General features: G+C 42.4%; 1 protein-coding gene across 1 annotated transcript; it reads right to left on the reverse strand.

Moving 5' to 3' along the window:
- Nucleotides 1-53,311: 53,311 nt before the first annotated feature.
- Nucleotides 53,312-236,458, reverse strand: LOC148039041 (uncharacterized). The gene is made up of 30 exons (XM_087674909.1): nt 235,688-236,458; nt 216,393-216,576; nt 216,079-216,297; nt 215,829-215,918; nt 203,736-203,829; nt 203,576-203,639; nt 199,687-199,746; nt 199,431-199,606; nt 146,270-146,387; nt 146,037-146,172; nt 143,788-144,114; nt 142,224-142,309; nt 142,079-142,107; nt 129,393-129,552; nt 129,037-129,290; nt 128,723-128,942; nt 123,001-123,190; nt 122,613-122,767; nt 122,455-122,523; nt 122,225-122,367; nt 94,425-94,488; nt 93,638-93,854; nt 93,356-93,568; nt 89,021-93,027; nt 88,357-88,891; nt 87,636-88,280; nt 87,049-87,541; nt 86,703-86,949; nt 56,611-56,760; nt 53,312-56,484 (listed from the first exon to the last, which is right to left on the reverse strand). Exons 1-30 carry the CDS (start codon nt 236,003-236,005, stop codon nt 53,938-53,940), a joined length of 12,210 nt encoding a protein of 4,069 aa, XP_087531035.1. The 5' UTR covers nt 236,006-236,458; the 3' UTR covers nt 53,312-53,937.
- Nucleotides 236,459-288,358: the final 51,900 nt, after the last annotated feature.

A 288,358-nucleotide genomic window follows, 5' to 3' on the forward strand; every position in this document is an offset into this window, starting at 1 on the left:
CCTTGCACTCACAAAGGGATTGAAGTGTTGCATAGTTTGGGTGAAAGTAGGTTATGAGATATTTAGAGAAGGAGGTTGAGAGATTAGCAATTTATAGGTATCATAGTGAATTGTAATTGGTGGGTTGATTTGTTATAGGATCAAGCTAAAGGGGAATGGTGCATGTCTATGTTTTTTGAGAATAGAATGATGATCCAAAGTGAGCATTAATGCATAATTTCAACCTCACGTTTTATTTTTCCCTAATATTGGTAGTAACATGTTTTTTGACATGTTGCATTTTCTTACATGCTACAAGCCAAGATTCATAGTCCCATTTTGTATTGCATTTGGGCACGAGGAGGATAGATTTGTACTAGAATTAATGGCCCTGAAGGACCAAAGAAAGGATGAGTAGTTGCTAATTTAATGATAGGCCTAGACAAAAAGGAGGACCATGCTAAATCCAATGGGATAGCTTATATTGTATGGTTTTCGCTAATCTCCAATTGCAAATATGTAACGAGTTATAAATACGTATTTCAAGGAGAGACATGTTTCTATTTTCATATGCTTCAGCTTTTGAAGCAGCTTGGGGTTGACACAAAATAGGCCTTTAGTTGACTCAAAGAAATGCCACAAAAAAGGGAGGTGGCCCACTTACCCTCTCAAGGAAGTTACACATGAATATATGTGTGCATCACGTGGGTTCAAAATAAGGTATTTTAAAAATATTATTTTTATATATTTTCTACATATCGAAGTGTGTAATATAAATGGGTTATTTACTGATTGAATAGAAAAGGGTTATATTTTATTCAAGAAAAAATCACAAATAAGGATATTTATAAATAGGCCTTGAATGCACATGATGTAGAGGATATACAACCAAATCGCATTTTTTGAAGCACCTTTGATAGGACAAAAAAAGTAATCAAAAGAGAGAGGTATAGTTAATGCATTGATATTTTTATGTTGCTACCATCAAATGACATAAATGACTTGAGCTTGGATCAATGCTAATAAAACACTCTAAATATCTCTAGTCATTATTTTCCAATTGAACTCTTAGACACTAATAGATTTGTATTCCTAATGTCCATGCTTTATATTGTGAAGGAGAGATTTATTTAGCAAAAGGGAAAGCCTAGTCATATTCTCTCTATCTAAAAAACTAGTGAGATATAATAGACTCCAAAATCACCACATCCTCAAGGCCACCTTTGGCTATATGACCCCAAAATATGATCCCTTAACCAACCCTCCATTCATAGAATCCCATATGACTTTTAATGTCATGAACCTAACAATGTTAAAAGCTAACAACTTTAGGTTTCCTAAAAGTCTCTCTCTGCCAATCACATGATGCCATCATATTGCCAATTTGGATCCCAAATTCCATGTGCATGAGGATGCTCCTCCAAGCTTGAAGGGCAATATATCCATTCCAAAACACATGCCTCATAGATTCCTACTCTCCATAATTGCAAGCTGTATTCGACATCCCCTTGTCCTCAAGCTTACAAGCTATGATTACAACCCCCTTAATATTGTGCCAAGCGAAGACTCTCTCTTGAAACAACAAGTTCATGGCCCACGAGTTTCTCAAAATTGTCTTGAAGCTACCTTCCTATGTCTCCAACCCCCAAGCCTTCTTCACCCTTTCAATCTCCACTTACTTCATGCAATGTAGCTTCCTGGCTACTCAAGTTTTAACATCCTCCAATATGCTATGCCCCCTATCTTCAAGCGAAGGCTGTTTAGAGGCCCATTTGTAAGATTGCCAAGTTTTAACATCCTCCAATATGCTATGCCCCCTATCTTCAAGCAAAGGCCGTTTAGAGGCCCATTTGTAAGATTGTCATTAAATGATATGTTAGACAATATGCTAGCTACATAACACTAGACTATCTAATAGTCTTTATACAAGCCCCATTTTGTAGCCCTTTCTTTTGAGTCCAAGTTTCTCCCATGGTCATCAAGCTAGTGGGATATTCTAGGTTTGCCTTTCATTGCCAAGGCTTGCCCTCTCCTTTCCAATTCCATAGTCGATGGGGGCTTCAAGTCCCACACCCAAAAGATGTTTGCATTCCAATTGACTCCTTAATGCACCAACTCCCCATCTACTTATGATAGCAACTTCCTCCAAGAAAGTAATAGATCAAACATCAAGCCTTTATCCTTTGCTACAAACATAGCTTGAGTAGTCAAAATCTCATCCTTTTCAAGACTCCATTTGCTATAGAGCTTCTTGTTACTAGATGTCAAAATCTCCACCACCATTATTGATTAAGGAGTGTCTTGCTACCAACACAAGTCAATAACTTAGCCCTCATGGCATCAAACTCCAAATCTACCTTTAGCAAAACTAAAGTCCTTAGTTTGACCACTCCTTCACACATTGGATCAGCTAAGAAGCTAAACCCTATTTACTCTTTGTGAAGCTCCATACCAGAGTCCCATGCTTTTTGGAATGTCTGATTCCATCTCAACATAGATATGTAAAATTGTATTAATACACTTTCGAAAAATTGAAAGAACCCCTAAGTCAATAGTGAGTAGCTAGGCTTAAGGACCTTATATACATGTGAGGTTGTTGCTTTCATGTTTTGATAATCTAATAGAAGTTAGGCTAGGAGTTTGTATTGTGTTTTTGCTTGATTTTTCAATATGTATATAACTTTTTGGATGAATATTGGAATGTGTGCAAGTTAAAGAGAAGGTAGATGCAAATTGCTATGCAAAAGGGAGAAGATGTAAGTTATCCTAAGCCCTAACTTATGGACATCATAGAAGATAAGGCTGTGTGCATCACATTGCACTTTTATTTCAAAGCATTTCACTAGGGGCCTCATATACCCCTACTTTTCAAACTATTTTCAAGGCATGGGTGACGGAAAATTGAATACCACCTCCTTTTTGCATTGCATGGTAGAATGCCCACTAAGGCTATAATCATCAACCCTAGTTGCACATGCATATGATACTACACCCTCATTAAGCACACATATTTTTCAGAACACATTGGGAGAACTACAACTCAACATGAGCCTTGGGATGAGAAAAAAGAAGGAGAAATGATGGTCATGAAGGACTACACCACTTTAAGCTAGGGTTTTATCGAATAATCTTCAATATCATCTAGAGAGCTTGATAGGGGGGGGGAAGGGGGAGGGGGCACAAGATCACAATTATACATTTCCAATTAGGGGAGTGGTTGGGAATGCTAGTGGGCATAAAGATAAACCAACCAACCTTGTGTATATATGAATGCAAAAAGCACCAACACAGTAGACTTGGCTAGGCACAATTAGTAGGAATGCATTCACTTTCCCTTCATTTCCATTGGTTGCTTTGACATGCACAAGATTATCTCAAATTACACTTCTCTTCGAAGAATTTGTGCTTGAATACAATCTACATTGATAAAATTATTATCTTATGTAGGTGCACAAGGCCCCCGTCTTGTGGGCATAAAGTTATGATAAGAGGTGAGATTGAGGAAGGTGAAATTTTTTTATTTTAGGGGTGCTATTTTACATATAGTCCAATGTTTTTATGTTATCAGTGCTATAAATTTCTTTTCATATTTTTCCCTCTCAAGCCTATGATAAGTGTATTGTATATTAAAAAGAATTGTACAATGTTTGTTTTTGTTTTGTATATTATGTGCATGAGGATAACACACATTTAGGAGATTTTTCTTGAGTGAATGTAGATACATGTATCATGTTTCTATGTGTTTATTTACATAAAGATTTACATATACATGCACACACACTATATATATGTGCTTGTGGACCAAAGCTTCAAAACAAGGCTATAGTGAGTCTCTTCTAAAGGCCCATAAAAGGAAATTAGCATGCTTCCAGATGTGAAAAAAAGATGATAGGATGCAGGCCTGATTGAAAGGTCGAAAGCTCCAAAATTTTGATGGGACCATGCTTTTGTGCATGATTCTGTATTTATTTTATATTCTATTCAAAAGTTTACCGTACGTCTTTTTTCAATCACCAAAAGCTCTCTCAAACCTCAAGGAGATCTCATAGTCTTTAGTGCCTTTTATTTTATTATATTGAATAGCTTTAAAAGTTTACTAAAAAGAGACTCTCCTCTCTCTCTTTTCTTTGCTCTCTCTCTCTCTCTCTCTCTCTCTCTCTCTCTCTCTCTCTCTCTCTCTCTCTCTCTCTCTCTCTCTCTCTCTCTCTCTCTCTCTCTCTCTCTCTCTCTCTCTCTCTCTCTCTCTCTCTCTCTCTCTCTCTCTCTCTCGTGAAGATAATTGAATTAAGTAGTAAATATTTACATGAGACCATCAAGTCAACATTCTCACAGTATCTCTTACATGCTATTACATCAGACCATCAGGTCAGCATACTCAATCTCTCTCTCACTGTCACTATTGAAATTTACAAGATGTGAGCATGCTCTTAGAACTACCTATTACATAACCAATTCTAATAAATCAGACAAAAAGAACAGCTAGAGTAGAGCGAACAATCACCAGCCAGGGAGCAGCAATGTCCGGAAGGACCAAGTATGTTGACATCATAGAAGTAATTTTCCATAAGACCAATCCATGCACATAGGCCACGTGCCCATGGATGCCCGATGCCAAATCAAAAATAAAGGCATTGCGAGTATGCCATATGAGCCACATGGTTGTTCATCTAAGAAAGTGGAATAGGCAGGAACAATCTATGAAGACAAAGAGGGCATAGAGGACATATTTTCCATAATCCACGAACGAACTAGTATGCGGTGCTGGGTCACCAAGAACTACACACGGGAAATGAAATTCCAAATTTGTCTCGCAACAAGACAACAGGGCAACTCTAGACCACTTACTATATAGAAAGTTCACACTATAACTAGGAAGAATAGCAACCAAACTAGGAAGAATGTAGAATTTTCTAGTTATAACTAGATAATTTTATCATCACGAATCTCTTCTAACTAGTAAATCCCTTTTTCTAGATAGCATCTAGAAAGTTGAAGCCTTATCTAGTAACATTATCTAGTAAGTTATTGTATATCTAGTAACAATATCAACATAACTAGGATTTTTTTTTTTCACTAGTCATAACTAGCAAGTACTATCATCTAACTAGGAAATTATGGATAGTCTTTCAAGTTAACGTAGACTCACGATTTTGCTAGGTAAAACTAGTAAATAAATATTAGTTTATTTGAAATTTACATTTGTATATTACTCACTTATGAGCTAAGCTTTCGATTCCACACTTATAGCTATACTCACTAGTTTGTGTAGCCTATCCTTAGTCTAGCCTATCCATAGCTTATATATAGCCTAGCTTATACATTAGGCATAGGATAAGCACATGCTAGGTTAGGCATTGGCTCGATAATACATAGGAACATTATATGCTATGCATAAGAATACAACTTATATCTGGCATTTTCCAGGCACAAGGTAACCATAGAATAGGATAGGGTTGTGTTAGGTGTTGGCTCCTAGCATATGCTTACCCTATGTCTAAACTCTTCCTAGAATATTCTTAGACTATGTATACACATAGGATTGGCTTATAGTATGCCTAGTATTTTCCTAACTTGCCATACGTGTACCCTATGCCTACCCCTTGTGTATTTATGTTAGACATACCTATGTCTAGCCACTCTATAGCCTCTATCAGTTTGTCTGTATGAGGAGCCTATGCATATACCTTGCCTATATAACTAATCCAATCTAAACCTAAGCCTAAGCTTAAGCTCTACCTTACTACGGGCCTAGCCCTAACACTAACCTTTAATGTAGTATAAGGCTAGTATATATTGAGTCTAATTCTAATTTAAGGTAAAGAATATAGAGAGTAAGATAGGCTTATACATCATGTGTTACTTCTACAAAAATAAGTTGTATTTAGTCATTTTGTGGATTCTCATTAATTTTGATTTATTTGTAGTACAATTCTAACTTTTTATATGTGTGATGATGATCATATTGTGCTAAACAGATGATAATAGGCAATTAATTTGTTTTACTTTTGGTGAGCAAATAACTAGACAAGTATAGAGATGTAATGATTGTAATATTGATCACTAGTGGAGTGCAATGTGAAATTATTACTATTATGGAGACTATTATCACATAAAGCTATTTATATGCTTTAGCTTTAAAGCGATTGTATTCATCTATTTAAAGTGCATTGTTGTCTCTATTTTCTTTTATTTTATTCATATTCATTAAACTTTCATTAATTAATTGTAATTATAATATTAAAAATAAAATATTAGAGCTAAGTTGAGGGTTATGTTAGAACTAATCATTTTGAGTGCGATTGAGTCATCCTCATTTACACTGTTTGCTAGTTATAATATGCTTTTGTAATTAATTTGGCTCAATTTTCCATTGCAATCATCGCTCTAATACCATGGAGTTGATTCTTACATATGGTTTATGATCATAGCAGCAAAGTAATTGTTGAAGTATTGGTGTAGTGAACCACTAAAATATTACACCACATACTTCATAGATTATCTTAAGGGACTGAGAATTAGCAAGATTAGTTGAAGAAGTTGATCTCTCACTTGTGCACAAGTAACTAGCTTATTGACGAGTGGAGTGTTGTTCCCATTGCATCGAGTAGCATTTCTCACTTGGCTATAGGTTGAGGTGTACATGGCATCTCCCCTATATCATAAGTACCTACATGAGTCTCATCTTGCAACATATCTACAAGCTATCAATATTGTATGGGTATATATTTGCATCAACCATGGCTATGCATGAGCATTCACCACATTGGTTAGTACCCTTGAACCACACTGTCTTTTCCCTCTTCATCATGTGAACCACACATTGCCTTTTTCACCCAACCACTTAAGCACCTTAGTCCACTCAACTACTATGTAGATAGGCCACATGATTGTTTAGCCACATTGGGGAACTCGATCACTTGAAGCACATCATCCTAACTACTTGGAGCACTTTGGCCACATGTTTAATTAGGCAAAATTCAAGCACACTCTTCCACATGCACATACTCAATCACATAGTCACGTAGTTGCACAATCATGCACTTTATTTCAACTCACTTTACCATCTCCACTCTCTTACCCTTGATCACAAGGCACCCTCTGACCACATTGAGAAGTTCATTTTTTAATGACAATAACCTCACTCAGCAATTTAGGCCAATTAGGCACTCATGAATCACTCTAGGTAGCATAGCACATGATTATATAATACTTAGACACTATACCACCATCACACTCTACTACTTAGTGCTCATAGCATAGTGATGTGGATGGTTTTGGGAATGGGAATGGGAATGGGGATGTGGACTAGAATTGCCCTCCTTTGTCACCATCAAAGAGGGCATAAGTGGATGGGATTGGGATGTGGGTTGGTTTGAGGATAAGCTAGGTCTAGGATGGCAAGCTAGAAAATGGCCATCCCATGTTATTATGGCTCATAGAATTTTACTAAAAGAGTACCTTATCCACTCGATTACTTAGACATATTGAAGCAGATGATTACCTTATGCACTTAGGTAATATATAAGGCCAAATTTGCACAATTCTTGGACAAGAGTGCAAATACTTTCACACATTGTAGATGCATTTGTACACACACTTTCAAGTACCTTAGTATAAGAACTAGGGTACAAGGTCTTTGGGGCAATTTGTACACGTGTGAGAGTAAGATGCAATACATTAGTCCACATGTACATATCGTGTCTGGAGAAATTGAAGTGCGAGTGTGGACACACAAGTACATTTGTATAGAACATCTAGTATGCATTGTGTAGAACATACCTTTATTTTATTTGAATTCTTCTTCAAGCTTCTATGTGGTTCTTTGAATATGAATTAGCTCTCTTATAGATTAGGAACCCTTCACATTAGCAAATCTTATAGGAAAAAGGATAGCATGCAATCTATTGATTTTGCCGGGATTAGAAGAATAAGGGTATATAGCACATGAAAGACAGTGTGGAAGAAGAGGTTTTAGTAATGGCTAGTAGGGTTTTGCATGTTTTCTACCTAATTAGCTATGAAGCCAAAGAAGCTTTGTAAGACCTCCATTGAGGCAGCATGATGCATATAGATATCATCAAGATAAGGTTTCTTAAAAAGGACATCTGTGTTGGTGTTGCCTAGCTCTATGTGTATTCAAAGTGTGTTGCACTTGCAAAAGGAAAAGAAGTGTTTGACAAGTTCCCAGTACCAAACAAAGTCTCTTGAAGTGCCTTGATCACTAGAGATAGGCAAATCATGGACATGGTGCCGAAGCTTTGAGATGTTTTGGCAACATCTCAAAGGTGAGTGTCTACAAATTTGGTCACCCATACTTGCATTATGAAAGCTTGTATCAAAGAAGGGAAAAAAAATACATACCAAGGTACACAAGCTGGGGCTTATTTAGTCACTTTTGGTTGCATCTTCAAGGCATGTGGATGCATAGAAGTGGCATAGAAGGGCTAAGAAATACACATGATATAGTAGTTGGCATTGTATTGGTAGATATGTGCATTGAACTTAGCTTGCTTGCAAAAGCACAAGAAGTGTTTAATAAGCTGCCAACTCCAAAATTTAGTTAGCTTACTAACCAAGCCAATGAAAGCCAAAGTTGGAGGCTTTGATCATATATTACATGACTCTTTACATATTGGAGGGATTTCGGAGCACTAATTAATGGTGCCAGGTTACCATCATCGTTCTAGACAAGGTGGCTCAAAAAGATCATTCGTTGTAGAGGTTGGGGCATAAACATGAGTCAACACTTGGTCATTCAGTTCTCACCAATTGTTGAACTCCATTGCTAGCCCCTTTTCCTCTATACATGCTTCTTCAACAATACATCTATAATATTTTTACTTGACAAATGTCACAGAGCATATCAGGCTCTAATACCATGAAGAAACTGTAAGCAAGAAGGGAATAGAGATAGCTCTAATACCTCACTTGACTATAGAATAGAGAGGTTAACATCCACCACTCTAAAGGTATTCTTGTTATTCAAAATTTCATGCCAGAGAGTTGGAAAACGAATCCATATGAAATCCAAAAGGAGTACATATATGACAACCAAAAAAGCCAATTCAAGGTACATTAGTAGGCTACGTATTCACCATCATGCTAGATGACACTACAAGAAATAAGGAGTCGCATTGCATCAAAAATGACTTGATCCTTATTTGAAAGTAAGATGTACTAGAACAACATATATGATAGCTATAAAAACAAAGATGTTGTCTACACATAGATTCATTACACCTATCACCACATTTGCTTACATTATTCATAGATTCGTTAGACCTACCACCACGTTTGCTTAGTACACTATACATAGATTCATTAGACGTGTCACCAAATTTTCTTACACTCAAATAGGGAATAGTTGATGAAATGAAGGGCAATTGTTTAATATAGTGGATAAAAATTTTACACATACATGCTTACGAGTAGGCCTCATGTTCTTCAAAGAAATTAAACTATGCCAAATGTGCGCCTCATGTTCTTCCAAGAAATTAAACCTTGGGATAGTTAAACTATGCCACATGTGTGCCCATGTTGGAACTACCAAGTTAATTGGTTACGCTTATTGTGACTACCATCTTATGTGTGCGGCTCACCTTTCAAGGCTATATAATATAAGTACAACAAGGGTAAGTAAAGTTTACCGATTTGGTAGTGAGAGGAGGGAATATCTCTTAAGTTAGGATTCGAATGCAATTTGATGGTGAAAATATTGATTCAACATTGCAACTTTAAAATTAAACCTTAAGCCTTAGAAGCTATGCATTGATTCAATATTAATGCAGCTTCAGCAAGCATTCACATCACCATGAGTGCCCTGGTTCGGCTCATCCCGACATTGATCATCAGCTGCTACCGACCTCTTCTTATGGCCAAAGCCATGGTCGAAGAAGAAGGAGAGCTCCTCGAGGGTGATCTTGCCCTTAGTCTAGGGGATGAAGAAGTAGAAGAAGAGGATGGCGGATTCCCTACCTACCCCCTAATTCCCTACCTACCCCCTAATTCCCGCCAATGGATACTTCCAAGTTTCCTCTCTTTTATATAATCTCCCTTCTTTCCTTCAACGCCGCTTTATTATCCTTCTCCTTTCATACTATTCTATTCTTGCACTCTACTCCAACTCGATACGGAGATCTAGACGGTGGTGTAGGAGACCTAGAGCAACAGCGTGCACCAGCTAAATGGAGGAGCTGGGAACAGCCTGCACCTGATTAGCAGTGCTGGCGGAAGTTATATCGTGCTGTAACTAGCAGCGCCACTAGCTGGTGGCAAGGATGAAGGTCTGCACCCAGCCCCATACGTCACTGCGCCCGGCTTGCAACCCGGCCCGTCACATCAGACGGAGCTTCCGCCCAGCCCCGTCACAGCTACATTCAGCTCGTGCAGGCTACATTCAGCGCCTGCAAGCTACATTCAACACCCACCCCATCACAACTACATTCAGCTCGTCACACCTACATTCAGCGCCTAGTTGGTGATTGACATAGGCAGCGCTAGTTATAGCTAGAAGCAGCTAGCGGCCGCCGCGGGCGCATGGTTGAAGGTCGGTGCCGCTAGCTGCCCCATCACTGCGCCCGGCCTGCAGCCTCGACGCCACATACTGAGTACAAGCCCGCGTCACACAGCCGGCGCCCAACCCCGTCGACATGACAACGCCCAACCCTTCGACAGTCAGCGCCCCCTTTGACAGTCAGCGCCCAACCTTCGATAGTCAGCGCCCCCTTCGACAATCACCGGCCCCCCTTTGACAGTCAGTGCCCAACCCTTCCACAATCAGTGCCCCCTTCGACGGTTAGCGCCCAACCCTGGCGTAACCGTCGATTGATACCAAGTACCTCTATTTTCTCCAAAGTAGTTTTGATATTGCTTGAAAGTCTTATTTCTATTAGCCATGTTGTTAATAAAGGCAATGTGCAAATGAAGAAGCATATTTGTTATTTGCATTTTGGCATGCAAGGTGCAAAATGAAAATGTTTAAGAAAAGGGTTCCACTTGCACTCTCATTTGGGTTTCTGGGCAGTGATCTTTGTTGAGAGCCATAGTGTAATGAGGGATGTGTCTTTTTTAATTTCCTTGCTTTCTTGCTTTATGATTGGGAAACTCTCTCAACTTGTAGGTAGAGAGGAAACAACATGTAGCTCTTGTCCTTGTCTTAAACCACCAATGCATTTAACTTTCAAGTCTCTGACAAAGCACTATTATAAAATTTCTCAATCTCAATCTACAAAGATATTCTAGCCTTATTCTTGTTGTTTAATGGTTTTTTCATAATATGTTATTGGGAAGGCCCAACTCAATATCTTATAGCTCTTTTTGGGGAGAAAGGCAATAAGGCACCATATTTTTTTCTTTAATTGGATATTGTAAGCAACATGATTTTTCTAATTGTGCATTTTAAGCAATGTGATAGATTCATTTTAAGAAATGTGCATTTTAAACGAGGGCACTCTCCTATCTATATGCAAAAACAAGCATCTATTTTCCTACTCAATCCTATACCATTTATATTATCACAATGGATTAGGCATGAGTGAGCTTGAGGCCTTGTAATCCTTCTTTTTCTTAAGTTTTGGTTATAGGATAATTTTCATGAAAAAGAAGGTTTAATTTCAAGCAAATTACAAAATTGAAAAATGCATATAAATGTTTGAAAATGAGGTTATCAAAATGGATCATGATGAGCTCATGTTAGTTATATTAGAAACTATTGGGACCATTTCTTGATTTGTGAAAAGGCATTCAAAGCATTGGAAAAACCTATAGATATTTAAGTTGAGGGTTTTCGTATCACTCTCAAAACTAGTTTTGAGAACATTGATTATAGGTAAATTTCTTGGTAAGTAAATGTCACAGATTTGCACAAGGAGTTTGATGGTCCTTAAGCTTCCCGTTATGACTTTGTATGATCAGTATAGATGCCTTTTTTTTTATTTACATTCAATTAGAAATGCTAATATTTATATAAAGGCATGTTGATTTACAGCTTTATATAACAAGGAGTTTCTCAACATTTGCACACCATGCATTTGTTAGAAATCCCATGTCTAAAAGTATAAATGAGTATATCGTTGTGGAAACATGACACCCACAAGTGTTTACCATAAAATGAGCCATGAAGCTTCTTTTTCTTATTTATGTTTTTGCTAAACCAAGTCTTATGCATCTTTGGAAGATTTTGATGCAAAGGTATTCTATAAGGGAGTGTGATTGTTAACGAAAGTGTATTTTCACAAGGCATACTTTGCAAGAATAGGTATTCTATGTAGGATTGCCATGTATTTCCCAGAGTGTCCTTATAGGTGACATTGTTCACTTGAAAGGTTGTGATTTACTTTTTACACTAAAATATAAGAACTTATACTTTCATGACTTAGGCTACAAAAATAACACAAATCATGATTTACTTGTTTGAGGAGATGTCTAACCATGCTTGGGTGAGGATAACTGTTGTAACGGGCCTTATTAGCCCTAGGGACACGATCTTCCTATCCAATCAAGGTTTTGTTATCTCTTGTTTGCTTTTTATGCTAGGCTTTCTCGAGCATAAGTTTATTATAGTAAGCTGCAAGTATCACTTGTTTGAGGAGATGTTTAACTGTGCTTGGGAAATGATAATTGCTGTGATGGGCCATATTAGCCCTAAAGACACGATATTTTCATCCAAGTAGGGTTTTATAATCTCTCCTTTTCTTGTTTGAGGAGATGCTAGAGGAGATGCTTAACCATGCTTGGAAAAGGATAACTACTGTTATGGGCCTTATTTATAGCCCTAGGGACACGATCTTCCTATCCTAGCAGGGTTTTGTAATCTCTCCTTTGCTTGTTTTGAGGAGATGTCTAACCATGCTTGGGAAATGATAACTATTGTGATGGGCCTTATTAGCCCTAGGGACACGATCTTCCTATCCAAGCAAGGTTTTGTTATCTCTTGTTTGCTTTTTATGCTAGATTTTCTCGAGCATAAGTTTATTATAGTAAGCTCCAAGTATCACTTGTTTGAGGAGATGTTTAACCATACTAGGGAAAGAATAAGTGATGTGATGGGTCTTTTTGGCCCTAGGGACACGATCTTCCTTTCCAAGTAGGGTTTCGTAATCTCTCTCTCTATAGCCTACTCATGTTTGTAGACTCATTGTTAGCCTGAATTCCCCTTCAATTCACATGAACCAAGTGACACCTTTGCACCACTTCATAACGTACATCTAGCTATACTTTATTGGAAGATCTAGTTTATGTGTGTGCCCATAATAAATATAGAACTTTGAGATAACAATATCAAGTGAACATAACAATATCAAGTGAACATACTTTTCTTTCACCCTATGAATATGCTTATAAACCATATAGCACTATCGTATCCCTGCTCTACCCTTAGAAATAATAGACACATGAATTTTTAGCAAGACCATTCATATAAACTTGTGAAGATCATATCCCAAAGACTATACTTATGGCCCCAAAAAACATTATTACGAATATTTTAAAATTACTCTATGAAATTATCATTTTTTCTAATTATAACAAATATTTTAAAATTATTCTCTAAAATTATTGATTTTCATGGAACAATCTAACAATTTTTTTTTCATTGTAGTTCAAGCCATTGATTTCCCCATCCCAATATGCCTTAGCATCCTATAAGATGCCAAAATACTCACTAGTGGGTTGGGATCCCGTGATCTTTTAGGAGATAGGTGTTTTTGATTACATGAGTACTTGAGAAGGCAAAGGGCCAAGTGACCCTATTATATAGGATGCCTTTAATGCTAAGGGAAGCTTATCATGGCTCTAAGTTAATACTGTGTGTTGTTGACAGAAGTAGTGTAATCACATACAACCCAATCTTATGGGGTTGGAAGCTCATATCCTAGGCTAGAAAATTTTTTTCTCTGTAGGGAGATGGATTTTATATTACTTCATGGAATGATGTTTTTATATATTATCTTTTATGCAATAAAATGTTGTTTTCCAAAGTGTTTATCATGTGCTAGATGTTGTGTTAATGGACCCTATGTAACATGATAATAAAAGGAAGCTGCTTTTTTATGTTGTAATAGTATGGTACCTTTGCTAATTAGATAAGTAAAATAAATCCCATCAAGGAACGTGAGAATACCTCAATCCCAATGACCAATCATCTATGGCTAGATGGACCTAATAATTTGGGTAGCTTTTCTAAACATTAGATGGAGCTATTAATACATGATCCTCCAAATTCAGTAGGATATATATGAGGCTCAACTTCATTTTTGGGGGGCTATAGCTATAAATACATGATCCTCCAAATTCAGTAGGATAGTGATTATAGCTATAAAGTGCTCTTGGTGAGGGTTGTGTGTGTGTTTGTGTGTGCACTACTTACTTGGTGTAATCTATACCTAATTCATGTGTAAATACTTTTGGTGACCTAGCCTTGAGTTGAAATTACACACAAGGTTTTTAAATACATGATCCTCCAAATTCAGTAGGATATATATGAGGCTCAACTTCATTTTTGGGGGGCTATAGCTATTAATACATGATCCTCCAAATTCAGTAGGATAGTGATTATAGCTATAAAGTGCTCTTGGTGAGGGTTGTGTGTGTGTGTGTGTGTGCACTACTTACTTGGTGTAATCTATACCTAATTCATGTGTACTTAATACTTTTGGTGACCTAGCCTTGAGTTGAAATGACACACAAGGTTTTTAAGGATGCAAGTGCAACTAGAGACCCTTCAAGGTCCCGAGTTGACCAACCTTAATATGAGTCCATCAGTGTATGTCCTTGTATTTTTCTTGTATCTCCTTTTTGTCTTATGGTGCTTGCCTCAATTTCAAAGTTGGCAAAGAGTCACCTCTTTCCCACTCTAGTAGTCTTGATACTGAGTTTGAGTCTAGGGTTCTTTGGGCACTTGTTTCCTTGTGTGGTAATGCTTGGTAGCCAACGGTGGAAACCCTAATTTCTATGGTCTCAATGCACCAATGGGCTGACGTAGGTGTGGTGAACCCATTGTCAATTATCACTCTCTTTTCTTACTTGCAAGGTTAACTCCTAGTGGTCTGACCATGCTCATTATCAGTCTCTTTTCTTACTTGCAATGGGTTGACCTAGGTGTGGTGTGATCACTTGCTTGGGGATTTAGTCTAGTATTTTAATGACATACACCTCTACTAGGACCACCCTTTCAGCCTACAATACTTGCAGGATGCATTTGCATAACTGAGGTTGTTGAATTTGTTGCTTCTTGTGGTCCAATTGTCAATTAAATGATTTGAATATGTTTGTCCTTGATACTTTTTTTGTAACTCTTTTCTATAGAAACACCTCTACTAGGACCATCCTTTTTATAGAAACACCTCTACTAGGACCAATAAGTACAAGCATATGTCACGTAGCTTGAGAACCAACACCTTCAATAATGTTGAGATCAGTGCTATGTTACTCACAGATTCCATTCAATTTTGTGAAAATTTCACAATAGATATTCATCTTGATGCATGTTTAAGGGTATGTTCATGGAATATTAATGTTTAGCATGAACATAGATATTCGTCTTCATGGAATATTAATATGATTATTTAGCATGTTTAAGGGTATATTCATGGAATATTAATGCACTCTACTTAAATGGATTATGCCTTAAAAAGCTTAAAGTAAAAATGGAGCTACCACTAACTCTTCTATATTGCATGAAATTCTATGATATTTTGGAATGAGGAATACTCATGATTTCATTATAGTAAGCATCCTAAAATGACTTGTTTGAGGAGATGTCTAACCATGCTTGGGAAAGGATAGCTGTTGTGATGGGTCTTTTTGGCCCTAGGGACACGATCTTCCTATCCAAGTAGGGTTTCGTAATATCTCCTTTGCTTGTTTGAGGAGATGTCTAACCATGCTTTGGGAAAGGATAACTGTTGTGATGGGCCTTTTTGGCCCTACGGACACGATCTTCCTATCCAAACAGGGTTTAGGGTTCTCTTGTTTACTTTTTATGCTAGGTTTTCTTGAGCATAAGTTTGTTATAGAAAGCTCCCAGTATCACTTGTTTGAGGACATGTCTAATCATCAATGTATGTCCTTTATTGGGAAATGAGCCCACCAATGTGTGTCCAAGTAGGGTTTCATAATCTCTCCTTTGCTTGTTTGAGGAGATGTCTAACCATGCTTGGGAGAGGATAATTGTTGCGAATGGCCTTATTAGCCCTAGGGACATGATTTTCCTATCCAAGCAGGGTTTTGTTATCTCTTATTTGCTTTTTATGCTAGGCTTTCTCGAGCATAAGTTTATTATAGTAAGCTCCAAGTATCACTTGTTTGAGGAGTCGTTTAACCATGCTTGGAAAAGTAAGCTTGAAAACTAAAATTGTTAAGAGATTATATAAAGTTTTAATTGAATGGTATTCTTGTGGCACAGATGGCAAGTTCCTCAAGTGATATGAGAAGATGCTCATGCTTATACAAGTGTTCAAAAACTAATCAAGGATGGCAGATGGTTAGTCGAAGTACTTTCTACCATCATAGCCGCCAAGATTTACTTGGTAATATGCATAGGAGAGTTGGTTTACAAAATCCAAACTTGACTATGGCCGAATATGAGGAACAATTAACTGAAACTATAGATGGGCCCACAGAGAGGAGACAGGTTTGGTGCAATTGCATTTTATATTGTCATGGTGGAAGATATGTTGTTCCTTCTACCTTTGCTATTCATCAACAATTGAGGTTGAAATATCGAGACTTGGGACTCGAGATAGGATTGACACCACAATGCAATGATGATATAATAAGTGATGTTCATGATCATGGAGATCATGCATATAGTGAGCTAGATCAACATTGTGAGGATAATGCTAACAATGTTGAGCACTTGGAAGAACATGATGAACATATGGATATACATGAAGACGTTGATCCAAGTAGTGCAAATGTGGATGGTACAGAGTCTTTACTATGCATCCAGATACTTGAGAAAGTAATTGAGTTACAAGCTCTTTGGGATAAACATAGAATATCTATTACAGCTCTGGATGAAATGCTTCAACTTTTGTTTGGTGATATGGGTGGCCAGAGAGTTGGAAAACGAGATAATGAGCCTCTGAAACCAAGCTTGAGTAAGCTCTTAGTTCAATTGCCTGAGACATGGGATGGGACCTTAAATGGAGTAAGGATTCTTGCATGTTGGGAGCAATTGATTACAATGTACAATGGACTTGGAATGATTCAATCTCAACGCTATAAGATTTGTGGAGGTACACATGATAATCCTCATGAGATAGAGCTTTTTGAGCCTAGTAGAGAATATCTATATGTGGAAAATGTTGAAAAGTGTTCTTGTCCAAGAAATAGAAGACAAAGCATCTTGAAACGTGATTGCTTGATTTGTTCTTCCAAGTGTCCAAGGTGTCAAAAGACACAAAAGGATATGCTTTCATTTGACTATTTACCTATTAAGAATCAACTACAACTTTTAGTAAAAATTCAAAGCTTTTGCCATGGATTTTTACAAATGTGGCGCCACAAGGAGAGATGGCTTGGACAGGCTGTTTCTATGCGTCCAAACTCATCCTTTGAATTTTGGGATGGATCAAAATGTCGTGAGGTCCAAGATTTTTGGAATCCAAATGCTGAGTACGAGCTACCTATCATCTGTCAAAACTCAAGGTGTAATACTATGTTTTTCACCTTTCCAAGAAAATCAAAAACACTTCAGCATGGATGGAGCGAATCTACCAAGGAGTATATATTTATATGCAATAAGTGTCGTACTTTGAATAAACACCATCAGCAGTTATGCAAGGTACATATTTCACTAGTTATCTTTTCAAAATATATATACCAAATCTAGTTGTGAACACATAGAATCATACTAGTTATTGCTCTATGCGTATTTGTACTAAATTAATTTTTTATGTAGGGAGACCCTCGAAACTTCGCTCTACTTCTACATTGGGATGGATTCCAAGCTTCCCGAACAACTCAAAAGGATTGTGGAGCAGTAGAAATTATGATTTTAAACGGTGGCAAAAGGTCTAGCGTTGGGATTCTTCCTGTATTATTTTTGCCACTAAGTAGCAAGAAGTTGATTCGCAATTCAAACTTTGCATTCGGGATCCTTTTGATACCATTAATAAAAGTGCTTGAGGAGTTATTCATTGAGGGAGTAAATGTGTTTTATAATTATCCAATTGAACGTATCTTTGATAATTCCGTTCAACAAACACAATTTTGCAATGCAAACTTGGAATGTTTAAAGATGGAGGACTGTCCTTTTGTCGAAGGGATAAAGCTCAGACTACCTTGGATAGTAATAACTCATCATTTCAAGGTCGCTATATTTATGATGGAAATAGATATCAAGCTCGGTATCCTCCAGAAAAACGTACCATAGAAGGAATGAAAGAAGCACTTTTACAATCCAAAAAATCATTCACACAGATTGAACGAGAATGTATACTCAAGGAAGCAGGATTATCATGAGAGTCTATAATGTGGAGATTGCATGATCTATATGGTTTCAATTTATCATTGGATTTAGTCTATGATTCAATGTATATTTTTGCATTGAATGTATTCAAAAAATATATAAGTGCTCTTATGCAAGCTGCATCCAATGAGACAAAGAGAGAAATAGATGCTTGTGTTGAAAAAGTATTTTCCCTCGCTCCACAATCCATTCGAAATGGTCGTTGGCCATCCACTCCAAGCAAATACCATGATATTTTTAAGGCAGAGGAGAATCCAAAGTTCATCCAGTGGTGTTTACCATATATTTTACTAAGAATTTCTGACTTACATAGAGAAATCTATGAATTGGGGATTCTTCTAGTAGATATATCCCATGGGTTTTATAATTACAGTCGCGACAAAGGCTGGTCAAAGGAAAGCATAGAAATGATGTGTTCCTTGCTTCTTTCATGGAGAGTAAGAAAGGAAGAGTCTATGGGGGCAAAATCTTCTCCTCTTGAGCATGTTGCAGGTATGAACCTTTATTAATTCAATATATCAATTTCTCATAGTCTCTAATAATGTCTACTAACTTATTTTATTTATATTATAGGGTTTGGAGAAATACTTGATGATGTTTGCAGGCATGGAATGCATGATATCTATTGGTGTTATGAATTTGAACATAAGGTACAAACATATGTTGGTATCAAGACCAATAAAAAAGACATGGAGATATCGTGCATTCATTATCATAGAAGAATACTATTTACAAAGGTTTTCTCAATATTACAGCAAGACAAGGATAGCCTTTTACCACATAAGAGGACATTAAAAAGTGTTCATATGTGTTTGTCAGTTCCTTCCTTTTTTGACATAAGAAGTCGTGACAGCACATCATGCCACGCAACACATGAACAAGGAATCTTGGAGGTTTCGTCAGTCAAGAGGGAAAAGGAGCTATGGAGGGAGCTTGAAATAATAAATCAAGATATTGCATGTTGGAGAATGATAAAACAAAAAGGTATAGCAATACGACAAAAGAGAGGAATAATTAGACCGCTTATTCAGGAGGAACAAAAGTATGTAGAGCACTATTGGTCTCTTGAAGAGAATTCTCTACAATCCCAACATGTGACAACGTATAAAAAGTTATAGTTCAATGGGGATGTTTATAAGCTTGGGGATGATGTAGTAGTTAAAGTTGATGAGCCTAACACTACTGTTGAAAGCATGGGTCATTGGGAGGCTCGTATTACATCATTTTTTTCAGTTCAATGGAATAGAGAGATCATGCTTTTCTTTGGGGTAGAGTATTATAAACAATGTATCACAGTAAAAGATAATAAAGAGTTCTTACTTATCGAACCAACTACAGGAATGAGTGTGTTACAGAGAGAACGTCTTCCATTTGATTGGGATTGTGTAAGGCCTGTAAGCTCATTATTGCACAAGTGTATGCTTCTCCCTTTCACTAATAAGCTTATTGCTTATGAAATAAAAGATCTCTTACCCAGGACGAGACTGCTTCAAGTAGGTGAAGTTGGATGTATTCCTCCATGGCTAGAGAAGAATGATATTGTGTTGGCATATATGGATATGAATAACAATTTAACCAAACATGCGGTGGTACGTGAAGTGGATAGAGAAAAAAAAGAATGCAAATTAGCATGGTTGGAGAAATATCACAATCAAAATAACTTATGGAAAGTTTCTATGGAAGATAACTGCACGAGGGACTGGAATTGTTGTATCACAATAATACATGGATGGTTGATAAGGAAAAGGAGGAGAGCAATATTACCCTATGGAGAATTATATGATTTTTCAATGTCATGGATATCCTAAATTTATGCAAAAAAGACATGTCTATATAGACTATATACATGCTTATAAATGTAAGTATTTTTTATAACATTTATTTTATTAGATCAATCCACGTTTCATATATCTCTAAAACTAATATTTACCATTTTATGAATGATTACTATCTTAAATATTATGTTTATTTGACTTGTATGTTTTTTTTTCAGGTTATATTTTACGATGGCGTCTAATGAGGTCATGGTTGTAGATACACCAATATATGAGCAGATTTTTTGCCTCCACCATCAAACAATTGCAATCCTAATAAGAAATATGGAAGAAAATATCTCATAGCATATTGTCGTAGTACACAACCAAATTTATTGTGCAAATCAAGCTACTGTAAGACGTTGGGTGAAATATGTGGAAGAAAAGTATAAAGATCTGCGACATAAGCTTGACTTGCAACAAGAGATAAAAGATTACATTGAGTCTAAGCATCATGAGATTAAGCCACTTGAGTTTCTAGGGGCAACTTATATTTGGAGAAAAGAAGACATCTACCTACATTTCCTTTGAAATATGCAAACAAATAGAAAATTCAAGAAACAAAAGATGAGATACTTATCAGAGAGCTCCTCTATGGTACACTCTTTTACATGTATTAGAACTTACTTTACTTTTTATGCTCCTTACAATTCAATGTCTTTTATATAAATCAACTACTTCTATAGTTGGAGAGGATGCTAAAGATGATCAAGAAGTTCAACATGTTTATTTCAAAAATTTTATTTTCATTTTAGAGTGATGTTTTTTAAATTATGATTTGGTTTACATAAATGTACTGACATAAATTGCACTTTTTGTTATATTTTTTTTAAAAAAACATTTCAGCAATCCCAAGCTTTTAACAATGAAGAAAATGAGGGTTTGGATCATAATGCATGTGGCACAATAGAGGTTTGTCAATAAAACTATGATATGCACCTCATTGATCATTACTTTTTGGAATATTTCTATTTTTTATTTGAATACTGGGTTTTCTTTCAAACAAGATGGAGATAGAGGATGTTTATCGTCCAGAACTACCTTCACATACACAAGATGATTCAAATCACACAAAAAATGACGAGAACTTTGATATGGTGAGCATGATATTTATAATTATTTTTAATAAAAACTTTGGATAATTTTACTAACATGTTTCATTTTCTTTTAAGGATGACATGCTCAAGAATTATAAATCATTTACCGACCTTCTTGTACATGCTACACAGGTTAGTAAAATCATTTACAGATCTTGCAGATTATATCGTGATAGGATTTAAGATGCATGTGCATGGCTAGTGATCTATTTACTACATGTCTCAAAGACCTGCCTTCAAGGGGTCTATACTAATCAATGTGACAAATGGTTTGCACCAAGTGCTTTGATGGACCCTTGGTTCTATAGAAATTTTTATGAGCCATCATTGCCCAATCTAGTATGGTTATGGAATATCTATATACATTTGGTGTGGTCATTTCCCGATCTGGTATAGTCATTGGTCAATCTAGTATGTCTTTCACTACAAGATGTAGGCCTCATATCGATGTTCAAAGCGACGAAAACATTCATTAAAAAAATTACCCCCATCGTTGCTAAACATGTCAGTATTAGCATCTCCATGGAACCATCGCTATTGGCATCACTATTGGCGTCAATATTTGCATCGTTATTTACATCGCTTTTGTGATGCAAATAAGGACACAAATACATACGCTAATAGTGATGGTTTACGACGCATATTGCGATGCCAATAGCAACGTGTGTAATAAATTTGTAACACTAATAGTGACAATTACAAAGAAAAAGAAAATTGCGGCAGGGCAACACATGTAGCATTATGTGTTGTGTTTACATTCTACAAATGGATTACATGTTAAGTGTACAATGGTCATCAATGAGTGTAAAATGTACTTGAATCCACAAGACTGGTACATAGAATAAATACAAGATCGCTGAGGAAAACTCATGGAATCATGGCAAGATACAAAGGATGATAATAACATAGTACATAGAAGATGCTTGCATAAATCACGTGACCAAAAAGGAATAGGATGTGCGCTCCACGAATCCAAGCGCGAGCTATTGATCCTCGCCATCCAAAAGCTCATCCCAACGCAAAGGAGCATCGAACGGAGTTTGCAAAAAAAACAACTACACATCAATCCACCATACATAATGCATTTTAATAAAAATAGTAACTACTACGAATAAGAAAGATAAGTGACTTACTGGGCCACCACATACATACAGTCTATCGATCAATGTAGTGAGACCGTGTCTCTCCACATATTGAGTCTCTAGGCTGGTGGGATCGCGGTTTGTAATGGAGTGATGCAAAGAAAACAAAATAAAACTCTTAGAACTACGCTTGTTAGTACAAGCGATATTGCAAAAAAGAAAGCAAGAAGAACAAAAGAAAAACTTACAAAGTCCTCCAGATAAGTCATGTGGCCGCCACTCCCAAGATGATGGACCACCCTTGCCTCTAGTCATGCCCTCGCTGCCTCGAGCTCTTATCTCCAACGTCCTAGAGAATTTGTAGCCTCCTCCCTAAGTCTCCACCAGTCATCTGCGTCTAGCTACTCAGACTTTGAGATGCCACTCTTGAGTGCTTTGCATGTATCCGATCGTCTATGTGATATGTACCCACGCATGCACTCTCCATCATCCAACATGTGGAAAACCTCTCTATTGCGGTGGGTACCAGAAACTCCTCATGCAAGGATGCTACTTTTTAGTACTTGCTCCCCTTGGGTATGTTCTTCCAATGGCCCAAGACATTGTGCCGAAAAACTTATTGGCACAACTCGTATACGAGCCATCACCCTCCTCCCCTCATCATTCATGATCATGGCTCATGTCTTGTCATCTACAAGGTATCCATACCCCTCTGGTATATGTCTAATATGTATCCTCTTCCACCTACGATCGTCCTCTTGGGCATAACCAAGAGACCCATGTACATGTGGTATACCCACGAGGATGGTATCTCTCGGAGTAGCACCCATATAGGGGTGCCACTTATGAACGGCTGAGCAAAAGCTGGAGTCACTGGAGTAGACATCCCCACAGGTGTGACAAATCCTATAGGTGACACAACTCCATCAAAACGATGAGAGGGAGACATTGCATCGATACCTCCATAACAACAACCTAAGCCACCTCTCTTGAATCTGTATGAGAGTGAGGAGTAGCACCTGTATCTCGAGCCGACCATGGGCTCACCACATCCATGTCTCAACAACATTCCCCAGAACCACTCCCTTCATCTGACCCAAGTTTGAAGCACCAACACCGTCTATTGGAAACCAAAGCATCAAAGTGTACCAAAGTAGATCTAAACGAAATGGCCTGATGGTGTCCAAGATAGCTCCTGGTCCACCATATCTTTAAATCGAGCCATGTGATCTGGAGACATACATGTGAATATCTCCTGCAACTCCTTGTCGCTCATCCCTCAACTCATCGTGCTCTCCAAGTATCGTCAAAGGTCACCTGCACTGAAAAAAGTGATGTTAGCATAATCAATACAAAGATTCAAGCAAAGCACGGTAGTATAACTTTGAAAAAAATGATGTTACTTAAAATGTATATTCTAGAGTACCCTTATAAGCAATTCATCAACTAATTGAGTAGGCGGATGTTGCAAGTATGACGTAGCCTATGGTTCCATGTCAATCTCTTAACATGACTCGGCATACAATGGAAGATCGATAGACAGGTCACCACAAAAGGATGAGTCCACCTTGTTCTCAAAGAATTCTTGGCCTCATGTCTTTCTGTCATCATTACCTGATTCTGCCTCCTCTTCATGCTCCAAGCCATCTTTGACCTCCATCCCTTGTAATATTGACCACTGCATCTGCATATTGTCCTCATCTATACTAGAAACATTACTTTTATCATACACTCTCACACTTCGGAAAGCTAAAGGCACAACATATCACCATCGAGGTTGTCAGGGGTTTTAATAGAAAATTACATATTCAAAATCACACACAAGAGTGTACCGAAGTTACCATTGTATGCGTTTATGGGTCGCCTCAGGTACATCTTCCAGCATTCAAAGTTACAATAAAGCATTCCAAAAACGCTCGGTATATTGGGAAATAGGCTTGCGATCTCTTTGTTGCAGAAGATCACACTGTTTGATTGCTTTTTCATGGAATTGGGGTGGAAGAAAATTCTGCAAAAATTTCTTTTGAAGAGTCTCCCAAGTAGTAGGACAATCAATGCTTTTGCAGACAATAGTCCACCATAGGGACACTCTGTTCACTAAATAATTAGTGACACACTTAATTTTGTCTTTTTTAGCATACTGTTCTTCATGGAAATAATCATCAAATTGACTGATAAAAGCAAGTACAGTCTTTCCATTGTGTGATCCATTGAAAGTACGAAATTTGAAATTTCTTTTACTTATCTTGGTTTCTTTCTGAATAGATTGCCCTTCAAGTGTCACATCAATCGTACATCATATAATATCTTCGGCAGTAGATTGTTGTAGACTGACCAATTGAGCTTGCAAAGTTTGACGTGCTCTTCGTTCCTCTTGAAGCTTCATCATAATTAGGTCCAGTTTTTTGCTCCATCATTGGTTCCGATAAATCACCTTTAGCCATAAAATATTCTATATTTTGATCGGTATTCTTGCAAAATTTCAAACAACCTCACACACTTGAAATCCTGTTAGTAGGATGAGCGTAGCTCAAGTTCGGGTTTACAAGGCTTGCTTTTTTTTTTAAAGTGGCTTTTTATGATCTTTCTTCTTTACGACTACGGAAATTGATGTCAACCTTCTTCCAAGACTCCGTATAGCAATCTGTTTGCTGAAATTTGGCTCTGTCAGAGTGCAGCCACAACATCGTCAAATTCCCAAATACTTTTAAATCTTAAGCTTCTTAAGCTTAAGTATTAAGCTTAATTAACCACTAATGTTGAATTCTTTCAGAGAGAAGAAGTAGATTTAGTGAAGAAACTTCCCAGGTGGTCCTCCGCCTCCAGAGAGTGGTCCCTCGCAATCAGATTGCGTAGCAGGGGATTCTTCACCTCCAGGAACGCGCTGGTATTGACGGATTGTCGCAAGACTGACCATAGATCCCATTCATTCTAGGAGCTTTGCCTTCACGCGAGATGGTAAGCGATTGGGCGCCCTTAATCTTAGCTTCGCTCTGATACCACTGATGTGCAAATCAAATGTCATATGCATACAGCAAGTGCCAAAAGGTCCCCAAGAACAAACAACTCTACTTTTTACTCAAATTTCAAGAGAGAAGACTTGCACGACATGAAGCAAAAACACCAATTGGGTACAATCTCCCCCCATGCCTTGTGTGAGCACTCCACAAAGGATGTATTTAATATATTATTCATCTCCAAGCTAAAAAATAGTACCAATTTACAATTAGCACGCTTTAGATTTTGTGTTTACTTTTATTCAAATAAAGAATAAAGCGGTTGGGCATCCCAAGAGTCGGGCTGTGCCCAAATACAATGATAATGAATATTTAAATCGTGTGCCTATGCACATACAAAATAACAAATATATGTCAAGCACTTTAATAAATAAGCGCGTCAAAATAAATATTGATACCACGCCTAAGACGCGCATCCATCAAAAATGATAATTTCTTCTAAATAACTTAAATACACACTATCACCTAACCGCGTGCTCTACACATCAACTGAAGCATTCACAATTGTTAGAAAATAATAAAATTAAATCGACAAAAGTGAATACCTAGCAGTCTTCAGCTACAAAATAAATAAATAGATTGAAACTCTGTCCTAACCTTAATTTAATACGAGTGCGCACTCTAAACTCATAAACATCCATTAATTTAAATATGTATTTTGCGGAATCACCCGCTATGTAACCATTCAATGCAAGTGAGCAAGTCATCATTAGAATCCCCAATCTGACACAAAGCCAAGGACTGGGCTAATAAAGCTTGAGCATGGTTCAATCCAGCTCGAAACAAGGAAGCATGCTGAATACCATATTGTCGGGATAGGGCTCGCGCATTATCCCTAAAAAACGTCCATGCTTCCATTCCTGTAGATAGAGCCGTCAAGCTAAAAGAAGCTATCATGTGCTGAACATCCACCAAAAACTAATTTTGCTACAATAAAATTTGATTAAACCGAAGAGGCAAATGGGCAAGGAGAGCCTTGAATGCATGAACAGGTCTGTGGCTCATTTCCAGGACCAAAGGGTAATGATCTGATAGAACATGTTGTCTTTCCACCCACATATCAATGACTGCAGAAAGAAAGGAGTCACTTTGGCAGATGTAGATTCTATCCAATCTGGCCCAAGTATTTGGATGCTGAAAAGAGTGATAACTATATCCTCTTGTAATGGATACATCCAAGACCACATGTCCTATTTCAAAGATGTCATTGCAAGAGCATCCCAAGCCTGCTGCTCAGGACTATCCATAACTGAATGCGGAGAGGTCGCCTGATTTGCAGAAACACATGCATTAAAATCACCCATAACAAAGCATTAACGAGCCAAGGCAAGGCAATACAGGTCATCCCAAAGCTGACGACGATCCCTTGCATTAGATGGAGCATACACGCCTACAATCCATAAAACCTCCCCCTCATAACATATTTCCAGGATCAAAAATCGGCCGCAGGTATCTTGAGAAACCAATGCTGGTTACAGGAAGGATATGACAGCCAACATAACTTCCGATTTGTTTGGAGCACGACCACTAAAAAAAGACCGCATAATCCTTATACACATAAGAAGATCCAGTCAAAGAAAGTTGTTTGTGCTCCACGGCACAAAAAACCTCCCAATTTCCGACAAGCACAACTTTCCACAACCGATAATACTTGTTTCTCGACGAAATACCTTTTACATTCCACAAAGCAAGTTTCATGATCAATCTGAAAATAAGAAAAACTACTAAACCATTGCTTTCCCTTTCCCTTTACATCTATAGCCGTGGCAGCCTGGAATGTCTCCATTTCAATACGTATAACATCTACAAGATTTGCTCTCTATAGACCCGCAATCGAAGCTTGAGAAGGAAAACTGCAGTTGCTCAGAGAAAAAAACGTCCTGAGGAGGCATAAGCCTTCCACGAGCATTGAATTGCAAGGCTATCAGAAGTCCTATCTTCCACTGCTGGGGTACGCAAAGATTGAGGTTTCATATAAAGACCCCTACCTCTGCGTTGGAAAGTCTGAGTGATTGGGGGCAGCGAAGGATGGGCAAGATTCGAACAAGAATCTTGCCTAGCGTTACGACAAACCACAATGACCCAAGAATCCTCCCGAGGAGACAAATCCCCCCTACCACAATCGAAGGACACTGTGGAAGGATGCTCCCCACCCTCATGAGGGTCATTCTTCTTGCCTTCCTCATGACCTTGTTGGGAAATGTGCTTTGGATCAGGTATTGTTTGCTGAAACATGTGCTAAGGGTGGTGGTCTTGCATTTCCATATCTTGATCCGTAGGGCCCTGCATTACCTTTGTATTTTTGTCACATTCTGAAATGAAATGGCCCAATTGACCGCATCTGAAAAAGTGGCCTACAAGAGTACCCCATTTCAACTCATGCACCAACATTTGTAAGCCTGGAACTTCAAAACAAATTTTTGTCAGGCGAAGTTTGCCTGTATCCCATAGCATACATGCCCTGTTCCTATTATGTGAAGCCAGGCAAGGTTCCACCACAACCTCACCAAGGGTTCTCAGTACCATAGGGAGAAGTCTCCAAAGATGCACATGAAAATCCACTTCCTCTACCCAAATTGGGCAAGCCTGTCTCAGCATGTCCTGAAATTCAACCATGGGCCTCCAAGGGACCACATGAACTAGTTGTTGCCCATCCATAAACAAAGGAATCCGTCACATAACAAGAGCTCGTACTTCCACAAAACAAAACAGAACCTCAAAGAACCCCTTTGGGCCATCATAAATCTCTTCAACCAGGGGAACCTGTATACGCCTTGAAGCATCATCTGGGCACTGTTCAGAACTGACAAGCATAGACTGCAACCAAGCACGAATTCTAGTGATCAAAGGAGTCCTACTAGTAAAATAAAATATGGCCGCCCTCTCATGGAATGCAACTATCTGTTGTAGGACCAGGTCGGTTTGCATGACTACTACTGCTTGATCCCCTTCCGATAATGTGTTAGCTTTATCCTCATTACTGTGGACATAATCCGACATAAAATGATTGGTAATGGCCAGCATGAAATGTAAAGACCCATTAGGTTGCGGACACCGAACATGAACCTCAAGCTGAGGCAAATTCGGGACGAAGGTTGGTTCTTCAACCGACATCCTACAACGTTTGCCCATCTTTTCACTATCCAGCAACGCCCGGGTTCATCTGCCAACGAATCACCATCCGAGTCAACCAAGTCTTTGTCATTCCCTTGCCCGATCTACTGATCGAGAAAGGCCATATTCGTACCATTAGATTTCTGCAGGTTTGCCATAGCTGAAGTAGATTCCAATCCCAAAATTCTTCCTCTGTCTCTCTCTCACTTTGTGCAAAACCCTCAGAATGTGCTGCAAGCTCCCTGCACAGTTCCAAACTGACAATTAAGCTGGCTGTTTGAAGTGGCCTTCACGCTCTTTCTCTCTCTCTCTTACACTGTCGCAGAGCAGGGCAGCATAGAGAAGAAGCGCACGCAGTGCAGGGCGACGACTGATCACAGGCAGGCTAGGCACAAGCAGATGCAGACGAGCCAGACGGGTGCGCAGAAGCAGGGACCCGCAGTGCCTTGGTCCGACATCGCACCCTCTCTCTCTCTCTCTCTCTCTCTCTCTCTCAAGATGAATTCTGGATAATATCTCTAGATTTTGAATGCACCAAAGTTTTGTTACATGTCCTAGAGCTCAAGAAAAACCCCTCTCACTCTGTCTTTGTTAATCAAAACATAGCCAATACAACACATGGCACTCGTGATCATCATAGATCTTTGAATTTTGGATGCTCCTATTGGCCATTTGTGTCGTGGATCTACAAAATGAAGGTCTGCTACAGTGGTGAATTCCGATACAGGCAGTGCTATAAGGCTTCAACATGCTGGACTTTCTATCAATGGCATGGGTCAGGGTCAGGGGTAGTGACGGTTTGAAGATGGGGCTTCATCAGGAGCACTAGACTGAGTGTCCACTATGGCTGAAGGGACAGAGAAGACGCCTTCCTTGCCCCTCTCTCTCTAGCTATTGCGTGCAAGATTGATTCTCTCTCTCTCTCTCTCTCTCATGTGGCCACGGCCACCTACTTTTGGGTGATGCCAAGGGCTTTGGCTACATAACTAAGCAGAGCAGCAAGCACGCAACAGGGAGTGTTGGGAAGCAAGAGCATGTAACTAAGAGCTAGGCGTAGCGGCATTCCAGGAGGAGTAGTTGCAGACAACTCGCAGTAGCACGTTGGAGTGGCAGATTGTTGGAAATTGGTGGCAAGATGGACAACGAGAGAGATGGTGGTGGCACAGGAAACCGTAGTCCTGTAGGCCTGCAGCGCGAGAGATAGTGGTACTGTGGTGGGACAGGAAACGAAAGTCGTGCAGGTATGCAAGCGACTTCGTTCTCAAATGCATGACAATGATTCTTACAAATCCATAATGGCTCCTTTTATACCTTTGAATTTTGAAATGCTTGCGACCATTGCTACTAGACATTAACCTTTCATTGGATTCTTCTATTGTTACCATTGCAAACTAAAAATCTGTTTTGCCTAATATTGATATTGTGAAATATTCTCCATTAAAAAAATTTGTTGCATTTGTACTACCTTCTACTTTGGGACCCATGGTTATCTATCTCATAGATCTCTAAATATTATGTTGAGATACCTCTAAATTGTATACGTAATTAATGTTATAAATATACATTCATTAATATGCAAATTTGAATCATTTACGTAAGATATGTAGATATAATAACCCATAGATAGTATCATATATTATATGGATATAAATAGCATTATACATAATAATGGTAATATGTTAATATAATACATATACATATGTTAACATATGGGTAATAATGCTAATACTTGATTACATATATATACAATATATGGATATCATAGAATATGAATTGAAATAAATAAATGTATAGTGTATGTGTCTTTCACTTTTTATTTTTATATATGACATTGAGAGCTTTTAGGAGGAAGGGGGAACAAAAGGTACCCCATCCTGCACATTTAGCCATGCCCCCTTCCCCCGTCGAAACAAAAAAAGCTTCAAGGCTAGGCCAAGTTGTCACAATAATAGAATGTGATGTATGTGTGTGGAATTCTTATGGCCAACAACACTCCTATGTGAACCATGTCTTAGGATGCAAAGCACACTCAAATTTTTGTGATATTGCACTTTGCATGGCCTAGGGGCAAAAAATTTTCTAAATACATAAATACAAATGCATCACACAAAAGATTTGGCGTCTCTCATGGTTGGTATCTTTGTGACTCAACCACCTATGAGTCCTCTTGCCACATGAAACATGCATTAGGATGTGAAGTGCCCTAATTGTTATTGATATCTTGCTTCGATCTGAATATGACATACTAAGAGAATTCAGGCACAGAGCACCTAGTTTCCAGATAAAGATGATGATGTAGAAGATTCCTTCTCTGCTATGAAGCCCTAGCTCCATAAGATGGGGTAATCTCATAAGGTGGCATCACTAGGAAAACTAGTTGACTCCTTGGGGGAAAGAGAAGACTATGGAATGCCAAAGTTAATGTTTATTATGCAAATCATTCTAGATTATGATCAGTAAGGGATCCATCATCCACCCAATGGAAAACCTCTCTATCATAGGTACCGAAAACTCCTCATCATGCAAAGATGCCACTACATAGTCCTTGCTCCCCTCTAGTATTTTCTTTCAATGGTTCAGAACGTTGTGCCTAAATACTTGTTGGCTTAACTCTCTCACATGAGACATCACCTTGGGTAAGTTACTCATGAATATATGTGTGCATCACGTGGGTTCAAAATAAGGTATTTTTTTAATACCATTTTTTACATACATAAGGGTGTAATATAAAGGGGTTATTAACAGATTGAATAAAAAAGGATTATGCTTTATTTAGGAAAAATTCACAAATAAAGATATGTATAAATAGGCCTTGAACGCACGTGATGTAGAGGATATATATGTAGTAACTTCCCCGAGGACATTACCCTCCTCCCCTTATCATTCATGATCACAACACATGTCTTGTCATCTATGAGGCATTCATACCCTACTAGCTTATGTCTAAGGTGTATCCTCTCCCACCTGCGATGACCATGCTCCTAAGCATAATCAAGAGACCCCTATACATCTGGCATACTTGCACGGTTAATATCTCTCGGAGTAGCACCCATACGGGTGCTATATGCGGACTGTTGAGCGAAACCCGGAGTCACAGGAGTAGATGTCCCTACAGGTGTGAAAAATCCTGAAGGTGACAAGTATCCACTAGATTGACAAGATGGAGACACTACATCGGTACCTCCACAACACCCACTTGAGCCACCCTTTCTGGAACCAATATGAGAGCAAGGAGTAGGAACCCTCCCTAGAACCAATCGCAGACTCATTGCATCCCCATCTTCGTAGCACCCCGCATAACCACTCCCTCCATCTAGGGTCAATCTAGAGTATCAACCTCGTCTATTGGAAATCGAAGCATTGGCACATACCAAAATAGACCTCATAGAACAACCTAATGATGTCCACGACAACTCCTGGTCCACCATATCTCTAAATCGGTCCATCTAATTCGGAGACATACTATGTGTGAATATCTCTTGCAACTCCTCATCGCTCATACCTCGACTCATGTTCCTCTCTAGGTATCATCAAAGGTAACATGCACAGATAAAAAATGAAGTTAGCATAATCAATATAAGGATTTAGGTAAAGCATGACAGTATAACTCTAAAAAAAGGATGCTAATTAAAATGCATATACTAAAGTATCCTTTAAAGTGAATCATCAACAAATTAAGCAAGTGGATGCAAATATGACCCAACCTATGGCCCCATGTCAATCTCTTGACACAAATCGGCATACACTGGAAGGTCTATAAAAAGGTCACCACAAAAAGAGTATTCCACTTCATTCTCAAAAAATTCATGGTCACTTATCTCTTCATCTACGTTACACGTGCATGTCTCCTCTACACACTCCAAGCCCTTTTTACTCTCCACCCTCCGCAATATTGACCACTCCACCTATATACTCTTCTCATATATGTTGTGGGAACATTTCCTTCATCATATACTCGCATACTCGAAGGACTTGACAGCACAACATATCACCATCGAGGTTGTCAAGGATTTGGATAGAAGATTACCTATTTAATATCATATATAAGAGTAAAGCAACATTTGTGATTGTTTTGTGTCATGAAAATTTTTGAAAAATAGGTCATGCACACAATGACCCAATAGGATAAACGTATCGCATAAATGTATCCATCTTTTCTCAAAATCCAATGAGATAATACTTTGTAAGTTTCCAAAATACTTCATCTCATCTACTACAGTATTTGAATCCATGGCCCACAGTTGGCTCTCTTGCTCAAACTTTGCCATGACACCAAAATCCATTGTGGAGTGCATTTCGTCAATGCGCTCAACACACAAATTTCACCTACGTGACCATGCTGCACTATAGATTTTATACTATACATTGAAATGGTTAGATTAGTATTGTGCATAAAATCTAGATACTATAGCAAATAAAGCATGAGGTCACCTTCGGACTATACCCCCTCTAGAATTCCCACTTCTTGATAGAGATCTCTTTCCCTTCACAAGAAGCTACAATCAAAGCCCCATGTAACCACCGCATAGACATAAACCGCATCTTCTCCATGCCCTCAGGATATTGAATCAATCGATAGTATATATTATGTCAAAATTCTAATCATGCCTCCTCCCAATCTATTTTGTCTTGCTCGTACTACTTAGCGAGCCACTTTTCCATGTATGCATAATGCAACACACAAAAACTATTCACTTTCTCCTCCGACAGCATCCATTCTTTTTTCTACTCCATTTTAAACCACCATATCTCTGGTTAGTCTATCATTGTCCTTCAATGAGCATAGCATATTGTTGTCTGACTCCACCATCAGTAGCTACTCTAAAATATGCACTAATACCTCCAACACTAGCCAACCTTTAGCCATGCTACCACCAAGCTCGTTGTCGCACAAAGCCCTTCGAGGTTTTCATGAACTACTCCAAGAAGAACATCCATCATGTATGGACAGGTCCCGCAATCTCCACTTCATCTATAAGATGCACCAAGAGGTGAGTTTGTATCATGAGCATGCTCATGGGCAAGTACTTCTCAAAGAGACAAGCCATCTCCACTGCTCCCAACCTTGCAAATTCAGATGTCTTAATCTCCTTTTGTGAGATCCATTGCACTAAATTCGATAACTTGTAAATCACCTCGCACATTTCTGGAGTGAGCCACCCCACAATCACCCTGCAATTAGGGTCTACACATCTAAGATTAAGTTTTAGTTTTCTTTTTGCAATTTTTCCTCTTGCAGCCCTATTTTTTTTAAAGGAGTGCTCACATCTACTACAAGATATAGGCCACATACTGACATTCAAAATGATGCAAATATTCATTTAAAAAAAATTTCTATCGCCACTAAAAGCCTCAATATAGGCATCTCTACAAATTCATCGTAGTGTCGCTTTTTGCAAATAATGACACATACAATACATTAACAATGCAAATAGTGATGATTACAGAGGGGAAAATTTTTAGTAGCAGGGCAGTGCATATTGAATATGCAAACGTTATCAAGACATGCGCAAAAATTTCTTAAAACCAAAAGACTAATAACACATAAAATGAGAACAAGACTGGTAATGACAACTCATGAAATTACATGGAACCATGGAGAGAAGAGCAAAGAAAAATGTGAAAATCTTTCTGTAAATATCGCAAATGTGATTTTATACAAAGGATGATAAGTATATCTAAGGAATGATACATGGAAGAGGCCTGTATAAATCACATGACCAAAAAAGAAGACGATGTGTGCTCCACAAATCCAAGCTTATGCTATAGATCCTCCCCATCTAAAAGCTTGTCCCAACTCAAAGGAGCGTCGAATGGACTCTCCAAAATGAACAACCAAACATTAGTCCCCCACCATAAATAATGCATCATGGAAAAAACTAATGACTACAGACAAGAAAGAGGATTGACTTACTGGACCCGCCATGCGTTGAAGGTCACCACAGGGGTTTAGCAAGAGAAGAATGTATGGGGGTTCAAGAGCTTAGACTTCGGAGATGGTAGAGATAAGAGAAGGGTTGAAGGTTTCAAGCCAAGTTCTTGAAGATAAGAGACAACAGGGTGTAGATAGATTCAAGGAGAGGAGTAGACGCAAGAGAAGGGGTTCGAAGAGATTGAAGATGTAGAAGAATACTCCCAAAAAGAATTAGAAAATATAGAAGAATACTAACAGAGATGAAGCCTGTCAGTTTCTTTTAGCATTATGAGAAAATATAACTCTAATAGACAAAAACATATACAAAATAATACCTTCCTCTATGCTACTCAGACTGTCAATCTGATGCTTCCAATGGCTCCGAAAGGGGGGGTTAAATATCAAGTTACCTGGCTAGAATCCTACCAGATCACTCCTTCTTCATCTCCCACTTTCGGAGTGTTGTTCACAGCCTGAAAACAACGATTGCACATCGCGTGATTTCGCTAATCTCTTTTTTTACATAAAATTCTCTCATTTGGCTGAAAGCTACATGCTTTCTTTTACATGTCCTCCTAATCTAGAAGTTATCTATAGTTTTATGGATTTTTACAAGAGATAATATCTAGAATATAAACATTTGACTAAAAACTTGTCTAAAAAAATCTAATATTTTGAACCATGGACACTAATACTAATGCCTAAAGTGGCATTGGCTCTCTAAATCTGAAAGGAAGCCACACTCTAGATTTTTTTTTACATGGTGTGCGCATAGCGGCATGACATCCACCCCCTCCTAACATGCACATCCTCTGGCATGTGCCAAAGTCTTACGGATTTGCAGTGTCAGAATAAGTATCTTCTACCATGTCAATGTCTTCATCTTCTGCCTCTTCTTCTTTCTCTATGTCTTCATGCTCTTGAATTATAGTCAAGTCTTCTAGCTCATATGTTGAGCTTTCTCTTTGTTTGAAGAGCTTGATTCTTTTTCCAGCTATGGGTATCTTCATGCTTGTTCCATCTAATTCAGCCAATGAATATGTGGCATTGTCATGAACGACCTTTACCACATATGGGCCAAACCAACGCTTTACCATCTTCCTAGAAGCAGTGAATTGATTGTCTAGGATGCTGTCATAGACAAGCACCCAGTCATTTTCTTGAATTGCTCTTGGCCGAAGTCAATGTCGCTTATCAAATCTTCTTTTGTTCTTTAGTGTTGCTGTCTTTAGCTTCTCAATAGCTACTTGAACATCTTCATGCCTTCTTTCTAGTTGCCATATGTGCAAAGTCAGCAACTCTTCTCTACTGATGCCTTTCTCCCAAGGTAGAAGACTCCATGTGAGAATATATTCTTCAATTGGCATAATTGGTTGTTGTCCATGCATAAGTTCAGCTGGCATATAGCCAGTCACTGAACTGTGAGTAGTCCGGTCAGCCCATAATGTAAAAGGTAGCATTTTAGGCCATTCTTTGATCTTTCCTCTACAAGACTTTGCTAGAGCTTTGAGAATAGGTTGATGACCTCTCTCTCTTTCCATTGCCTTCAGGGTTGTAGGATGATGTCAAAGCCAACTTAATACCCAATGGAGCAAAGAAGTTGTATGCCTCATCAACGTCCAACTCTCCTCTATCTGGGCAGTTACTTTACCCACACAACCATATCTACAAAACACTTCTTCAAGCAAAAAAAGACAAATAGCTTGAGTGAAGTTGGTTGTTAAGGCTTTGCCTTCAACTTGATTGGTTAGATCCTCTCTTGCAAAGCACTAAATACCGCATATTCCATATTCCTATAGGCATGGTTACAAGATCAATAGTCCATCTATAATGTATAGACATAGGATAAGTTGGTTGTAATCCATCTCGATGCTTGGCCATAGAATACATTTGACACACATAATAGGTTTCAACAAAATGTGCTATGTCCCGATACATGTTTTGCCACCAATATTTTTCTGACTTTACTAAGGGGTTCCCATATGCCTCTATGGCTAGCCCATAGGCTTTCATGAAATTCCTCCATTACCTGTTGTTGCAATCATTTGTTACCTAAAACTCGGACAAGTACTCCTTTCTTCTTCTTTGCGTGCTTCCATAGATGTCCTTCTTTAAGAAAAAAGCCATAAGCTTTCCTCTTGATATGCTTGAACTCCTCATCAGTCCAAGTCCCCTTCTTCTTCATTGTGCTCAAATATTGGCCGATCTTTAGCCAATCTTCTTCATAATCTTCTTCAAGGAAATGAACTAGAACTTGAGCAATGCAATGAGCATGCTGGCTTCTAGTTGACCATCCTGTTGTTTTTAGCTTTGGACCGGTATATGCAATAACTGAAAATGTATTTTCAGCAGTCATGGAATGAAATTCAGCAAGTATAGATTCTTCAGCTTCATCTTCTTCCATCAGCTCTTCTTCATTGTCATATCTTGCATGTGATAGCATGTCAGCAACTGGATTCGCCTTTCCTACAATATGCTTTAATTCGGGGTTGAGAGACTTAATATATACAATTCATCTTAGCATAGCAATGTCGGGTGTAGAGCAGTTGGCAATCATGCCCAAGAGTGGAAGAAAATCAGTTTCTACCACTACGAAAGCACCTTTAAAGTATTCACAATCACACTTTAATGTTGTTACAACTCCCCACAATTCCCTTTTTACTTGTGCATACCTTCTTTGACGTTCATTGAGAACTTTTGTTTCAAAATGAATTGCATACCTATTACCTTCAAGATCCTCTTGGCCAACAGCCCACCATCCTATCCCAATGGGACTTGTATCCACAGTAAGGATGATGGGTTGACCATTTGAAATGTCAGCCCATTTGAGAGTGGGGGCTAAAATTAATAGCTTATTTATTTTACGCATAGTGAGAGTATGCTCTTTATTCCATTTTCTTAATAATTGATAAATATTTTCAGCTACATGAGCAAAATGTGGTATCCATATGAGATAGAATACACATGCGCCAAGAAATCTTCTCACCTCTGAAACATTTGTGCATTTTTCTTGCATTTTGCTAATGGCATCTATCTTGATTGGACAAGGTTTGCGTCCATAGGGGCCACATAGATGACCGACCACTAGGACTTCTTCAACTCCAAAAATCAACTTGACTCCAGAAAGGGTAAGATGTACCTCTTCTAGCCTTGTCAAAATCTTGTCACAATCATGAATATGGTTAACTACAAATGTCCTGCAACCATCTTCGTCGAGCTCCTCATTCTTTCATTGACTTCACATCCCTTGATAGGTACATCATTAAGAAATGGAAGAGTAAGTTGTGGAATAAAGTCCCTTGAGACTTTGTGCATGGCATTCATCATATGGGCTATGGAGTTTGTTGCACCTTGTGGTAGAGTGCACATGCGGACCAATCCAAGAGGTGTCTTCATTGTGGTAATGTCTCGGCTTTCTAATGAAAGCTGAAATTGGTCATATCCTAAATATAGGTCACCCATAGAATAAATTGCTCTACCTGCAAAAGCTTCAGCAAACTCATCAACAATTGGACCCAAACCAACATTTCGAATTGTGACACGATTAACAGGTTGTAGATCTTGAATGAATCATAAAGATCCATTTTTCTTAGACACGGTAAACCATTGGTTTGAGTAGGGTGCTGAAGAAGGTTCTCAAATCTTCATTCTGATCTTTTCATTTAGAAGTTTCAGTAATTTGGGCAAATGCGCCCTTGGAACAGGAATAGGCTTGAGGTTCCAAGGCACATGTGGGACCATAAAAATGACCATAGGAGCCACAATATTTAGATCCACACAGCCTATTTTACTTGGTTGAAATGCAAAAGCTTTTTCATGTTTCATTAGCATTTGCATAAAAGAGTGTTTTTCAGCCGACGAAATGAAAGAATTTTCACCTATTTTGAGCTCTTTTATGCTTTCAAATATGAACTTGTGACCAATGTTGGAAGGATCACGAAGACTTGGCTGATTTGCTGCCCTATCAGTGAGCCCTTCACTTTCAGGAGATAGTGGGACTGCCACAGGTTTGACTTTCTTATCCACTGTTTTGTATTTTGTCTCCACTTGTGCTTCAGTCTTGTTGAGTAAACCATTGTCTTCTTGTTCAACAAATTCTTGAATTGTTTGATAAAAATCCAATGTGCATACTTCTATGGACTGATTTTCAGCCTGATTTTCTACATGAGCAGCTGCATATATTTCAGCCAATGTGTCAGTAGTAATCAGTCGGAAAAAAAATGTCCGAAATATCTTCATTTTCAGCCATCATGTCATAAGTTTTCTATTCCCTTTTTTTATGACATAAATATTTTCTTTCAGTCTTAGTCATGGCCGGAAGAGACTTATAACAGCCCATACTATTGGCTGTACATACATTCAAATTTGCTAGAGACACAATTTCTGTAGCATAAGGAGGTTCAATCTTTTTACATGACGCACTACCATAGTCCCCCTTTATAGTAGTGCAGCCCAAAACCCTTGAATTCTCGGGCATTAGGAGGCACAGGATAATCACGCAGTTGATCTCTGTTTCAATGATGGTTAACACACAATAAGAAATTGGATAACTCGTTCATTATCCTTGCTTCGAATTCGAGCATAGGAAGAACCATCATCAAGAGCTTTTGTTTCCAAGTGGGCTTCAGAAATGTAAGGTTGCCCAAGAATGATAGGGTAACTACAAGAGTCTTGAACAAAAAAGTGAAAATTGTCTTTTATGTCTCCAATAGTTACCTGCACATTAGGACATGCAGCATATAACTCTCTAGAAGTGTTGTTTGCAGCTCTCATATTCGCCAACTTGGATCAACATCTATGGGCCATCCGCCACTTTCATAAAGACTCCTTGCCATGACGTTTATCTCCGAGCCATGGTCTAAGAGTGCAATACATGGTGTTTCTTTTTCTCCAATTTTGACGATTGTCTCCGTTGTTGCTCTTGCCCAATGCGTACGAGAGTAGTGACTCCTTGGAATGAACTGAGCCTCTTCTTCCTCATGCATGTGCTGTAGACATCCTTCTTTTTGAGAGGTGGGCTGCCCAACTGGTTTGGACTAGCCGACCATTACATTTTCAGCTTTCACTTCTTTAATTTTTGCATTCATATTTTCTTTATCTTCAGCTTCAATTGCTGCAATTAATTCTTTAATTGCTTCAAGTTGAATTCCTTGCGAAGTCAGCTTCTCTTCATCCTACACAAAAACTCGAAGAACTTGCAAAAAAGCATGCACTGTTTCTTCAGCTTCATCACCAACATATTATCTTTTCCTTTTGATTACATTAATAATTACATCATGGAATTCACGTTTGGCAATTCCAAGAATTTTGCCTAAGGTGAATTCAATTTTGCTTCCTAGAATTCGTTCTTCTAGAACTCGTTTGAGATCGGTTGCAGATTCTATGCCAGACTATGTCAGACTGCAATTTGTAGCCTGGCTACTTGCCTTTCTTCTTTCCTTTGGTCTTCTTTGTTTGTGGCACATCTTCCATCTCTTGATCTGGGGTTATATTTTCAGCAATCTTTGGTTGTTCATGTGTTCTTCTAATTACCCGTTTTGGAGGGCCAGAAGAGGAATGCCCTGGTTCATCTTCTATTCTTCTCTTTTCTTCAATCAAGACTTCTTTATGATTGACGTTAGCCAAATGTGCAAAGGCAAAAAAAGAATCTACTAGTTATTTCCAACCAGTTATTCCTCGAATATACTGACTGGCGTTAGCCAAATCTTCTTTGGTTGCTTTACCACGTTCCATTTGATCTAGTGCCTGCATTCATACTTTAAATTGCACATTAGCTTTACATGCTTTCAAACTTGATTTAATTGGCTCAATTTGCAGCCCATAGGTAGCTGCATAGGCATTCTTTACAACTAAATCTTCTAATCTTTTCTTCATTCCACCATTGCCAAAATTTGCCTCCAGTGGAAGACTAGTTTCAGCCGCATGAATTTTTCTATCTTTCCAAAAGACAAGCTTCTGTGCTTCAGCCTCACGGAAGGCAGAACACTCCCTCTTGTCATGTTGTTGGCTGTCACACCAAATACAGCGCCTCTTAAAGCCTTCTCTCATGGGTCTTTGAGTTGATGCTCGTCCTCGCTCTTCGACTTTGACATCTAGCTTCTCTACTTTGGAACTAATTTCTGTAAGATTCAGATGAAGATCACACATGCTTTTAATGAGTTCATCCATTACATCATTTTTAGAAGGAAGAGAAGAAGGAAGAGTTGGTTGATTAGTCAAAGCAATATTTTGAAGATGGAACAAGCTCCATCAATGGAGTTGTTGAAGTTGAAGTAGAGCCCAATCTTAGTCGCATCTTCTCTCTTCGAGCAATCATGTTAATTGCATCAATAACGTCTATCCATGCAGTCTTGACTCCTGATTCGGAGGTAGCATCTTCTAGGAGATCACCAAGCTTGTCTTGCAGAATGGGATGTGCAGCCTTAAGAAATAATTCAATCTTCTGACCTTCCATACTTTGTTGGTCTTCAGCATCAAGTTGTCCAAATTTAATTTCAAACTCATGGTATAGAGCTATTGTAACTAAATCTTTGTTGGGTTTTTCAACCCATTCACTGAAACTTTTCTTCGTCATTAGGCCACAGTCTTCTAAGAAGAATTCTTCGCGTAGGGCTTTTTTGAATGCAGCCCAATCCACATCTTGTTGAAAAAGACCATGGATTCTTTCTTGAAGTCCATGCTTGGCTAGTCTGGCAAAATAACGGCTCCATGCATGTTGTGGTACACCAAAGAAGAGAATTTTTTCAACATATAAGTGAATAAAAACATAGACATTTTGACGATTAAATTGTTTTAATTCACGCCCAACTTTCTTTAGGGCCTTGATAGTTGTGGAATCAATCTTCTCTTCGTCTTGCCTTTGTTTTTATTGTTGTAACATTTGGATTTGTTGTTGTTGAGTCTGCTGCAGTATATGCACACCAATTGTTGTAGAGTATCTATTGAAGAATCCCCCATCTTGGAGTTCTCTTACACCGACCTTCACATTAGATTCATCAATGTCACAGCGCGTCGGGTTGAAGGTCACTATAGGGATTAAGAGAAGGGTTGAAGTTTTCAGCCAAGTTCTTGAAGATAAGAGACAGGAGGGTGTAGGTAGATTCAAGGAGAGGAGTAAACAAAAGAGAAGGGGTTCGAAGCGATTGAATTCAGTTTCTTTCAGCATTATGAGAAAATATAACTCTAATAAACAAAAACGTGTATAAAATAATACCTTCTTCTATGCTGCTCAGATTGCCAATTTGATGCTTCCAATGGCTCCGAAAGGGGGGTTAAATACCAAGACACCTAGCCAGAATCCTACCAGATCACTCCTTCATCTCCCACTTTCGGAGTGTTGTTCACTGCCTGAAAACAGTGCTTGTGCATCGTGCGATTTCGCTAATCTATTTTTTTTTCATAAAATCCTCTCAAATTGGCTGAAAGCTACATATTTTCTTTTACATGTCCTCCTAATCTGGAAGTTATCTATAGTTTTATGGATTTTTACAAGAGATAATATCTAGAATATCAAAAATTGACTAAAAACTTGTCCAAAAAAATCTAATATTTTAAACCATGGACACTAATACTAATGCCTAAAGTGGCATTGGCTCTCTAAATCTAAAAGGAAGCCAGACTCTAGATTTTTTTTACACGGTGTGCGCATAGCGACACGACAGTGCGTACAATCTATCCTTAAGTGCAATGAGACCGTGTCTCTCTGCATATCGAGTATCCAAACTTCTGGGATCGTGGTTTCTGATGGAATGTTGCAAATAAAATAGAATAGCATTGTTAGAAATACGATTATTAGTACAAGTGACATTCTAAATAACAAAGTAAGAAGAACCAAAAGAAAACTTACAAAGTCCTCCAAATAAGTCCTATGGCCGCCACTCCCCGTATGATGCGTGACCCCTACCTTCAATTGTGCCCTCATTATTGCCTCCCACTACTGTCGCCATCGTCCTGAAGAATCTATTGCCTCCTCCTTGAATCTTCACCAATCCTCTATATCTAGCCACTCGGGCTTGAGGCGCCACTCTTGATTGCCTTACATGCATCTGATCATCTATGTTACATGTATACATGCATACACTCCATCATCCACCCAGTGGAAAACCTCTCTATCATAGGTACCGAAAACTCCTCATCATGCAATGATGCCACTACATAGTCCTTGCTCCCCTTTGGTATTTTCTTTCAATGGTCTAGAACATTGTGTCTAAATACTTGATGGCACAACTCTCTCATGTGAGACATTACCCTCCTCCCCTTATCATTTATGATCACAGCACCTGTCTTGTCATCCATGAGGCATCCATACCCTACTAGGTTATGTCTAAGGTGTGTCCTCTCCCACCTATGATGACCATGCTCCTAGGCATAACCAGGAGACCCCTATACATCTGGCGTACCTTCCAGGGTAGTATCGCTTGGAGTAGGTCGGTACCTCCACATCACCCACTTGAGCCACCCTCTCTAGAATCGATATGAGAGCGAGGAGTGGGAATCCTCATTGGAATCGATCCTAGGCTCATAGCATCCACATCTTCGTAGCAACCCGCATAAACACTCCCTCCATCTAGAGCCAATCTAGAGTATCAACGTCGTCAACTGGAAATCAAAGCATTGGAGCATACTGAAGTCAACCTCATAGAATGGCCTGATGATATCCATGACAACTCTTGGTCCACCATATCTCTAAATCGGTCCATCTAATTTAGAGACATACTATGTGTGAATATCTCCTGCAACTCCTCATTGCTCATCCCTCGACTCATGCTGCTCTCTAGGTATCATCAAAGATAACATACATAGACAAAAAATAATGTTAGCATAATCAATATAAGGATTTAGATAAAGCACGACAATATAACTCTAAAAAAAGGATACTCATTAAAATGCATATACTAAAGTATCCTTAAAAGTGAATCATCAACGAATTGAGCAAGTGGATGCAAATATGACCGAACCTATGGCCCCATGTCAATCTCTTGACACAAATCGGCATACACTGGAAGGTCTATAGATAGGTCACCATAAAAAGAGGATTCCACTTCATTCTCAAAAAATTCGTGGTCACTTCTCTCTTCATCTACGTTACACGTGCATGTCTCCTCTACACACTCCAAGCCCTGTTTGCTCTCTACCTTGTGCAATATCGATCCCTTCACCTATATACTCTTCTCGTATACAGTGTGGAAACATTTCTTTCATCATATACTCGCATACTCTGAGGACTTGACAGCACAACATATCACCATCGAGGTTGTCGAGGATTTGGATAGAAGATTATCTATGTAATATCATATATAAGAGTGAATCAACATTTGTGATTGTTTCGTGTCATGAAAAATTTTGAAAAATAGGTCATGCACCTGTTCACAATGACTCGGCAAGATAAACGTATCATGCAAATCTATCCATCTTTTCTCGAAATCCATTGAGATAATACTTTGCAAGTTTCCAAAATACTCCATCTCATCTACTACAGTATTTGAATCCATGGCCCGCAGTCGTCTCTCTTGCTCGAACTTTGCCATGACACCAAAATCCATTGTGGAGTGTATTTCGTCAATACGCTCAACATAGAAATTTCACCCGCGTGACCATGCTGCACTATAGATTTTATACTATACATTGAAACGGTTAGATTAGTATTGCGCATAAAATTTAGATATGATAGCAAATAAAGCATGTGGTCAACTTTGAACTATATCCCCTCGAGAATTACCACTTCTTAGTACAGATCTCTATCCCTTCACGAGAAGCTACAATTAAAGCTCCATGTAACCGCCGCATAGAGATAAACTGCAACATCTTCTCTATGCCCTCAGGATATTGAATCAATCGATAGTATGTACTATGTAAAAATTCTAATCATGCCTCCTCTCGATCTCTTTTGGCTTGCTCGTACTACCTAGCAAGCCACTTTTCCATGGATGCATAATGCAACATACAAAAACTATTCACTTTCTCCTCCATGGCAACATCCATCCTTTTTTCTACTCCATTTTCAACCACCACATCTCCGGTCAGAGTCTATCATCATCCTTCAATGACCATAGCATACTGTTGTATGACTCCACCGTCGTCGATATCCACTCTGAAATATACATTAATACCTCCGACACTAGCTAACCTTCAGCCATGCCATCGCCAAGCTCATTGTCGCACCAAGCCATTCAAGGTTTTCATGAAGTGCTCCAAGAAGAACATCCATCGTGTATGGACAGGTCTTGCAATCTCCACTTCATCTACAAGATGTACCAAGAAGTGAGTTTGTATCGTGAGCATGCTCATGGGTAGGTACTTCTCAAAGAGACAAACCATCTCCACGGCTCCCAACCTTGCAGATTCAATAGAGGATGTCTTAATCTCCTTCTGTGAGATCCATTACACTAAATTCTACAACATGTAAATTGCCTAGTGTATTTCTAGAGTGAGGCACCCCGCAATCACGATTAGTAGTACAAATTGTTAGGAATGAAGAAGCTTCACAGACATCGAGTAGATACTAAATAGTGAAATATTGAGGCTACTTGCAATCAAGAACAAGTTAAACCTAACATATCTTATGCCAATCATGGGATTTCATCCCTAATAGCTAGTCATCTTTTGAGAAAACAATTATATGAATTTTTCTGTCTACTAGAAGAAAGCAGTTCTTTCACATGATTGGGACTTAATTTAGTTTTCTTAAACCAATGGATTAGTTGTCCTTCTTGTAAGATTACCCATATCCATCACAAAGAAGTCTATTAGATGCATATAATTGGATCTTTAGCCTAGTGCCACGTGCCCATACCAAAGTGCACTTGTTGATGATGCTATTGTAAAGGAAAATTTTGTAATTAGAATGCTAATCAATTGCAAAGAGACAACTAATAAGAGGGCCAAACCATGGTAGCATTTGTGATCATCATTAGAAGGATAGTGTTGTTTAAGAAGAATGTGCAATGTCTTTTTTTCCTTCTTTTGATATGTTCTTTCAAGGCCTATAGAGAGTATTAAGCTAGCACTTGTGGAGGGATTGAAGTGCACTTAATGGGGACACGTGATCAAAGATCTTCAATTGCAAGTTGACATATGGCTAGTCCATGTGTTACTTCTTGATTTCTAGCCAAGGTTGGCATTTGGGACAAATCCTCATAGTGAAAATGAGTTTGGCCTTTCACATCACTTGGTTCTTGACCCTAGATACCAAGTAGTGTCTTTTCGAGTTTATCTCATTGTCTTCAACACTTCAGACCACTTGGTTCTTGACCCAAGATACCAAGTAGTGCCCTTTCGAGTCTATCTCATTTTCTCTAGCAGTGCCATCAAACCTTAAGGTTAGTCCAACTATTGAGAATATTGTTTGTCCCATGGATCTAATTTTTATATATATCCATTTGAATATTCTATAATCACATGGGAGTTATATAAAAGAAGTATGAAAACGCATCTAAAAAATCTTGACTATGAAAGTAATGTAACAAGAACTCAATATTACAAAAAAAACCTGGACTTGTTAGCAATGATGGAATGTAACTATCCCTTTTTCTTTGTCCTTTTTCTCTATGGTTAACTTGCTAGCTTGATTGGTACCTCCAACTTCCATGGTTCCATTCCTCTCCTTTGCCTTGGTACCACAATGTTTTGACTATGGTTAAGAAGGAAGGAAAAGATGCTACTAAGGATGATGATGAAGAAAGAAACCACTAATCTTCCCCCCCCCCCCCCTCCCTCCCTCCCTCCCTCCCTCCCTCCCTCCCTCTCTCCCTCTCTCTCTCTCTCTCTCTCTCTCTCTCTCTCTCTCTCTCTACACACACACACACACACACACACACACACATAGCCATATACAGGAGTATATGTATGTGTGTTAGTAATATAAATATGTGCATGTATGTACACACGCATGCATGTGTACACAAATGCATCTATATATTCTTTTTGTTCTTCCTTACTTTCAGACACTCTCACTAATCATGGGCCATGGGTTTTGGGAGGGAGATTCAGTATGTGTAAACCCATACTATCACATGCATTAAAGGAATAATTTAAAACCCATTATCTATAAATTTATCATGAATTGAACACATACTTTTCTAGCTAACCTATGGATATACCTATTTAATCACACCCTTACATATGTAACAAGGCCTTGAAAAAGGGGTTTCAAAAATCCCTTATGTTGAGTCTAGATGATAGACTTACATATTTATGAGAGGTCCATCCCCATGATGGAAGGGGGCTATACTCTTTTTGTTCTTCCTCACTTTCAGACAATCTCTCACTAATCATGGGCCATAGGTTTTGGGAGGGAAATTTAGTATGCGTAAACCCATACTATCACATGCATTAAAGGACTAATTAAAAAACCCGTTACCTATAAATTTATCATGAATTGAACACATTTTTTTCTAGTCAACCTATGGATATACCCATTTAATCACACCCTTATATGTATGTAACAAGGTCTTGAAAAAGGGGTTTCAAAAATCCCTTGTGTTGAGTCTAGATGATAGACTTACATATTTATGAGAGGTCCCGTCATCCCCACGACGGAAGGGGGTTTGAGTATCGCATAACAATGTGTGAGGGAAGGGGAGTGAGGTGGCATTGAGAGATTGAGGGTGGGTAGGGGATGAGCTAACAAGAGGGGTAAAGGGGTCGGTGTGCATGGGGGAGGAGGAGGGGGAGGACTATGTGGCAAGGTGGGCAAGGGATTGGACAACAAGGGAGAGGGGAGGGAGGGCATGACAAGGGAAGAAACATGGAGGTTTAAGGGGAAAGGGGATATTGAGGGGTTATTGGCAAGGTGTGCAATGCAAAGAGGGTTGAGGGAAAGCACATGAGGGAGAGAGAAGTATCACAATTAGGAGGGAGATGGAGGGAAATCGACCATCAATGGCCCCTTTTTTTCTTCTTCTAATTATTTTTCATTCTCTTTTCTTTTTCTCCAAAAGGGAGGGAGGGTTTTGTAAGAGGGGTAGGAGACATTTTGTAACATCTAAAAAGATAAAGGGGATTTAGATGGATCTTAGCAACTTTATTTTGATAAAGTCACTCATTACTTACAAGTATCACATAATATTAAAAGAAATTGCAATGATACATAAGCCAAACAACTAAAATTGAAAATGCATGGCTTTTTGAGAAATATTTAAAAGATTGATACAAAATTCAATTGATTATATATGCATAGAATTGAAGGAAAATGGAAATGAAAAAGTGTTGACCTTAATGCCTCAAAAGGAGATTTCTTTTTTGTCACTATTATCCACAAAAGTCATTAGGATTTAGAATGTCTTGTCAAGACCTTTGGCTCTACAAATTTAACTACACTTTTCAATTGACCACTTGTGTCATTTCTTATTGATGCATAGAGGATCTATCAAATTGGTTGTGAGCACTTGGGAACCAATATTAGGCAATTTCCTTGATAATATCATTGTGATGCAAGAAGAGTTCTAAGCACCCACCTTAGTGAAGTATATTGTCATTTATTGAGGATATGTTTTGGTTGGTTGTGTGGTGGACTAAGCGTGTTTCTTTGGTCACCACTGGTGGAGATGATTTTTTCTAGTGGACTTAGCTTGTTTCTTTGGTCACTATTGGAGGTGAGTTTTTTCCTTGGATTGCAATGTGGATTCATTGTCGCTCACTAGTGCTAGCTTTTTCTCTCAAGTCTCTAGAAATTCTAAAGTAAAGTTTCTTTCTCCTAGATAGGATTATGTGGTGGGTTAGACTTAGGAGTTTGGGTTTTCTCTCAACCAACTCTCCTATGTTGAAAGCAGAGATTACCTTGGTCCAAATATTTACCAAGTGAATGTAGTTCTTGAGGTAGTTGACATTACATTCCACTTGCTATAAGAAGTGTTGGCCTAGAAAAATCTCCTATCCTACATCTTCTCTATTAGAAGATGGTGGGATGCTCTCTATTTCAATCATCAACATAAGTTGGGACTTGCCTAACAATAAGTAGGGTTTATCACAATATGGAAAAAAAAAATGTGTTGGTTAGCATGAGAGGTGGCTAGCCTAATTGGACCCAAAATGGATAGGGAAGGTATTGAAGTCATATCCCCATCATCTATGAGCGTGTCAAATTTGACTTTCATTGTAGCAACTAGCTTGACACTAAGGTAGGTAGGAGGGATACTTGGATCCTCATCCACATCAAGATTGTTTCTAACCAATATCCTAGCATTGAAGTTATGTGGTTTTGATGAGTGCACATGACTTTAGCGGATTGGTTCTATCATTGTATTGAGATTAGCTAGAGTGCTTATTGGTGCTACCGATTGCTTGTGTTTGTGATGAACCAAGAGGTAGTATTTCTTAATGCATTGTCCATTGAAATATCCAATTTTATCTGCATTCAAGGTCTCTAGTTCCATATTTCCAAGTTGGTTGTTTGCACAAATGTGGTAGGGCCCTAAGCCCCTAAGCTTCATCTTTCATTTGTGTTCCTTAAGCAAATACATGAGGATTAATTCTTGCATCAAATGTTATTTGTTGCATATGGAACTAGGACTTTTGACAAGCCTTCTCAAAAGTCAGTGAATGGCTAGCAAAAAGTCTAGTTTTTGTGAGATTCTTCAATTCGATGAGATTATCGATCTAGAAATTGTTTCCTTCCTAATTGTGCATAGACTAAGGATCTAGAACTTAATAAGAATTTTAGCATCAATGCCATAGGTTATTTTGAATTGTGTTTGAAATGTGGTTGTTTTAAGTTGTTCTAGATGCCTAGAGTCTTAGAGAGCTACTATATGTAAACCCTCTATATTGTGTGCATTCAAGGCCTATTTAAAGTTACCCTTATCTGTGAATTTCTAAGAAATAAAGCATGCCCCTTTTCTATTCAATCTGTAAATGACACCTTTATCTCGTACCCTTCTATATGTAAAAACTTTATAAATATGATATTTTTAAAGTCTCTTCTTTCGAGCCCACATAATAAGCTTTACATATTTGTGAACGATTCCACTGAGCCTCGAGTGCAATCATCCCAATTTGTTCACAATTCGAGAATTGTCTTTATCAAGTTGATGATTAGAGTCTTGTCTATTGACTTTGCTTACCTATTTGCTTGTGGATACTAGGAATTGATTTCTTATGGATACCCATGAAAGTGGAGAACACGTGTTCTCCAACTTTGTTCAAAAATAGATCCCTTGGTCATTGAAAATTTCAATGGGATACCAAAACCTTGCTATAACATGATTCCACAAGAATTTGACCATCGTTCTTTCATCATTTTATGTGTAGCTCTAGCCTTAATCCATTTTGTCATATGATTTGTTACAACTATGATATATGGAGCCTAAGAGTATTGTGTTGTAGGGATGATTGGACCTATGAAGTCAATTCTCTATTTTTGAAGGGCCAATAGGTGAATACAATTGTGAGCTCCACTTTTCTTTCTTTATAGACACTTGGGTGATTTGGCACTCATTGAAATTTTTAACAAAATGAGTGGCATCTTTGAAGAGGATTGGCCACCATAGTTGTGATTGTGACACTTCAAGCCATGGTTCTCACATTAAAATGGCCTCTCCCATATTCCTCCATGTGCCTATTGTACCACATTTTCCAACTCATGCTCATAAACACATCTCCTTAGTAGACCATCCTATCATAGCCTATACAATTTCCCTACAATCCATTGGTAAGTCTAGTCTTGAAAATGAGGCCTATAAGTTTAGATTTCCTTGTAATTAATTGGTAAGGTCTAGTCTTGAGAATGAGGCTGATGACTCATCTCCTCAGTAGATCATCCTATCCCAACCTAGAAACTTTTCTGTATCAATTGGTAAGGTCTAATCTTGAGAATGAGGTGTATGCTAGATCTCCTTCCCAACCTATATAACTTTTCTACAATCAATCGATAAGGTCTAGTCTTGAGAATGAGGTATATGAGTCTAGATTTCCTTCCCAACCTATATAATTTTTCTACAATGAATTGCTAGGGACTAGTCTTGATAGTGAGGGGTACCAGTCTAGATTTCTCTATTGGGTGCTCAGGAAGTCCATGCTCCAATATCTACACAATGTCATCCACCCAATAGGTTGTTAGATTGATTTTAAAAAGCTTTGCTTCTTATAACATGAACAAGGGGGAATCCAAAAGGTTATCATCAATTCCAATAGCCACCTCTCCATTTGCTACATGGGACATGTGATCTACGAACATAGTGTTGCTTTCCCTTCCTCATGATCACATTGAAATTGAATTGCAACAACAGAAGTAAGTTTATCCATCAAGTACAACACGACTTGATGGTCCACACTCAATTTTCGTGAGTTTCTTACTAGTGAAATTCGTTTGGAATAGCCATATTGTGAACCATGGTAAGCAAAGTACTACTCCAATTGCAATCTCTGATGTATCAATATGTAGATGGAAGGTTACTTTCTAGCCCGAGGCTTGTCAGTTAGATGTAGTGGTGTTTTCGCACTCCTCCATACATTCATAGTTCACTAAGAGCCTATACAAGAATCTAGCCATGGCGGCATAGTTCAACATAGGACATATGTAGTAACCAATGTGGCCAAGAAAGCATTGAACACCCTTGGGATTAGTAGGTGGAAGCAATTCCAAATGACTAAAATTTTGGCTACATTTGTGGATATATCATTTTTTATACTACATGACCCAAAATAACTCTATGCTTCACCTAATACTAACACTTGAGGGGATTTAAACAAAGCTAGTATTGCCTACACCAATCAAAGAACACTCAATTTAGGTAAAACCCATCGAGAAAGCCATATGCACCCTTGCTTGGCACTTGTTCAATCATGTGCTCCATGTATAGCAATGGATAATGGTCTTTCTTGGTGGCCACATTCATATTCTTATAGTTGATACATACTCAAATTTTTAAGTTCTTGAGCATCAATACTATCAATGATACCCAATCCATATGCTCTATCTCGTAGATAAAACCCACCTTGAGAAGCTTTTGTAATTCTTCTAGAACAAGATGTGTATCAAGAATTTCTTAAGTGAGGTTTTTTGCTTTGTGGGGCTTAGCATTGGGGTTCGTTGTGATATTGTGCACATTACCACATGTAGAGGTACGCTCCTAATGTCAATGTACATCTAACCAAACATGTCTTGTATCGTGGAGTTTATGAGAGTAACAGATGGCCTATGGATGTAGAGCATGGGTGGCGTATGAGAGCTGCCAATAACACTGCAGGTGATTTGTATGCTGCCTGTCCTAGTGTCAGGGTTTCTATTGGTGATGTAGAGGAGGATTCTCATTTCTTTGTGATTTGTGTAACTTGCTCCATTTCCACTCATGTTGAATAGATTAGCCTCATTAATGACATGACTAGGTCATTGTGGTTATTGAATAGCGATTTGTGTAACTTGCTCCATTTCCACTCATGTTGAATAGATTAGCCTCAAGGTTGTCTTGAGAGACCATCACATCGAGCAAGTATTTTGTGAATTTTAAGGTGATCAATAGGGACATTGAGACCTATAGCCCTAGTTAAAGATGGTTAAGGCTTCATGACGAGGATCAATAATGTAAGTCTACTCTTGCTAGGCCCAACCATCTATATAATGAGTTCTCCACTCCATTTGACTCATTCGTTCATAGGCTTCTTTATATTCTCTCCTTGGTGAATGGAAAGTAGAGAGTGGTGAGAACATGCTCCAATCATGCTCATCTTCAAGGCAAGGGATATAGTTTTTGATGAGTCTTGTCATAGGTACATAGTTTGTGTCTATCTAAAGCATGTTAGAGATGGTATCTAGAACAAATGTGATCTTCTAGCTTTTGGATCAAATAATCAATAAAGATGGATAAATTGCAAAGGAGGTGATACAAGCCCTAAGAGAGTTGAGTAGGCTCTGCTAAGAGGCAACTCTACGTTCAAGACAATAGTACTAGGAGGGCTTTATGACAAGACTTATTGGCCATTCAATGGTTGCTTTAAGACTCCCCTAAAGCCAAGAGTTATGGGTGTGAGCTACCTTATCAAGCCAAATGATAAGAGGGCACAATACTCTCTACATCTCATGTATATTTTGAGCACAAAAATACGACTTTATGCTAAATTGCAACCATGCAACACTTTGAGGGACTAGATTAGTGACCTCCATGATCAATATGAGAGAGTTAGCTCTTACCTTGAGAAGGTGATGGGGCTAACCATTAACTTCAAAATACAAGTTTTTTAAAAGTCTATTGATTTTCATTCATATCTAAACAACACTCGTTGGAGACTCTACTTGGGTTTCACATGGATGTGTAGGGACACCACCATATACCTTGGGTTTCAAGTGGGTCTCGATAGCACCACCACCTAATGGTTTGTTCTGTGTTAGATTCTACTTGGTGTAAGCTAACCTATAAGAGCATCACTAGCCCCTCCTTAGTGGACTAAGCTCTAGTCGTCAATGAGGCCTTGTCAACGACAACTTGGTACATAGCAAATTGTTGCTGGTATTCTCTTTATGAAGTGTTGCTTAGTGACAGACTATTGAGCATTTGTACTTCATTGTATTTTCTTTTGAATAATATAATTAGCCACAGCTTGTTTCACCAAAACAAAGAAAAGATGCAAGTCCTTGCTCCTTGATTGATGTGCCACATATTACATCACATTGTACTCATTGGATGGAGCCAGTGATAGATTGCTCATTACGCATCATGATTGCACACTCAGAGCATGCTGGACAAGACTAGATACAGGATGCAGTAATCAATTCTTACACGATACTTCAGATGTGGACTAATGATAATTGCTGTCTCCATCCAATTTGGCCCCTAGTGGTCGTCAATACATATCTGCCTCTCTTTCTGTGACAATGCTCCATTCCATTAGCAAGGCGCGCATCCTCATTTCATTGATTGTCGACGAAAATGACCTTGGAATAGTCCTAGTCGTTATTGAGAGGAATTGAATTAATAGCTTATATCATCAAACATTTTAACAGAAACTATTTCCCAAGATCGCTTGTCTGCCGACAGTACCAATAAACATACCAGCTCACATTCTAACATTTATGTATCATCAAAAGTTAATATCCTTTTTTGTTAAAACAATATAACAATTCGTTATCAACATAGTGTCAAGTGCATGACCTTGGGATGGTGCAAAATTTAACGAGAGATGGGAGAATTGCAGACGATATTGACCAGAATTGGAGCTATAACTTCTGCAACAAAATGACGTGTACACAAAAATTATCTGCAGACACTACCAATAGAACTATCTGAGGAAACCCTCTAGCTCTTTGAGTGGTTGTATAAGGTTCCTGTATCACACTCCCAGTGTTTGTTATCTCTCTGTCTTTTGCCATACATGTTCTCCCATATTAAGCACAGAAAATGCACAGCAGAAAGTGCCACAAGCTTTGATAAGTGCATAGGACATAACTTGGATGCTAGAGTGAGCTTATACCAAGGGCACCAAAGTGGACACAGATGCTGCACCCTTTCAATGCTTCATCATATCCAAGGCTGCCATCCCAGCCAGATCCTACCGAGGAGATTGGGATCTGTTGCCTGATCAATTAAACAGTCAATCTGTTCTTGTACAGATTCACAGAAACTTCCAGTGCGGGCACGTATATTGTAGGCTTTATTCCCCCTAATGATTGTCTCTAGGCTAGGCATGTACGGCTTTCCAGCATGAACTGATGACTGGAGCTCTGCAATTGTGATTTCTGCTGGATTCCACAGGTCCAGTTTACGATGGGCAATGTCTACTTTCAAAGCCACATGTCGTTGTTCATTGCTTGCTTGTGGATCCACACCTTCAGGCATCGATGTTCCTGATTCAATATTTCGCAAAGCCATGGTCTTCATAGCCTCAGTTTTCCAATCTAACAAGGGTTCTTTTACAAACACGCCCATGACAGCTGAAATAACATCTTTACTACTTCGTAATGCGGTCATCACATGTACCATATCATTCCGAAGCAGTCCTAAAGCATCTTGAGGGAGTAGAACATTTGCAAGTTGACGAGTTAATCTAAATGGGATGAGTTCAGGAACTGGCAAGAGGATCACTCCTGTTCCAAAGCTGTATCCGAAATCAATGGGGACAAGTGAACCGCCTTTCATGTCCACCAAAATGTTGGATAAGTGTCTGTCACCTACTCCAGCAATGTACCCACAAACACTTAACACAGCTAGACTGTGTTGATACTGTGAACGCAATGCAATAAAGGATTCTGCACTCGTTGTCAGCTTGAACAAACCGTTTCGAAGAGTGTCCCATGGGATCCCAGAAATCAGCGTGTTCATTTTGTCAGCAATCTCATCAAAATGGACTTTAGAATACATATTTTTATAACAGTCAGCCAGATTCTGTGCTCCACCCCTTTTCTCCAGCCATTCCTGGAATTTTATCCTGACATTAGACATGACCTCCAGGGGGGCAGTCTTGCCAGGTTGTCCAAGTGCAGGTAGCGTACATGCAAGTCCATCTTTGATCACATCATCCAGCGGCTGAGTGTTTTCAACAAATTGAAGCAATCCACATTGCCTTGATACAGGAATGACTGCATAAGTGCGAACACACAGCTTTCTTTGAGAACAGCTCGGATCTCGGCTCAAAATGCTATTCATCACATCAAAGAGTTGCTCTATCCTCTGGTCTAAACGTAAATCCTCACCACCTTTTACAATAAACTTGTACTCATGCTCATCTGACCCCCTCACTTTCAAGACCTTTGGACGTTGTTTAGAGTTCAAAGATATTATCGTCTGATCAAAGCTAACAAGTTTTATATGTGCACCCAGATCAGGTTCTTGAAAACCATGAAAACTTCCAAACATGTGAACTACACTAGAGGCTGCAAGACATTTTGTGCCAACATAAGTATCTTCTTGTGTGGACCATGTATCCCTAGCTTGATCAAAGTCGGCCATCCATTTTGAAAAAGAGTTCAAACTTAGGCTGCCAGTTTGAAGTGTCTTAAGAGCTTTCTGCAAGTTTGCCATTACAGAATTTGTCGCATGTGTAAATTGTTTCTCGTCCATTGAAAGAAGCTTCACACCACCCTGACCTACAGCATCAGTTACCCTCTTTGCATATTCTCGAGCAAACTTGATATTATATTCACCTGACTGGCGATTTCCTTTCATCAGGGAGTCCACATCCAGGCAATCCTCAAACAAAGCATTGAAGACTTCCTTGGCCTTGGTTTGATTACCACTTCCCAAACAATTTTTAATCCATGCCAACCCATCTCGGAGGCGTTGTTCAGGAAATGAGAGATCTTCTAATCCTCTAACCAAGCTCTCCAGAACAGGGCTCTCTAATAATTTTTCTAGATGCTTTGCTCTCTGTAAACCAGCTGGACCAAAATCTTGCTTGCTGACATTATAGGCGAAATATATTGCCTGAGGATACAATCTAGCTATATCCTCCAGAATGCTTATAAAGCCCTCACCTTCATCTTTATCGATGACAGCTAGCATTTGTGGTATCCATGGAATAAAAAGCCACCTAGCAATGTTTTGTGACGCTGTGATGAATTCCTTGCATGTTTCTGTATACTGTCCCACAAGTGTCAGCACCCTTGCAATACCATGATGTGCTTGCACAGAGCTATCTACTTGAAGAGCTGTCATCATGTACTTCACAACCAAACTTGGATATGTGGAAGCAGGGGGTAAATTAGCTCCATCGTCTTTTTGCATTGCCTCCTGAATCTTTACACCCCATTTTGCAGATTCTGCAGATTTCAGAAGCTCGTCACAAAAGAAAGAAAATCTCAGCAATGATTTTGCCATGGTATGGGCTGGAATTTCCACTCCATGATTCTCAACATCTTTGACTGCATGGGAGTATGCATCAAATGCTAATCCCAAGATCTTCAAGCATTTACCAATGGACTCCTCAGTTGCAGAATCTTGCTTGGAAGTCTGCTCGACAAGAAGCCATCCAAGTTGGCCACATGTTCTTCCTTCGAGCAGCTTCAGCCCCCTTTGCCATTCCTTTTGCTGGTGCTGCTTTTGCATAGTGCTCCTTATGTAACTTAAAACCTAGATAACCAAAGACCACGGTAAGCATTTGAGAAGCTCACGAGTGTGAAATCAGTACCAGATAAACTTCCAAGGCACACATAAATTTACAGCCTCTCTTATCAGCTTAATGATGTAAAGGATTACCTGGTGCAACATTTGAAAAGCTTTTTCTGAATCCACTTCATGAATGTAAAACGCTTCAAGACAGCGGAGTTTGACAATGTTTTTGTAGGATGGAAAATCTAACCTCTCCTTTCTTGAATCACGTAATGCCACAAACTGGTTCATATAACCCTAAGACAAGGAAAATGAGAGGGTTACTGTGCAATTATCCAACAGATGATAAATCGAACTGCACAGAACATGTATATGCAACAATTTCTTCACGAATATGAAGGAAAAAGGATGTTTCCTGAAGAAACAAACAAAGAGGTCTTTGCAAGCTCAACATATGTCAGGAGAGGTCCTGCCATTTTTCCCTCGCATGGCAGTGCATATATTGTTGATACCAGTACAATTGCTTCTTTCATTTAATCTGATAGCATTATTATTAGAGAAGCCATTTAATGAGGCAAAGTAGACACTTTGGTGCTCTATGATGTTATGCCACCACACATATTTGCTTTGTAGATCCTCTACACTAAATCTGCAGGAAAGTAAATTGATAATCCTTTATCTTCCTTGTTCAATTTGATAACAAAACCTAACTGCACAACATCATCATTAGAGAAGCCATTTAACATGGCAAAGTAGACAAACTTTGGTGCTCTACAGTGTCAATGCCACCCCGCATATTGGTTTGTAGAACCGCTACACTTAAAGTAAATCTGCAGAAAGCAAATTGATAATCATTTCACATACACCCATGTTGGATAGGATAAGGATTAATTGTATTGAACTAATTTTACCAAAGAAGAGTAAAAATTCTATTAACATCCCCCGGAACAAACTGTCCCAAGGCAAAAAACCAAGTACAAAGCAGCCATGTAAGGGACTTCCATATCAAAATTTATATAACAAGGGAAAGTCTATTAGAAAGCTTGAGTCAATAGCTAGTCAAGAGATCTATAATGCCAGACCATGTGGATCTCGAAGAGGAATAGCCAATCAGGAGGTCTATAATCCCAGACCATATGGGTCTAGAAGAGGAAAAAGGTGCCAAAATCCCATGCCCTAAGAAAAGCATCTCTCCTCTTCCTCATAGTCTCCAAACTGCCCTATATTCTCTCGTCTCCCACGGAGTATGCAAAATCTTTGTCCAAATCCTAGAGTGAATCTGCACCAGATATGTCCAAAAAATCAATAGCCTTGCTACATCTAGCTGTCCATATGTAGCCAGAAATAATGCTAGGTATGAGTTCCTATCTGTCACACGACGTAGCCATGTACACAAAAACACACCAATGTAAAGGTAGCCGACTGCCAAACGTGCAGGGGTACATGTGGGAAAGTGCATTTCGTCTAGCAACTAGAAAACCAGGAAGCACTAGGGGTTCTAGAGGTGTGGCCATACTATACCAGGAAGACCACAAAGGATAGTGCAAGTAATGAAGAGAGATGATGATGCACAATACTTATGGATTAGGATACATGCAAGAAGATTACAGGAAATATTCATTGTAATATGCTATTTTTCTCTTGCAAACTCAACCTATGCCACACGAGATGGATGATTTTCCATTATGAATGTTATGGAGTGTAGTTTGATATTCCTATGTCATTATTTCTGAGGTTTTTCTTCACCTAGAAAATGGTCACGGATGCAATTTATAGATTACAAAATGGGAGGGCATAGGATGAGGATGGGCTAGTGGCATAACATTTCTCACATGCTTGCGACATACTAGCACCCATACTAGCACATATGTTCAATAGAGTTGTATGCGAGGGCTATAGATGAAGTGTCGGATTACATAGACCAAGGTGGAGGAGCCGAAGCCAACCTAGCAAGGGTGTTGATATCGATATTATTGTATACAGATGACATTGTTCTTATTTCGGATTCACCAAAGGGATTGCAACGCCACCTACATGCTTTGCATGTCTTTTGTAGAGACAAAGATCTCACAATAAACCTTGGAAAGACCAAAACCATGGTCTTCAATACTTTAGCAACATGGGTGACTAGATCCAATTACCAATTCACATTTGGAGAAAACATAGTGGAGCATGTGAGGGAATATGTTTATCTCGAAGTCACCTTCATTGACCCATGATTTAGGTTGATAGGGGCATCAAAGGCACATCTGCTACGAGGCTATAAAGCACTAGGGACACTTGAGAGTCAATGTGCTCACATACACTTCTAGCAACCTCACACAAAACTATGGTTGTTTGACTCCCTAGTCACGCCCACACTACTATATGGAGCAAAGGTATGGGGTTATAGCTTGTATCACAAGCGTCTTAAACTACTCATTGATCAAACTGGAACCGAGAGACATTATAATGATAGTTGGGATAGCATGGAAAGGCCATTGATCATGATAATAGCACGTATGATTACCCCACATTCCGTTGTCAAAGAAGAGCTCGATGCAGCATCTATAGTCACGGAGACACTCTTCAAGGCAGTTACCTTTTGGTATAGATTATGGGATCTCCCACATCATAGATACTCCAAATTGGCATAACTTCATGTAGACAACTAGCAACAGAGAGCGAGAAGAACTGTTGGTTTTCACAGATGACTATCTAGATGAGCCCACATGGTTTGGATATTGACGGCCTTCCACCTTTCAACTACAGCCTTGACTACCCTACATTTCCTCTCAGTCAATCAGAGCTAAACCAAGTGATCAGAGCTAATATCTTGAGGATTGACACAATGAGGACATGGATCCACTCACCACTCTATACGATCGAGGATGGAGTTCTACCGGAGTCACTTCTTATGTCCTTCTAATGATGGATTCACTATTCAGCCAATATACATGGGCACCCATCTCTCCCACAGCATATGGGCTGCTATCGGACAGATTTGTACCTCCCCTCATAGGCTATAGATAGAGACAGGGAGATAGACATATACTCCTACAAAGAATAGGACTTGTTAACTTTGTAGCTGAGATTCTAAGACAGAAGAGCATTACATACACATATGTACAGTATACTATGACATACGAGAACAGTACCACTGCGTCTTCTATGATGGTTTTGGACTTCTTCGTCGTATCATGGAGTACGAGGACCAAAGTTGCCTAGGTCTTTTCCTCTTGGAGCTCTAGAGGCGCCACACATCACTACAACGATATACGACACCAACTCACCCAAAGGGACCCACACAGTGAGCAGTGACTGATTTTTTTCACAGATCCGACCATATTGACACTACTAACCTTGCGGAGACTGAACCACCCTACTAGACACCTCCCATTCCATGCTGTGGGAATCACATTGGATAGAATAATTTCACTCCGTCAAGCACGAAGACCCCGTCTACTAGGACCATGTCAAAGAGACTGCACCACAGTCCGCGATCAGAGCCATTATCAGGAACACCAAAGACTCACTACTAAGCATATTAGTAGAGCGGTTAGGAATCGCATCAATGCTGAGATCATGTGCATACCTTGACATCAACTACAAGCTATGATCCCCACTACATTTTTCTATACATAGTTCCGTCACATTTGGGTTTCTTTTTTTGTCTACTGATGGGACAACACTAGACATGGTTTTACTCTAGCATGGTCCCACCATAAAGTTATTTCTTAGCATTATTCCATAGGCCATTACTTATTTTAATGTTATCTTCACCTTATTGATGAGATGACATTAGAGATGGATGTACTTTGGATTTTGTCTCATAGGCCACATTTGCCTTATGTACACACACACACACACACACACACACACACACTCACACGTATATATCTCAAGCCGACACTTCTCTTATTTCTATGATAATTTATGTATGATGTATCCGATCCCATCTATGTCCATGTAACTTATATAATGTAGTGCATATTGCGAATGTGGCATATACCATAGAGGTTTTGGCATGCTACCCTCAAGTAATCATCTTGTATAATCTAATAGCATTGCTCTTTAGACTTTACATACCTATTCTATCATCTTTAGTCCAAAATACCCGATATGATTTTGTACTTTCATACTAATTTCGTACCATACCTTATAAAAAATCTTAAGGTGCGATTTAGTAACATATTTTATCATACCATATGGTATCGTACCTTTTGAACCTAACAACTATGCTCTGAAATAACTAGTTTCTACCTCACATGTACAAGTCACATTAGCACATTTGATTAACTTTTAATCAAATGCAAAGCAAGGCAATGAAATTTCACGTCCTCATGACAGACCATACCCTTGAAATCCTTGCAATTATCCTCAATCGCACTGCAATGTGCCAAACGATCCATTGCCACTGTTGAAAATACATGTTGGCGTTGTAGTCACATGATGTGCACCTATTACTTAACCATGCTCATACCTTCTCCATGTGAAATTCCAATCACTTAAACCAATTACAATCCACATGCATGAATCATAACCATTATCGAAACCATAAGGGCATAGTTTGTAATGTCTCGCTCTCGTTCCGCCCTCACACATTTCAAGGAAACACACCTTGACATTGGCATTCACCTCCGAGGATCGGATTTAGTGGTGTTAGTCAAAATTAGTAGGTGTGTTAGTAAGGTGAATTAGAAGGAGTTAGTTGATTAAGTAAGGTTAGTAAGTTAGTAAGGGTTAACGTTAGTGACATACTATATGGTATATAGTATATTTAAGATTTTTCTGAAGTAATATAATTAGCCACACTTTATTTGCAATATATATATATATATATATATATATATATCAGTCAACACATTGGAAATGCCCCAAATTTGGGAACATTGCAGCCAATGCCATGCCCCAAATCCTTACTAAAAAAGCCTCAAATTTGGGGCAATCCCTGATCTAAAATGCCACAAATTTGGGGACAATGCAGTCTGATTCCAGGGAACGGCTGTTGGAACAGCCCGGAACGGGTTGGAATGGGCAGGAACGGGACTGGGCGTTTCGCTAGTAGACACAATAATTGCCCTTACTATTTCAAAATCCATCTTGATTCCCTCTTTCGAGATAATATGCCCCAAATATTTGACCTCTTGTGCGAAGAATTCACATTTAGTTTTCTTCGCATAAAGCGAATGGGTTCTTAACAATTGAAATACTAACAATAAGTGTTCCAAATGTTCTTCTCTTGATTTACTAAAAGATCAAGATATCATCCAAGAAGACTACTACAAAGCGTCCTAGATAGGGCTGTAACACACTATTCATCAGCTTCATAAATGTAGCTGCATTTGTGAGGCCAAAAGGCATCACCAAAAAATCATAATGCCCGTATCTAGTACGAAATGCAGTCTTAGGAACATCCTGGGCCTTAATTCTTACTTAGTGATAGCCTGATCTTAAGTTAATCTTTGTGAAGAATTTTTCTCCTTGTAATTCATCAAAAAGATCTTCCATTCTGGGCATAGGAAATTTATTCTGCCAATTTTATTGGTGAAAAAAACCATGGATCTATGCGACTTTGTGTTGATTATAGAGCACTTAATAAGATAATGGTTGTATAAACCCCTTATCAAGGTAATCCTTGACTTGTCTTTCGACTTCTTAGTGTTGTGTTTCACTTAGCCTATAAGGTGGTTTAGAAACACGGCATATATCCCTATCTATGTCAATTGGGTGATTTACATCACCCCTATCTGGTGGTGGAAGGCCACTAGGTAAGTCAGATGGAAACACATCTTTAAATTCATCTAACAAACCACTTAATTCATTATTTACATTCAACTCACAAGCATAAGAAAATTGCTGCTTTATATTACAAGAAGTAAAAGTGTCCTGTAGTACAGGGAGGGACCATAACACTATTTCAAGGAAACACATCAAAGGGTTATCAGATACTTCATGTTCACCTTGAATCACAAAATTCTTACCATCCCTTTCAAATTCCAATGTATTATGATGATAACTAAACTTTAAGGATGGTTCCAATCCCCATAGCCACTCCCTCCCTAGAGAGATATCGGCCCTTTCCATATTCATAATTTGGAAATCAAGCTTATCTTTATATCTTTGGATCTCGATTTCCAAATTGGATACCATTGTATCCCATATTTTGTTATCCTAACCTCGCATCATAATAACAATATATTGATGCTCACTCTTTTGTTGGGGTAGTTTCAACTTTTTGGCAAGTGCATAACTTATGAAATTGTGGGTGGCAGAGTCATCAATCATGACTCTGACCTTCTTCCCACTTATCGATCCATGCACTCTAAGTAAATCATATGGCCCGAAGGTAGGTTGCCACATGGAAGTTGACATACAGCACCTGTGTTGTACATTTTTGTGCAAGACCTCTAAATATTTATACCTTTCATGCCCCTTTAATTCCAAGGTTTGCACTACATGGATTTGTTTCTCTTTTCCTTTGCCCTTGTCCTTATCCTTTCCATTATCTTCCCCCTTTTTTCTTTAAGGGCAATTCCAAGCAGCATGGTTAGGGGATAGGCAATTGAAACACAACCTTTCTTTTTTGGCCTTATCAAAGTCATCTTGACTTAGCTTCGGCCGTACATATTGTCTCTTTTCAAAGGGGTGTTTCTTACACTTAAGAAATGGCATTTTCCTTTTGGATTTGCGTGCAAATTTTGAGGCCTCAAATTCCTTAGTCTTGGACTCTATGTCGGTGGGACTAGTGAGTGCACTTGGACGCGTATTATCTTCATTAATTAATGCAAATTTAATTGCCTCTTCAAGCGTCTTAGGTGAACTCCTTTTCACTTCCTTTTTACAGGTCTTTAGTCCCCTTATAAATCCTGGTCTTTTGAAATTCATCTATTCCTTCCAATTTGAGGATTATCTCACGATACTCCTCGAGATATGTCAACAAAGGTCTTCCCTTTTGTCTAACAAAATCCCAATCTTCCCAATTTCTTCCCATTTCATTTTCATGAAGGAATTCTTTCAAAAATACCGATTCAGATTGAGCCCAAGTTTCAGGTATTTTATTTGCCTCCTTTAAAGTTCTCCACCATTTATGTGCCTTTGGCCCCAAGGTTAAACTCGCCTCCAGCGCTTGGAGATGTGGTGGAGTATTCTTTAATTTGTACAAATCCTCCCATTTTCGGAGGAAGTTAAAGATAGTGTCTTTGTTTCTATCTTTTTCCTCCCCATGAAACTGAGGGGGTTTCGTGTCTTTTAACACTAGGCTATCCCTCAACTTTTAGTGGAATTTCCTTGGGTCTCGCATAGTCACACCTACATCTTTCGATGAAGATGGAATATCTAAGGCCCCTGCTTTACCTTTTTCCCTTTCAACCCTTTCTAACAATAAGGCTAATTGGGATTTTATTTCGGTGAGTGCTTGAGTTAGCAACTCCATTTAAACCCCTTGTGCTTGTACACGAGCAGTTAAATCATCAAATTGCTCTCGTATAGCAAAAAATTCTTCCCAGTGTTCTTCTTGCATTTCAATTTCATGGGGATCCACCATAGGGTGGTCCCCGGAAGTAGAGCCTTCCGTTGCCCCCTCTCCCTCTTTCCCCTCCATCTATACACTGGAATTGAAAAGAAAATATAAGAAATTTGCAAGCCAAAGTGGGACACTTTCATGTATTGCATCCACCTGATTCCAGTTTTCAGCACGTTGGAAATTCCTGAAATTCAATGCGGTGTCCAAGGCTATAAAAAAGCTTCCACGAGCAAGCCGGTTGAAAATTCGTCTTCTTTCCGGTTGCGAGATCGCAAGCGCCTACATTAGTCAACTGCTCCGGACCGAGTGGGTGTTAGGCTCCCACGATGTGGGGTCTCAACCGCAGTGAGAATATCCCGCCTGGATGTATTGTGACGCCTGTAACCCCAAGAGGGGGGAATTTACAGGTTGGCAGATGTCACCGGCCACGTGTACTGAGATGCGAGACCGAGCTTGGATATGGCCCTTAGCAGCGGCGTCCGTCTCCAGGTCGCGAGTGGACGAGATCGTTGCCGCCCATCTCTAGGTCGCGAGTGGCCCTTAGCAACAACACCCATCTCCAAGTCGTGACTGGCTCTAATACCAATGTTGCGGGACTGTATTTTTGCCGTCGCCCCTTGTCGGAAAGCATGAGAGCTCTCGATTCACCACCCAGCCACGCTTCAAAAGATGCCGGAAGACTCAAACATGTCTTCTCCTGCCAACCGTCAATTTCTAACAAGTTATGCTAATTTATAACTCACTTACTTACTAAGCCCCCTAGACCCCGTACAGGCACCCAAGGCCCCAAGACGATCATCTCTCGTGTTGTTTCCCAGTAAGTCCATAAGTTACATTCATTAATCATTAATATAACAATACTGTACTATATCTTCATACCGTATGGTACTATTCACATAGCATGTGATCAAATTGTTCAATAAAAAAGTGATTGTTGAGATTTTGACCATTTGAAATTTTGTCTGTGACACTTTTTTTCCCCCTTTTTGGGGGCACTTTGAAATTTTTCTTTCACACTTCTCCCTCTTCTCTTCTCCTCACCTCATCCCTTACAAAAGGGTAGCCCCCTCCCCGTATCTCACCACACAAACCACCCTACATCTTCAATCTTCTTCAAGCCTCCATCTTTCTCAATCACCCTACTCCCTCTCTCCCTCTCCCTCTCCCTCTCCCTCATCTTCTCTTCCACATTCCTCCTATCCCTCTCCCTATCCCTATCCCTATCCCTATCTCTCTTCCTCTTCCTCTCCCTCTCCCTATCCCTTTCCCTCATATTCCCTTCCTCTCCTATCCTTATCCCTCTCCCTCTCCCTCTCTCTCACTTTCAAGTTTCATTCATATATATTACATCCTCTCCCTCTCCCTCTCCCTTTTCCAAATTCCTCCTCCTCTCCCTCTCCTCCTTTCTTCTCATTCTTTTCCACAATGCCTAAGCCTCTTCATGAAGCTTTTCGTCTCTACATAACAAAACTTGAGAAGACCATGAGCAAGTCAAATTGCTACTGTTGGGCTTGCCAGTTTTATGGAAAGGCAATGACACGTAGTGCAACAAGGCTCGTCATCCATTTGACAAGGTGGTGGTCAAATGCAGCCCATGTTCCCAAATCCCTTAATCTATGGCCGAGAAAATCATAAAATACCCTCCCCTCTCCAATAAAAGCAGCTATGTGTCATCGAGTATGGCAAAGACTCGAGAGAAGGTGGTATTGAGTGATAGCATGTGCCATCGCAAATGCCATTTTGTATCTTTTTCTCTCACTCAACTGAACATATTACAACTTACCTCACTCAAATTTAAACTCTTATGTGGCCTTGCAATTGTTATCTAAACTCAAATTCATGGAAACTTTGTGCTTGTCATGATCTATTCTTACATTGCATAGTTTATATGTACAGGTTGATTTTAAGACTAATTTTACATATATTCTTTAATGAATGTACAATACAACATATTTTATTCTAAAAAATTGTGTGCATTCTATACTATGCATAGTCATATACTAAATGTATCGTAATAAACATATGAAACCACCCTGATGCCTTGCAAATGTACATCACATCAAAATGTACATTCCATGTATTCTACACATGCCTTGCAAACGTATAGTTTTAAAGCCTAGGTGCAAACCATACCATATGCAAACTGACTCACAATGACTAGTACACTGAATAATGATTCCTATGGTAGAAATACTATCAACAAACAATACCCTGGAAGCAAAACAAATAAATCAAAGATTCACTACATAACCAAGTTATCCATCACTAGAGGAGTAGCGGTACAACCTCCCCCTCGAGCATACAATATCCTAGATGCAAACCAAATACATCCGAGATCCACTATAAAACCGAGTTGTCCATCATTAGAGGAGTAAAGGTGCAACCTCCCCCTTGAGTATCAGGCAATGCTCCCAACCTTCTATACTCTATTGAATTTGAAAGAGCTTAATCCAAAACTAGCTCTAAATGAAACACATCAATGTAAAGTGCATCAGTGAGGATAATGTGCTAGCTCACCCTCCTCCATCCAATTGCATTCTTTCATAGGTGACACAATGCTGATGCTTCACCAAGAAGCGCATCGAAACTTTACCTCTAACTTTACTTGCCCGAAAATCTCTACCAAGTTCTAGGCCTTTTTCCCCTCTTGAGCATTGCGATGCTTTATACTTTCACATTGCTACAATTCCAACATAACTAATATGCAACATTGCATCCAATTGACTAGCTGCTCATGTGTACATGGCATAATAGGAGCGCTAAATGCATTAGGAAACATTCATGTTTGCATACTTCGGACTACTCTAATGTACATGGAAATTTGCACACTACCAGTCATACCAAGATAAATTTTCCCATACAATGCATGCAGTAATAACTACATTTTCCTCATGACCAACACTATATGGAGCATTTGCATAACCAGCATTAATACCATGAGTCCCAAATACACCGGGCTACATATATGCATTGCTAAACCTACCACTTTGTACCCCAACATCATGTCAACATTGCTATACATAGGGTTAAACATATTACCTTGCACACCATGCATTGGTTGCTATATACCATAAGGATTTGTGCCATACATTCTCGTATGCGATCACTAACCCACCATAGCATGCAAACTAGTGCCACCACCAAAGTACCCTAACTGCCCCATCATTACATGCATGCCCTATTGTCCAAAATCCATTGGATTGGCACTTCCAAGGTAGCCTTGCATATGCATCAATCGCCCCACTGGCATCACTTGTTCATGCTCACTATCCACATTTGAAACATCATACTAATATATTGGCTTTTCCTTTAGTGCATCTTGCTATTCCAAAGCGCTTGAAGATGATTTCCTCTTCTTACCTTTGCTACTCTCCTTTAAGGGGTTCAAAAAGCACATGCATTAAGGATCATTTACCAATTGCACAAACATTTCAATTATTGTACTCAGGTGATCTCTAAATCAATCATCAAAATTCTCTTTCTCTTAAAGGCCATCAGCTTCCAAAGCCCTAAAAAGACCCACATTTTGGTCTAAACCAATATTATCAGCTTAATATCCATGCTACATGCCTTGTCCAAGATCAAGCATTGCATTTCCCCCAACACTTTGTGAATTTTCACATTGAGAAGCATCATCCCTACTTGATCCCCCAGATGGAACCTTGAAACCAACCTTATTTCTTCGAAAGCATAGTAATAATATGATTTAACAACAAATACAACAAGCATAGAATTCACATAAACTGAAAATGCACACTTCACTACTTTAATCTTGGACAATGAATAGCCTATTGGCCTCGAAACTAACACCCCTTGCGGTATCTCTTTAGCATTTATAGCAATTGGATGGAGTATAACTGAGATTCTCTAATCTCCTCCACTAATCCAAGTGCCTCTTGCTATCAAAATTAACCAATAAGTCTTAAAACCAATTTTCCCCTTGCTTTGCTTGGGGATTGGCCTTCACCCTACTCCTTGAAAGACAAATTAAGCCCCGAATTTTATATAGGCTGGTTGGCCTCTTGAATCTTCTAGAAATTCTTCAATTTTAACTGCTGAAATTCAAGTCCTAGGCCATTAATTCCGAGCACCATCCCAAGGTGACTGTCAAACCCTAGTTTCTTTGGTAAATTAAGATTTAAATTAGAGATTTTCCAATATCTTCATCTTTGATAACTCAATGGTGGCTGGATTTTGCTGAAATAACTTAAAAGATGGTTGTAGGATGAGAGAGAATGTTGTAGAGAGAAATAACAAAGCTTCAATGCAAGAAATGCTGAAAAACTATCGTTGCCCTATTCAAACAACCATGAAAGTTGTCATCTACTCCTTAGGACCATTAGAAAGGATGTTGCCCCGTCCTATATGCTGTCGCCTATAGCAGAAAGACCTTGGGCCCCTGTCACCTAAAGGGCTCCAAACTGCTGTCACCTACTATAGGGCTGGTCCCTGGTGGCTACAAATCACATCAACATCTCCTTGCTCTCTAACAGCCTCCTCTCTCACAATGGTTGAAATAGACTTGCACTAGCCTCCAAAAATATGTTTCCTACTTACATGGGGAAGTTTTGCCAAGTGGCAACCTTCTAATCCCATTTTTCAATATTTTTCAACTCATTAAATTACATTTCAAAATATTAAATATTCTAGAGCCAAAAAAAAAATTTTCCAGTAGCCAATAATTAAATTGGCTAGGTCAATTCGTTAAGTATCCTTTTGCAATTATTGAGCCTTGGATTGGTATGAATTAGCCAATAAATGCTTAGTCTCTAATTTTACCTTTGACATTAGTCGCCAATAAATTCGTCTAGGCCAAAATTTGATACCAAATACCATCTAGTAATTGCCAAGCATAACTTATTACAACTTTTCCTTTTTGGCATCAACTTATATTTCAAGGTTTTAGATCCCACACTGTGTGAAATAATTAACTTGCACTTCACATGTGCAAGTCACATTAGCACATTTGATTAACTTCTGATCAAATGTTAAGCAAAGCAATAGAATTCCACCTTGTGACAAAAACAATTAGAGGATCTGAAGATGGAGTTGTTTGAGCCATTGTGAATCAAATATGTGTCCCTCGTGTATGTCACGCAAAACCAAGCTCTCCTAGCCATAGGATACTCTTTAAAAGGGCACTAGCTTTGATACCATGTGAGGATATGCTAGGGGTTGCATAGAGAAAACACACAATGTACAAACCAAGGTTGTCAGTACAAAAGGTACAGTACGGTACAATACAATAAAACACTGTACTAATTGATACCTTAAGATTTTATAAGGTATAGTAAACTTGGTTATTTTGGACTACATATGATTAAACACATATTTAGAGCTAAAATAGAAATGTCACTTGAGCTAATAGAATGAATACATGAGGATAACAAGACAAAATCCCATGTACCATGCGCTACAAGTAAACATGTGGAAGTGTATACATAATATATAATCCATCATACATCATACAAGAATGCAAAGTATAGGGTGGATGGACAAGAAAGCTCTTTATACTTTTGTGTGTGTATATATAAGAGAGAGAGAGAGAGAGAGAGAGAGAGAGAGAGAGAGAGAGAGAGATCTATTGGAGAGAGAAGAGAGAGAGAGAGAGAGAGAGAGAGAAGCGCGATGGATGATCGAGCGATGGCGACCTGACCCTTTCTGTTGACCCCGTCGACGCCAGAGAGAGAGAGAGACAGAGAGAGAGAGAGAGGACCGTTTGCGCCCCCCTCCCCGTTGACTTATGGACCTGCGCCGTCGCCTGTTCGCTGCACCCTCTTCGCCTGTTCACTGCATCCCCGTCGCTTGACCACCTGTTCGCTGCAACACCGTTGACGTCTGGTTCTCTTCTTCGCTGATCACGTGCTGGTTCTCTTCTTCGCTGCAACACCGTTGACGTCTGGCTCTCGTCTTCGTCAGGCAGTCTCTTCTTCGCTGATCACGTGCTGCACGCCCGGCCTCTTCAACAGGCTTCGCCAGCTATCCTGCTAACTAGTACACCCCAGCTGTTGCCCCGTCTGGCATCCGTACTGTGTCTGCTGCCTGAGAGAGAGAGAGAGAGACAAAGAGAGAGAGAGAGAGAGAGAGAGAGAAGAGAAGAGAAGAGACGAGAGGAGAGCCCGCTGCTGGACGACGACGACCTGTTCGCCATCGCCCTCGCCTGCAGGCCCCGCCGAAAACACCTCGCTCGAGTGCCCCCCCCTGCCCCAGCTCCGCCCGCACATCCTGCAGAGGTGCGCCTTGCCAGATTCCAGCCCCTTTACAAGTCACGTCTGTCCACCATCGTCGAGGGCTGCATCGACGCCTGTTGCTGACTGTCGCGCCTGCTCCCGGAGTTGTCCAGACGCCCTGTTTCCCAGCTCCTGTGAAACCCTAAACCTGACCTTCGTCAGAGAGGCAGCGTCCGGGTTCGCGTGCCCTCTGCTCTGTACACAGAAAGAGAGAGAGAGAGAGTGAGAGTGTCGGTCAGTCCTGTGCGATCAGTTCGTCATACACGATGGCTGGTTTGGATCTGGATTTCCTAGACCAAACGGTGGCAGCACTTGGCCCGGACTCTGATGCTGAGGAACCCGAGGATATGGTTCCGTGCACTGAAGAATTGCCCCCGGGTCCTGACATCCAGCCTGCGGGCAAACGTACCAAGCACACCCCGGAAGAGATAGGCGTTACTCCGGATCGTTCCTATGCGCAGGTTGCTTCGGATCCGGTGGACTCTCAGGAGGTGGACTGGGAGCATCTGTTGGAATTTGCCAACACTCTGCTTGGTGAATATGTTCAACACAACCAGGAAGCCTTCTCTGCCTCTGCTCCAGACGATGTTCTGGAAGCTACCGTCGAGCCAAAAACTGTCCTACGCTCCTTTTCGGTATTTTATGATCGCGCGGTGATACTCTTCTTCACCGGTCGCATCCCGCTGCTTTCCCGTATTCGCCAATGGCTGCAGAGTCTGCTACAAGGGGAATGTGTTGAAGAGATTTTTGTTGGATCCCGGGGTTTTTTTGAGGTCCTCTTGAAAACAGAGACGCACCGTGCTGCTCTTCTGTCTAAACTGCCTTTGTTTTTTGATCGTCGGTTGGTTCATGTGGTTCCATGGCGCCTGATGGCAGATTTCCAGCGCCTCCTGCAACGTGAATGCCCTGTGTGGGTAGAAGTGGAAAATTGTCCGGCTGTTTATTGGCCGCTATTGAAGGATGCTATGGCAGCTGTGGGCACGGTTCTGGTCCCTCCCAGTCTCAGGGCTGTGAATCGCAACCGCTTGTGCATGTTATGGGATACTGCAAGGAAACGGCCGGCGTGGTTACGCCTCAATTGCTCTGGTATGCATCCATTACACTTTCGTTTGAAATGGGGCAATTTTGCAGGCCATTGCTTTTCCTGTGGACAGTTGGGGCACTTTATGGCTGAATGCCCAGAGCAACAACACGTTTCAGATGCGGGTCATGTTGCCCCGCCCATGGAAGATATGGTGTGTGATGCTCCGTCGCTGGATCCTACCCACCCGCCCCAAGTTCTGGCCAAAGGTAAACAACAGGTCTCGGGTCTGGATTCCCGTGCTACTGATTGGGTTGAAGTACGCACCAAAAAAGGCAACAGGATTGGTGCTGGCATGGAGAGTACTGGGCCTTCTACCTCACAAGATTCCATGCGAACATATATGCGCACGAAGGAAATGATGTCGTCAGAGCGCTCTGCTCTTGCTATGGTTTCTTCAGCTCCCCGCCATCAACCCGCCAGGAAAATGTATTTGGATCGTCTCAAGGGTCCACCTGCACAGCTGGCTTTTGATACCAGAGGCAACGTCATTACTCCGTGGGACCGTCGTTACCCACGTTCCAACCCCAAGCAAGCCGATATGCCCTCAACTTCCAAATCTGGTCCTCAGAACTCTTTTGCAGTGTTGGCAGATTCCTTGGATGAGGGAGTCCTGGACATTCTCGCCAACAAAGTCAAATCGAGGCAAGCTGTGCCTCGTACCTGATTGTGTTTTGTATACACATGAAAATAGCCACGTGGAATGTGCGAGGAATTTGTTCTCGCCACAAGCAACATGCCATGTGGACTGCCTTGTATGAGAATCAGTGGGATGTCCTGTGTGCTGTTGAGCACAAGAGTCACAGCGACGCCGGTAAAGTTGTGGATTGCCATGGCTTTCGTTTGTTCTATGCAGGAACACAGGCCATGCATTATTCGGGTGTGCTCATGATTATACATGCCAAATATCAGCCCGTTCTTATTAAAAATGATGTTCGTGGCCGCTTTTTGGTGGTCGAAATCTTATTCGAAGGGAAAATCCTATGGTTACTTGGCCTCTATGCTCCGAATGATTCGTTATCTCGCCGGGAGCTTTGGCAGACTTTGCAGACTTCCTTGTCACTTGGCAGACGCGGCTTCTTCATGGGGGATTTCAATATGTGTGTTGATTCTTGCCAGTCTACATCGGAGCACTCGTTCATGGATGCGCCGGAAAGTCGTATGTGGCACGACTTGGCTCTTGCTGTTCTTAAGCAAGATCTTTGGTCCTGGCTACACCTGTCTTCTCCAGGCTTTACTTTCCATTCGGCCCAGTATGCCACAACATGGTCGCGGTTGGACCGCATATATATCATGCAGAATGATGATTTTCTGCCTGAGATGCTCGAAATAAAAGTGTTGCAGCAATATGTCTTGTCGGACCATTTTCCTCTGCAGTTCGAGTTGCTTGCACAACCCATTGCCCCCTTCAAGCAATTTCTGGAGAGACTCCCTTTGCGTTTCAACTCCTCCTACTTAAAGCATACAATTCTCCTTGGACTTTTCCTCTCAGGGCACTGCCTCATTTGACCGATTGCTCTCTAATGTGCAGCGGGTTGCTCGGCAATATGGGATCTATCATGCCTCTCTTTGTCGGCGCCGTCGACAAGCAGCGGAGGACCTGCTGCTTTTGGTTCGCTCCCTGCTGATGGACACTCCGGATGATGCATTTCTGCTTGCACTGGCCCTGCGGGTGGCCGATCTTATTAAAGAATTCCAGTTAAAATCGTATCAGTAGGCCAAATTGCAACATCTAACAGAGACTTTGCAAGATAGTGCATTTCAGACCCATAAGTTCTTTCGAGCTCTCATGCCTCTCCTGCTCGAGAAAATTTGACCAGACTCGAGGATGCACAAGGCCACCTTATCTTGGATCCACAGACTATTGTGCATATGTGCAGGAATTATTTCCGTGACCTTCTCGGTTCCGCTTCTCCTCCTTCAGCCCCAATTACTCAGGCCCGTTCGGTCTTTTATGACCTGGTTTGCAATCAGTTACCGCAGGACATGCAAGCTACTCTGGAGTCAGATATTGGTGAAGCAGAGGTTATGGATGTCTTGTTACACTTGCCCAAAGATAAAAGTCCGGGTTGGGATGGTCTCACCAATGAGTTCTTTGAAGCTTTCGCTACTCAACTGGCGAAACCATTGCAGACTCTGTTTCAGCAGGTGTGGGAAACGGGGATCATGCCGCCCTCATGGAAACAAGGGCTTATTAAACTGCTTCCAAAAGTTCCTTCGCCATCTAAGTTGACACACTGGCGCCCCATTTCTTTGATGGGTTCCATGTACAAAATCTTTTCCAAAGTAATGGCGAATCGGCTCCATAAGCATCTCCCTGCCCTTGTGCACCCTCTCCAGTACGGTTTCATTAAGGGCCGAAATATTCTACACAATGTTTTCAATGCCCAATTGGCCATTGATTATGCCCGGCATTATAATCAGGAGGTGGTGTTGATTCAACTGGACCTGGAAAAGGCTTTTGACTATCTGGACTGGTCTTTTGTTGCTGACCTTATGTCCGCTATGGGCTTTGGTGCTCGGATGTCTCGTCTGATTTACACCATTAGTGCTGCGGCGTCTTCGCGAGTCATGCTGAACGGAGGTGTTACTGAGCCATTTGTCCTTGCCCGTTCTGTCAGACAGGGGTGCCCTTTGAGCCCTTTATTCTTTGCCCTTGCGGCACATCCAGTTCTTTCCATGTTATCACATATGGCCGCCTCTTCCCAGTTGGCCGGACTGTCGCTTCCTACAGGGCAACATTTCATTAGCCAATCCCTGGCGGATGATACTTTTATGATTTTGCGTGCGGACAAGGATAACCTTCGAAAAGCATTGGATGTTTGGGGTCTCTTTGGCCAGGCGTCAGGCCTTCGTATCAATCCGCTCAAATCAGCCATTCTAAGCTGCACGGAGTCGGATTTGCAGTCCTTGGACTGGCAAGGTCTGGTTGTTCCTCGAGGTTCCATTCTCAGGCATCTTGGATACCCATTGGGGGTTGATGTTCCCCCAAAGCAGTTCCTGCAGTGGATTTCTCAGAAGATGATGGCCAAGTTTATGTACTGGAAGTCTCAGGCCTGGCCTTTTCATGTTCGCCTCAAAGTAGCCCAGATAATTATGTTGCCAATGATCACATATTTCTTGCCATTGTTGCCCTGGACTCCTACGACTCTGAATGCTCTCACTCAGTCTATTCGCTTCATGCTCTGGAAGAAGGACTCATTGAATGCAGGTATTTCCTGGATCTCGTGGTCGCATGCGTGCACCCCCAAAAGCATGGGTGGCGGAGCTATTTTAGATGCCCAAACTCACATGCAAGCACTCCGTTGGTCCCTTTTCCGCGCCATGTGCTCGGATGATCATCATCCGTGGGTCGCTATCGCCCGTTCTTTCCTTGAGGGTCATGGGCTTCGGCATGGCAATACCCGACTCCGGAGTTCTTGGTGGCACGTTCTTAATGCGGATTCGCGGTTTTCCAGTTCTTCTTCATCGCTGCTTACTCATTTGGTGTGTTCCTGGCAACACGTCCTTCGAAAGGCTCAGTGGCACCCAACGGAGGATCGCCTGGCTACTAACTCTTTTCAATTGGAATTACTGGCAGTCTCGCGTCTACTTTCGTGGGAAGGTAAACATGAGCTTAGACCACAATTCAACCGGATGGCACGGTTGGGCTTGTCTTCAGTTGCGGATGCCACCCTTGCCAGTCGCAATGTGCTTATCTCGTTTCAAACTGCTAGGAGGATTTTCCGGATCCCTCGTGGATATAGGCCTTTATGGGAACAGCTCGTGACGGTGCTCCAGAACAGACAACCCTTTCCTGCTCTTGCTTTGGATCATCCCTGGCAGGATTGGGACCTACAAGGCCGGCTGCCTTTGAGCAAAGCTTCTGCTAATCAAGTGTATCATCTCCTGATTAAAGATAATCAATGGCTAGTTACTAAAGCGAATGCTTTATGGGGATTGCGTAAATCCCGCTCCTGGTGGAGGGTCACTGTGATGGAGGGCTGGGTCAACAAGACACCCTTTAAATATAAAGTCTTTCTTTGGAGAGTGATAATTGGGGGTCTTCCGCTTGCTTCGGCTCTTTCCAAGCGACGAATCTCCAATGGCACCTGTTTCTTTTGCACCACTACTATGGAAACCGCTCGTCACCGATTTATTTCCTGCCCCGTCGCTAAGAAGGTCTGGTTATTTTTGTCGGCCGTTTGGCGAGGGGTGGTTGGTATCACACTGCGCCCCTTTGATTGGGTTTTGGGCCAGCCCAAATACCCTTCTCCCGCACAGCCACATATGAAGCTCATGTATCACTTTCTTCGATACTGGGGCTGTTGGCATAACTGGACCATTCGGAATGCTTTTCTGTTTGACTCAGCCCATAATGTTCAGCGACATATTGTGAGGCTTAAGGGCCTCTTGTATTGGCAGTTAGCTCTTCTCCATCGTTCTGATTTGCTCTCTACGGAGGACTTCCGTCCTTGGCATATGGCAATTTCCTCCGCATCCTTGCCATGAAATTGTAACTTGTAGTACTTAGCACCTCGTCACATGATGACTAGCATTGTCGTCATGTATCTTGTAATCAAGTAATCTTGTATTTTTTTTCGTAATTAATACAATTACCTTTTGCGAAAAAAAAAGAGAGAGAGAGAGAGACAGAGCTCTGCCCTAGGCAGGAACAGACCTGCTGTCCGGGCAGTCTTCAACGCACCCTAGCTAAGGAAGCCAAGAGTGAGAGAGAGAGGATCGCCTAGACCTGCGCGCCTCCTGGAGACCCATCTGACGACTGCCGCCTGACGACTTTTTCAGAAAGAAGACAGCAGTATGGCTGGCCTGGATATGGATTTTCTAGACCGGACGGTGGCAGCCCTTGGCCCTGATTCCGATACAGAGGAGCCGGAGGATATGGTGCCGTGCACGGAGGAGATGCGTCCGGGTTCTAAACTGCCGCCTGCGGGCAAACACTCCAAGCATACTTCTGACGAGCCAATGGGTCCTCAGGAACGTTCCTATGCGCAGGTTGCCTCTAATCCTGTGGATTCGCAGGAGATTGACTGGGAGCATTTGCTGGACTTTGCCAATACTCTGCTTGGCGATTATGTCCAGCATAATAATGAAACTTTTTCTGACGCGGGAACTGATGATGTGCTGGAAGCCACGGTGGACCCGAAATCAGTTTTGCGGTCCTTCTCGGTGTTTTATGACCGTGCCGTTATACTTTTCTTCACTGGCAAGATCCCAGTGCTTTCACATATTCGCCAATGGTTGCACCATTTATTGCAAGGGGAGGGTGTTGAGGAGATCTTCCTTGGCCCTCGCGGCTTTTATGAGGTGCTGTTGAAATCGGAAATACATCGAGCTGAGCTCCTGTCCAAGTTGCCATTATTCTTTGATCGCCGCTTGGTCCATGTGGTACCATGGCGCCCTATGGGCGACTTCCAGCGTCTGCTTCAACGAGAATGCCCGGTATGGGTGGAAGTGGAAAATTGTCCGACGGTCTATTGGCCATTGTTGAAGGATGCGATGGCAGTTGTGGGAACAGTGCTGGTTCCCCCAAGCCTCAGGGCTATGAATCGAAACTGTTTATGCATGTTATAGGACACGGCCAGGAAAAGGCCTATGTGGCTTCGCCTCAATTGTTCTGGCATGCATCCTTTGCATTTTCGCTTGAAATGGGGCAACTTTGCAGGACACTACTTTTCATGTGGTAAATTGGGGCATTTTATGGCCGAATGCCCTGAAAGGCAACCGTCTTCCGAGGATGCGCAGGTTGTGCTGCCTAAGGATGACATGGTGCTTGATGCCCCGACACAGGCGGCCCTTCAGCCACCTAATGTCGTGGATAAAGGCAAACAACAGGTCCTGGGTTTGGATTCCCGTAGCACTGATTGGATTGAGGCACGTAAAAAAAAAGGTAAAAAGTTGGATGCAGGCCTGGCGGATCCTGGGCCTAATGCTTCACAGGATTCCGTGCGCACGTATATGCGCAGGAAAGAATTGTTCACTTCACAGCAGGCTGTGCGTACTATGGCCCCGTCTGCCCCCTGTAATCAGTCTACAAGGAAAGTCTATACAGACGGCCCCAAGGGCCCACCTGCTAAGCTGGCGTTTGATATAAAAGGTAATGTGATTACACCCTGGGATCGGCGTTATCCCCGCCCCACTCCCAAGGCAGTGGATTTTCCTTCTACCTCTAAAGCAGGTCGCCAGAATTCGTTTGCAGTATTGGCTGATTTTCTGGATGAGGGTGTCCTGGATGCTCTCGCGGAAAAGGTGAAATCGAGGCAACAGGCGCCTCGTTCCTGACTTCCTTTTTTTGAAGATATATGAAGATAGCCACGTGGAATGTGCGAGGCATTTGCTCTCACCATAAGCAACATGCCATATGGACTGTCTTACATGAGAACCAGTGGGATGTATTGTGTGCAGTTGAGCACAAAAGTCACGGTGAAGCAGGAAAAGTTGTGGATTGTCATGGATTCCGTCTGTTTTATGCAGGGACACATGCTACGCACTATTCGGGCGTGCTGATGATTGTCCATGACAAATACCAGCCTGTTCTTGTTAAAAATGATGTGCAGGGCCGCTTTCTGGTAATCGAAGTCTTATTTGAAGGAGAGATTTTATGGTTGCTGGGCCTCTATGCTCCGAATGATCCCGCATCCCGACGGGATCTTTGGTCGACTTTGCAAGGCTCCATGTCACTTGGCCGAAGGGGGTTTTTGATGGGAGATTTCAATATGTGTGTTGACTCTTCTCAGTCCACTTCAGGGCATTCGGTAATGGATATGCCGGAAAGCCGGGTGTGGAATTCCTTTGCTTTGCGCGTACTTAAGCAAGATCTTTGGTCGTAGCTTCACCCTTCTTTTTCAAGGTTTACTTTTCATTCCGCACAATATGCAACTACTTGGTCGCGGTTGGACCGAATGTATATCATGCAGGGGGATGATTTTCTTCCCGAGATGCTGGAAATGAAGGTCTTGCAGCAATATGCGTTGTCGGATCATTTCCCCCTTCAGCTTGAGATGCGGGCACAATCTATTGCACCTTTTATGCAGTTGCTGGATAGGCTCCCTTTACGTTTCAACTCCTCTTATTTGAAGCATCCAATTTTTCAGGGCTGTATGCAGCAATTGATTGAGAGGTTCTTATTGGACTTCGCCTCTGAGGGCTTGGCTTCATTTGCACGGCTGCTCTCTAATGTGCAGCGGGTTGCTCGGCAGTATGGGATTCATCATGCCTCTCTTTGTCGGCAACGTCGACATGCAGCAGAGGACTTACTGGCGTTGGTCCGTTCCTTGCTCGTGGATTCCCCAGATGATGATTTTCTGCTGTCACTGGAGAGGCGTTTGGCCCATCTTATTCAAGTGTTTCGGTTGAAATCTTATCAGCAGGCCAAGCTGCATAACTTGACTGACACATTGCAAGATAGTGCCTGCCAGTCTCATAAGTTCTTTCGCGCCTTGCATGCTTCTCCGGCTCGCGAAAATATGACTAGACTCCAGGATTCGGAAGGTCGCATGGTCTCTGATCCGCAGACCATTGTCAATATGTGCAGAAATTATTTTATGGAACTTCTTGGTTCTTCTCCCTCACCTTCTAGCCAGGTTACGCACGCCTGCTCGGTCTTCTATCATCTGGTCCGCCAGCAGGTTCCACTTGATATGCAAGCCACTTTGGAGGCGGATATTTGCAAGGAGAAGGTTATGGATGTTTTGTTGCACCTGCCTAAGGATAAAAGTCCTGGTTGGGATGGTCTCACTAATGAATTCTTTGAGAACTCGGCCACGCAGTTGGTGAAGCCATTGGCGGTCATGTTTCAGCAGGTTTGGGAAACAGGGGTCATGCCTTCCTCATGGAAAGAAGGCCTTATCAAACTGATTCCAAAGGTCCCTTCGCCGTCAAAGCTGCAACACTGGAGACCAATTTCTATGATGGGCTCGATGTATAAAATCTTCTCCAAACTGCTGGCGAATCGGCTTCACAAGCACCTTCCAGCTATTGTGCATCCTCTCCAATATGGTTTCATTAAGGACCGCAACATTCTGCATAATATCTTAAATGTGCAAATGGCTATTGACTATGCGCGGCACTCCAGTCAGGAAGTGGTATTGATTCAATTGGACTTGGAAAAGGCGTTTGACTATGTGGACCGGTCTTTCATTGCAGATCTCATGTCTGCTATGGGCTTTGGTACTCGGATGTCCCGATTGATCTACACCATTAGTGCTGCGGCTTCTTCAAGAGTTATGCTCAATGGTGGGTTTACAGAGCCATTTGTCCTTGCACGCTCGGTCAGACAGGGCTGCCCTTTGAGTCCTCTCTTCTTTGCCCTAGCGACTCACCCGGTCCTTTCAATGTTATCCTCAATGGCGGCTTCTGCTCAGTTGGCAGGATTGTCTCTTCCTTTGGGGCAGCACTTCATTAGCCAATCTTTGGCTGATGACACCTTTATGATTTTGCGAGCGGACAGGGACAACATTCGAAAGGCATTAGATGTTTGGACGCTCTTTGGTCAGGCCTCTGGTCTTCGCATCAATGCCTTTAAGTCAGCCATTCTCAGTTGCACGGAGCCTGATTTACAGTCATTAGGCTGGCACGACCAGGTGGTTTCCCGTGGCTCCATTGTCAGGCATCTTGGATACCCATTGGGGGTGGATGTACGGCCAAAGGACCTACTGGAGTGGATTTCACAAAAACTGGTGGCGAAGTTTATGTATTGGAAGTCGCAAGCGTGGCCATTCCATGTCCGCCTCAAAGTGGCTCAGACAATTATGCTACCAATGCTAACGTATTTCCTGCCATTGCTGCCGTGGACGCCTACTACTTTGAAGGCTTTTACTCATCCCATTCGTTTCATGCTATGGAAGAAGGATTCACTGCAGGTAGGCATTTCGTGGATTTCATGGTCACATACATGTACCCCTAAACGCATGGGTGGTGGAGCTATTTTGGATGCAGAAACTCATATGCTGGCTCTTCGTTGGTCTCTTTTTTGTGCCATGTGTGTGGATCATCACCCGTGGACCATCATAGCCCGTTATTTTCTTGAGGACAGCGGGCTACGCCATGGTAACACACGGCTTCGGGCCTCCTGGTGGCATGTCCTTAATGCTGACTCTCGATTTTCCAGTCCCTCTTCCTCTTTGTTACTGCACTTGGTCGGCTCTTGGAAAGTGGTGCTCCAAAAGGCCCGTTGGCATCCAGTAGGGGACCGCTTGCAGACTAACTCCTTTCAGCTGGAATTGTTGGCAGTATCGAGATTACTTTCATGGGAAGACAAACATCAGCTCAGACCGAGATTTAACCGCATGGCCCGTTTAGGTGTGACTTCGATTGCGGATGCTACCCTTGCCACTCGCAATGTCCTCGCATCGTTTCGGACTGCTAGGAGACTTTTCAGGATCCCACGCGGATACCGTGGTTTATGGGGAAAGCTTTTGTCGGAGCTTCAGGGTAGGCAACCCTTTCCTGCCTTGGCTGTGGATCGTCCTTGGCAGGACTGGGACCTTGCAGGTCGGTTGAGTCTGGAAAAGGCCTCTACTAATCAGGTGTATCATCTTCTCATTCAAGATCACCAATGGCTGGGTGTGAAAGCTAATACTGTTTGGGGACTACGGAAATCGCTGTCATGGTGGCAAGCAACGCTGATGGAGGGCTGGCTGAATAAGGCACCTTTCAAATGCAAGGTCTTTCCTTGGCGGGTAATGATTGGTGGTCTTCCTCTTGCCTCGACCCTTTCCAAGCGTCGAATCTCGAATGGCAATTGTTTCTTCTGTACCACTACTGCGGAATTGGCCCGACATCGTTTTCTTTCTTGCCCGCTCGCCAAGAATATCTGGTCACTCTTGTCGCAAATCTGGCGTGCAGTGGTGGGGTCCTCACTAACTCCTTTCGATTGGGTTTTTGTGCGCCCAAAGTACCCCACACCGCCACAGTTACATATGAAGATCTTATTTCACTTTTTCAGATACTGGGGATGCTGGCACATTTGGACCACGCGCAATGTTTTTCTCTTTGATTCGGCCTCTAATGTACGGAGACATATTGCCAGGCTTAAAGGGCTCTTGCATTGGCAGCTAGATCTCATCCGGCACTCCGACTTGCTCCCTCGGGAGGATTTACATCCCTGGCATATGGCAATTGCCTCTGGGTCGTTGCCATGATTGGTGTAACCTTTTTAGTGCATTAGTACGGGGGATTTCCCACACGTTGGGCTAGGGCCCTCGTGTCTCTTGTAATCATGTAATCATGTAATCTTGTACCTTTTTCCGTAATTAATACAATTACCTTTTACGAAAAAAAAAAGAGAGAGAGATCTATTAATGTCCCTAGAAGGCTAGAATGGCCTATGAGACCATAACTTATACAACTAGTATCATCATCTCTCATCAAAGATGAAAACAGAATTATGTCTAGATCTACATGATAAATTGAAATGGAAAATTAAAAATATGGAAAACTGAAAAACTGAAAAGAGTATAGAGTATCTTCCTCTTAGTGTATGGAATCCACCAAGACATTGCAAGCTACCTCCGACTCAATCGTCGTGGTGATCTTCGTCTGTAATGAGCAATCGTGACACGAATGTGTCACATATGAGCATGTCTATGTTGCCAAGCAAGTACCCTAGGGTGTCGTACTTTGCATAACACTATAGACAGAGTAGCTCTATCTACTATGATACCACCTGATGATGTCCCTCGATGGCACCTGTCAGTAGGAGATGTAGTGTCTAAGGTGGCAATAGACAGGGGGTCAACTATACTAAAAATGTCGGCAACTGCTCTCTAGAGGAGTAGTTATGGCTAGGGTTGCCTCTAATCTCGTAACAATGCTGCTCTGCATCGTTGGAGCTCCAATAAGAAAAGGCCCAGATATCTCTCATCCTCATAGTCCATCACCTGTCTCAATGGTCCAAAGCCCTCCTTAAAGAGGCAATGTTAGCAGCCTCGGATATCATAGTATACAGTGCATCTACAAATGTAGTGTTTCTCTGTCTCTTACTCCCATCCACAAAGTTGGCACATCCTCTCATTGCTGCAACATGACTCCATGGACCTGTCTCAATCATCAGCTGATGTGATGAGGTGCAGATCTGTCCAATAGCAACTCGAAGCCTATGAGAAAGTTGAGTATCCATATATCTCAACCTCACTATGAAACCATCATGGGATAGCTACAAGAAGTGACATTAGTATTGTGCCATCTTCATGCCCGATGGGAAAGGGAGCTTGGACCAAGTCCTCTCTATCTCCACTTCAGTTATGTTTTCTCTGATCACTCTATTCAACTCTAAACAACTGAGATTCAAAGTGGAACAATCAAGGTTGTAATCGAACGGTGGCAATCTCTCTATATTCATGCCATGCAAGTTCAACCACGTGCACATATGTGCATACCAACACTGTCTACCCCTCTCTGCTGCAAGCTGTCTTGAGCACTTCAAAGCCAGCCTAGGGTATCGATCTTTAGGGAGCTGCCATATCCTCTCGAGGAAGGTGATTGCCTGGAATAGTGCCTCCACTACCATGGATGCTACACCCAACTCTGCTCGAATGATCTTTTGTGGTACTGAGGCTTTTAGTTGGTTAAGTGTAGCTATGTTGGTTGAGAGAGAGAGAGAGAGAGAGAGAGAGAGAGAGAGAGAGAGAGAACGCAAACAAGTGTAGCTCGGTCAATTAAGTTGAACATGGTGTGGACTAGGTCTTCCATTCAACTCCTACATCCCACACAATCATTTAGTATAGGTGTTACAAAAAGGGAGAATGGAAGCTAAGTAAGTGGGTTGATAAAAACAAGTGGTTTACCACCAAGGTAACCACTTGATTACCTGAAAGGAGGGGGGGAAGAGAGAGAGAAAGAGAGAGAGTTGGACTTGCGTATTCATCTTGGAAGTTGGGAGAGAGAGAGTGAGAGAGGCTTGTACCACCAGTTGGGGCAGAGGCTGATGAGGAAAACTACTGAAAATACAAAAACGGCCTACTATAGATGCAACCACAAATTCGGCCAATGTTGGAAATGAAGGACAACAGGCTGGAAACCAAAACACAATAGTCTCTATGGCTGGATTTTGTAGACGCAGCAATGTAACCACCTAAAGATGATGGCAGTTGATCATGGGCAGCAGTGGGAGGCTAGGTGACAACTATAGACATAGTTTTTACCATACTCGTATGATTGCTCATGCAGACCTATGACAAATGTATGAAATCCGGAGTATGATATCCTATTTCAGTCTTGACCACTTTTTTTTTCTTTTTTTTTTTGTGGGGTGGGGGGGGGCCAGGGACCGGGGACCGGGGGGTGTTGCGGGAACTAAAAAAAGCACCAAAACTTAACAATTTTATTAAAAAAGGTGTCACGTGCCTATAGACATCATTGTATGGCAGCCACATAACATCAATACTTTAATTGTGCCTTGACTCAAATGACTAGAAATCAAAGTCTGAATTTTATTTGGCAAATCAATGTTGTATCTTGATCATTAAATGCCTTACTGGTAGTGACTATTTTGTAAAATATGAAGCTATTGTAATAATGATATTCTAGTTTTTTTATTCAGCTTATTATCTTAGTTACTCTATATACATTTTTATTGGTTTCTAAAATTGAAATTAGGGCAACGTATGATTCAGCCCCAAGGCCTAAATCATTCTCCAATCATACTTTCATACCCATCTACGTATGACATATGATCACCATATGGAAAACCTATGGCTGTAGATCACATAACAGCAATTGTTGGGGGCTGGACAGCTAGTGGAAGAGGGCTAAAGGCCGAAACCTACAAGACAAGGATGGATTGAACAGTGGGCAACCTATCTATGTAGAGATGGAGAAGGATCCTCCCAAATTAGGGTTTTGCTTATGGGACACTGAAACTCTCTAGAACCACGAACCGTTTAATGAAAATTTTGGTAATTTACATGTTTTGGGGCTGTTTTAAAGAGCTAATCAGTTTGTGACGTGTTTTTAGCTCAAAATGGTCCAGCATCAGCACAACCTTCTATTGAAACTCAAGTCATTAGTCATGGGTGTGGTACTTTTCATTGAACAAATCTTCGGGTATATTTTCAGATAAAAAATAATTTGGGGATCATTATGGTACTTTTAAATAAAATCTGGATATTTTTATCTATTTATTAGACCATTTATAGTGTACTTTCTTTGTTTTTCAACTATTTTTCATGAAGAAAAGAAAAAACTAGCAAGCAATCAAGAATCGAGATGAAAATCATCACAAAGAACCGATTTAAATTCATGTGGATATTTCACATTTCACAACTATATTGAGAGAGTGCAAAACTACACCACAGTGCGATGTTGCAGAGTCACAGCACCACACCACAGTGCAGTGTTGCATAGTCATGGCATGAGAAACTAGGAAAAACAAGAACTAAAGGAGTGATGAAACCGTCTCTTGTGGGGTTGGCTATGACATAAGTGATGCATCTCAATAGCTAACCCCACAACTGACAGGTTCATCCCATTTGTTCCTCCTCACCCCAACAGAAAATCCCCCCAAAGAATTTTTTTAATCTATTAATTAAAGTATTTCAAAAACCTAGTAAGACAGAAAAAAACCCCTAGCCTTTTGCTGTTCTTCAAAGTCCTCTTTCCACAGCCCCTCCTTGTCCACTCTTCCACCCTGCCACTCCCACCCACTGTGGGTAACAAGTACAAGCCACCAGTCTCACCCCAACAACGAGTGCCCTAGGGAGCCTAGGTGGCTAACATGCAGCTCCACCTACTCTTCATCTAACAGGGGTCTCCATTAATCAAATCTTTCTTCTCTTTGAAAAGAAAAAGACCGTCAAGAATCAAGTAGATGACTGAACACATGTCACAGTGGCTAGGACTATAGATACTACAATACAATGGAGGCTCCCTTGACAGCTTGGTTGTTGAAGGCTCACTCTGCAAGCAACAGGCACACCAGCCTATGCCCTTCGACTAGGAGCGGATGTCTCCCTCATTGCTCCCTCCAAACTGGAGGCCAGATGCCAGTGCAAGTTCCATGCCAGACAGGAACTTATCTGGTTTATCCAGCCATTGCCATGAACTTACAGTTAGTATTCCCAAACATTGATAGCCTTCACTTTAGAGGAATAGACCAAAAATTTGATTGTTTAGTTGGAGCTGCAGGCCTGATGGATTGATATTCTTTTGCTGCAGGAGCACAAGCTTTTTCCTCACAAACTAGTCATGTCAGGAAAGAACTTCCAGGATGATCATTCATCTGTGGGGGTACCTGATTGGTGCACGTGACTGGGTAAAAGAGTCTGTACCTCCATAATGCAAAGTCTTCATTCTTGGGCAGGAACAGGATGATTGTAGAAGGATGGGTTCTCCACATTGGCATGATATTAGGGGATCCTACATTGGGATCCTCAATGTTTATGCACTGATTGAGGTGATTCCTTTTGTTGTTATAGGTCTGCCATAACATTAAGACTTAGGTGCAGATGTTTAGGGCATTCAAGAGGAGGATTTGAAATGCAAGGGTGGGGTTCTTAAGGGCATTGCAAACAAGGAGAAAGGGGCTTGATAGGTCCCCAGTTGTACACTGGGTGCCAAAGATGTGCGGAGACCCTACCTTCTGCAGGAGGGAAGAGTAGCTCAAGTACTTATGGGGCTATAGATGGCTGGGTGACAGCTTTCTAGAGAAACGTGACCAATTCCATGTGCACAACTAGAACATTATGCAGGGTGGATAGGTGGGGAACTTCACACATACTACCTTCCCAAACCACTCCCTTGTCCTTCTTGCACTAGATGCCCCTGCCTTCCCTTTGGAGTCCTGTTCTTGTTAGTACTAGCCTTGTCAGCTGAAATACTCGCCTTAAATGGGGTTTATCAGTTTAACTTGAAAATACTTTTGTCATTTTAATTGATGACTCCGCTTGCCAATTGCTCCTTAGGACTTCACAGGTTTCTTCTCCTATGTGGCATGTGTGGTAGACACATTTTGATGCAGAAGGATGATGAATGACCCCGTATTCAGGGCCAGCATTTAGCTTCAATAAATGTTCCTTTACACAAGGGTTTACTACAGCTTGTTTTCACATATGTGTGTTCATATTGGTGGGCAAGTGGTGTGTATACTGCTTCAGTCTTTTTGCTGAAGACCAGCTTGTTTATTGTACTAAATCAGCAATCAACAAGGAGCATGAGAAACGGATATCTCAGGAATTTGCATGCCATCCATTCTAATTGCATATTTCAGCCATTTGGTGCATCACCCAGTGCATGCTTCAAGAGATTAGCCAAATCAGCACTAGCCTTTCTCACCTAAAAACTGGAGTTCTTCCTCTTCTTCAACCCACAAACATCACAGGTCGATTTCCTGATTGCATTGCATTTAATTTATTTAAGGGAAATTTTCGAAGGAGATGACTTGCATTAAGCAGTTTGGATGGAAAAAGGTACTGATAAAGTGCCAAACCTTTGCAGCTACACAGTTTCCCTGTTTCATCAAACCTCTTGCAGCTTCATAAAAAACATAAGCACGTTCATCATCAAGTTTAAATGCAAATTTATTCCCCTCTTGCTCCTGTCCTTTGGCTAATCCTTTGTTCAACGCACTTTGTAGCTTTTGAAAGCATAGTATACGATTATGCACAATGTCATCCCAAGCTTCAGCATCATCCATTGTTGTGGATGGCCATCGAGTTCGCCATTCACCTAACAACCTGCAATTGGTTCAGTGTCTTCATAACCACTTTGACCTCAGGCAGACTTAAATCACAAGAAGAAGAACATGCTTCTGGATAAACAAATAGGGAGGTAACCTCTGACAATCTCCATGTTGATTAGTTGAAGCAAGATCAAGAAATTCATTCAATTCTGTTGCCTTTTGTAGTTGTTTTATCTGAAGATGTCTAGCACTGGTTGCTAGAGGGTGAGATTCTGTCCAATGCTTCAGGAAGCTCTTGTAAGATTCATGAATGTAAAACCGTGCAAGGTCAAGTTGGTCATTGGATATTGCTAATGTGGCAACTTCTGTGCTGAAAATGTTCAAGATTAGCTCTTTCTTTATCAAATCATCTGAGATAGGTTGGAGGAAATCTGTAAGCATCAGATGATGTGTAGGCATCTTAATAGCTGCCCTAATGAACAGACTCAAATACGACGCTTGCATTTTTGGTTCCCAAAGCCTTTCTAAACTAGATTGCCCGACCTGAAAAAGAATCTCATTCATCACTTCATGCCAATTCAGTAAAGAAGCCATACAATGAAGCCGCCGTGTCCACCACAAATCTTGCTCAAGATCACCAGCACCAACTGCAGGAGAGCAGACAGACCATCAACACTGAAATTTGAACATCCAAAGCACAACAAACTCTTTGAGAGAAGGGTTGACAAATAAGCTGATTACCTGATGTTCCTTCACCTTCATCAAACTGGTCTATAGCCTTATCATACAGCTCCAAGGCCCGGACTATGTCACCTCCAAGTTCAGCTTCTAATGCATGGTGTGTGATTGATGCTTTACTAAGATGTGATTTGAAAATTGAAAGGACAATGTCATTCTCTCCAATTGACCTGTAAAGACCTGCCAGCTCCCACCAAGCTTGTTCAACATCATTTTCTTGTCTTGTTATCTGACCATGTACCCCCTTGTGGCGTTTTCTAGTATTGCCAACATACTGCCATGGCACATTACCTTGTAAAATTGAGTTTTCTAAGAGTAATATACCAGACTGGAAGTTTGTAGACTTGCTACTGGCAGATCCTATCACCTTCGGGTCAATCCATGCTTCCTTGTCTTCTAGACATATAGATAAGGCACAACTCACAAATGAGATGCTGTTGGCAGTTTTCTCCAAAGCTTTTCCTATACTTTCGGTAACCAGGGACTTGATATCATGTTTACTGTCATGAGATTGATCTACTGAAAGAGAGTAAATGGCACGGCACAAAAGGGTGAGCAGCAGGCGAGAAAAAGTGGAGTCCCGCTCTGCCAGAGCTACAAGAGGCCGTATAATCTCCTCATTCTTGATTTCAATGTCAGGTAGATCTCCTGCACCCCGACAGTTAGGGACATACGAAGATGACACAATAAGAACAAGAAGTGCTATGAAATCAAACGTGCATACCTATGCGATATCGCCTCATTATTTGAACTTTATTAGCGCGTTCCAAGGCTTGTTGTGCAAGGCGTGCTTCTCTTCTCTTTGCAGAGTTGAGAATGCTTCTGAGAATTTGAGGTCGAGAAGCACTGGGATGGACTAGTCTTCTCTTAATAGAGGATGTAGAATCAATGACAACCTGAGTACCCTCTACTGTAGCATCCAGAGAGCTTCTAACAAGTCTTTGTGACAATGCGAACAGAGAACTCTCTGCTTCTCTTGAGGAAAATGTAGAAAAGCTCTGCCCTTGAGACATTGTAACACTTGCTGATGCTGGCAAAGTTCCACGTATCATGCCAGGATATCTAGTTACTCTGTCATCTGCACCTTCTGAATCTTTTATTTCGCTTTGGGATGACATTTCTTGAGTACTGGAGAACATTGGAGTCATTGGCAATGTTCCACTCAGAAGTGATGTTCCAAGGGTGTACTCTTTAAATTCACAGTCAGATAGTGGTGCACTGAAAATGGGCCTCTTGAAATCAACAGCATCTTCACAAAGCTGAATAATGGGGAAAAAAATAAAGGCATACTTTAAGAAACATGCACCAAATCAAAGTGTTATGGACTCCAAAAAAATGCAAAGGTGAACTTTGAAATTTTAATAACAGTCCATTGTTAAAAGGTGCACCTTCAAAAGCAGAGCATTCCCGGTAGAAACCCAACAATCTTCAATAATAGGATCATAAAGGCGGGTGATTACTTCAAGAAATCTCTCCTGAGGACTTGCAGCAAGCTGACCATGCCAAAAGCTCTGGATACACTCCTTAATGAGGATAGATTCATCGGAAGCACCCAAAAGTAGGCTTCGGGTCAACAATTCATCTCCCTCCATTTTCCTTGTTGTGTACAGGTAAATAAGGATTTCATAGTAATGCTTTCGACATTCTACACTATCATGCATGCTGAATGTTTCAGATAGCACTGGTAGAACCTGATCAGTAATTGTCTGTGGTGATGCCTCTTTGACCAGTTCAGCAACCAACTGGAGAGATTTTATCTGAGCAAATTCATCACGATGTGTCAAGAATTTTGACAGATATGGCAGTATCATACTGAAGAGGTTGGGTATGCAGCTAGAGCATCTAAGGATGATACTCAAAGCAAGAACCCTGAAGAAACCATGCACGCGAGGAAGCAGATCAAAAAGCATGGAGGAATATCCTTCCAAAAATGCCGGAAAATACACTGTTATTTTTTCCATGATGGTCAAAAACTGAGCCATCTCCCCATCTCTGAAAAGTGTAAGAAGGATATGTTTTAATGGAGCCTCTAGGTGCCGCTCATGTTGAAGTTCGGTCCGCTGCTTCAAAATCATTCCCAGTAACTCAGCAGATGCCTCATAAACATTTTTCACTTTGAAACTGACATTGGAAAGTAAAGCTCCTATCAAGTCTTTCTCAGTCAACTTTGACAAAGGTGAATCATCATATAAAGGCAAGCCTACTGATGCCACTGTACCAAGCAACTGCAGGCCAACAGTTCTACGCATTATTGTCAGTTTGTCTGTAGAACTTGGACTCTTTCCTCCTGCAGTCAGAAAAGACAGTATGATATTCATATCAAGCGTCACAAAATCCTTCCACCTGGACAGAAAATTCCTTGTGATCTCAAGATTTGCCCGCAGAACCTGATTTGACTGATGAGGTGTCACTTCCATAAGATAATTCAAAAACCTGGAGGCTGTATTTGAATCTAGCAAGTTCTGCAGGTTCCAATCCAAGATGGTGATGCATAAATCCCTAAGCATATAATGAAAACTCCTGCCCCCTGTGCTTTCAGGATATCTCAGGAATGGCTGTAAAATAGGTTCGATCCACTGGCTGGCAAACTGTTTGAAAACCTTTCTTGCCTTGATTACTATTTTGACTATAAATAGGCAAATGTTTACAGGTGTACCAGCATTGGAAAGGGTTGAGTGTAGTGCTTTCATCCACTCTGGCATTTCCTGTGATCCATGGAATTTAGAATGCAAATGTGCAATTAGAGTTAATATCACCGGCAGGCATGGATGATGGTCAAAGTAATCATCATCCATCATATCCATCTCTACCTCTGAGGCATCTTTTGGGGAGCTACCAATTTCATCATCATCTGGAACCTGAGGTTCTTTTTCCGGTCCAGCACCAATAAAACTGTCCACTACAGTTGGTTCCTGATTAAGGGTTGCACCAACAATATACTGAGAGGAAAGAAATTGTATAGTTCCATCTTTTTTCCTCAGAGACTTCCTTTCAGAACGTAAATTCCTGGTGAGCTCGCCTAATAAGCCAAGCTGAGACATTTCAACCGGAAAATTATCGTGCAGTTTGGTACAATCAACCAAATGCTGCCACAAAGGTCGACCTGCAAAATCCTTGAAAAGGATTGTGAAAATCTTTTCCTGCTCTTGGGTACACATTACTACAGCTGCCAGACAGTTGTAGGATTGGCTGTGTAGCTCCCTCCATAGCTCAGCATTATCTGGGAATAAATATATTTCTGGATCATTTTTTGCACGGGAATCATTTGTTGCTACCTGCATAAGTTGCTGATTTGAAACAATGGCCGTGATGGTATCTTTGATTAAAGAGGAGCCCACTTTTCTGAATAAAAGAGAGATCATCTTATAGTGACAAATCTTTTTGATCAAGCAATCCTCTTCCTCCTCTGCATTTTGCTTGGGTTGGTTATGTTTCTGAGAGACAGCATCAAAGAGAGATTTCATGTGATCTGCATACCAAGCCAGAACAAAAGACGAAGGTGCAACCTCAACAAGAGGAATGAACACAAGTTCTATAACAGCTTGTTTCAACTTAGAAACTTTGCTTCCATCTCTAAGGACGTCAAGGCATAAGTCACAAATTGAGCTTCTCTCGTCCTCAATATTTGAAGCATACTGTTTGAGACTTTTCAAAACCCTCTTCTTTGCTATGCTAGTGCAATTTTGAAATATGGGAAAAAGGACTTCCAAGAGCAGTGGATGCTTTGAGAAACACACAGCTTCTAAAATTTTATCCAGTGTTTGTATGTACAGTGCTCTTTGATTTGAACCAGCTGGTAAATCAACTTCTCTCACTAACAGATAATTTGTCACTATTCTGGTCAATGCAGTTGTGAACTGCTGGGAAAAACTGCCTCCAATACCACTTCTGAAAAAGAAAGGAACCAAAACAAGTGCATTATTTTGCACAACAAGGTCCATATTCTTGAGCTTGGAGGTGTAGGATCCAGAAACCTCACTAGCAGAAGGCTCCATAAGACAGGAGAAGAAACTGTCAATGATAAACTGGAAAGAAGGCTGTGCAGGTGAGAGTACTGTCTGAGAATCTGTATCGAGCATCAGAAGTTTCTGAAGGACCTCAAGGAAAAACAACTTGTCACTGTACGGAGCTTCATATATGCAGCATGACCTCAAAGCTGATAGATGGAGGAGGAACTCATTGATAAAGCTTCCAACTGTGATAGTATTTCCTCCTGTCTTTGTACATAGGTAATCATCCAATAGTGCACTTACCAAGAGGCGTGCTGTATAATTTTCTTGGGCATTCATTAAGAGCAATGAAAGACACTCTTTATAGGAAAACTTAACTTGCCAAATGATTACTTTGCGAAAATTGAGATAAAACAAGCTTCCAGAAGTCAAGTTGGAACTTTCAGGTGAGGAATGTGCCACCGGTGTTTGATCAAAAACATGATCAAGCAGTTTCTGGATATTTACACCCAGAGAAATAGAAAGAGACAGCACATCTCCACCAAAGGTCTGCAGTGCACTTGAGCACTCATTTAACATGAAGACATCCTTTAACAACCTTTCTCCAAGACAGGAAGACCTAACGTTTCCTAACACAGGATGCAATATGCCTACAAGCAGCAGTTCTTGATACCCTCTCAAGAGACATTTTGCATGCTCCAACTTCATGTTCCCAGACTTTACATCATTGATTGAAATGCCGAGATTACCAGTATCGGATTCAAGAGTTCCTCCAACTAATAGCTCTTGCAAGCAATGTACCACCACCTGTTTCCATGTCTTAGAGATAAGTACCATCAATTTTATCAACTTCATTGATAACCTAACCATGTGTTCATGTTTCTGATATTGGATAAGGGTGAAGCCCACTTCCCAAGGTGCTAGGAGGAGGAGGCATAAAAAGCGCACAAAGCTTGGACTGTTGATTGGTACAATTCCAACAATAGTACTCAATTTATCAGTAAAGGAAGCAGCATGCACATAAGGCTGGATGCTTTCATCCCTTGTTCCAGTGGCAGTATAAAGAATCTCTTTCGAGAACCTGAGGAGACATATTACTGCTCTCCATCTCAGCTCTTCATGTTGCTCTACCTCTTTTGGTGTTAGGAACTGGCCAATATTATAGCTAGATGCTTTTAAGAGGCTAACAACAAGATCCTCAATCGGAGATTTGATGTATGGTGCCTCGATCATGATTTCTTCAAGTGTAGTAATGTTTATCTGCAGAGCCCACTCAAACCAGTGGAGACATCGGCTAAGTAGTACCATAGAATGTTCCATGTCCTTAATTGTAGACCTAACACCAGCTGTAGCTTGGATGTTGAATGTTGTATTGAAAAGCTTGAAAGGAGGCTCAAAGTCTTGGGATTCCCTGTACAACTTGAACCAGCCGGCAGGAGAACCATCTGCTTCAGAAAACAGATAGCATCTGCTTCAGAAAACAGAAAGTTAAAATTAACCTTTAAAGGCAGTTGTTTGGTACCTTCTGAGAAAATGGATAGCAGTAGCAAGAGAATAGAGACTGTTATATTCGCTTAGCATCTAATCCAGCATAAGCATAAGCCATCTTTTTGGTCCCAAATTTCACAAATTTTTACATGATAAAAGTACAGCATTGAATCTTAGACCTAGATTACTTGCAAGGCGCAATATAGGAAGTGTGAAAGTTAAAACTCAAAGAGACAATTTAACAAGTATTATACAAGGCACAAAGAAAACAACTGCTGGCCATACTTGGCAAGACTTCACAAATTGAGGCAAACAGCCACATGCAACTGCTACAGCATCGCTCTTGAGTCTTCAGAGTTTGCTTGAAGAGCCATCCTAAAAACTGGTCCACCTCCACAAACATTGCCCTGTCTCTCCTTCTAGTTACCAAACAACCAATATTGCGCCTGACCAGCTTGAGAAGGTCATCTAGCACTTTGTTGAGCTGTTTTGTTGTTCCTGAAACCAAGACATACAGTTACAAGGTAGCATGTTCACATAAAAAAGATCAGCCTTTTATAACCTTACCTATCTGTTCGTGGTCAACCTCAGCAATGCATAAGCTCTTGACACAAAAGAAAAGCATCTCTAAAATGTGACGGTCCACAATTGACTTATTCTCTCGAAGAACACGATATAATCGGCTGCATGCCATTGTTGCCCCTAGTCTGTGGTATGGATTTGGATGGTCCAGCCGGTTGTATAAACGGCGAAGCATTGATGTGACATTCACAAAATTATCCACCTGTTGAAGTCGCACCAGATTTTCCAATTAAAACATTGTATTCACTTCTCCCCACATTGACAAATCATCACTTGTAGAAGCAGCAGCAAATTCTCCAATTAAAACATTATATCAACTACTCTGGTCCTTTGTCTGTCCCATCTTTCCTTTCATGCCTGCCAACATATCAGCCCCACCATGAAACAAAACTGTGACCCCCCCCCCCCCCCCCCGGCCCAAAAAGGACAAAAAGAAAGAAATGGATTCTATAGAGAATTACAGTAGCTGCTGATGTGAACCTGGACAAACCAAGCCTGTGGCCCCTTCCTTATTCTGCAAGGGTACTACCTGCTGAATCAGCCTAGAAGGATACATATTATCTCAAGATGTACTGTGCCTTGAGCAGGCTCTCATTGTAACATGAATACATGGATTTAGGAATCTTGAACCATGATGTATAAGTTTGGGCAGCATCATCTCAAAGTTGGACGCAACTTTTCATGCATAGCAAAAATCTCATCATACTTTGCCACAATGTGACAATAATAGGTTTTATTCCAAGTTGCTATACAAAAATGTTTGCCAAATTACCTCTGGTGCAGTATGTCGTATGGACCAACGCATAAATTCTTCAAAGCAATCCGCACAAAATTCTCTGCGAAAGAAAGCAACCAGCTACTGTACCGTTTAAAATTCTCAAGTCAGGATTTGAATACAGAGGGGGACTACTGAATAAGATCCCCATGCAAAATAGCGAAACCAAAACCAAACATCCTGTCAATAACTCAGGTGAAACAATGCAGAAATAGCACATCAATAGGCTAGCAGTTTTACCACAACTGTGCACCCTGTACAGCTTCCCACAACAATGAGCCCATTGTAAAAACATAAAATAAAAAGGTTCTCCCTCTGCTCTGACTCCTTACTCACCCTCAAGCTTTTTAGCACTGTCTCAGAGGCCTCCATTTCCCCTCCCTTATATTTCTCCTGCTATGCAGCCTCCCTCTCCCTCTCCCTCTTACTGACCTATTTCCTTCTTTCATGACTACAATCCTGCAGCTCCCCTATCCCTTTACTATTCTACCTTCAATTGTGAAAACATCTTAGCAAAAACACAATGTTTGCTCACATCCCACTGCAAATAAAGAAAACCCTCTTTGAGATTCCACATAGTCACAGATTCTGGACTTGATGATTGCAGGGATGGTAGATTCTTTCTGTCCCACTTCCAGCTCCATTTGTCTAAGGGATGGCAAAACCCCCCCCCCAAAAAACAAAAAAAATCCCATCCCCAATACTTGTTTTTTGCATCACATGTGACTATGCTCTTTTGTCATGCATAACTCCTCACCATCCTCCTAGCATCTTGACCTGATGGTTCATGATAACTCTCCTCAACCTGAGGAGTCTGTTCCTGTCTGTTATCAGCTTCCATGCACAAACCAATGCCTGGAGCCACACCTGTATACAAGCAATGAGGGGAGTTCAGCCTGTGAATTAAAAGATGGAATCAGGCCATGGCCCTTGAATCTGTGCCTTCAATCTGCATCTTGCCTGGACAGCAGTCCTGACCTCTTCCTGAGCACTGACAGTGCCCTAGACTACACCACCTACTGCACCAGAAGCACCTGCCTGGCATCACCTCTGCTGTACCATAATGGCCCTTGAATCTGCCTACTGGTCATTATATTCTTCAGTCCTTGCTGGTCATCAACATCGTCTGGCCTAGAAGGACCCACTTCTTGGTCAACACCCACATTTTCTTCTTGCTGTCCATGATGTGAGCCTATTCCAAGATTAGGCATTGCATTTCCCCCTTTATTATGTGCATTTTCAGATTGAGATACATCATCACTACTTGTTCTCATCTCCCTGTAAGAAGACATCCTTGTTGTCATTGCTCAACTGAATACAATTTCAGCACTAAAGCAAAGCTTCTAACCTCCAATCAAGTGTGTCCCACCCACCAACTCAAGGGAGTTGACGGTATCCCAGCAATGAAAATGCAACATTGCCACTTAATCTTGGACAACAATGGATAGCCTATTGGCCCCAAAACTAGCACCCCTTGCAGTACTTCTTTATCTTGTTTGCAATCTAGATGGAATACATTAAAATTCCTTGAATCTTCTTCACTCTGCAATTGCCTCTTGCTGTCACAAATGACTAGCAAGCCTTCAAACTAATTTGACACTTGGTTTGCTTGGGGAAATTCCCTTCACCATGATCCTTGGCTAACAATTTCAGCCCCAAATCACTATTGGCCAACTGGCCTCTTGAATCTCCTGAAGTTCTTCAATTTCAATTATTGAAATTCAAGTCCTAGGCCTGGAAATATTAGCACTCTCCCCGAGGTGGTTGTCAAACCCTAATTTCTTCTGTAAATTAGGGTTTACAGCAGAGATTCTTCAAAGTGTCCAACTGCAAGGGCTAAAACTATTGGAATTTGTTGAGACAAGATGAGAAATCTCTATAGGATTGAGAGAGAATGCTGTAGAGAGAGAAATTTCAAAGTTTCATCACGAAGAGAGGCTGAAATCTGCTACTACCTTGTCCAAACAGCCCCAAGAGCTGTCACCCACAGCCAAGGAGCTCAAGAGATGCAATCACCCCCTACAAAATGGTATCACCTACTTCCTGGAGGCCTTGGCTGCTATTGCCTGATCTTGAGGCTGCTTCTGGTGCCTATGGATGGACCTATTCAGCTAGTGCCTACTCCAAACAGCCTCTACCTCAACTGCTAGACCCCACAATGTTCTCTCTCTCTCTCCTTGCCTACAAAGGAATATTACACTAGAGACATGCACACACAAACAGGCATGGAACATCTTTTGTCGTCTTGTGCGGAAAAAGAAGAAAATTTATTTAGCCAAACTAGAGTCAGAGATGTATCAACTCTTTTTGAGCAGAGACAGCAAGAAGGCATGGAGGAAATTTCATGGGAGACAACCCCCAATTCAGTTAACATCACCTATGGTATGGCATGAACATGCTAAAGCACGGAATGATGTTCCATCACAAGAGCAGATACCCTGTCTATCAAACTATAGGCCAACACAATGTGGTTTCTTTACGAAAAAGATGGTGAGATATACCATTTGGAGGTTGAAGAACGGGAGAGCACATGATCAAGATGGCCTTGTGGTAGAGCATTTTGCACATGCATGTTATCCACTGTCCCCTATCTTGGCCAATCTCTTCAATAGAGCCGTATGTGAGGGGTTTCCAATAAGTTGGTGTGACCACACAATAGTGCCGATTTTTAAGAATGAAGATCCATTGGTCACTAACAACTATCGTACTATTATGATTGGCCATACACTAGCAAAGATATATGCCTCTATTGTGGAACGGCTTGAGTTGGTGGGCTGAAACAAATAAAATACAGTCTGCAAGACAAGTTGGCTTCCACCGCGGATACAACACGCTAGACCATATATTCATGCTAAGGGCCTTGATTGAGGAGGGACGATCATGGAGACAAATAATCTATTGTTGTTTTGTGGATTTTTGCAAGGCTTTTGATACTGCACCATATGCAAGACTCATACAAAGGTTGCGAGCCATTGGGGTCCCTGAGGATATGCAAGGGTGTATTTACGCATTGTATGAAACTGTAACAAGGAGAGTACTGTTGAGAAAACCCTTAACCCTTCACCCGCAGTTTGTGTTTTTGCGTTTCAGCGTTTTGCGTTTAGGGTTTGCAACCCCAAAAAGGGGCGCCATCCTAGACTGACTATACCTATTTATAGGCCACTCTCTCATTCATTCCTTACAGCTGATTCATTCAGTCCGTCACCTCTTCTCCCCAACCTCTCCATTACCCTCACACCCCTTCAAGAGGACATTAGGGTTCGTGGTTCGTGGTTCGTGGTTCGTGGCTGTCTTCATCATCTTCCTTATGCTACGGCACCCTTGTTCCCTTGTATCACATTCACTCCATGATTCAGAACTTCATCATTCCATTCATCAGTGTTTCTTCTCTCTTCTCTTCTCTTCTTCATGTTTGCCGAGTTCACTCCGTGTTCCTCCCCACCAACCCTACTATCTCGCTGGTAAGTCATCTTTTGACATGGTATCAGAGTTGGATCTGCTCACCTAGCAGCGAAGATCCTCCAATCCAGTGAACGCAAAGACCGGTGGTGAGTTCGGCATCCACTTCTCTTCTTCTTCCGTTGCATCAAAATCTCGTTTTTGCAGATTTCAAGGGTTTTCAGCTTGCTGCCCACACCCCTTTCACGGGGAGGACATCGCAGTCTTAGCCGTCCCTTGCTGTTATCTACAGTCTGGCGCCTGTTTCCAGCCTTCCACCCGTAGTTTGCAGCTGTTTACAACAGAACGACATTTGTTGATCACTCTCCATTCAAAAAACAATCTCGTTTTTGCAGATTTCAGGTATTTCAGCTTGCTGCCCACACCCCAAACACGGAGGACATCGCGGCCCAAGCTGGCCATTGCTGTCTACAACAGTCCCGGCGCTTGTTTCCAGCCTATCACACACAGTTCGGAGCTGATTTCAGCATATTGACTGCTGCTGCTGTTTTTTTCCTGTGTTTTTAATCTTTCTCTCTCCTACAGGCTTTCTTGTCTGCATTTTTAGTCTTTCTCTCACCTGCTATCTACGTTTTTAGTCTTTCTCTCTCCTACAGGCTGTCTTGCCTGCGTTTTTAGTCTTTCTCTCTCCTCACCTGCGTTTTTCTACTAGTTGCAATCTCTTACTACTGGTCACATCCTCCTCCCATTGGCAACTCACTTCCAACCCTTCCACTACCCTCCCACCCCTTGAGGCGGACATTGCGGTTCATGCTTCACACTGCTCTCACACCCCTTGCGGCGGACATTGCGGTTCGTGGTTCATGGTGGCTGACCTCTTCCACCTCTTCCTTCTTCAGCAAGGCATACTGGTATCCATGGCTTCTTTACCAACAGATGACCAAACTACCGGGTGCTCCTACTGTGGCATCAACGGACACACCACTGATGCTTGCCGACTTCCACCTTTGCTCCCCACCCCCCCAAAGTATATGCATCTTCCACTAAGCACTCCTTGTGCCACCTCTCCTTTCTAGGCCACAGAGATCATTCTACATGGTCTATCAGTGTACTATGCTCAAGGCAATAAGACACATCCGATGCGCACTAAGTCCTTTCGAGCACGTGGAGGATCGATTGGCGCTACGACCTCCTGGAGATCGTCACAATGCCAGCGGCGGCCTTCTCCCTACAATCCGCTCCATCAAGAGACCGTGATTATTTGATACCGTCTTCTTGTCAGTCTGCTCCTTCGAGAGACGATGGTTGCTCGACTCCTTCCTCTTCTTTGGCTACCCAGTCCGCTCCACTGAGAGACAGCGATTGTTGCCCACCTCTTGCTCATTCTAAGCCCCACCCTTTCCCACCCTCGACTATTCAGGTTTGAAAGGGTACCTCTGGGAGCTCTTTGGCACCCCAAATACCTTCTTCGGCACGACCGGTGGCACTTCCTTTGTCATCAGACATTTCAAAGTCCGTGATCCATGAGTTTTTGGATTCCCTATCTACTTCAGAGGGGGATGTATTTCTTTGCCCTCAGAGGGGGCATCTACTTCTTCTTCGACTTTAGCAGGGGCCCCTCCACCTCCCACCTCAGAGGGGGAACCTACTCCACATGAAGTTCTTCACCCATCCTCCGCTTTCTTGAGGTGGCTGTCTTCGACCACTCATCTCTTCTACCGATACCCAGGATCTTCAGGTACCACCTAGATCGAGACATCGGAGGTTCATCGCGACTTGGTGGCGAGGCCTTCGTATTCCTTCCAGCATGGATGCACGGAGCTAGTGGCTTCTCTCCCGAGGTTGAGTTTCAGTTTCTCCAGTTCACTCTGTCTACCGTTCTTTACTACAGGTTCCCTTTCCGGTGGTAATCTTGGATCTTAGGGATCCTCTACATCTTCTTCCTCCTCTTCTCTTCTTGCCTTGATCACTTAGTCAACATGGAGCCACCTCCCGAGATCGAGTACGGGCATATCCTTATGGTTCTTGGCACCACACAAAGTCTGACATTCCTCCTATGCATTGCATGTTTTCATCATCTTTGTACTAGGGCGCTTGGGCTAGTGAACTATTTCCCCACGAGGGACACTGTCCAAGTGGCACCTACTGCATGAGCATTCTTCAGCATGTAGCATTGCATCTCCAACTCACTCTTCTCTTGTTTCCCTTTTTGGGCCTGAGAGGGGGTGTTGAAAACCCTTAACCCTTCACCTGCAGTTTGCGTTTTTGCGTTTCTGCGTTTTGCATTTAGGGTTTGCAATCCCAAAAAGGGGCGCCATCCTAGACTAACTATCCCTATTTATAGGCCACTCTCTCATTCATTCCTTACGGCTGATTCATTCAATCCATCACCTCTTCTCCCTAACCTCTCTACTACCCTCACACCCCTTCAGGAGGACATTGCGGTTCGTGGTTTGTGGCTGTCTTCATCATCTTTCTTATGCTACAGCACCCTTGTTCCCTTGTATCACATTCACTCCATGATTTAGAACTTCGTCATTCCATTCATCAGTGTTTCTTCTCTCTTCTCTTCTCGTCTCCATGTTTGCCGAGTTCACTCCGTGTTCCTCCCCACCAACCCTATTGTCTCGCTGGTACGTTATCTTTTGACAAGTACGAGTGCTTGGAGATACAACAGACTCAGTGTCTAGCACGGTTGGTCTGCATTGCATGTGTTCTATGAAGATAAAGGTCTCAAGGTTAATCTTGGAAAGACTAAAATTAGAGTCTTTAACACCTCACAAGCTTGGGTGACACGTTCAGAGTATCACTTTGTGTATGACAATCAACCTGTGGAATGGTTAGACAATATGTATACCTTGGGGTCGCTTTCAAAGGGCCACGGTTTTCATGGAAGGAAACTTTAGAGGCTAGGCTCACACGGGCGTATGTAGCTTTGGGTACCCTAGAATTGCAGTGTGCACACATACAATTTCAAGAGCCTCGTACCAAACCGTGGCTTTTTGACACATTAGTTATGTCCATCTACTCTATGGGGCAGCCATTTGGAGCCCAAGCCTTTATCATACTAGACAGATGCCACTTACAGACTATGATGGACTGGAAGCACAACATTATGATGGTTGGGAACACATGGAAAGACCGCTGGTCTTGATGATAGCATGTTTGATAAGGGCAAAAGCCTCAGTACCACAGGAGTTCATCCGAGCAGAATTGGGCGCTGCACCCATGGTAGTAGAGGCATTATTCCAAGCAATTACTTTCCTCCAGAGGATATGGCAGCTCCCTAAAGATCGATACCCTAGACTAGCCCTGGAGTCTTCATGACACCTTGCAGCAAAGGGAGATAGACAGTGTTGGTATGCACATATGAGCACGTGGCTAAACGTACATGGCATGAGTACTATAGACAAACTGCCACCATTTGATTACAGACTCGATTGCCCTACTTTGAATCTCAATCGTGCAAAGTTGAATAGTGTGATTAGAGCAGATATCACTAAAGTGGAGTCAGGAAGGACTTGGTCCAAGCCCCCTTTCCCATTAGACACGAAAATGGCACAATACCAATGCCACTTCTTGCACTCTCTCATGATGGTTTCATAGTGAGGCCGAGATACATGGATGCTCAACTCTCCCATGGGCTCCGAGTTACGATTGGTCAAATTCACAACTCATCACATCAGTTGTTGATTGAGACAAGTCAATGGAGCCATATTGCAGCCAATGAGAGGATGTGCCAACTTTGTGAATGGGAGCCAGAAACAGAGGAGCACTACATCTGCAGATGTACTATATACTATGATATCCGAGGCCGCTATCATTGCCTCTTTAAGGAGGGCTTTGGACCACTGGACTATGAGGACCAAAGATGTTTGGGTCTTTTCTTAGGCGACCCCAACCTCATCCACCCCTCTAGAGAACAGTTACAGACTTTTTCAGTGTAGCTAAACCCCCAATCGCTGCCATCCCAAACACTACATCTCCTACTAATAGGCATCATCGAGGGACATCATCAAGCGGCATCACAGTTGACAGAACTACAGCATTACGCAATGCACGACGCCCTAGAGTACCTATTCGGTGACATAGGCATGCCCATATGCATCACATTCGCATCACGATTGCTCGTCACAAATACAGATTGACGCGCTGACTCAGTCGGAGGTAGCTTGCAAAGTCGTGGTGGATTCCATAGACTAAGGAGGAGATACTCTACACTCTTTTAATCTTTTTAAACCTAGTTTTTTCAGTTTTTTCAGATTTTTTCAATTCTGCATACTTCTCATACCTGTCATCCCAATCCATCATGTAGACCTACACATTTATCTCTATATCTTCTTCTCTAATGAGAGATGATGATACCAATTGTATTGGTTATGGTCTCATAGGCCATTCTAGCCTTTTAGAGATGTTAATAGATCTTATCTTGTCTTCTCTTCTCTCTCTCTCTCTCTCTCTCTCTCTCTCTCTCTCTCTCTCTCTCTCTCTCTCTCTCTCTCTCTCTCTCTGTGTAAAGCTAATTGAATTAAGTAGTAATTATTTACATCATACCATCCAATCAACATTGTCTCTATATCTCTTACTTTCTATTACATCAGGACCATCAAGTCAGCATACTCTGTCTCTCTCATTCTCTCTCTGTCTAATATTTACATGAGGCCTGTAGGCTCTCAGAACAACCTATTACATGAACAGTACTAATAAATCACACAGAAGGAACAGTTGGATATCTCTGTGTGTGTGTGTGTGTGTGTGTGTGTGTGTGTGGGCGCGCGCGCCAGCCTCCAACCAACCTCTACTCACTTGCATAGGCCAATTTTGCCAAGTGGCAACCTTCTTAATCCTTTTCCAACATTATTAAATTAATCTTTAAAATATTAATTTTGAAAATTGATTTAACAATTTTTTCTTGATCCAAAAAAAAAAAAAAAAAAAAAAAAAACTAGCCAGCCAACCATTAGATTAGCTAGGCCAATTTATTAGTCAAAGTATTCCTGAACACTCATTAGCTAATTATTTCTTGATCAAAAAAAAAATCTAACCAACCAACCATTAGATTAGCTAGACCAATTTATTAGTCAAAGTATTCTTAAGCACTCATTAACTAATTTTTTCTTGATCCAACAAAAAAAAAAAAAATCCAACTAGTCAACCATTAGATTAGCTAGGCCAATTTATTAGTCAAAGTATTCTTGGGATGGCATCAAGTAACTAATTAGTATCACGTCCCTAGTGTCACCATTAACACCTATAGCTAATAAACGGATCTAGCCTAATTTCTAACTCCAAGTACCACCTACTACTAGCACTTATAAAGTACAACTTGCTACACCTTTTGCCTTTGGCACTAATTGATATGTCAAGGTCCTAGCTCCCACATTGTTAAATAACTAAAGTGTGCATCACATATGCAAGTCACATTTGCACAGTTGATTAGCTCTTAATCAAATGCTAAGCAAAGCATCAAAATTTCATGTTCTCATGTGATAGCAGTAGCTAGCTTGGCGAAGAGACCCATGTGAGGGCTAGGCAACCTTCTCATAGCCGTCCACACAAGTAGAAATGCAAGTGAGCACTGGCACATATGGGGATATCTAGTCATGAGTGTGTTGGGTATCTCACACGCCTTACTTACGCCTATGCTCATATGGGAGTGTGCGGGTGATCACTAGGACACTGGGGCACTTTTTACTCTCGGTAGGAGAGGTTTTTTCCCCCAGATTATGTGTACTATTTTGTATGTGCTTGTGGTGCACACTTACGGGCACTTACTGTGTTCGGGTGTGAACAGCCCCTTATAACTCTAAGGTATAAGGGTTATCATTTGTACTTTCAGTTTACATTCTATTCAGTACTATTGCATTGGGTATCGTGCTCAACTCTGTCTCTCACTCTCACACTGTCTACTGCACTTCAGCTGCACCTCGATCCTCTCCCATCTGACATTTGGTATCAGAGCTCGGCTCAGAGCAGTCTTCAGTCTGCAGTCTGCAGCCCCCGCCAGTTCTGCCCCAGCCGCCTGTTCCTGCTCAGTCCGTCAGCGCGCAGCACCAGACGACTCCTCTGCCCAGCGTGCAGCTCCAACAATCAGCGCGCCACCAGCAGGAGCCGTCAACGTTAGTCTCGTCAGTCACGTCTGACATCAGTCTGCTTCACGTCAGCTGCAGGCGCTGACGTATGCCAGCGCGCTGTCCAACAGTGCAGTCCTCGTCAGCCCAGGCGCCGCCTAAGTCGTCTGTTAGCCCATACGACTTCCGTCAGACCACCGTCAATCCACCCGTCACACGCGACTGACCTGCGCCCGCCCGTCAACGTCACGTGCAGCCCGCAAGTCTGACATCAGCCCGTCCTGCCCGCCGTTTTGACCACGCGCAGCCAGCTCGTCTGACGACCACGTCAGCCTGTCCTGCGCCAAACTGCCCGTCGACCAGCACACGCAAGTCTGCTCCACGTCAGGTAAAATTTTCAACAAATTTTTTTAATTTCAGCACAGAACACAGTTCTGGAAGCGGAGGTTCACACGCGGCAAGCACAGAACAAGTGGGGGGATAAATTTCATGCAAATTTCTGGACTGGATCGTCAGAAATTTTGGGGCTTTTGTGTATTTGGAGGACAGATGCATTTGAACTGCTGATACAGTCACAGAAAGACTGTTTTTGACAGAAATTTTGGCAGAAAATTTTGGGGCTTTTGATGTTTTAGTGCTGCTGAGCACTAATTGCACCTTGGGAAGCGTGCATCAGTGACAGTTTTTTTGAAAGAGTACCCTTTGCACATTAATTGCAGACTTGTGTTTGCTGCAATTTCTGGAAATTTGCAGATTTCCAGCCCGTACTGCATTGACATTGCTCTATTGCCTTTTGGGAAATAATGGCAAATCAGGGAGGAGATGTATTCACCTATGTGTCCAAGGAAGACCGATTGGATGGGAACAATTATTCCCTTTGGTCTTTCATGATGAAGAATGTATTAGTGGCCAAAAATTTGTGGGATTATGTCAGTGGAGAGGAAGCACGACCGGGAGTTGTGGCTCCCGCTACTCCTCCTCCAGGAGGACGTGCAAGAGGGCAACCTCAGCCCCCTCCACCTCACCCCGCTCAGCCACTTCCCCCAAGAACTGCAGCTCAGAAAACTTGGGATACACGGGATGCACAGGCTATGTCGCTGATTGCATTGGCAGTTCAGCGTTCTATCATTCCTCATATTCGTTCAGCAGCTTCTTCACAAGAAGCTTGGTTGATATTGGAGCAGATGTTTGCAGGAAAGAATGAGACTCGCATCTCTTTCTTGAAGAAAGAGCTAGAGACTCTAAAGATGAATGAGGGTGATTCTATGCAGGATCATCTCAACAAAATTCAGGACTTGCGGGAGCAACTCATGAATGTGGATGAGTACTACTCAGATGCGCAGCTGATTTCTACAACATTGAATTCACTGCCTCCCTCTTACTTGGCTTTTCATACTGCCTTGAACCTCACTATGAGGATTTCGAAAGAGCCCATCACTTTCATTCAGCTTGTCAGTTTGCTTCTAGAGGAGGAACAAACTAGACGGAACAGTGGTGTGGATGGTATAGCCTCTGAGCAGGCTTTTATGTCAAGGCAGAAGGGTAAAAACAGCCAAGGGAAAAATGCTTCGCAGAGTTCTGGTAGTAGTAACACTTCACAGACAAGTCAGAAACAGGGGGGCACGCAAGCCAAGAAAGGAAAATGCCATTACTGCAAGAAGCCTGGCCACTACATCACTGAGTGCAGGAAGCGCATCGCCAAAGAGAAGAAGAAGGAGTCAGGGATGTCTGTTTCTGCAGCTCCTTCCACTGCTAGTGAGTCCGAGTCCTTTGTTGCAGACAGGGACTATTGTTTTTACACTTGCAGTTATGATGTCTCTTGGGCTGATAGAGCATTTAGCTCTACAGAAGATGCTGACACTTGGTTCTTTGACAGTGGTGCTTCACGGCATATCACATCTCGTAGAGATTTGTTTGCTTCTCTTGGTGCACCTCCCGTTGGGAAGTCTGTTCAGTGTGCTAATAATGCATCATACCCTGTTCGTGGTATTGGGGAGATTCAGCTTACAGCCATTGATGGCTCTATTCTCCGCCTACAGGATGCTTTGTATGTGCCTGGCATTAAGAAGAATCTGCTTTCCATTTCTTCTATGGCACGTTGTGGTTTGCAGGTCACCTTTGATGATGACCGTTGCATGGTCCGTGACAAGGAACACATGACATTGGTCTTGACAGGTTCTCTGTGTCATGGGTTATATGAGTTGGATGCTCTTTCGGTAGATCAGTCTGCATATTTGACATCCACTCTTACTCCTGCTATGTTAGAGGCAGAGTTATGGCATGCTCGTTTGGGGCATGTAAACTATGGCAGCTTGATGCTATTACAGCGTACTCAGATGTTGGATGGATTACCTCTCTTGGAGAGACCTCCTGAGCATTTATGCGAGGGTTGCATTTTGGGAAAAATGCATCGTTTCTCTTTTCCCCGTGATGTTGCTTTTAGAGCAACAGCCAGATTACAGCTTGTGCATTCGGATGTTTGTGGGCCCATGCAGACACAGTCATTGGGTGGTTGTTACTATTTTGTAACATTTATTGATGACTTTACACGTTTGTGCTGGGTCTACTGTTTGAAAAAGAAGTCAGAAGTGTATGATGCATTTTTGGCTTTCAGTGCACTTATGGAAACTCAGTCTGGTTGCAAGATTAAGACTCTCCGTTCGGACCGAGGGGGGGAATACATGTCCTCTATGCTGAATTCTTATTTGCAGCAGAAGGGCATTATCCATCAGTACACTACTGCATATACTCCACAGCAGAATGGGGTAGCAGAGAGGAAAAATCGGTCACTCATGGAGATGGCCAGATGTATGCTGAAGGCAAAGAGTTTGCCTCATAGTTTTTGGATGGAAGCCGTCATGTGCACTTGCCACATTTTGAACAGATGTCCTACCAAGGCCTTGAAAACCGTCACACCTTTTGAGGCTTGGCACAGCCGCAAACCTTCTGTTGGCCACTTCCGTACTTTTGGGTGTCTTGCATATGCCCATATTCCACAGGTACTTCGAAAGAAGTTGGACAACAAGGCTGTAAAATGCATCTTTATGGGATATAGCAGCGAAAGCAAAGGCTACAGACTCTATGATCCCGTGACCAAGAAGGTTTTTGTCAGCAGGGATGTTGTATTTGATGAAAAATCAGAATTATCCTTGGCTGGTTTTGATACATATCAGGCTGCCCGTGATGTCTTTGAAGGGCTGCTGCCCATCACATTTGGTGATTCAGCTGGTACTTCAGCAAATGAACCTAATGTTCAGCCAGCTGCTCCTATGGAACATGCAGTAAATCAGCACATTGCTGAAACTGAAATTCAGCAGGAACTTGTACACAGTCAGGAAGCAAGACAGGTGCCTAGATGGTACACGCAGACTATGAGAGATAGTCATTTGGAAACACCCTTGGCTGGTCGTACTCGAAGGCAAACTCGACTGCATGATTCAGCACATTCCATGGAGTTTGTTATGGCAGCATGTACTCATGATAATGAGGAGCCTGAATGTTTTGAGGATGCACGACATAGTGTGCATTGGATGGCAGCCATGCAAGCTGAATTGGATTCTATTCATAAGAATCATACTTGGGATTTGGTGTCTTTGCCAGTTGGCAAGCGTGCCATTGGTACGAAATGGGTCTACAAATTGAAAAGGAATGCAGATGGATCCATAGATAAGTACAAGGCACGGCTGGTAGCTAAAGGCTACGCACAGAAAAAGGGCATTGACTATGAGGAGACCTTTGCTCCTACCTCCCGTATGACGACCATTCGGTCTATGATTGCATTGGCTGCACATTTTGGTTGGAAAGTGCATCAGCTGGATATAAAGACTGCATTCTTACATGGGGAACTTCAGGAAGAAGTGTATGTACAGCAGCCCATTGGTTTTGCAGTTGAAGGCTCAGAAAATTTAGTATGCAAGCTGAAAAAAGCTCTATATGGTTTGAAACAAGCTCCACGAGCTTGGTACGCAAAGATAGATGCCTTCTTGCTTAGTCAGGGGTTTGTAAACAGCCCATCTGAGTCTACCCTTTATGTACATAAAGAGGGGGGATCCATGCTGATTTTGTGTCTATATGTAGACGACCTTTTGCTCACTGGAACACGTGCTGATCAGATTTCAGCATTCAAAAATAATTTACAGCAAACTTTTGACATGTCTGACTTGGGTATTTTGCACTATTACTTGGGCATCCAGTTTGTACATGATGCTAGAGGCATTGGATTATGTCAGTCAAGGTACATTGGGCAACTTCTTGAGAAGTTTGGCTTACAGGATTGCAAGCCAGTTTGTACACCCATGGAACCTGGGCTCAAACTGTCATTACATGATGACAGTGATTTGTTTGATATCCATACTTATGCTCCAGCAGTGGGATGTCTCATCTATCTATGCCACACTCGGCCAGACATACAGTTTGCCGTTTCAGTTTTGAGCAGGTACATGCATCAGCCTCGTATGTCGCATTGGCAAGCTGTGAAGCGTGTGTTTCGTTACTTGCAGGGTACTAGAGCTCTTGGATTGCTTTATGCCAAGGGGGGACCACTGCAGTTACATGCTTACAGTGACTCTGATTGGGCTGGTGATTTTGATACTCGTCACTCCACTAGTGGCAATTGTTTCTTTCTTGGCTCGTCATGCATTTCTTGGCTTAGCAAGAAACAATCCACTGTTGCCACGTCGTCATGTGAAGCTGAGTACAAGGCAGCCTTCACTACTGCAGTTGAGTGCGTATGGCTTAGACGCTTACTTGCTGATTTGGATGTATCTGTTACGGAGCCTACTCCTTTATATACTGACAGTCAGAGTGCCATTGCAGTGGCACGGAACCCTGTGTTTCATGCTCGCACGAAACACATAGAGATTCACTACCACTTTGTCAGAGAGAGGCTACATGCAGGTGATATCAGCCTTGTCTACTGTCCTACCACCAGCAATGTGGCAGACATCTTCACCAAAGCTCTTCCACGAGACAAATTTGAAGCATTTCGCGATGCTTTGAATTTGACGCCCTTTGGTGGCGGATGATCCTTGTACACTTGATCACTCTTCACTCCAGGGGGGTTTGTTGGGTATCTCACACGCCTTACTTACGCCTACGCTCATATGGGAGTGTGCGGGTGATCACTAGGACACTGGGGCACTTTTTACTCTCGGTAGGAGAGGTTTTTTCCCCCAGATTATGTGTACTATTTTGTATGTGCTTGTGGTGCACACTTACGGGCACTTACTGTGTTCGGGTGTGAACAGCCCCTTATAACTCTAAGGTATAAGGGTTATCATTTGTACTTTCAGTTTACATTCTATTCAGTACTATTGCATTGGGTATCGTGCTCAACTCTGTCTCTCACTCTCACACTGTCTACTGCACTTCAGCTGCACCTCGATCCTCTCCCATCTGACAGAGTGGAAAGGCAATGGGTCAATAATTGATCCACATGGCCACTTCCATGACTCTCCACTAACCAAGGCCAACCAACTCTTTACTTAAGGGTTGGACCCATCGCAGTTGCCTGTGACCTAGCCAAATAAGGAAGAAAGGGTTCACGAGCAAACACGGGCTAGGTGACCTTCGTTCTTCATGACTTGTGCGATACTCCTTGCAATTATCTCGCCACTATTCAAAGGATTGTTGAAAATGCTCCTCATCTATATCATCAAAGCTGCAAAACTAGTTGTAAGACATCTTCGATGTCGTGCAAGCCATCTACAAAAAATTTGCCTTTTGGTTGTAGACATCCCCAAAACAGGAGGAAACGGCTACAAGATCACATATCAATGTAGAGGGTCCACCTAGGGAAAAAATACAATCGCCTAGCACAAGAAAATTTGTCGCCTCCAAGCAAAAGTCTATGTTTTCAGCAAAACGCTGATGTGACAAGGCTGCTTGGCAGTCTGGGTTTCCTCCGCGAGAAATGAGCTTAGTATCTCTCTTAGATAATGATACCATGTGAGAGTGTGCAGCAAGATGGAAATAGGAACATAGAAACAAAGGAAACAGAGAGAGACTGCCAAAAAAAAAAAAAAAAAAAACTGCACTGGACAACAAACAAATGCTCAATACAGGAGTCATCACTCCCCCCATCATAGTTGTCAGATACAAAAGGTACGATACAGTATGGTACGATAAAATACGGTACTAGATGGTATCCTATGATTTTATAAGGTACGATACGATATTAGTACCATAAAAATTTTAATATAATTTTTTTTAAAACCCCTAAATCATTAAATGATAGAACACCTTTAAAGTGAAAATAGCCATTTCATTACAAAATAAGACGAATACATGAGGGTGGCCATCACAGTCGCATGGACTGCACAAAACATGTGATACAACTATAGTCTAGTATATGCATGGATGATGCATCATAGTGGCATCATGCATATGGATACAATGATAGTAGATATAAAAAAGAGAGAGACCTATGAATCTATGATGAGGCATCACTATCATCATCATCAAAACCATCTAAGTGCGGCTACTAGAGCCCCACCTTACATACATCCACAAGCCACTCGAACCACTCCTCAATGTTGGAGGGTACCAAATGACCATGCCCCTACTACCACCTACTCAAACTCCTCACCCACAAGCACACTAACTATGAGTGTCATGAGTATCTACTGTTATAAGCTCTCTATAGAGCTCTGCAAAAATCATCTCCTTCTTGTCCACCTCCTGATGTACACTCAAAAGAGTGTCGCCTGTCAACTTAAATGTATCAACATTCACCTACACAATACACATAAGATTGTGAAATGCTAAAGTCTAAATTGTAAAATATAAACTTCAAAGTTTAAAACAACAAATTTTAAATTTAATGGTTAAGTGTTTAAACTTTACTTGCTTTAGACTACCCATGCTCATCATAGCCCTCATCATGCATAAGTTAGTGCGGCAGTAGACTAGCCACTCTAACTATCGTGTGCTAAGTTGATTGCGAATCTTTGTGTGAATGAGAGAATAGGCACTCCAGTTTCTCTCACATGCACCCGAAGAGCAATCTTGGGCAAGGATCCTCATGGCTAAGGGCTGAGGGATCTCGTATCCAATGTCTTGACACCAAAATAAGGCTTCACAAGTGACTCTCCTTCAACAACTGGCAAAAGCAAAAGACACATGCCCTCTCTGATCTACATAGTATCCTAGCTCCTCCAACACTACATTGTGGTTATCCACAGGGATAACACGAGTCAAATAAGCAAGTTGATTCGAACGGAGCTCTCTATCATCCATGACCACCGATGACTCGTAGGCTGAATATACCAATGCAACAAAACCGTGGATGGCCGTATGCATCCAAGCCCATCTCCTCTCTACTATCTCTAAAACATGTGCACGTTGTGTCTCTATGATCACTGTTTGTACAAGCATGTGCCTCAATCAATGCCACTCTAAAGAAGTGAACGAGAAGGCCCATGGTGGACCCCTCGCAATCACTCATACGTAACACCCTATAAAAGGGAGTCACAACAATGACAACCACACAAACTTTCTACCAAAACTACTCATTAAGGTACAAGTGCTGCATGGCTTTGGCCTCCTTTGTCTCGTGCTCATCCCACTCATTCCATAGAGTGGACAACAGTGTTTAGTGCAAAGCGGGGACCACACCTCATAAAGGCTCTCCAACAATAACCACATGTAAGTGAACCGAGTCAAAGAAGGCTTCTTCAACTCAAGTGTGCTATGCTCACGATACATCGCAAGCACCTTTACCTTTACCGTGAGGAAGGTAACAACTAATGTAGCTTTGCAGACCACCCTCTTTACCCACTTTCCCGATGTCCTCCACGAGCAAGTCCAAACAATGACTTGCACATAGAGTCCACACAATCGTAGCAAACTTAGCCTCAAGCAAATGGCCCATGCACCGACAATTCCATGCATTGTCGGTAACAACTTGCACCACATTTACAAATTACAAGTAACAATACTTGGAGGTTAGAGAGATAGAGAGTTGAGTCTTTCATATTTCAACTTTCAAAATTCAAGAATGAAGAGAGATGGGGATTGAAGCCAGGGGGGAAAGAGAGAATCAAGATAGATATTAGAGAGAAATTAGAATAGGAAGATAGATAGTTATACATAAATCATAAAGAAAAAAAGTAAAACTAATTTAAAAGGTAATGTATACCTCAATGATAGCTTGCCGAATGTGACGGTATGAATGCGCCCGTCGTTTTCCTCCCCCTCTTGCCAATATCTATAGCCCACAAAAGTAAGTGCTAAGTGGATACAATACGAGTATGTTGATAATGCCTCGTTTCTTATGATCACTCCATCCGTCGGTGAGAATCAAGCAACCATACATTATCCATGCAGCTCGAATAGGATAAAGGGCTCTATCAATCCTCTTCTCTTCATCAATCTTTTTCGTTCTCATGTCATTGTATGTGACACCAGTCCATTCTTCACATGGACCCACATTGGCAATGGCTTTTACCATCTTCTTCTATTGCTCTTGCTTTAGGACATTGAATGCAAGATTGCACTCAATCATTGTGCGTGCAATTTCAATGTCCGCAAGTCGCTACCTTTCTATAAGAAAGGCAACCGATCCATGCACATGACCAAGGTCTTCAGAGAGAGAGAGGATTGTCTCTCTAGTGCCACATAAGCCTCCACTCTTTCTCTTTTACCGGAACTGGATGCGGATGTGGAGCCCCCACCACCAACGGTAGAGACTTCTCCCGCATCAGTTGAAGGTACGCCCACATTCGATACTTCCTCATTAGTAGGCATAGGAGTTGGTGTCGATAAGCCACTTCCTCCTCTCATGGATCCCCCTCTCATCTTGGTGAGAATCTCATCTGCAATGTTTTAAGGGATCTCCTTGCATGGAGCAACTTGCCCCCCCGCCCCCTCTCTTGGAAAGATGTTGAAGAAGCCAAGTTGCACCACTTGTATAGTGCTTCCCGCAATACTTGCACGTCCAATGGTGGGAGTTGAACTTCTTTTTGTCACTCTCCACATGGATCGCGTGCAAATTGAAGGCCTCGTGCTTCTCACAAGTCATGGTGCTGATGATAATGGAGAGGCTCGAGGGAGAGTGAGAGAGAGAGGCGAAGAGTGAGATGCTCGAGTCTTGACTCTTGAAACTTGAAAGTGGAAAGAGAGGGAGAGGGTTGGTGTAAAGTTGAAAGAGCAAGAGTAAGAGAGAGGGGATGGGAGAGGCTTGAGCCTCGAGCCTTGATAGGGTGCGGGAAAGAGAAGGGAGAGAGAGGCTAGAGCTTTACAAATCACAAATCAATTCAAGATCCAAGAGAGGGAGATGAGAATGGAAAATGCTTGCTGAATTGGTGTAGAAGCATGAAAGAGAGGAGCATCTTTTGTAGATGAGAGGGTCAAACACTCAAAGAGCGGTCAACAATCAAAAAGGCATGCCAATTGGATGGAATCCAAGGAGGGCTAGGGAGGAAGTACACAGTTGGAAAAGGGGGTCACCCCGTTCCCAAGCCCCCCAAAGTGCCACGCAAGACACGTGCAGGCGGAATGTATAGGTGAAATGCAGGGAGATGCGGGAAGGTGCAACAGACACGGCAACAAAAGAGGGCCCATTTTTCGTACGAAACCATATGGTTACGTATGGTACGATTAGTATCGTATGGCGTACGACAGCAATTATGCCCTCCGTGTAGACCATAACGTCAATGAGGACACTACATCATGCTCATGATAACGCCAACACTCGAGACGGAGGAAGATGACAGAGTTGCAGTGTGCACCTACCAAAGGGAAGACTAAAGAATACCAAGGACCAACCAACTAGGGGCTATATATTGCCAAAAACCTAAAAAACTAACCAACCTTTGAGGACCTAAAATATGGCCGATCAGCATTTAATGTTGGTCAGATCAGCATTTAATGATGGATAAATGTCATACGGGCACAGAAAAATCCCAAGAAATATGGACAATGTTTGGCAAGATAAGGTAGACTAGTGTATGCAAAACTGCCTGGAAAATGTACACAAAATCCCGACTAGAGGATTAAACGCACTAAAAAGCAATGCACACAAAATCCCTACCCCTGGAACCCAAGGAGGGCTGGGGAGGGAATACATAGTTGGAAAAGGGGTTGAGATGAGGTATCCAAGGCTTCCCATGCCCCCAAAAGTGCCACCCAAGACATGTGCATGTAAAATGCGCAAGTGGAACACAAGGAGACACGGGAAGGTGCGACAGACGTGGTGGCAAAAGAGGGCCCTTTTTTCATACAAAATTGTACGGTACGAATCGTACGGTATTGATCAGTGAGGACACTAGATCACGGTAATGATGACGCCCACACTCGAGAGGGAGAAAGATGACGAAGTTGGAGTGTGCACCTGCCAAAGGGAAGACTAAAGAATGCCAAGGACCAACCAACTAGGGGCTATATATACCCAAACACCTAAAAAACTAGCCGACCTGCATTTGAGGGCCTAAAATAAGGCCGATCAGCATTTAATGCTGGGAAAATGGCCTACGGGCATAGAAAAAATCCCGAGAAATGTGGACAATGTCTAGCAGGTGAAGGTAGACTGATGTATGCAAAAACTGCTTGGAAAATGCACACAAAATCCCAACTAGAGGATAAAATGCACTAAAAGGAAATGAAATGGCTGCTCTAAAATGAGATAACTCCTCTATAAAAACAAGTGACATACATGTCAGAGCTACTAAAGTCTCGTTTGACTCAAAATGAGACTCAGAGGCAAGAGATAGCAAGGCATGACAAACAAGACTGCTAACAGGAGTAATATGATGCTCTAACATAGTGAGTCTGACTGATGTGACTTCATGACTGTGACTGAGAGATGAGATGCTCTAACCAGTTTGTGATGCAGTGAGGCAGTGCTCTAATGCAGTGATAGAGTGATGTGATGCCCTTATGTAGTGATTGTGATTGTAAGTGATGCTAGTTGACGTGATTATGTGACTATGACTAAGGAGATGCAATGATGTATTGAATGTGACTAATGCAATTGGGAGATCATATACTATTAAAAGACCATACAATAGGTGACCCTAGTATTAATGCAGTTCTGAATACATTTAATGCAGTAAAGGCAATTGTGCTTGTGAAAGATTACAAAACTTGCAAAAACTTGGTGGGGGGGGAGGGAAACTCTGAAAAATTTGCAAAAGTAACACAAACTACAAGCTGAGTGGCTTTGCACATAGTGTGTCACTACAATTAATTGGGGGATGGATCATCCACGCAAATGTAAGCATCAAACTGTGGAAAATTAATATTTGGGAGACGAATCTAATCAAGAACTAGCACAACCATCCATGGAAGCAATGTTCCACACCTCTTCTAAGAACACACGATACAAGACGTATGGCCATAAGGCCCATGACTGGACCATCTCCCCAAGATTTGACAAACATGGAAAGACTTCACGCACTATAAATGAAAGAAAGTATGAAGAGATTCATCTCATGATTCGCTCTAAACTACGAAGTATGAGATAGGAGTTGGAAAAAGAAATACGAGAACGGGGGTGAAGGTCAAACTAATAGCAAACCAAAAGGCAAAAATGTAAGATATGCATATAAAGATTAAGAATGAATTGAAGGCACATATGCTATCCAAAATGCACATGCTGAAAACTGAAATGCAAAAATTGGTAGATGCTTTTGCAAATCTGAAATCTTGGAATTGAGGGAAAACTTGAATACATTTAAGAAAAAAGAAATAAACAAGCAAGAAGAACGACAAAAATGAAAAGAGCCACTAAATGAAGGTTCACTCATGGAGAGAACTTTACGATGAGATATTCTAGTATTGGGTGTCAAAAGACGACATACCAACGAGACAGTAGGGTTTGCAGGGAGGAACACGGAGTGAAATCGGCAAACATTGAGAAGAGAAGAGAAGAGAAAAGAAAATCTGATGAATGGAATAATGAAGATCTGATTCATGGAGTGAATGTGATAGAAGGGAACAAGGATCCCATCACACAAGGAAGATGATGAAGACAGCCACGAACCGCGAACCACGAACCACAATGTCCTCCTGAAGGGGTGAGAGGGTGGTGGAGAGGCTGGAGAGAAGAGATGATGGACTGAATGAATGAGCCGTGTAATGAGTGACAGAGGCAGCCTATAAATAGGCAAGAGACTGTCTAGGTTGGCGCCCGGAGGGAGGGCATCAATTGTCTAGGATGGAGCCACATTGTGGACACCCAGTCCCTTTTTGGGGCTGTCCACTATGAAACCCTAAACGCAAAACGCAAAACCCTAAACACAAAACGCAGAAGATAGTCAGGAGATTGGATGAGTTGTAGAACCTGAAACTCAACCTCGGGAAAAAAGCCACTAGCTCCGTGACTCCATGCTAGAAGGAATACGAAGGCCTAGCCACCAAGTCACTGCTGAAGACCCAAGGGCCTCGATCTAGGTAGATCCTCTAGATCCGGAAATGACTGCTCAAAGGAGAGCCACTCCTCGAAAGTGAAAGGTGGGGGTGTGAGAAGAACCTCATGGCACATACGGTCCCTCTATAAATCAGGAGGAGTAGAAGTAGAAGCCCCCTCTGAAGCAGAAGAAGAATTGGAAGCCCCCTCTAAGGGCTATCCTCCTGAAGGGGTGTGAGGGCGGTGGAGATGCTGGAGAGAAGAGGTGAGGGACTGAATGAATCAGCCTTGTAATGAGTGACAGAGGCAGCCTATAAATAGGCAAGAGACTATCTAGGGTGGCGCCACAGTGTGGGCGCCCAATCCCTTTTCGGGGTTGTCCACTGTGTAACCCTAAACGCAAAACGCAAAACGTGAAACCCTTAACGCAAAACATGAAACCCTAAACACAAAACTCTGAATGAAGAGTTTCTCAACATTGGGGACATATTATTAGTGGGAGATTTCAATGCATGCACTAGAGGTAGACAGAGTGACATTTTTATGCATGATACTACCATGTTCGAAGAGATTCAACATCAGAGTGAATAGTTGTTACCATCCAACCTGTCCTCCTTGGATACATAGGTAAATACATCAACTCCCTGATTTGCCATGATAATTAGTGCGAAAAAAAAGAGCAAAAGAGCAATGTCCTAGCTGGACCAACCTGGAAATCTCAAAATTCCCAAAAATTACAGCAAATAACTTGCTGCAATTAGCAAACCGAAGCACCCTCTATCAAAACTATCCATAATGTACGCAATCCAAGGTGCATTCAATGCTTAATAACACTGTAGAGGCAAAAACCCCAAAGTTTCTTGCCCCAAAATGCTCAAAAACAGTCTATTTCAGACTGCAACTCTCTACATGTACCCAAAAGCCCAAAATTCTTGACTTATTTGCCAAGAAATTTTTGAATCAATCATGTCCCTGACACATATCCAGATTGTTATGCCTACCCGAGCAAAAGCCCCATTTTTCGAAAATTAATCTAGAATAAAAAAGTAAGTTTTACTTTGACAAATTTGTACCTGGTGGTGGCAAGAGCTATTTGGAGTCGGGAGCAATTGGTCGCAGTCGTGCTAGTGGCAAGCGGCACTGGTCGAGCTAGAGGTGGGTGGCACTGGCACAAGCGAGCCACACAGGTAGGCATCTTAGGGCAGAAGCGGGCGACGAAGGGCGGCTCAGGACGCAGGGGCGGCATTGGTCACAACCAGCCTAGATCCTGACAGGCGGCACTAGGCAGGCACAGCAGCAGAGCTGCGTTATTGGTGGCTGACGACTGCTGCCTGAGGCGACGCTTCTGCTACATGCAAGGTAGCTAGTGGAGGCACTACTGATGAGGTAGCTTGTGGGGCAGCATTTCAGCTACAGGCGGGTCAGTTGGAAGAGGCGCTTCTGCAGGCAGACAACAGTTGCAAACTATAGGTTGTTGGCACCAGGGTACAGTGCGAGGCAACTGGCGGGGACTCCTAGAGGTTGAGGCTAGAGCATAGCTGGCCCCTGTTGCTAGTTGTAGAGCACAGGGAGAGAAGACTGAGTTGAACTCAGCTCGAATACCAAATGTGAGAGGTGGAGAGGATCGAAGCTCACCTGAGAGTGGAGTAGATAGTGTAGAGAGTGAAGCACGACACCCAATGCAATAGACTAAAAGTCTAAGATGAAAGTACAAGGTACAACCCTTAAACCTTAGGGTTGTAAGAGGGTGTTCACACCCGAAAGTGTGTGCAACATGATAAGTGCCCGTAAATGTGTAACATAGGCACATTAAAAAAAGAGAATAAATCTGGGGAAAAAAACCGCTCGTATGAAGAGTAAAAAATGCCCCAGTGTCCTACTGATCACGGACACTCCTCTATGAGCATAGGTGTGAGTGAAACCCAACAAAATTATGGGCACAAATTATGGGAGCTCCCACTTCATAGATACTCTAGATTGGCACTAGCTTCATCTAGACAACTAGCAACGAAAGGGCGAGAGGAACTGTTTGTTTTCACAAATGATTATTTAGATGAGCCTATACGGTTTGGATATTGACCACTTCCACTTTTCGACTACACCCTTGATTGCCTTACACTTTCCCTCCGTCAATCAAAGCTGAACAAGGTGATCAAAGCTGATATCTTGAGGATTGAGACAGCGAGGGCATGGATCCACCCACCACTCCCTCTAGGATCGAGGATGGAGTTCTACCAGAGTCATTTATTCTCTCTTTGATGATGGATTCACTCTTCGGTCAGTATATATGGACACCCATTTCTCCCATAGCATACGGGCTGTTATTGGACAGATTTGCACTTTCTCATGGGCTATAGATGGAGACAAGAAGATAGACAGATACTCTAGTAAAGGATAGGACCTGCCAGCTTTGTGGCCAAGAGCTAGAGACAGAGAAGTACTACATATACAGATGTACAGTACACTATGACATATGAGGATGGTCCCATTGCCTCTTCCATGATGGTTTTGGACCTCTTCATCATGTTATAAAGTGCAAGGACCAAAGATGACTAGTTCTTTTCCTACTAGATCTTCAGAGGCACCACACAGACTACTGCCAAACAGGAGGCCAGCTCACCTGAAGGGACCCGCACTGAGAACAGTGAGACATTTTCACAAATTAGATCCTACTGACACTACTTGCCTAGCAAAGATAGAGTCACCCTGCCACACATCTTCCACTTCACACCATGGAGTCACATTGGATAGAACCATTTTACTTCGTGAAGCATGACAACCCCATCTACCAAGACCACGTCCAAGGAGACCACACAATAGCCAGATCAAAGCCATTATCATGAGACACTAAGGACTCACCACCAGGCATATCAATGGAGCAGTTAGGGACTGCATTAAAGCTGAGAACCTGTGCAGATCTTGAGACCAGCTATAGCCAATAGTCTCCACCACAGTTTTTTGTAAATAGTTTTGTCAAATTAGGTTTTCCTTTTCTTTCCACCGATGGGACAACGCTAGACATTGTTCTACTCTAGCATAGTCCCATTGTATAGTTATTCTCAGCATTGTTTCATAGGTCACTTACTTATTTTAATGTTATCTTCAATTTCTTGATGAATGACACTAGACATGGATGTACTCTGAATTTTGTCTCATAGGTCACATTGGCCTCATGTACGTCAAACTGTCTTTCTTTCTTTCTTTCTTTCTGTCACCACTGTCCACACCATTACCTATTCTTCCAATCATGGGTTCTTACAACGCACCTCCACTTCAGGCTCCCATCGTGAACGACCTTGAATACATGGATGATGTTTGACTGATTTCTCCCAATCCCAAGCATACGCATGGGTATCATCCGAAGGATCTTGTCCCATGTTCAATGGGGGTTTGTCTCTTGTGGAAACTCTCCATACTCAAAGAAATGGAACAGCAACTCACTAAGATTCACACTCCCCATTTTCCACTTGTGCATGTGGCCATGCATAGGCCACCTATTCAGTTCCATCTTGATCCCTTCAAAGTGGAGAAGACAGAGAGTGATGAGACTGCATCGCGACTCATGGCTGGCCAAGTGGATGGGCTACTCTGATTTGTATCAAGTCAATAAAGTAACAAACACATCAAGCAAATACAAATGATGCTCTAGAGTACACATGTGTGGAGCTATGCCCCAGGCCCAAATCGTGAGCGGATTTCAATCCCTTTTTTTGGAGTGTGTCGTGATTGACGATCTGATTCAAAACTTCCATAAATTGTTTGGGCTTGATGTGGTTAAGAAGTCCATGGACATGTACAAACACAGATTCAAGGATATTCTTTATTAGACGAAGGCCTTGGACAATCGATCCACAAACACTCCTCTATATGTGCTACCTCTTTGGGTTGCTGCTCTAGATCTGAGAACCACATCTATTGTGATTGAGGCCTTGTTTGAGACAATGTGCTTTATACACCAACTATAGAACATTTATGTATAGGTACTCTTGACCAAATTTTGAATCCTTGCCATAGCTAGAGCAAACAAGGAGTCAAGGTGCTAGTAATCACATGCTGATGTCTTGTTTGGCATTATGGGCTAAGTCTCTAAGCACTACCCCCTTTTATGTACAACTTGGGGGCACCATGTTTTGCACTTACCACCATGAGTGGACTTAGATGATCAAATAGGACATAGTCAACCTAGACATGGTCAAGACGTGACAAAAACAAGCACAACCCTTGGGGACATCTTTGTCCTCTATCAAGACCATCTATTCTCTATGACACCTGATGGCTTCCTGGTACAACTGAGATACAGGAATGTGCATCCCTCCTAGATTCAATGTGCAATTGGCTCACTCTCCACATCTTTATGCTAACTCCGTGTTGGGACAGCTAGATACCTAAAAGGGGGCGTATACCAATGGACATCCTATACTAGATCTGCTAGGAGGCAAGAATAGGATTACCACATGTGTCACCTACTACCGGCATATCAAGAGATTAGAGTTTGCTACAATAGCCTCTTCAAGAAGGGGACCTCCATTTCACTCTTGATGAGTGTATCAAACTAATGCCACCTTGGACACTGCCTACTTCAGCTTTGCAAGCCCGAATAGAGAGTCCTCACAAACTTCTCTTGACCGATGGGATCACCATCTGATACTAGCCATGCTCTGATGCCATTGGTTGTAGTCCGCAAAGTCTTAATGTCGGACACATCCATTATTGTCTTATTGCCACACCGTGCCAAGTTAATGTCCATGAGGTTTCAATTCAGCCCAACACTTCAACCAAACAATTTCTAATCTTACAGAATTTCCATTTGCATCTTGCCTACCAGACTAAGTGACATCAGCCAATATTATATTCCTATCTTGAATGAGTCTTGTAGCATACAGACATCTCTCAATGGTTCCTCGCAATCTACCCAGATGTTCTCAATCTCCCACAGACCATTGACCAAACGAATCAAAGTGGATTGCAATGTGAGTAAACAATATGCTAACATTTGAATCCAAACTTGCTTTTGACGCAGTACATTGTTAGAAGAGTTGTTTTCTAGCCTTTGCACATGAATGAATGTCAAATACTGTTAAAGCCATACATCTCTGGAGAGAGAACTTTATCTATCACCATAAGGCTCCATGTCTTTTTATATTTTTGGTTTCACCAGAAGATGTGCATATTCGCCAAAATGAAGGAATCAATTTCAGCTTTAGTCCCCATAAACAAGGGTAGTTGGAGTCTCACATACGCCATCAGTATGAACTGAGCAACCCTCCATGCCATGAGCAACAACAAAGTGGGAAAGTTTTTTACATCAAAAGTATATACTATTAATAAACACCTCGATCCAAAAAGGGGAACCAAGGTCAAAAAGAATACAGCCCATATACAAGACAACAATGCAAAAACGAAAAGCAAAAACAGGCTTTGAGGTCACAGGAGAAAATCTAATACAAGGGATGTAGTGAAAGAAAGTGCTAGAATCCCATGTATCAAGAAATGAATCTTTCTTCCTCATGCACTCAGAGTCGCCTGTCGCCTGCAATCTCAAATCTCCCACCGTGAATGTGAATGATCTCTATCCAGGTCTTAGAAAGAGACTTTGTTGTTGATATGTCATGTCTCTCAATGGCAAGACGCCATCTAGAGTATAGTATCCCTAAGGGGAGTATCATATGTGCTGAATTCACCAGAAGTCCTGAAGCATACAAGGAAGACATGTTGCAGGCAGTATGCAACTAGCTGCTTAGCAATATTGGCAAGGGCCAAAGCAGATGTTGTGAGTCTTAAGGAAACATGTATAAGGTGCAGATGCACAAAATTTATGTCTTTCTCCTGCAGTGCTGCTGCAATGGGTCTCCAACATATTGCTCAAAGGGCAACTTAGTTGTAAAAGTTCATACATGCAGCTTAACACTAGCATAAATAGCAAGCATCATTAAGCCAGAGATCTAAACCTGTACATAGAGAAGAAAAAAGTTGTAATATACCTTAATGCAGCACTCTCACCATCAACCAACCCTTCTAGAATTGAATCCAAAAGAGCCATTGTATCGGGATTCTCTTTTTGCACATTGGAGGTAAACCAGTGGATAATTTGCATTACTAATCTACTAAAAAGTTCACGTGCCACCTATAATTCATATGCACACACCTACTTAGACCAAGATAAACCTCAATAGCAAGCATTACATGAAAGATGCATATAAAACTTGTGTACCTGCTCTATATCAGCAGCCAGGCGAATGAGAGCAGGAAAAATTTTTCTATAGGTCTTCTCATAGTGAACCTTGACACACCAAAAGAAACAACCATTATCAGAATATTGCAAATATACACAGCACTTACTTTGAAAGTAGGAGTGAGCCTCAATCATACACTGGGGCTGTCCCTATTTTGCCTGCGAGCAGGGCCTTTAGCAGCGTTTCCGATCATCAACAAGCATAAAGCATGAAGGAGCTCAGAGGCAGCCACTTTTGTCCTTCGATCATTTGCCCAAAGTGCTAAATCAACGATCCTTGGTAGCAGTGGATCTGGTTACCATTGTGAAATGTTATGTGTTCCTGTTAGGTTCTCTTAAAAATGAACATTTTTATAGTCTACTCAGTAGAAGGCATTTGTAGAACCTAAGGCATCAGGGATATTTAAGAAAGCGTAGGTCTTTGCATAAGCATCCCTTTAAACCACAGCATTGTTTACTTGAGCAGCGAATTGTTTACACACTAAGATTCTAGAAGCATTCTACTCAGGATTCAAGAATCCTTACCAAGCCAGGTGTCAGCTTTATTATCTCTGAACGGAAGAGTATATTTGACTTGGTCTGTAGTATCCCAAGCTAACCCACCAGTTCCAGACACTTGAAGAAGATTCACATCAGGGACAATAAGATGGGCATGCCTTCCAATACGACCTAATAGTTTCAACATTCTGATCTGAATGAGCCTGAACTTGTCTGGCTGCAGATAGACATTTTTCAAGTATTAAACTAATTTCTCCAACCCTTTTTCCATGACCAAATTGAGTACAGATCTAAGGCACAATTTAAACCAAACAGCTTTTAAATCGCTCCAAAGGATTTGTCATGCCAAATAACCAGCAGGGAAGTGTATTGTCAATCATACATGGCTAACTTTTTCAAACATAACGAATATGTAAGTAAAACTAGTAATGCATGCATTACTATAATCAAACAAGTAAATCATACCTTATTAGGATACAACAGCATAATTACTGGAAGCTCCATGAGATTCATTTATTAGATTATACACAACAACAGTGAACACTCAACAGTCGAGTCTGAAATGTCCTATTCAGAGACATTTATCATATGAGTATAGAAACATCTTGAGATTCAAATCATACAGTTTGGAATGCAACCATGATGTTGATCGCATTGGAATTTCCGGTAAGAGTCCTCTCTTCTCCAACAAACAACAACAATCAGTTCCATAAAAATGAAAAACAACACAATCATCTAACGCAAAATGAGATGTTTAGTGTAGGCTTACAAGAAACAAAAATACATAAATTGCAACAAAAGTGACAGGCCTCTAGTTCTTCAGAAACCCCAACTTGCCATGACATGTTGCAATAACCTAGCATGCATTTCTTTTGCAGTGTATATGCCAAAAGAGGAGGGACTATGTCCCAGGAGTGATGGCTTAGCAGTTAATGGCTCGTATGACAAAAGTAGTTTTTAAAGCTCTTACAGAAGATTGGACAACTGGAACAAACTCAACCCAGACCTGGAAAGGTTTCTTTTCTAGCAAAAATACTTTGCTTCCTGCAGACAAGGGATCTATCATTTTTGTTTGGAGAGGATGGCCAAACATAGATCCAGATCTGGTCACTTGTACAGAGAAGGAATGATAGGATGTATAGGGCCTGAGAACAGACCCATAAGTACAGTCCGAACAAGACAAGCTGCTTACGTCACCCTTGGCAAGCCTCCCACCAACTGCCGCTACAACCTGTGCTGGTCCTCCTGCCCAATCCGCCTCACTGTCCATCAACTCTCCTCCTCTCCCATCATCTCCTGATCACTGGCTGGCGGCTCCCCCTCAATGTCTGCCAGCTCTCCTCCTCTCCAGCCATTGCCTGGCTGGCGGCTATGGGCCACTGCTGTTGTTGCCCAAACTGCCAGCTGCTGGGCTCCTGCTCCTGCCACTGTGCCAGCCTGCTTCGCCACCCCTGGTCCTGCACACCACCATCTTTTATCATCTGCCACCCCATTGCTAGCAGCCACCTCCCTCTCGGCATTTACACCCACTGCCTGTTCCCCTACCCCCTCACCATCATTACTCTTCACCCACCCCTCCACCAGCCAAACAGCTTCCCTGCTGTCCCCCCTCTTTGTTGCAGCATTCACCCCAAATTCTGGTCAGCACCCAGTGTCAGCACCTAGTCCACACAGGTAGTCCCAGGAGATACATACACAATGCCAACCTCTGGTCCAATGCCAGTGAAATCTATGGGTGCCCCCCAATCATGCTCCTTGCTTGTGGTTCTCTTGGAGAGGGAGAGCTCCAAAAGGTCCGCACCACAGAGAAGGAATTGGAGGAGATCGATCTCTTTGGGCAGGTTGTGGATCCACTACCCGTCCAGGCACAGCTCTGTAATCACCTCCATTCGACCTTGCACATTGGCACCTCGCCCATAGCAGAGGTGGTGCTGACAGGACAAGGTATCTTCCTGGTTCATCATACCTCAGTGGAGGCAGCATGAAAGCTCATTGACAACTCCCATATTGTGTTCCAAAGGGGTTATCTACATGATTCCTTGGTGTAGCCGTTTCACAGTCTCCACCTTTGGGCCTCACCACAAGTCCCCAGAGACCTTGTCACTCTCCTCTTCCCAAGTCTTGCAGTAGAGTTCCGCCACTTGGTGCAGGAATTTAGTCGACTTTTTGGCACCATGCTTCCAGTGGTATTTGTGGATGCTGTGACAAGAGCAGGGATGCCAAACATACACAATGGCAAAACCAGATGTCAGAAAATAACCAAAGTACTAGAGATCAAAGCAATCCAAGGCAGTAAGTCCCTTATCAGTCAGTAAATCTTTGTTACTGGCCCCCTTACCACATGGAGGCACATCCAACAGTGGACAAGGATAATTTCACCAGAGTCCAGCATCACCATGTCCCATGGCAGAGGCCAAGTGCCTCCCCAACAGCCCTACAAGAGAGGGCACCCCTGGAGAGCGTCCCCCCCAAGGGGGAACAGCACAGAGCCCCCTGCAGCAGCAACCTCCCCATGAGGAGCACACTTAGCTACTCCCAGAGGAATTTTATCATTGCGAGCCTTGATCTTACATGAGAGTTGCAAGCCATTGGGTGTTACCACATCCATTGGAAATGGGAATCTTTGTGATTTGCAAGACTCGGAACAGCAAGGTGCACTTACTGACTCCTCTAGACAAGCCGAACTACTCCTCCTTCCTCTAGACCGCGCTCCAATGGATGGTCTGACGCAGAGGGGGAGAAGGTCATCTGCAACCATGTGATGGAGAATGTGTTCCAATCGTTGGGAGGCAAGTTTGGAGCTGCTTTCAGACCACTGGACATAAACTGGCAGTCTGGGGTAGACAAAGGCATAGACTTCCTCAATATTGCAGATGATGAGCAGGAGTCCTGGGAGGCATTACTTTCTGCAGTAGATGCCCAACATGTATGGGGAGATCCACACCACAAGCAATGGATCATTAGACTTCTCATGGGGTTAAACGTGATTGGGAGGCCTTCTTCTAGAACAGCTGGACAGGTTTTATGTGGGTGATTGAAATAGCTCCTGCAACAGGCAGATTGGGCAATTGGTGGGAACCACGCTATTGCATCACAACCTGGTTCTTCAATTTCTGGATGCACCTGTCTCCCTTCAAGTGACACACATGCCAAATCCTGGGCATGACTTATGAGCAGGAGGATGTGCACAAAAAAATCAAGCAGCTCTAGGCTAGAACAGTTGAGTAAGATTTGTTATGAGCAGTTACATCCTAGCTTGAGGAGGTGATGGGGCTCACCATTGAGTTCTACATGCAGCTTTGTCAGCAGAAGACTCCTGAACTCTGTAATAGGAGCAGGTGTGGGCCTACATCTCATCTCTAGTGGTAGAGGCGATAAGGCCTTCACTTTGTACACCCTTCACCCAGCAAGAGATGTTTCATTCCTTCCAGCCACAGGACAACCAGAAGTGCCTAGGAGAGGAAGGGCTCTCCAGGGTATTTCCCTTTGCCTACGGGAACAAGATGAACAACCCCCTATTGCTGGCCTTTCAAGAGATTTTTAACTCTACCCGAATGCCAGGGTGCTTGTCTATTGGTTCCGTCTGTCTTCTCATAAAAGGCTCACAGCGGGGGATCCTTCATCTTCTTTTTAAAGGTAAAGAAGAGTGCCCTAGAGAGCCCCTCCTCATATGAGCACTTCTGCCATTCCTGTTGGTGGAAGACACGAAACACCTGCTCAGCAAAGGGTGTGAGGAGTAATTGCCCCATCGCTTGTTGCAGACCATGGGAACCGTAAGAGAGGGCAAGCCCAAGTCTTCCACCCATTACAGGTGGAAACACATCTTGTTTGTTCCTAAGGAAACACAAGTTGAACTGCTAGATGCATCCTTGCCCTCATCCCTGCCATAGTAGTATCCCATACCACTAGGAGGAGCTCCAAGCAGCCTGAGAACAACAGATTGGACTAGGACATGACACATGCTGTCCAAAAATATGACTTGAACTTTAACTGTGCAATGGTCACCATTTTTAACAAGTCTCTAAGTACTTGTGCACGATTGACCACATACCAGCTTTGTATAATAAAGCTGATTGGGTGATTTGCCCGACCATGTAGGCTGACCATGTGACCCTGATTGCCTGCCCTAGCTCCCCAAGTTTTGTGTAACATCCAAACCCCCAATGTAGGGTCTCACACATGATATCAACTATACTCGCGACAAATTGGGGATCCAACAAGAAAGCCTTCTCACAATGATACTCAACATCGTGCACTGTTACATTAAGTACAAGACATCGCAATGGATAATTGACAAGCAAATAATGTTAATCAGAGATAAATTTGTCACCGATCAAACCATGGATCACATATGGCCATTGGTGGAAATACTCAATGCATTTTCATTTCATAGACGACACTATTCAAACACCTATCCACACTTTCTCTTCTTCAGCATTCTTGACACAAAACCTTGCACCCAAGTACCATTTCCAGCTCTATATCAGAGTGCTAGACCTGTTACCACAATCTTACATTAAAGATACTCAATGACATGGTCCCCGACTGCTAACAAGGGAAAATATGTACGTTTCTTGCTACTTTAGACACCCAAGTCTAACAAGTACATCAAGAGTAGCAAGTTAGCCATTGGTAACATTTCTTTAGAACATGAAGTTGAAACTTGATGAAATTTTTGAAGAGTATGGATGACTTGAATGTAGCTTTCCATGCCTTTTTAATGGCTTTCACCAAGTATAGTTAGGCCTTAATTTTCTGATTTTCAAATAACTAAGGCAAAAGCTGGTTATTACTCATAAGGATCAATCTGGACTAGATACTAAGCACAAAGAAAGATAGCTTTGAACTTGGAGCTTTCTCAAACACGGCAACAAAAAGTTAGGACAGCGTACCAACCATTGCAGCTAGCAAAGGCACATCCCTATGTTAATAAGTTGCAAAAAGAATTGTGCCTCTATATGCTGCTCAAATTTTCACTTCCACATTGTATCAAAACAAGGGTACCATTCTGAGATGTATCAAAATACAGTCATCCTGCCACTCCTTCTGACAATGGCCCCATAAAACAACATTATAATTATTTAATGTTCCTTGATGACATTACTGTGTATTAACAAATTCCATATTGATCAAATAAGTAGGGGGAAGAAGTAAATTCGTTCAAGTCTACCTGAAAGAGGGCTACAACATTGTTACTTACTCCACCAATGCCCATTGTGAAAGGTCTACGTACATCATTGTTTATCCAGTTCAGTGCTACATTTTTTCATGACTCTATTTGCTTCATAAAGGGCATACAATGCTCACAAAAACCATCGAAGAGCAAAACCCAATGACAAGGCAATGCACTAGGGGATAATGTGGTAGAAACCTCCAAGGTCAACAGGAGACTGTCATTGATATGGATTGTTCATCTTTGATAAATCTATTTTTAATATGCTTTGTTTATGTTCAATTTTGTAATTGTTTTCTGCATCTTTCACAAGTAATAGTAACTTGTAGCAATGTAGATTTTGTTTCTGCATCAAGCAGACTTTCATTTCTAGCTGTGTGCATTAGGTTCATTTTCTAGTACATCAAGCACAAGGCCCTAAAATGGGACATTCATCCACATTGCCAAATGAGGCAAGTCATTTCCAGATCTTCTAAAGGAATTGTGCTACATCTCCACTGTTAACAAAACAATTTTATTTCTTTTACATAATACAAGCCAACCAAGCATTCTAGTTATTAGCAGGTTGCTGACTACCTGAGCTGTTTCCATTCGCTCCCTTCTGATTCTCCTCAGTTGAGAGACTGGGGCTTTACCAACTTCAGACTCTTCAGCCTTGCTTTCTGATATACTTGATACTGTAAGATAAAGATAACTATCTAAGAAGGGTAGAATATCATGTAAGTGACATTCCAATTCCATTTTCCGAAATGCTATCCACCGTTCTAAAGCATTCATAGCTACATCTGCCAAAGGACTGAATGTAAATTTGTCAAGGATTACCAATATCTTTTATCTGGCTGATTTCAATAAAAAGCACATAAAAACGAATAATCCACAGAACCATAAACAATGGATATCTCAAGCCCATTTTCAGGGCAACTTTTATTGGCTCTACCAATGCTGCTATGCTTATCAAAGCAGGAGGAGCCGAAAGGCAGAGATGTAAACATGATGCCAAAAGCTCAAGTTTATATCGTCGACTAGAGATGAGAACTTCCTCAAGGTACTTCTGAAGAAGATCCTGACAAAGAGCTCGCTCTTCATCAGAAACACTTTCTCCCTCTTTCTCGGCTTTGCTTGCTGAGCCACTGCTCTCCTGCAACTGAAAAGCATACAGATTGACATGTATAGTCATGCAATCTCTTCAAACACTACTCCATGAAATGCCTTTAGTACTCAGCAATCTCAAGTATAAGCTTTGTACCATAATCTCTGCAGTTCCAAAATAACATTGCTGATCTGCAATCCTGATCGTGAGATCAAGAAGCTTATAGAAGCCACTCAGCAGTGGGTAGGAGCTAGACAGATCAACAAGGCACCTTGAAAATGGATAGACCCATTTTTGAAAGAATGATGCAAATTGACTGCAAATTATGAGGTCAAAAAGATCCATAAGCCACATCTCTGTGGAACTACAGTTGAGCCACAGAATGTAGAGATGTCACAAGATAATTGAAATGCTATGCAAATGTTGAAACTCAAACAGGTGTTCTCTTAACAGTTTAGAAAAAAGTGTGTTTTCACATGAAAGAATAATTAACAGAATTGTCAATCTTTAAGCCACAAGGCACAGTCTAGAGCATTCATGCGAAAAGTCTTACTGCAGCCAACAATTGCAAAAACGAAAACATTTTGATTGGCAACATAAGAAGTGATACCAATGCAAGCACGCAATTTTTCAAAATTTTCAAATTAATATTTGATTTACATATTCCTATCTTTGAACCTGTATTTGATGCAAATTTACACTTTCAGTCACCATCAACCCTTGTGTTGTTTTAAAGATTTCCTGTTTGGACCTTCAAATTAAGCTACTTATGTAGACACAGAACTGCTAGAAATGAGAATGCTACTCAATAAAATGCATCTACAGTGCTTGAAGGCCTTCCTTTAGCAAAAAGAAGAGCTATTTTTGCACACAAACAAAAAAACACTTTGAGATCAATTATCATTCACACACAAATAGATCCTACTCGAGTCAGCCTTTATGAAATATTGACAAGATACAATTACTGACAAGATATTCAATCTAACCTGTATCCTCTACATGGAAAGAATTCTCTGTTTGACCTTGTATGTGATAAGAAATTTACTGGTTTGGGCCTAATCAGCCTTGTGTTCTTTAATTCCTGTTTAAATTACCTTGTAAGGGACTTTCAAACCTTAATAAATAGCCAATCCAGAGGTCTATAGTAGCAAACCATGTGTGTCTGTGTGACAGGAACTGCTAGAATCCAGAGTCCTGAGAAAAGCGTATTTCCTCTCCTGATACTCTCCAAACCACCCTGTATCCTATCCCAACTCCCTCAAAGAGTATGGACAATCTCTGTCCAAAACCAAGGAATGATGCTCACTATGACCTATTTATAGCAGTGCCCTTCAGTCCACACTGACCCAGTGTCACAATTGTTTGGAAAAGAAAGGAAGCCTCTTATATATAATGCAAATACTTCGAGTTTTGCGTAGAGCCTAGGTAAATGTGTGTGCAAATTAGGTTGTTTGTGATAGTCATAGTTGCATTCGTACTACGTATGGACTAGTTCGTCCGTATGGTTTGTACCATACGGTATGGTACGTATCTGTACCAAAAAACAGGCTATTTTTGGCCTATGAAGACTAGACCGCACAAGATCTTCCAACTCCCAAGCCTTATGTTTATTATCAAAATTGCATGCTGTTGGGTATCTCACACGCCTTACTTACGCCTACGCTCATATGGGAGTGTGCGGGTGATCACTAGGACACTGGGGCACTTTTTACTCTCGGTAGGAGAGGTTTTTCCCCCAGATTATGTGTACTATTTTGTATGTGCTTGTGGTGCACACTTACGGGCACTTACTGTGTTCGGGTGTGAACAGCCCCTTATAACTCTAAGGTATAAGGGTTATCATTTGTACTTTCAGCTAACACTCTATTCAGTACTATTGCATTGGGTGTCGTGCTCAACTCTGTCTCTCACTCTCACACTGTCTACTGCACTTCAGCTGCACCTCGATCCTCTCCCATCTGACATTTGGTATCAGAGCTCAGCTCAGAGCAGTCTTCAGTCTGCAGTCTGCAGCCCCCGCCAGTTCTGTCCCAGCGCGCCACCAGCAGGCGTGTCGCGTCAGCTGCAGGTGCTGACGTTTGTCAGCGCAGGCTTCTCACTACAGCTGCCCGTCAGCAGCTGCCAGTCAGCAGTCGCTCGTCAGCTCGCGAGCAGCTCGACCAGTCCGCCAGGGCCCTGTTTCGTTCAGGCGCAGTCAACGCCTGATCGCAACCTGCCTGCCCGCTTCAGATTCGCGCAGCCCGCTAATCTGCCTACCGCCGTTGTAAAGCTCCACGTCAGCCTGTCCGCCCGCCCGTCAGATGACCTGCTCCACGTCAGTACTCTACCACACGACCAGGTAAAATTTTCAAAAATTTTATTATTTCAGCCCAGAATAAATTCTGGAAGCGGCGGTTCACACGCAGTTGGCACAGATTTACTGGAAAAGTAAATTTCATGCAAATTTCTGACTGAATGGTCAGAAAATTTTGGGGCTTTTGTGTATTTGGAGGACAGATGCATTTAAACTGCTGATACAGTCACAGACCGACTGTTTTTGACAGAGATTTTGGCAAAATTTTGGGGATTTATTCATAACAGTGTTGCACTGCACTGTTTGCACATTTTGGTTGGAAAGTGCATCAGCTGGATATAAAGACTGCATTCTTACATGGGGAACTTCAGGAAGAAGTGTATGTACAGCAGCCCATTGGTTTTGCAGTTGAAGGCTCAGAAAATTTAGTATGCAAGCTGAAAAAAGCTCTATATGGTTTGAAACAAGCTCCACGAGCTTGGTACGCAAAGATAGATGCTTTCTTGCTTAGTCAGGGGTTTGTAAACAGCCCATCTGAGTCTACCCTTTATGTACATAAAGAGGGGGGATCCATGCTGATTTTGTGTCTATATGTAGACGACCTTTTGCTCACTGGAACACGTGCTGATCAGATTTCAGCATTCAAAAATAATTTACAGCAAACTTTTGACATGTCTGACTTGGGTATTTTGCACTATTACTTGGGCATCCAGTTTGTACATGATGCTAGAGGCATTGGATTATGTCAGTCAAGGTACATTGGGCAACTTCTTGAGAAGTTTGGCTTACAGGATTGCAAGCCAGTTTGTACACCCATGGAACCTGGGCTCAAACTGTCATTACATGATGACAGTGATTTGTTTGATATCCATACTTATGCTCCAGCAGTGGGATGTCTCATCTATCTATGCCACACTCGGCCAGACATACAGTTTGCCGTTTCAGTTTTGAGCAGGTACATGCATCAGCCTCGTATGTCGCATTGGCAAGCTATGAAGCGTGTGTTTCGTTACTTGCAAGGTACTAGAGCTCTTGGATTGCTTTATGCCAAGGGGGGACCACTGCAGTTACATGCTTACAGTGACTTTGATTGGGCTGGTGATTTTGATACTCGTCACTCCACTAGTGGCAATTGTTTCTTTCTTGGCTCGTCATGCATTTCTTGGCTTAGCAAGAAACAATCCACTGTTGCCACGTCGTCATGTGAAGCTGAGTACAAGGCAGCCTTCACTACTGCAGTTGAGTGCGTATGGCTTAGACGCTTACTTGCTGATTTGGATGTATCTGTTACGGAGCCTACTCCTTTATATACTGACAGTCAGAGTGCCATTGCAGTGGCACGGAACCCTGTGTTTCATGCTCGCACGAAACACATAGAGATTCACTACCACTTTGTCAGAGAGAGGCTACATGCAGGTGATATCAGCCTTGTCTACTGTCCTACCACCAGCAATGTGGCAGACATCTTCACCAAAGCTCTTCCACGAGACAAATTTGAAGCATTTCGCGATGCTTTGAATTTGACGCCCTTTGGTGGCGGATGATCCTTGTACACTTGATCACTCTTCACTCCAGGGGGGTTTGTTGGGTATCTCACACGCCTTACTTACGCCTACGCTCATATGGGAGTGTGCGGGTGATCACTAGGACACTGGGGCACTTTTTACTCTCGGTAGGAGAGGTTTTTCCCCCAGATTATGTGTACTATTTTGTATGTGCTTGTGGTGCACACTTACGGGCACTTACTGTGTTCGGGTGTGAACAGCCCCTTATAACTCTAAGGTATAAGGGTTATCATTTGTACTTTCAGCTAACACTCTATTCAGTACTATTGCATTGGGTGTCGTGCTCAACTCTGTCTCTCACTCTCACACTGTCTACTGCACTTCAGCTGCACCTCGATCCTCTCCCATCTGACACATGCCTCTCTCACTCTCTCTCACCCAACTTCCAAGATGAATATGCAATTCCAAGTGCATCCCTCACCCTTGCCCCCCCCTCTCTCTCTCTCTCTCTCTCTCTCTCTCTCTCTCTCTCTCTCAAAAGAATGAAGAGCCTCTTTGTCCATCCACCCTACACTTTGTTTTATTGTATGATGTGTGATGTAATATGTATGATGTATTACGTATACACTCCCATCTATCTTCTGGTAGCGCATTGCACATGTTGCACATGAGGTTTTGCCTCGTTACCCTCACGTATTCATCCTATTGACTCAAGTGGCATTGCTATTATAGCTCTAAACATGTGTTCTATTATCTACAATCCAAAATCACCAATTCTTTTGTTTCTTTTTCATACTAATATTGTACCGTACCTTATAAAATCCTAAGGTACCAATTAGTACCATATTTTATCATACCGTATTGTATTGTACCTTTTGTACCTAACAACCTTGGCCATAGTTGCTTGAATAGAATGTCAAAGTGCGTGTGAAATGCAATGCCCACAAAGCCAAGGTTCCAAGAAATGATGATGATCTTGATTTCTCCACAAACTGGTGGTATGACAAGGCCTTGAGATTATGTGTGTATCAACTTTCAAGAAAGAAAAGAGTTGAGAAAATGCCACAAGTTTGTATCTTGTAAGGTTGATTGCAGTTGTGTGTATGGAGGTTGTGACTCTTAGTGGGAACAAGGGGTGCTACAAAGTCTAAAAGGTTTAGTTTATGCCTTGTATGTGAAGGGGGCCTTGTGCTAATTAAGGTTTGCCTTGTCGCCTTTGTAAAAAGGCTTAATTGAAAGAAAATGAAGATGACTCTATTCAGGAAAGGCCGCCGCCTTGATGGCTTGGCAAAAGGAGAAGCCTCCGATGAGATATGATGTATCAGCTAGGGCTAGGAATAGAATGTAAGTGTTTTCGAGCCCTTATGAGGCCATCACAAGCAACATCAATGAGTTGGATATGCCCACATGGAGGCATTGCATGATGAACACTTGTCTGAGCTTCAAAGAAGCAATCAACTATATCAACAATGGTAGATGCATAAAAGAAGGCATGGTGATGACAAGCAAAGGGGGAGGGAGGGCCTGGCAAACCAAATCAACACCTCTTCTTTTTGTTTCCTTTCATTTTCATAAAAACGATTATTGGTTGCTTAGTAACTTAAGCCTTAGGCTTAAGCTTTGACTTATGGGACCCAAGATCTCATTCACATGGGGAGCTACATTCTTGAAACTCCTAATCTACATTCCTTTCAAGCCTACCTCTTGAGTATATGGAGGATGGACTTATCAAACACTTAACAAAGATGAACCAATTATTCAAAGACTTGGTTATCCAAAGGCTTGTCACAAGGCATAAAACTAGGGCATTCCTTTTGTTTTAGTTTCTTTCGAGGGATGTGTCTCATCATGATGTTGGAGCATTGACGAATTATAAAAGAAGACTTGCCATACTACCGTAAGATTTTGCAAAACTGATCCCGCAATCCCTTGTGAGTTTGTAAAGGAAAGCTTTTATGTTCTATGTGGTGTGTATGATGTTATGGGTGGAGGGCATCCATGTAACAACCCTCTTAATCTTTTCTATGAGTAGCCACTCCCTTCCGATGATTATCATGTTGTATATCTCTATTAAAATTGCAATACCTTTCTTGACTTCCTAATGCTATCATTGACATCATATCCTATTCGAGACTTGCTTAAGTTGTATTCTTGTTTATGACGTTATATTTGATTCTGTCGTTGTCACCCACAATTATAGTTGTAATCATGTGAGGCTACCCTTGTACTAAGATTATATCAATGCCATTCTTAGAAGAGTAGACACTCATCTTAGAATTGCCAACTTGTGTAGAAAGTGTGGGGATTACGAATAAACTTCCGAAGCTTGTTTACAGTGTTGAGGTTGTGGCAAAAGAAGATTTTGCCCTCTAAATAGTTTGTGTTGTATTGCTATATTGTAAATAGATTGCTCAAACCAACCTCCCTCCTCATATAGGGTGGCAATTACCTAATGTAATAATAATTACAGCAAGTAATGAGTTCACATAAATTGAAATGCACACTTTACCACTTTAATCTTGGACAATTGGACAACCTGTCGGCCCCAAAACTAGTGTCCCTTGTGGTATTACTTTATCTTCCATTGCAAATGAATGGAGTACAACTGAGATTCACTAATCTCCTGCGCTAATCCAAGTGCCTCTTACTGTCATAAATAACCAACAAGCCTTCAAACCAATTTGCCCCTTGGTTTGCTTAGGAATTGGCATTCACCCTACTTCTTGCAAGATAAATTTAGCCCCAATTTTGATATTGGTTGGCTAGCCTCTTGAATCTCCTTGAAATTCTTCAATTTCAACTATCCTAGGCTGCCAATTCTAGGCACACATCCTGAGGTGGCTATAACCCCAATTTCTGTTGTAAATTAGGTTTTACAACAAAGATTTTTCAATATCTCCACCTCTAATGACTCAAATGGCTGGATTTTACTAGGATAACTTGAGAGATGGCTATAGAATGAGAGAGAATGATAAAGAGATAAAATTCAGGCTTCCATCCCAAGAAAATAAAAGAAATTAGCTGCTGCCCAATCTAGACAGCCATAAAATCTATTTCCACTAATGGAATACCCCAAATACGATGTTGATTGGCTGAAACAGTCCTAAAACTGCTGTCACCTACTGTTGTACTGTCTTTAGGGCATGCTACCAACTCATGGAGGGTCTCTTGCTGGCTGGAAATGGCCTATGAACAGTTGTAGTAGCTATGGTAGCCTTCTCTCTATCTCTCTCAACTTGCACAACGTTGTATGACTGATATGGATCAGAGATCATTTGGCCGTTTTCTGGGAGAGGCATAGCACATCAGAGAGCAGAGCACACAGCGGGTCCCAGTCAGAGAGGGGCCCACCCAGACGACTATTACACAGTTCTTTCAGACAGACAGAGTGAGAGCTACTGTACCAGCCTCCAACCAGACCTCCGGGCACACACTACAGCAGGCTGAGGACCAGCGTACCCGACGCCGCACGAGGATCCGTGGGTTTCGGACCCCACAGCCACACCGACAGGAGATCCGGAGGATTCTTGATCTACATTGACAGCAGACTGAGATCCGACGACACTCGACACATTGAATCTCAGATCTCCAGTTTGCTCTTTCTCCACCGCCGATGTACCACATCCTGCATCCAGGAGGGATCACCTGCTATTAGCGACTTCGACGACTGCTACTACATCCCAGGATAGTATATCTCCCTGCATCTGTTACATATACACATCGCACCACTTTATCACAGCCGACAGTTGTTCCCCTATCACAGCCGACATTTGTTCCCCTTTTGTAGCCATTATCTGGAGTACCAGAGCTACATACGCACATACACATACACGACACTTATTACACTCACAGCACCGTATTTTCAGTTTCCAGTTTTTAGCTTTTCATTCAGCACTTTTATTTTGGATAGCTGGACCTCATCAGTTGTATCACAGTTTGTCTCATAGGCCAGTTTTGGTCTTTAGAAGACGTTAATATAAGTTTCTTTCTTTCTTTCTTTCTCTCTCTCTCCCCCAACCTCAAAAACGTATTTTCCACTTGCATGGGCAAGTTTTGTCAAGGGGCAACCTTCTAATCCCATTTTTCAAACGTTATCCAACTTATTATTCTTTTAAAAAGATTAATAATTATTCTAGTGCTCAAAAAATTAATTTCACTAGTCAACGATTAAATTAGCAAGGCTGATTTGTCTCCCAAGCGTCCCTAAGGAGTTATTGACCCGGCATTATTTAATTAATTAATGCCTAGTCTCCAATGTCACCACTGACATCAATGGCCAATAAATTTGTGTAGGCCAAAATCCGACACTAAATACCGCCTAGTACCTGTCAAGCATAACTTATTACAACTTTTGCCTTTGGCATCAACTGATATTGCAAGGTCCTAGGTTCCATACTGTGAAATAATAAACTTGCACCTCCCACTAGATACCGCCTCGTACCTGTCATGCATAACTTATTACAACTTTTGCCTTTTGCATCAACTGATATTGCAAGGTTCTAGGTTCCACATTGTGAAATAATTAACTTGCATCTCACAGGTGCAAGTCACATCAGCACATTTGATTAACGTTTAATCCAATGCTAAGCAAAGCAAAAAACTTCACATCCTCATGACAGTTGCTCTACTCCTCTGTCTTGTAACAAACCATGATGAAAAGAAAAAGGCTTGTAATATGGAACTTTAGTCCCTTGTAAAAAAAAAGCTGAGTTTATATAGTATTTTAGGCTTGGATTATTATGCCTAAACTTCTCCTTGCATATGTGTGGCTAATAGGGGTACAAGTTTCTTATCTCTATCTGCTCTTAACACCAGAACAATGTGGCATGGCAATTCTACTTAAGGGCTGACTTGAAACAACATAGGCATGCCTCCCTTGGGTATCCTCATATCCACAAGCTAGGCTGCTGTCCATGACCCATGCAACCATCCCCATATCACAATCATAGGCTATGTTGAGCCATGAAACACTATCCCAAGGGCTCTCTTACATGCCTTATAGGCCCTATAATAATCCCATACATAGTGTCTCTAAATCTCCTTTGGCTCTCATCTTTAACATATGTGTCAAGACCTTTGCCATAACTGAGCCGAGCACCCACTGCCAAGCTTAAATGCTGCTAACCACAAAGAGAGAGAGAGAGAGAGAGTTTCCTAAAGCTATCGTCCAATCTCCTCTCATACTACGAAAGGGTTATTCGATACCTTTTGTTAAGCAAGTGTTGAAGATGTCTTGTCACCAGTTCAATGGTTTTGATGACTCTAACGAGAAGATCTCTCATCACTCCTCTCAAAGGCAACGTGATCATCGCAAAGATCGGCGGTCTCAGCCCCATTCTAAACGGGAACCCTCTCTTGACAGGTCACAAGGAACAAAGCAACCATCTCCTCCCCCTCTCTACATGTCTTCCATAGAGCCCATCCTTCTAGCCCTCAAGTGTCTATGATGGCACCATCAATACAGGTGCCTATTCTTCCTTCTCTTCCCAAAGAGAACCTTTTGGATGGATAAGGTGGAGTGTATCCTTGACTCCTTCACTCTTTGGGAGTTTGTTACCCACCCTATTCCTCGTCTCGTGGAAAATCCCAGGGTGGGATCGACAATTGGATCATGCAACCCTATTGGATCAACTCAATTCTAGAGTTCGGTCTTTCCTCTTTATGAGCTCATAGAATTCCATCCTATTGCATGTGTGCAAGTTGCAACAGGCAGTGGAAGTATGGACAAAGTTTGCTTCTTTATACCATTAAAAGACATTTGCCCATCGGATTGCTCTTGAGAAGAATTTACAAATACTCACTATTCATGACTCTCCTTCCATGAAGGATCACATCAACAAATTGGAGAACATGAGGGGTGAGCTTTCTTCCCTCGATAGGATCATCTCTTTAAAGGATATGGCCATGATTCTTTTGACTCAGCTCTCCGAAATGTGATGTCTTCTACACCAGCCTTCTTACATCGAAACCACATGAGAATCTTCCCTAGGAGGAGCTTGCCCCACTTGTCTTGGAGCACGACAAGTGTCTAAAGGAAGTAGCCAATGGATCCAACTCCACCAAAGCTTTTATTGCTGGTATGAGAGGGGGAAAGAACAAGAAGAAAACAAAGGCCAAGCCCAAGAAGGAGACACGAAAGCATTCTTCAAGCTCTAAGACATATTCAGAGAAACCTTGATGCCCACATTGTGGGAAGGGGACACATCCTAAGGAGAAGTGTTGGAAGAAGTACCCTCACTTTCGTCCCGAAGCTTTGGATGGAGCTACATCATTCGGGCCTTCCTCTACCTCTACACTAGCTATTATCCATGAGTCGATGTTCCTTCATATCCATGTGTTGGAGGAGCCTTCTTCAGTGGTTGATTCGTCTTTAGAGAGCCTTTGGCTCATTGATAGTGGTGCTTTGAGTCATACGACTCCACAAGGTGACAAGCTACAGGATCTTCATCTATCTGAGAATTTAGTCACTGTTGATGACATTTATTCAATGCCTATTAGTAGTGTTGGCACTTGCCATTGTTGCTAGACTGTTCCTCACGCTCCCTTTCGGAAGTCCTACATGTTCCAAAAATAGGCTTTCCACTCCTCTCAGTTTATGGCCTTACTAGAGTTGGTACCCAAGTTGTATTCACCGAGTAGGCCATGTTTATTGAGGATTCTTCTTCAGAAGCTGTTTTAGCGACAAGCTAGCAAGAGAGTACACTCTATGAGCTCCACTCTCCTTCCCTTATCCAAGGTTCTCTGAGACAAATGTCTATTGTTGCATGTGTTCCCACTTGTGCACTATCTATTCCACAGGTTCTTTTCCATCTCCCACCCTCTCCTTTGGTGGTTCCCTCATACCCCCATCCCTTTCAGAGGGGGATGATATCGGTGATGTGGTTGTGAATTTCTTGGCCCCTAGTGTTTCACATGGGGATGCCCAAGATCATGAGGAGCTTCTTCATCGGTGGTCTACATCAATGGACTTCATCAGCATTGTGGCACTCTTCCCTTCACCCTCTGATCCGCATCTTCTTTGGCCTTCAACCACATCCAAGATTTGAGAGGGGATGTTAGCAATCATGTTTGTCATGCACTATCATCTCCTACATGTGAGCCTCAATCTGAATTAGACTGGAACATTAGGGGGTCTAACATGTTTGTCATCTGCTTTGACGGAGGAGGAAGCTCATTCTACAATCTGCTTTTCTTCTTTCCATCAGTGTTTAGCACTTGTGCACCCCCAGATGGCTGCGGACTGCCACATCAGCATTTATTATGCAGTCCTAGCATTCATTACTGCCACATCAGCAGTCATCAACAGTTTGATGCCATATCAGCATTTTTATGTAGGTCAGACAGCACTTATGTCCCTATTTATTGCTGGTCAGCCAGTGTCCAGCATTTTAGGCTATTTATAGCCATGCCCACTAGTTGGCAAATCATTCACTCCTCTGCTTCACAAGTGCTCCATGAGCTGGCTGCAGTCTTCTCCGTCTCCCGCATGGACAGCAGGCTGGATATTCTCTGTCTCCATCACCGTCTGATCAGTCCACTCCCTTGTATTCAGCATTCTTTTCAGTGAGAGCAGCTCTCTCTCTCTCTCTCTCTCTCTCTCTCTCTCTCTCTCTCTCTCTCTCTCCATGTTCGTGGTTCTCTTCCATTGCACACTCTCACAGCCTCATCTTCTCTTCAACTATCATCATTGGTGCTAACTCGTGCAGGCTAGATGATACGTATCACCAGGCTCTGATAATGGCAGTTGCAAACCTGACCTCAAAACTCCTTCCTTGACCTCCAAAACGATCTAGTGGATGTCAAACTACCATTGGTTGTCCAAGTGTGGGATTAATAGAACATAACCTCCATAGCAGTAGCTTCTTCAGAAACTCCCAACCTAGAAAAGAAGCCCTAACAATAGCTCAACCAATAAGGCTCTCTGAATATCTAGATCAATAATCCCCACACTGTCTTTAGATTCCGGGCTGAATGATAACATCCCCAATTGCCTTCACCCGGGCTGGGTTCTCACCTCCTCCTAACCGAATAAAATTCCAGCCAATGTATGACCTAGAGAATGCACAGTAAGAAGTGAAGTGGCACATAGTGGCAAGAAGAACCCAGTCAACACCTCACATGGTCTAGCATTAAAACCCACCAAATTGGTTGTTCAATCAACGATTGTATTTATGATCTATTTAATGGTCATTGACAGGAATTCTTTGTACTTTGCATTTTATGTCAAGTTTTTCTAAGGTGTTATATTATGGAATTTTTCTTTTCTTGAAACAAAAATTCCTCTAATGACTCCACCACTCCCTCCCCCCTCTCCCCTTCTGCTCTTTTCTTCCTCCTCTCAGCCATACCCCTTATCCTCCAACAAGGCCGCAATTCCCTCTTCTCTCCCTCCCTCCTAGTTTCATACTACCTCCACTTCTTCCATCCAATAGCTTCACCTCTTCAGCCATTATCTTCTGCTTGCCTCAGTGTTCCAACTTCCACTCTCCCTTCTTCCTGTTTATGCCTGTATTTTCCTCCTCTTTCAACAGGTTCTCTTCAACTTACACTCACCCACCCTGTCTTATGTTAATCCTTGCCCTCAGGATTAATGCCATCACAGAAGCAGCAAGGAGAGTAAGGCCAACACAGAGGAGGTCTCCAGCCCTAACCATGCCCAGGGACTCCAATCCAAAAGAAGAACCAAATAAAATAAAACAAAAACTCCCTGCTGATGCTTTCTTTCAGGTTTGCTATGTTAAGTAGCTCAAGTTCATATTGACGGTTCCTTCTTTTGTCCCACTTTGTATTTCATTTATATCAAGTACTTATGAATAAGGCTTATGAGCTTACAAAGTAGTTATTACAGCTAAGTACTTTGAATCTCCTAAAATACAGAGCCACCAATTATTTAGTTCCCAGGGGTCTGAACCATACTCACTTCATACTTTCATATCTTTCTGTGTTTGCCATATGGAACCGTATCTAAAAGAACAATGAAAGCAAGTGCAAAGAAAGGAGAATATCAACCAGAAACTGCAAGAAAACAGAAGTGCATATCTCACCATGATAAAAGCTGTCGGACAAACTCCACCTGAGACATGAAAATATGAATTATTAGATGTTGATATGCGACCTCAAGAAACCAAACACCTGCAGAATGAGGTGTTTGAGCAATCCTACCATCAAAATTAAGAGCATTGACTTTACCAAATTCAGAAATTTCTTCATATCCACCTCGTTCAAAGGCTCAATAGGATCATTGTCGCTATCCGGCTCTAAAGCAATGTTGGTATCTACTCCATTAGCAGCAGTAGGCAATAATTAGATGTGCTAAAGACCTCAGGCAGGGAAGACTCTGCCCAACAAGTTCAAAAACTATTACTAGATTTTCCTGCCATTATGCAAAGCTTTTAAGCCAACAAAAGGTGAGATGCCCTGGTGCATCAAATTTCTCTGTTTCAGTTCATTTTGTAACTTCTAAAACATTTATAGCCCTCTGAGCAATTTGTAACTTGAAGGGATATTTGTAGCCCTCTGGACATTTTGTAGCTTGTATGGACATTTCTAGCCCTCTGGACATTTTATTCAGAAAAAAGAAAGAGTTCAAAAACACGATGCAACTAGCATCCAAGTATATTATGTTTGTGGATTCATAAATCGTAGGGCATATGCCTTTGAGATTAGGATTGATAGATGTCTACAGGCAGAGTGCACACATTCTTGACTTGATGTAAATGGCAAGCCTCTTTTCAGTCATTAGATGTGTCATAGAAAGCCCACCCTATAACAAGTGGAGCAATCATGAGTAGACTTCCATGCACTCTTTATACATCAAAATCAATTTTCAGAATCACAATGTGGGGATTCTTGCACCTTCTGTCACTAGCCCCTCAAATGGTCTAGCATTACAACCCACCAGATTCGTTGTTCACACAACCACTGTATTTATAATGTACTTAGCTGCCTTTACATGGTTGTTTCTGCTTTGTATTTTACCTCTGGGGATTTCTCCCAAGGTGTTCTTAAAGAAATTTTCTTTTCTCTAGGGGAAAAAAGGTTATCACAATGTGGAAACCTCTTCAAATCAGTCCTTAGTCCTAACCTTTATACTTAGGATTCCTACTCAGCTTTAACTTGAGTATAAATACAATGTTACCAAAAGTTCTAAGTGACAATCTGATCGAGGTCTCATCACATCTGATAAAAATTGATGATTGGATAGATCTTAACACGCTGATGTCTGAACCTCCCAGATTTTATGACTTAACTTTCGCTTACAATAGCTTGTTTCTCTGAGTATGCAGCAGCACGACACTGCTTTCTGGCAGTGATGATTGGCAACAAGACACTCCTTTCCAGTAAATGTGATTCCCAGAAACAAGATACTGCTTTGGAGCAATGTTTTCCCAGCTATATAATTCCAGTATTTTTTGTACATGCTAACAATCCACAGAGCCACAATCCAGGGTTGGACTAAATATTTTTCTTCCTTGATTTCAAAGTGCCCAGTCACTCATGGTCACGATGCTTTGTTTTGCACGTGCTAGCTACCCATAGGACCACCAACTCAGACTGGACTATTTATCTTACTATTTCTTGTTTGGGATTGCAGTGCATGTGTTATTAATTTTCCTCTATGGTTTATAAAGGCAAACACATTTGAGCCTTTTAAGCCTCTTCAAATGTGTCAATCATATAGTTGAATAGAGATACCTCTACTGATGTAAGTACAATTCAAACAAGAATGGGCATAGTGAGCATTCAGACAAACCTGAATTATCCATTTGTGATGGATTTGTAAGTTTCACTTTGTATTTAAGGTTTAGCTCCTTCATGGCCTTCATGATGCACTTGATTATTGTGTCAAAAATTGTTTTTCTGAGTTCTTCCAAACCTGTCCTGACAACATAATCATCAGCTCCAATGTCATTGTCTGGGGTTTCCTTTATGTCATCAATTTGGTGACTTTGCTGGTTTTCAGTATCTTGGAAGCCTAGGAGGTTTTCCCACAACTCACTGTAACTTTTCCACAATGCTGCATCAGTCTCCGCTGAGGAACCTTTAGATGGTTCGATTGACCTCTCTAGTGATGACCACACTGTCAACAAACACATCAATTGTAATGGGTTTATTTGATAGGAAAGTAAATAAGCAAAAGGATTGATAGCACCTCCAACCAAGGGGGAACCAACTCAAACATGGTGTCAATATACATCTAGGAAAAGTTTAGCTTCTCAAATATTCAAAACACCACAAAAGATGCACTGAAAAAGAAGTGGATTTTCATTATTCATAAGTTGTCCTCATTTGACAGTTGGGTATCAAACTTCACCTTGATCTTTCAGTACCAAAACTTATCATGCAAAGTAGGAGAGAAGAGGGAGAGTAGTTCAAAGAATGAATGAATTGATATATAACATACAACAAATGGCAAAGACCTTAACCAAATATGATTAAACAATCTGATCTTCAGAAATCCAAGGTCGCATCCTTACATGAAGTGGCTTTCCAGATGGTGCATAAAGAAGTGAAACCAGGCTATGGTGTACCCATTTAGTACTCTTTTTGACAGTGAAATTTACTATGCTATTTGAGTACTAAAGACAGATTTAAAATTCGTTGTAGGGAATTTTGATACTTTGTAAGTAACTTGGCAACTTACCCCATGAATGTTGACTAAAAGGTACACGTGGCTATTAGCAATATAGTACTTTTAGAAATGAACGACTATTAAAGTTTTGTACTATCTTTGCCAATAGTACATACACTGTAATATGCTTTGAGTCTTGACCCAAAGCAAATGGCTCTTTCCCATTAGCTCAAATAAAACACCATCTTGGAAGGCATGATGATCATGAGCCATGTAAACAAGGTCAGTCTATGCACTTCCGGCTCTCATTGGAAGTACCCATCCCTCCAACTCATCGCATCTTCATCACAAGATCAGCTGTTTCCTAGCCGTTTAACTCAGAAACTCCATTTCCACGATTTTTTGTTGTTGTTTCCATTTCACCCATTTCCTAATGGTTGGCCTAAGTATCATCAAAGGATTCTTTCGTTAGTACTTGCTTGGTGATTTTCTCACTACCTTTGGCAACTATGTTAGGGTGCTTCTCAGAGTTCTCCATTTCACATTTTGCAGAGTCAAAAAGCAGACATGTTTAACACATTCCAGTCATCTTCCAGCCATTTCCCAGTCTTTAGCAATTTCCGTTGCACTAGAGTTTGCTGTTGCCATTGCCATTTCCATTGCATCTGACTGTGCATGATGGCATGTTAGTTATGTGTACTAGAATCTGAAAAATACCATGTGACTACACATGATGCCGTGTGAATTATGTGTACTAGAATCTGTAAAACTACCATTAACTCAGGTTCAATAGTAGCAACTCCACAGCTTGATTAGTTCCAAGGAGAGAATTCAAGGTGCTGGATGGGTACAGCCTTCTTCGTTTTTTTGTGGAAGAAGCCAAGGCATATGCTGGTATAAGTATGATGATGAGAGAGAGGGAAGGAAGAATACGAAAAAGCCAAGGCATACACTGGTATAAGTATAAAGATCAGGTAGAGGAAAGGAAGAATATGAAGAGGAGTGAAAGGGTGGGAGAGCATGCAGCAGGGATAACAGCAGCCAATATGGTGGGAGACAACAAATGCTTTTGTTATTGAGTTTCTCATATGAAAGGGCTGCAGGAATGCAAGCTCAGAAGGTGAACATGTGCCCAGAAGACTCAGATGGCAAAAGAGGAAAGGCTCCAGAAAGACAAGGACAAGGAGTTGTGATAGGGAAGCCAGTCATGGTGATGGCAAGGGGAACATCACAATTTGGACCTTCATTATTCCTTATTCTTCTACCCTAACAGGAAAAAGACAAATGAAAGTTTTGCCTGAGATAAATCAATTACATCGATCTTCACATCCTTAACCGGTTTGTTCTATCTAAAAGCCTCAGTCATGATATATGTTCTTATAACAGTACAAATGTCAGGATTAGGAAAAGATAGTGCAATAAAGGAGCACCTATGTTAGTCAGAAAGATGGGAAAAATTGCCCCTTTTTGAGATAAAGCAACAAAAAGATTTTGAACTGAAGCATAAACTGGTGGCTTCTGTTTGGGAAACAGATAGGGGTATCCATAAAATATCTTGCCAAGAGCCTGCAACAACAAATAGAAACACAATGTACAGCAGACTTTAAAATTCCAGTTAAAAATCTAAGAAAGTGTTCTAGACACGTAAATGCATATAACATACCTGTGTAAGAACTGTCACCACGTAATTATCAACATCACTAAAATTTACAATAATATTTGCAAATGCATCAACGAGAGTAACGGAGTAGCCCAGTGATTCCTCCTCACTCTCAGTAGCCCTGAAAACCAGATAAACAATTGTAAACCATGCATCCTTTTTCCAGCTTCATGAAAGAGTAACAAGATCACCTATAACATGTCATATAGCAGGCTTCCATGAAACTATGTATGCTGTGATGAAATATGCCTGAAATAACTTTGTGAAGCCATGAACTGACAAAAGATCACACCTACAGATGTGTGGGATCCCCATCGACAATGTTGAAACATATGGCTTCATCATAAATGGGTTAGTCAAAAACCTAGCTGTGTCTCAATATACGTGTCAGGTTGTAAATCAGCCAACCTGTGTTGGTTATCATAAAAACAATGCCTATTTTAAGACCCCATGGATTCACATTTTGCAGATAATGTTTGAATTCATGATTGACAACCATCCAAAATCCGAAATAAGTTATGAGCTGGCTAACCCCATTTCGCAGATAATGTTGAAATTCATGATTGACAACCATCCAAAATCCGAAATAAGTTATGAGCGAGCTAACCCCTACATGAAGCAACCGCGTATTCTGCTCCCACCCATTTTGAACCTTAAAAAGCTCAAGCAAACAAGGCAATTCAAATCAAAGAAAACCTTATGCCTAGGGTAGGTCGCATATGATCCATCCGATGCATCCAGTCTGTGGACTTATTATGGTACCAAACGTACAAAAAAAAATGTTGGATAAAATCCAATGTTTCGTACGGTCATTAAAAAATACATAGAAAATTAAGGGATGGTCTACTAAATATTACTTATTTTAAGTTTTTAACATGAGAGTCTTAGTTTTAACCATAGAAACATGAAACGGGGAACGGGAACGGGGAACGGGGACAGCGACGGGAACGCCAAACCTAGGGAACGGGGACGTGGGAACGGGAACGGCATTTAAAAAATTAAAATTCATGAAAAAATAATAATATTTCACTCATAATCCATGTGGACTTTGGAGTGTTAAAACTTAAAACCAAAGTATATAATCCACAAGGACAAATCATTTTAAGTTTTAACTTTAAGATATCATGCATCATTCTAAAACTACTCATTAGAAATTGAATTGCAACTTACAAGGCTCAAGAGGTAAGCTATTCAATTATAAATAATAAAATCCATAATACATATGCCAAAAATGATAAAACAATGAACAATGAACTAAACTTTAAAGTCTAAGCTAAAAGAACATGCCTATGGTCCCATTGCCAAAAAACTTAAAAGATTACAAACATGAAATTGAAGTCTAATCTTTGAAAGAGCATGCTCATTGCCCCAAAAAAGACTACAAATATAACGTCTAATCTCTAGACTGAAGCAAAATGCGACATGCCAAAATAGCACAAAGGGCAACTGCAAGACTGCAAGACTCAAGTACAAATATAATATCGGCATGGCACAACTGTCAATAGCCCAAGTGTCACACTGTCATCAATGATCATAATATCATATACAATGTAAATGTGTCATGTATCATGAGACTCATGATAAGTAAACTAAATCAAAGATCATGATCATGATTTGAGGCTGCTCTAGCTACTCCTGAAGTGCCAACCTCATCATCACGTGTACCATGAATTGCTGCATCTCCCTCAACATCAGCATGTGTCTCCTCTTCTTGCCGCATCTCCCACTCTGTGAATGGATCGGGCTTTGTTGTCATACTGTTACATAACATCCTCAAATTAGCACTAACGAATACTAGATCGTTTGCCCTCTCCACACCAAGAGGGTTCCTCTTCTTTGAAGCAATGTGAGCGTATATACTCCACAATTGCTCCAAACAAGAGGAGCTAACTGACTGACTCAAAATAAGGATGGCTAGTTGCTGCAACTCAAGACCATCCGAACCATAGTCCTCCCACCACAAAGCTACCCCAATCTTACAGCAATCCTCCTGTGCATCCCCACAACCAAAAGAACCTCGAAAGGTCCTATAACATGAAAGCTGATCTCTGATCTTTCGTCTAGTGCCATGATCAAGTACTAGACGAGACAGTATAAGTCTCCATGCATCCATAACCTCAGTGTCATTCTCTTGACCCTTGCCCTAGAACTCAAGATCCACAACAAATGCAGCTGCATGCATGGGTGAGCTATAGAAGTTCCACCTCATCACAACTAAATGGCGTATCTCCTCAAACGCCTCATCATTTGGAGCCAACTCCTGCAACTTTTCATTCAGCCTATCCATAGCCTCATATATCTGCCAATGCAAGGTTACATAGCATCCATAACCCTCAATAAATGTACAATAGGTGATACCATAGCATCTATCCGCTTTACATCATCCCAAAAAGTGGAGTTATTTGCTTTCTCCAAGCATAAGATACCTGTAGAAATATCTGCCAATGTTGATGAGATAAACTCATCACTAAGAAATAACTATCTCAAGGCACCACTGCATTCTCTTAACCTGCCTAGCATCAAGAAGTTAAAGGCAAATCTGGTATCAGAGTATTTTAAAAGTGTCTTCTTCGACCGCAAAGAGACATGATGGCAAAGAAACTGGCGATTCAAAACAAAGCTAACCATTTGAGCTCCTTACTCTATGACAGGTGCAATCCATGACAGGTTACCAATATCCTTTAGTAGGTTGTTCAAGCAATGAGCCATACAATATGAAATTGAGATATGCGGATAATATACTTGGATAATAGCACCTGCTGCCCTATTTGCGGGCTCTCCATCTACAACAAATCCCACAACATGCTCTAGGCCAATAAGCTCAACACCTGTAACCCACTCTGCTGCAAGTACATCTGCTGACTTTCTTGTCCCCGATGCATCATGTGAAGATATGAAATACATTTTTCCACGAGAATAAGCAACCATACCATGAATGGATCACTTGTATGTATCACTCCAACCATCAGCAAGCAAGGAAACTCCATTTTTAGCCCACATGCTCTTTCTAGTCACTATTGCTTGCTCAACAAGGCGCTTTTCCTTGTCGAGCAAAGTGATGCGTAAGATCTCTGATGATGGAGGTACATACGAAGGGCCATTCTCACCAATCTTCTTGCACATCAATTTAAAATACTCAAACCTGGTTGTACGAAATTGAATGTGGTCATGATAAAAAAAGTGTACCACTGATGTATCCACCTCTTCCTTCTTCTTGGGATCCCAACTAGCATCAAGTATGCTCTGTCTACATGCAACATATGGCATTGTTGATGCCATGGTCGATGCAATGTCTGCAGTAGGTGTGGAGGTAGCACTTCCTGATACTAACCCTGCTCTAGATACATCTGATGGGGATGGTGTCACAAAAGTTGCAGGGTCAACTGCAACACGTCGTGGTCTAGATGCAAGATAAGCTTGTTGACCTGCTGTACGGTCACGAAGCTCCCTTTGCTTCTCCAAGGTCACATTCGGACAAAACTGTACCTCTGAATTTGGCTCATGTAGGAGATGAGCTCGGACCTGATTATGCATAAATATTAAAATGGAATAAGTGGCAATTGGTATTCCATATTCTAATATTTAAGCAACTTTGAAAAATTAAAATCAATAAAAATTTGAAATACAAATGCTCGGCTCAATGGATTACCTTGTTTGCTTCACTAGTTCGCTTGTATGGGCAAAGCTTGCAAGTCCATGGTCGAGATCCTCCACCACTCAATGGGGGGTCAGCATTTACTTCTTCCCACCACGACCAATCATCAGACCTTCTTCCTCGACCACCAACCCGACGAGTGGGGCGGGAAGATGAAGCCATTTCAGGCTGAAAATTGAAGGCACAAGAGTCGAGAGAAGGAAAAATTGAAGGCTCGAGAGAAGAGAGAAGGCTCAAGAGTCAAGACTCACTCAAGAGTCAAGAGAGAAGGGAAAAGGAGAGAAGGAAGAATAAGAAGAAAAGAGAAGAACTTGGAACTTTGAGAAGAAGGAAGACTCAAGAGAAGAGGAGAAGAAGGAAGAGAAGGGAGAAGGTTCAAGGAAGAAGGAAGAAGAGAAGGGAAAAGTGAAGAGAAGGTAGAAGGAAGAAGAGAAGGAAGAGAAGGAAGAGAAAGAAGAGAAAGAAGAAGAGAAGGAAGAGAAAGGAGGTGGGAGGAGATGAGGGATGGCCGCTGGGCCCTGGCGGCTGGGATTGGCACAAGCTGCAGTGCAGCACGGAACGGGAGGCGCAGGCGATCTGGAGCGGGAGCAGCGGCACTAGGCACAGGCGATCTAGAGTGGGCGTAGGCGATCTAGAGCGGGAGCAAGAAGCGGTTGCAAATCATCTAGGCGGGATCAGCGGGGCGGTCGGCCGCAGGTAAGTGGTGCCACGTGACGTTCCCTATCTGAAATGGGACAGGGAACGTTCCTCCAATTCGAAACACGGTCCACAACGGATTCGTGCTGAGGACGGCGATTCCACGTGCCAGGGGGCCGTTCCGGCCGTTTCCTATCACTATGGTTTTAACCTTAAAAATTCACAAATGCACATGAGAGTCAATTTTCAAGTTTCAACAATACTTCATGAACATAACAAGTGGTTGAGATAGAATGTATACTCCAATTTCATTGGTAAGACTGAAGACATGTACAATAGGTCAAAAAAGAGTCTTGGGCAAGTCACATGTGACGAGTATCATATGCAAGACTCAAGTACAAAAACGCAAGAGATACAAATATCAAGACTCAAAAAGCATCTAGATACTAGAGGCTACCAAAGCTACTACTCAAATGAGTCCTCAGACCTATCACTCAAACGAGATTCATGGTCATTACTAGTGACTAGATGAGTCTGGGGGGCGTGTGTGGAGCACAATCCCCATCACTAAGGAGATTGTCATGCTCATCATACTTTGGCTCTTGAACACAAGCATCCTTTGAAACATAAGAAATCGGAGCAAAAGAGCTTCCAAAACCGTGCCTCACATAGGTTCTATATATGCTACTACAAACTACAATGCCTCGAGGAGTGGCCCACCTTCCCCTACAAGTATGTGATACTCGACAATCAATCTAGTCAAGCTCCATGTAGAGCTCTATGAAGATGTCATCCTGCTCTTCGTCTCTCTCTCTATTCGCACTTTTAAGTATGGTACCTATTAACTTGAACTCGTCTACATTCACCTGAAAATCAAAGTTCAAATATATAAATAATAAGATGACTTAAATTTTTATATTCTTAAATTTAGAATAAGTATGGATTCAAGTTCAAAATTACCTACATGCCATCCGCATCTTATGCATGTCTCTAAGCATATGCAAGTTAGAACAATAGATAAGTTGTTCTAACTGCCTGGCACCCTTGTATAGGGTTCTTCGCCTGACGGATATCGAAGGCATCACTATAGCCCTCCTCGCTCATTTCATAAGAGAAGCTGTGGAGGAGATTAGGGCTTCCACTATTCTTGATGTCGAGGCCCAGGATGAAGGAGAGTTGAAGGCGGAAGCGAAGAAATGACAATAATAAACGTGAAGGATATGCAGGCGTGAAGTGCAGAAGAGAAGTCGATAGTAGAGAGAGAGAGAGAGAGAGAGAGAGAGAGAGAGAGAGAGAGAGAGAGAGAGAGAGAGAGAGAGAGAGAGAGAGAGAGTAAACACAATTTTTGTAAGTACCAACAATGTGTTAGTACACAAAGATAAAGAAATGTATTTGTACTATAGGGTTTACAGGGTTTTTATCCACAAGGGTGCATTCATATGTACAAATAAATAATGCAATACACAGGAAGTGAACAAAAGGGCCTTTACACCCAACAACCTCCCACTTCAAGGTCCGGAATGAACCTCTAACCAACTCCCACTAGTCGCATGCAATGCTCATGCTAAGCCTTGCCAAGACCTTTAGTGAGCATGTCTATAAGGTTATCTTGTGATTTGATCTTGGTCAATATGACCAGACCATCTTTCAAAACCTATCGGATACAGTAGTACCGCACATCAATATGTTTGGTGCGCCAATGAAACATGGCATTCTTAGCCAGATATACAACACTCTAGCTATCACATCCCAACACCGGAGTACTCATAGATGTTGGGAATAAAGGCTCACCATACCTTCTATTGTGTTCAACTGTGAACGCACCCTTACACTTTGTACTTTATATATATATTCAAAAGCTAAAAAAGTGGTACATTTGTCATTGTACCAAATACCCATTGTGTCGCTCTCTCTCACTCTACTACTCTCAACTCTCTACACCTTCACTCTCAGCTCAGCTCATGCACAGAATCCTCGACAACAAACTGATATCAAAGCAGATGATAGGCATAAGGTAACTAGCGTGAGGTGACACGCCTGAGGTGACGAGTACCAGTCAGGGCATGCAACAGACAAGTCGCAAGCAGGCTCAAGAGGCAAATGCAACACGACAAGTTGTGGCGGCAGGTCACCCGACAGTCGGCGACAAGCAACGGATGTATTGCGCTACAACTTGACGAAACAAGCAGACAAGACGAACAGCGCTAACATGCTGACGTAATGTGCGAAAGGCACACGCGGGTAGGCAAGTTGACGGCAAATGGGAGCAGGTGCCGATGACAGACACGAGCAGGTGTTCACGACACTCGGACAGGTCAAAACATCAAGTCCAAGATTCAATGGACGTTTTTTTTCTTTTTCCATTAAATTTTGTAAAATTCTTGAATTTTTTCCTTCTTTCCTTCGCCGAGCGTTCATATGCACAAGCACAATGTGCAATTTTAACCCAAAAATTTGGGGCTTTTCTCGAATTTGGAGATTTTAATGCAGAAGTGGACAATCTGGCTCAGAAATTGCGAAATTGGTGCACAATTGCTCGTAAAATTTTATGGCTTGTCACATTTAAGTGAATTTTTTTCAATTTCAATGAAATTTGTGCACATCGGACCAAAATTTTGAGGCTTTTGTAGACCTTCATCAATTTGGGAAAGAATCGCCTGGTATATGCACTTGGGCACTTGAATTGATGCAATTTTGGACAAATTATCCTCAAAAAATTTAGGGCTTTTGACCCAAATTATCAAATTTGTGCTCGAGAATGCCTTTGCAGCAGAAATTGCAATGAAATTTTGAGGATTTCACATGTAACTCTTGGCTTGGTCTCTAATTGTGTCAGAAATTGCTTGAGGAATGCAGAAAACGATATTTTTAATTCTGAAAATTTTTGCAATCTTGGGATTTTCATTGCTGGTTGGTACTCTTGTGTACTATGGTCACTTGTGTCATATTTGGGCTTTTCTTTGGTGACTCGTTAGTCAATTTGGGACTGCAAATTATAGCTGGAAACAGTGACAGCAGTAATCTTTTGCACATTAAGAAGCTTGAGGGTGCCCATAATTTTGCAATCTGGCAAAAACAATGCTATAATGTCTTGGTGCAAAAGAAACATGTAAGGCCCATCAAAACAAAGGGAATCAAACCTGCAGACATGGAACAAGACGAGTGGGATGACTTGGATGAGCCAATGTGGCAAAGGCTTGAAGAATTATATGCTCAGAAAAGTGCAGCCAACAAGGTTTATTGGCTGAAAAAAACTGATGGACTTTCGCATTAAAGAGGGTACAGCCATGTCTTTTTTTTTTGCAAGTAAAATGTGGCTGATTATATTACTCAAAAAACTTGATTACAATGGGGTGCTCATGCTCAACAAACTAGCTGGAGCTGATGCAAAGTCACAACTACATCATGTATACAAGCCTCTCAAGGCGGTCTAGGGGGACGGGGGCAAGAAGCCATGGGGTTTTTTTGTTTTGGGGGGGGGGGATGATTTTGGTTGTATCGCGAACTGGGGCTGCTTGCCTGCATCATGAAGAATAGGTCCTAGCCGCCCCAAGTACGCATGAAATGACAACGGAGCTCTTGACAAGCTCAGGACTCACCCTACACCTTGTCCCATCACCCACGGAGGGAGTGGATGATGGAGGTCCAGAGCTCCGCTAAGGTCGCATATACTGAGAGTCTCTCTCCGCCGAAAGCCATCTGACACCGCGCCTTCCAGATATGCCATCCAGTTAGACTCCCTATGATCTCCCCTACCTCTGAGCAGTCTGTTATGGGTTCCAGTACCTGGCGGATGCGTAGAGCCTCCAAACTGACCACTACGCACGACCCTGCCTCGATAATAAATATTGTGTCCTGCATCCATGCCTCATACAAAAGGTGACGGCCCTAGCTGACTGCCTGCCAATAGAAAGCTCCCCATGAGATACATTCAAGGCTGGGTGCTATACGGAAAAGGATACGGCATGCTCCTCTCCACACGAGCTGCACCTCCTCACATGACCAAAGTGCTTTGGTGTTTCCAGAGGCTGCTGTGTGCAGTGCTTACAACCTCCCTCCTACATTTGAACAAGCCAACTTCCCACTGCCAAGCCTCCATGTACCACCAGCCATAAGAAATATGACACCCTCCTCGGCCTCCAGCTATCCCATAGGCGGCACCAGAAAGTCCGTCGAAAAGGCTCCGTGATGTTGTGCTCCGCCCAGTGCCTGCATCAATACGTGTCTGCCAATCCTGGCAGTGTACTCCAAGAACTTGGATGGCTTCTTGGAGATCGTTGTGGCTGGCCATAGCCACTCTCCTAGGTCCCACTCCAACTCATCAAGTGGTCTATCCTCCCAAATCCAAAGGCGCCACTCCCTAAGCTCCTTCCATAAAACATAGAGGTCCAATCGCCATGTCTTTCCCTGAAGGCCCACCATCCGAATCCTCTTCCAAGAAAGGACAACTATCCTCATCATGCTGCCCTCTGTCAAGGGCCAGACGGCCCCCCTCCTGAACGGCAAAGAAAGTCCCCTGCAAGGTGCCGCCCACTCTGCCTGCCACCTGTAGGGGATGCCTGCTGGTGAAAACCTAGCTGCCCATACCTCCCCGAGCTCTATCGACTCTCGTATCGGGGTAGCAAGCCACTCCAGAGATATTGCTGCATCTAGCTCCCTTCTCCTCAACTCCACTCCTCTCTAGCACCCTGATACTCGCTAGAGCACCTCCTCATCCGCCATCCTATACACCTCCCGCCACGTCCTGATGGTACGAGCCGGGCCGGCCTCCCAACCAGCCCACTAGTTCTGGAGGCGCTCATCGATCTCTGCCACAACCCGATCTTTGACCTGGGGGTTCCAAATCACCGGCCGACGGTCTATCTCTTCCTGGCAGCCTGGGAAGCTGTAGATTAGGGCCTTACGGAGGCCCTGCCACACGTAGAGTAAGCTGCGTAGGAAAGGTGATCTCGGGGGAGTAATCTGGGCCGACATGAAGATCCATCTCAGGGATGGCCTCCACTCTCCGCCAAGCCTTGGTCTACAGTCCTGGAGGCCCTCCTGCAATAAGACCTTCCACGTCTGTCCGCCAGGTGTGAGGCCACGGACAACTAGCTTGCCCAAGAGGGCCATACTCTGATACTCTAGGTCTATGATCCCAAGCCCTCCCTCTGACCGATGTCATATGATGGTCGCCCACACCACCTTGGTCCTGGAATCCCTCGAACCATCTGGCCATGACCAAAGGAAGTTCCGCACTAGGCAGCGAAGCTGCACTACGCATGATGAGGAGAAACACCAACACAAGGCAATGTACCAGGCTGTTGCTAGGAGGACCTGGTTAACCACCAGAGCTCGGCCGGCCACTAAGAGGCGGGTCGTGCTCCAGTAGGTCAGTTTTCTCCGAATAGAATCAAGGACAAGAAGAAACTATTGGGCACACGAGTGATGTCAAGTCCCACCAGGAACCCTAGGTACCGGACGGTTTGTCCTCTACTCACCCATCTAAATACCAGGTGGATGCCCCACTCCATGCAAGAGTCTGGGTCTATGAGGAAACCAACCAACTTTCACCAGTTTGATTTTCACTCTCGCTACAGAACAAAGCACGTCAAGAGTCAACCTCACTCTCTTCAACATCAACTCATCGCCCTCTATGTAGAGTGTTGTATCATCTACATACTCTGAATCTAACAACTCAGTCTCCTCTCTTACTAGAAGTCGGCGGCCGCGTAATCCGCTCACACGTGACCTAAGGAAGTGAGACATTGCCTCTGCAAAGTGTAGAAACAGGTATGGGACTAGGGGGCAACCCTATCAAACCGATCTCTCCAACCAAAACTCCTCTCGCCTTCCGCCTATGAGAACCCTGCTGGTGGTCGATCTGTAAAGGGCGGAGAACCCATGAATCCAAACCTAGGGGAATCCCCATCTCACCATGATGCCCTCTAGGAAATCCCAGTCCACCCTATCATAAGCTTTCTCGAAATCCAAGAGTAGTATGGCCAGTCTCTACCCACTGTGCTGAGCCCACTCTGTCGCCTCAAAGAAGGTAAATACATTGTCAAGGATGCTCCTATCTTGGACAAAGCCTGTCTGTGTATCATGGATGATGTCTAGAAGCATGGGGCGTAGTCGCCTACCAATCATCTTCGCCATTGCCTTATAGGACATTGACAATAAGGTGATCATTCTCCACTGGGAAAGCTCCAACCGTTCTCTCCCTTTGGGGAGACTCCCTCGCATCTGTCCTAAAGTGAAAATCTATTGGAAAGCCATCAGTAGCGGGTCCTTCACCACTTCCCAGTAGGTAGTGAAGGCCTTAGAGAGGCCATCCTCTCCCAGGCATTTCTGCCCGTCCTCTGTAGGAAAAGCCTCCTCTAGTTCCTTCTCTGTGAAGGGGGCTAGGAGGGAGCGTCCCATCTCCTCTGTGATGAGGAACGGGATGCGATCCCAGATCTCCTATCTACATCTTTGTCCTCTAGGCTGAAGCTCTCTCCTGCTAGAAAAGGCACGTGTAATAGTCGGTGGCAATCTCCATCACCTCGTCTGGGCTAGAACAAGTCCTCCCATACTGATCTCGAAGGCTGCATATCTACTCCTGCGGTACGAGGCTGGTGCACTCGGAAGAACTCCCTGCACATAGTATCTCCCTTCCGCACCCAAAAGGCTGCTGAGGTTCAAAAGGAGAACTCCGAGCGCCTGTCCTCTAGGCCAGCAATGGCTGCTCGCGCGTGCATCTCTTGTGTGTGGAGGGTGGGATCCCCTGGTGACTCCTGTAATAATCTCTGTGTGGTTGCTAGGTCACGCCGGAGTGCTGTTTCATCCTCCCAACTCGGCTACCTGGCTTGTATGGCTACCTCTTGGCAGATTCTGCTCGACTCAGCTAGGACCTCTACAACCTCCTCTGCTATCCGGTCCCTCCTATCCCACTCTCTGGTCTAAATCTGCTCTATCTGTCTCCTCACCTCCTCCCTCCTATAGATCGAGTCAGGAATCCGACAGGATCGTGTGTCTAGAGCAGATGCTTCAGGATCAAGTGTCAGGAAAACAAGGCAATGATCGGACAACGTGGTGCCTGCCAACTGCTCAAACTGGCCTCCACGAGAGCCTCCCCACTCTCCTGCATAGAACCTGTCCAACCGCTCCAGCAAGACTTCACCTAGCTACCTATATCCCCAAGAGAAGTCCAGTGACCTCTCCCTCCCGTGGAAGGCAAGGTCTCTCCACGCATCGCGTGCTCCTACTACTAACAGAAAGACCTCCCATGCCTCTTCCTCCTCCCCAGCTATGCCATCGTAGTTTCTGTAAAGAAAATACCCTAGCACAAGCATAAACAAAAACCGTACGACAAAGCACAGACTAATAAAAGAACACAGTTAGGGTTAGGGTTAGGATTAGGATAACTCGGAGATAATGAACACAGTTAATAAATGAAATGATATGACTACTAATAATACGATGCTCATGCAACAAACAGACTATGCAGTGAATGAATATTAAACCTCGAACTCTGATATCTCAAGGATCATGGCAGGGGTAACGAGCAGGAGAGTGTGTCGTACTCCGAACGGATCTCGAATCGCAGCAAGGCAGCCTCCGAATGTCGAACACCAACAAACGCAGTAGTGAGAAGCTGGATCTGATGCAGACAACAGTGAGGAGAGAGAAAGACTAAAAATGCAAGCAAGACAGTCTACAGGAGAGAGAAAGACTAACAACGCAGACAGCATGTGAGAGGAAGACTAAAAACGTAGACAGCAGGTGAGAGAAAGACTAAAAACGCAAGCACGACAGCCTGTGAGAGAGAGAAAGACTAAAAACGCAAACAGCAGGTGAGAGAAAGACTCAAAACGCAGGTAGGACAGCCTGCAGGAGAGAGAAAGGCTAAAAACGCAAGCAAGATAGCCTGCAAGAGAGAAAAAAACTGCGGCGATTGCAACAGGAGAGAGAAAATTGTTAGGGAGACAGCAAGGGCCTGCAAACGCAACAGTTGCTGACGTGGCAGACAGTACGACCGCAGTGCAAATGATCAACAGTCAGTTGCCAGGCGAAAACAACAGCAATCAGTGCGTAGAGGGTTGGAAATAGTCGCCAGACTGTAGGGAACAGTGATGAACAGCAAGGGCTGAGATATCCTCCGCGAACGGGGTGTAGGCAGCAAGCTGAAAATACCTGAAACCTGCAAAAACGAGATTGGGAGAAGAGTGGAGGGTTGGTTGTCAATTTATAGAAAATTAGGGTTCTAGATTCTCTCCCACTTAACTCTCTCGATCCGCTCCCTGTTTTAGGGTTTTGGCTAAAATAAGCCTAAAATAAGCATTTTTAAAAGCTGTTTAAGTAGCTAATAGCAATTCTCAGCACAACACCCCCTCTCAAGTCCAAAAAAGGGCGAGAAACATAGGCCAACCTAAATTTTGATTTACCCCAAGGCGTCCCACCCCAAAGCAACCAAGGCATCGGACAAAGGGTGCACGTCGACTGCCCAATGGCCTACCAAGACTACAGAGGCGATGGTTATCTTACCAAGGGAGCCCAAGGGATCGCCCCAGAGAGGCCAAGGCATCGGACCAAGGGTGCGCGGCGGCTACCCAAGGGTCTACCAATTCCTACAAAGGCGGATGGAATCAATGGACTTTTTTTTTAATTTGAAAATGTTTTGAAAATTCATAAGTGATATAGAGACAGCAGCTGATTAAGTGACAGATGGAAAAAGATAAAGAGAGTTTTAAACCCAAGTCAAGCACAAAACTAGCAAGCCAATCCCTCGCACTGACTAGGATAAATGCCTAAGGATGATAAAAGTGAGTGTATGTGCCAATCATGTGGTGAATATGTGAAAAGGTAAAAAAGAGGATGGTGGGCTTAGCAAGACAAGCAAGCAAGCAAGGGTAGGGAAACTATCATTAGAAGAACTGCCATGTGTTATGCTACGAATATGGTGGATCCTAGAGTCGACCACTCCAAAAGACCAAAAAGGGATAAATGCGCACAGATGCATGTTTACATGAACAGAATACCAATGCATGGGATAATGCAAAGGGAGATACAACTTGTACAAGTGCCCTTTTATAATCAAGTCATCCTAACAATGTGAATGAAGTTACAAATGCCCATAATACAATACAAAAGAATAAGTGAATGTAATGTCTAAAAACTTTAAGCATCATCACTGTCACAATCAATAGTAGAAGCCGCACCCTCTCAAACTGGAAGGGAAAGCAAGAGGGAAGCACCCTCTCCCGGTCAAGCTGAAGAAGTAGGGGAGGGTGTACCTAAGCCGATCCTCGGTAGCAGGTACTGAAGAACCAACTTGTTGACCGCTTTGGTCAAGATATCTACAAAATTATCTAATGAAGGCACAAACTCTAGGCGAATAGTGCCTAGCTCAACCTGCTCTCTGGAAAAGTGAAAGTGGACTCCCACATGCCGTATCCGTGGTATGATAAGCGGATTGCCCGCAAGGGCAATGGCCCTCTGGTTGTCGCAGTAGACAACTGTGGTAGAGTCACATGAAAAATGAAGCGCCGCCAATAAACTCCTCAGATAGATGGCCTCGATGGTGCCATCAAAGAGGGCTCAGTACTCAGCCTCGGCCATGGAAGCCGCCACCGTCTCTTGCTTACAACTGGACCAAGAAATGGGAGTCATGCCCAAGGTATAGAGGTAGCCGCCGTGGGAATGCCAGGTGTCAAGATCTCCTGCCCAATCAAAATCAGTGTACCCCTGCAAACATAAACCAGAACCATATGCCAAGCCATAAGAAAAAGTACACCGCAAATAACGCAACACACGAAGATATGCAATCCAATGTGACATCTTAGGTGCTGTGAAATACTGACCGAGTATACTAACTAAGTGAGCTAAATCTGACCTAGTGTGAATTAACCAAAGAAGTTTTCCTACAACAGAACGATAGGTGTGTGCATCGAAGGGTTGTCCTAGGGTATCCTTCAACAAGTGGATAGTAGAATCAAGAGGCGTGGCCACTGGCCATGTGTACGCACAACTCCCAAAGACTCTAAAATGGGAAATAACAGGCCGAGAGCCGAAAAATGCCTCATACGAGGTCTTCTGAGGAAGAGCAACAATCAAACACCGGTTGAGTATATACACTGAAGTGTTAACAGCCTCGACCCAAAGGCGCTCAGGAAGCTCTGTTACGAACAGCATAGAACATGCCATTGCCATGACTATGCGGTTTCTACGCTCTACGACTCCATTCTGAGAGGGGGAGTTGATAGAGGTGAGCTGGCGAGAAATGCCATGCCTCTGTAGAAACTCGAAAAACTCATGGGAGATAAACTCACCATCGCTATCACTCCTCATGCACCCAACACGACGACCAGTCTGGTTATGAACCAGCAGCACCCAAGCAGAAAAACATGTGAAAGCATCTGACTTATGCTTGAGGAAATACACCCAGATGTATCGAGAATCATCATCCACTATCAAAAAGAAGTACAACGCACCGTTCAAAGCGGCAATGGATGTCGGCCCGCAAAGATCAACGTGAATCAATCTAAGAGGCTCCTCAGCTCTATGTGTAGACATCTGAGGAAATGGGGTACGGTGCTGCTTCCCAAGCTGACAGGCTTTACAAACATCTCAAGCTAGCTTCAAGCATGGAAGGCCCTCAACCAGCTCACGGCATGACAACTCATAAAGTGAGTCATAACCAAGATGCCCTAAGTGAAAATGCCAAAGACGCTCATTGTGCGTAGGCTCCCAAGATGTGGCTAAGGCTTGGAAGCTATGGAACACGGAGCCCTCGGCAATCGGCTTGGTAACAAGTGAGTCATGTGGTATAGGCCATTAGGTTGTGCCTCACCGCGAGCAACCACTAAACCGGTCTGAGAGTCAAAAACCTCAACTGTGGTCGCTGTAAAGAAAACTGCTCGCCCCAATCGGCAAAGCTGTTGAACAGATAACAAGTTCAACCCAAGCTAAGAGACATGATATACATTGTCCAAGGAAGCCAGATCCGGACCCTTGTCAGTGGCAAAACTGACGCAACCTTGAGTCTAAATCTTGAACGAGGAGTTGTTTCCTACATGGACCCGCTCAGCTACAAGGGCTCGAGAACTGAAAATGTCCTCTATAGGAGCCATGTGATGTGTAGCTCCACTGTCCACAATCCAAACTGGAGCTAAAGTACTCGGCTGTGACGAGTGGGCCTCTGGAGTAACCTCGTCAGGAGGCAACTCACAAATGTGAACGAGACTTGCATTGAATGTCTCTACGGAGACGATGTGGGCCTCTGCAGACCATCAAACAAGCCCTCTAGAGTTGTGAACGTTGTCGGCTGAGATGGCTGTGCGGTGGCAGTGTGAGTCTAACCTTTAAACTGCCCCTTGCCATCACCTTGCCTCCCTTGCTAGGGGTTGCCCGACTAAGGAGCGGGAGTCTAAGACTTAGGTTTTGGTGATGTGCCTCGTGCCTTTGATCGACACTCCTCGTCAAAATGGCCAGTCTTTCGACAATGTTGACAATACTTATTCTTTTTAGGTACATTCTGCCACCCCTGTTTAAGTTGTGACTAGGAGTTTCCTTGAGAATCCCCAGATTGATTTAGCTTTTGAGTTTGATTTTGATTTTGAGTAGAGATTTGATTTATTTTACCCTTCCCTTGTTACCTTTTCTAAGAATGAGCAAAAAGAGCCCTCTCTAAAGAGGAATTCATTAGAAATGATCAAACAACCGTGTGTAACACAACAGCTGACACTGAAATTCATAGAATGTAGACATGGTAGACTTTGAAACCATTCCTTCACAAAATTGAAGTATTTATTGGGAAGTTTATTTAGGAACAATGTGACATGATCGTCAGAGGACTTGGAAGTCCCCGTAGTGGAGAATTCAACGAAGAGATGCTGATACTCAGCCAACTTGACTTTCAAGTCATCTCGGTCAGTGATTTTGAAAAGCTGAAGCTCATGGTCAAGATTAATACGACGGGTCCTATCCTGAGCCGCATAGCGGTCAGTCAAGTGTGCCCATCGCTCTGACGCTAAGTCAAAATGCTGAAGCTGAGAATGAAACTCAAGCAATAAGCCCTACATCAGCTCGACAATAGCGGAGGCATTCCTAGCCTTCCATGAGCGGATAACCTCGTATGGAAAAAATGCGGAATCGGGTTGGGGTTCCAACCCCTGCACAAGATCCCATAGGTTCTGTGAGTCAAGGAAATGTCTCATCAAATTCGACCAAGTAGCAAAGTTTGACCTGTTAAAACGAGTCTTGTCATTAAATGCATTCTTGACAAAAAATGAGCTAGAACCATGAGGTGTCGGGTAGGTGGTGTAAGATGATGGTGAGAAATATGATAGAGGTGGGTCTATCTAATAAGAGAAAGAGGAAGGGGGAAGAGATGGGTAGGCAGAAGGAGGCTACGAGTGTCCAATGAGTGCCAATTGATACGGAGGCACTGGAACATGAATATTTCCATAAGGTGCCGATGTAGGTGGAGACACTTGGACACGGTAGCCTTGTCCAAAGTGAGGCTGGGACACAGCAGAATGACCAGAAGGTCCACTAGGCAATGCCATGGAGGCAAACTGTGGAGGCAACTAATCCACACTCCAGAGAGACTGAGTGGGATACCCAAGCTACAATGATCCCGAAAGTGTGTATGAGGTAGATGGAACACCACCCGGCTAAGGGAAGGATAAGGTCCTAAAGGATGTGCCTATGTGTCCATAACCCCCCGGTGTGATGTACAGTGCGACATGAGGTGTCTGAAATGGAAATGGAAATTGTGTAAATGAAAGTGGTGAAGCAACAGAACAATGTGGTGGGATGGGTGGGTTTTGAAAGTGAGGAGTATGAGGTGCAAATTCTTTTTGTTCATTTTTATCATTTAAAGACTGAAAATGAAACTGTGAAGATGATGATGCACCATGTAATGAAGTGAAAGAAACACCAAATTCATTCTGATTATGTGAAGTAGATAGAAAAAAAGAAAGGGCAGAAGAAGAGGTACCTGACTTTTTCTTATAATCCCCGCGACGTGTGTTAACATATAAGAATTCGTCCTCAAGAGGATCTTTTCCGTAGTCAACAGATTGAACTCTTTCTTCCACATCATCTCTACCAGTATATTGCAAAACAGAAGCGGTAAAAGAAGAATGCACAAAGACGAATCAAAAGTACCTTGCACCAGAGAGGACGGAATAGTCTAAAAAAATGAAAAATACTCCAAATCTTGCTCTCCAAGAGGCGGACCCATCCTTGATGGAGGTCTCGACGGCCCTGCAGCATCATCAGACTTACGCGCAACATCTGAAGAGTGAAAATCATACATACCTTCATTCAAAAGCTTTTCTTGAACTGCAATCCTTCGATCGAGCTCCTCAATCTTCTTTCGTCGATAAGCTATGATCAATTTATATTCTTCAGAGCTTAGTTTGCCTATCTTTTCTTCCATGTACTCAGATGTGTCTTCCACCATGTCAGAACTTTGTGGAGCAAGCTGATCGGCCCACTCTCGGTCAGTTCTTGGCAGAGGCTGTTCTAGAGACAGAATCGGTGTTGATGTACTCGAAGTCATTTGAACCTATTGTTGTTCTTGCTTCTTACAAAGAGCTTTCAAATCAAAGGCCTAGGTTTCTCAGAGAGTGTCATGCTCTGATACCATGTAAAGAAAATACCCTAACATAGAAGCATAAACAGAAACCGTACGACAAAGCATAGACTGATAAAAGAACATAGTTAGGGTTAGGGTTAGGGTAACTTAGAGACAATGAACACAGTTAATGAATGAAATGATATGACTACTAATAATACGATGCTCATGCAGCAAACACACTATGCAGTGAATGAATACTGAGCCTCGAACTCCTATATCTCAAGGATCAGGGCAAGGGTAATGAGCAGGAGAGTGTGTCGTACTCTGAACGGATCCCGAATCACAGCAAGGCAGCCTCCGGATGTCGAACACTAGCAAACGCAGCAGCGAAAAGTTGGATCTGATGCAGATAGCAGTGAGGAGAGAGAAAGACTAAAAATGTAGGCAGCAGGTGAGAGAAAGACTAAAAACGTAGGCAGGACAGTCTGTAGGAGAGAGAAAGAATAAAAACGCAGACAGCATGTGAGAAAAGACTAAAAACGTAAGCAAGTCAGCCTGCAGAAGAGAGAAAGACAAAACGCAGGCAACAAGTGAGAGAAAGACTAAAAACGTAGGCAAGACAGCCTGCAGGAGAGAGAAAGACTAAAAACGCAGATAGGACAGCCTGCAGGAGAAAAACTGCAGCGATTGCAGCAAGAGAGAGAAAACTGTCAGGGCAGCAGCTGGGGCTTGCAAACACAGCAGTTTGCTGACGTAGCAGGTTGTACGATAGCAATGCAGATAATCAATAGTCAGTCGCTAGGCAGAAACAGCAGCAATCAACGTGTGGAGGGCTGAAAATAGGCGCCAACTGTAGGGAACAGTGATGGACAGCAAGGGCTGAGATGTCCTCCGAGAACGAGGTATGGGCAGCAAGCTGATAACACCTGAAACCTGCAAAAACGAGATTGAGGGAAGAGTGGAGGGTTGGCTGCCAATTTATAGAAAATTAGGGTTCTAGATCCTTTCCCACTTAACTCTCTCGATCCACTCCCCGTTTTAGGGTTTTGGCTAAAACAAGCCTAAAATAAGCATGTTTTGGGGTTGTTTAAGTGGCTAAGAGCAAATCTTAGCACAACAGTTTCTGCCTTTGCCCTGCTAGTCCTCCAAAGCCTCCAGGTTGTTGAAGTCTCCTCCAACGATCCAGGAGTCCACCTCTGGGAGTCCGTCCGTGATCTCCACCCAAAACCTGTTGCATCCCCTAACCTCCATAGGGGCATAGACATTGAGGACTCCAAGGCACGAGTCCCCAATATCCAATCTGATCCATAGAACCTTCCTTGCCATTGTCGTCCCGTGGTCTCATACACGAGCGATGAGACTTGGGCCGATAGAGGTGCATACGCCTCCACTCATGTCGTGGGTGCCTATGGCGTACTCCCAGTAAATATGAAAGCTGCCTAGAAGTACCTTCCCAACCCGCTGGGCCTGGGTGGGGATTAGCTTGTCCTCCTATAGAAGTAGGATGTCGATCAGGCCAGCAAGGGTAAGTTGCAGCTCTTGCCGAACAATCAACTTCCTGGAACCACGTGCCCCACTGTAGTGGAGACTATTCACATTCCAAGATGCAAGGTGTAAGCTCATGGGGAAACCTGTGACTGACCGAACAGGCATATGTTCAGTGTGGAGGTTGCTGATGAAGAGGAGAAGCTATGAGGCATGCAAGTACGCTTTGTCGCCGGTCTGGACGGCGAACTCCAATCCCCCATGGTGGCCCTCAGCCAGACCATAGGGGTGATAGATGCTCCAGGTGGTACTATCAATGCATCTATCAACCATGCTGAGAGTCATGACTCTGTACACTAGTGGTACTATCAATGCATCTATCAACCATGCTGAGAGTCATAACTCTGTACACTAATAGAAACGTGTCGCCTGTGCGGAGGGCCACTCGATCACATCCCTCGAAGCTCTCCACTGTGGAGGGGCTCGAAAGATAATGCTCAAGTGTGGGACCTCAGCACCAACCCACCACTTAATGTCCATCATGCAACCAGGCCACTACTGTGCAAACAGGGCTAGTCCTTCTCCCATCCACTGGGAGATGTAGTCCGCCACCTGACTCTTTAACTCTTTCTCTATTTGTGTAGTCATCCACTCCCCTAAGTGAGAGGACTGAAGAAAAAAGGCGTAGTTTGGTCCATCCGATGGTGCTAGTAGATGGACCTTGCCCCTCCTTGACTTAGTAGCCACGAAGATCCCCACCTCCAAACGTAGTGGAAACTCTCCGCGCTCCGCAACTCTCAGGTAGGACCATGGACCACTGCGGAAGAACTCCTGTGGCAACAACTGTGCCTGTCTCGAGAAAGTGTAACAAGCGGCAGGGGCAGATGAGCTGGTGGTTGTATGGGGGGCTGGCGGCCCTGGAAAGAGGGGATTGTGGGCCAGGGTCAGTGGGGGGCCGAGGGGGATAGGGATGGGGGCTGTGGGATCTCAAGTGAGGTAGTCTGTGGCGCAGGTGGTGGATGTGGTGGGCTATGGTCCTACCGGGTGGGGTGGGCAGGGGGAAGCTATGGAGAGCTCTGCCAAGGGGGGTCGCTCACCCACCTGCTCCTTGCTGTCGAGACTGGGTCTGAGGAGCTAGCTGCGCCCCCCCTACCGTCTCCCTCTCTGTCATCTCTGGACCCGTGTAAAGCCGTCAGCATCCACCTGGGGGTTGTCGACGAAGCCGCCTTTGCTCCGAAACGCGTACACACTACTGCCTGATGCCCAAAGTCGTGGCAACGTAAGCACTACCCTGGCTGCCCCGTCACAATGACCTATTGCCTAAAGGAGTCTCCGCCCGCCTCAATCTCTAGGAACTGTGGAATATTCTTGACCTCTTTTACTGCCACCCGTACCTTTGGGACTCCAACAGCTGTCACTGCATCTGTAAAAGACGCGGGAAGGACAGTGCCGAAGAGCCGTCCAAAGTCTTCCACCAACTGGCGATACTCTATCGCCAGGCCGGGGAAGAGAAGGGTGACCGGGTGCCCGAAGAAACCTGTTGTGGAGTGCAAATGCCTCCACAGTAAAGCCACTGTACCAAGGGAACATGTATATGACCCCCTTCGTGGACGCATATGGTGAACTAGCAAGTAACTCGCGAGCTGCGTCTGCCGAACAGAGCCTAACCATGAAGATCCCTTGGCCCATTAGGACTACCTCCGCGATCTACGTTGTGCCGATGCGCAGCGTGGAATGAAGCCAGTCCCGAAGCTGGGCCCCAGCTAGGATGTCCTACTATCTGACCATAAATTGTTGTTTCCTTTAGCTCCAGCTCCATGGCTCGGACAGCTAAGAGCTGCTCCTCAGAGAGGACGACACACAAGATGTTTGACTAGGGGACACTCGTTGAGTGTGTCGGCGTCTGACAAAGGTTTCCATTGCGCAATCCTTCTGAGAAAACTACCAATCACGTCGCGGTACTACCTGAGGGGGAAAGTTGCTATAGGAGAGGGAGCAACCAGAGGGTGGGGGAAAACAATTTGGGGGGGGGGGGGGGTTGGTCTTTGGCCAGAGGGTGGCCTGGTGGGGACAACAGGGCAGGGGGGAACAACAGGGCAGGCGAGGACAGCAAGGTGGCCTGGTTGGGGGGGGGGGGGGGGGGGGGGGGGGGGATTGGGGAGGAAAGGGAAACAGCAGGGCGGGTGGATATGGCGGGGGACAGGCGGCAGGGGGTGGGCGGGGTATAGGCAGTGACAGGCAACCGAGTCCGTTGGAGGGGGGAAGCTCGCGACGTAAAGGAATAGCTTTTTTTTTAACAAAGGTCTCCTAACCTTCCAGTACAGCCATGTCTATACATTTAAATGAGTTTCACTCAATTTTCAATCAACTGATTGCTTTGGATTTTCATATTGATGAAGAGTTCAAAGCTACCTTCTTACTATGCACTCTACCTAAAAGTTGAGATACTTTCAAGACATCTTTGAGTAATTTGAATACTCAACTGTAACCTGCTATACTCTGATGTGGAGAGTTCTTTGCTGATGAAAGAACTCAATAAACAAAATAACTCAACAAACAAGTCTTCAAATGCATTACACACTAGAGGCAGATTTCAGCATAAGAGCAGTTCTGAAAACCGAGCACGCAGCAAATCTCATGGAAAGAATATGGAGTGCCATCATTGTGGCAAAAAGGGGCACTACAAAAGGGATTGCATTCAACTGAAAAAAGAGAAGGGTAAAAATAAAAACAATGAAGCCAACAAGGCTGAAAACAAGGACAGCCAGCGTACCAAAAAGAGCAATGTGAAAATAGAAGAGGTTAATGTAGTCACTCATGATAATGACAGTGATGGTGATGTACTTCTAGCTTCTTCTTTGGATGCATATGCATTGATTGCAGATTCTGAGGATGATATACACTTGGATACTTGATTCAGGTGCGTCCTTTCATGTCACACCACATCATGAGTGGTTCTCTGACTACAATGGTGCAATACATGGTGTTGTTCACTTGGGGGATAACTATGCATGTAAAATTGCAAGCATTGGTAGTGTGAAACTAGAATTTCAGCATGGCTTAGTGTTTGTTTTGCATAATGTGAGACATGTACCTCAGCTCAATAAGAGCTTGATAAGCACAGGGTAACTAGATGATTAAGGCTATCACACAACCTTTAGGGATGGCAAATGGAAAATATGTAAAAGCTCCCGCATTGTTGCTAAGGGTCCAAAAGTGATACTCCTTTGCATGTATCTAGTATGTGTGACCATGTTGTCGCCATAACTGAGTAACCAAGTGTTTCTTTGTGGCATAGCTGGTTGGGACACATGAGTCAATCTAGAATGAAAGTGCTCTCTCGTTTGGGTTATTTACCATCTTTGAGGTATGCTGGTTTTGAGCAGTGTGATCATTGTATTTATGGTAAACATGCTCAAATGTCACACAAAAATCTCTTTCTCTAAAGTCTTCACCCTTAGAGTTAGTACATTCAAATGTATGTCAAATGCCAGGATTCTGTCTAGGGGGGAAGAAGTATTTTATTACCTTTGTTGATGATGCCACATGCAAAGTTTGGGTTTATCCAATCCGTCGCAAAGACGAGGCCTTGGATAAATTTAAAAATTTCTTGACACTTGCTGAAAATCAAACCAGGATTCTGTCTAGGGGGGAAGAAGTATTTTATTACCTTTGTTGATGATGCCACATGCAAAGTTTGGGTTTATCCAATCCGTCGCAAAGACGAGGCCTTGGATAAATTTAAAAATTTCTTGACACTTGCTGAAAATCAAACCAGCAAGACGTTAAAATGCCTTCGCTCTGACAATGGTGGAAAATATGTGTCCAAAGCTTTTCAAGACTTTTGTGATAGCAAAGGGATTAAGAGGGAGCTTACTGCTCCTCATAATCCGCCCCAAAATGGTGTTGCAAAGTGTATGAATCGGACCATTCAAGACAAGGTTCGTACAATGCTGTCATATGCTGCTTTACCCCATGGTTTTTGGGCACAGGCTGTTATGCTAGCCGTACACATGATTAATCGGTCACCAAACAGGTCTTCGTTGGGGGAGGGAGGGGGGGGAGGGGAGGGGGAGAGAGAGGAGTTCCCCAAGAAGTGTGGTCGAGCAAGCCATCTTCATATGCACACTTGAAAGTGTTTGGCTACGAGGCATTTGTGCACGTATGCAAGAAAGAGCGCAGCAAGCTTGAGCCAAAGTCCTATAAATGTATTTTCCTAGGATATGGTAATGAAGGTGAAATGGGGTATAGATTATGGGATCCTGAGAAAAAAAAGTAGAACGCAGCAATGATGTCATCTTCCAAGAAGATCGCATACACAAACAGCCTGAAAGGTTGTATTCCGGGAGGATGTAACAATAGAATAGCAAAGAATGCCCGTTAGACAGCAACAAATACTTGCTGAAAATGCAAGGAATGATGCTATAAATGATCAGCAAGATCTTGCCCATGATATCCCACAAATTCAACAAGAACATGTGCATCTGGAACAACCTAAACTAGTTATACAGCAAGCTGTATCTGCAGAACAGCAAGTTGTTAATGCAGATTTATAGGCTAAACAGCCAACAAATATTGACCACCGGGTCCGTAGGTCGACCAGAGTGCAAAAACAGCCAAACAAATTTGTTCCTGGAGTAAATTATGTGACTGATTATGTCATGTTAATAGATTGTGGTGAACCATCATGCTTCTAAGAAGCAATGGACAAACAAGATAGTAAAACATGGCGTTGCATCTGAGGATATGGAACTCATACAGATGGATGAAAAAACAGCCTTCTAACATGGTGATTTGCATGAGAAAATCTATATGTAGCAGCTTGACAGTTTTGTTGCAAAAGGAAAAGAGTACATGGTATGTAAACTCAACAAAAGTCTATATGAGCTAAAGCAAGCACCACGCGAATGGCATCACAAATTTGATACATTCATGCAATCTCAAGGATTTCATCGTTTCCAAGTTGATCACTGCTTATATACCAAAAAGGCTACAGATGGCAAACCTTATTCTCTTGGTTTTATATGTGAATGACATGCTAATTGCAAGGATGTTCATGCCTTGGACTCCTTAAAACAGAGTCTACACAATAGCTTTGATATACACTTTCTTTGTGTATCCTTAAGATATCTAAAGATACATTTGACAGCTTCCCAATGTGCTTTACCAGGATTAGACATATAGCGACTAACAACACCCACGGCATGAGTAATATCCGGACGAGTAGCAACCATAGCATACATAAGAGAGCCATAGGCTGATACATAAGGAACTTCCTTCATTGCACTGGCTTCCTTCTCATCCTTTGGGCTATTGTCTTTGCTAAGTTTAATTTATGGAGGCCAAGGAACTCCAAGAGGTTTAGCTTCAGCCATGTTAAACGTGTCAAGTACTTTTTGAATGTACTTTTCTTGTGATAAAAACAATAATTTTTTATTTCTATCTCTGTTGATCCTCATGCCCAAGATATGCTCTGCATTTCCCAAATCCTTCATAGAGAAGGCTGATTTCAGCTGATCCTTGAGATGATCAAGACTAGCTTTTGTCTTCCCAACTAGCAACATATCATCTACATAGAGAATAAGTATAATAGGACTACCATCGGTATCCTTCTTCGTGTACAAACAATGGTTTGCATGGCTGCGATTAAACCCATGAGAGAGCATAAAAGCATCAAACTTCTTGTACCATTGTCGTGGTGCCTGGTTCAGTCCATGCAGGCTGTATTTCAGTTTGCATACCAAGTGCTTTTTGTCAGGAACTACAAAGCCCCCAAGCTGTTTCATGTAGATCTCTTTATCTATATCACCATGCAGAAAAGTTGTCTTCACATCCATCTGGTACAGCTCCAAGTCAAGCACTGCAGTGAGAGCAAATAGCACACGTAAAGTGGTCATCTTCACAACAGGAGAGAAGACCTCCTGGAAGTTGATACCTTCCTTCTATGCATAACCCTTGGCAACTAATCCTACCTTGTACTTGGGATTCCCATCAATTGTTTTTACCTTATACACTCACTTATTTGGAAAATTTTTCCTTCCTTTGGGTAGAGGTACAAGATCCCATGTAATATTTGCATACAGAGATCTTATTTCTTCCTACATTGCAAGCTCCCACTTATTGTAGAATTTATATGACTTTGCCTCTCTGTAAGTAAGAGGCTCACCCTCATCTATCAGCATAACATAATGCAAAGAGGGGTCAAATCTTAGTGGTTGCCTTCTAAACCGAGTAGACCTACGTACCCAATGTTCTACATTCTCTGGCACTGGCTCTACATCAAAAGACAAATAAATTTCTGCATTTTCAGACTGCTGCAAACCATGTTCAGCATGCTGTTCATGCTGTTCAGCACCTTTATCTTGTGGACCAGCACCTACATCTTGTTGTCCACCACCTTCATGAGCATCTCTTTACTATCTAACTTCTTCTGGCTCAAAAATAAGTGGCTGATCATCAATTTCAGCCTATGGTAAAGCATCACAAGGTTCCTTTTCTGACATAGTGGGTGGTTGTAAATGCTAAAATTTGACTCTCTTAGAGTCTTTATCAGAGGCCAAAGCGTTTTTCAGCAACTTTGCCTCATTAAACACTACATCTCAGCTGCATACAACTTTCTTGGACTAAGGTAACCATACCCTATAGCCCATTTCACCTTCATCACCATAACCCATAAAGGTACCTTTGATGGACTTAGCATCAAGGTTACTTCTCGGTTCATTCCTGACATGTACAAATGCATCACAACCGAAGATATGTAGATGGTCATATGAGGTCGGTTTGCCAGACCAAACCTCCTCAGGGATGCCATTCTTTAAGGACTTGTTAGGAAAATGGTTGCAAATGTGTACCTCGGTTTTTAATGCTTTTGTTAGAGACAAGCATTCCCTGGAGACACACTCTCAGATCTAAACAATTTTGCAACAGTTTCTCCAGGCAATCCACGTGGATTCAGTCTATACATTAGGCGTTAGGGAGTGCAAGTGCCACAAGGCACAGTCGGCCAGTTTGCTGCAGTCCAACAGCATTGTCCAATCGGCTGCATTAAATGCAGTCGACCTGCATTATTTTTTGCATTTTTTCTGGCCTATTTATTGGCCCTGATAGGACTTGTTAGGAGAATGGTTGCAAATGTGTGCCGCAGTTTTTAATGCTTCTGTTAGAGACAAGCATTCCCTGGACATACACTCTCAGATCTGAACAGTTTTGCAACAGTTTCTCCAAGAAATTCACATGGATTCAGACTGTACATCAGGCGTTAGGGAGTGCAAGTGCCATGTGGCACAATCGGCCAGTTTGTTGCAGTCCGACAGCACTGTCCAATCAGCTGCTGTCCAATCAGCAGCTGACCTACATTATTTTTGGCATTTTTTCTTGCCTATTTATTGGCCCTGATTTTAGCAATCTTCAACAGTTGTTCTCACAGATTTCAGGCTCCAAACCGTGGAGACTGCCCTCGAGGCTGATGAAGACAGATCTTCCAGGTGGAGACATACACATATTCTCTCTCACCCTATATATTTCTGCATCCTTATACAGCATTCTTCACTACAGTTTTTCTGCATTTCACTGTCTCTTTCTCTCGCTCTCTTGTCTCTCTGTTCACTCTTTGTCTTGGTCATTCACTTTCGCATTGCTTCACTCTAACATGGTATCAAAGCATTGAAGGTCTAACCTAGACCCATCTAAAGAGAAGATTTCAGCGCGACACAAGAGGGCTATGCATCAGAACAAGGCTAAGGCAACCGTGACTGTGCGAGAGAGGAGAAGATTCGCTGAAGTTGCTGCTGGTTTTTGCTGTTAGAGAAGGAAGAAGGCTGTGCTTTGGGCCTTCAAGTGCAAATTTTACCTTTTCATCACCTCCGGTGGGGGAAGGAGTGGGACCAGCAAACAAGAGCCCTAGCAGGCTGTATTCTTATAGTCAAAGGGGATCGCTCTTTGTGTTTTGTGCATGCATTGTAGGTGAAGATGTCTTCTGAGGCCGAGACACATTTTTCAAGCGATCATGGACCGGAAGGTGCCTGTCTTACCGGCTCTTCCATAAAATCAAAAGCTCAATGGCGAGAATTAAAACATCTAGCAGGTCATGATGCTTGTCATTTTGTAGTCCTATGATTTAGCGGAGCTTGTTATGGAGGCTATTCATCGTCCTTCTTCGCGAGATAAGTCCCGAATCTCTTCTAATGATAAGGTGGAGTTGGCAAAGGCTTAGGCACATTGGGATAAACTCAATGCTCGCACTCGCTCGTTTTTAATTCTCTCATGTACTACAGTTGTTATCTCTCATATTGAGCATTGGACGGTGGCCCGGGAGATATGGCTAGAGCTTGATCAAATGTACAATCAGATGACCGTCTTGAAATGCATTTCTTTGGAAGTGCAGATACAGACCATGAGTGTCAACAAGTCATCTTCTATTCGGGAGCATATCAACAAGTTAAGGTAGCTTCATATATAAGTTCAAAATGCAAGAAAGGTGATCACTTCTGAAGACATGGCGATAACTCTTCTTTCACAGTTTACCGCCCTGTTTCAATGGTAATATAACTCTCTCTCTCTCTCTCTCTCTCTCTCTCTCTCTCTCTCTCTCTCTCTCTCTCTCTCTCTCTCTCTCTCTCTCTCTCTCGTAAATCTCTCTCTCTCTCTCTCTCTCTCTCTCTCTCTCTCTCTCTCTCTCTCTCTCTCTTTTTCGTAAAAGGTAATTGTATTAATTACGAAAAAAATACAAGATCACTTGATTACAAGATACATGACGACAATCCAAGCCATCATGTGAAGAGGTGCTAAGTACTACAAGTTACAATTTCATGGCAAGGATGCGGCGGAAATTGCCATATGCCAAGGACGGAAGTCGTCCGTAGAGAGCAAATTAGAACGATGGAGAAGAGCCAATTGCCAATACAAGAGGCCCTTAAGCCTCACAATATGCCGCTGAACATTATGGGCGGAGTCAAACAGAAAAGCATTTCGAATGCTCCAGTTATGCCAACAGCCCCAGTATCGAAGAAAGTGATACATGAGCTTCATATGTGGTTGTGCGGGAGTAGGGTATTTGGGCTGGCCCAAAACCCAATCAAAGGGGCGCAGTGTGATACCAACCACCCCTCGCCAAACGGCCGACAAAAATAACCAGACTTTCTTAGCGACGGGGCAAGAAATAAATCGGTGGCGGGCGGATTCCATAGTAGTGGTGCAAAAGAAGCAGGTGCCATTGGAGATTCGTCGCTTGGAAAGAGCCGAAGCAAGCGGAAGACCCCCAATCATCACTCTCCAAAGAAAGACTTTGTATTTAAAGGGTGTCTTGTTGACCCAGCCCTCCATCACAGTTGCCCTCCACCATGATCGGGATTTGCGCAATCCCCATAAAGCATTCGCTTTAGTAACTAGCCATTGATTATCTTTAATCAGAAGATGATACACTTGGTTAGCAGAAGCTTTGCTCAAATGCAGCCGGCCTTGTAGGTCCCAATCCTGCCAGGGATGATCCGAAGCAAGAGTAGGAAAGGGTTGTCTGCTCTGGATCACCGTCAAAAGCTGGTCCCATAAAGGCCTGTATCCACGAGGGATCCTGAAAAGCCGCCTAGCAGTACGAAACGATATAAGCACATTGCGACTGGCAAGGGTGGCATCCGCAACCGAAGACAAGCCCAAACGTGCCATTCGGTTGAATTGTGGTCTAAGCTCATGTTTACCTTCCCACGAAAGTAAACGCGAGACTGCCAGTAATTCCAATTGAAAAGAGTTAGTAGCCAAGCGATCCTCTGGTGGGTGCCACTGAGCCTTTTGGAGGACATGTTTCCAGGAAGACACCAAATGAGTAAGCAGCGATGAAGAAGAACTGGAAAACCGCGAATCAGCATTCAGAACGTGCCACCAAGAACTCCGGAGTTGAGTATTGCCATGCCGAAGCCCATGGCCCTCGAGGAAATAACGGGCTATAGCGACCCACGGATGATGATCATCCGAGCACATGGCGCGGAAAAGGGACCAACGAAGTGCCTGCATGTGAGTTTTGGCATCTAAAATAGCTCCGCCACCCATGCGTTTGGGGGTCCACGCATGTGACCAGGAGATCCAGGAAATACCTGCATGCAATGAGTCCTTCTTCCATAGCATGAAGCCGATAGACTGAGTGAGAGCATTCAGAGTCGTAGAAGTCCAGGGCAACAATGGCAAGAAATATGTGAGCATTGGCACCATAACGATCTGGGCTACTTTGAGATGAACATGAAAAGGCCAGGCCTGAGACTTCCAATACATAAACTTGGCCACCATTTTCTGAGAAATCCACTGCAGAAGCTGCGTTGGGGGGACATCAACACCCAAAGGGTATCCAAGATGCCTGACAATGGAACCTCGAGGGACAACCAGACCCTGCCAGTCCAAGGACTGCAAATCCGACTCCGTGCAGCTTAGAATGGCGGATTTGAGCGCATTAATACGAAGGCCTGACGCCCGACCAAAGAGACCCCAAACATCCAATGCTTTTCGAAGGTTATCCTTGTCCGCACGCAAAATCATAAAAGAATCATCCGCCAGGGATTGGCTAATGAAGTGTTGTCCTGTAGGAAGCGACAGTCCGGCCAACTGGGAGAAGGCGGCCATATGTGATAACATGGAGAGAACTGGATGTGTCGCAAGGGCAAAGAATGAAGGGCTCAAAGGGCACCCCTGTCGAACAGAACGGGCAAGGACAAATGGCTCCGTAACACCTCCGTTCAGCATGATTCGCGAAGACGCCGCAGTACTAATGGTGTAGATCAGACGAGACATCCGAGCACCAAAGCCCATAGCAGACATAAGGTCAGCAACGAAAGACCAGTCCAGATAGTCAAAAGCCTTTTCCAGGTCCAGTTGAATCAGTACCACCTCCTGATTAGAATGCCGGGCATAATCAATGGCCAATTGGGCATTCAAAACATTGTGTAGAATATTTCGGCCCTTAATGAAACCATACTGGAGGGGGTGCACAAGGGCAGGGAGATGCTTATGGAGCCGATTTGCCATTACTTTGGAAAAGATTTTGTACATTGAACCCATCAAAGAAATGGGGCGCCACTGTGTCAACTTAGATGGCGAAGGAACTTTTGGAAGCAGTTTAATAAGTCCTTGTTTCCATGAGGGAGGCATGATCCCCGTTTCCCACACCTGCTGAAACAAGGCCTGCAATGGTTTCGCCAGTTGGGAAGCGAAAGCTTCAAAGAACTCATTGGTGAGACCATCCCAACCCGGACTTTTATCTTTGGGCAAGTGTAACAGGACATCCATAACCTCTGCTTCACCAATATCTGACTCCAGAGTAGCTTGCATGTCCTGCGGAAGCTGATTGCGGACGAGGTCATAAAAAACCGAACGGGCCTGAGTAATTTGGGCGGAAGGTGGAGAAGCGGAACCGAGAAGGTCACGGAAATAATTCCTGCACATATGCACAATAGTCTGTGGATCCATGATAAGGTGGCCTTGTGCATCCTCGAGTGTGGTCATATTCTCTCGAGCAGGAGAGGCGTGGAGAGCTCGAAAGAACTTATGGGTCTGACATGCACTATCTTGCAAAGTCTCTGTCAGATGTTGCAATTTGGCCTGCTGATACGATTTTAACTGGAATTCTTTAATAAGATCAGCCACCCGCATGGCCAGTGCAAGCAGAAAGGCATCATCCGGAGTGTCCACCAACAGGGAGCGAACCAAAACCAGCAGGTCCTCCGCTGCCTGTCGGCAGCGCCGACAAAGAGAGGCATGATAGATCCCATATTGCCGAGCAACCCGTTGCACATTAGAGAGCAATCTTTCAAATGACGCAGTGCCCTGAGAGGAAAAGTCCAAGAAGAATCTGTCAAGCAATTGCTGCATATAGCCCTGGAAAATTGGATGCTTTAAGTAGGACGAGTTGAAACGCAAAGGGAGTCTCTCCAGAAATTGCTTGAAAGGGGCAATGGGTTGTGCAAGCAACTCGAACTGCAGAGGGAAATGGTCCGACAAGACATATTGCTGCAACACTTTTATTTCGAGCATCTCAGGCAGAAAATCATCATTCTGCATGATATATATACGGTCCAACCTCGACCATGTTGTGGCATACTGGGCCGAATGGAAAGTAAAGCCTGGAGAAGACGGGTGTAGCCAGGACCAAAGATCTTGCTTAAGAACAGCAAGAGCCAACTCTTGCCACATACGACTTTCCGGCGCATCCATGACCGAGTGTTCCGATGTAGACTGGGAAAAATCAACACACATATTGAAATCCCCCATGAAGAACCCCCGTCTGCCAAGTGAGAGGGAAGTCTGCAAAGTCTGCCAAAGCTCCCGGCGAGATAACGAATCATTCGGAGCATAGAGGCCAAGTAACCATAGGATTTCCCCTTCGAATAAGATTTCAACCACCAAAAAGCGGCCATGAACATCATTTTTAATAAGAACAGGCTGATATTTGGCATGTACAATCATGAGCACACCCGAGTAATGCATGGCCTGTGTTACTGCATAGAACAAACGAAAGCCATGGCAATCCACAACTTTACCGGCATCACCGTGACTCTTGTGCTCAACAGCGCACAGGACATCCCACTGATTCTCATACAATGCAGTCCACATGGCATGTTGCTTGTGGCGAGAACAAATTCCTCGCACATTCCACGTGGCTATTTTTATGTGTATACAAAACACAATCAGGTACGAGGCACAGCTTGCCTCGATTTGACTTTGTCGGCGAGAATGTCCAGGACTCCCTCATCCAAGAAATCCGCCAACACCGCAAAAGAGTTCTGAGGACCAGATTTGGAGGTAGACGGCATATCTGCTTGCTTGGGGTTGGAACGTGGGTAACAACGGTCCCACGGAGTAATGACGTTGCCTCTGGTATCAAAAGCCAACTGGGCAGGTGGACCCTTTAGACGATCCGAATACATTTTCCTGGCGGGCTGATGACGGGGAGCTGAAGAAACCATAGCAGGAGCAGAGCGCTCGGAAGACATCATTTCCTTCCTGCGCATATAGGTTCGCATGGAATCTTGTGAGGTAGTAGGCACAGTACTCTCCATGCCAGCACCAATCCTGTTGCCTTTTTTGGGACGAACTTCAACCCAATCAGTGGCACGGGAATCCAGACCCGAAACCTGTTGTTTGCCTTTGGCCAGAACTTGGGGCTGGTGGATAGTATCCAACGACGGAGCATCACACACCATATCTTCCATGGGCGGGGCAACATGACCCGCATCTGAAACGTGTTGTTGCTCTGGGCATTCAGCCATAAAGTGCCCCAACTGTCCACAGGAAAAGCAATGGCCTGCAAAATTGCCCCATTTCAAACGAATGTGTAACGGATGCATACCAGAGCAATTGAGGCGTAACCACGCCGGCCGTTTCCTTGCAGTATCCCATAACATGCACAAGCGGTTGCGATTCATAGCCCTGAGACTGGGAGGGACCAGAACCGTGCCCACAGCTGCCATAGCATCCTTCAATAGCGGCCAATAAACAGCCGGACAATTCTCCACTTCTACCCACACAGGGCATTCACGTTGCAGGAGGCGCTGGAAATCTGCCATCGGGCGCCATGGAACCACATGAACCAACCGACGATCAAAAAACAAAGGCAGTTTAGGCAGGAGAGCAGCACGGTGCGTCTCTGTTTTCAAGAGGACCTCAAAAAAACCTCGGGATCCAACAAAAATCTCTTGAACACATTCCCCTTGTAGCAGACTCTGCAGCCATTGGCGAATACGGGAAAGCAGCGGGATGCGACCAGTGAAGAAGAGTATCACCGCGCGATCATAAAATACGGAAAAGGAGCGTAGGACAGTTTTTGGGTCAACGGTAGCTTCCAGAACATCGTCTGGAGCAGAGTCAGAGAAGGCTTCCTGATTATGTTGAACATATTCACCAAGCAGAGTGTTGGCAAATTCCAACAGATGCTCCCAGTCCACCTCTTGAGAGTCCACAGAATCCGAAGCAACCTGCGCATAGGAACGATCCGGAATAACATCTATCTCTTCCGGGGTATGCTTGGTACGTTTACCCACAGGCTGGATGTCAAGACCCGGGGGCAATTCTTCAGGGCACGGAACCATATCCTTTGGTTCCTCAGCATCAGAGTCCGGGCCAAGTGCTGCCACCGTTTGATCTATGAAATCCAGATCCAAACCAGCCATCGTGTACGACGAGCTGATCTCCTGTCTCTCTCTCTCGTTCTTTTCTGTACAGCGGCGCTGTCCAAGGGCAGATTCCACAAGCACAGGCGATGAAATTTGAACTTTACCTGTCAGCCTCAGTCGTGGCCTGTCCCAAGAACGCGTGTGGCAGGGCGGAATCCCAACAGAGCAAGGGCCTAAGGGTGGAATAGAGGGCTGGCAGTTGACGGCAGCGTGGGATAGTCGAGGGCGCAGGGCAGGGGCCTCGCCCGCAGAAACCCTAACACGCAGGGCAGACGGACGAAACGCAGGTACAGAGCCCACAGCTCAGGCGGGCAATGGCAGGGCGACGGACGGAATCGAAGGACCCACAGGCAGCCAGGTGAGGGGCTCAGCCGCAGGCGACGGGCCTGCAGGCGACGACGGCGTCAGAGGAGGCGACGGGCTGCAGAGGCAGGCGACGGGCCTGGCGGGCACGGGCGTCGACGGCGGATTCTGCGCCGCCACAGGAAGGCGCCCGCGTACAGGAAGGCGCTCGCAGGCAGGCAGGCAACGACGAGGCAGGTGATTCAGGGCGTCGTCTGAGGGCGCAGGGGCAGGACGCGAACGGCCGCCATCCCTCTCTCTCTCTCTCTCTCTCTCTCTCTCTCTCTCCGTAAAAGGTAATTGTATTAATTACGAAAAAAATACAAGATTACTTGATTACAAGATACATGACGACAATCTAAGTCATCATGTGAAGAGATTCTAAGTGCTACAAGTTACAACGTCATGGCAAAGATGCAGAGGAAATTGCCCTATGCCAGGGACGTAAGTCCTCCCTAGAGAGCAAATCAGAATGCCGGAGAAGATCCAACTGCCAATACAAGAGGCCCTTAAGCCTGGCAATATGCCGCTGAATATTATAGGCGGAGTCAAAAAGAAAAGCATTCCGGACGGTCCAGTTATGCCAGCAGCCCCAATATCGAAGAAAATGATACACGAGCTTCATATGTGGCTATGCAGGAGCGGGGTATTTGGGCTGCCCAAAAACCCAATCAAAGGGGCGCAGGGTGGAACCAACCACTCCTTGCCAGACAGCCGACATAAATAACCAGACTTTCTTTGCGATGGGGCAAGAAATAAATCGGTGGCGGGCGGATTCCACAGCAGTGGTGCAAAAGAAACAGTGGCCATTGGAGATTCGTCGCTTGGAGAGAGCCGAAGCAAGCGGAAGACCACCAACCATCATTCTCCAAAGAAAAACTTTACATTTGAAGGGTGTCTTGTTCAACCAGCCCGCCATCACAGTTTCCCTCCACCATGACCGGGATTTACGTAATCCCCATAAAGCATTCACTTTGGTGACGAGCCATTGATGATCTTTAATCAGAATATGATACACTTGGTTAGCAGAAGCTTTGCTTAAGGTCAGCCGGCCTTGTAGGTCCCAATCCTGCCAGGGATGATCCGAAGCAAGGGCAGGAAAGGGTTGTCTGCTCTGGAGCACCCTCAAAAGCTGTTCCCATAAAGGCCTGTAACCACGAGGGATCCTGAAAAGCCGCCTGGCTGTACGAAAAGATATAAGCACATTACGACTGGCAAGGGTGGCATCCGCAACTGAAGACAAACCCAAACGGGCCATCCGGTTGAATTGTGGTCTGAAGTCCTGTTTACCTTCCCATGCAAGTAAACGGGAAACTGCCAGCAACTCCAATTGAAAAGAGTTAGCAGCTAAGCGATCCTCCGCTGGATGCCACTGGACCTTCTGGAGGACGCTCTCTCTCTCTCTCTCTCTCTCTCTCTCTCTCTCTCTCTCTCTCTCTCTCTCTCTCTCTCTCTCTCTCTCTCTCTCTCTCTCTCTCTCTCTCTCTCTCTCTCTCTCTCTCTCTCTCTCTCAGATAATTGAATTAAGTAGCAATATTTACATTAGACGATCAGGTCAGCTAAGAAAAAGAGTAGATACAAATCACCAAGACTTAGCACGCAAAAATCACATAGAAGGGACGGCTAGTGTGGAGCGAACAATATCCAGCCAAGATGCAGCAATGTCTAGAAGAACCAAATCAGCTGAAACCACAGAGGAGATCTGCCATAACACTATAAACCACGAACACGGGCCACATGACCATGAATGCCTGAGGCTGAATAAAAAAGAAAGGCATTCCAAGTACGCCATCCATCTAAGGAAATGGAAGATGCAGGAATAATCTGATTGCAAAGCAAACATAGAAGTCATCCTTCCCATAATCCACGAATGGGCTGAAATCAGCTGCTGAGTCACCGAGAACCACACACGGGAGACAAAGATCTGAATCTGTCGTGCAACAAGGCAAGAGACTAAGAGATGAAGCAATGTCTCGACACATGTCGTGCAAAATATACAGCGACCACAAGAGATCTTTCGAGCATGCAACACATCCCCAGTTGGAAGACCCCCAATAAGCAACCTCCACATGAATACTTTACCCTGATAAGGACCTTAAACTTCCAGAGTTGGAGGGGTCTTTCCTGCCACTTCTTTTTGCTATCCCAAATATACCATAATTTATTAGCCTTTCCAGTAATCCATCTCTTGACCTCAACCATCTAATGATAGATTTGATTAGTTGACCTTTTCTCAAAATCATCAAGAGGCACAAACATCCAATCTTGCCAGGGAGACGATGGCTGTAATGCAGGCAAAGGCGAGATTCTTTGAAGCTTGTCCTATATGGATGACCAAATGCATGATAGCCACGAGGCCCCCGAAAGTGCTGATGAATACGCCAAAAAGAATAAAGATGGGGCTGCCCAAGAATAATACCATCATGGACTGCCTGCAACCCCAAATGAGCCATGCGATTAAACTTATCTCGCAGCAAATATTTATCAAGCCAATCCAACAACTTGGAAGTAGCCAACACTTCTCCTTGAAACGAACTCTCCTCCTTACGAAGATCAGGAGGGCGCCAAATTGCAAAACGTAATATCTCCTACCAAGATGCAATCAAATGAGAAAGGAGAAAAGACAGGGAGACCTTAATAGGCCTCATAGAGTTAAGCACATACCACCAAGAAACTTGAATAACAGTACTACCATGAGAGATACTTGTCTTTTCTATGAAAATTTGCAATATCTGACCAAGGATGACTCTGTACACAGTGTGCCTACAAAAGTGCGAGTCCCAAAGCAACCATATGCAAATTAACATCCAATAATGTTGCTTCCCCCATCCTTTTAGGGGTAGTCACATGCTGCCAAGAAATCCACACCTAGCCCAAACGATTCCCTTTCTTTTTCCACAACATAAAGCGAATAGGTTGAACCAATTCCAAAAGAGACTTCTTAGTCCAAGGAAGCAATGGCAAGAAAAACAAGACCATACTGATCATGATGCATTGAGTAACTTTAAGTCTCACATGAAGAGGCCAACCTTGAGATTTCCAATACATGAACCGATCATGTATATGGGATGACATCCAATCAAGCAAGGCAGGGGAAAAAACATCCACACCAATAGGATAACCCAAGTGTCGGGTAATATCTCCTTTAGAAATCACAACTCCTTACCAACCCAAATCTTGCAAATCTCTCTCCGTACAAGAAAGCAATGTAAACTTTTGAGTATTGATATGAAGTCCCAACGCTAAAGCAAAGAGATTCCACATAGCCATTGCCTGATTAGCATTAGTACGATCAACCTTTAGAAACATAAAGGAATCATCCACCAAAGATTGACCCAAAAGTTGGGCACCACCTCTCTTTTTTTTCGTAAAAGGTAATTGTATTAATTACGAAAAAAATACAAGATTACTTGATTACAAGATACATGACGACAATCCAAGCCATCATGTGAAGAGGTTCTAAGTACTACAAGTTACAATGTCATGGCAAGGATGCGGCGGAAATTGCCATATGCCAAGGACGGAAGTCCTCCGTAGAGAGCAAATCAGAACGATGGAGAAGAGCTAACTGCCAATACAAGAGGCCCTTAAGCCTCACAATATGCCGCTGAACATTATAGGCGGAGTCAAACAGAAAAGCATTTCGAATGGTCCAGTTATGCCAACAGCCCCAGTATCGAAGAAAGTGATACATGAGCTTCATATGTGGCTGTGCGGAAGTAGGGTATTTGGGCTGGCCAAAAACCCAATCAAAGGGGCGCAGGGTGATACCAACCACCCCTCGCCAAACAGCTGACAAAAATAACCAGACTTTCTTAGCGACGGGGCAAGAAATAAATCGGTGGCGGGCGGATTCCATAGTAGTGGTGCAAAAGAAACAGGTGCCATTGGAGATTCGTCGCTTGGAAAGAGCCGAAGCAAGCGGAAGACCCCCAATCATCACTCTCCAAAGAAAGACTTTATATTTAAAGGGTGTCTTGTTCAACCAGCCCTCCATCACAGTTGCCCTCCACCATGACCGGGATTTACGCAATCCCCATAAAGCATTCGCTTTAGTAACTAGCCATTGATGATCTTTAATCAGAAGATGATACACTTGGTTAGCAGAAGCTTTGCTCAAATTCAGCCGGCCTTGTAGGTCCCAATCCTGCCAGGGATGATCCGAAGCAAGAGCAGGAAAGGGTTGTCTGCTCTGGAGTACCGTCAAAAGTTGTTCCCATAAAGGCCTATATCCACGAGGGATCTTGAAAAGCCTCCTAGCTGTACGAAACGATATAAGCACATTGCGACTGGCAAGGGTGGCATCCGCAACCGAAGACAAGCCCAAACGTGCCATCTGGTTGAATTGTGGTCTAAGCTCATGTTTACCTTCCCACGAAAGTAAACGCGAGACTGCCAGTAATTCCAATTGAAAAGAGTTAGTAGCCAAGCGATCCTCCGTTGGATGCCACTGAGCCTTTTGAAGGACGTGTTTCCAGGAACACACCAAATGAGTAAGCAGCGATGAAGAAGAACTGGAGAACCGCGAATCAGCATTAAGAACATGCCACGAACTCCGGATTTGGGTATTGCCATGCAGAAGCCCATGGCCCTCAAGGAAATAACGGGCTATAGCGACCCACAGATGATGATCCGAGCACATGGCGCGGAAAAGAGACCAACGAAGTGCCTGCATGTGAGTTTGGGCATCTAAAAAAACTCCGCCACCCATGCGTTTGGGGGTGCACGCATGCGACCACGAGATCCAGGAAATACCTGCATGCAATGAGTCCTTCTTCCATAGCATGAAGCGAATAGACTGAGTAAGAGCATTCAGAGTCGTAGTAGTCCAGGGCAACAATGGCAAGAAATATGTGAGCATTGGCAACATAATTATCTGGGCTACTTTGAGGCGAACATGGAAGGGCCAGGCCTGAGACTTCCAATACATAAACTTAGCACCATTTTCTGAGAAATCCACTGCAGAAGCTGCTTTGGGGGAACATCAATACCCAAAGGGTATCCAAGATGCCTGACAATGGAGCCACGAGGAACAACCAGACCCTGCCAGTCCAAGGACTGCAAATCCGACTCCGTGCAGCTTAGAATGGCTGATTTGAGCGCATTGATACGAAGGCCTGACGCCTGACCAAAGACACCCCAAACATCCAATGCTTTTCGAAGGTTATCCTTGTCCGCACGCAAAATCATAAAAGAATCATCCGCCAGGGATTGGCTAATGAAGTGTTGTCCTGTAGGAAGCGACAGTCCGGCCAACTGGGAGAAGGCGGCCATATGTGATAACATGGAGAGAACTGGATGTGTCGCAAGGGCAAAGAATGAAGGGCTCAAAGGGCACCCCTGTCGAACAGAACGGGCAAGGACAAATGGCTCCGTAACACCTCCGTTCAGCATGATTCGCGAAGACGCCGCAGTACTAATGGTGTAGATCAGACGAGACATCCGAGCACCAAAGCCCATAGCAGACATAAGTTCAGCAACGAAAGACCAGTCCAGATAGTCAAAAGCCTTTTCCAGGTCCAGTTGAATCAGTACTACCTCCTGATTAGAATGCATGGCATAATCAATGGCCAATTGGGCATTCAAAACATTGTGTAGAATATTTCGGCCCTTAATGAAACCACACTGGAGAGGGTGCACAAGGGCAAGGAGATGCTTATGGAGCCGATTCGCCATTACTTTGGAAAAGATTTTGTACATTGAACCCATCAAAGAAATTGGGCACCACTGTGTCAACTTAGATGGCGAAGGAACTTTTGGAAGCAGTTTAATAAGTCCTTGTTTCCATGAGGGAGGCATGATCCCCGTGTCCCACACCTGCTGAAACAAAGCCTGCAATGGTTTCGCCAGTTGGGAAGCGAAAGCTTCAAAGAACTCATTGGTGAGACCATCCCAACCCGGACTTTTATCTTTGGGCAAGTGTAGCAAGACGTCCATAACCTCTGCCTCACCAATATCTGACTCCATAGTAGCTTGCATGTCCTGCGGAAGCTGATTGCGGACCAGGTCATAAAAAACCGAACGGGCTTGAGTAATTTGGGCTGAAGGTGGAGAAGCAGAACCGAGAAGGTCACGGAAATAATTCTTGCACATATGCACAATAGTCTGTGGATCCAGGATAAGGTGGCCTTCTGCATCCTCGAGTCTGGTCATATTCTCTCGAGCAGGAGAGGCATGGAGAGCTCGAAAGAACTTATGGGTCTGACATGCACTATCTTGCAAAGTCTCTGTCAGATGTTGCAATTTGGCCTGCTGATACGATTTTAACTGGAATTCTTTAATAAGATCGGCCACCCGCATGGCCAGTGCAAGCAGAAATGCATCATCCGGAGTGTCCATCAGCAGGGAGCGAACCAAAACCAGCAGGTCCTCCGCTGCCTTTCGACGGCGCCGACAAAGAGAGGTATGATAGATCCCATACTGGCGAGCAACCCGCTGCACATTAGAGAGCAATCTTTCAAATGACGCAGTGCCCTGAGAGGAAAAGTCCAAGAAGAATCTGTCAAGCAATTGCTGCATATAGCCCTGAAAAATTGCATGCTTCAAGTAGGACGAGTTGAAACGCAAAGGGAGTCTCTCCAGAAATTGCTTGAAAGGTGCAATAGGTTGTGCAAGCAACTCGAACTGCAGAGGGAAATGGTCCGACTAGGCATATTGCTGCAACACTTTTATTTCGAGCATCTCAGGCAGAAAATCATCATTCTGCATTATATATATACGGTCCAACCGCGACCATATTGTTGCATACTAGGCCGAATGGAAAGTAAATCCTGTAGAAGACGGGTGTAACCAGGACCAGAGATCTTGCTTAAGAACAGCAAGAGCCAACTCATGCCACATACGACTTTCCGGCGCATCCATTACCGAGTGCTCCGATGTGGACTGGGAAGAATCAACACACATATTGAAATCCCCCATGAAGAAGCCCCATCTGCCAAGTGACAAGGAAGTCTGCAAAGTCTGCCAAAGCTCCCGGCGAGATAACGAATCATTCGGAGCATAGAGGCCAAGTAGCCATAAGATTTCCCCTTCGAATAAAATTTCAACCACCAAAAAGCGGCCATGAACATCATTTTTAATAAGAACAGGCTGATATTTGGCATGTACAATCATGAGCACACCCGAATAATGCATGGCCTGTGTTCCTGCATAGAACAAACGAAAGCCATGGCAATCCACAACTTTTCCGGCGTCACCGTGACTCTTGTGCTCAACAGCGCACAGGACATCCCACTGATTCTCATACAATGCAGTCCACATGGCATGTTGCTTGTGTCGAGAACAAATTCCTCGCACATTCCACGTGGCCATTTTCATGTGTATGCAAAACACAATCAGGTACGAGGCACAGCTTGCCTCGATTTGACTTTGTCGGCGAGAATGTCCAGAACTCCCTCATCCAAGAAATCCGCCAACACCGCAAAAGAGTTCTGAGGACCAGATTTGAAAGTAGACGGCATATCTGCTTGCTTGGGGTTGGAACGTGGATAATGACGGTCCCACGGGGTAATGACGTTGCCTCTGGTATCAAAAGCCAGCTTTGCAGGTGGACCCTTTAGACGATCCGAATACATTTTTCTGGCGGGCTGAGGACGGGGGGCGGAGGAAACCATAGCAGGAGCAGAGCGCTCGGAAGGCAACATTTCCTTCCTGCGCATATATGTACGCATGGAATCTTGTGAGGTAGTAGGCACAGTACTCTCCATGCCAGCAACAATCCTGTTGCCTTTTTTTGGATGTACTTCAACCCAATCAGTGGCACGGGAATCCAGACCCGAAACCTGTTGTTTACCTTTGGCCAGAACTTGGGGCGGGTGGATAGTATCCAGCGACGAAGCATCACACACCATATCTTCCATGGGCGGAGCAACATGGCCCGCATCTGAAATGTGTTGCTGCTCTGGGCATTCGGCCATAAAGTGCCCCAACTGTCCACAGGAAAAGCAATGGCCTGCAAAATTGCCCCATTTCAAACGAAAGTGTAACGGATGCATGCCAGAGCAATTGAGGCGTAACCAAGCAAGCCTTTTCCTTGCAGTATCCCATAACATGCACAAGCGGTTGTGATTCACAGCCCTGAGACTGGGAGGGACCAGAACCGTGCCCACAGCGGCCATAGCATCCTTCAATAGCAGCCAATAAACAGCCGGACAATTTTCCACTTCTACCCACACAGGGCATTCACGTTGCAGGAGGCGCTGAAAATCTACCATCGGGCGCCATGGAACCACATGAACCAACCGACAATCAAAAAACAAAGGCAGTTTAGACAAGAGAGCAGCACGGTGCGTCTCAGTTTTCAAGAGGACCTCAAAAAAACCTCGAGACCCAACAAAAATCTCTTCAACACATTCCCCTTGTAGCAGACTCTGCAGCCATTGGCGAATACGGGAAAGCAGCGGGATTCGATCAGTGAAGAAGAGTATCACAGCGCGATCATAAAACACCGAAAAGGAGCGTAGGACAGTTTTTGGGTCGACGGTAGCTTCCAGAACATCGTCAGGTGCAGAGTCAGAGAAGGCTTCCTGATTATGTTGAACATATTCGCCAAGCAGAGTGTTGGCAAATTCCAGCAGATGCTCCCAGTCCACCTCCTGAGAGTCCACAGAATCCGAAGCAACCTGCGCATAGAAACGATCCTGAATAACACTATCTCTTCCGAGGTATGCTTGGTAAGTTTACCCGCAGGCTGGATGTCAGGACCCGGGGGCATCTCTTCAGTGCACGGAACCATATCCTCCGGTTCCTCAGCATCAGAATCTGGGCCAAGTGCTGCCACCGTTTGGTCGATGAAATCCAGATCCAAACCAGCCATCTTGTATGACGAGCTGATCTCGAAGGAGGACTGACGCACAGTGCAGATCACTGTCGGCTGAGTTAGAAATCTGCACCCCTGTAAGCTGGTTTCGCACACGGCGGAGGACGACCCTCAGGACGTCACACGAACAAGTTGCAGGCGTTAAAAGTCTGGGGCGACCACCACGGTGGCTGACTGGCGAGGGGCAGATGACCCGGGGTGTCGGGTAACAGGAGAAACACGGGGGAGGCGTAAATGTGGCTGCGTAAGCCCCGCACGCGGCCACAGAGGAGTCTACCACAGGCGGAGCAGATGTCAGGCAGGGCGGACGACAGGTGGGGCAGACGTCAGTCAGGGCGGACATCAGGCGGGGCGGACGTCAGGCAGGGCGGACGTCAGGCAGGGCAGACGTCAAGCGGGGCAGCGTTCGACAGGAGGGGCAGACGCCAGACGTCGATGCAGGCGGGCAGACGAAGTCGACGAAGTCACAGCAGGCGTCCAGCGAGCAGGCGCGAGGTGTGAGCGAAGGCGTGAACGGGCGGTGGTACCTGGGGCGAGCGAAGAGTCAGCTCTGCCAGGGGGCTGACAAGCGATGGCGGGCAGGTCCGACAGCAGTGATAGCGGCCAGGACCCGCAGGTCCGACGGGCAACAACGGCGACCAGGACCTAGAGGTTAAACGGCCGACGGCAGGGCAGAGCGCTCAGGCGACATCGCGTTCCCCATCGCTCTCTCTCTCTCAACCTACACCTCTCTCTCTCTCTCAAGATCTCTCTCTCTCTCTCTCTCTCTCTCTCTCTCTCTCTCTCTCTCTCTGAAATACGTACCATGAGGAAGGAAATACGTACCATGAGGAAGGAAATGGAAAAGGACATACAAGAGCAGGTTCGAGCTGAAATGATGGAAGAACTAAAAAAGGAGATGCAACAAACTTTGGATGCACGCATGGCAGAGAAAGACTCATTGATCTCTAATCTACAAGAAGAACTAGACGAATGCAAAAAGAAACTGGACACACAAAAGGAACCACAAACCACACCGGAACTACAAAAAGAAATGGATGTTTTAAAAAAGGACATGCACACCTATGCAAGTGTGGTGGAAGGCACCCAAAAGAAAATGGAGAATGTTGAGAATACCGTCAAAGAAAATGCAGAATGGATAGATGTGGCAAAAAAGAACAAAGGAATGCATGGCAACAAAGTGGAAGTCATGAATGCCACCTTGGAAGAAGAGGCAAAAAGGCGGGTACGCGCACTCCACGTAAGAGTGGTTGGACTAGACGAGAAAAGCTCCCCAATTGAAGATGCTACAGCTCTTGCCACCAAAATTGGAGCTACAAATGTACCCATCATTGGGGCTTGGCGAGTCGGGAAGGCTGACACAAAAACAAAAGTCCTCATCTTGAAGTTTGGAGACCTGGAAAAGAAGAGAGCCTTCCTCTCTAAGAGGATCGCTCTCAAAGGAGAAAAGATCTACCTAGATGAAGACCTCACCCCAGCCCAGTTAGCCCACAGGAGGGAAAATATGCCACGAGTTCTAGAGGCACGGAAAGCAGGTAAATGGGCTGTATACAGAGATGGAAGAGTCATCATCACAGAGAAAAGGACGGCATGACGGTGCGCGGCCTATGAGACCCTGAAGTTCACACTGTGGAATTGCAATGGCTCCCTTAAGACAGATGTAGGTTATTTTGAGGATACTTTCAAAGGTATAGACATTGCTATGTATACTGAGACACATCAATGTAAAGACAGCCGTTTACCTGATGTATATGGATATAGATGGGAAAGTGTATATCGCCCTCAGCCTAGACGGCCTGGAGGGACGAGGGGATCAGGAGGTGTGGCAATTCTATTTAGAGAAGAGCTCCGAGATACAGTCCAAGTGGTACATAGAGATGTAGAGGCAAGATACATGTGGATCAGGTTACGTACAAGCAGAACTCGCGACATGTATATTGCCATATGCTATTTTCCCCCTGCATACTCTAAGTTTGCCCCTAAAGAGGCATCCCCGTATACACCACTATATGAGGACATAATGGGATACATGAGAATTGGGGATGTTCTACTAGCAGGAAACTTTAATGCACGCACAGGAAACAACCAATCTGCTTTCTTTGACACTAGTGATGAGGTGTTCAGAGATATTGCATTAGATGAAGTGGGATTAGTTAGATCAGCCCAAGATAGAGAGATAACAGAATATGGAACACACCTACTAGCACTGGGAAGTGCACATGGTTTGGCCATCCTTAACGGGCTACCACAGTGGCCAAGATCTAATGGCTTCACATGTTGGAATAACAAGAAGGGGTCAAGCACAGTGGACTATTTGATTGGATCACCCAACTTGCTACCTGACATAAAAAGTTTTGAAATCTCGGACAGACCAATTGGATTAGTAGCAGACCATGCTATTCTAGCTTTCACAATGCAATATGGGCATATACATGAAGCACAGTCACATATACCAAAATTACCACGCTATGATTTTGTGGAAGCAACCTCACACATATACAGCATTACTGTGCGAGATGCATTGAGGGAGCTAGACACACAGGCCTCTCTGGATGAGTTTACAGGACAGTTGGCCGAGATAATACACACTTCAGCAGCATACGCTTTCCCACACACTACACCGTCAGATAAACCTCCACGAGGTAATGCTCCACAGAATGGCTGGTATGATGATGAGTGCAGAGAGACACGAGCACGTTTTCAGCGAGAGCTGGCACTTGGTATATGCACCCATAAGCATGCTCGAACACTCTTCAGACGGTTGGTACGCAAAAAGAAGCAGGAATACCTGAGCAGACTAGAAACAGAAATGTATTCCATGTTCTTGGGGCAGGACAGCAAGAGAGCATGGAAAAAGATGCATGAGAGCCAGCCACCCCTACAAATTACTAGACCGGATGATTGGCATGGATATGCTTGCACACTCTATGATATCCCTGGCCAAGAGCCTATGCCACTCCCCTCAACCTCAAGACCAGCAAATTGCAGATTTTTCACAGAAAAAAAAGTGAGGAATGCCATATGGAAGCTGAAAAATGGAAGAGCCCAAGACCATGAGGGTTTAGTGGCTGAACACTTCACGCATGCCTGTGATATTCTGGCACCAACACTGGCTCACATCTTTAATAGGGCAGTTTGTGAGGGATTTCCAACCTGTTGGTCAAACCATATTATTGTGCCGCTCTTTAAGTGTGGAGACCCCGCGCTACCTAGTAACTACCGAACTATCATGATTGGACACATGCTGGCCAAGATATATGGCTCTATCGTGGAACAAGCGTTGAGTGAATGGGCCGAGATGCATGGCCTGAGGTCAAAAGGCCAGGCTGGCTTCAGGAGGGGATATACAACTCTAGACCATATCTTTACGTTGAGGGCAATCATTGAAGAAGGCAAGGCATTCAAGAAAAAGATCTATTGCTGTTTTGTGGACTTTCGCAAGGCCTTTGACACAGTGCCACGTGCTAGACTCATGAAAAGAATGCAAAACATTGATGTGCCCGTAGAGATACAGTGGAGTATCTATGCCCTATATGAGACAGTGACAGGCAGAGTACGAACACCTGAGGGCATCTCAGATACAGTCAATAGCACCATTGGGGTGAAACAAGGCTGTCCACTTTCACCGACACTTTTTGGGCTGTATATAGATGAAATTTCAGAATATGTGGATAGGACAGGTGGGGCCGGAGCCAGCCTAGCTGGAGTGCTGATACCATTACTGCTTTATGCCGATGATATTGTACTTATATCTGACTCACCTGAGGGACTAAATAGACACTTGGATGCATTATCAGCTTTCTGCAGAGATAGAGATCTTAAGGTGAACCTTGGGAAAACTAAAGTTATGGTATTTAACACTTCAGCTGCTTGGGTGACAAGAGCTGAGCACCAGTTTACTTTTGACGGAGAGCCAGTGGAGATGGTTAGGCAGTATGTTTATTTGGGGGTCACATTGAAGGGACCACAGTTCTCTTGGAGAGAGACATCAGAGGCTCGTTTGGCAAAAGCATATGCAGCCTTAGGGGCATTGGAGAGGCAATGTGCTCACATACAATTTCATGAGCCGCGCACCAAACTGTGGCTTTTTGACACCTTGGTTACACCCACACTCCTATATGGGGCAGCTATTTGGGGTCCGAGTCTGTTTCACACGAGGAGACAGCCTTTGGGAGACCAGGATGGACCAGAGAAGGAATACTATGATGGATGGGAACATATGGAAAGACCACTGGTCATGATGATCTCACGCATGATACGAGCGAAGAGCTCGACCCCACATGAGATTATAAGAGCTGAGTTGGGGGCATCACCCATGGTGGCTGAGGCCTTGGTTCAGGCAGTGACTTTCATACATAGACTATGGGAGCTCCCCCAAGATAGATACCCACGGCTAGCCCTGGCCTCTTCTAGACAACTAGCAGCAGACGGTGACAGACACTGTTGGTATGCTCAGATGAGTACATGGATGCGTCTACATGGTCTGCAGATTGACAGACTACCCCCCTTTGACGATAGCCTGGATTGCCCTTCACTTGACCTAAGCCGATCAGAGCTAAACCATGTGATCAGAGCAGACATACTGAAGTTAGATACGGAGAAGACCTGGATCCGACCCCCCTCGCCCCATGGCACGAGGATGGCACACTACCAGACCCACTTCCTCCAGGTATCTGAGGATGGTTTCATCACCCGACCCAATTACATGGACACACAGCTGCCTCATGGACTACGCACAGCTATTGGTCAGATCCGCACCTCATCCCACCACCTGAGGATTGAGACAGGCAGATGGGAGGGTATACAGACAGAAGAACGCATATGCCCACTATGCGACAGAGAGCCAGAGACAGAGGAACACTACATCTGCCGATGCACTGTATATTACGACATACGAGGTAGATACCACTGTCTGTTTCGAGAGGGTTTTGGACCCCTAAGACGGATCATGCAGTATGAGGATCAGAGATGCTTGGGATTTTTCCTCTTGGAGCTCCAGAGGCGCAGAGTAACAATTCTACGGAGTAGGAGGCCCCCACAGCTCGGCTCACATAGACAGAGAGCAGTCACTGACTTTTTCATGGATACACGACAGAGTATGGCAGATACCACTACTACTGCCACACAGCCTACAGGAGTACATCATCTTTGGACCTCATCTTCTGTAGGTGTCCCTTTGGATAGAGCAGTGGCACTTAGCCGGTCTAGGCGCCCACGTCCACCCGGACGAAGGCCTAGACATCCACACCACAGACAAATTAAAGCCATCATTGAGCGCCACAGGAGACAGATGCCAAGACACCTTAGCTATGCAGAGATACACCTCCCTAGAGAACAGACATATCATTGATGGAGAGTTTTCCTTTCTTTACTCTCACTTTCAGATCACTGACATGTTTCCCTTTTATGGGACACTATTTCATTTCCTTTTCAGTCTTATAGGCATGTTTTTCATCTTTTTTCTCGTTCTAGATGAGAAACACACCATCATTGTATGTACTGCTTTGGTCTCATAGGCCACATTGGCCTTTTAGAGACGTTAATATACTCTCTCTCTCTCTCTCTCTCTCTCTCACACACAAAAAAGAATGCCTCAAAACAAAGTAGAAATAATGAATGCAACACTAGAGAGGGAAGCAAAGAGGAAACTCCGTGTATTGTGTATACATGTGGTGGGGTGGGCTAAAAAAGGAAATCCCCAAGAGGAGGCTAAAACACTTTGTGCTAAGATGGGTGTAGACAAGACATGCATTATGGATGCCAGGAGGATAGGTGATCCAAATGACAAAAGGAGTCGGATCCTCATGCTAAAATTTGGGGACAGGGATAGCAAAAGGGCTTCTTATCAAAAAGAAAGGCTTTGAAGGGTGAAAAGATTTACCTCAATGAGGATCTCACACCCGCACAGTTAGAGCACAGAAGGGCTTGCATACCAAAAGCATTGGAGACACGTAAAGAAGGCAAGTATGTTGTGTATAGAGATGGCAGAGTAATCGTAGCAGAACAAAGGTCACAATGATGGTACGAGGCCTATCAAACGTTAAAGATGTCCCTTTGGAATTGTAATGGTTCAATGAGATTTGATGCAGGTTATTTTGAGGATACTTTTCGTGGGATAGGCATGGCTATGTGTACAAAGACACATCAGTGTACAAATTCTAGATTACCGACTGTTGTGGGATACAAATGGGAGAGTGTATACAGACCTCAACCCCGAAGACCAAGAGGAACTAGGGGGTCAAGAGGGGTGGCTACTCTTTATCGTGAGAACCTCCAAGACATGATTCACTGGTGTCACGAGATGTGCATGCTAGATACATGTGGGTAAGACTGAGGATAGGGCACCCGAGGAATCTATATGTTGCGGTATGCTACTTCCCACCTACCTCTTCAACATTTGCTCCTAGAGAGGGATCACCATTTGAAGTACTACATGAAGATATTACGAGATATGCAAGTATTGGGAACATACTACTAGTGGGAGACTTTAATGCTCGAAAAGGAAGTGAGCAGTCCAACTTTTATGATACTTATCATGAAATGTTTAAGGAATTGGCATTGGATAAACTAGGGCTTGTCAGGACATCTCAAGATAAGGAGGTGACAGCATATGAATCCCATCTGCTAGCTTTGGGAAGTGCTCACGGATTGGCTATATTCAATGGCCTATTAAGATGGCCTGGAGTGGATGCTTTCACTTGTTGGAACATCAAAAAAGGGGCCAATGTGGTGGATTATGCAATGGCCTCGCTAGCGTTAATTCCAAAAGTCAAGCATTTGGAGATATCTGATAAGCTGATCAGCATAGCGGCTGACCATGCGATCTTAGAATTCACTCTAGCATGTAGTCAGAGACAAGAAACATGCACACAATTACACACATTCCCGCATTATGAATTTCTAGAGCAAACGTGGCATATCTATAGTGATGCAATACGAGATGTCTTAAGTCAGCTAGACCAATATAAACCACTGGAAGATGTCACTAGATCTCTAGCAAAAGTTTTACATGATGCAGCTTCAAAGGCATTTCCATGTAAGATGGACTCTACTCCAATACGCAGTTATACTGCCCCTCAAAATGCTTGGTATGATGATGAGTGCAGACAGACTAGGACCTACCTAAAACTACAGAGGGATATTACACTAGGGACATGCACACATAAGCAAGCACGGAATGTCTTTCGTCATCTTGTGCGGAAAAGGAAGAGAGATTATTTAGCCAAACTAGAGTCAGAGATGCATCAATTTTTTTTTAGCAGAGACTGCAATAAGGCATGGAGAAAATTTCACGGGAGACAACCCCCTATTCAGTTGACATCACCTATGGTATGGCATGAACATGCTAGGGCACTATATGATGTTCCATCACAAGAGCAGTTACCCTATCCATCAAACTCTAGGCCAACACAGTGTGGTTTCTTTACGGAAAAGATGGTGAAATATGTCATTTGGAGGTTGAAGAATGGGAGAGCACATGATCAAGATAGCCTTGTGGCATAGCCTTTTGCACATTCTATGCACTGGCCCCTATCTTGGTCAATCTCTTCAATAGAGCCGTATGTGAGGGGTTTCCAGTAAGTTGGTGTGACCGCACAATAGTGCTGATTTTTAAGCATGGAGATCCATTGGTCGCTAACAACTACTGCACTATTATGATTGGCCATATGCTAGCAAAGATATATGCCTCTATTATGGAGCATGAGTTGAGTTGGTGGGCTGAAACAAAGAAAATACGGTCTACATGACAAGCTGGTTCCCGCCACGAATACAATACGCTAGACCATATATTCACACTAAGGGCCTTGATTGAGGGACCATCACAGAGGCAAAAAATCCATTGTTGTTTTGTGGACCTCTGCAAAGCCTTCGATATTGTGCCACATGCAAGACTCATGAAAAGGTTGTGAGCCATTGGGTCCCAAAGGATATGCAGTGGTGTATTTATGCATTGTATGAAACTGTGACAAGGAGAGTACGAGTGCCTGGAGTGACAACAGACTCGGTGTCTAGCACGCTGGATGTAAAGCAAGGTTGTCCCCTCTCTCCTTTGCTGTTTGGATTGTACATTGACGAGATTTTTTATTACGTGCAGAGATGGGGTGATATGGGAGTCAACTTGGTTGGGTTACTAATACCAATTTTGTTATATGTTGATGATGTGGTGCTTATCTCAAATTCACCAGAGGGACTATAATGGCATTTGGATGCATTGCATGTGTGTGTGAAGATAAAGGTCTCAAGGTTAATCTTGGAAAGACTAAAATTATGGTCTTTAACACCTCAGTAGCTTGGGTGACACACTCAAAGCACCACTTTATGTATGACGGTCAGCCTGTGGAAATGGTTAGACAATATGTATAACTCCGGGTTACTTTCAAAGGGCCACAGTTTTCATGGAAGGAGACTCCAGAGGCTAGGCTTGCACGAGCATATGCAGCTTTGGGTACTCTAGAGCGGCAGTGTGCACACACAGTTTCATGAGCCTCGTACCAAATTGTGGCTTTTTGACACTTTAGTTATGCCCACACTACTCTATAAGGAAGCCATTTGGGGCCCAAACCTTTATCATACTAGACGGATGCCACTTATGGACTGTGATGGACCACATTCACAACATTATGATGGCTGGTTGGGAACACATGGAAAGACCACTGGTCATGATGATAGCGCATATGATAAGGGCAAAAGCCTCAGTACCACAAGAGATCAATTGGGCGCTGCACCCATGGTAGTTGAGGCATTATTCCAAGCAATTACTTTCCTCCAAAGGATATGGCAACTCCCTAAAGACCAATATCCTAGACTAGCTCTTGAGTCTTCAAGACAGCTTGCAACAGAGGGAGATAGACAATGTTGGTATGCACATATGAGCACGTGGCTGAACTTACATGACATGAGTACAAATAGACTACCACCGTTTGATTACACCCTCGACTGCCCTACTTTGAGCCTCAGTCGTGCAGAGCTAAATAGTGTAATCAAAGCAGACATCACTAGAGTGGGGACAAAAAGGACTTGGTCCAAGCCCCCTTTCCCATTGGGCACGAAAATGGCACAATACCAATGTCACTTCTTGCAGATTTCTCACGGCGGTTTCATAGTGAGGCCGAGATACATGGATGCTCAACTTTCCCACGGACTTCGAGTTGCTATTGGTCAAATTCACACTTCATCGCATCAGCTAATGATTGAGACAGGTAGATGGAGCCATATTGTGGCCAATGAGAGGTTGTGCCAGCTTTGTGGATGGGAGCCAAAAACGGAGAAGCACTACATTTGTAGATGTACTATATACTATGACATCTGAGGCTGCTATCATTGCCTCTTTAAGGAGGGCTTTGGACCACTAAGACAGGTGATGGACTATGAGGACCAAAGATGTTTGGGCCTTTTCTTATTGGAGCTCCAGCAACACAGAGCATTATTATTACGGGATAGGAGGCGACCCCAACGTCATCCACCCCTCCAAAGAGCAGTTACAGACTTCTTCAATGTAGCTGAACCCCCAACCACTACCACCCCAAACGATTCATCTCCTACTGATAGTCGTTGTCGAGGTACACCATCATGCGGCATCACAGTTGATAGATCCATGAGCAGTTCCACACCATACTTGGAACCGAGGAGAGACTAACTTACCAATGTATCCTTGACTACCCAAAACCGTGGTTGAAGCTTCTTCTTTTCAGTCATCCCAGCTGCTCCCAAAAATGGAAGTTGCCAAAGTAACAATCCTTGAATCCTTGCCACAAAGAAATGGTTGATGCAAAATCAAAACTGAAGGCATTCTTTGTCAAACATACCCCACCGGCAAAAAAAAAAAGGAAGGTCATGTTCCAAAGGCCCTCGCACTGACAGCCGTCCAGACATCCTGTCTCCATAGATTGGACATGAACAATAATTGGACACTAACATGAAGTATGCAGGCACTATAGCTACTGCCTCTGAGAAGCTTGCTCGAGGTTCTTGTGCATGACAATCAAGTACTTGCACAATCAAATGGTGATCAGACTGTTAAAGCCCCACTACCACCAACAGATTGATGCAGTGGGAATTTACTCCCATGAGAAAGTAACTAGGCAACAAGAACCCATTCAATGGAAACACAGAATGAAACAATTGCCTATCTAGCCACTTGCTCACACAAAACTAACTTTGTATCAACTGCTTTGACATTTGGATTGTATTATACGGGTGTAAAGTAGAATGTGCATCAATTACCTCTTTTATCCCACAAGAAAGGATCTTCTATCAGGCCCAAAGGGTTCCAATGACTACACTCAAGGCAAAACCAAATGCATTTCAGATTATACCTACTAAAGAAAGTTCAATCTTACAAACTGCAAGAGAGACCTACTGACAAGCACCCATGCCAATCTTAGAAACTGCTTGAGAGAGGAATGCATAACATAAATGTAACTTTCTAAAAATCGCAACAGACAGCTTCAAAATTATAGCTGCAGGTAAAGGACTCATAATCGCAGCAGCCCAATCAAACTCTTGTGTACACCTCTCATAAAATGACCAACCTCTCTGCAATGGATCCAATAGATACCATCCTTTGAAACGCTTCCTGAAGAACAGGTTTTCCTGAAAACTTCAAAATAACAGGTGACAGCTTAGCCACCGTTCGGATTGCAAGAGATAGCATCTTTGGGTTTGCATCTTGTGCATCCAAGATGCCTAAAGCATGTGCAACCAATTTCTGCAGCCAGAATAAACCACATGGGTAAAACTGCATCTTATTTACATAAAACATAAAGCTCTTTTTAAACAATAATTTACCTTGTACATGTCCTGAGCATTCCTGACACGAGGATCCCCTGAAACTAAACAGTTTGCCACCTGCAAATAAGCCAACCCAACAAAAATTTTTGCAAATCAGCATATTCAGGATGGAGACTGCTCAATAGTGTGTAACTGCAGTCTAACATCAAACATAATAATCCAACACCTTTATTCAGCACACAGGCCTCACATTTTCAAGCTTGGCCTTCAGAAAAAAACCTTTCCAAACTATATTCTGTTAAACAGCATTCTCTGTCATCCCAATGTGCCAAAAGCCAAATCAATTGGGGACATTAAAAGTGTGGCAATGCTCATCTTTTAATTTTCCCAAAGGGACATTACTAAACGACCAAATATTAACCTTGGCTGAGTCATGCCCATACTGGAGAAATTTACTGCCACTGTGGTGAGCTACTAGGCTTTCAATACACATGGACTGGTCATATCCTTGCAAGTTACTTACTTCTTTATTTGGGCATGAATAGAGCAACAGGGACATATAACACCAATAAGGCTGCCTCAAATGAGGATGCTCCACTGTTGACCACAAACTTTCTTTTTAAAAGAAAGTAAAATCCTATTATAAACACTTCAGAGATAAACATCCCGCGGTAAAATACAGATACAAAATGGCCCTGCAAGGGACTCTCATCAGACAACAAAACAAAATAAGTGCAATACAAGGGCTGCATAAAGTGATATGTGGGCAGTCTGTAATGCCAAACCATGTATGACTCTAGGTAGAAAAAATGCCTGTACCCCAAATGCTAACAAAAGTTTCCACTTCCCCTTGTGTGCTCAGAGGCACGCTGTAGTCCATCTCTCACACAGAGTGGACAATCTTTGTCCCAATCGTAGAGAGGGTCTCTACAATAAAAATGTCCTGTACAGATCCATGGCTGCTGCCGATCTGCAAAACATACAGGTTTGGATGTTGCTGAGAAATTGATAACAGTCGGTAGCAGAGAGAGGATGGATGCAAAAAACAATGAGAAGTGCACCAAAATTTGTAAGGAAAAGATTACTCCGCATGCAGCTACCACACCAATCACAGCAGTCCTTTGACTTGGACAACGCATACCATAGCAAGCATACTCGGATGGACGCCACATGCCTCAAAATGGATGCACATAAATCTATGTGCTGTGTCCATCCTCCATGTGCCAAAGTCCAAGCAGCAGTAACAAACATCCTAGTGAGACAAGGCTGCTTATCCTGGTGCACTATGAGGGATGGGTTAGTTGTATGGTTACCACCTAAGAGTCTGGGGTAGGACACGATGCAAAATGCACAAGGGTGGGTCTGAAATCTGCTGCAACATCTGGCCCCTTACTACCACAAAGACAAACAATCACCTAGAAAGGTTGTGGAAGCACTAACTGCTGCTGCACAAACAAAACAATTAGCTGTGAGGCCCTCTTGTGGCAAGAAAATAAAAGGAGAGATGAATACAAGAGGCAAAATGATGAAGCAAGGCACTATATCCTTGGACATTTGGATGGGTGCTAGCAACATTGGTCACAGTGGTCATAAAGTGACCTAATGCAATTGTAGCATGTGCACTTTGGGGTTAGGGTAGCCAAATCCTATTTACAGGACTCAAGGGCCTATTGCAAGCATCAGTATGTGATCACCACTCTTGGACTCTTGGCCCATCAGATGACAGTAATGGCAAACCTAACCTCACATCCCCTCACAAGCCATGTAGCTCAGACATACTGAACAATTAAATAGGCTGCCCTAGTCCTCCAATGGCAAGAACAATAGACTCCAATCTCCACAACGATAACTACTTCCATGGCTCCTCACCTGAAAGAAGGTCCCTCACAATCAGCTTCACCAACAAAGCTCTACTCTTGACTATCTAGTTCCATGATCCCAAACCACCCCTAGATCTAGGCTGAATGATAACATTCCATGCTACTTTAGTCCTCACTAGACTTTCATCTTGAACAAACCACATGAAAGTCCTAATGAGGCATTTCACATGGTTGATCCATGACCTAGAGAAATCCTAACAGGAGTTATATGCCACATGGTAGCAAGTAAAACCTGGTTAGCCACTACTACCCTCCCTAGTAGAGAGTCTTACCATGCTCTAGTACAAGAGCTTCTACCTACTCTAGTACAAAAGCTTTTGCCTAATTAGTTATGACAGTACGAATACATGGCCACTACACCTCTAACCCACAACTTTTGAAAACGTACTGTGAGCATCATACCATTCAAGACCTCCCAATCGACTCTATCATAAGCCTTCTTGAAATCGAGTAGTACAATGAGCTCTTGTCTCCTAGAGAGTGCAAGAGCTGTGTATTCAAACAAGGTTTTGTTCTCCATGTTTTATATTAATCAAAATGTTGAGCCTATAACAATTTCATATGATGTGAAATGTGTCACATGATTAGCTTACTAATAGCTAAAGAACTCATAGCTGTGTTGTTATTATGACATGTGAGCTATGATAGGATGTGCTCTTATCTCAACCCCTCTATATAAGTCCACATGCCTTTCATTCTCGCATTTCACACTTCACTTGCTACCCCCTCCTCCCTTTAAAAAACCTCTTTTAATACTTCAGCTCTCACCCCTATCTCTATCTTATCTCATTTGCTAGCATAGAAGATTCTCCTTTGCTAGATTCATACCGTTTCTAGGGAGAATCAATATTTTTGGGTCAAGACAACCTCCTTTGGACTATCAATGTGAAGATCTCGTATTAGAATACAATACCATGGCATGTAGACCTCATCTATCTCTATGCCCTCATTGAAATCGTCTTCCCAAGTATTTTGTACAAATTTATAGCAAAAACACATTTTGCAAGTATGGCATATTTTCTTAGCCCTAAGAAATTCTCTTAAACTCTTTAATTTTCTTAAATATTAACTCTCCCCTATTGTTAGAACCTTCTAATGATACAACTGTATGTGCCATGTGGCAAAGAACAAAGAGATGGTGAGAATTCCCTACAGACACGTGTGTACATGGGATGGCGGTGCATTGAAGAAACACGCTTATATATAGATGCATAGTGCGTGTATTGCATGACCCAATTAGGTGACTAAGCCTAGACGAATTTTCATTAGCTTACGCAAATGGGAATTAAGAACTTAAGAAACCTCAGCTTTATTGCATGAAAAGAAAATTATATCAATGATACCTCAATAAAAACCCTTTTGAGCTAAAACATTTGTTTTATGATAATCTTTATAAAACTCACTCCGAATAATAGACAAGAGTCAAGAATCTCCTCCCTTATGGTTGCTTGGGAACATTGTTCAACCCTCATGCTTGCTGCCTGGACCTTGATTACAGTCTTCAGACTGTCTTCTAAAGGTTTCCAGGTGGCTGCATTTGCAGACAGAATATTCTCCATATACTTTGCTTGAGAGCGAGTTGTACACAGTGTGTGGGCGCTTTCTGACTTCAGAGATGTTCATCTTCGATCCACTATCATAGCTGTAATAAGTAAATCTTGCTGTTGATCACTGCCTTTAGTTGATCTGCAGCTGAGGATTGGTAAGCGCTTGCCTGATTCCATGCTCAGAGCTTGTACACTCCAGTATCTTACTTACCTTAATCCCTCAAGAGAATCATACAAGTCAATTGTGACTAGTCCGGCGCCTATGGATTATGTAGGCCTTTTGGACAAATTTGAAATCATCATGGTTTTCAACAAGCAATCAGCAGCAATAAGCATGCTTCACCTTTTGACTCCATGAAATGCAATCAAAAGCAAGAACTGTTAAAACCCTCAGTCATAAGACAGGCCCAGCACATACATAAATTGAATTACTCAAGCATACTACAAAACTAGCAACAATAACAATGGTCACAATCCAACACAATTATTTTTCTAGATCTGAGGAAACAGATCATTTACTTGTGAGATGAATTCATTGAAAGCCTGAAGTGCTGCATCTCTAAGCTGAGCATTCACATGAATACTGCAAAATAAAATTGCACCAGCCTGCAATGTCATCCTCCAGAATATTTGAACAACTATTCATTAAATCACATAATAGAAGGGCATATATGCTTACCAATACGCCTCAAGCCATCGAAAGATAATCATACAGTCTTCTAATAGCTGAATCCGGAAAAGACGAGCATGTCTTGCAAGAAGTCTCAAGCCAGCTGTAGCATTGTAAATTGGGCCCTCTCTCTCTCTCTCTCTCTCTCTCTCTCTCTCTCTCTCTCTTCGTGAAGATAATTGAATTAAGTAGTAAATATTTACATGAGACCATCAGGTCAACATTCTCTCTGTATCTCTTACATTCTATTACATCAGACCATCAGGTCAGCATACTCAATCTCTCTCAGTCTCTGTAGAAATTTACAAGATGCGAGCAGGCTCTCAGAACAACCTATTACATAACCAATTCTAATAAATCAGGCAGAAAGAACAGCTAGAGTAAAGCGAACAATCGCCAGCCCAGGAGCAGCAATGTCCAGAAGGACCAGGTCAGCTGACATCATAGAAGTGATTTGCCATAACACCAATCCACGCACACGGGCCGCATGCCCATGGATGCCTAATGCCGAATCAAAAATAAAGGCATTGCGAGTACGCCATATGTGCCACAGGGCTGTCCATCTAAGACAATGGAATAGGCAGGAACAATCTGAAGACAAAGATGGCATAGAGGACATATTTCCCATAATCCATGAACGAACTGGTATGCGGTGCTGGGTCACCGAGAACCACACACGGGAAATGAAATTCCAGATCTGTCGTGCAACAAGGCAAGAGACAAAGAGATGAAGCAATGTCTCATCGCGTGTGGTACAAAAAACACAGCGCCCTGCAAAGATCTTTCGGGCACAGAGCACTTCTCCCATTGGAAGACCCCCAATGAGCAGCCTCCACATTAACACTTTACCCTGATACGAAACCTTAGACTTCCAAAGCTGGATAAATCTGTCCCACCACTTCTTTTTGCTATCCCTGAGATGCTAGAACTTATTAACCTTCCCCGTGACCCATCTTTTAGCTTCCACCATCTCATGATATATCTGATTCGCTGACCTTTTCTGAAAGTCATCAAGAAGCACAAACTTCCAATCACGCCATGGATGCAATGGCTGTAATGCAAGCAAAGGAGAGAACCTTTGAAGACAGTCTTGTATTGACGACCAAATGTCCCTGTATCCATGAGGCACCCTTAAGTACTGACGAATACGCCTAAAAGAATAAAGGCGAGCCTGCCCAAGAATAACCCCATCATAGACTGTCTTCAACCCTAACCTAGCCATCCGATTAAACTTATCTCGCTGCAAATCTTTGTGTGGCCAATCCAACAACCTTGAGGAAGCTAGTATTTCACCTTGCAGCGAATTTTCCTCCTTACGAATATCCGGAGGACGCCAGACAGCAAAACGAAGCATCTCTTGCCAAGAAGCAATTAAATGAGAAAGGAGAAAAGACTGGGAGACCTTATTGGGCCTCATAGAATTAAGCGCATGCCACCAGGAAGCATGAATAATCGTGCTTCCATGAGAGATGCTAGTCTTTTCTATGAAGAATTTGGCAATATCTGACCAAGGATGACACTAAATACATAGACTCTGCAAAAGGGGCAGCCTCAAAGTGGCCATATGCAAATTAACATCCAACAAAGCTGCACCCCCCATCCTTTTCAGAGTGGTGACATGCTGCCAGGAGATCCACACCTGCCCCAAACGATTGCCTTTCTTTATCCACAGCATAAATCTGATAGGCTGGACCAAATCCAAAAGGGACTTCTTAGTCCAAGGCAACAATGGCAGAAAGAAGGAAATCATACCAATCATAATGCATTGAGCCACTTTGAGCCTACCGTGAAGAGGCCAACTCTGAGATTTCCAGTACATGAACTTATCATGAATTCGGGATGCCATCCAATCCAACAAAGCACGGGAAGCAACCTCCACACCAATAGGATATCCCAGGTGTCTAGTTATATTGCCCCTCGGGATCACCATTCCATTCCATCCCAAGGCCTGTAGATCATTCTCCATACAGGAGAGAAGGGTGGATTTCTAAGTATTAATGTGAAGACCCGATGCCAAAGCAAAAAGGTTCCAGGCCACCATTGCCCGATTGACATTAATAGAATCCGCCTTGAGGAACATAAAAGAATCATCTGCCAAAGATTGGCCCACCAAATTCCCTCTCACTTGCACAGGGGGATGTTCTTTCTTTGCCCCTCTGTGAGGGTTTCTACTTCTCCTTCAACTTCGAAGGTGGCCCCTACATATCTAGATCTTCAAGTACCACCTAGATCAGGGCCTTGGAGATTCGACTGACTTGGTGACGACACCTTCGAATTCCTTCCAACATGGAATTACGAAGCTAATGGCTTCTCTCCCGAGGTGGGGTCGGGTTCTACAACTCATCCTGTCTATTATTCTTTGCTACAGGTTATCTTTCAAGTGAAAATCTTGGATATTAGGGATCTGCTGCTCTTCCTCCTTACCTCTCTTCACTCCTCTCTTCATCCCTTTTTGGGCCTAAGAGGGGGTGTTGAAAAACCACTTATTTGGTATAGTCACTTCATTTAGGGCTTCGCATTAATAGCCCCAAAATGGGATGGGCGCCCATATTATGGGCACTTTTTCAATGGCATTCTATTGTTGCATTTGGCAGCTCCATCTGGCACTCATCAACATATTTTCTCTTCTCTCTCCATGTTTGTTGTACACACACTGTGTCTCCCCACAAACCTTGTCGATGCTCTCGTTCATCACATATTTTGACATGGTATAAAAGCATACCTATTATTTTGACAAACACTATTGCTGAAAACTCAAATTTCAGCCTGTTGTTTGCTGTTGTAAACGCAAATTTTTTGTGTTTTCAACGTGACATTCAACAAAGGCAAGACATCCACAACTCTCTTCTGCAAGTGTTGCTGATTTTCCCTCTATTCACGCTCTACTACAGCAAAACACAGCAGCCTTTGTGTGTTTGCAAGTTATATGAAGATGTTTGATCCCTAGTTCACAAGCTCCGATAATTCAAACAAGGAGGTTTCTCTTCATCCTCTGAAAGGCGGTGTGATTATCAAAGGTCACCGAGCCCTTTTATACAGTCTCATCGTTCAGAGCAGCCTTCTCCTTCTCCTCCCCCCTCTCTCCATGTTTCCCATAGAGCTTGTGCTACTGCCTTTAAATTGCCTCACATGGCAACACCGATCCAAGTGCCTATCCTCCCTTCTTTGCCCAAAGAGGATTGGTTAGATGGTTCCAACTATTCGCTTTGGTCCGTAAGGTGAAATGCATACTTGACACCTGCCATCTTTGGAAGCTTGTTACCCTACTTATACCGCATCCCATGGAGGATCCCCGTGAGGGAATAATGGATCATGTAGCCCTATGGGATCGGCTCAACTCTCGAGCCCAATCGTTCTTTTTCATGAGCTTACAAGATTCTGTCCTAGCGCATGTTCAAACGTTGAAGATAGTGGAAAAAGTGTGGAAGAAGCTTGCATCTTTCTATCATCAAAAGACGCCCAATAGATTTCTCTTGAGAAGAAACTTTAAATGCTCGGTGTTGATGACTCTCTTTAAATAAAGGATCACATCAAACTGAAGGACATGACTATATCTTCAAAGGATATTCTCTTAACTCAATTGCCATCTCCAAAGTTCGATGTGCTCTACACTAGCCTTCTAACATCAATGACCCAAGAGACTCTTCTTTGGGAGGAGCTTACTCCCCTAGTCTGAAAGTATGACAAGCGGCTCAATGAGGTTGGTGCCGGTGGATCGGGCTCCACGAACACTTTTACAACAGGTTTGGGAGGCGAGAAGCAAAAGGCCAAGCTAAAGGCAAAAGGACAAGATGACAAGAAAGAGGACACAAAGGATACTAAGAAGCAGCCCCAAGTGTCCACACTGTACGAAGGGCACTCATCCTGAGACGTGTTGGTAGAAGTATCCCCATTTGAAGCCCAAGGAGGGGTAGTAAGAATTCGAAGGCTACCCCGACTACCACCTAGTCCGTCTTCGTACATGTGTTCAAGGAGGAGGATACTGCTCTTTCTTCTTCCACTGCAAAGAAGCCTTGGCTCATGGATAGTGGGGCTTCTTTCCACATGACTTACCAACAAGATTGGCTTTTGGACAAGCGTTCCAAAGGGGATTTGTCACCTTTGGTGACAACTCTTCCGTACCCGTTTATGGAGTGGGGACCATTCTCCTATTGCTGTATCGGCGAAACTCTTCAGCCAAAGTTCTCTATGTACGAAATTTGGGATTTAACATGTTGTCTGTTCATTGTCTGAAGCCCTAGTGAGCTGATTGTGACCTGTTTTAGTGGTTCACATCTTGCTGGTAATTGTTCCTATGTTGTATTTTGGTGGCACCCTGATACCCATGCGCACCATCATTAGTATGGAGGCTGTGTTTTGCTGAATGGTGGACTAATTCCAGCGGGTGACATCACTTAAGTTGCATCCTAACCAGTAGTCTAGCCACCTTCCTCGTTCTCAAACTGTTGGTCATCATTCAAACATGCTAAGGTCACTCTTCTCTCAACCATCTCTTCATTTTGTTCTCAAATCCCTTTCCAGCAGCCACCCAGCCCTCCAGCCACTGCTAAGCGAGCTGATGTCATCTTTGCCCCTACAAGATCTGCATTTATGCTGTTGGTCACTCTTCACTGCTGCCATCTTCAGCAGTGTAGCTTCTCATCATCATCTGCAGCTCCTAAGGACTACTTTTCACTCCCTCTACTACTTTCCATCATCATCTGGTGTCTTTTCTGACATCCCCCTGCTTGGAGAACTACGTTTTGCCCCCTTCAAAAAAAATCCACATCCATAGGTGTTGCCCTCTGATCAGCCAAGACAGTGCAGTCATCTCCAAGCTCTAATCGGCCTCATTGACTCACCTCAATACCTGTCCCAAAAACATGGAATCCTAAGGCTTCTCCATTGTACCAGCATTATACACGGTTCATTATTTCATTCGTCTTTTGGGTTTCTAAGTTTTTGTGTCACAGTGTTTGCCATACACAGTTTGTATTCCTCCCCACAAACCCTACCATTTCTTTACACACTCCATTTATGATCGGTGATGGTTGGCGAGACATCAGATTCTTCTGATCTCCAGGTTGACTAGTTGTAGAGCCCCAATACCACATGAGATCATCAAAGTAGAGCTTGCAACAACCACCATGGTAGTGGAGAGTCTCTATTCCAGACTATCACTTACATCAGATAGATCAGATCCATGAGCTTGCATCCCTTCCAGCGCCCGAGGCTGCAGTCCTCCATCAACAGTTTGCGGTGTTGCAAATCTCTGCCAAAGTCTTCATTAAAAGTGATGACTACAACTCCCTTTTGCAGCAGCAATCTTCCTTGCATATTTTGCTATGTGTAAATGTTAAAACATAGATCAAAATATAGCCAACTCCATCTCTCTTTCATTGCTTTGATTGAAGCAGATAGATGAGCCTTGCAAGTTTAAGGGAAGGGGGAAAGGAGAGAAAAGGGAAGAAAATGGAAAGGGTAGTTGGGGGGCTAGTATGTGAATATATAGGGAACCCCCCTTTTCTATGCACTCTCTTTGAGGTTGTTGGACTAGCTCTGTTCATTAGTGCAGTCTAGAAAACACTGAACCCTTCAATCCAGATACCCAACATGCATATTCAGCCATTATGATATATGCATTCTGTTGGAAATCAAGCTAGAAATCAAGCTCCACCCCGTCTCTCTTTATGTCTGTGTGACTTACCAACATTAGCTGGATACAGCTGTACATGTGTGTGTCATTGAATAAGTCAGTAGCCTTGACCTAACCATAGTTAGATGATGGTTAGTCAAACCTAGTGTAACTCTCTCTTTCAGTGTGTGACTAAGTGGATGAATAATGAGAAGATAATGAAGATGAGCTGAAGGCTCATGGTTTTGCTCCACTCTCTCTCCCTCTCTTCCAATATGGTATCAAAGCCATGCTAGGTAGGATCTCTGGAGCAGGAGGCAGTGAAGAAGACCTAAAGAAAGTAAAGATCAAGGCATTTTGAAGCACAAGCAAGCTGCCATTTTTCTTGAAAGGTATGCATTGAGACATTGAGTTTGCCATTGCTCAAGCATTGTCTGTGGCTTGTCTAGGAGTGTACTAAGGCTCCATTGAGGATGTATAAGTGGCTAATGAGTACCATGGGCTGCTGATTTGCTAGAGATCCATTCTGCCCAGGCTGTGTGATCTACGCTTGTGTCAAGCTGACCTTCAACGATTGCAAAGACATCATATAAAGTGGCTAGTGAGTGGTTAAATGCTTGCCTATACCCTTGGGAAGGTGCTTGAAGATTGTAGGATGCTATTGCCTTTGTGGGAGCTCATCCATAAGCTGTAACATGAAATTACAGATCTGAAATACAGTCTAAACTATTGTACACAAACAGTATACATCATCTACTTGGCATTGGAAAGAACCTGAAGCCTTTTGACATGCTTGGAAGGCTTCATTGGAGCACAAATATGCTCATATAGACATATGTATTAATACTTAGATCTAAGAGTTTTTTTTACTAGCTAGAAAACTGTCCAAATGTGTGGACAACAAGCACTTAATGGTCTTGGAACATTAGATGACTTTGGTTAGCTTATGTCTACTGTATGACTTCGTATATGACCTCCAAATGTCTTGTGGATCAAGAAGGGAATTGAATGCAAATGTCTTGGACTGAAACAAATGTCTTGACATGGTCTTGGATGACAATGAATGCACTGTATAACATTGGCTCTTGAAGACGGGACACTGTTGGGAGCTGACAAGTTTATGCATTGATTCTCATGTATGGTGGCATATGTACATGACATCTTGAGGAGGTTTTGGACTAAGATACCTTGTGCTTTGATGAACATTTCCTGACTGCAACCTGTGAACAGGAGTTTTAACACTTGTACTTGTTGGTTATGCACTGATTTGTGCCCATATGGCCATATTTGGACTGCTACATGTACTAGCAAATGTCTATGAAGATTTGGAGCATGTATGACTTGTATACACCTCAGTTTTGGCTTTGAATCAGCTGCTAGTCACTGATAGTTTACAGATTTCAGACTGCATGTATGTACTCTGATAGTAAGGCTACATGATACAAAATATATAGAAACGACATGGTCTATGTATTGATGGATGTACGTACCTACAGGTTATGCCACATGTTTATGGATGGTTATGAGATGTTAATGGACTGAAATACCCTGTTTTTAGCAGTGAACTTGTTGCACAAAACTGTCATAAATAGTCAAAGACTGCAGTTAGTCAGTAGGACTTGTTGGCTTGCAAGAAGTCAAACATAGTTTGTTGCAACATGGCAAATGCACAAGGCACTAATAACATTACACAAATTGTTGGTGAAAGCTGGATAACAAGAATTTTGCCTTGTGGAAGTTTCGTATCAAGAATTTCTTGGTCAGCAAAGGTTACTGGGATCCATGCACTGGTGATGAAGCTGAACCTGAATTGCCTGAACGACCGACATATAATCAAAGAATAGCTCATAAACAATGGATATAGAGAGCATGCAAAGTGCTACATCGGTTTTCCTTATGTATATCTGATGCTATGGCAATACAGATCACTGGATGTGATTCCTCGAAAGATGCTTGGGATATACTCATAAAGAACTATGGAAATGTAACACATGCTAGGGAGATACAGTTAAAGCAACAATTTAACAACATGTCTAAGAATGGCAGAAGCATCCAGGCCTACACGATGAAGATAAAGACCATAGCGGACCAACTTGCCACTATTGGATCTGCAGTGTTTGAAGATGATATGATAGCAGTCACTCTAAATGGACTTAGCAAAGAGTACAAAGCATTTGACACTTCTATTTCTGTTAGAGCTAAACCCCCTGACTGAGATGAGTTGCTTGCCCTGTTGTTGCATGAAGAAGTGAAGCTTGGGTTAAACTTAGGTTCTAATACGTCTCAAAGTAGAGACCCTGTCCTTTATAAAGGTAGCAAAGGCCGTGGCTCTTTTCAAGGTCGTGCAGACACTCAAAACACCTATGGGCAGCAGCAACAGAGTAATTGGCATGGCACGAATACACAAGGCCAGTGTGGATCTAGCAGCTTCAAAGACAGGGGGAGATCACCCCATGGCAGAGGTGGTGGATCATGGCAATCAAATGATCAATCCAACAAGAATAAAGTCTGTCATTACTACGATAGATATGGGCACATTACCAAGGATTGTCATAAGAAACAGACAAACATGAAAGCTAAAGAAAGATAGCATGGGAATTATGCATCATCTAGCGGTGCTCATGATGATCAAGGTGATAGATTGTTTGCCATGTAGCATGTGTCCAAGAATGCACCTAGGTAGAGCAGAGATGAGAGATGATACATTGACTCTGGGGCTTCTAACCATATGACACCCCACGGAGAGTGATTCGATGAGTTGGTTGTAGGTTCACATGGTTATGTGTGTACTGAAAATGACACCCAGCATGATATTCAACACATAGGAGTTGTTCCGTTGATGATACCTAATGGCAAAAAAAAGAGCATGCATGATGTACTGCATGTACCGTCAATCACAAAGAATCTTTTGTCAATTGGATGCTTTATTGAACTTACAGGTGAGATTTAACAAAGATGGATGCTTTATTGAAAAATACGGTAATGCCTGCGAATTAATTGCTAGAGACAGACAGAATGGCAGGATGTTTATCTTGGACGTACCCATTCCCGAACTTAAGGCAGCCATGTTTGCACATGATGAGGGTATTATACGAGATGTTGAGATTTGGCATAAGAGGATTGGCCATATTAATGTTCAAAAGCTGAAATCTATGCAACAGAAGGAAATGGTACTTGGATTGCCCAAATTCAAGTATAATGACTTTGGCCATGTATGTTTTGCATGTCAATTTGAAAAGCAAGCAAGATTTCCCTTTATAAAGCATGTCAAGAATAGTTCGAGACCTTTGCAGTTAGTACACTCTGATGTTTGGGGTCCGTCTCATAATGCTTCATTTGGTGGTGCTCGTTACTATGTTTCCTTCATTGATGATTTTAGCAGGTACACTTTGTTGTACATATTGAAACATAAAGATGAAGTGTTTGATACATTCAAAAACATAAAGATGAAGTGTTTGATGTCAAAGATTTCAAGAAGCATACTAAAAATGAGTTGGACTACTATATTTATTGACTTAGGCCAGATGAAGACGGAGAATATGTCTCACAAGAGTTTGACTGATATCTTACAAAGTATGGGATCAAAAGACAACTTACTTGCAGCTATACACTGTAGCAAAACGGTGTAACAGAGAGAAAAAATAGGGTACTAATGGAGTCAGCTAGAGCTATGCTAAATGAAAAGTGTTTGCCTAATGCTTACTAGGCTAAAGGAGTGGTGACTGCTATATATGTGCTGAATAGAACCCCTACAACAAGGATTCATGATGTAACACCTTATGAGAGGTTGAACGGTCATAAGCCTAACATTAGGCACTTAAAGGTATTTGGCTGCATTGTGTATATGCATATTCCTTATAAAAAGATAAAGAAATTGGATCCCAAAACTGCCAAGAGCGTGTTTTGGATTATGGATAGGACAAGAAAGCTTATAAATGCTATGTGTCGTCTACTCATGAGACGTTGATTAGCAGAGATGTTTTTGATGAGCTGGCTTCATGATATGGAAATCCTGTTGCAATGGCTACAAATGGATCAACCAGCACTAGTAATGCTGAAAATACCCTTGCAATTAGTACATCTATGAGTGGTCCGACAAATGATGTGTCATCTACAATAAGCCCTTGGTCAGAACGATTGTGGAATCACACTCCTACGTCCACTGACACGGACATATCAGTGAGGGGAAGATTGGATAAGGGAAAAGAAAATATGTTTGAGGATGTAACAGGTCCACTTACTGCAGGTTATGAGTCATCCAGCAGTGATAGCTTAGACAGTGAGTTAGGGATTCCTTCTGTTATGACGCCTGGTGCAAGGCAGAATCGGTATGTACCGCATCATGAGAGACAAGCTCAGAGTGAGCCATAGTTGAGGAGATCTGAGAGGGTTAGAAGACCAATTGACAGGTACACATACACTGGATATTCAACCCGTCATTATGCCTATATGACTAAGGTGACAAGTTTCAAAGAACCCACTACGTCTTAGCAATCCCGTTCTCATCATCTCCAGTGATAATTAAATCATCTACATAAACAACCACAAACACATAGCCATGATCTGTCTTCTTTACAAATAAACTGTGATTTGCATCATCCAACTTAAATCCATGTTGCTATAAATAGCTGCTAATTCGAGCATTCCATACTCTAGATGCCTGTTTCAACCCATATAATACATTTTTCAGTTTGCAAATATGTGTAGGATAGTCTGGATGCACATAGCCTTCAGGTTGCTCCATATAAACTTCTTCCTGCAAATCACCATTCAAAAAGCCATTTTTCGCATTCATTTGCCATAACTTCCACCCTTTAGACTCTACCAATGCAATGATTGTTCTAATAGTTGCCATTTTAGCCACAGGGCTGAAAGTCTCCTCATAGTCAAGGCCATACTGCTGTGCATATCGCTTTGCAACCAATCCGGCCTTGTAGCGCTCCAATGACCCATCTGACTTGCATTTAACCTTACATACCCATTTGCAGCCAATGGGGACTTTGCCTTCAGGCAACTGAACCAATTCCCATGTTTCATTTTCAGTCAAAGCCGAATACTCTTCGTCCATAGCAATACACCAATTCTCATCTGCAATTGCCTCATCAACAAGGCATATGGCTATTACAGAAACAATATGCTTATGAAATGTTACAAAAGTATGGTATGGCTGAATGTAAGGCTATGGATAACCCTAGACCAAAATGTCAAGCTGCAGATTGATGTTGGGACAGAAATTGAGAATGTAACCATGTATAGACAGATGGTGAGCAACTTGATCTACTTGACTATTACTCAACCTGACTTGAGTTATACTATGGGACTGATCAGTCAGTTCATGCAGAAGCCTCGCAAGCCGCATTTGGATGCAGTCAAGAGGGTCATGAGATATGTAAAGGATACTACAAATTATGAGCTGTTTTATGCATATAGAAAACCCCTTGACTTGACAAGGTATACCGACGCTGATTGGGCTGGTTGTGCCTAGGACAGAGGTCAACCAGTGGCTATGCATTTGGATTGGGCAACAGCATGATCAGCTGGCAAAGTAAAAAACAGCCTATAGTTGCATTGTCTAGTACAGAAGCTGAGTATAGAGGTGCAGCCTTAGTGACCTGTGAAGTTGTTTGGTTGCTGAAGTTACTGAATGACTTAGGGATACACTTGGACAACAAAGTGAAGCTGCATTGTGATAATCTTAGCAGTGTGATGCTTGCAAGCAATCCTGTCTATCATGCAAGATCTAAACACATTGAAGTTCATTACCATTTCATCAGAGAAATGGTACTAGCAGAGCAGATTGACTTGATGCATGTGAAGACTGAAGACCAGGTAGTGGATATCTTTACCAAATCACTTGGTAAAGAAAAATTCATCTATTTTAGGCAGCTACTTGGAGTATTGCAAATGGTTTGAGCTTGAGGGGGAGTGTTGGAAATCAAGTTGGAAATCAAGCTGGATACAGCTGTACATGTGTGTGTCATTGAATAAGTCGATAGACTTGACCTAACCATAGTTAGATGATGGTTAGTCAAACCTAGTGTAACTCTCTCTTTCGGTGTGTGACGAAGTGAATGAATAATGAGAAGATAATGAAGATGAGCTGAAGGCTCATGGTTTTTCTCCACTCTCTCTCCCTCTCTTCCAATACACTCTCTTTTAGGTTGTTGGACTAGCTCTGTTCATTAATGCACTCTGGAAAACAATGAACCCTAGGAATCCACATACCCAGCATACATATTCAGCCATTGTGATGCCATATCATCCCAGAAAACTGGCTGGTAGTTGTAGCAGCACCTAAATGCCTGTTCCAACCCAACCCTCTATATCTCAAAACCAAGCTTTAATATAAGGTGTGTCTAGAATCAGCAATATCCATGAGGGACTGTCTCACAGACATAGGACACAGAATAATGGCAAAACCAGATCACAAAATTAGGAATATGCAGAGTTTACACATTTAAGACTCCAGATCCAACTACTAAACGTACCTTTTACCATCTCATATCTCTTCAAATCTTCTCGAAAATGAATTACTTGCTCAAGATATGCATAGACTCTTCCTGCATCTTCGACTGAGCCTGGAGATGAAAGGAATTACGCTTAGCGTTCCTGTTTGATTCCTGTTTCGAGAGCCCCAAATGGGAAAAACTCAAGTAAATCTAATATATGGAGAAAGATATGTGCACACTATTCAGAGTCTGCAGGATATTGATAAACTAAAGATGGAATGACAAGAACCTCCTGCAGGTATTGTATTTGGAAACCATGTAAGAAGGGCATCCAAGCACTTAATAGCTCCTGCAACAAGCACATACACAGGATCTTTCCCCCTCTGCCGTACCTGTTCGTCCAAGCTATCAAGACAGACATTTACAATTGTGATCACATTGTCTTCTTCGAAAGAACCCGGGAAGCACTCGACCATATCACCAAGAACGATCAAAATGTTTGACCTTACTGCACCATCAGGTACAAACACTTAGTATTCCATCAATATGCATAACCAAACTTAATGTCAATTCAAAATGAAACTTGTGAGGAGCATTGCTGACATGTCCCTGAAGACTTTGCTTTCCTATACTCCTGTAAAAACATGCACGCTGTGGTCCAGTCTATACAGAGATTGATTGAAACAAGTTTCTGCATGCATAATTCAAGGACTGCAATCAGAGGAAGCAAGGTAGCAGCTTGCACTGATTTTGAGTCTTCCCTTTGAAACAGACTGAGGCAGCGTTCCTGCAGTGTGAAAACACAAAACCTGAGTGTCCAGAACTAGAGACCAAAATGTAACTTCAATGTATGGAAAATGGATGTGCTGAAGAATTAAAAAGAATGAAATTTTGAATGAAACAGTTTTATAAGCATCCAATAAAGAGGAAGACATTAAATTTGTAACAAGGGAGAGAACACTACAACTCACAAGCATAGAGAAAAACAATCCTGAAATTTGAAGGCCCTTTCTCAATGGTTGTTTTTTCTTCCTTCCATAAGGGATCAATCACTTAGTGACACATAAAGCTAGATTCTCGATTGCATTCTTAAAAATTTTTGTTGTGTTTTCTGTTGCTGTTGGAATTCAGTGGCTAACACTACGACAGCAGTAAAATAATAATAAAATGTTGCCACCCACTAGATAAGCTGGTCGCTTCATCTAACTGGTGTGAATGCATTCTCCAACCAGTGTGAACACACTAAAAGACACTGAAAGTGTAATGCACTGAAAAGCATGCTCTAGAAGAGCTGCTCGTCCATCAAAACACATGAAATATAAACAGACACAATGTCAAAGCTCCCAATGTCCCCATCTGACTTGACTCAAGCTCACAAGCAAGAGATAATTGTGCATGACACAAATGATTGCTAGCAAATTTATGGCAAATTCTGGAATTTTTTATCGAGCATTTTGTAAGTTTGACACTTAAAGCCCTATTCAAACTATATCTAGTTAGGGTTTAGTGGAATTTTGCTAGGATTATGGCTGATTCAGCAATTTTTGTTGAGCATTTGGTAAGTTTCAGACTTTAAACGCCCTATTCAAGCTACATCCAATTAGGATTTAGTAAAGTTTTGCTAGGATTAGCAAAGAATGTAGGCCATCTCATCGGCTACGCGATGATGCCCTTTGATCGACGATCAAGGCTCCCTAGGCATTTAAGTTGTCATTAAATACAATTGTTGCACCTAGTGTCCTAGGCACTAAGTGACACTAGGGTTAGGGTTTCCTATGATGGTTAGGCCATTAGGGGTTTCATTTTTATTATAAAAAGACACATGGTGCCTCATTAGCATATAAGTGTGGCATTTTTCATTGTGATTGCCTTGAGCGTCGTATTCTCTCTCACTCATTAATACACTGCTTCTCATTTTGTGATTGAGTTATTCTACATCGATTAATTCATTCTCTATCAATTAGTCGTGCAATTACTTCACACCTAGGCCAATAGTGGTATCAACACAAGGTTACCTTCTTCACCATCACCATCACTCGCAACCATTCATCACCAACCATTGCCATTGAGCTCCTCCCACTCAATTGACTGCCCCGCGAGCCATTGCCCCATTGCCGGCTCTATTTTCTTCATTGGAGATTGCACACATAGTGCCACCACTTACGCCCATTTTTTTGCTGCCACCAACCCGGGCATCAACTGCAATCTTTCCAGCCCTACCTCTGACGCATGCCTCCTACTCACTCAGTTTGTTGATGAATGAATGAAGCAAAGTCAAATGCCAATCATCTTTGCAGTGCTTTATAGGATATTGACAACAAAGTATTCGATAGCCACTTGATCAACCCCAAGAGACTAACTAGGCCCACAAACATGATACTTAGCATCCATCCTAAACTTAAGATCTAGAAGGCTTGTAGTAGGGGGTCCTTCACCTCCTCTTACTAGGCAAAAGAATTACTTAGATAAATTCTCCTCTAAGCAATTGACTTACCTATCTTATGCATTGGGCGGACTCCTCTCAATCATTTGCTGCAAATGCCCTAGAGTTCGTCGTGTCACACCTACCTTGCCGACAGTCGTCCTTCTCTATCGCCCTTGTCACAATCAGACGCCCCATTCATGCCCTACAAATCAACTAGTTGAGCCCTCGTCACAAACAACCACCCTTGTTCGCGACTCATTCTTGCCCTGTGATTCACCCCCTGATGCGCATCTTAGAGCCAATATACCACACGCAATGCAACACCTGCGCCTGCCGACCATTGCATCAACCTTGCCCAGCAAACATGGACCTGCCGCTGCCGCCCGTGTCAACTTGCAGCTATCTTAGACCTAGACATGTCATCTTACACATAAGTTGCCACCACTACCTGTGTCGACTTGCATCCGACACACAAAAGGTTCCACAACAACATTAAAAAACCATTTATTCTTTTAATCTTTCAGAAAAGAGGCCCTTGTTCACATCATCTGCCCCTACCAAGCACGATTTGGGAAAATTTTGGGGATTTTCTTCAAAATCCATTGTCATGACATGCCTTCCGTAGAGTTGGTTCGTAAGGCATAGAGATTCATCTATTTCTACTCTTTGGTCAAGGATTGGTATGATCTACATCCATGTGAATATTTTGCCATGTCACCTTGGTGGTGGCTTGACCACCCATTGCTTGGGTGTCCATGGTTTTATCTAGTTGTCATTTGTTGCATATACTATGAGTCCTCATTGTATATCTTATTGTATTAATCACCCATGATATGAGAGAGGGTATTAGTAGTGTATATATCCTAGATGCCAAAGTGCATACTATGGATGCCAGGACCTCTAATAGAGTACAATTCATTTTTGAGTCAACTACATTAAATGTGGCCAATGGTATTCTAGCCATATTAAATGCCGACCAATAGGTCATAATTGTTGTATTTATTTCTACCTATTCATACCCAATCCCTCCTCCATTATCATTCATTCATCAAATACTCATCCATAAACACACCTAGTTTCTATTACAGAGAGGGAGACTACAGCACTCTCCTAGTTCCATTACCCATACCATTGTACTACCCTTGAGCCTTGGTATATGGATTCCATTTCCCGAGTCTATTCTCCAAGTTCTTTGGTATTCTTGCTATCCTTCATTGTTCATTGTGTCTACATCAGCTCTATCTATACCATTCCTTTGCTTTCATTGATCCAAACTTTCCTAACAAATCCTTCACTATTAGTGCAGAAGAAAGCCTTTCGACGAGATCCATCATGGCAAATCTCTCTAGGGTGCCACAAACACAACAAGCGGAATATAGAACCCATCAAAAATGTTCAAAACAGCTTCAATACTACAAATACAGCCCCGAAATTGCATTGCCCAACCTAAGACGTATCATGAACCACGTGGTGGGAGACTTGCTTGAGCTATTACGTTGAACACACACAATACACACAAGAGAAAGCTCACTCAAGAACATAAGAAGAGAGATGAAAGCCAAAACGTTTTCTTATTGTCTTTCTTCCTTCTTCCTTTCACAATGCAATGTACACAAAGTATAAATAAGATAAAGCATAAAGGAATGGCCTACTAAGTCAAACAGTGCATAACTAACTATACTAATCAATTAGCACTATAACTATGCCAACTATAAGTAGGTATAACTAACCAAATATAATAAGTGGCAAGTGATAAGTCGGTGGCTATGTGAGGATCGTAATGACCACCAACATGCTAAGTGTAGATGTGCAAACCCATCTAACCACGCAATCCATTATCAATCTCCACACATGTTAAGCTTACCATCTCAACACTCCCCCTTAAGTTCAACTGTATCTCTCCAACTCCAAGTAAGCTTTGAAATCTTCGAAAATTCTTTGCACCCAATGTCTTTATAAAAAAGTCAACTATCTAATCATGTGTACTAACATATACCAAGTCAATCTCTCTTGCAAGTACCTTCTTGTAATGTGCCCGCCCAAGCTACTTCCTTGGCGGTACGTTCTTAGTAGCCCATCAAGCAATGTCCTAGAAAGTGCCATTCGGAATTTTGATAAAAACCCTGAGTTTGCTAACTAGGCTCACTTGAGTCTACCCCGCAGTGGAAGTTTCGACTATTCCCACGAAGATCGACCTAAGTCTCTTTGGTCAAATCAACTACTAGCACTTGACTAGTATCAACGGTTCGAGATTCCATCCCTTATAGAAATTGCTAAATGAAACGGGCTTACGTTGCACTAGGTTCAAGGAGAATGGGAAACAAAAGAAAGTATGACACTTTAATCCCTTCTGCTCTAAAGTGATGTGAGTCAAGCTCTGTGATCTCTAATGGTCGATCAAATATGCGATTTTTTTTCCTTCTTAGAAAAGCTCTCGGCTTACCAAGACCACCCAACCATAGGTCTGGATCCGTGAGGGTCCATCCTCTGCTTTCCTCCAGAGAGTATTTTTAATTACCTGATTACCTATCACTTCAGGTTCAACATGTAAAAACAACTCCTTTGAATTATCTCCTAATATAAATTCATTACACACCTTTAATTTACGACACAAAAACAAAGTAAAGTAATCCCTTCTCAATAGTTCCTTTAAGAAAAATAACTTTTTACAATGTTTTCTGTTCTAACTAGAATGATATCAACCCAAAGGTATTATTCTTCTAAGTTTAGTTCCTTAACTAGTATTGAAACTTCCAAGACACTATATGAAAATCAAAGGGTAGTTGTCAGTTCATAAGAGCCTAAGGAGTTTATAACTAGAGCCCCCTGGTATCCGCACCTCCTCCTGTCGACTAGAGTTCCCTACGACAAAACCTTTCATGTCATGACTGATCTAAACTCATTAACGCGAAACAAAAAAAGAAAACACCTTGGAGTAGGTTTTATTCACGCTGGCCTTGGGGAGGTCTAGCACCATCAAGAACACCACATCAGTCGATGTTCTGTGCTCACCAGAATATTACCTCAATCGGCGATTTGTACTCGGTCATCCATCTCTTAGCCTGATGATCTTAGGAAAGATTAGTATCTAACTTGCAATCACAAACATCTTAATTCGAATGTATTATACATTTTTTTTAATTATTGTCAAGACATCTTTTCTTTCCAAAAAATAATAACATCAAGGCAAAACTCAACGTAAGTGACAATACCTTCCAATAGTCTTGGGATCTAGTTTGAATTGAATCTAAACAAGAATTTTATTCTTGAAAATAACTCCCTTGGAGTTTCGTGGGTCCTTGCCCGCGATTTTAAAAATCTTGGTTAGTTTTATTACGAAAAGTATTCTTTTGACAATTGTATCTCAAGGTCTTTATATATACCTAGAATTTGCGTCTGTAATTATCCATCAAAGATTTCGTTAGATCAATACAAATCAAAAATATTAAGTCTTTTAGTGGCGCAGTATCTTCCTCATACTCACTTTGGTTCATCTTGTACAAACCCAAGTTACCCCTTGGAATTTACAATTAAAATTTCTTTTAAAAGATTATATGCAAAAATTAAATAAAATCCTATTTTACGAATGTAGCTTTTCTTGTCAGTTCATGGGATGATAGCCTGCTAGTCGTCTTTATTATAAAAATATAGTACCTGGGGATCCATACGAGTGCTTAGTTGATAGTATTTGCAGCTTTGTTTGTAACCCCAGTACTCGTCATTCCGTTTGTAGTGATTATATTTGCAGCATTATTGACAGCTCCTGCCTCTGCAGCCTTAGTAACTTTCTTCTTTGAGGCCATGGTCTTTAATTACAAGATTGAAAAGGGGATTTTGACAAAGGAGCTTGGGGATTGTCGCAATTGGATTGACAGAAATTTGATTGATGGGAAAAGGCGATCACTAAGAATTTTAGAAAAATCAAGAAGAGTCTTAATTCCATAGGGAAGTAGGATAGAAAGGATTGAGAATTTGATTCCAAGAGTTCGCAGAATATCCTCCTTGTCTTCGTGACGAGAATTCCCATCCTCGCGCTTATCTTGCCTCACTTCCTCTTGCTCTATACTCTTGAAAAGGCCCTCTCCTCGCTTGCTCAGACTGCCCCCCAACAACTCCTCGTGCCCCGTATTTATAGTTAAATTGAAAAAAAATTATTGTGGCCAAGAAGAGAAGCTCTTTATAGAGGGTATCATAACCTCGACTTTGTAAATCATGCATCTCTCCAAAACATTCGGCATAGCTAGTCATGATTAGATGCACTTGAATCAACATACCATATATCATTAAATACCCACATTCTTGTAACAACATTCATCATATGCTACATGACAAACGAACACTCATTTTTGTCATCATTTTGTCTTGAAGACTGCATGACTTTCTTGCTACAATTTGCCACTGCGAATCGCATCCTTCTTATCAAGACAGTGAGCTACAATATGACATGTTCTTCCATAATAGTGGCAAAAAATACTAGAATTACTAGAACCTCTATTCTGCTATCCACCTCTTGCTCTAAAGCTCCCTCTGTCTCTAGAATTACCACAACCTCCCGAAAATTGCATATCACCAAACAGTTAATTTAACCTATTTTACTAGTTACCACTAGCACAATCCATATCACTACCTCTTGAAAAGGATATGTAATGTCCCCTTCCTAAATTTGAATAAAATGCTTGGATGTGTTCACCGCTTCCTTCAGATGATTTGCCTTGCATATTGATCTCTTCAATCATCATAAGAGAAACCAACTCATCAAAATTTGAAAACAACTTCCGCACATACACAGAAGTAATAAAATATTTCCAAGCCTTCTCATTATTAAAGCCACCCAAAGCAAATGAAACCAAATTATTATCATCAAGCATTGCATAAATAGCTGCTAAGGCATCTCCAATGCTCCTCACCTTCAAAATATACTCATTTACAAACATCTTCCCTTTCTTCAAGGTATTTAACTCTTGCTTGAGCTGAATCTTCCATGCCTTTACATTTACTAAAAATATATTCTTGAAGTTTATCCAAGTTGCATGTGAATTTCATGTATTTTTTATATACCCCAACATCATGTTATTAATAACTGTAGACAACCAACACATTATCTTTTTGTCTTTGCTATTCCATTCTTCCCACACCTTTAATTATTCTACATTTGAAGAATCGCTTAGCTTTGGTTCTTTCTTTACCTAAAACAAACTCAAAGAAGCTTTTTCCAATAAGAAAGTTTGTTATATGAAACTTTCATAATGGATAGTTGTTTTCGTATAGCTTCTCAATAATTTGATTTCCATTGTTCTCGTCCATTACGATACAATTAAATACTAAACAGCAAGCAAAACTTCAACAATCCTTCACAAGATATGTATAGCAATGATCCATGCAGTCTTTTTTACTAACTGCTCAATAATATATATAATCTAGAACCTATTTGCCTATAAATCTTGTGTCTGCTTCTTAACAAACATCTTAGAACTTAAAAACTTGAAATCTATAACCTGTACACCTCAGGACAACTGACATAGCCAAAATTATAGTACGTCATGAAAATGTTGTCTCTAACCTTGTGGAGCTAAAACGGGGTTCGAAATGGCCTCACAGCCAAAAACACAACGGCGAGCAAGCCCTAAACAGCTTATTTACAAAGTACATACCGTTCTACTTACACACCAAATTTCATAGCAATCTGAGATTTTTGCTCTATCCTACTTCTAGGACCTCCATAGGCACTATCCAAGGGAAAGAGAAACAATAGAAAAGCTTTTTACCGATTACTTGCTTGCTTGAATCTTTGCTCCTTATTCTTCACATAAGCCTTCAAAACCAACCTCTCTCAATGGTATCACTCTAACACCATATCAAGAATCACACGATAGGAAAACTTGCTTGAGCTACTACGTTAAACACACACAATACACACGAGAGGAAGCTCACTCAAAAATACAATAAGAGAGATAGAGACCAAAACATTTTCTTGCTGGTTTTTCTTCCTTCTTCCTTTCACAATGCAATGTACACAAAGATACAACATAAAAAAAGTTAACCTACTAAGTCAAATAGTGCATAACTAACTATACTAATCAATTGGCGCTATAACTATGCCAGTTATAGGTTGGTGTAACTAACCAAATATTATAATGAATAAGGCAATGGCCATGTGAGGATCGCATGTGCTAAGTGCGAATGTGCAGACCCATCTAAACAGAAGATCCATCATCAATGTCCACACATGTTGAGCTTGCTATCTCAACAAAACAAGCATCGCCTACACCAAAAAATAGCATTGCTAGCATCAAGGGAAACCAACATTGAGATTAGCATGATCAGTTGGGAGATCTGCACAACTGGCTAATTCAAGTGCCAAACTGCATAATGGTAGCCACCATTAGCCTACATGAAGCTTTGTGTGGTCGAAAAGCTGTGTTTATTCTACCTTTCACATTTTACTTGCTTTTATTGACCAATTAAAATTAGCAATAAAATTTAGTTTTTTAGCCATTGATTCTAAATTAGATTTATCAACTAAAACTGTAGCCCACACCAATTTTAATAAATGAAACAAAAAAATCCATAGTAAGTTTCAATTAAATTTAATCAATTAAATGTGCACATGAACTTACACATTAATTAATTCTTCATTTTCATATAAAATCTTAACCACTTATGAACCTACCCATGTCTAGCACGATGCATGCAATTTCTTGGACACGCCTAAAGAACCAAGTCAAATCCTTATGACAAAAACCATATCGAGGATAGAATTTCAAGAGCATTGGAGTAGAGGTTAGCAACCATGATTGTCATGCCTTGTCATCTCCTACTTGTGAGCCTTAGTTTGAGTCAGATGACAACTTTAGGAGCTCTAACATATCTGTCACTTGTTTTGACGAAGAAGATAGCTCATTCTATAGCAACCATTTCATTGCCTTTCTGTGCATTCTCTTCTTCAATCGGGTTTCTCTATGCATTTCTCGAGCAATTTCTACATTTACCAATATGCCTTCACTTGCCAAACATTATCTATATTTGTTAGGATTTTTCCATGCACATCTAACATTTTCCTAGAATCAAATGCTGGTCGGACCAATATAGTTGGCCAATTTTCAAAGCCTAAAGGGCAAATGGGCCAGATTTAGGGACAGTTGGCTATATATAGCCTCCCCCACTCACTTGGCAAATCATCTTTCATTCTTCCCTTATTACAGGTTTGCAAGTGTACACTCCTACTTCCATCTCCTCCTCCATCTCCAATGTTGCCGTCATCATCAATCTAATCTAGTGCCCTCATTGACATTGTGGGCTGCATACAAGGACTAATCAATCCTCTTTCTGTATTCACCATTTGTTCCTTGTTCAATGCAAATGTATTTCTTCTTCTCTTACAATCTCTATGTTCCTTTGTCTCCATGTTCATGTTTCCTTTCTACTGCGCACTCACATGGTATCATTGTCTAAGTGAGACACAAAGCTAATGTATCACAAAGGAGACCACCCCAGACTACCAAGCAATGCTTCCACATCATTGTTTTGCTGACAACACAGCCTTCTGCTTGGAGGCAATAGTTTTCCTCAAGCCAAGTACCCATTTCCCTCATTGTTTTGATACCAACTTACTCTCTTGTTGGAGGCAACAAGCTTCCTCAAACAAGCGACAATCCTCTGCTACAAATGCAGTATATCTTGGCCAAGCGATAGCTCTCAACAAATGCAATAGTCTTTGTGCAAGCGACAATCTCTCTTCCCCAGGCAAACCCTCTACATCAACTCCATTGTGATCCTATAGCCGTTTCCTCCTATTTCAAGGCTGTCTACAGCCAAAACGCACGTTTCTTGTGGGTATCTTGCAAGATATCAACAGTCTTACAACCAATTTCGCAACTCTCATGATGTAGATGAGAAGTATTCTCATCCCTCCTCCGAATGGCAATGAGATTATCACGAAGACTATCATGCAAATCATGAAGAACAATGCTCACCTAGCCCATTTGTATGGGACCCCTCTCCTCCCCATTCTCTCCATGTTTCACAAAAGGCCCGTTCTACTAGTCCCAAAATGCAATCTATGGCACCCTCTACACAAGTGCCCGTATTGTCTTCTTTGCCCAAAGAAGACTGGCTTGATGGTACAAACTATTCGCTTTGGTTGTGCAAGGTGAAGTGTATCCAATGAATACCCATGAGTAAGTGTTCCTTCATAATGGTAAGTTGAAGAAGCCTTCTTCAGTGGTTGTCTTGTCTTCTAAGAGGCCTTGGCTAGTTAATAGTGGAGCTTCTAGTCATATGGCTCCATGAGGTGATTTGTTAGAGGATCTACACGCTGAGGAGGATTCAATCACTGTTGGTGACATTGTATCGGTGCCTATAAGTGGTGTTGGCACTTTGCCTTTGTTTCTTGATTGTGTGTCAAGCTCCCTTTTACAGGCCCTTTATGTTCGGACTTGGGCTTTCCACTCCTCTCAGTGTATGGCCTTACCAAGCTTAGTACCTGAGTTGTTTTCACCAACCAAGCCGTCATTTGTATTGAGGATTGTTCTATGAGAGCTATTATCGCGACAAGTTGGCAAGAGAACAAGCTTTACAAGGTCCATTTCCCTTTTCTTATGCAAGGTCCTCTGCAACAATTATCTATTGCTACACCCATTCCCACCTAAGCACCATCCATTCCATAAGTTCCTTCCCATCCCCCACCCACTCCTCCCCTGGTTCCCCCATACCCCCATCCCTTTCAAAGGGGAACAATCTCTGTGATGTGGCTATGAATTCCCTGGCCCCTAGTCTTTCAGAGGAGGTTTCCCAAGATCATTAGAAGCTTCTTCATCGGAGGTGTACATTGACGGGCTTCCTCGATATTGGCATTCCTCTTGCCACCCCAAGATTTAGTTCTTTGGCCTTCCACCACATTCAGGATCTAAGAGGGGGTGTTAGCAGTCATGATTGTCATGCATTATCTCTTGCTTGTGAGCCTCAAGACGAGGGCTTTAGGAGCTCTAACATGTCTACCACTCGTTTTGAAAGAGGAGGTAGCTCGTTCTAGAGCAGCCATTTCATTGCCTTTCTGTGCATTTTTCTTTTCTAGTTGTGTTTCTGTGTGCATTTCGCAAGCAATTTCTGCATTTAACAGTCTACCTTCACCTACCCGACATTGTCCATGTTTGTTAGGATTTTCCCATGCACATCTAACATTTTCCCAACATTAAATGCTGGTTGGCTGAAACTTTTAAGGCCCAAAGGGCAAGTCGGCCAAATTTAGGGACAATTGGCTATATATAGCCTCCCCCACTCACTTGGTAGATCATCTTCCATTCTTCCCTTGCAGGTTTGCAAGTGCACACTCTGCCTTCGATCTTCTACTCTGTCTCCAGTGCTGCCATCATCATCAGCTTGATCAAGAGCCCTCATTGACACTATGGGCTGCACGCACGGACTAATCAGTCCTTCTATATTCAGCATTTGTTCCTTGTTCAGTGCAGATTTTTTTTTCTTCTCTTGCAGTCCCCATTTGTTCCTTTGTGTTTGTGTTTGTGTTTCCTTTCCACTGCACACTCTCACAATAGAGGGGTTATGTCACTATATTCCTCTACACACATCCAAGTTCCTATCATTGAAACCAAAGGGGAGAGATCAGGTGAGTAAGACAAGGATGTCAACATTGCCTCTTCTTCTTCATGGCAAAGACCACAAGTTCAATTATGACAAATAGGCCACTGGTATCAAGGAATTAGGCTCTCCATCCTAAACTTTGACAACATCCAGATGTGGAATGTGCAGATGATGCAGAAGTGTATCTAGTTGACAAATAGGCCACTGGTTGAAAGGTGAGAAGGATCGAAGCTTGCACGCGAGCTATGGCGGGAGAGCAAGAGCAAGAAAGAGAGAGACAAGAAATGGGAACTCCAACAGTCACAATGTGTGACCGGGCCTTCCTTTATTTACTAGTCACTAAAATGAATGTAAAGAATAAAGTGACGTGACCGGCGCCCGCCACCTGCAGTGTACAGTGGCGGGTACTGTCAGTGTAGTAATACACGGGGCGGCACGGCGGAGGCGCCTTTACCCCAACAACCTCCCACTTAAAGGCGAATCTGCCCCAGTGAGAGAGAAAAGAAAAGAAAAAGGCAGTACAACTGTACATAGGTACAAGGGATGAGGAAAGGCAACATCTCATCCAACGCCCATCAATCTCCTGAGGAAGGCAAAGCGCTCAGTAGTGAGGCTTTTCGTGAGCAGATCTGCAGGATTCTCGTCAGTGGAGATCTTGACAAGGTCAACAGACTTATCCTCCACGACACCACGTATGAAGTGATACCTCACCTCAATGTGTTTTGTCTTCGCATGAAAGACCGGATTCTTAGCCAATTGAATGGCACTCATAGAATCCGAATGCAGTGTAGGTATAGCATCAATCCCAAGGTCAGCAACTAGACGGCCTAGCCATATGGCCTCCTTGCAAGCCTCAGTGGCTACAACATACTCGGCCTCAGTGGTAGACAAAGCCGTACACTTCAAAACCCTGGACATCCAAGAGACGGCACCTTCAGCATAGGTGAATACATAGCCAGAAGTGGACTTCTTACTATCTGCATGTCCTGCATAATCGGAGTCAGTGTACCCCACGACCCCTGTATCCTGGCTGCCATAGCAAATACACATATCTATTGTGCCCTTCAGGTACCTCATGATACCCTTCACGGCATCCCAATGTTTCCTGCCAGGTGTAGCCATATAGCAAGCCACAACACCAACTGCAAAGGCAATATCTGGATGAGTGGCTATCATGGCATACATCAAACTGCCCACGGCTAAAGCATAAGGGATCTGGGCCATCTCGGCCCTCTGCTCATCTGTCTGCGGACAATCGGCCTGTGATACCTTCACATAAGAAGGCAATGGACAGCCAATAGGCTTTACGTCCTGCATGCGGAAGCGCTCAAGGACTTTATGAATATACTCCCTCTGTGACAAGTAGAGGAGTCCCTGATGCCTGTCGCGTCTAATGCGCATACCAAGTATGTGAGAGGCCTGCCCCAAATCCTTCATCTCAAAGCTCTTCTTCAGCTGAGATTTAAGAGCATCTAGCTCATCATGAGCTTTCCCTGCTATCAGCATATCATCCACATAAAGTACCAAAATAAGCAATGAACCATCACGGGCTTTCTTCGTGTAAAGACACGGATCCATAGCACTCCTGCTATAGCCCTGTGACTGCATAAAGGCATCAAACTTATGATACCATTCCCTAGGTGCCTGCTTCAAGCCATAAAGACTTTTCTTCAACTTGCACACTAGGTGCTCCCTGCCAGGTTTTGCAAAGCCCTTAGGCTGCTCCATATAGATCTCATCATGCAAGTCCCCATGTAAGAAAGCCGTCTTGGCATCCATCTGATATAGATCTAAGTCAAGCTGAGCAACCAAAGCCAAGACCAAGCGCAGGGTGGTCATCTTAACCACAGGAGAAAAGACCTCATCAAAGTCTACACCATGCTCCTGCTTAAAACCCTTTGCTACCAATCTAGCCTTGTATGCCGGCTTCGGGTGTCCAGGGGTACTTTTCAGCTTGTACACCCACTTGCATGGCAAAGCCTTCTTGCCCTTAGGCAAGGCAACCAAATCCCAAGTCTCATTCTTATGCAAGGAGTCGATCTCAGACTGCATAGCCCTCTCCCAGGAGTGACTGTCACCCCTGCGCATAGCCTCATCATAAGTGAAAGACTCTCCTACATCTGTAACCAAAACATAATGCATAGAGGGCTGAAATCTATCAGGTGGACGTCTGTCTCTAGCAGACCGTCTCACTGCAGGCTCTGCTGCCTGTCCAACACCCTGATCATGAGCATCTGCTGCAGCTGTAGGCTGTCCAACTGGCTGTGCAGGAGCTCTAGGCTCCTCTTGAAAGATCACTCTGCGGATCTCAACCACCTTCTTAGGCTGCCTGTGCATCTTGTCTTCATGGAAGACTACATCATGGCTGCTTACTATTTTCCGCGCCTGCAGATCCCATAGGCGATAGCCCATCTCTCCTGAATCACCATAACCAAGAAAGATGCATTTAATACTCTTTGGATCCAACTTACTCCTCTTGTCCCTGGGCACATGGCAGAATGCCTCACATCCAAAGACACGGAGATGCGCATAAGAGGGTGGCTTACCAGCCCAAACTTCCTCTGCAACCTGGAAATCCAATCCACTAGAAGGCGATCGATTTATGACATGCACTGCTGTATTAACTGCCTCAGCCCAAAAGCTCTGTGGTAGGCCTGCATGGCTAAGCATAGAGCGGACACGCTCCTGAATAGTCCTGTTCATACGCTCAGCCAAACCATTCTGGGCGGGGGTATAAGGGGCGGTCAACTGACGCTTAATACCCCTGTCATCACAAAACTGCTCAAAAGCACATGAGACATATTCTCCCCCATTGTCAGTCCTAAGGCATTTCAACCTATACCCAGTCTGGTTCTCAACAAGAGCAAGCCAACGCTGAAAGACTGCCAAGACATTGGACTTTTGCTTTATGGGATAAGCCCACACTTTCCTAGAAAAATCATCAATGAAGGTAACAAAGTACTTCGCGCCACCCATAGACATACACGACATGGGCCCACAAACATCTGAATGCACCAAAGCCAAGGGCTCACTCATGCATGGCCTACCCGATTTCTTATGCGTAGACCTATTTTTCTTACCATAAAGACAATGATCACACGAGTCAAAACGTGCATAGTCCAAAGACGGAAGATACTACAAACCAGATAACATTTTCATTCCCTTTAAAGACATATGCCCCAAACAGGCATGTCAAAGTGATACATGTGGGATAAAGCCCACTGCCAAAACATGGTCTACAGAAGACCTAGATACAACAAGAGAATAGAGGCTGTCAGCCTTGGCGCCTCTAGCAAGCACAAGTCTGCCTCTGGTAATCTTCCAGGCAGAATCCCCAAAACAGACATGAAACCCTGCATCATCCAACTGTCCTGCAGACATAAGACTGCGTGTAAGCGCAAGTACATGACGTACATCCCTGAGCAAAAAGAAACTGCCAGTGGAAAACTGCAATTGAATATCTCCACAGCCCACAATATCAAGAGATCTGTCATCTCCAAGTCTGACTGATCCAGATACAGCACGGTAAGAGTGAAACCACTCACGGTAAGGCGTCACTTGGAAGGACGCACCTGAATCCAATAACCAACACTGTGCATACATTCTAGGTGTCTCAGTCAAGTGTGAGGCATCAGAAGAACTAGCTGCAAGTATGAACTCATCACTACCATCGGAATCCTCAGTCTGCGTGACATTAATTTCCTTAATCTTGACGCTGGACTTCGTAGGTACTGTGCTGCGATCAGAGGACTTCTCCTGCACTTTCTCTTTCCCCTTATCCTTGCGCTTCTCATTGCGCAACTCATGACACTGTGGTCTGATATGGCCCTTTTTTCCACAATGATGGCAAGTGACATTAGCGTTGCGCCCATGCGACTTTCCACGAGATTTAGACCAATCCTTCTGAGAGTCACGGCCACGGCCATTCCCACGTTCATTCCTGTCATTCCTGTCTCTAACTGTCAAAGCATGTGAAACAAGAGAGGCATCCAAGTTTTTGCGATTAACCTCTTCCTGCAGAAGAGCACTCTCAACATCATTCAGTTTCAGAGTAGCACTAGAGGCACATAGGGCAGTGCGGAATACATCCCGTGACTCATTCAGAGTCCCAAGCAAGAAAAGAGGAGTTACTTCCTCTCCAAAGGTGATATCCTGCGAAGTCAGGTTCTTCAGTATAGCATGGAACTAGCTCAAGTGAGCAAACATAGTCGCATTATCCTTCATGCGCAGATCCATAAGCTGCTTCAACCAGTACATCTGACTCGCCGGACTTTCTTATCATAAAGATTCTTGATCTTATTCCATAGATCCCATGCACTCTGTGCTTCCTCAAATACATTATAATGTACCTGTTCAGTGAGAAACAATACAATCATGGACTTGCATAGCTCATCAAGTTCAAGCCAGTCGTCATTGTTCATAGTTTCAGGTTGCTCCCCGCTCAACCGAAGTGGCTTAATCTGAGATTTCTGCACCAAGACCTGCCAAATTTGACTCTTCCAATAAGAGTAGTTGGTACCATCCAACTTTGTGATATTAAATATGGCATTATCAGTCGAAGAAGACGCCATAATGCAGGCTGGAAATGCACAGACAGTCTAAAACTACTTGCTGTTTTACTGCAGAAAGTGCCCAAAATCCACTGAAATGAGCTCCAAATGGCGAGAAAACTGTGTCAAAAAATGCTGGCCACTTAGTACTAGGAGCGGTACACCAAATCAAGATATTTCAGCATAAAAATACTGCTTAGTCCACCAATAAATGCTTGCTGTAATAAATTTCAGAACTGCAATAATGAGAGCAAACTGTCCCAAAACTGGATCTAATGTCAACTAAACAATGCTGGGTCCAAAGCCGGCATAAAGAGGACAAAGCAAAGCCAAATCACAGTGAAAATACATGAGCATAACACCGAGAGATGTCAAATAGCATCTACCAGTAAGAGACACCCCCAGACAATCTAGGCAAAATGTACCTGCAACTGCCAAAACCTGACACAAATAGGTGTCTGCTCAAAAGAAAGCGGATCCAAAACTAAGACTCGGCTCATAAGCATCCTGTGAACCAAGACATATACTCAATGCAACATCCAATTGTCGGAGTATAATCCCAAAGTCTCAATACATCTGTAACTGCTCAATGACATAGACTGCTCCAATAGCATGTAATCCCTACTCAAGGTCAAGTAAGCATGCAAGATGCTCCCACTGGCACAAAAGGCATACAAACGAGACCCAAGACAAAGTACCAGTGACAAGTGACCAAGTCAATGCGTCAGATGCATCCAAGAGAGTATGACATACATGAAGCAACTGTCATAGCAACCACTGAGCAAGACATAATCCCAATGGCAAGATCTCTATCAAGTCAATACATCCAGTAGCAAGCCAAAGTCAATATCCTTGTGAGTAGGAAGTGCTCAAAACATCCAAATCGGAGCTCCAAAATATCTGTCAAGCATGGACGAACTAAGAGGCATCAACCACGGACCAAAGCATGTAATGCATAGAGCTTATCCGTTAAGTACAGACAATAGGCATAAGCAGCCCAAATGCCAGTCAAGTCGACCAAACTGCCAATGACAAACCAATAACAATGGAGCAAATGCGATACTCAAAAGCATTCCGGAATCACGATCATGAGTTCGAAGTCGATCCCCAAAGTGTAATACATCATGACAAACCCATAGCATACATCCGGTATCGATAGAGAAGCAATACATGTGACAAATGAGCTTCAGCCCGCTCATGTACAGCAGCTCTAAACAGTCCAAAACTATCAATTTCCAGCCCAACAACAATGCCAAATCATGGGCAAATCAAATGCATACATTCTCAAGACATTCGGGCATCAAGTAGACCGCATACGGGCATCAAATAGCACAACCGGAATGGAGTGTAAGCAACAAATGCTAATGTTAATATTGCTGCCCTGTTTTCAGCCTGTTATGACAGTTTATGACAGTCCCAAATCTGAAGAAATCAGCCCCGAATGATCAAGACCAATGCCCACAGCTTGAATGACATCAAACATGAAGTCTAATAGCCCTCTTGATCAAGGTAGAGAGCAACAAGCAATGGCCAACTGTGGAGCTGAAGTAGATGAGCGCTAACCTGGAAAAATGACGCAATCTGCCCTGTTGGTGCTGAACTTGCTGCTGCTTCACGTGAGCTGAAAGGGGGTAATGGGGGGGCTCAAGAAGGGCCTATCAAAGGCCTATGACAAGCCTCTTTGAGCCTTGATAGGTGTAAGGCACAATATGAGGGGAATAAGCTTCAAGGGTTTGAAGCCATGGCTGCCCTTGCTGTTTGCAACCTGTAGACTGAAATAAAACCCTGAAAGAATGATCAAATACCTCAGTACCAATGCCTTGAAGGTGCCTCAATAGGCCGGAAAGGTACTCGGGAAGCCGGGGAGTGACAAGAGCTCGGGGAGATCGGATATGGCTGCCGGGATGGAGATCCAATGCAAGAAGGGAGTCAATGCGAAGCTAAGCAAGCACCGAGTCGAGCTCGAGCAAGAGGAAGCCAAGCTCTAATACCAATTGAAAGGTAAGAAGGATCGAAGCTTGCACACGAGCTATGGCGGGAGAGCGAGAGCAAGAAAGAGAGAGACAAGAAATGGAAACTACAACAGTCACAATGTGTAACCGAGCCTTCCTTTATTTACTAGTCACTAAAATGAATGTAAATAATAAAGTGACGTGACGGGCGCCCGCCACCTGCAGTGTGCAGTGGCGGGTACTATCAGTGTAGTAATACACGGGGCGGCACGGCGGAGGCGCCTTTACCCCAACACTGGTATCCGGACATTAGGCTGCCCATCCCAAATGATATGGAATTTGCAGATGATGCAGCAGTGTACCTAGATAAAGACAAGAGTAACTTTCAGGCTCTTGGAGTTAAGGTTGCCTCTTTTGAGTGAGAGTGCGACCCACCCCACTTGCATCGTAGTTTCACGGGTAGCTTCTTCTATGCACATGCAGCCAGTTAATGCCACATGGGAGACAAGTAGAGAAGCTGAAGACAGGCTGCAGATCAGAGTGTAGATTGGGCCACCAAAGATATAAGTAAACATATTATAGCTAGATTATCAAAGGCCCCAAAATCTTATCTCATCATTGTTCAAAAACACTATATGAAGCCACACCATGTTGAGACTACATCGTGCTGTTTATAGTGTACAAACTGTGTTAAAATCTCTTCCATTCACAAAAAAAATAATCAAGAGACCTTGCACATTAAAATATCATATATGATACTTATCCTCTGCCTGTGCGAAATTTCCAGTTTCTGCTAGGCAAGAGACAAGACATTGTATCCAAATCATTTTGTAAAGAATTAGAAAACCTGAGAAGGTCTGTTAGACATAATAAGCCTTCTTGTTAAGGCAATTGCACAAGCATGGTAAAAACTATGGATGGGCCTATGTGTTCTGTAGGTACAGTACTTGTTTAGGGTCACATAGGCAGAATATTGAGTTTCCTTGTTCACACAATTAGAAAAACGATCCCCAAAATAGGAGATCAGATTTGCAAACCAGCATGTGTCCTGATCAAGCTTCCATTACTGCACTTTATAAGCAGTTCCTATATGGTCCTTGGAGCACACTGTTTCTTAGATATGCTAGGGTGGCTGTGCAGTGTTGGGAATCCATTAGACTTCATTGACTTTGTCCTGTGTGCAAAGTATCTGTCTTTTTTTACTTCAAAATGCATTGAATTTTTCGCATACATTGGTTTTGCATGTTATACATGTTGGAACCAATAGACCTCTCATTGATTTTCACAACCATCTGAATCTGGATTGCACAATAGCTTGACGACTACACTAGCAAGGGGACCTCTTACACGAGATAGACGTCACAAATGGCTTACCTTGATGTACACTGAGTAACTTGTAACCCTTGCACTTGTTTTTCTGATAAAGTCTGCAATAAACACCAAACAGGCTTCTCGCCCCTTTTGCACAGTCCTATCATGATTGAGAGACAAACTATCCACAAGCTTGAATAGACCTGTTGCAGGATCAAAGATGGTAGCTAATGCAAGAGAGATGTCTTGGTCGGTATTAAGCTCTTCGCATAACTGTGAAATGTCATTGATTGCTGAAACAATATCTGCTGAGGCCCCTTTCGTGGCAGCTTCCACCTCCTCTCTCAAGGAAGCAAAATACCGCACGAATTTCTGATCCATCGAAGCAATCACGATTCAACGACCAAGTCAAGAACTGTTTTGAGAGGTCACTCAACGCAAAATATACATTGAGGTGGCCTTTCGTGCATATGCATTGCATTCTTGCAAGCCGTCCAATGACCTTCCATTTCAGCGTGCGGAGATTTCCGAAGGAAGTATGCGATCTTTTGCCCGTGTCGTGCTTCAATCATGAAGATGTACGAGGCTGATGCGATAAACAGAAGTTCGTCACATGCACGCCTTGATCAGGAAGGTTTTCCGAAGCTGATATTGTAGAAAGCTTCTGCCTGTCTTGCTTTAAGCTTGCCAAGCTGATGCACAAACAGGAATTCGTCACTTGATGATGGAGGTGTTCGAAAGACTGATATCAACGCCGGCGGTCTCATCGGCTAGTCTTTTTTTAAGCGCGAGGCCCCGCGAAACAGGAAGCCCGCCATCGCGTCGTTCACACTCTAAGACAATTTAATTTAGAAGAAAAGACAACGCATTGGATGAACTAGGTATTAGGCTTGATTCACACGTGCCTTAGGACATTTCTGCGTGGTAACCACGTCATGCTGCTGACGTGTCTCATCTTAGCCAAGTTTTCTAACTTTGTGGAACGCTGAACCTGCCGAGGAGCAGCAGCCCGTGTGTGAGTTGTGAGAGGTTCAAGGTTCAAATTTCACAATTGGGGTTGCTCCATATGAAAGATGGATAAAGGAAAAAAATCAAGGCTTGAATATATAGTACTAGTGAAAAAAACTCAATCACCGCTTATCAACTCACTAATGGGATCCTGAACGTTTACACATCGAGTAGCTTTTAAGTTTATCTTAGTTTGGGGAGTCTAAAATAACTTCGCATCCGTTTTTGTAGGTCAAGTTCCTCTATTTTGAACAAGTCCTAAACAACCGTTACTTGGGTGGTTAAAACAAGACACGTGAGTTTTCTCCCCTCAATTGCCCCTATAAGCAACTCAAAATGCATGATTGCTAGATTTTTATTTTGTTATCAATACTTTCTCATCTTGAATGCTTGCTTCAAAATGTTGCCATATCACATTTACTACAAATGGTAATAAGAGAATGCTTGTGGAAGTCCGAAGTTTGGACTTTCATGACCTTAACCATTGTGATTAATGAAGGAGAGACAAGTGACTAACGTAGGTTCTTTATCATAAAAGACTTAAACTTGCAAAATTGATTGTTAAGATAGTGGCACTTAAGGTTTAGATGTGTTAAATGCAGAAGGCCAATTAGTCATAAGTACAACATCATAGTAGGTGCTATTACCGCAATGGTGCCTTTATTGCCAAGGTGTAGGCCAATTATGCCAACTATAGTCTCATCATATTGTGGAGGATCAAGATCCGAGGAATAACAAGTCTAGTTTTTAAATGTTGTTATCAATGGGGCTTCAAGGCAACAATGGAGAGCATGAAAGAATATCGAAAGAAGCTTGGGATCTATGTAATAAGGGGGTCAAACATTCTTGCTACCATTATGGATAGACAACTAACCATTGTTGATGTAACAAGCTAACAAGTAGACTAGCCCATGTGACCAATAGGACCAGTGGCTTGGTTTAATTAGCTTGAGCACAAGGAGGATCCAAAAGAGTGGGTTAGTGGTGAAGAAAAAAAAAGTAAAGTTATACGGCTGTTAGTTGTGATGTGTATGGCAAAGGACCGCTACATTTAAACTTTAAAATAATGAATGTGTAGATGAAACGAGTACATCAATGCCTCATTAGTGCATGTTGTATGGCTGAGGGAAAAATAGTCAAGTTTTATAATAAGTGTATATATTTTTATAAAATATAAAATATAAAAAAGAAACAAAAAAATGAATCCAATTCATCAATGCAAGCCATATGGCTAGAGATGCACAACAGGATTACTCTTGTGATGTATCAAAGTCTCACATCAATATGCATGCAAACACCCCCTAATACTAAAGGCTTAAAGCCTTAGACCACAGAACTATTTAAAGAAATAAATATACACATATGTATAGGTTAATGATGATTTACTCATCACCCCAAGGCAAAAAGCATTCATGACGGTGAAGGCGAGAATATGATTTCACTGATGATGCTACGACTCAATATATTCCCTCATTTAAAACTATTGCTAGTTTGAATATATCAACTCTCTTGTTAGCCTCAACGAGTAGTGGGACATTGGATGGATACTCTTATTGATTCAAGAGCTCAACTCTACCATAACTCAACTAATTAGCTTGTACTCTTATTGATTCAAGAGCTCAACTCTACCATAACTCAACTAATTAGCTTGTACTCTTATTGATTCAAGAGCTCAACTCTACCATAACTCAACTAATTAGCTTGTACTCTAACTACAAACCAACCAAGCGCGACTATGTGACCCACGTGAGAAGCCTCGTTAAAAGAATCCCCTTAGGCGAGAGACCGACTGACAGGGCAGTGTCGACCGTATTCATCAGCGGGATTCGAGATGAGAAATTGTACAAGGCACTGGCAGGCAACTCAAGCTTGCAACGAGACGTGGTGGCTAGGGTTTTTGAGGAAGCCATTAGGGTCGATGACCAGCTGAAAGAGCGGAGCTCCAGGAGCTCAAACCTAGAAGAAACCAACCCACGGAGTTTAGAGCGAACGTCAACCTCTAGCGAGCGATCAAACCCATCATCCCAAGATAAGGGAAAGGCCACCGAGACGGACCACGGCTTGGCCGAGGTCAAGACGGAATTGGCCAAAATACAAGACTTGTTGAGGCGACCGACACGTCCGCACGTCCAGTGCGTGTACTGTGGAGGAAACCACCTGCCGGCAGAGTGTTAGGACCCTAGGTCAAGACCCTGCGCTAACTGCAGTAGGTTCGGCCACGATGCCGCACACTGTAGACTACCACGAAGACTACCATATGTGCAACCCTACGGCCAGCTTTATCCGGCTAACAGGCCACAGCCATTCTTCAAAAGGGGAGCCCCGCTAGCCCTACCGGTGCCTAACGATATGAAACCAGCGGTCCCTAGGCTGGACATAAATCCTACCGGCATTCCTAGACCGCCTGGTCCCTATGTGACCCACCCACCGAGCAATGCTCCCGTACACTACGTAGAGGAGCCCAGTGACAAAGAGACCTACATATACCCTTACGTCTCACATGACGACGAGGGCAATGCGGTCCTCATGGATTACCGACTCGTGCCGATGATGGCATTGGGACGAGGAGGGGGTAGAGGCCTAGGAGGGCAGCCACAGGATCCGGTCACTTGTTGGACTTGTGGACATCCCGGTCACGTCTCATCGCGCTGCCACAAAAGAGAGCAGCAAAACAGGGACAAAGCTGACCAAAGGTGCGCAGAGTGCGGAATCACCCATCTTTTCATAGACTACCCAAAACGGAAGTCGCCTTCCGGTTCAGCTAATTTGCCGTCCGTCCCGCTGGGGCTGTTTGGTGTTGAAAACCCCGATGGGGAGGCCACACCTATTCCCTTGCGAGTGATGACCCGAGTACAAACGAAGCAGGCCGGCGTCTCTCTGCCAGGACCTAGCAATCTTGACGCGACCTCAGTAGGAAAGAAGAGTCGTAGGTGGAAAAAGAAGAGATCAGAGGCTAAGGTCGCACTAAAAACCGACAGTGTTACGACCTTACCCCAAGGGAAGAAAGTCTCAGATGCGGAGGCAGAGACTTCAGCCCCTAAAACAGCCCAAAAGGGAAGCGCTAAGGTAGGGGAATACCCACACCCCAAGCGGCAATTGGAAGCCATAGAAAAGGTGAAGGAATGGGTGAGGGAGGCTCAACAGCACCTCAAGGATGTTGAACCCATCACGAAGGACGAGATTGATGATCTCTCCAGCATGAGCACGCCACTATCACCACCCCAACCTAAGTCTGCCGAGGCTGCTATGCCACATGATGTGGGGTATTTATGCACTATATGAGCGGGTTACTGGCAGAGTCAGATGTCTGGGAGGTATATCAAATCCCCTTGTGAGCACCATTGGTGTGAAGCAAGGATGCCCACTCTCACCGACTCTATTTGGGCTATACATTGATGAGATAGCAGAGTTTATTCAACAGCGAGCCGGTGGAGGTATAGATCTCAGTGGAGCCATAGTTCATATCTTACTATATGCAAATGACATTGTGTTGGTCTCAGACTCAGCTCAGGGATTACAGCAACATTTATAGCATTGGATGATTTTTGCATACAGAGAGGCATGACAGTGAACCTTGGTAAAACCAAGGTTCTTATATTCCATACATCAGCTCAGATACGCAGACAGAGTATTTTCATGGCAGAGCAGGAGGGAGTATTGAGGTCACTGGATCATATGTATATTTGGGAGTCACCTTTACAGCAGCTTCAGGGACTTTCTCGATGACACAGGTAGCTCGTGACCACCTCACTAGAGGATTCTCAGCATTGGCTCTTATGGAGCGACAGTGTCATCAGGTACATTTCCAGGAGCCCCGCACCAAGGGGTGGCTCTTTGATACTCTAGTCACTCCAGCACTGATGTATGGAGCAGCTATATGGGGGCCAGGCCTTGCTGTTTATGTATGGACATTGATGGAGAGACCTCAGGTGATCATGATATCTAGATTGATTCGCAGCAAGGCCTCAGTCCCACATGACATTGTGCGAGCAGAGCTTGCCACACCGCCCATGCTAGTCGAGGCATTATTTCAGACAGTCTGCTTCCTACACAGATTTCAGGATATGGACAGAGATTGCATTGCATATAGAGCATATATGGCATCTCATGAGATGGCTCGAGCGGGGGATACCACATCATGATATGCACAGACTAGAGCTTGGTTTGACAGACATGGGCTGGACATTGATAGGCTCCCACCTCTTCTATATGATACTCAGGCTCCCACTTACACCCTCTCTCTCTCTGAGAGAACAGAGTCATCAGACAGGAGATATGGCATATTTATATACAGAGGACATGGATCAGCCCTGCACAACAAGTGCCATCGAAGATGGCACATTATTATACACAGTTCTTGAGTATATCAGAGCAGGGATTCATAGAGATTCCGAGATATATGCAGATCTATATGCCACATCGATTGAGAGTTCTTATTGGACAGCTCAGGGTATCATCACATCAGCTTATGATTGAGAGTGGCAGAGCCAGTGGCATCCCATGGGAGGAGAGGATATGCCCCCTTTGCAGATCAGAGGTGGAGAGTGAGGAGCATTTTGTTCTCAGATGCCCGGCATACTCAGAGTTGAGATCTAGATACACATTGAGCAGCTCACTTCAGGGATGTATGACTGATATGGATCAGAGATCATTTGGCCGTTTTCTGGGAGAGGCATGGCACATCAGAGAGCAGAGCACACAGTGGGTCCCAGTCAGAGAGGGGCCCACCCAGACGACTATTACACAGTTCTTTCAGACAGACAGAGTGAGAGCTACTGTACCAGCCTCCAGCCAGACCTCCGGGTTCACACTACAGCAAGCTGAGGACCAGTGTACCCGACGCCGCACGAGGATCCGTGGGTTTCGGACCCCACAGCCACACCGACAGGAGATCCGGAGGATTCTTGATCTACATCGACAGCAAACTAAGATCCGACGACACTCGACACATTGGATCTCAGATCTCCAGTTTGCTCTTTCTCCACCGCCAATGTACCACATCCTGCATCCAGGAGGGATCACCTGCTATTAGCGACTTCGATGACTGCTACTACATCCCAGGATAGTATATCTCCCTGCATCTATTACATATACACATCGCACCACTTTATCACAGCCGACAATTGTTCCCCTATCACAGCTGACATTTGTTCCCCTTTTGTAGCCATTATCTGGAGTACCAGAGCTACATACGCACATACACATACACGACACTTATCACACTCACAGCACCGTATTTTCAGTTTCTAGTTTTTAGCTTTTCATTCAGCACTTTTATTTTGGATAGCTGGACCTCATCAGTTGTATCACAGTTTGTCTCATAGGCCAGTTTTGGTCTTTAGAAGACGTTAATATAACTTTCTTTCTTTCTTTCTTTCTCTCTCTCTCTCTCTTTAAGGGGATGCAATGGCAGTGAAGAAGGAGAAGAGGAAGATGCGGGAGAGAAGAGCACACACAATGTAGGTGCTACCCAACTGAACTAATAGCCTTATTGCACTATCATATTATATATGAATAAAAAATGGGCGATCACAGTGTACACGGGCAGGCCCAAAGGCCTTTTACCCCAACAACCTCCCACTGAAAGGCCAATGTGGTTGGGGAGTGAAAACAAAGAGAAAAAAGAAAAAAACAAGGTGAGGAATCATGACATCTCACCCAACGCCCAATCGGAAAGCGAGCTATGCAAGAAGTGTCAAGAACCTCTGCAAAAGAAGAGTCAAGCATCCCCGAGTCCATGACATCTAGGAGATAAGCGATCCTGCAACTCCATACAATGGAGCAATCCAAGAATGCTTCTCATGAAGCAAGTACAACTCATCAGTGCACGGATGTAAAGCATCAGAGTCGCGCATAGCATCACCATGGCGCATACAAGACAACAGAGAGTAGTCAAACTCTCCAGAGTCAATCACTGAAAGAGAGCCAACATCATGGACACTCGTTCAATGGGGTCTCAAGACTACATGTGGTCTTAGCAAGCGGAAGACTGACATATGGCTGGCTGTCCAACCTCCAAAACTACAAGAAAGCGGCTCTCATGAGCCGACAAGGGGTCTAGCAACTGATCACCAACATCCTGACCCTGACTGCTATGCATAGCTATGTCATATGGGCCAATAAGTGCCTCATTTTCAACATAAACAGCTTACTGGAATGGCACTATAGCTGCTGTAAAATCAACCATAAAGCGTACTGAACGCTCATCAAGAGGCCTGAGAGGTGTTTGCGTCTCATAGAAGACAACATGACGGCTGCGTATGACCTGCTGGGCATCCAAATCTCATAATCTGTAGGCCTTAAATTCACCATCTCCATAACCAAGGAGGATACATCTACGTGACATAGGCTCATGTGGCATACATACAGATGCCTGGTAGCCAAACATCTTCAAGTAATCATAGGAGGGCTGCATGCCACTCCATGCCTCATGGGGTGTAATGCCATCCAAGGTCAAGCACATTGTCATATTAACCAAATAGGTTGCCATCAGAAGGGCCTCAACCCAAAAGCCATAAGACAACCCAGTTTGGTAAGCATAGAAGCAACCTTTGCCTGTAAGGTCAGGCGCATGCTATGAGCAATCCCATAATACCATGGGTACAAGAAATCAATGTCATGCTACTGACAAGAGGTCCGAAAGCTGGGAGAGAGAGCATGATTCTCATAATCCATCTGCAAGCACCTAGGCCTGCTACTAGCAGAATCTATAAACCTGTCAAGCATAACTGCAGCATCCTCAATCTGCACCAAGGGAAAAGCCCAAACACAATGGGTAGCATAATCAACAAACGTCACAAAGTACGATGCTCCACCAAGTGACTGGGAAGGCATAGGTCCATATACTGCACAATGGACAAGATCTAGAGGAGCATGCCTCGTACAATTGCCATAAGCCAAGGGGGCTTTGCAAGGACTAAGAGTACAATCAGGGCAAGCATCAAGATCTGTAAGTGACATAGGAGGCAAGAATGAGTCTAAACGAGACAAGATCTCCATCTCTATGTGGTGCATATGGCCTAGGCGATAATGCTATAACAATGCATGTGGTATTCGGATAACTGCAACCATAGAATCTCCCACATGAGAGACATGCACTGGGTAATGAGAACCAACTCTAGAATCTCTGGCCAAAACCAAGCAAACCATGACAAATCTTCCATGACCAATCCTGAAGAGAAATAGTATATCCAACATTATGCAACTGACTGACAGAAATCAAGCTCTTACTGACCATGGAAACATGTAAAACATCCCTAAGCATAAGAGAAGTCCCATTAGCAAAGCTAGGTGTATGCCCCCTATACCAAGAATAACATAAGTCTGCTCATGGCCCAAAGAAATACATCCATCAAACTCCATGTAAGTAGAGAACCATGCTCTATGAGGGGTAACATGACAAGATTCCATAGAGTCCAAAAGCCAATCAAACGCATAGGCCTGATCACTGAGCAAGTAAGCTGTAGGGAAACAAGATGACAAGAGTACATGCTCAACTATATCATCATGGGTAACTCCATGTACCTCACCACTAGTAAGAGTGGTAACACATGCTGTATCTGTTGTATCTCTGACTCTGCTCATGTCGAGTCCATCTTTGTCTCTACGACTCTCTAATCCATCTAAAGCATTTTCTTTGAACATGCCCAAGCTTCCCACAATGGAAGTAAACAACATCTGAAGTAGAAGAACCTGTAGAAGACGACAAGGAATCCAAGTCATCATGATATAGGGCTATCCATAGAGCTCAAGCAGTCGAGGGCTATCCCAACGGAGGGAACTGCTCATAAAGACAATCATCTGCAAGTAATCAGTGGTAGAAGCATGCTGCAATGGTCAAGCTCCACGAGAAGCCCAAGTATCTGTACAACAACATCCAAATAAGTGGCTCTGTAAAGTACATGACAGTAGACAAAGTGCATAGCCGGGTAAGCATCAAGAGCAACTGCTCTCTGACCTGTATGGGCAAAAGCAACCCAACTAGCATAGAAGCTAGGCAACACAAAAGCAACAAAGCCATAATTGCTAACCCAAGCACTGTCAAGAAGTTTAGTGATCAAGGAGTAACCCCCAAAGAACCAGCCATCAATGAGCAATGAAATCTCAATAACCAACTGCCAAGACAATAGAGCAAGCACTGCTCAAAACATATATCTACATCCAAGTAAATCCAAGATCCATAATCGGGGCATTAAGGGCCAAATAGCATCCAAGCTACATAAGTGATAAGCCAACCAAATGCAAAATGCTCCACAAAATTCTCAAATGCAAGTCGATTCAAGCCCAAACATCTGCCATACTATAGTCGTACCCAAAAGCATCCACATCAGACATCAGTCCCATAATGGGTAGCACGAGGCATAAACCTTGTCAAGTGAAATGCCAGTTGCAAAGAAAATGACAGTGAACCAAGAATTGAGCTCTACTCTTTACTCAATAAGCATCCGGGAGCATACACATCAAAATGGCATCATCCAAATATATCAGCATATCATCCCAAGTAGTCGGGAGCACTCGTAGACCATAGGCATAACCAAAGTAGAGATAAAATAACATGTCAACCAAGGCAGCATAAATCCCAACCAACAACGAAGTATCTGCATCCAAATCAAGGCACAATAGCTCTCATATAGCATATTCAGGCATAAACCATGATGATCAAGCATCAATACATCGAACAGGACACCTGAATTTCAACAAAGAGCATTATGCATAAGCCGTCCCTAAGAAAACCTTGCTGCCTAAACAATGTACAACAATAAATCCCTGCATAAATCGAGCTATGAAAGCTCAAACCAAGTCCCAAAGCATTTCAAAACATTGGGCAAACATCCCCAAAGCATTTGGGCATCAAATATCAAGCCTCAGGAGCATCACATAAGCTAAGAGCATGACATTTTCTTGCTGTAAATCAACTCAGATTTGTTACAAAAAATTATGTGATTAGAATTTGGCAGATCTGACATCACCATTGTGTCTGGAGTATTCCAAAATCCCAAGTAGACTCTTACCTTGCCTAAATCGGGTTCCAAATGCCCAAGATTTAAGAAAAAATGGGATTTTTTAGCTAGATGTTGAAACAGGCACAAAAAAATGTGAGCTGCTACTATGGGGCCTGCTAGTTATGCTGAGGATAAGGGGGCAAATGGGGGCATACAAGGTGCCCAATGAAGCCAAGGAACACCTGTAAAGAGCCTATGAGGGCTGTGGAGAGGCAGGAGATGAAATCTTACCTCGGGGGGAAGAAGCCATGGCTAGCATTGAAGCTCCAAGCTCTAGGTCTTCAATCTGGGCTAAATTAATGCTGGGCCAAGCTCCACGATCAAGCTCTGATCCAAAGCTCTGATACTAGTTGAAGGGATGCAATGGCAGTGGAGAAGGAGAAGAGGAAGATGCGAGAGAGAAGAGTACACACAATGTAGGTGCTGTCCAACTGAATTGACAGCCTTATTGCACTATCATATTATATATGAATAAAGAATGGGCGGTCACAATGTAGATGGGCAGGCCTAGAGGCCTTTTACCCCAACATCTCTCTCTCTCTCTCTCTCTCTCTCTCTCTCTCTCTCTCTCTCTCTCTCTCTCTCTCTCTCTCTCTCTCTCTCTCTCTCTCTCTCTTTCTCTGTCTCTCTCTCTCTCTCTCAAATAAAATCAAAGAAATCATAGATGATTTGAGCTACAATAGACTTATCTACTTAACTTCTTATATTGTAGTTCAAAGCTTGAAAGCTCTTAGGCAGTCTCACAAATCAAGTGGTGTGCTTATTAAGCCACCATTCCAATTCCTTTTTAATTTATGCATGCACTTAGCTTACTTGAACCTAATCAAAGTAAAAGAGAATAGATGCTACCCACAACCTTTACATCCATTGTGGGTCTTTAAAATGTGACTCCAAGAATAATCACCATTTGCATAGGAATAAGCCTAGCTTTCACCAATTATTTACAACCAACATTGTGTATTTATCCATAAGTAACAATTCAAAAACCTTACAAGAGCACCTTATGGACAAGAGGTGTACATTAATCTCCCTTGAATTTCAATCACAATCTAATTTTCTAAAACTTTTGTCACACTTCAATCTTTGCTGCTTTCATTTCAACTTGACTTAAGCAACCTTTCTCTTGTGAGGGTTAATGGTTATTGCCTTTCTAGCCAATCCTATAGCACACTCCTTCAATTTGATGCAATGGTCTTCATGGTGATCTTGATCTATAGAGTGTATGGAACTTGGGAGACAAGAGGGAGATGCTAAGATTTGTTCTTGCTGGTAAGGGATAAACAATTGTTGATGCTCAAGGATACCCATGTTGGGTCTTCGATCCACTTGCACACAAGTTGCACTCTCCTTGGGGGTGTGACTAGCTAACAATCTAATGATGAGGTACTTGCGCAAGTGCAACTAGGAGATGAGGCTAATATCAAGCCGCCAAAGCCACTTTGTATGTGTTCCATACTTGAGAACCCAATTGATGATAGGGTGGTTGGTGTAATGCATGCACCCCCTACTTCTTATCCTCCACTTTGCGAGTGATGGATGCAACAATCTACTCTTCTCAATCTACTCTTATACTTTTTAGCCACAATCCTTCAACCTCTCTTATCTCTGTAAGTCTTTCTCACTAGCTTTCCCTTTAATGATGATCATGTTACTATTAAACAAAAAGCTCTCCCCAAAAGGCAATTCAAAAGCAGTAGGGCTCTCCATCAATGCTCAATACACTAAAATTGATAATGCATTGTTTCTTTCTTTGATACACCATGCTCTTCCAAGCATGCTTTTTCTCATTCTCTTTGCTCTTGATGTTAGTTTGATGAGTTTTGGAACCTTAATCACCATGTTAGAGCTCTAATATTTCTTCTAACATAAACAAATATAAAAACCCAAAAGATCACTTTTAAAAAATAATATAGTTTTTAAAGTATTTTTTTAGGGGTTTCTCTTCTTCAAACCTTCCTTATCCTAATCCACAACCAAACAATAAACAAACCACAAATCAATGCCCTCTTGATCCATCCTCTCTAATCTAAGTATGCGCTATTCAGAGAGCAAGCTCCTATTCTATCGCACAACAAGAGAGTGAGGACATTGGTGGTCAATTCTCTCCATGATCATGGTGACAAAAACCAAAATGTCATGTCTCGTAAGTTCAATGGTGCAACTTTGGACAATGCTCTTCTTGCTTCAAGAGCTTTGGTCTACCTTGTATTGCTACCTCTCACACAACTACCTATACCCTCTCTCACACCAACTGAACCCTCCCCTTTCAACCTTGAAATTAGGAATCCAAGATCCATGATGGATCGAAGCAACTTGATCTTCTTACTCTAGCATTTTAGTCATACCTTGAGAGGTTCGAAAATGGCTCCATTATTGGGATGGTGTCTCCATGAGTGATGTAACTACTCCATATCCTCCATGCCACTCCATAAAATCCTCGACGATGAGAAGAAGAAGATGGAGACGAGCTTCTCTTGTTCATCCCTCACTCTCCCACACACACACACACTCTCTCTCTCTCTCTCTCTCTATGTGTGTGTGTGTGTGTGTGTGTGTGTGTGTGTGTGTGTGTGTGTGTGTGTGTGTGTGTGAAAATTGCATATACAATAATGAACTCTTCCATTCACTTTTTGGTTTTTATACATAGGGTTAGGACATAATCCCTACCAAAAGTTGGGCACCCTACCCTCCTTTTTGGTCTTTTATTAGTCCTCCTTTGATTTATACATGCACCTTGTGCTATTTGGACCTTTTCTTGCTATGTTACAATTTACACACTCAAACCTCTTTCAAAAAATATGATTATGACCATAATGTCTTTAAAGATTATAAGTGCCCAAAAAATAGCCTTGACAAGACTTAAGAGTTTAATATATCCTTGGAGCAACTTCTAGCACTTGTGTCTTTATCATCGTAATTTTGTGAATTCTTGTGAGGTGGTTAAACCCTCACTTCAAATTATTCAGAGCACATCAAGGCATGAGATCCTAGGCTTATTCAGTAGACTTGCCATCAAAACTCATCAAATTAACATCTAGAGCAAAGAGAATGGGGAAAAAGCATGGTGGGAAGAGTACAGTGTGTCAGAGAAAGAAGCATTTCATTATTGGTTTTAGTGTATTGAGTGATGTAGATCCCTATTGCTTTTGAATTGCCTTTGGGAGATAGCTTTTTGTTGAAAAGCAAAACCACCGGCATTTTAGAGGGAAACCTAGTGAGAAGGACTTACTGAGATACAAGAGGTTGAAGCATTGTGGCTAGAAAAGTATCAAAGTAGATCAAGAAGAGTAGAAGGAAGAGAAGTCCTCATCATCATTTGAGTTGCCTCCATCACAAGCAAGTGGAGAATAAGAAGCAAGGGTGGATCATAAGTAATAGCATCTTCTCCATTGGCAAGGGTAGATGCGATCCTCCACTTATCAAACATGTACATTGACTCGCTCTACCTATTGTTGCTATGTTTTAGTTCAATTAGGATAAGCTTAAAAACCTAACTCTCATCTACTTTCCCTATTATCATAAACTTCAACTCCCTTCCCGCTTGTTAATATTGTCCCCACTGATCAACTTGCTCGGGCCTCAGCCCCTTGGCCACCCATTATGGAAGCTTTTCTTGACTGGTTCCTTGACCCTTAGAACTCAACTCAGTGCCATTATGGCCCACTCTTGGACTTGGTCCATTGGCCGATTGGCCCTCTCAATCCTCCCATTAAACCCTCTCAACAACTAGGTTGTAGGCCGACTTGGCCTAGTGTGCCACTACAACTCAACCATAGGACCATGGCCACTTGAATCTTGCCTCTTGGTTCTTGGTCATGGCCAATTCAGCCAAGCCCATAGGCCTCTTGGCCTCCTTGTCCAAGCCATCTCAATTGTGGCCTCATTGGCCATAAGATAGGCTACTCGTCCCATCATATAATCCTTGCCAACTTGGCCCATAGGGCTCAGTCATCTTGTCCCAATGTACAACTTGAACCCCACCAAATTGAACAACTCTTGTGGCTCTTAGACTCACCACCTAGGCTTTGGACTCCACCATAGGCTACCTCAAACATGTAGTATATCATTAACTTTGCCCAACCACCACCTCTGCCAATCAAATGCAACCACCACACACACAGCCACACCACATCCCACATCCAATAATAGCATGATTGTGTGATTTAAAAGTTATTACTCGAGGTAAGTGCTTTGTTTTGTGCCAACTATCACCTCGCTTGAATCCAAACTATACGATATAAATACCAAGTAAAAATACATTAAGAGATTTCCAATATTCTTGCAACTTTCTAGGGTCCATTGTACACTATGACTCTAACAGTATTTCATTGTCATGTGCCTAGAGGAGCTCTAGCTTGACATCAAAGCTTCATGTTTTGACTTTTGGATAGAGAGAAACTTGGAATTATAGTTGTGATAGAGACCCTTGTTTTCATTCAAAGAATCCCTTGAGCTATTCTTTGAGAATAACTCAAGGTTGTGTACATTGAGGTTTTGGACCCAACAAGCATCAACTTGAAGATTTTTGAGCCTAGATTTGTGCATGATACTAAAGCATAGTTAAAGACCTTGTATGGAGAGCTTAATCCCATTCTCCTTGCATAGAATCTTCTAAACCCCTTAAGTAGGTACCCTTGAAGTATTATTTGAGAAAACCTCGAGGGCTCAGAAGCAAAGCATTGACAATCCTCTCTACCATTTTACAACACTAAGAAGGCTTAGCTTTAGACCTAGAAGACCTTCTGAAAGCACCTTAAGGACGCACACCCCTAGCTAGAAGCCAAAGAGACCCATAAGCACTTAAATTCTATGCCATAGTATACTATTGGTGCGCAGATCGGACGCAGATAGCTCACGTGGTGAATCCCGGAAGGTCCCCAAGAACAAAGTACTCTACTTTTTAGCACAAAAACCCATGTAAAAGCAAGCACGACATGAGCCAAGAGACAAATTGGGTTCAATCTCCCCCATGCCTTGTGTGAGCGCTTCACAAAGCATGTATTTAATGTATATTTCCAATCTTTATGCTCAAAAATAGCCCAATTACAAAAATATGACAAGCTTTTAGCTTTTGAGTTTGCTTTCTACCAAAAATAGGAAAATAAAGCTAATGGACGGTGCCCATAGAGTTTGGCACGCCCAATCTCAATGTCCAAATAGAAATAACATATCCAAGCGCATAAGCGCATACAAAATAATAATAAATAATCGATGTCTCTATAGACATAACAAAATATAGGCGTGGCGCCTATCAAAATCTAGTCCAAAGGTCGAAAACCCGCTAGACTCCAATGCTTTCCTCCACCACTGCTGCTAGATCAACTGAAGCATTCACAATCGTTAGTAAAATAACACAATTAAACCGACAAAAGTGAATACCTAGCAGTCTTCAGCTACATAAATAAATCAACTGGTTAGAAATAAATCCTAACCTTAATTTATTACGAGTGCGCACTCTAAACTCATAAACGTTTATTAATTTAATATGCATTTTGCGGAATCACCCGCTATGGAATCACCCATGTACACACTAAATTAATGAAACGCCCGAAAAGGACAGGCGTCCCCATCAACTTCTCGCACAAAGAATCCTCTTTGCGTATGAGCCCCGGTCATCTAAGTAAGTTTACGGAATCCACCGTAAAACCTCGCGGAATCCACCGTGGAATATGCCTCCTGGCATCATACCCCCGGGGTGGGATAGCAATTGACCTCAATTGCTATTAGCTCAATGTGGAGCTAACAGAGTGGGGAAAGCATTTAAGTCTCTAGCGTGCATCCATTGAGCTTCCTCTATAGGATGGTTCTTAAATTTCACTAGATATCTAGAATACCTTCGGCCAGTTCTAGTGGTCATGTAGTCAGTGTCTATAATGGCGTCTGGTTCAAGTATTTCAGTTTCTTCTTCTAGTAAAGGTGGGTTTTCATAGACAGGGTGGATAGGTAATTGTCCTTTAAATGGTCTCAATAAACTAATATGAAATGTATTATGAATTTTCCAATGAGATGGCAATTCTAACTTGAATGCATTGTCATTAATCTTATGAATGATTCTAAATGGTCCGTAGAATCTAGGAGCTAATTTGACAACTGGATGTCTATCTACACTTTGCAGTCTACGCTTTTCTATTCTAAGCCAAACATAATCATCAACTTTGAAATTCATGGCTTGTCTTTTCTTGTTGGCTTGTTTGGTATATGATTGTTGGGCTTTAGCAATCATATCCTTTACCTCATCAAAAATAGTGTTATGCATAACAGCAATATCATCGGCACTTTGTATTCTATTAGACAAAGATGCAACAGGTGTAGATAATCTATGTCCATAAATAACTTCAAAAGGTGCTTTCTTTGTAGATGTGTGCGGTGTATTGTTATATGCAAACTGTAATAAATGTAAATGAGTATCCCATGTCTGAGGTTTAGAGATAGTGTATACACGTAAAAGATCTAGAATAGTGCTATTTGTGGCTTCAGTTTGTCCATTTGTTTCTGGATGAAATGCAGATGAAAAATCAATCTTTGTGCCTAGATTTGCAAACAGTGTAATCCAAAAATTATTACAAAATCTAGAATCTCTATCTGAAATAATCACTTTCGGCAATCCATGGTTAGTAAAAATAGTTTTCAAGAATAACTGTGCTGCTTGTGATGCTGTTAAAGTTTTCTTACATGCAATAAAATATGCTTGCTTACTAAATCTATCTACAATTGTCCAAATCATGTCATGGTTAGATTTAGTATTTGGTAAACCAGTAATGAAATCCATAGATATATGTTCCCAAGGTTTAGATGGAATAGATAAAGGCATTAGTAATCCATACTGTTTACCATGATGTCTCTTTATTCTTTGACAAATCAAATATTCAGAGACAAAATTAGATACATCTGCATCCATATGCGGCCAATAAAAATCTTCAGTTAACATGCGTAATGTAGAGATGATACCTCTATGACCTTGATGTGGGGGACAATGAATTTCATTCAAAACAAATGATCGGAATGGAATAGTAACACACAGTCTCTTTTCAAAGAGCATGAATCCATCATTATATGACAATGAATCAACAGGAATGAAATTATTTTGAACTAATTTTTGCCAATCAGAATGAAAAGTAATATACTGGTGATATGTGTCTTTCATAGCAATCAAAGAATCGAAAGATATGATAGAAATGTTATGAATTGCAGGTCTTCTACTCAATGCATCAGCAACTACATTTTCTTTTCCAGGTTGGTATTGAATGATAGGATGGAAACTTTGAATGAATGAAGCCCATTTGATATGGCGGTCAGAAATTTGGGGTTGGCTAAGTAGATGTCTAATGCTTTGCTGGTCGGTCTTTATCATAAATTCTGAACCCATTAAATAATGCTTCCATTGTTTTAATGCTTGGACAACTGCTAAGAGTTCCTTGTCATAAGTGGAATATTTAAGCTCAGAGGGTTTCAGTTTAGAACTAGAATATGCTATTGATGGTTGTCTTGCATTAGCACGGCTCCTATTCCTGATCCGCTAGCATCGGTCACAACTAGAAAGAATGGTCTATTAAAGTCAGGCAATTGTAGGACAGGGGCATTGGTCAATGCACGTTTAAGTAAATCAAAGGATTTCTGCTGGTTTTCAGTCCATTGATAAACAATGCCTTTCTTAAGAAGTTTGGTCAGTGGTAAAGCAAGTAATGAGAAATTACGTACAAACTTCCTATAGAAACTAGCAAGACCAAGGAATGAGCGTAATTCATGTACATTTTTAGGAATAGGCCAATGCAATATTGCATCAATTTTCTTAGGATCAACTTTAATTCCTTCTTTTGATACAATATGACCTAGATATTCTATTTCTGTCTTAAAGAATTCACTCTTGTCAGGATTTGCAAACAATTGATTTTCTTTCAGTAATTGAAAAACTAATGATAAATGCTCATAATGCTCTTTTTCACTTTGACTGAACACTAAAATATCATCAAAGAAAACAATCACACAATATTGATATTTTAGAAAAATACGGTTCATCATTCTACTGAAAGTAGCAGGTGCATTAGTTAATCCGAATGGCATAACTAAGAATTCGTAATGGCCAAACTGTGTCCTGAATGCAGTCTTAAATATGTCGGATCTATCTAGCCTTACCTGATGATATCCAGATTTAAGGTCAATTTTACTAAATATAGAAGATCCTTGCAGTTTGTCCATAAGGTCATCAACTCTAGGTGTAGGATACCTATTCTTTACAGTGATCTTGTTTAATGCTCGGTAGTCAATACACATCCGATAAGTATTATTCTTTTTCTTGACTAAGAGCACAAGTGCACCGAATGGAGAACTGCTAGGTCGAATTAAGCCTCTATTTAGTAATTCTTCTACTTGACTCTGGATTTCTTTTTGCTCTATTTGATTGTGCCTATATGGGGCTTTGCAAGGTGGTTGTGTGCCAGGTATTAGGTCAATCTTATGGTCTTCTGGTCGTGATGGAGGTAAACATGGTGGTAGGTCTTCTGCAAAACAGTCCTTAAAATATGCAAGAAATTCCTTATGCCTAGGGTGCATATGATTTTCCTTTGCATGCAATTCATTCACCCAAATGAGATATGATTTAGTATTCTTGCGTAGTGCACGTTTTGCTTGAGTATGCGAAAGTAGTGGAAAGATATGAGATGCATGCATACCAAATAATGTAATAGATTTTCCTTGAAAATTTATATTCATTGTGTGTGTGGAATAATCTATATTGGGATTATGTTGGTGTCTCCATGGCATTCCTAGAATAATGTCGCTAGACTGTAATGGGACAACTAAGAAATTTCTTCTTTCAATATATGGACCAATTTGAATTTCTAAATCTTGAACTTCTTGTGTGCCATTGTACCTAGTGCCTAAAAATGCAGCTTTTATGCGATAATGCGTAGGTACAGTATGCAATTTCAATTCCTTTACCAATTTTGCTGAAATAAAGTCATGCGTACTACCGTCATCATGCAATATAGTTCTTTCTTTTCCATGCACCATACATTTCATAGTCAACAATGAATGTAAAGTAGGCATACCTGGTAAAGTGTCGGAAGTAGTAGTAGGATCATTTTCTTCTTCAGTGAAATCTGGCATATCCTCATGCTCGTCTTCGTCCATAGCTCCAAGGTAGTTGATATGTGCTGATGGCTTCTTTGAATGACAATTTGCTGCGAGATGGCCTGGCTGGTGACACTTGTAGCATACGATGGGCTTAGCTTTGGTCACATTATTTGCAATGGCTGGGAGTCTGGGTATATTTGGATTTGCTTGTGGAATAGGCTTAGGATTTGGATTGACAGTGGATGGTAATGCAGGTGGTTTAGGCCAATTCTTGCGGAAAGATGGTGATGAGAAACGACCTTGATTAAACCTTCTGAAATTGGAATTGAATTGTTTAGATCCATAATTACCGTTTGCTTGGAATGGCTGTGGTCGTCGATCTCTTCCACGTAACTTATCTTCAGTGTCGTGAGCTAAGGAGATGGCATCTTCAAGGGTAGCAGGCTTGAACATATTCACCTCAGCGTAGTAATGTCCAAGAAGTCCAGACATGTACTTCCGCTTATGTGTCGTCTCTGGTACGTCTTCAAGCATGCGTAGCTGTAAGAGTGCATTCCAAAAACGCTCTGTATACTGTGGGATAGGCTCACGATCGCGCTGTTGGAGTAAATCCCATTGCTTGATAGCCTTCTCATGAAATTGCGGTGGTAGGAAATTTTGCATGAACTTCTTCTTGAAATCTTCCCATGTAGCAGGACATTCTATGCTCTTGCGGACTACAGTCCACCAAAGTGATGCTCTGTCTATCAGATGATTAGTAACACACTTGATTTTATCTTTCTCAGGATAAGTTTCCTCATGGAAATAGTCATCAAACTGGCTAATGAATGATAAAACAGTCTTTCCTTCTCTTATGCCATTGAAAGTACGAAACTTGAAACTTCGTTTACTTATCTTGGATTCCTTGCGAATGGTTTGTGCTTCAAGAGTGGCGTCGATGGTACGGCGAATCAAATCTTCAACTTGAGGTTCTTCTTTATCAGTGGACGCTCTTTGTAGCTTTGTCAATTGCGCTTGCAAGGCTTGCCTAGCTCTTCGCTCTTCGTCCAATTGCAGCATGATAAGATCCAGCTTTTGTTCCATGGTAGGCTCGGGTAGATCGTCTTCAGCCATAGGATCATCCATATGTGGGGTAGTCATCCTGTAAAACTCAACAAACCTTTCTCACTCAAAATCAGTTAGCGGGATGAGCGTAGCTCAAATTTGGGGTTACAAGGCTATGTATTTTTGGGTATTTTCTTCTTCAATTTTCAGAAATTCTGCAATATTTCTGTCTCCGTTTGCTGAAAGTACTTCAACGAACTTGTAGATAGGTAAAACAGCTTGCTGCGAACAACTTTCCAGTTCTGAGTTTTTGCATACGAACAAGTCTTCTATGAGTTTTAAGCACTAGTCAGTTCTGATTTAGTCTGACTTGCAGAGTTGCAGACTTAACAGACTTGCAGAGTTGTAGACTTGCTGGACTTAGGCCGACTTGCAGAACTTGCAGTACTTGATTCCAAGTGACTTACTGAACTTGACTTCTGGAGCGCGAGACCCGGAGTTTATCGACTTGTCAGATCTGTGTGACTTGCAGAGAAAGCTTAATGATTTAAGCTTTGTATTAAGGATTAAGCTTAGAGAGCTTAATGATGGAATACAGAGGCCGCCGTTTTTGATCGTGAGGGGGGGGGGGTCGTTTTTTGCCCGCGCGGATTTTTCGAGACCTCCTCTTGCCAGTCGATTTGAAGATTTGAAGCTTATAAAGCTTCTTAAGCTTAAGACTAAGCTTTAAGGTAATAATAAACTTGATTATGGAAAGATCTTATCTCTGTTTGCAACAACTTGATGAAGAGAATTGATGAGTGGTCCTCCGCCGACAGAGATTGGTCCTTCGCGATCTGACAGTGGAAACATGGGTTCTTGATCGCCAGAAGTCTGCCTGTATCGACGGTTCGCGACGAGATTGACTGTAGAGGCCGTTTGTTCCTGGAGCTCCGCCTTCGCCCGAGATTGATAGCGATTGGAAGCCCTTGATCTCTGCTCCGCTCTGATACCACTGGTGCGCAGATCGGACGCAGATAGCTCACGTGGTGAATCCCGGAAGGTCCCCAAGAACAAAGTACTCTACTTTTTAGCACAAAAACCCATGTAAAAGCAAGCACGACATGAGACAAGAGACAAATTGGGTTCAATCTCCCCCATGCCTTGTGTGAGCGCTTCACAAAGCATGTATTTAATGTATATTTCCAATCTTTATGCTCAAAAATAGCCCAATTACAAAAATATGACAAGCTTTTAGCTTTTGAGTTTGCTTTCTACCAAAAATAGGAAAATAAAGCTAATGGACGGTGCCCATAGAGTTTGGCACGCCCAATCTCAATGTCCAAATAGAAATAACATATCCAAGCGCATAAGCGCATACAAAATAATAATAAATAATCGATGTCTCTATAGACATAACAAAATATAGGCGTGGCGCCTATCAAAATCTAGTCCAAAGGTCGAAAACCCGCTAGACTCCAATGCTTTCCTCCGCCACTGCTGCTATCTCTACACATCAACTGAAGCATTCACAATCGTTAGTAAAATAACACAATTAAACCAACAAAAGTGAATACCTAGCAGTCTTCAGCTACATAAATAAATCAACTGGTTAGAAATAAATCCTAACCTTAATTTATTACGAGTGCGCACTCTAAACTCATAAACGTTTATTAATTTAATATGCATTTTGCGGAATCACCCGCTATGGAATCACCCATGTACACACTAAATTAATGAAACGCCCGAAAAGGACAGGCGTCCCCATCAACTTCTCGCACAAAGAATCCTCTTTGCGTATGAGCCCCGGTCATCTAAGTAAGTTTACGGAATCCACCGTAAAACCTCACGGAATCCACCGTGGAATATGCCTCCTGGCATCAACTATTGAGAATACCTCAAGGGCACTTGTGACTCTCTCCTAATCTTCATTAAGCCTAATTCATTGCCCTAGAAGACCTTCTCAAAGCACGTTAAGGATGCACACCCTTAGGTAGAAGCCGAAGAGAGCCAATAGTACTTCAATTCTACCCCATGGTGTACTATTGAGAATACCTCGAGCACACTTGTGACTCTCCCATTAGCTTCATTAAACCTAATTCATCGTCATAAGGGCTATTCTTCTAATTGTTCACAAACTAACAATATCCTAATTAGTCATCATAAGGTTTGTTCTTCTAATGACATTTAAGGTATCCGAAATTTGCAAAAGCGAGGCCACAAACTTAAGGCATTGAAACTGAATAAGTGCAAGCTACAACAAACTACAAGATCCATCTAGCTTGCAACATACCCAAATGGCACGGCAATAATTACACATCCACCGCAATTGTACATATACATAAGACAATGCCCTTAGAGCAATCATAGGCATATCTTTCCATACACCTCCTAAGTCGACCATCTATATGCCCTAGACACCTTATATGATGATATTTCTAGTAACATCTAGGGCTAGACAACTTCGTGAAGGCATATAGGGCACCACACTAAACCACAAAAACATCATTCATTACAAACACATTACCAATGCACATCACACTGGCCTAGCCATGTACGACACTAGCTCTGCACAAGACACCCTAGGCTTAGGATGCTCACACACCATAGTGTGTACATCTAGATATAACAAACAAGATGCATGACACATCTACTGCATAAGCATTGTAATTAGTCACAAAGGTTACAATTTAGAACATCACACCCGCACTAGATAGGTAGGGTAGAACCATCCTTGACCACCTAATAGACAAGCTAGCACCTCTAGAGCATGCATGTGAAAAACACCATCCACACTTAAGAGGTAGAGTAGGAATACATACACACATTTAAATATGAGTACAAGGATGGGTGCACTCTTAGATACTAGCGGCATGTTAGAGCACCATAAGGACATCTCTTGGTTCGACATCCTTAAAGAGATACGCATGTCTCTTGGAAGCTAGTGCACTAGAGATAACCTTGTGTGAGATTTCTCTAGCCACAAGATTCCTCTAGAGTAAATATTTAGGGTGAGTGAAAGAATTAGAGACATGAGTATATAGTCGCACTAAGTAGTACCACACTCATTAGAAAACCATAGTCCAACAACCCTACTCCACTTGACTACTTGTACCATTTTTAGGAAGTGTGCCAACCTCAACAATGCATTTGCCTTGGACATCAAGCTAGCATAATGTAAGAACCATCCCACCATCTCACCAAGCATGCATTCACTATTAGGGACCATAACGATGGCAGATATGATAATGAATCTATGGCAAAGATGCACAACAAAGTTGGGGGGTCAAAGTCTAGATCTTGTGGGCAAGGTTGTAGTAAATCCCATGGCCTTGAATAATCTCTTGCATATCATTATTGTGGATGTGAGGGTAATGTTTGGTCATAATGCCATAAAATACACCATGACAAGCAATATAAAGGCAAGGAAAAAGAGCAAGATAAACAAAGACTTCAAATGATTGTAGAATCATGAAATCTATTATTAAGATCGAGGAGATAAATACATTGGAGTACAATTTTGATGAGTACAATTTGGCTACTTCTTCACCTGATGTCAAGTTGATTGATACTTAGTTATCTTTCTCTTTGTGCTAGTTGCTTGATTTGAGAGCATCCTTTCATGTGACCCTGCATTGTGCTTAGTTCTATACCTATTGTCCTATAATAGGTTCTATGAGACTAGAAGATGATCATGTTTGTGATATTATTGGCATCAGGGATGTTTGTTTGCAATTTGCCTGCTGATACTTCTTTTGTGTTGCATGTTGTACACCATGTGCCAGCTTCAACCAAAAGCCTTATCTCTAGAAGATAGTTGGATGATGTTGGATATCATGTTTCCTTTGGTGATTTTGCATGGAAAAGCACTTGTGGCAACATCATTTTGCCTAAGGTGCCAATACCAATACACTTTATTGTTGATTTATATTTTGCACTACTGATCATGTTTTGGTTGTGACTAATTGTGTATCTCTTTTGCATCATTGTTTTGGGTATATGTCCCTAAAATAAATGAAAGTCTTGATTTTTTTGTAGTATCTCCTACCCCTAGACTTTCCATTTTTTGATTCATGTGATCATTGCTTACATGGTTGGCAAACTCATAACACACATAAAAAGTCTAGCTTAATGTGCGTGGGTGAGATTTTGACCCTTGTTCATTTGGATATTTGTGATACCATGCCAAATCCTTGGGTGGTGCAAAGTATTTTGTTACATTGTTGATGATATTTTGCATAAAGTTTGGACCTATCCCCCATAAAGCAGAAGCTACAAGTTTTTCCTACTTTTTAGTGCTTGCCTTGCCTTGATTAAGAACTAGTCTGGGCATAGCTTGAAATGCCAAAGATTTGACAATAGGGGTGAATATATCTCATATGCTTTTGATCAATTTTGTGATAAGAGAGGTATCAATAATTAGTTGACCACCCCTTATAACCCACCCTAGAATGGTGTTGTAGAGTGCATGAATATAAATATTCAAGAAAGAGTCCACACTATGCTTACTTAAGTTTATCACATTCATTCTAGGCTGTGGTAGTTAGTACTATTGTTCACTTGATTAATAGATCCCCGTGCATAAATCTTGGTGGTAGCATTACGGAGAGGGTATGGTTTGGAAAACCTCCTACATATGCCCATTTGCAAGTCTTTGGATGTGAGGTATTCTACCATATTCCCAAAGAAAAACGCAACAAGATGGATCCAAAGTCCATCAAATGCTTTTTACTTGGATATGGTGATGTAGTTGAGATGGATTATTTCCTTTGGGATCTATAGGCTAGGAAGGTTATCTGTAGCCATGATATTATCTTTCATGAGGGCAGGTTGCATAAGAAACTAGAGCCATCATATAAGGCACGCTTGGTTTCTAACAGTTTTAAATATGAAAAGGGAGTTGATTTTGATGAGATATTGTCCCTTGTGGTCAAGATGACTATCGTTCACTTGGTTTTGGCCTTGGTTGTGCAGACGGATCTAGACATATACCAAATGGATGTGAAAATCTATTTTCTACAAGGGGAGCTATATGAGGACATCTATATGTAGCAACTTAAGGGCTTTGTGTGAAAGGGCAAGAAACATTAGTATGCAAGTTGAGGAAGAGTTTTTATGGACTTAAGTAGGCATGTAGGGAATGATATCATAATTTTGCTGCCTTTATGTATTCAAAAGGTTATTCGCATAGTGATATGGATCTGTGTCTTTACATGAAGAAGGCCTACGATGGTAGTCTTATCATTTTGGTATTATATATTGATGACATGTTGATTACTGGGAGTGCTCATGATGAGTTAGATGTCTCGAAGACTTAGCTCAAGAAGAGCTTTGAGATGAAGGATATCAGACATGCTTCTCATATGCTTAGTATGTGCATTACATGCAATAGCTTTAGGAGACTCCTTTACTTGTCATAGAGGGAGTGCATTCACAAAGTATTTGAGTGGTTCCATATACAAGAAGGTATTAAGCCAGTTGGTACCCCTTTACCTTCTCATTTGAAAGTGAGTTAGGCAAATTCTCTGTTAACCTCCGTGCAAAGAAAGCAAAAAGATTTTTTTTAAAAAAAGTAGGACAAAGCAAAAAAAGATGGCCCAATGTCAAAATAGGAGAAAAAGGGCCAAAAGTGTAAGAAGCAAATTTAAAAGTCCAAGGTGGGTGCAAAAGGAGAAATGCACATCTTAAATATAAAAGAGTACCCTAAATCCTTGTAAAAGAGCTCCAAGCTCCCTCCCGTGCAATTTGTAAATGTAGATGGACATGGGTGAAAGAACAATGTAACTAGGAAGGGAATAGGGAAAGACGACCTATGCTAAAATGGCTAGTTATGTAAAATGGGATGGGCACCCAAAGAGGAGTAGGGCATGTATAAAAGGTAAAATTGAATGAAGAAGCTCATTCTTGTGTGTGGCAAAATTGAATGAAGAAGCTTGGAGCTTGAGGATTAAGCTTGCTTGAGCTTTCACCTTAGATTGTGGAGCTACCAGAGAGCTTGTGGGAGAAGGCAACTTGATCAAGCATGAATGTAAGCTCACTACACTCATAGGTGTGAGAGTACACGCGACTATGTGAGAGGTAGCCATTGTACTACTTGTCTTGAAACACTTGAAACAATAAGTGATATGTGGGTCTTGGTGGTTATGCAAGAGCTCTCACATTTTGATTATGTTGCCAGGACCAATGAATTCGAGCCTTAAGTGCTTGTGCTCTCCGAATTGAGCATTGAAGTAGGTTTTGCCCCAAACCGACACTACAAGATATAGGCCTTATATCGATGTTAAAAGTGACAAAAATGTAAATAACAAAATTTTCCCATGTCGTCGCAAAAAGCGTCATTATTGGCGATGCCATAGAAAAGTCGGTATCAGCATCATTATCAGTGTTGCTATTTGCATCGGTATCAGCATCGCATTTGCGATGCAAATAATGACGCCAATATCGATGTGTGCAGTAAATTTGCGACGCTAATAGCGACAGTAACATGCAAAAAAAAATTGTGGCAGTGCAGCTAGCACTATGTGTTTTATTTGGGCCATACAAAATAGTTTCTGCACTGTCTATAATGATCATGTAAACAAAAATAAAGTGTACTTAAATCATAACACTGATACATGAAATAAATACATGATCGCATAATGAAAGCAACTGGTACAATCATGGCAAGATATCATTACTATATAGAAAATGTCTACACAGATTAGGCGACCAAAAAAGAAGGATGTGTGAGCTCCAAGGATCCAAGGGCAAACTATACATCCTTGCCATCTAAAAGCTCGTCCCATCTGAAAGCTATACATCCAAGGGCAAGATATACATCCTTGCCATTTGAAAGCTCGTTCCGTCTCACAAAAGAGCATTGAACGGACTCTGCAAAAAAAGAAACTACTCTACATCAGTCCACCATACAATAATGCATTCTAATTAAACATGGTAACTACAGACAAGAAAGATGAGTGACTTACAGGGCCACCGCATTTATACAATCAGTTGATCAATGCAGTGAGACCGTGCCTCTTTGCATATCGAGTCTCAAGGCCAGTCGGATTGCGATTTGTAATGGAGTGCTTTAAAGAAAACAAAATACTAACCATTAGAAACATGATTGTCAGTACAAAGGATATTGCAAAAAAATAAGCAAGCAAAACAAAAGAAAAACTTACAAAGTCCTCCAGATATGTCCTTTGGCCGTCACTCCCAAGATGATGGACCACTCCGGCCTCTAGTCGTGCCCTCGCCGCCTCGCACTGCTGACTCCAACGTCCTGGAGAATTTGTAATCTCCTCCCTCAGTCAGCGCCAATCATCCGCGTCTAGCCACTCAGGCTTTGTAGCCCCACTCTTGAGTGCCTTGCGTGCGTTCGATCAACTGTGTGACATATATGCACGCATGCAGTCTATCATCCAGCCCGTAGAAAATCTATCTGTTGTGGTTGGAACCGGAAACTCCTCATGCAAGGATGCTACTATGTAGTCCTTTCTCCCCTTCAGTATGTTTTTCCAATGATCTAAGACGTTGTGCCGAAAAACTTATTGGCATAACTCTCTCATGCAAGCCATCACCCTCCTCCCCTCATCATTCATGATGATGGCTCCTGACCTATCATCGACAAGATAGGCATATCCCTCTGGGTTATGCCTAAGATAGGTCCTCTCCCACCTGCGTCCACGCTCCTGGGCATATCCAGGAGACTCCTGTACATCCAGTATACCAATTGGGGTAGTATCTATCGGTGTAGCACCCATAGGGGTGCCACCTACAGACAGTTGAGCAAAAGCTAGAGTAACTGGAGTAGATGTCCCCACAGGTGTGACAAATCCTGGAGGTGACACAACTCCAATAGAACGACGAGACGGAGACACCGTGTCCGTGCCTCCATAGCAACCACCTGAGCCACACTCCTTGGAATCATCATGAGAGCGAGGAGTAGCACCTATATCCCATGCCAACCACAGGTTCACTACCTCCGTATCTCTACAACATCCCCCTGACCCTGAAGCACTCTCTCCCTCTGGCCTAAGTCTGGAGCGTCGACCTCGTCTGCTCGAAGCTGAAGCATTTGATAGCGCCGAAGTAGATCTAATAGAGCGGCTTGACGATGTCCGAGATAGCTCCTGGTCTGCCATGTCTTTGAATCTCGCCATCTGATCTGGAGATATGAGCATGAAGATATCCTGCAACTCCTCATCACTCATCCCTCGACTCATCCTGATGATCTAAGTATCCAAAAAGGTCACCTGCATAGACAAAAAATGATATTAGCATAATCAATTTAAATCATACAAATCACGGTAATATAAATTCTAAAAAATGATCTCACTTAAAATGCATATCTTATGTACCCTTATAAGCGATTAGTCAACGAATTGAGTAAGTGGATGCTCCAACTATGAAGTATCCTATGGTCCCATGTCAATCTCCTGACACAACTCCGCATACATTGGAAGAACCGTTGCATTCCATTTTCAGCTCATACCAGCTTGCAGCATTCATATGTGTTGGAGGTCGTCCAAGAATACCTTCCCTGAGTTTATGACCCTCTGGCAAGAAAGTGGTGTGTCCTTGATATACCATCTTCTTCATGGTTCATGACCTTCGCGAGTCTAACTGTGGCCTGCACAATGGACATGCATGATAACCTAAGGTAACAAGACATGTTCCAACACCTCTATCTAGTGAATACAAACTTGAACGAGATAAAATATAGATATTACCAACGAGAACGGAAGCCTATTTACCTGAGTACTCTCCGAATCCCAGAAAGTCATGCATCGTCCACATGGGAATGGCTCGAATATTGGCGGACCATCAACCATCGCGCTTGCTCATATCTTGCACGATGACTCCCTCCTCCCACAAAATCTTAAGCTCATCGACTAACGAACGAAGATACACGTCCATATTTTTGACTTTGTAGCGGCCGGGGATGAGTAAGCTAAGGATGAGATGTTCTTTCTTCGTAGAAAGCCATGGAGGGATATTGTAGTTTACAAGGACTATAGGCCACACACTGTAAGAAGTTGAGCACAGATCGAATGGGTTTACGCCATCCATTACAAGACCGAGCCAAAGATTCCTTGGCTCTCAAGTAAAGCCTGGGAAGGTAGAGTCAATGTGGCTCCATGCACGTGAATCCGTTGGTATTCGTTAAATTCCATTTGTGGACCTATTCTACATATGCCACGTTGTCAAGCTCGCCATGCCGGACGTACAAAACATGTAGTTTATGCAGAGGATAAGCGAAAAGTGTCTAAGAACTTTTTGAGGGATAGTTTGCCCTTGCAAGTCCTATCGATACTTGAAAGCACTACACTTTGGACATGTCTCCATAGTCTCGTATTCTCCTCGAAACAATATGCAATCGTTGATATATGCATGGATGCTATTGTAGTCCATGTCAAGCTTTCGTAAAACATGTCATACATCATCACGAGACTCAGGCATGGTATTTGCAGGTGGTAATATATGATCTTTCAGTAACCTTAAAAAAATCATAAAACACCTTAAAAAAGCACAAATATTTTTAATAATAGTGCCGAAAAGAAATCAACGAAGTGTACGTACAAGGTACCTGAACAACTCGGTCACACTCGCATCGCTCAACCCATATTTTGCTTTGTACACTTAGGAGTGTAAGCAGTGTCTTCAGGCGAGATACTCGGCACCCATCATATAATGGTATGGATGCTTCCTCTCTAAGTAGATCAGAAGTCTCGACATCCATGGGAATCAATGCATCGATCATTGCCTCCATCTCAGGCTCCAAGATTGCAGGTAGTTCTGGAAGGCTACCTGTCTCCTTTGGTATTGATGGTATAGATTGGGTAGTACATTCCAAGTGGTGGATTGGCTCAGGCACTCCATCCATCACACGCCCGCAAACTCTTCTAATTGGCCGCAAAGGGTGCACTCCTCCTTGGGACGAGATGTCACTTTCCTGGATAGAAAATTTGCCAGTCATACCTAATCTTATTGTATACGGAATTTGATTAGCTTGCGAGTATAATGCATGATTGATATTAACTTTTCTTACCGTTTGCTGAAAATCCAAGATCGCATGATCAATGATCTCAGATTGAAACTCGCCGAAGCATCGTACGTATTCTATAGACAATCGACGTTTTCGTCGAATTGCTAGCTTGCATTGAGAGCAAGGTCATGGGACACACTGATTAAGATATGCCTCCCGATCTTGAACAACAATACCTTCATCGTTTTCCATTTTGTCTACATTACGGCAAATAATTTGTTTTTGTTATCATTCTTTTTTCTTTCTTAAATTGTTTGAGAAGGGATTTCTTCTCTTGTAACTCAGCAAAAATTAACGTATGTAAAGTCTCCATCCACCCATCCACCCACAGATTAATATATATATGTCGGAGTGTTTTCCCTCTCGTGGTGTTGCACCAGACCTTGCCACCACTCTCTCTTTGTTTTTTATCCATTCATTATCTCCTCTCCTTTCATGTTTCTCTCTTTTTCTCTTTCTTTATTATGCTATATGTTTATTCCCTCTTTCTCGTTCCTTTTTCTTTTTTCTCTTCCTCCCCCTCTCTCATTTTCTTTAACGATCATGACTATGACTACAACGAAGACCATGACCATGATTACGACTATGACCATGACCACGACCACGACCACGACCACGACCACGACCACGACCACGACTACGACAACCACGACCACGACCACGACTACCATGACCACTACCCCTACCACTACCACGACTACAATCACCACATCTACCACTACCACTACCATGACTATGACCACTACGACTACGACTACGACAACCACGACCACGACTACCATGACCACTACCCCTACCACTACCACGACTACAATCACCACATCTACCACTACCACTACCACGACTATGACCACTATAATAAACAAGAAAAGAAGAAGAAGAAAAAAAAAAACAACTACTACTACAACAACAATAAACAAGAAAAGAAGAAAAAACTACTACTACTGTTACTACTACAACAACAAAAAACAAGAAAACTAAACAACAATAAACAAGGAAAGAAAGAAAAAAACTACTACTACTACAACAACAAACAACAACAATTAATTTCCTTTTCTCTCTTCCTCTCCCTCTCTCATTTCCTCTCCCTTCCTCACCCTCTCCCTCTCTTTCTCTCTTTTCCTATTAGGTTTAATATTTTTCTCTCTCCTCTTCCTCTCTTATTTTTTTCTCTCTCCTCTCTCTCTCTCTCTCATTTCCTCTCCCTCCCTCACTCTCACCCTCTCTTTTTCTCTTTCCCTATTATGTTTATGTTTTTTCTCTCTCCTCTCCCTCTCTCATTTCCTTTTCTCTCTTCCTCTCCCTCTCTTATTTCCTCTCCCTGCTTCACCCTCTCCCTCTCTTTCTCTCTTTCCCTATTAGGTTTAATGTTTTTTTCTCTATTTTTCTCTCTCCTCTCCCTCTCTCATTTTCTCTCTCTCCTCCCCCTCTCTCATTTCCTTTTCTCTCTTTCTCTCCCTCTCTCATTTCCTCTCCCTCCCTCACCCTCTCCCTCTCTTTCTCTCTTTCCCTATCAGGTTTAATGTTTTTTCTCTTTTTTTCTCTCTCCTCTCCCTCTCTCTATATATATATATATATATATATATATATATATATATATATATATCTCATTTCCTCTCCCTCCCTCACCCTCACCCTCTATTTCTCTCTTTCCCTATTAGGTTTAATGTTTTTCTCTCTCCTCTCCCTCTCTTATTTTCTTTTCTCTCTCCTCTCCCTCCCTCACCTCTCCCTCTCTTTCTCTCTTTTCCTATTATGTTTAATGTTTTTTCTCTCTCCTCTCCCTCCCTCACTCTCACCCTCTCTTTCTCTATTAGGTTTAATGTTTTTTCTCTCTCCTCTCCCTCTCTCATTTCCCTTTCTCTCTTCCTCTCCCTCTCTCACCCTCACCCTCACCCTCTCTTTCTCTCTTTCCCTATTATGTTTAACATCTTTTCTCTCTTTTTCTCTCTCCTCTCCTTCTCTCATTTTTGTTCTCCCCTCTTTCTCTCTTTCCCTATTATGTTTAATGTTTCCCTCTCCCTCCCTCTCCCTCTCCCTCTCCCTCTCCCTCTCCCTCTCTCATTTCCTCTCCCTCCCCCCTCTCTCTCTCCCTCTCCCTCTCTTTCTCTCTCATTTCCTCTCCCTCTCTCAATACACACGAATTATACCAAAAACAAGTAAGAGAGAGAGAGAAAACTTTCTTCCTCTCTCATTTTCTCTCCCTCCCCCTCCCCCTCTCCCTCTCCCTTCCTCTCTTTCTCTCTTCCTTCCTCTCCCTTTCCCTCTCCCTCTCTCATTTCCTCTCCCTTCCTCTCCCATTTCCTCCCTCTTCCTCTCTTTCTCTCTCATTTCCTCTCGCTCTCTCAATACACACGAATTATACCAAAAGCAAGTAAAAGAGAGAGAGAAAACACAAAAGCAAAGCAATAATTGACAATGCACTGACCGTAAAGGCTTGAAGAAGGGTTTGGCGGCTCCTCTTTGTGACGGCGGCTCCTTTTCGCCCTTCGTACACCTCCTCCTCTTCTTTGCGAACGGCGGCGGCAGTGGTGGTAAGAAACCTTCTTTCTCCCTCTTTCTCTCTTCCTCTCCCTCTCAAATGCAAGATGTTCGCTCTCCCTCTCGCTCTCTCTTTCGTGAATGCGTGCAAAATGATGCACTCGGGTTTCAGCCCGCATTTTTTTGTCTAGGTACCGTCGCTATTTACTCAGCTATTAGCGACGTCGCTATTTCTTGTCGCAAATGGCCATTGCTATACCCTCATATCCTTGTAGTGCGATGCTTGAGATAGGTAGGAAGCGAGGGAGTCGGAGGGCATTGGATCTTTTTTGCAAGTAAATTTTTTTGTTTTTTAAGGTTTAGGCGAGTAGGTTAGATTAGCTTAAGTGTTTGCTTGTGATTTGGATACATTTAGGTAGGGAAAGCTAAGGAAAAAAGGGGAAACAAATAGTAGGGTTACTGCTATAAAATAGGGAGAAAAGGGGGCTTCAATGTATTAAGAGAGGAAAGAGAGAGAGAGAGGGGGAGTGGAAGATTAAAGGAGAAGGGGTTCAAAAGCTAGAGAGAGCAAGATGGAGATCATTTCTACACTCAAGGCTGAGAGAGAGAGAGAGAGAGAGAGAGAGAGAGAGAGAGAGAGAGAGAGAGAGAGAGAGAGAGAGAGAGAGAGAGAGAGAGAGAGAGAGAGAGAGAGAGAGAGAGAGAGAGAGAGAGAGAGAGAGAGAGAGAGAGAGAGAGAGAGAGAGAGAGGTCTATTACACGATAGCAGGGAGACAAGGAGAGCTTCGATTTGTGCGACCAGGTGCACATTCGCAAGCAACAAGTGAGCTGTTTTGATTGTTGACACCTTGTTTAATCCTGGAGCTTGCCAGAGACCATGAGGAAGCATCGAGAGGGTTGCGCTAGATTTTTGTTGAGTCTACGCACATTTTCACTATCAAAAGTTATCTGATTCTCATATTTGGACACATCATAATTGGATCATTGGATCAAACAATACTTGGCCCGCCAAAATCAGATAGCTTTGATTTAGATGGACCAAAATTGGATGGGAATTGGATAGCCCAGAATCGGATGTTTGATTCTGGAAATTAGACTAAAACCTGCAAATTGAACAAGAGACAAAAGCATCAGTTTCTAGTAGTTTTTGACATTTTCAAACCCTACAGGGGTTGAATCCTAGAGCTATAGGACATCCTAGTAGATCCCCAAGCAAGTAGATAGGGAAATAGATCTAATTGACTCAAGGGTTAAGATGCGATGGTCCAGGAGTGCTTGCAGTCACTGACCATACCCCATCAAAGGTCCAAACTGAAAACTTGAACCCGATACCCTTCAAACCACACATCAATCATGCAACAGGGACCTAAAGTGGACCACTACGCATGGCTACTACTTATACGAGAAAGTTGCAACTAGCCGAAATTAATTGAAGGGAGTGTGATTTGCATGGATTATGATTGAACTCACACACTTCATCACATATACACTTGAAGTGCACAAGGAATGGCAGACGAATCGGATGTTGTATGCATACATAGCGAGCGGCAGAAGGTCCCCAAGAACAAATAACTCTACTTTAAGCTCCCCAAGAACAAAGAACTCTACTTTAAGCTCAAAAATCAAGAGAATAGACTTGTATGACATGAGACAAAAAGACCAATTGGGTACAATCTCCCCCCATGCCTTGTGTGAGCGCTCCACAAAGCATATATTTATAAATTTATTCATCTCAAAGCTAAAAAATAACCCAATTTTACAAATAAGCATGCTTTAGCTTTTGTGTTTGCTTTTGTCCAAATAAAGAATAAAGTGGTTGTGCGTCGGGCTATGCCCAAATACAATGTCCATGAATAAAATATCTAAACCATGCGTCCATGCGTATACAAAATAATAAATATTTGTCAAGTGCTTCAATAAATAAGCGTATCTAAATAAATATTAGTGCCACGCCTTTAATGATAAGACGCATACCCATAAAAAATGACAAAATTTTCTAGGTAATTTAAATATATGCTATCGCCCAGTGCTTCTCGCACTGCTGCCTGCTCTACACATCAACTAAAGCATTCACAATTGTTAGAAAATAATAAAATTAAATCGAAAAAAGTGAATACCTATCAGTCTTCAGCTACAAATATATAAATAGGTTGGAACTCCGTCCTAACCTTAATTTAATACGAGTGCACTCTAAACTCATAAACGTCCATTAATTTAAATATGTATTTTGCGGAATCATCCACTGTGAAGTCACCCACGTGCACATTAAATTAACATGACGTCGAAAAGGACGGGCGTCCCCGTCAACTTCTCGCACAAGGAATCCACCTTGTGTACGAGCCCCGGCAAATAAATATAGTTGTATGGAATCCACTACAAAACCTCACGGAATCCACCGTAGTCTCATGGAATCCACCGTGGAATATGCCGCCTGACATCATACCCCCGGGGTGGGATAGCAATTATCCTAAATTGCTATTAGCTCAATGTGGAGAGAGCAGTGAGAGGGGTAAGCACTTAGGTCACGGGCGTTCATCCATTGGGCCTCTTCAATATGATGATTTTTAAACTTAACCAAATATCTAGAATATCTACGGCCAGTTATAGTGGTCATGAAATCAGTGTCTAGAATAGTTTTAGGTTCAAGGATTTCAACTCTTCTTCTAACAAAGGAGGATTTTCATAAACAGGGTGAACGTGTAATTGACCTCTAAAAGGTCATAACAAACTGATATGAAAAGTATTGTGGATTTTTTTGTGTTGGGGTGATTCTAATTTAAATGCATTATCATTGATTTTGTGAATGATCTTGAAAGGTCCATAAAATCTAAGGATTAACTTAACAACAGGGTGTTTCTCAACACTTTGTAATCGTCTCTTTTCAATGCGTAACCAAACATAATCATCAATTTTGAAACTCATAGCTTTTCTTTTCTTGTTAGCTTGTTTAGTGTATGATTGTTAGGCTTTCGCAATCATGTCTTTGACTTCAGCAAAAATAGTAGCATGCATATTGGAAATATCATCAATAGCTTTAACTTTGTTTGACAATGATGTAACAGGTGTAGGCAATCTATATCCATAAATGATTTCAAAAGGTGCTTTTTGTGTAGCTGTATGTGGTGTGTTATTGTATGTAAATTGAAGTAAATGTAAGTGTGTATCCTATGTTTGTGGTTTTGAAATTGTGTATGCATGCAAAAGATCCAATATTGTATTGTTAATAGTTTCTGTTTGCCCATTTGTTTCAGGATGAAATGCAGATGAAAAATCAATCTTTGTACCTAAATTAGCAAAGTAGTCAAAAACTTATTGCAGAATCTAGAATCATGGTCAGAAATAATAACTTTTGGCAAACCATGGTTAGTGAAAACAGTCTTCAAAAACAATTGTACAGCTTGAGATGTAGTTAATGTTTTCTTGCATGAATGAAATATGCTTGTTTGCTAAATCGATCTACAATAGTCGAGATCATGTTATGATTAGCTTAGGTGTTAGGCAAACCAATAATAAAATCCATTAAAATATGTTCCCATGGTCGTTTTGGAATTGATAAAATCATTAATAAACCATATTGCTTACCATTGTGGCTCTTAACTCTTTGACAAATTAAACATTCAGATACAAAGTTAGAAACATCAGATTCCATATATGGCCAGTAAAAATCTTCAACTAATGCACGTAAAGTAGAAATAATGTCTCTATGGCCTTGGTATGTAGGACAATGAATTTCCTACAACACAAATGATCGAAATGGAATAATTACACACAACCTTTTCTCATAAAACATAAATCCATCAACATAAGACAATGATATGATTGGAATCCAGTTATTTGTAACTAATTGATTCCAATCATCTTGAAAACTGAGATCTTGATCATAGGTATCTTTCATAGGGATAAGGGAATCAAAAGATATTACAGAAATATTATGGATTGTTGGTCTTCTACTCAAGACATCAGCAACAACATTCTCTTTTTCGGGTTGATATTGGATAAGTGGGTGGAAACTTTGAATAAAAGTAGCCCATTTAATATGGCGGTCAAAGATTTGTGGCTGACTAAGGAGATGTTTGATACTTTGTTGGTCTGTTTTGATCATGAATTCAGATCCCATTAAATGGTATTTCCGTTGACGTAAATCTTGTACTATTGCTAGCAATTCCTTATTATAGGTAGAATACTCGAGTTCAAATGGTTTAAGTTTACAGCTAGAGTAGGCTACGGGATGTGAATCTTGAATAAGGACAGCTCCTATTCCAGATCCACTAGCATCAGTGACTACCAGGAAGAATGGTTTATTAAATTCAGGTAATTGCAATACAGGGGCATGTATTAAGGCATGTTTCAGTAAATCAAAATACTTTTACTGATTTTCAGACCAATGATATACAATACATTTCTTTAATAATTTTATCAAAGGCAATGCAAGCAATGAAAAATTTCTCACAAATTTTCTATAAAAGCTAGCAAGACATAAGAAAGAACATAGTTCATGGACATTTTTAGGTATCGGCAAATTTAAAATTGCTTCTATCTTTTTAGGATCAACTTTAATATTGTTAGATGAAACAATATATCCTAAGTATTCAATGTGGGTTTGGAAAAATTCACTCTTTTCAAGATTGGCATATAATTGATTCTCTTTCAATAATTTAAAAACCAAGGATAAATGTTCATAATGCTCATTCTCATTCTTACTAAAAACCAATATGTTATCAAAGAAAAAAATGACACAATACTGATGCTTCAAAAATATGCAATTCATCATATGATTGAATGTGGCTACTGCATTAGTTAAACCAAATGGCATAATAAGGAATTCATAATGTCCAAATTGTGTCCTAAATGCAGTTTTGTAAATATCAGATGTATCTAGTTGTACTTGATGGTATCCATATTTAAGATCTATATTGCTAAATATTGTGGCCCCTTGTAACTTATCCATGAGATCGTCTACCCTAGGGATCGGATATCTATTCTTGATAGTGATCTTATTTAGGGTATGATAATCAATGCACATCCTATAAGTGTTATTTTTCTTCTTGACTAAAAGGATAGGTGCACCAAAAGGAGAACTACCGGGCCTAATGAGTCCTCGGGTTAACAATTTTTCAACTTGGGTTTGAATTTCTTTCTATTCAATTTGGTTATGTTGATAAGTTGCTTTATATATGGTGGTTGAGAACCTGGAATTAAGTCTATTTTATGATCTTCAAGATGTGTAGGTGGTAAGTCAGCAGCAAAACAATCTTTAAATTGTGAAAAAAATTGTACACGTCTATGATGCATCTGATTTTCCTTAACTTCAATTTCATTCACCCATACTAAATAGGATTTGCTACCTTGTCTTAACGTACGTTTAGCTTTTGTGTGACTAAGCAATGGAAAATTATCAAGGGTGTGCATACCATGCAATGTGATTTGTTTCCCATTAGAATGAATCTTCATTGAATGCATGGAATAATCTATATCGGAATTATATTTATGACACCAAGGCATTCCTAAGATAATGTCACAAGATTGCAAAGATACAACTAAAAAATTTATGCGCTCAACATAATCGCCAATTTTAATTTCTAAGTCATGCACTTCTTGTGTTCCATTGTATCTAGTATCTAAGAATGCAGCCTTGATGTGAAAATGAGTCGGAATTGTACGTAAATTCAATTCTTTGACCAATTTTGCAAAAATAAAATCGTGTGTGCTCCCATAATCATGTAAAATAATCTTTTCTCTACCATGCACAAGACATTTTATCGTTAATAAAGAATGAGGATTTGGTATACTTGGTAAAGTATCTGATGTAGTATCAATATCCTCATCGTCTTCTATGAAGTCGGGTATTTCTTCATGGTCTTCATCTTTAGTCGCTCCCAAGTAGTTGATGTGAATAGTTGGTTTTTTGGATTGATAATTCACCACTAGATGTCCAGGTTGATGGCACCTGTAGCAGACTATGGGTTTGGCTTTGGAAACATTATTGGTAAATTGAATTGCTTTGTATTGAAGTTATCATTAGTTGGGAATTGTTGTGGTCGCTTCTCTCATCCTTGAATTTTATCTTCAGCATCATGGGCCAAAGAAATCACATCCTCGAGAGTCGTTGGCTTGAACATGTTCACCTCCACATAGAAGTGACCAAGCAAATCAGACATAAACTTGTGCTTATGGATCGCCTTAGGTAGATCTTCGAGCATTCAAAGTTGCAATAAGGCATTCCAGAAATGCTCGGTATATTGTGAAATAGGCTCACAATCTCTTTGTTGCAGAAGATTCCACTGTTTTATTGCTTTTTCGTGGAATTAAGGTGGAAGAAAATTCTGCAAAAATTTCTTTTGGAAAGACTCCCAAATAGTAGGACAATCAATACTTTTGTGGACAATAGTCCACCATAGTGATGCTCTATTCACTAAATGATTAGTGACACACTTGAGTTTGTCTTTTTCGGCATACCGTTCTTTACGAAAATAATCATTAAATTGACTGATAAAAGCGAGAATTGTTTTTCCATCACGTAGCCCATTAAAAGTACAAAATTTGAAATTTCTTTTAGTTATCTTGGCTTCTTTCCGGATAGATTGTGCTTTGAGTATCGCATCGATCGTATGTCGTATAACATCTTTGGGTTGCAGTCCATCTTGTTTGATAGTAGATCGTTGAAGAGTGGCCAGTTGAGCTTGCAAAGTTTGACGTGCTCTTCATTCCTCTTGAAGTTGCATCATAATTAGGTCTAGTTTTTGCTCCATCGTTGGTTCTGGTAAGTCACCTTCGGCCATAAAATCTTTCATATTTTGATCGGTCATCTTGCAAAACTTCAAACAACCTCACGCACTCAAAAGCTTGTTAGCGGGATGAGCGTAGCTCAAAGTTGGGTTTACAAGGCTTTCTTCTTTTTTTAAAAAAATGGCTTTTTGTGATCTTTCTCCTTTTTACGGGTACAGAAATTGATGAAATCCTTCTTCAATGAATACTTTGCCCATATAGACTGCGTATAGCAATGTGTTTGTTGCTGGAAATTATCTCTGTCACAAAATGGGTGTGAATAGAGGCTTGCAGGGAGTTATAGAACCGGTTTGGGTTTGACTTGTAGAAGTACTCTGTGTGAACACCCACTAGAGGGAAATTTAAAGATTGAAATTTGAAACTTTAGTATAATCTCATAGCCTTAATCTTAAGCTTTTAAAGAAAAAAGCTTTGACTAATCATCTGATTTGCGACGGGACAAGAGGACGTTGATGCTGACGTCATTGCTAGGGAGTACATGCTACCACCATCAATATCGAGTTTTGGAAAAGCTTAAGCTTTTTAAGCTTAATAAACTTAAACTTAATGAAAGTTTCTTCTTTGTTCTCTATTATACCCAAGAGACTTACAAAGGATATTCTCGGGTGGTCCTCTGTCAGAGCAGAAAGTGGTCCTTTGCGTTCTGATAGAGGATCACTTTCTAATAATTGACGGATTTTGTCATGAGACTGACTGTAGAGCCCGTTCGTTCCAGAAGCTTTGCCTTCGCACGAGATGGTAAGCGATTGCAAGCCCTTAATCTCAGCTTCGCTCTGATATCACTAGTGCACAAATTGAATGCTATATGCGTATGCAGCGAGCATTGGAAGGTCCCCAAGAACAAAGAACTCTACTTTAAGCTCAAAAATCAAGAGAATAGACTTGCATGACATGAGACAAAAAGACCAATTGGGTACAATCTCCCCCCATGCCTTGTGAGAGCGCTCCACAAAGCATGCGTTTATAAATTTATTCATCTCAAAGATAAAAAATAGCCCAATTTTACAAATAATCATGCTTTAGCTTTTGTATTTGCTTTTGTCAAAATAAAGAATAAAGCGGTTGGGTGACCCAAGAGTCGGGCTGCGCCCAAATACAATTTCTAATAATAAAATATCTAAACCGTGCATCCATGCATATACAAAATAATAAATATTTGTCAAGTGCTTCAATAAATAAGCGTGCCTAAATAAATATTAGTGCCATGCCTTTAATGATAAGATGCGCACCCATTAAAAATGATATTTTTTTCTAGGTAATTTGAATACACACTATCGTCCAGTGCTTCCCAACGCCATCACCGCCTACTCTACACATCAACACTGAAGCATTCAAAATTATTAGAAAATAATAAAATTAAACCGACAAAAGTGAATACCTAGCAGTCTTCAACTACAAAATAAATAAATAGGTTGGAACTCCGTCCTAATCTTGATTTAATACGAGTGCACTCAACTCATAAACATCCATTAATGTAAATATGTATTTTGCAGAATCACCCACTGTGGAGTCACCCATGTGCACATTAAATTAACATGATGCACAAGAAATATACCTCCTGGCATCAAGGAAAGATAGAAAACTTGACTTGGCACAAGTCCACTCCACCACTTATGTGTCTAGTTCATGTAGCATTGCAAACTGACTTGTATTAGAAGGAACAAACTGACGGGGTCTAAGGAATGAATCCACTAATAGGAGCAAACCTTGAGAAGATGAATACAACTTGAGAATCTAAACTTGAAAGGAACAACTATGAACTGTCAAGTGATGGAAAATGGAAAGAGAATCGATATGATTAGGAACATAGCTTTGCCAAGTCTGATCAATTTGATTGACACACTAGTTGACATTCAACAAATGGTAAATCAGTACAATATGCGAACCAAAATGGTGCATCATGATAGACTAGCTAAGGAGATCACAGCTAGTTTTGGGGAAGAGAGAAGGTTGTCAAGAAAACTGCTACAAGGCATAACCGCCTACAACTAAGAGCAGTGAGCTTGGAAGCTCAGACAAGACATAGAAATGTGTAAGGTCCAACGCATCTTAGCTCTCACCAATGGAACTAGGGTAGGACTAAATGTTGAGAGGGAGAGAGCACTAGAGGTTGATCTTACATTGAACGAGCTTCTCATGAAGCGACTCTTAGACAATATAGTTGTAGAGCAGAGCGGATCAGTCCTAACGACTATGTTGCTTAGTAGGACTAGGAATCATGCCAAACTCTAAGAGCTAGACCAAAATACATGCAGTTGCTAAGAAACTTAACAAGTATCATCCTAGGAATGATCCATACAGCTTCATGAAGTAGTTCAAGCAAATATGTGAGGCAAATAGCCTCATGGACCTTGCTTAATGAACATAAGCTTTTGGACTATGCCTAGGAGATAAAGGACATGGTTTACTAGCCTAAACGATGCCAAACATAATAATTTTAATAACCTCAAGAGTCTCTTCATCAAGAGATTCTATGAAGTGGGATACTCTAACAACCTCATCGTTAGGATGATGAATGTTAGCCAAAAGGATAAGGAGGATATCTGAGACTACATAACCCATGTGGGAAGTCTCTCTTAGAGAATCCCAACAGCGGAACAACCTAATGAATGAGTGGTCTTCACTATATTTATAAATGAAATCTAAAGCACAGAACTCTACAAGGCCTTAGTGAGCAACTTGAACATGCAAAGGGATGTGCTAGCTAGGATATTTGAAGAAGCCATACGCATGGATGATCTACTCAAGGAGAGAACCACGATCTGAGATGGCAGTGCCTCTAGATCCTTAGAGAGAGCTACGACCATTAGTGAGAGGTCTAGCCAGAGCACACAAGTTAAGGGAAAGGGTGTCAACCAGAGCCAAGATTTGGCGAACATGAAGCTAGAGTTGGCTGAGGTTCAAGAGATGATGAGAAGGCCCACATGACCTCATGTGCAATGTGTGCATTGCAAAGGAAATTGCCTCCCAGCTTGAGTACTTGGATCCTAGGTTAAGACCATATGCTAATTGTGGTAGGTTGGGCCACAATGTGATGCATTGCAGATTGCCAAGATGATTTCCATAGCCACAACTGTATAACCAATCATAGTACCTAGGGAATAGGCCATCAAACTTTGGAAGGGGAGCTCCATTAGCTCTCCCAGTACCCAACAACGACTTAAAACCAACCATTCCTAGGATGGACATCAACCCTACAAAGATACCTAGACCACTTGGACCCATCGTGACCCATCCATCGAGTGATACTCTAATACATTACGTAGAGGAGCCAAACGAGGATGAAGCATATGTGAACTCTTACATCTTGTACAATGAAGAGGGTAACCCCATCTTGATGGATTTTAGACCAATGGCGGTGATAGCATTAGGCAAGGGAAGAGGTAGAGGTCTAGTAGGACAACACCAAGAACCCATCGTGTGATGGACTTGCGGTCACCCAAGGCATATCTCATATTGCTGCCTCGAAAGGGAGCAAGCCAATCAAGACAAAGCCAACCTGAGATGTCTAGAGTGTGGGATCACACACTTGTATGCAGAGTGCCCTGCGCAAAAACCTTCCATCCATATCCTCAGGGTTTTTTGGAGTCAAGACACTTAATGGTGAGGCCACTACGATTTCATTGAATGTCATGACCCGAATGCAAACAAAGCAAGCCGATATCTCATTACCCCAACCTAGCAACCTTGATGCAATGTCAATAGGAAAGAAGAGCCATAAGAGAAGGAGAAAGAGGGCTGAGACAAAGGTAATGCTGAAGACATATAGTGCTCCCACATTATCTAAGGGGAAGTAAGTCATGGATGCATAAACAAAAACATATGCTCTTAAGATGATAGAAAAGGGGAGTGCCAAGATTAGGGAGTATCCCAACCCGAGGCAAGGTCAAGGAGTGGGTGAGAGAGTCCCAAGAGCATCTAAAAGATGCTAAACCTATCATAGAAGACGAGATCGATGAGCTCTCTAGAGTAAGCACACCGATCTCGCCTATGTGATTAAGATTGAGAGACACATTCTCACCCAATGTAGCATTGCATAAACAAAGTCTAGATGCCATAGACAAGCAAACCGACCGAGATCACTAGAAAAAGAGTGTAGAGACTAATGAAAAGTAAGTGGTTGGCAACCTGCTCTTACAACATTGATATCACCCCCTATGACTCTACCTTTGGAAGAGTTTCTTAGGCAAAAACCAACACTATGGCAAGTGTTAAAGCAATGGCTAGAAAGAACTAATGAGCTTGGAGCAACCAACTTGCCTGACCACGATGCAAATACCTAGCTTGACCCTCAACTCAGTGCCTAAGTCTTTGCATGTAAATGCTTTTTGGGAAGGCACAAAGATGCATGCAATCTTACCTATCAATGCACTAGGAGATGCTACAAGGAAGGGAATTGTAGATACAAGAGCAAGAGTCAGTGTGCTTAGTCATATAGTCTTGCAGGCTTAAGGTGACCCACTTGTGGAGATCGCTAGGTTTAATATCACATTGGCTAATAGAATGAAGGTTAGACCATTTGGAGTGCTAAAATATTGGCCCTTGAAGATACGTGGAGTCTAGTTCTTAGTGAACTTCATACTCATAAAGGGAGTGGAATATGGCATCCTACTAGGCCCGACCTTGTGGATGCAAAGCACATAAGTGATAGAAGATTGGGGTAACAATCTAATATTCTTAGGCAGTAGATCAGAAGCTGTAAGAGTCGAGATGGATACCTAGGAGATCGTGCAAGCCGACTTAGATGACATCTCCACTATCTTGAAAGGGGACTCAAAAGTCATCAATTCTTATGGGCCACTAACAAAGTATATCCCTTGCCCCCCAAGGACAAGTAGGATTGGGTGCATGTGCTCGCCACCATTGATCAACCGTTCTCAAATGACGAGGAGGATTATAAGGAGGTTGCCAGAGTAGCTAGTGAGTCCCATAAATTCACACCATCTTTGCTATCGAAGAGTAGGATTCTACCATCAGTACCACTTTGCATGATGGCCAAGAGCTCTAGTAGTCAGGCAACACTTGCTATCCCCTTCCACGTCCCATCTAATAAACTCAAAATCCAACGGATTCTTGAATACTTGACGAGAGAGCTCGCAAGTAACCCAGTTGCCAATCTCAAACCTCTCAAGGACCTCATGTGGATGAGCCGAAGTGGCAATGGGCCAAAGTGCATGACTTGAACATATTGTATATAATTGGGCACTAATCACCGATTAAAAAAAAGCTGAGAGTAGAAGCCTATGAGATGATGAGCACTTAGAATATGACAAGTACAAAGACTACTACTCTATGAATGAGGAAATTGAGGAAGAGGCCGATACAATAGAGTATGATATGGATGACTAAGTGATTGAACAGATATGAGTAGACTCTAAGCCATGTAAGGCCAACGTCTTGAGGATTTAAAGATGAGTCATCAGGATAGATTGCAACTGTACTTGGTTGGACCACCTAGGTGTAGTAGACTATGAGCAAGCTAGATTAGTTCAACCAAGTACTGCACCACTTTATAGAACCGAATTGGCCTTAGAGCTGCGAGACCAATATGGAAAATTCCTTCTTCTAGTGAGGGTTGTGAGTTTAACTCTAAATCAGAAGTGAGCTCCGAGAGTGATCTAGAGATATCCCGACTACCTAAGACCAAATGCACCAAATGAGACCTACTAGTCCACCTAAGGTGCAAGTGATTGAAGGAGGAAAAGAGGAGGTAGTCAAAGAGGACAGAAGCTAAAGAGTAAAGGAAGCCCCAAGATCTAAAGAAGCACTTCACAAAGTTCAAAAAGGGCAACAAGGTGGTGATCTTGTTGGGAGCTAAGAGGCAAGGATAGGTAAGCAAATAAATAGAAGGGCCCGTTAAGGTCAAGGAGGCCAACTTAGCAGGGAAAGGTGAGAAGCCTCGACCCATATTCATAGCTAAGAACCTAACTAAGCAAGAGAAGGCTAATCTCATCGCTCTCCTATGAGAGTACATAGATGTGTTTGCTTGGCCATTAGACTAAAGGGAGTGGATTCGAGAGTCGTGACTCATAACATCCTTATGACTCCTAATACAATGCTAGTTAAGCAATGACCATACCTGATGGATCGGAAGCATGTGCACACCATTAAGAAGGAGATACATAAGTTGTTGAAGGCCAGATTCATGTACAAAATTGAGCATACAAATTGGGTGTCACCTATAGTGATTGTCCTGAAGAAGAACGAGAAGTTTTGAGCATGTGTGAATTACAAAAAAGTCAATGGTATGACTAAGAGGGGCAATTATCCACTACCCTACCCAGAGCACATGCTCGAAAGAGTAGCGAGAAAGGAAGCCTACTGTTTCTTGAATGGGATGTATTTGCCTACATAATCATACCATTTGGGCTGATGAATGCAACAACTACCTTCCAATACCCCTCATGTGCACAATCTTAAAAGACATGCTTAGGTGAGAATTGGAGGTATTCGTTGACGATCTTTGTGTCCGCTTCAACTGGAGGGAACACCTATATTAACTTCGTGCAGTAAAGTTCACACAATCTTTGAGTGGTGTAGGTTGTATAATCTCTCATTGAATCCCCTGAATTGCCAATTTTGGGTAAAACATGGATGTATCCTAGGGCATGTGGTGTCTAAGAATGGCATTGGCACTAAGCATTGATTGCTAGACCCCTTTACAAATTGCTAATTGCATTTGAGTGGACCAAGGAATGCCAACGCAGTTACAGGGAACTAAAGAAGGCTCTTACGACCGCAATGATCTTATGCGCCCCAGATTAGGGCATAACCTTCCACCACGTGCACATTGATGCATCAAAGTTTGCCTTAGGAGCTGTTTTGTGCCAACTTGCTGAACATAATCTTGATTATCTTGTGAGCTTTGCTAGTAGACAACTCACTGATGCAGAGAAGAATTACTCCATGACAGAGAGGGAAGGCCTAACTATGGTATTCATTATTGTGAAGAAGTTCCGTCATTATCTTTTAGCTATGCCTTTCACCTTCTTCGTTGACCATCAGGCTTTACTTTTTTTAGTAAACAAACCTTGCACTACAAGACACATAGCAAGATGGTTACTTCTAGTTCTAGAGTTTGACTTCTCCATGGTTGTACACAAGGGTAAGCATCACTACATATGGCATACCATATGTCCTGCATACTCATAGGAGAAGTTACTAACGAGGGCATTGTAGATGACTTATCAGATGCACACCTTTTTAGCATGTCCAATGAAAGACTTATTTAGGGCCGATCTAACCCCATATTGGGTAGATGAAATAGTCCAAATATTGGAGGATGGATTGCTTGAGAGACCTATAGAGAAGGCTAGACTAAAGCACATTATTATCAAGGTTTAGCCCTATCAATTAATAATTGACAAGATTTATATACTAGGACAAGATGGATTATTACGAAGATGTGTGTATGAGCATGAGATGCATGATACACTTGCTGAAGTGTATGGTGGAATCGCTAGGGGACGCTTCAGCAGAGACGCTACAGTACACAAGGTATTATGACAAGTTTGTGAAGCATTATGACAAGTGTCAAAGAACCAAAGTCCCCATTCGTAAGGAAAAGATGGAGTTGACCTTGGTAAATGCACAACAACCCTTTAAAAAGTAGAGAATAATCGACTTCATCGGATTAGTCTTGTAGTACATTACTCACATGCAAAGTACATAATTATGGCAACATATTAGCTCACAAAATGGACTGAAGCTTGGGACACTAGGAAGAATGACATTAGGGTCACTACTAAGTTCCTTTGGGAGCAAGTGATCTCATGATTTGATTGCCCCATCGAACTAGTTAGTGATCAAGGAATATACTTCATCAATGAAGTGATTGATCATCCACAGAAAATCCTCACCATACTACCCTTAGGCTAATAGTCAAGTGGAATCTATCCTAGTAAATGTCCTGTGACTAAGGTAGTCCACCTCATGCACTGATGATTGGGACAATAAGCTCATGGTACCACTATGGGCCTATAGGATAGCTTATAAGACGGTTGTAGAGTAAACACCATTCAAGCCAACCTATGGGACTGAAGCAATCTTGCCAGTGGAGTTCTTTGTTCTAAGCTTGAGAGTGGTAATACAAGAGAGATGGGGTGGAAAGGAAGCATGGATGGAATGTTTGGTGGAGTTAGAATGCCTCTCTGAAACCCGACTCCTGGAAACCCATGCATTGATCTGCAAAAAGGTGAGAGGCAAGAGCTGGTTTGACAAACATGTCAAACAATGGGACTTCGAGCAAGGCGACCTAGTGGTCATGCACTCTGTGAAGGTCCATAAGCAAAAGATGAAGTTTAGAGGATTGGGACTTATTAAGGTCCGCAACATTAGTGGAATACCAGCAATGCAGAGCTTGAGACTCTAGAGAGAGAGAGAACATAGGCTTCTTTAATGGTAGTCGCCTCAAGAAATACTATCCTCAAATGCACTAATTGCATAAGCCTCCAATGCTAGACCCACGTTTGAATGTAAGAGTATCCACCATCACTAAGATAGAGGATGAGGATGATAAAGCAGTGGTACTTGCATACTTGCGCATATTGGTCACTAGCCATAAGACACATGCCTTTGATGCGCTCATTGACGAGGGAGCTAACTTTAATATCCTTACACATGATCATTAGACCCTCATTGGTTAGTCTTAGTTGCAATCTATTATTGCTTAACTTAGCCTGCTTGCGGATAATCTTATTCACTACATTAGGGAAGTGCAAGGTAGCAGTCTTTATAGAGATTGAAATCCTACTAATGATCTTCTACGTGGTGCCTAATACCAAGGCCGATGGTAAGGAATCACTGCTACTAGGACATGCATTCAAGAAGCAAGCACATTGCAATGTCGACTATGACTTGCAACATATTCACCTTATCATTGGTAATATTTGGATAGTGACGGCTTTTAGTAAGGGTAGCATGGCTCTATCTAGGGCTGCAATGCCACCGGTAGAGCAATTTAATGCCAAGCCTAAGGAGGGTGATTGTGACTTATCCCAACCCACCACAACAAACCAACCATAACCCCTAGCAAATGCACCTGAAGCCACTGAGCAACAACTCAAATGGGTACCCAAATGACAATCACAGTCTCCTAGGAGCCAACTCACACAAACCCATAATCCCAAAACCTCACGTCCTAGGCCTAGGAGACAAAGCTAGCACCTACAATACCCGACAAATGGTCAAGCCGCAATGGGTGCCTAAAGCCATATTGCACGCTCAAGACTACTATGAAGGCAATAATTGGATTTGGTTGCCCATGATCACAAGTGGCACATGTGTCCCTCAGGCCCACTGCCTTCTAATCCATCTCCACGAGACTGTAAGCCAGCTAGGTATGAGAATAGAATTGACCCAAAAGGAACCAAATCCATTGAGCCTCAATTGGTCTATTGACCAAAACTACAGTAGCCTACTGCATCTGAACCAACTCAACCTGATACTTCAACTATTCCAATTGATCCATAAGCAGAAAGTAACACATCAATTGAGCCTCAACACCAACCCATCACACAAGCGCCTAACAAACACCCCACTGACCAACCCATGAAGCAAGCATCAGTAGCTTAGTTATCCAGTCCAACCAAACCCCAACCTTCAATAGGCCTTAGACCCTCATATAAGCAAAGATCTATCCTTACTTTGGCCTTAGACCACCTAGCCCCAAATACGGGGGATGATCTTATCACATGTATCAGATGCTTGGACATCGCCTTCACCATGTTTGCTAAAATCTATGAACACTTGGATTTAGGCCTCCTCGATGAGCCATTAGCAATGGATGCATGCTTCTTGCCATGCACTTGGGAGAAATTTGAATTCATGTTCGCCAAGATTCCTGAGGTGGCCGAGGACTTGATTGCCAATGAGATTTCTCAAGACCAAGCTCTCAAACAATGGTTTCTCACCTCCTATAGCAAAAGCAAAGTCTCTACAACAACCCATGAACTAGAAGGGCTGAAAGAATTAGCCAACTCTAACTCTTCCTTTTTGTGAAAATGGTATGCTCTTCATCTTCAATGGGAACAAGAGGGTTGCCAAATTATGACCAATGCTGAGCAAAGACATGCAATTAAAACCTATGAATACGATCCAACCTATGTGGCTCCTACCTCATTCAGAGTATTGGTCATCACGTACCATCGATCTTTAGAAGAGCATGTTATGGTTCATCCCTATTTTGATAAACTCTTGACTGAGGAAGAACTGCACATTGCTAGTAGGATGAACTCTGGTGACTTTCTAAATAATGTCTTGACCTACATCACATACATAGGCATTAGGCCTCAAAACATGGACTGTCATGCCCACTTAGAGTATAACCCACAGCTCTATGCTTGGTTCATGAAGAAATAAAGCCCAACAAGAAAGTGCTTAATGTCAAGATTGTGGGAGAGAAGGAAGGAGTTTCACTTGTAGCTTTCTTGCTTGCACAATGGGGGAATACACACAAAGGTGGAGGCTGAAAATAGTTTCTCTCTTCTTAGTTGTGTAAGCCAAAAGAACTCTAGTACAAAGAAATAGAAGAACCCTATATATGGGTCTCAAACCAAACTCAACTAACTAAGATGGCATACTAACTGAGCCACGAACTAGAGTAGATAAGGATAGCTGTCATCTAGCTATTATTCATGGGCGGTGCACCAACCGCATCTGCAATTGACAAGTCGGTGACATAAATGCACAACGGTCACCCTGGCATATCACGAGTGGAGCTCGATATCTCAACACTCCCTTCGAGCTCAATCCCAATTCCTGCACACCAAGCAGGTCTCTGAACCTGTGCAGCTTCTCTGCACCCAATGCCTTCGTAAATATGTCAGCTACCTGATCCTCTGTGCTGACATAAACTAGATCAATAAGACCTAGTAAAACCCTCTCCCGCACATAGTGATAATGCACCTCAATGTGCTTTGTTCTAGCATGATAGACTGGGTTATTTACCAAGTGTATACTACTCATGTTGTCACAATAAATGACAACTGGCCCATCTATAGGCTGATGCATATCATAAAGTAGCTTATGCAACCAAGCTACCTCACATGCAGCCATTGCTACGCCCCTGTACTCAGCCTCTGTGCTCAACAAGGCAACTGTAGGCTATTTCTTGCTGCTCCAAGTGACTGCAGCACTCCCAAAAGAGAACACATATCCACTGGTAGATCGTGTATCAGAAATACTACCAGGCCAATCAGGATCAGTGTATCCATACAACTGTATCTGAACCCCAGTCGCATAAAGTAGTCCATACTGCAATGTGGACTTCACATACTTGAGTATGCGTCTAGCTGCATCCAAATGCGGTTTCCTTGGAGCCTGCATAAACTGACTTACCAATCCAATAGCATAGCTCAAATCTGGCCTAGTAATAATCATATAAATCAAACTTCCTACTATGCGTCTGTACATAGTAGGGTCTTCTAGAAGCTCACCTGCATCTGCGCTCAGCTTCACATTCTGCTCCAAAGGAATTGAAATAGGCTTATAGCCTGTCATCCCATATTTGGACAGCATGTCCGATCCATGCTGCCTTTGCAAGAGCCGTATCCCACTTGGTGATCTAATCACCTCAATGCCCAAGAAATAACGCAGCTCTCCCAAATCCTTCATCTCAAACTTCTGCTTCAATAGCATTTTCACATGAAGGATATCTTCATCACTGTCACTTGTCATAATCAAATCATCAACATAAATGACAAGTAGCATAATACCTTTCTCTGTTTTTCTCACATAAAGTGAGAAATCTGCCTTGGAAATCTGAAAGCCAATAGTGACAAGATACTGTCCTATCTTGTCAGACCATGCTCTAGGTGCTTGCTTCAAGCCATACAAGGCTTTCTTCAACCTGCAAACAAACTCAGGATGAACAACATGCACATAACCTGGTGGCTGCTCCATATAGACCTCTTCTTGCAAATCACCATGCAAGAAGGCATTCTTTACATCCATCTGATGTAAAGACCATCCCTTTGATGCAGCCATAGCAATGAGTGCTCTTACGGTTGCCATCCTTGCAACCGGACTGAATGTTTCTTCATAATCAATGCCATATGTTTGTGCATACCTCTTGACTACTAATCTTGCCTTGTATCTATTCAGAGAACCATCTGCATTGTGTTTCACCTTATAAACCCATTTAAAACCAATTGCATTCTTATCTTTAGGCAAAGGTACCAATTCCCATGTAGCATTTGATTCCAAGGCATCCATTTCTTCATCCATGGATTTCTCCCATTTTTCTTTTCCCATGGCTTTCTCAAAAGAAGTGGGTTCTGGTTCCTGTATCACTTTGACCATATATGCATAGTGAATGGCTGTAAATCCATCATATTTGAGCCTATCCATAGGATACCTAGCTCTGGTAAACCTGCGCAAAGTAGGTTCACTCCCAGGTGCTCTCAAAACATCCCTGGTCTTCCTTACTACAGGTGTAACAATAGAAGGAATACCCAACTCATCATCAATGCTCTGTTCTGAGCCACTAGATTCACCATCCACATAAGAGTGACCTATATTCACATCAAACATGGGCTGATCTACCTTCTCTTTTCCTTTTCATGATACCTGCGTACCACTATCTGCATTACTTTGAGAAGATTCTCCTGATCTCAATCTGCCTGTCCATGGCGAAGAATGTGAACCACTCCTAGAGGACGCTCCAGGTCCACTAATATCTTGTGACTGCTATTGTGGATTTTGTGCAGCATTACCATTTTGTGCATCTACATTATCAATCACATTTACTGGTTTATATCAGCTACTCATCTCATCAAAAACAACATCTCTGCTCACTGTAAACTTACGAGTAGAAGGGTTATAGCATCTATACCCTTTTTGCTGCAGAGAATAACCAATAAAGATGCACTTCTCAGCTTTTGGATCCAACTTGGATCTGAACTCATCTGGCACATGAACATAGGCAATGCAACCAAAAATCTTCAAATGAGAAATATCTGGTTTCCTACTAGTATACCTCTCCTCTGGAGTCATGCCATGTATTGTTGCAGTGGGAGTCCTGTTCATTATGTAGACTGCTGTAGCAACTGCCTCAGCCCAGTAAAAATCTGGCAAGTCTTTTTCATTGAGCATGGCACGAGATACCTCTCCAATATGCCAGTTTTTCCTTTCTGCAATTCCATTTTGTTGTGGGGTATGACTGCATGAATATTGCTGCTTTATGCCATGCTCCTGCAGGAACCTTGCAAACTCATTTGAGAGGTACTCTCCCCCTCCATCTGGACTTACGCATTTTATTTGCAGGCTTGTTTCTTTTTCAACCATAGCTTTAAGAGTTTTGAAATGCCCAAAAACTTCGCTTTTCTTTTTCAT

Source organism: Lygodium microphyllum, chromosome 3, assembly GCF_053477565.2.
Source record: "Lygodium microphyllum isolate KBCC chromosome 3, Lygodium_microphyllum_v1.1.10, whole genome shotgun sequence".
In the NCBI taxonomy this organism is placed as follows: Eukaryota; Viridiplantae; Streptophyta; class Polypodiopsida; order Schizaeales; family Lygodiaceae; genus Lygodium; species Lygodium microphyllum.

Bases quoted from the DNA above. Each gene is read 5' to 3' on its own strand.
- LOC148039041 (XM_087674909.1), bottom strand. From the start codon at position 236,005: ATGGATCAGAAATTCGTGCGGTATTTTGCTTCCTTGAGAGAGGAGGTG. The intron at 203,830-215,828 runs GTACGTTTAGTA...ACAATGCTACAG, and splicing joins GAGATATGAGATGGTAAAAG to CTGGCTTGAGACTTCTTGCA. The intron at 142,108-142,223 runs GTAAAGTCAATG...TTCATGTCTCAG, and splicing joins TGAAGAAATTTCTGAATTTG to GTGGAGTTTGTCCGACAGCT.